General features: G+C 34.0%; 5 protein-coding genes across 9 annotated transcripts; 2 read left to right on the forward strand and 3 right to left on the reverse strand.

Moving 5' to 3' along the window:
• Nucleotides 1-1,394: 1,394 nt before the first annotated feature.
• Nucleotides 1,395-10,555, forward strand: LOC135836628 (farnesoate epoxidase-like). The gene is made up of 9 exons (XM_065351580.1): nucleotides 1,395-1,921; nucleotides 2,102-2,329; nucleotides 3,321-3,472; nucleotides 3,558-3,776; nucleotides 5,401-5,518; nucleotides 6,730-6,910; nucleotides 9,124-9,241; nucleotides 9,376-9,514; nucleotides 10,274-10,555. Exons 1-9 carry the CDS (start codon nucleotides 1,828-1,830, stop codon nucleotides 10,453-10,455), a joined length of 1,431 nt encoding a protein of 476 aa, XP_065207652.1. The 5' UTR covers nucleotides 1,395-1,827; the 3' UTR covers nucleotides 10,456-10,555.
• Nucleotides 10,556-11,177: 622 nt separating this feature from the next.
• nolo (no long nerve cord) lies at nucleotides 11,178-147,616 on the reverse strand. 3 transcript variants are annotated; one of them, XM_065351576.1, is made up of 25 exons: nucleotides 147,334-147,616; nucleotides 83,440-83,568; nucleotides 59,232-59,279; nucleotides 56,452-56,592; nucleotides 35,011-35,238; nucleotides 34,637-34,781; nucleotides 29,541-29,670; nucleotides 29,223-29,325; nucleotides 23,370-23,468; nucleotides 23,157-23,292; nucleotides 22,935-23,058; nucleotides 22,471-22,659; nucleotides 19,359-19,501; nucleotides 18,929-19,263; nucleotides 18,514-18,824; nucleotides 18,299-18,429; nucleotides 18,105-18,209; nucleotides 17,460-17,632; nucleotides 16,961-17,059; nucleotides 16,081-16,228; nucleotides 14,096-14,178; nucleotides 13,790-13,976; nucleotides 13,534-13,682; nucleotides 13,276-13,423; nucleotides 11,178-13,079 (listed from the first exon to the last, which is right to left on the reverse strand). In XM_065351576.1, exons 2-25 carry the CDS (start codon nucleotides 83,488-83,490, stop codon nucleotides 12,970-12,972), a joined length of 3,516 nt encoding a protein of 1,171 aa, XP_065207648.1. In that variant the 5' UTR covers nucleotides 83,491-83,568; nucleotides 147,334-147,616; the 3' UTR covers nucleotides 11,178-12,969. The 3 variants fall into 3 exon arrangements, with proteins under 3 accessions (XP_065207648.1, XP_065207649.1, XP_065207651.1); XM_065351577.1 differs by having other exon boundaries at nucleotides 11,178-13,090; XM_065351579.1 differs by lacking the exon at nucleotides 16,961-17,059.
• Nucleotides 147,617-199,134: 51,518 nt separating this feature from the next.
• LOC135836631 (uncharacterized) lies at nucleotides 199,135-267,630 on the forward strand. Of its 2 annotated transcripts, XM_065351584.1 has the most exons (8): nucleotides 199,135-199,605; nucleotides 216,952-217,027; nucleotides 254,060-254,190; nucleotides 264,615-266,058; nucleotides 266,498-266,767; nucleotides 266,856-267,115; nucleotides 267,254-267,392; nucleotides 267,465-267,630. In XM_065351584.1, exons 3-8 carry the CDS (start codon nucleotides 254,070-254,072, stop codon nucleotides 267,502-267,504), a joined length of 2,274 nt encoding a protein of 757 aa, XP_065207656.1. In that variant the 5' UTR covers nucleotides 199,135-199,605; nucleotides 216,952-217,027; nucleotides 254,060-254,069; the 3' UTR covers nucleotides 267,505-267,630. The 2 variants fall into 2 exon arrangements, with proteins under 2 accessions (XP_065207656.1, XP_065207657.1); XM_065351585.1 differs by lacking the exons at nucleotides 199,135-199,605; nucleotides 216,952-217,027; nucleotides 254,060-254,190 and adding an exon at nucleotides 263,932-264,061.
• A 1,080-nt stretch (nucleotides 267,631-268,710) lies between these two features.
• LOC135836630 (mucin-2-like) lies at nucleotides 268,711-276,443 on the reverse strand. Of its 2 annotated transcripts, XM_065351583.1 has the most exons (5): nucleotides 275,558-276,443; nucleotides 271,178-271,405; nucleotides 269,269-271,096; nucleotides 269,045-269,191; nucleotides 268,711-268,905 (listed from the first exon to the last, which is right to left on the reverse strand). In XM_065351583.1, the coding sequence occupies exons 1-4, from the start codon at nucleotides 276,302-276,304 to the stop codon at nucleotides 269,049-269,051; spliced, it is 2,946 nt and encodes a 981-aa protein (XP_065207655.1). In that variant the 5' UTR covers nucleotides 276,305-276,443; the 3' UTR covers nucleotides 268,711-268,905; nucleotides 269,045-269,048. The 2 variants fall into 2 exon arrangements, with proteins under 2 accessions (XP_065207655.1, XP_065207654.1); XM_065351582.1 differs by having other exon boundaries at nucleotides 269,269-271,405.
• On the reverse strand, nucleotides 271,412-275,551 carry LOC135836629 (fibroin heavy chain-like; the record flags this gene model as incomplete). Its single annotated transcript, XM_065351581.1, has 1 exon — nucleotides 271,412-275,551. A coding segment is annotated over one exon (4,140 nt), but the record flags the coding sequence as incomplete, so codon positions are not given.
• Nucleotides 276,444-288,358: the final 11,915 nt, after the last annotated feature.

Raw genomic sequence — 288,358 nt, forward strand, 5'->3', positions numbered from 1 at the left:
GTCGGAGGATTTCGACCAAATTCAGCAGAGATCTACTCAGAACATTTGTTAGCTCCGGAGGTGCTTCAGGAAGAGAGAAAATATGTGCTTTCAAAGAGGGGACTTTTTCGAGAAAGTCATGTTTTTTTCGCTCCAGTTGCTACATAACCTCTTATGCAAAAAATGACCCAATTCCAAATGTACGTATTTGAGATTCTGCGTCGATCTATCACTATGTTACTGCCATCAAAATCCAAGACCACTTTTAGGGTTCTACGTGGTTGAAAATTTACAAATCGTTTATTGTTGGTTAAATTTGTGTTTTGGAAACTTTTTTTTCGCAAATATTTCTCATTAAGTAATTTAGCCAAAATATTGAAAGATATAATTCCTGAAACTGAGAAAATATTTTGGAACGCAATAATGGTGCCAATTTTTTGGTAGTTACTGCCAATTTCCAAAAAAAAAAAAAAATGGTAAGTTTTTGTCTATTTTTCTCGATTTTCTGAAATTGGCAGTGACCCAAAAAAGTGGCTATTTTTATCCCAATTCTTGAGAAAAATTCCGTGCAAAGCCCTTAAGTGAAATTTAGCATAATTTTGGCAACTCTTTCACTAATTTACATAATATTTATTTCTTCTGGATCAAAATCTACATTTTTCTCAGAAGATTAATTTTTGAGGAGAGGGGGTTGAATTGCTACCTTATTTTCAACCTCTGAGATCAATTGTAATTAGTTTTCAGTTGTTTTAGAGCCCTCAGAGCTGCACAAATTTTTCCTTTTGTTCAAAAACTAGTCAACTTTACTGAAGAGAAATTGCTTAGCCTAAGATGGATTTTGATTTGGATTGGCTGAGGCAGATTTTTGGAAAATTTTGAAGCTGAATTTCTTTCCACATTTTTATGGATTTTTTTTCAAAAGTGCGCCAATTTTTTTTTTACAGTAGTGTCAATATTCTCGATAATGTTTTGAATTACTAAATTTAAAAAAAATTTATTTCTTCATCTTCAGTCCGCAAATCCAATAACTTGTATCTTTAGTAAATCGCAAAATTGACGAATCTACGTTCTATTTTTGATGCTTATAACTCGCGTGATGGTCTCCTGTCTGCTCGTACGGTCAAAACGTGTACATCTGTGATAATTGATGAATGCGTCGTACTGCACAATTTCTTCGAAATTATGTCACCACCTACGATATAAGCACGTATTCGAAAATAAGTAAAGAACTCCGGATTTCCCAGCGTAAAATTTGCTCGACCCACATTAAGTATTAACGTTTAACATTATCAAGATTTTATCAATTTAATATCTCATTCGCTCGTAAAATTCGTGTTTTCATGATACATATTATGCATTTACGTTGATAGGCTATAGCTATAGCTACCGTTTATTAAAAATTCGAGTACCTATCGCCGCGCCGCGGTTATTAATGTTAATGAATTCATTACAAATTTTGCATTCAAGATTGTTTACATACAAATTAGTACACTCGTAAATACTTTTGAGATAATAATTTGCACCCAGCCAAATACTCGTATCTACGTAAGTTTTCGATGCACAAGACAATATCGTAAATATATCTCGTGTCGACGGCACCGCTGAAGCTTCATAAGTGGATATGGATTACATAACGTATAGTGTAGCATTGCATACGACATAGGTGAGGTACTTGAGTATACTGCATTTCCAACTTAACCCTTCTCAGTTGGATTTCATTTCGTATCGGATTGACATTCTGAATTAGTTTGATTTTTTTCTTCGTGATGAATATTTTGTAAGATGTTATTTTTGGAATAGCTTTTTATTCGTTCAGTTTTTCGGATAGAATCGATCAATTTTTCAAAAATGATTCCGCCTATTGTGATTTGTATTTTTTTAATTTTTATAATATGCATGTTATTATTGATCTCTGCTAAACGGCCAAAGAAATATCCTCCAGGTAAGACAATATTTACGTAAATTATATTTTTATTTACTTTTTAAATCAAATTTTTTTAAAAATATTTTATTTCATTTTTTCAAATTTAATTGTTGATTTTTTCATTTTTAAAAATAAATATTTTTACTCACCTTGACAAGAATGTTTTGAAAATCTGGTTAAATTGTGAATATTTTCCAGGACCAATATTTTTACCGGTTATTGGTAGCATTTACTCGGTTCCTGGGCAAGCTGCTCATTTTGAAATAGATAAATGGAGGAAAAAATATGGAAACATAATCGGTCACAAGTATGGTCCATCGTACGAGATTTACGTCACCGGTACAGAGGAATCACTGGCAGCCATGAAACATCCGAATTTCCAAGGAAGAAAAATTTTCCAGCATAGGAATTCTGGCGTAAAACGAGGTATGGACTTTATGGATTTTAACACTTATACGATAAATTACCTACGACATTTTTTCAACTCCCTTCCTTCCTTTCCCTTTAACATCATCCAGTGAAATGATGACAAATTTTAGTGATTTGGGGGAGAAAGTTTTGAGAATCATAAATTCAACATTTCAACTTTGTGACTCAGCCTGCAACTCACCTCCCCCCTCCCATTCCTATTCATTTTTTTTCGAAGTTGAATACTAGACTCAATTCCTCGTTTTATAGACCTATTTTCTGTAACGTAATCTGCCATGTTGAACGCGGGTAAATTTATCTGAGCACGAATAAGTACACTCAACTTTATTTATGTACCTACTCATGTTGACTTATGTAATTTTAAGTACGCGAAAATACACTGTGGGTCTCACGTGCTCTAGTGGAGCATAAACGATCTTAACGCGGGCTCATTTCAAGGTCAAGATGAGATGAAACGAATTAACGTTCCGCAATCGAGTGCAAAAATTTTACTAGGTGTCTTTTTGATCTCCTAAAACTATTTTTGGCTTGTGTGGAGAAACAGATTGATAATTTTTTTTTTTGAACATCGTCAAAATGTACAGGTTGCTAAAGTACAATGCCATGCAAGAGGGGGGGGGGGAGGGAATTTTTCGAATGTTAAATTTCAAACTTTCAATTGAATTTTGAAATTATGTTACTGGCTGTTCGATCTTTCTTCCAATGTTCAAATTTTAATTAAGGAAGTTGGACTCGTCCTTTAAATTAAAAGTGTGCTACTCGTATTAGCTAAAATTTTCTAGTGAGAGCCACAAAGTTCAATAACTTTAATTGCTAATGGCTTCTTCGATTTTGAAGATAGATTATTTCTTTGTAGAAACTTTTTTATTCTTTTTTAAAAAATACACCTTGAATATGCCTTAAAAGAAAAAAAAACCGTTTACAAAATTTGAAATTTTGAAATTTTTATTCTGTAATTTTCAACTATTTTTCACATTTCTACGAATAGGTTTGTTTTTCAACGATGGATCGAATTGGGCAGCAGTAAAACGCTTCACTCTGAATTATTTTAGCGAGTATCAAAAAGTCAAAATTAAAGACATAATGGCCGACGAAATGAATCAGTTGTTTTCCAGCATTGTTCCTGATACCATTGTAGAAGTTTGTATTCAAATTTTTTCCCAACTCTTGGTACCTAAATTTGTCTTTTAAATTTCTCATTCTATGATTTTTTTTTTTATTACAGTTGAATTATAAATTTTTTCCTATCGCCGTTAACGTATTAATGAAGCTTTTATCCAGCATCACTAACACTAGAGATTCCACATTCGATTATATATTGACGCATACTTATAAATCTCTGCATGAAACACGGCCGACTGGAATTGAAAATTATTTTCCTTTTATCAGGAAACTTTTTTTCCCAAAAGATACCAGCATTCATTTTGTGCATAACTGTATTAGGGTAAGTTAATAACTACCTACCTACCTCCTGTTTTATTTTGTTATTTATTATTAAATTATTTTTAGTTCTATAATAAATAATAAACCAAGGTCAATACTCGTAATCATTCAGAAAGAAGTTCTTAATTTAAAGCATTTTTTGAATCATTAAATTTTAAAGTTTTTTTTTTGATTCAACTACATTGAGTTGTTTTATATCTTCATCTTAAAAAAAAAAAATTATCTATAATGCCTATATCTATATTTATGCTTGAGGTACGACGTAACTTTACAATGTTTGGCCACGTTAAAAACAAAATTATGATAGGAGACGAAGATCACGTTTTACCTACTCTAAAAATAATGTTGTTGATAGGTATGTATCGCGCCAGATATTTCCTGTTTCGGAGATTTTTACAATTCCGAACAGTCCACTGCCTCTCAAGATTTAGGTTATTATTTTATCGTTCTATGTTGCATCTTTAATGTTTACATGCAGATACCGCCTTATTTGCTTAATTTCAAAATTGGTGAACAAGTCTTATTAACCCTTAAATGCCACACTTATATTTTTTTCAAGATTTTCTTGCACTGGACTGACGAGAGACTTGATATCATGGCTACCTGATACATGTGCGTAAATGTTCAGCCTTTCATTTGGCATGTTTGACACATTGCCTACTTTCATATTTTAAGGGGCACAATTTTTTGAAAAAAAAATAAAATTTTTTCATATTTTTTGATAGTTTTTTGTAGCCAATTGACAGCGACTGGAATGAAACTACCGCCTGTTAAATATTTATGTATCCATGCTCTACTAATTTATGTACAACAACTTGCCTATTTTTCTCATTTAAGGGGCAAAAAATTCAAAAATAATTATTATTTCACTCGTTTTAAAAAATTTCTGCCCCTTAAAATAAAAAAGTATGCAATATGCTCAACAGCGGAATTGAAGCGCAAGACATACACACACATGTACCAATAGTCGTTCCCACCCGAGCACTCTTTCCTGCCAGCGTAACGCATCGAAAAAACTGGTGTGGTGAAATTCACCACCTTGTGGCATTTAAGGGTTAAGGGAATCTTATACCTTTGTAATGTAATCCTAATACCTACTTTGCTTATTATCTGTAGCCTATTAAAATTAGGCGATGGAAAAGTTTTAATCACAGCTACTTATTTTTATAAAATTTATGATCCGGATAGGTACCATTTATTGTACACGAATTCTGTTACAATGTATATACGAACTTCGAATATCGATGACCTCCTTTATTATTGCCTGGTCTAAAGGATCAAAGTTTGAGAGCACGTGAAAACAAAATAATTTAAAATTTTCTTATTAGGGAACACAAACAAATTGCAATCGATAGGTACACTTTGAATTAAATTACTGATAATTGTATTTTATAGATGAAAACATTTCATTTTAATAATTAACGCTAATTATTTTGTATCAACGTAATAATAGTCAAGGTACCCATACATCTACTTACTACATTCAAATTGGTGTATTTTCAAGATTGAGTGTATCATTATTATTAGGTACTTATTGGTTAACCTTGAAATATTTTTCAAAAGTTTAGACTACGGACCAATATTTTCTAAAGCACTCGACGCTAAAAATATTTCCTTGTTTTTAGAAATCGATCAACGAGCACCGAGCGACTTTAGATAAAGATCACCCGAGAGATTATATTGATGCATTTTTAATCGAGCAAGAAAATCGAAAAGCACAAGGCGAAGATAACGTATTCACAGGTAAATGTCATTTTGAAATTAGAAACCTGTTTGTTTTCTAAATTCTAAGAAAAAGATTCGAGTGTAACTTTACGACTTGAATATGGATACGTCATACTAATACCAGTAGGTAAATGAAAAAATTAGATGTCTAATCCGATTCTCTGAAAAAAAAGTAGCCTATTGCACATACTTACCAAATAAAATGCAAAATACATATATTAATGAGATTTTGGTTGATATTCTCTTTTAAAAAATTACCGCATGGAAGACCATTGCCAAAAAATTTTAATATGAGCAAAAACAAAGATTTATGAATAATGAATGAGACGCTTAGCTTAGGTAGGTAGATATGTACCTACTACATTCTATATAGTATTTGTAAGCAAATACCTAATCAATAATTTCCTGTTCGTAGAAAAATCGTCGCGGGTGACTTTTTTTATAAGCGTGATAAAGAATGCGACTAAATGTAGGTAAATACCTACGTGATTCTGAAGAAATTGAATACTCATACTCAGTACTATACGATACACCTTCGATGTAACGGACAGACATATGATATTTTAAGCTTACTTCCCTATTATGAAGAATCCTTAAAAAATTATCTCAATTTACTTACAGTAGTTCACAATGAACTTTTACTACCTATATCGATATCTGACCTAATATTTGGATTATTTGAGTACCTAATTTTATTATTACGATTATCAAGATCATTTTATTTTAATAAACCTATAGGCAAGATGAAAGCAAACATGCATTTTTATTACCACGCTCCCTTTATTCACGATCAGATTCTTCGAAGCGTATACACGTCTTAAAGCATTGAAAAACGCGCTTATTAGAATACTTACCTAGAAATGTTATGAAAATCCATCGCCCTTTTCGGAATACCTACGTAAAAATAACATGGCTTAAATTAAAATAATAAAGCCGCGTATTTTCATACCAAATGAAGCGATTAACTAATTAATGCAATAATTATCGCAGCAATTAGATTATTATAATTATTGAATACCTAACTTACTCGTAATAGTTAGGTAATGAAAAAATTTCAAGAAATTTATAAATAAGAGTTGGATTTTACACGGGCACGCATCAATGTGTACCGATTAGATAATTAGGTATGTCGGTATAGTTGTGGGTGCACGTACCGAGTTTGTTTAATCGAATGATTGTTTCACCTCGTAAATTATTTTAAATTGTATTTTTTAATTATTATTGTTTAGATGAAGAATTACTTAGCGATTGTTACGATCTAGTACGAGCTGGAAGTGTTTCCACAGCTGATGCGATTGCTTTGGTGATGCTGTATCTTGTCATACATCCTAAAGAGCAGAATAAAATGTGCAAAGAAATCGACGCTAATATTGGAAGGGATACGTCGCCCAGTCTGGATGATAAGTATAAGTACGATGATCGAGAATCTTATCATTTTTTTTTTTTTACTTTCTATGTTGGTTGTCCAGCAAGTGAGTAGTTAGCAAGGGAGGCCTTTCAAATGACAAAAAATTGAGCTAAATTGAAAGAGCAAGAGCATGCAAAAATACATCACCAGGCACACTTCAGATGCTAAAGTAGGTTTTTTGATTTTGGGCGAATTTAAAAAAATCAAATTTTGAATCAAAAATGGGAAACATCAAAATGTTATCAAATGGGCTTCCATTTCCCTTCCCCGAATCCGATCCTCCGAATTAAATGTATACCGGAACGACATACTCGTACATCTTCTCCAGAATGTTTTTTTTCGAATTCGTATAAATATTGCCAAGCACTTCGTATTTATAATGTAGGTAGGTACCTATAGTCTTTCCTTTCAAAATAAGAAACTTGTCTCATTTTTAAAAATTCCAGGTAGGTAGGTCTTCGATCCAAAAACTTGGAAATTTTTCCAAGTTATGAGTGGGTTGAGAACCTATTTTGTGGATGAATGCATAAAAATTGTGTGTTTTTAGAAGTTTTCCAGGTACCTATTGAGAATATCAAAAATTTTCCAAAAAAGAGCGTAAATCCATGGCTTGATTTTTGCCTCATAATTTTATTAAACCTTTTAAAATAAAAAATATTTTTTGGAAACCAAAAAGCGATGCATCACACTTAATCAAAAAATTGAAATTGATGAGTTGTTTTTACCCCCTTTTTTTTTGAACTATGAGAGAAAAATTTTGTTCAGTTTTTTCTTCTCTTGGATTAAAGACCAAAGAAAGAGGGTTGGGTAGTGATTTTTGAACTTTTTGGACTTTTTTACATCCTGACATCAACGCGTTAATTTGTTTGAATCTTTTTCCCCCTAGTTCCTCTCATATCAAAAAAAAAATTGGTCAGATCAAAAAATTGACCTTATCTGGAGAAGTTTGATCAGATCTAATTAAATTTAAGCGGATGATTCAATTTTCTGGTTAGATCGCAGTTTTGATCGAACTAGATTTGACCAAATCAGATCACATCCAATCATTTTTCCTTGGAATATTACTGGGAAAAAGTTTAAAATTTTTTTTAAATCAAATTTTGGGATGAATTCGGGGAAATAAGATTAGGGGATTTGCCATTTGGATAATCGGGGAAATGTCCGTTTGGGATATCAAATTCCGGCGAAAATCCGGGATGGAAGCTTTTTCATGTACTAACGTTAATTTGGACATGTTCTGTTTTTATGGAGTTTTTTGAGGATCAGAATTTTCAAAATATTGCTAAAGGCTCTAGAACGACTCGAAATCACATCAAATTGATGCAACGTGTTGAAATATCTGGGTATACTTATACGGTAAATTTTAGCTTTACAACGTCACTAGGTGAAATGTGTAATTTCAACAAATCTGCTGGAGGCTCCAGAACTCCTCAAAATAGTTTGAAAGGGTTTTTAATCGATTCGGAATGAAAAATGGGGTTGAAAATTGGATACATGCAAAATTTCAGTTTTCTGGGTCAATTTAGTAAAAATTAGATTTTTTTATTCGTTTCTGGCTCTTTTATTTTAAAAAATTTACCAAAAAACTGAAAAATGTGTTTTAGCACTTCCTACCTAAAGCTTTGCTTGGTGATGCATTTTTGCATGATTTCTCGATTTAGCTTTACCGGGTTCGAAAATTTCAAAATTAATTTCAAACTTTTATAACTAATTGTAAGTATGTATTATTTACTCTAAAATTTAGTTTCTCTTCATTTCTACAAAACACAATTTTTGGAAGCATAAAATTCGAAGTTTTGACCTCAAAAAGTACTTGGTAGGTACCTAATTACCTATTAGGTATACCTACGATTATCTTTATGGGAAGGAAAATGAAATTCTCATTCCATAGGTAGGTACCCATTTTTGCTCTGTAAATTATATTTTCTAAAAAATGTTTCTTTTTCAAGGGGGGGGGGGATTCTCCAATCAACCTCATCTGAGAACTTCGCGTTTTTCCTACTAATTAGTTTTTTATTTTGTAATGCAAAAATTATGAGAAAATTTTAGGTTTTTCATCACAAGAAGTCGATTTTTTGGGGAAAATTATTGCGACCTAGATTCTCTGACTTCAGCTTTAAACCTTTCCTTTGGCCTTACTCATAAAAGTGCCAAATCCGTTTGAGGTATCCAAGTAATTTTCGATCACATCTCACATCATTGTTTTTTTTTTCAGACTGCCCTATTGTGAAGCTGTAATAGCAGAAAGTCTTCGTATAAGTCCCATCGTACCCTTTACAGCTCCTCATCGAGCAACTGAAGATACAGAATTCTACGGATACATTATTCCTCGCGTAAGAAACTGAATTTTCCCCCAATTTTTTCAAACAATACCTACCTATGTGTAACTTAATCAAACTTTACAAACGATAATTCTGGCATAAAAATTATTTTGAATTTTAAGTAATTTCGTGCATATCCTTTGCAGAATACCGTTGTGAAAGTTTCCTTGTGGACGTTATTTAGAGATCCGCAACTATGGGATGATCCAGAAACCTTCAAGCCAGACAGATTCATAATAAACGGAGAATTTGTTAGATACCCTCATCATTTGCCATTCGGATTAGGTATGTACATTGTACACTTAATTAGGTAATTGGCCAAAATTACACGATAATTAACGTTCATTAATACGTATAAATGAGTATAGCAAAAGTGAACGCTAGTTGGCGAATCAGATAGATATACCCACACAAGTTATGGGATTTTATTTTTATTCAAATGACCGTAAAATTTACTTGAAACGAGTACGATATCGTCGAATAGCGTACAGATAGGTGACTGATAAAGTATAGCGCAGTGTGCAATCAATTTCGACTCTTTAATCGCCAAATTATAACGACTCAACTGAGTCAACGAATAAAAAGGCGAAATGCCGTAATATTAGAAAAAAATGCCGACAAATTTCTAATAAATTTGTCAGCATAATTCAAAATATTGCCAACTTGCGAATTTTTTTCTGCCAATAATTCACCGTTCGAATTTGGGCAATTAGCAAAAGTAACGCTAATCGGGTATAAGAATTAATTATGGACGAAAAACGAATTTTTATCGTGTTGTTTTGACGGGGTTTTGAAATTTATTATATGAGCTGATCATTTCTTTTACTGAACCGTACTAAGTCTTGAACGAATTTAACTCACCTTGAATTACGAAAAATTATGTGAATAGCAAATCATCGATATTATTTTATTTTCATGTTTATTATTTTATACGCTCAAGTACCTGCTACCGCACTCGTGCGTACAATTACCTACCTAATTATTAATATGTACCTATACAATGTATACTTACAAATCTACGAGATGATAATTTTATCACCACAGGTAAACGATCTTGTTTGATGGAAGTTATGGCGAGAAATATGATATTCCTGTACGTTGTATCGTTTTTTCAAAAATATTCCCTACATCAACCCTACGGAGAACCGTATCCATCTACTGATTCAGTTCAAGGATCTGTGACGGGACCACAACCGTTCAAAGTATTGATTAAATGTCGAAAATAATGAATAATTTGGATTCAGTTTCGCAACTGTTTTTATTTATACGAAAGTCCATTTATAGATGATAATTTTTTAAGCAATAATAAACTTTAAAAATGTAAAATGAATTTTCAAATTTTATTTGAAGGACTAGTCGGGTGAATTTTTAGAAAAGTTGCCATCGAAAAGAACGTTTGTGAAGTGAGTGGATATAGGTACCTACTTTAATTTAAGGTGGAATGACAAACTTCAATTCGTCAGATTAAAAATAAAAATAAGGTTAAGGATTTCAAATCTTCAGGTGAATTTCATTGATTTTTTAAGTTCGAAAAATGAAAAAAAATCTCTCAAAACTTTGCATGCGGTACTTATCTATTTTGTGCATGAATAGTTTTTTATTAATAGGTTTAATTTTTTTTTGTTTAGCTTCAAATTTTTTCACTCATCGGAGTGACTCTCTACAAGAAATTTCAATCGAATTGAATTCGAAAATTCAAATTCAAATACCTAGGTTACCTACGTAAAATATACCACATCAATCACATCATGCATTTTGCACATTATTGTGAAATAATCAAAACATTATACCGAAAAAAAAAGAGGAAAGATCGATGAAAGGGAATTCTGAAATTAGCTACGAGTAATAAAAAAATATCATACTAAATTGATGGATATATTCCCTCAAAACCAACTCAGTAAATTATTCCCGTGAAATTACTAATAACAGCAAAGAAAGAAAAATCATCTGAAAACCATAGACAGTGATTTATTGCTATCAGGAAAGTTGTACTTTATTCAACGACATTACAACATGAACTACATAAAATGAAAAGCTTACACGTATATCATACACATTTCTAATTGAGAAAGATTTTCGTAGGTAGGTAAATAAAAAAGTACAAAATAGTTAACATGAAATTCAACTATTTCTTATAGAAATACTGGTTCGTACATTTCAATACGTATTTTTCCTATTCAGATGTCCTACTTCATCAACACTCGGCAATTTTTTTGATTCGGAGTTAAAAATATAAATCAATAATAAATAATACAAAAGCGCCAAAAAATATGAAAGCGAACAAATAAAAAAATGCTTTGTGACGACAAATTAAAATAAATTAATTTCAGTCTTAAAGTGCGAGAAAAATTTACAACAATGTGGCTAAATTATAAAATAACGTTATCACGTAGGTATATATTATTATGCAATAATCAACATGTACATATATCAATGATATGAATGGTCATTTGAATTTTTTTCTTTCCTAATACCATTATAATGTGAAGCGGTGCATAACACACTAAATCAACAAAAAAAATAAATAAAAATCCATCAAACAACAAAACAATTATGATGAAACTAGGAAGATAGGAATAATTTTTATCATTAACGTAAATTCGTAGATCGAAATCATCTTTTAATTGGAAATTGTTTCCTTAAATTTTATCGCACCTGAAGTTCAATGATTCGTATAAATCAAAAATTTTCCACGATGAATTTTTTTCTCAGGTATTTAAATTTTTAATAAGCTAATGAATTAAATACGTAGATAGAGATAGGTATATAGCAACACATGCGGCAATTATAGCAAAACCGTGATTTCTTGAAATCTTTTTTTTTTTTGTAAAATAAAGCTCACATCATGAAGCTTTTGAAAAAAATGAAATGATTGCATATTTTTACATCGTGCAAGATGAAATAATAAATAATCATGTAACTGTACAATATTATATAAATGATAATGAAAGCATAACTTTTCTTTCTTTTTTTTCAGTGTCTTCAAAATGCACTGATCATAATTAAGTATATACAACCGAAATATTAAACCATAGGTAACAAAAGGGTTGGCTTAGGGGTATAAATAATACACGAATAAAAATAACTGGATACCTAAATACATTACAAGAAATTATCAACAAATAAGAATGTATCATCAACGAATCTAAAATACTAATATCGATTAAACACGTAAAATGAAAATAAAAGTTATTGTTAACGAAAACGTTATCACAATAGACAAAACAGGGCGATATAATATTGTTTAAGACGCGAAACATTCAAGATAGACAACGAATTTCAAATTAAATTTCCAACCACTCAAAAGTACCCACGCAGTATACCTGGAAGACTTATGAGAAAAGCTGTTCCATTCTGATGTTACATATTCGATTTCGAGTCATATTTTACCTACACTTATCAAGGTATATTTCGCGAATAAAACGAAATTCATTCCTATATGTTTTACAGTATTTATAACTTTCTCGATTAAAAAAATTTCAAAAATAATCGTGAATTTTCGAAATAACAAAACATTTTGTAGCAATCGAGGTATTCGCTAATAACGGTATGAATTTATCGACTAACAAAATAGTATTGCTTATAGAATTTTTCAACAATAGGCTATGTACAGTACACGAAAAATATCAAACAATCTATCAACAACGTAAAAATCATAGGTAGGTACATGGTTGACATTACATTATATAGGTAGGTAGGTTTACATTTGTGGCGAGTTTCACTATCTGGACTCCGATGCTTTATTCGTCTTTGCACGAATGACAGCATTGGACCTGGTATCTTCGATGATCACACATATTTAGAGTTTTCACATTCTGACAATATCTACTCCGGTCCTTACATTCGTTCGCTGTAAGTACACTTTATAGAGTTCATAAATAAGTTAGGCATAATTTGAATAAGCTGGTTTGAATTTATAACGAAATATTTTTAAAACATTTTCATGCATTAGACAAACAGATACATAATAAGATGAAAATTCCACTTTCATATCTGTTCATCTGTAATCCTTGGATAGGTAAGTTTACACACCGGATACTACCTACCTTCTGCGCAACTAATCCCACGACAGGTTCGCATAACTGCTGGCCTAGGAAGATCTCTGCAGGCAGTGCCAGCAGGTTTTTTCGTACCATACCAAACGCATTGCAATATCCTGTATTTGACTCCTTCTTTATCGCAAGATGCGTAACACTGCATGATTTCAATTAGAAAAAAAAAGAATAAAAAAATAAGGAAAGACGAAAAAATATGTAAAATGCAAACCAATATTTTGAAATATGTATTTTTCAACCACCACCTACCTCTGTCCAGTCACCGACTTTCCAAGTGCCTTTACAAAGGTCATTGTAACACTCTTGCTTGGTAATAGGTTTTTCAGATGATTCGCATAACGCATCAGGAACTAAGGTACCGTTGGCTAATTGACAAAATACGTCTCTTTTTTGCATGGCTGAAAATTGAAGATACATATAATGATTATAATTTTTCTGAAGAGACAGGTGATAAAATAAATTGGTAGGTAGGTAGGTAATTATTTTATTATCAATGTGCAATTACCAGTATTCCACGCAAAGCACCGAGATGAATTGCAGTCCTGCCAATCTTTGGTGATCCAATGTGGACATTCGGTCGTATCGCATTTTTGAATTGTGGTAGGAGTTGGCAATCCAGCGTCTTCGCAAAGATTACTTTCTACGTTCTGGGTTATATTGTTTACTTTAACCATGCATTGAGCTGCTCTGATCTGATAAGACAGAATTTGTAAATTTTAAAATAATTTTATACGAATTGTAATCATTTAAATGATCGAAGTGGACAAGTGGGTATGTTAAATAGGTATATTTTTCATAACTACTCCATTACCTGGAATCCTGTTCCGCCACAAGGAGGTGAACAGTTTGACCAAGAAGTTATGAACCATTCAAATTTGACATTATCACGTTCACCTGAAAAGTCATAGAATTTCAATCAAAACGATGTCAGCCGAGGTGACTAACTAAGTAGAGTGCACAACACATAACATCATTAAAAACAGTTTACTTTTGTCAATGAGCAGATTAGTTAGGAACCCGAAGTAAGTGTATTTGGCCAAAGAAAATTTTATTTTGGGAATATGGATAGGGTGAAAAGAATGGGTTTTTTGAGTGTTGAAAAAATGAGCCAATACTTCTATATTCTGGGAAAATATCACTCGAATGGTGGATTTTTCCCCCTTTAATTCAGGTAGATACTTACATAGTTTTTATTATACATGGGTACGTATATTATTTTTTTCAAATGATTTAACTGTATCAATTTCTACCTATCTACATTATTTTCTTAGAAATCGTTTTAAAGTTGAATTTTTTTTTTTAAATAAGTTTTTAAAATTTAACATACAAATTAGGAATACTTTTAAGTTTTCTCCAATTCCTCTGCATTTCATCATAATATCTGAAGACAACAAAGATTTTATAAAAAAATCTTGAAATTTGAGCTTTGCAAAAAAATTTCAAAGTTATATTCATTTACTATGAAAAATTTACCATGAAATTTTACAAAAATTTTATAAAGTCCCTCTTAATGAAAAACCTGTAAAATTGACATAACAATCACCAAAAAGTGGGAGTAAAGTTTTAAATCATAAATATGTTTTTTGCTTGAAATTTTCAGATTATGAAAATAACATTCATAGGAACTCTACAGGACTATTGCTCTGACGAAATATTGCCAGAAAATTATTTCTCAGAGTTAAGCATAATTTTAACAAATTCAAAGTCAATAGAACTGTAAGTAGGTACTTCTGCACTTCTGCAGCGTAACTTACAAACTCAAAATATCAAAAATTGTTCTCTTATATTCAACCTTCTTAGGCAGACAAAATATTGTAAGAATACATTGTAAAATCGTGCTTTCAAAATATTTAAAATTGATCCAATTGTTTATCAAGTTTTGAAAATTTCCACATAAATATGTACCTACTTAAATTTATTAATAATTCAACAGAAATTACCTGCGATTAATTTAAAAAAATAGGTACCTACCAGTTAAATCTACCTACCAAAAATAATCAGAAGGTAGGTAATTGACCATACACATTGCTAGTAATTTACGAAATTAACAGCTATTTACCAGAAATTAGGTACTAGCAAAATTACTAACTGATAATTTACAAAAAAATCGATCAATAATTTTACAAGAAAACTACCAATAATTTTGTCAAAAGATCAGATACCTACTTTAAATATTGGAAATTGACCAAATAATTTTTCAAAAGCTTTCAAAAGTCTCAATTAATTTCAAGAATTCATTCCAACATTCCAACTTTTTCCATAATGTCAAACTTAGACAAAACAATAAAATCAGGTAGTTATATACCCTCTGAGTACTAAAAATTGATCAATACAAGATAGAATCCTGCTAATAAAAATTGAACCAAAGTGATCTATTACCACCCACCTCCCCCCCAAAAAAATTAATGTTCAAAAAAACACCAAAAAAAATATTTCCAAAATCAAATCAAAAAATGTCAAAAAAAAAAAAACAGAAAAAAACTCACAATAAGGCCAAGAAAATGAGAAAAAAATCAAAAATGAAAAATCAGAGTCTGTACAAATTCTGAAGAGTTTTCTTTTTCAATCACACTCCTTCAGTTCTTCTAAAGAAAAAACCTCCTTCGGCCTTCCAACGTAATACGAAATCCTCTTTTACAGAGTTTTTTCAAAGCCGGAAAATTTATTATTTTTTAATTTCAAATTTTGAGAGGAGTCCGAGTCTCTACAATTGGACCAAATTTGTTTGAAGTACCAAAGAACGTTTTTTTTTTCTGAAGGTTACCTACCTACTTATTAAAAAAAATAAAAATTAACCTTTTCCAAGAACCATCGCGGTGCCATTTAAATTTTCGGTCGTAGTTTGTTCGGCAATAACAGTACGTCTCAGTTCATCGAATTCTGGCTCTTCCATCAACATCCTTTGGCTTCTAATATTTGCGCTATGCTGAAACGACCAAAATCGCTACTCTTTTCATTAATAAAGAAGTAACAAAAGTAAACAACGAAAGCGCGAAAGAAATAGCAAAAAAAAAACAACAACAACAACAACACCGAAATTCTGAAAATATAATCTGGGCCAGGGGGATGAAAAAAGCGCGTCCGACTAAACATTTCAAACGTTTAATCGAGTTTTAAATGAATTTGCGCGTCTTAAAAGCTTAATGCCAAATCCAAGTAGGTACTGCCGAATTAATAAGACTCGGCTTTTATATGTTGGTAGAAATGTTCAACGTCTTTTTATCTCCACAACACTTGACAAATTCTCTGACCTAGATTTAAAGTTAAATGACATCTGTCAAGAATGGAAAGAAAAAAAAAGTATTTTTTCATACCCTTATTCTTTGTGTTAGCATCTAATTACCAACTGGTGGTGTTTGTATAGTGTGTATAAAGTATGAGAAAAAAAAGCGCGAACGTAGGTTAGGTACAGGCTGAAAAACCCAACACTCCGACGTCGCGTACAAATAAAGCTCCTTTTCTTCTTAATTATTTAAAATTTAGCAAGGGGATACTTAAATTTAATTATGAATTTTAATCCGCCAAACTTGGCCCAGTAATTTAAGCCCTCTTAAAAAAGTTACCAAACTATTAAAGTCGACACGTTTACAAAAAGAATACGTTGCATTTGGCGGTTATAAAGCGCGTAATGCGTGCGAAAAAAAAATATCGTAAGCGATTAGTAATTTAAGCTCACCTTTAAGTTAATAAGAATACCAAAGAAAAACGGTGTTAGGCGCGACCCCGATGAGGTACCAGAAGGTAATAAAGAATCAACCATTTGGTGCTTTGTACCCTGTTAATAAAATACATTTTAAATTACATTCCGCTCGATGTTTTCTTCCTTTTTTACCTCTTTATTAAATGGAATTCGTGCATATGCGAATTACGGATTAAAAAAATGTTAAATATTTTCTTTATTACCGCTTAAATTACGTAGCGTTAAGAATGATACGGAAACTCGATATTTACGGTTTAGTAAAGCACGTTTCTTTTTTTTTTCGAGTGTTTTGCTAAACAGCTACGTGGTTTTGAAACACATGCATAAGCGGTGATTTTTTTCGAAATTCCGCTCAGTATGATATTTTATTTTCTAAAAATGTCTTACAGGAGAGAAACATAATGTACCTACTTTTCTCTTTCGAGATAAGAAGGTATTGAAAAATAATTGATATCGTCGATATTATTGCTCTTACCTGATTAGCAACCATTTCGTTGGTTGTGGCACCAACAGGAGGTAAGATTTTCGGAGTAGTTGGTTTCTTTTGCATGTACTTTCGTTGATTTTTTTCATATTCTGATAATCTTTCGTGGCTGATGTCTTCGGAGAGTTCGAAATTCGCTTTACCAGAAATTTCCATGGGTATGGCTGAAATTTCAAGATGATGCATCCTCACATTAATACTGTATTATAAATTGAATTAAATCTCAATCGCAGCTTAGGGATAATAGTTTTGAATATCTTTACTGCCACTGTCATTAAAGAATGAAATATTGAAAGTTTTTCAAGAATTTTTTCCAAGAATTTAGATTCAATTTATTCTGCCAATTTTTATTAAAAATTTTAAATTGAGAAATCAACGTAGGTAGCTCCTGAATTTAGAATTTTTTCCAAGAATTTAGATTCAATTAATTCTGCGAATATTTATTAAAAATTCTAAATTGAGAAATCAACGTAGCTCCTGAATTCATCGAATTAGCAACTTTGTCAACATCCGGATAGATGGTATTGCATAATCATAACAATGAAGGCAAAAAAGAATTGAAATATTATCTGTTTTCTTAAATCTTTGACGCTATGAAATATGGAAGTACATATGTACCTATTAATAAATTTATACCTGGATCTAACTGATTATTCTGTTTCGCAGATTCTTCAGAACTAGCAGGCAATTTACCAGGTGGTGGCTTTACATGAACAATTAAACTAGATGACGATGGACCAGCTAGAAGAACATGAGAAATTGCACAAATTAGATAGGATAATATTATGCAAGTAATAGACCATTCATTCCACCAATAAAAAAATACTCACCTTTGCAGGTGAATGTAGCATTATCAGAATACGATAAAATTTCTATCTTGAGGATGCCTCTCTTTTTCAATACCCTATAATTACCATTATTATGAATTTCTTTTCCATCTTTCTCCCAAATAATTTGCTCTCTGAAAAAAACAGTCGAAATCAGATGAATTGAAAAAAAAATACTCATCTCTCGTGTCAGGCATACTGATTTTAATGTAACTAACTTGGCAAAATTTTTCGTAGGACATTTAATTCTCATTGTGCTTCCCAAAAAAACGACAGCTTTTCCGCCAATTTTTACAGATACTGGTTTATTTGCATTAACTTGATTATAGAACTGATTGTCGACACTAGAAATTACGTGAGAACCAGGTTTTTTATTTTTACCACATGGACGGCCGTTGCAAGGAGCTGTGGCCTGTGGTTTACGTCCCTCACACATATGATCCGGATGTGAAACTATTCTATCTTGAGCAGTAATTTGGCGACACTCGACAGCTCTGGTTTTTATTCCACCACCGCATACTTTTGAGCACTAAGGTTTTCAAAATTTAGAATAAATCGACGATTACGATATAAGTAGGTACTTGATCCTCAGATGAATCAGAAAATAAGATAAGTAAGTTAACGTAAGCTTACTTTGGTCCAATTTGAGGTATACCATTCGACAGCGCAGTCGACAAAATTGCAATGTTGTCGATCAGGAGGAGGCGGTTGTTCGCACATGTTATGAGGAACAGCGACTGTATTACTCATGGTTACCTCGTGAATACAATTTACTTCTCTGGTTTGTATACCCATTCCGCATTTTTTATTGCATGGCGAGTATTCGCTGACATTCCATCGGGGTGGACAAGGGTGATCGTTGCAGGTTTGCGTGATGACCGCTGGTTGTGTTTTTGTATCACATAGATAAGGCGAAACGACTTTTTTATCGTCGTCTCGTATACAATTTACTATCAGTTCTTGAACTCCTGGTGTTTTAAACGATGGTACGATTCATTTAGTATTTTTTTTGTCTTATGGGTAATTAAGTACGTACTAATTTAATTTTATTGATTTTTCTTACCTCCCAGACAAGTTGCTGTGCAAGGAGTAAAACCATTCTTAACCCAGCTGTACGTTTTACCATAAGCCCCAGGAGCTACTTTTGGTGATAGGGAATCTTCTCTAACGTCTTCACTATATCCGTCTTGAACAGATGCATCCCAGCTGCAACAAGATACGAAATATAAGCTAGTTATAAACAATGCAACGCTTGAATATTCTCTCAAATCATAACCAAAATTATACGAGTATATCAATCAGAAGATTTGTCAACGAAAAGCTAAAGTATTTTAAATTTTTACGATTTAAAATTGCATCAATACAATATTTTACAATAGGTACCTAATTGACAAGAGTAAGTAAGAATTGTTGCGTTTCTTCAAAAATTGTTGTGATAAAATTATGAACGGTTTAGCAATTCTCTCGAATTAAAATTTGTTTTAAAAAACATTTCTGGAATATTTTATTTAGGGCTACAGTTAGTGTTCTCAATGCGAACATAAGGGATTGAAGAAGTTTGAATCGAATAATTTGCTCAAACTCAAGTTCACCAATCACCACCTCCAAAAACAAATCACACGCTGTTCGACATAAATCGCATGAAATATATTTTTTTCAATTTTGGCCCCAAATTACATTTAAAAAATTGTATAAGTTTTCAAAATACGTGAAGCACCTAATGTTACGTCAATAGTTTTTTTTTTTTTTTTTCAAATTTTCAACTGTAAACTTTGTCTATACAGCGTCATTTTGAAAGCTACGTATTCATCAAAATTGAAAAGCTCAAGTTTCAATTCTCGAAAACTTCAAGTTTCCAGTATTAAGGCCCAAAAATTTCATTTTTGAGGTATTTTTGAGAAAAAAAAGCAAAGTCCTCAGTTGGAAAATCTCAAATTTGAAACACTCTTCCACCTCAGATCTTAAAAATAAAGACTTTTTCGGTCAGAAAACAAAATTTTAAAAAATGGAGGGCTGATCTGACCCCTTTTGACCTCTCCCCTACCGAAACCCCTCTATGAGGTTTAACGAATGTCTCCGATGCTTGAAAATTTTGTTTTGGGGTACTTGGGCATTAAGCAAAATTTCTTGCTTTTACCGTAAAATGTAGTTTACTTGCATGTTTGCCATTGGACTATTTTGTTTTTACCTATGTTTGAGGCTCAAAAATTCTAAATCCTAATCGTTATAATAATAATAATAATTATTATTATTAAAAGAAACAAAAATGAAAAATTTGTCATACCTACCGATGTTTGAGGCTCAAAAATGGAAAATTGTCATTTTTGCGTCTTTTTACCTACTTTCCTTTTAATTTTCATTTTTTCCAAACATTTTGGGGAGCAAAGCTCAAACACAGTAAAAAATGATGAAAAAGCACGTTTTTTTTGGTGCAAGATTTTGATTTTTTTGAGCATGTTGCCCCGATTTTTGAGCTCCGCAAAAATACCTCGTTTTTCTCTACTAATTTTTGAAATTTTCAACCCCACCCCCCTCCGAAAACCCCCAAATATGAATTTTTTTGAAAAAATTCCACTGACGCACCGGTAGTGACTATTTTCCATGAATGAATGTTTCAAAATTTTTGGAGCACTCCCTCCGAAGAACGAGAATTTTCAATTTTGAGCACGCATGAGCACATTTCTCGGGTTGGGAGGGGGAGGATCGATTCACATTTTTTTTTTGGATGGTTTTACATGAAATTCAACGTTTTGGGCGAGGACGTAAGTTTTGAGCAAATAAAGTACATAACCTTGAACTTACATTCTCCGATTTGAACGAAACCAAGCTAGATTGAAAGAATAGGTATGTCCTACGTAAAATTTACATTCCCAAAATTGTAGGAAGGCATTTAAAAAATTTAAAAAATTCAAAAACACCTACAGCTTTGAGCTTTAATTGTGAATTTTCAACTTGTCCATTACCTATTTATTTTTTTTCGAACAGAATAAATCAGTGTGAACAATGATTTCATTTCAACTCTTCTCACTCCCTCTCCGAATATTTCTAATTTTGTCCATTCTGCAGCCTTTTTCGCAAGTTTTCAATTTCCTCCATGAATTTTAAATTAGGTACTGTGGAAGGCTCTTGTTTGGTGCTTCGGGCATTCTCTCACCTGTTTCAAATGGTTGACGCGAAATTCCAGGGATGCAAGTTTAAAAGTGAAATTCTGACCAAGAGTAGGAATCCAAGGGTGAAATAGTGAATTATTTTTTTGTTACAAATGTCGCAAACGATCGTAAGGTCGAGTGACGTTGAATAAATAAAAAAAAAGTTAATGCAACATGCCCCAAAAAATTGAAAATTTATTTAAAAAACTCATTTTTCGTCGTTTCTTGTTATGATTAAACCTTCACAATGAATAAGTTTCTTTTTTTAAATTGAGCGAAATCGAAAGATATAAGGTCAAATTGGCTTGAGATGGCCCTGCAGGGTAAAATCTTTTACTTACTTAGGAAAAGCTCAGAGCAAAATTTTGACTTCTGAAATTAATTTTCGCTTGTTTTTAAAAAGTTCTGAAATTCCTTAAGAAACTTGACTAGACTGGTTTCGTGTTGAACGCTTCAAAATGACTCAAAAAAATAGGTGTGGTAAAAATGATGTGAAATAAGTTGCCTATCCAGTTTTCCGTCAATATGGGGAATTTTCAAAAAATTTTGTAGGATAATTTTTCCTATCCATTTCGCTGTAAATACCTACGTATTACTTTTAGTTCAATGGAGGATATTACGTATGTATAGGTAAAAGTATATATATGTATTTAAAATACGATACAAATAATTTATGTAATGTCAAATGTGCCTTTGTGAAGCACAAAAAGCAAAAATAGCACGATAACTTGATCACCAAACAATTCCAAAAATCACCTTATCTTTTCTTTATTTCGTGTGATCAAAAAATCAAGGTCATAAGCTGAAAATTTAGATTTTCTAGATTAAATAATAATTTTTTGAATGCTCTTTCAGCGAGCCAAATTCTAGTCCAATTAGAATTAACTCGTTGAAAAAGGTTCCTTACAATAACAAATGATTGAATGTTTTTTTTTTTTTTTTTTTTTTTTTTTTTTTCAAAAAAGTTTATCTATCCCTGCTCAATTGACAGGTGTATACACAAATTAATTTTAAAAAAATACTCACATAGTATCCGAAGAACACGGTTTGTTGACACATCGTTCAATTTCTATTGGCTTCTCGCCACCGCAAGTGTCATCGGCAAATTTAGTCATAACATTCATATAATCCAGATGCGCCTTACAATACACCTTTCGTTTACGAAACCCCTCGCCACAGGTTACACTGCACGGTCCCCATTCTTCGGCAACGAATCTGTAAAACGACACTCGAATCACGACCTATGTCGAACGTAAGTCGATAAATTTACTCGATGTGAAAATCGTCGCTTTGAAACCTTTCCCATATACCTACACGGTTCGAGAGAGAAAATCGTAAAATAAAAATAGGCGTTTCGTGTGCCATAAAAAAGAGCGAAAACCGCAGCCGATTTTTCACCCCTTTCTTTCCTTCTCTCCAAAACACACACACACGCACACACACGACCGCTGCTAAAACGTGATACCGTAAATTTGTAAAAAAATAATTACACCGCGTGCGGAGATCCGTTTTGTTTTCCAATTAGCTTTTCCGCTTGTATACGGAACTCGGTATCTTTATACGAAACCGCCGATGATTTAGGTCCGTCGTCGTACAATGAATAATATTTTTCTTCTGTAATACCAACATATCCGTTATTTTTTTCAAAAAAAAACTCGTTTTTTTTTACGTTAGTCTACGAGATATGTACGCTTTTTAAACGTTTATTTAACCTTGGCACGATGTATCTGCGAAACATTTCTGTTCGGTTGAAGGTTTTTTCAAAGGGTCGCATTGCATCATGTCCGCTGGATTTTTATTACATGTTACCGAACGTGTTTGGATCCCTTGACCGCAAGTTGCCGAACACTGAAAACAATCATCGTCGTGAGTACATTACATATTATAGACCAATGAAAATTTCAAAAATATCTCAATGCGCTTACTTTGGACCACTGTCCGGTAATCCATTCAGGAGGACAGGGTTGCATGTTACATGATTCTTGCATTCGCGGTTTGTGCCCTTTGCATAAATGATTGAATACCTGAAACGAAAATTCCACCTTTTTAAAAACCTCTATCTCTGCTAAATTATTCATTAGTAAAATGAAAATTATTTATTCAAATTTTTAAAAGCTATTATCCGCAGACAAAAGAAAGAAAAAAAACACTTTTAGACAGCTCGTGTAAAAACACAAGATACCCGAAAAGTGGATAACCATTTCAAAATCTTGGAAATAAATTAAAAATTAATTCTAATTTAATTCGAAATCACACCGTTAAAGAGACAAATTAACCGTACGTGAAGGTACGAGTAAAGTATCCATTCGCATTATTTTCTATCGTCAAAACTCGCTTAATAATTAATAACCACGAGAAAATTCGTTAAACGAAGGACGACGAATTATAAAGACCGAGATTTGCCGTTCTTCCATTACACCTAAACAGTTCTTGTTTTGTCGTAAAAATAAAATATTCATTCCACAGGAAGACGTCTGTAGCAGAAGTATACCCTTTTATATACATTACGCCGCCGACGAGTGCCAGTATTATTTACAAATTCATAACGAATCGTATACCATTTATGCAACGATGTTCATTTGCAGAGCGTTATATTACTATCGATTTTTCATCGTTGATGCAATTATTTGCCCAAGTAAACTGTACACTACACACATACCTATAGTTACTCCCTCATCCGGCTCAACATTGGGCTACAAGCCTATGCGTTTTGATTAAAATCGCTGCGGCGTAACAGATTTCCATTTTTTCCCCTCTGTATCTCGTCAAAGGAAAGGCTATCTTGTTAAAGTATATGAGCCCATCCGAGCGGTTAAAACCTTTACCTCGTATTTAGCACGTGTTAAGAGGATTATTTTGAACATGTGTAATCAAACCTTTCGATACGTATTGAAAGAATCATTCCATATAGGAAGAGGTTGAAAATATCGGCGAGTCGACCTTTCACAACTTTACAGTAAGTAGGTACCTTATGTCTAAAATCTCTTGAGCGCTTGAAAAATTTAGAAATCGTGTTCTTTCTGAACATAAATGTATTTTACAAAATTTTTTGCACACATTTTCGCTCATAAGGAAATATGTGGAAGTGATCACCGATGGTTAAAACAAAAATTTGCTTTTTGCTCGTATCACTCAAAAATATAGGTACCTACCTATTCAATTTTTGAAAAATTACGTACCAAGGTAACTGGAAATTTCAGAGTGTATTCATTTTTTAAAATACTTGAAAATGAAAAATTCAGAGCTAAACTTGGCAGAGCTTTGGAGAAAAGCAAAAAAAGAATTTCTTGGTCAGGGTTGGGATGTTGGGAATGATTTGAATCACAAAACTTAGTTACGGATCGAAAATGCAGTGATTTGATTCATGATTCGAATCATTTCTTCAGACGTGAGTCGTGATCTGGGATTTGAATCATTTTTTTGCTCCATGTTCTCTTTATTAGACAAGGTTCCTTAGCTTTGATTTTTGCAAAATTTTTCAACAAGGTTTGAATAAATACGTGCTTTACCTATTCTTTTTAAATGATAATCTCAAGCAATTAATGCCAATTTCACCTCTGGCAACTTTCAATTATTTTCATGCTCATTTTTAAACTGTATTTTATGATTTATCTGATGAAATTTTTATCAAATTTCATTCCACTTTAATGATAGTAAGTACATATTTCATATTTGATCAATTTTTGAAAATCAACGCAATTTTCATCGACTTTTTCTCAAAATCTGAGAGTACTTGCTTATTTCATTAATTTGTATGTACTCGTATTTAATTATTTTTATGCCATTTTAACAGATTTTTAAACGCTGTTTTATGCAATTTTCGTCAAATTTTGTTCAATTTTTCCAACATTTCATTTTTTTTCTAATTTTTAAATTTGAATGAGCAATTTGCTAAAAATATTGCAGAAGAATTAAAAAATGTGCATACCTTATTGAAGATTGTAGTTTACAAACACAAAGATACCTAAAGCAATAGAATCAATTTATATGGTAGCATTTTCAACTAGATAATAAAATAGGTACCGTACATGTTTAATTGAAAAAGATTCGAATCACTTTTTTTGAGCTGTGATTCGTGATTCAAATTTGGATAATTTTTTCGTGATTCGTCCAAACCCTAATCTTTGTCTAAACGTTCTACTTACATTAAAAATTAAAGGAGTTACAGACACGATGAAGACAGCTCAGAAAATCAGATCTTAGGTACAACGTTTTTCACACTTTTTCATGTATTTTTGACTTTCATTGAAATTTTAACTCATGGCGAATTTTACTATCTAATATTTCGTCATTTTTTGGTGATTTGTACAGTTTTTAATTTTTTAGGTTCCAACGAGCAATGTTTTATGCAAATTTCGCTAAATTTTATCAAATACAAAAATTTCATTGCTTTGATGCATTATGCATGTTTTTTTGTCAGTTTATGAAATTCGAACTTATTTATCAATTTACTATTTTGCTTTTGACAAAATTTCTTCAATTGATAAAAATTTGTAATAATTTTAATGTTTTTTTTTTTTTTTTTTTTTTTTTGAAAAATGTTTATAGGTATGAGCATTTTCTACGATGTTTTCTGCAATTTTGACTGCATTTTGTAAAATTCCAATGAAAATTCATCGTGTTTTAAAGTGATTTCCAGTCATTTTAAGGCTATTTCTAGTTTTTTTACATTAATTTCAAGTGATACTTTTTTTATGAACTTTTGATAACATTTCATGGGATTTTTATCAATTGTTGACGATTTACAGTGTTTTTTAAAGCATCTTGTAACTCATGTTTACAAGTTTCAATCATTTTTTCCGAAATTCTGGCTCAATTTTGTTTGTTTTTTTTTACTGAAAATATGATCACTTTATGGTAAGGTAATTTTCAAAGAATATAACGTTTTTTCAAAGTACCTATCTACACACATTTTTAATACTTTTTTGTGCACTTTTTTGGTTGTAAATTTTACTGTATTTTTACTCTTTTTTTAGTGACTTTCTAAATTAGAATACTTCTTTGATTTTTTTTACGTCATTTAATCACTTTTTTCAATAATTTAGAGCGTTTTTATTTCTTTGACTTGTGTTTAGAAGAAATTTCAACAATGTTTTCTTAAAATTTGGCTAAATTTTGTCAGAAATTTCTTTAATTTTTGGTCATTTCAAGTGATTTTAATGCTTCATTTGGGTTTTCATGCAATTTTACAAACAGTTTGCTGAATTTTAACGAAATTTCCTATTATGTAGTACTTTTTATTGATTTTAGTTATTTTATTTCTATATTATGTTAACATATTCTTTTCAATACCTTTTCAGGCATTTTTTGTCGGATTTTATTGGAATTTTATCAAATTTTTTAAATCAGTGTTTGTGCAATTTTAGCCTCATTTTTTCAAATTTTATCTTTTTTAGATGATTTTTTCAATCATTTGAATGCTGATTCGAGTGTTTTTACATAATTTCAACATGTTTTTAATACTTTTTGGCAAATTTTATCGAATTTTAATCATTTTATTTCTTGCTCAGCTGTGTTAGGTAAGTACACTTTAATAAAATTTCATCACTTTTTGGTAATTTTGAATGATTTGAATGTTTTTTAAAGTGTTTTTTTTTTACTTTAGTTCAACACTTTTTTCAACACTTTTTCGCGCAATTTCGACAACTTTTTCTGATAGGTACTTACATTATTTTTTTAAATGATATTTTTTTCTCAATTTATACTTTTTAGATAAAGTTAAGCTTTCACTTTGAAAGTTCACTCGTGAGCTTTTCAGAGTCTTATGACTAAATTTGAATTTCTTACGTAGACCCCTAAATAGATTTGCTAGAGGTTCAACCAGTCTCGAGATATGATTATGACTTATGAGCCTGCGAAGTTCGACAGTTTTGTAAGAAATCACGTCAATGACGGTGTTAATAAAATTGCATACTCAGTTTGCCGTAAATACGACGTATTACCGCCGCTAGACTTGTATAAAGTTTTTTTTTTGGGGGGGGGCGAGATTTCCGTCTCAACCCTTCACGTAGGAAGGTTGTGGGAGAGAGGGGGGGTAAGCATCGTGATTTCTACACATTTGCAATTCCTTGTGAAACTGTCAAACTATGATGGCTCATATCTCAAAACCGTTTGAACTTGAAGCAAATCTATTCACGGGGTTTCAAAGAGAATGTACAACACACAAGAGATTTGAAATCGGCGAATAAAATTTGAAAGCTCAAATTTGTGCTTTCAGAATAAAAGTTCAATTTTTTCTGATAAATACAAAAAATTGAAAAATACCATTTGAGAATTTGAAAAAAATTTCAGGGGAGACATTCTTTCAGCATCTGCTTTGTAAAAAAACTCATTTTCAAAATGGGATCTCAAATAGTTCTACAGATATAAAAATAACAAAGAGCTAATAATGAGCACGTTCCCTTCTTTCCTTTTTGGGCTGAAAATGGATGACATTTTCAATTTTAAAAAAATGCAATAATGTGATCACTATACATATTGGCTAAATTAATGAAGATTCTTTTCTGCACTTCCTCTCTCATTAAGACTCACGTACTACCACACATCGACAAGTAACTTGAAGTAATTTTTAAGGAACAAGTCCACAATTTAAACAAAATATTCTACAAAACGCGATTTATTAAACTTACAGCGCAGACTTCACACAAAAATTTATTCTTACCCGAACCATTCGCGAATGTAAATCAAAAATCTGCTACGATACAATAAACCCTAAACCCACTAGATACCTACATAAATCAGGAGTAGATGAAACATCCATTATGTCTGGTAATAACGTTAACTTCGATTAATACTTTTTACCTTGTTAAACGATATTGTTCTCGGATGTCAACTCATTCTACCATTAAATGATTAAAAATAGCGTTGGTAAAAATTTATTCAAATTTTATTCCGATTGCGGTAATGGAGAATGATGCTGTTTGGAAAATTTAATCGCTACGTGGGAACCTCGGCTGAGAAAATCTTATTTAAAATTACATTTCGACAAAGAAAACCGAACCTTTTGCGCTGAATTATTTCATAATTACGGAGGCGTTGAGGCGAAAAAATATTTAACATTCTAAAACAAAGTCTATATATACCTACTGCAAAGGAACGACTTTATTATATTTCCTCTCCTGTAATATCTGCCTAGTCTATTTCTTACTGTAGGTATTTCGTGAATCAAATTAAGGCCTTTTTCTTCTTTTACAAATTTTATTAATTTAAAAAGCTACCTACGATTCTTTGGAAAAATTCGAGGTAAGAGCCGCAAAAAAAATATGTTTCTTTTTTTTTAGTCTAGCAGCTGTTCATCTAAGACACTATAAACAATGATTCAGCAGATGCATTCGTTAAATCGGTCAAATGAAAAATATATGTATCGCTTTTCGATTTATTATTTTCGGAATTCGATACGCTACGAAAACTTATTCTTACTCATAAAGAAAAAAAAAAGTATGCTGGTTAAAAATATAAAAAAAAGTAAGGGGAAAAAACTTGTTCTAACGTTAACGAGAATCGAAACTTTTTATTGATAAAGTTACCCAAGTAAAAAAAAAATTTTACGATGTAATCTAAGACGGTGGGAAGTACTCGACTGTATTTTAAAAAATTTTATTTAACAATTGAACATGAGAAATGATGGCGAACCGTTCGTACGAAATGTGGAATTTTTACAAACTACGAACACGAAAATGTTGAGCAAGTTTTCTCTCTTTTGTATATTTTCTCCCTTCTACGGCTCGCTCACCTTCTCCATACTGTGTTATTTCCTATGAAAATGGTTTTTAACTTACTTTTGTTTTCGTTTTATTATGTTCTTCTACACAATAAAGTCTTCTTGTTTTTATTCCACTTCCACAGCTTTGACTACAAACTGACCATTCGCCAGCTTCCCATCTGTAAAATAAATAAAATCTAGCCTAAGTCTTTCTGGCCTCAATCTTTTGTTTCATTTTCTCAATTGCCAAATTACTACAATGGAGACGGAAAAATTTAATGAATATACTATTTTAATCAGAAAATGGGAGGCTGGTTCGGATGATTATTTCCGAATCTCGCTCTGGATGTTTGTAACAATAGTTTCCGGTAGATTTGACGTTCTATATACTTACTTTGGCGGGCAAGGTTCTATATTACATTCGAGTAATCTTCCTTCGGGCATTTGAGAAATATCGCAAAGATGTTGGTCGACGATATCACCGGTCGCTGTGTTTTGGCAAACTGGTTGCGTAATTTTGTAACCTATTGGAAAATTTAATTAATTAGAATTCGCAGATCGCTCGCATGAGAGAACTTAGAACTACCTACGTTTAATAGATAATTATTTTTCTCAAGCAAAATAATCTCTTGCCTACTCAATAAGCTAATTAGTTTAATTCTTTTTGTACGGAAAATTGAAATGAAGTAAGAGATGGGTAACAAATACTCGCGAATTCGAGACGAACAAAGCCTAAAATCCCTACATTTATAATACCATCAAAACATAACTTTTCACAAGTACGTCTCGTAAAATGAACTCTCAGCTTGATTTTCACAACACATAAGAAGAACTGAAGCCAAAAAAAAAAAAATGCAAACCATAAGAATTGTCATAAGTTACATGGTTGATATATCGTAGACGTCGCGAAGCCCCCTACTTCAGCCCTTCGGCAGTGAAAGTCCCATAAACACGGTGCACTTCCGGCTCATTCATAATTTCGAGGCGCAATCGTTCGCTATTATGTTCTATCGGAGAAAATTAAATGTCTGCTTTTTAAGTGCTCCGAAAAATAAAATAACAGAAAAGGATTTTAATAGCTCGGCAAATTTCAATAATTTAACATTTAATGTTTCCCGAATGACGTTATAAAAATCAGATCGCACAACTGATAATGTGAAAAATTATACACATCGGTCCGGTTCTATATTCCAAAAGTCTGAAACATTGTCATAACAATAAATTACTGTTTAAAGGACCTCTTCGCTATAAAGACTGTAATCGCTTCGATCTTATTATTATTTCAAGAAGATGGCCTTCCTACACAATCGCGCAAAAGACTTACGACCCTATAATTTAGTTCATAATGCGAAAATAACTCTTTCAAGCAGACCGTAAATAATTCAATAAACGGTTTTAACGTTGTCCAATGAAAATAACTACGTACATGAGCGAAAAAAAATAAAAAATAAAAGACGAAGAAAGAAATCTTACATTAAGAATGGCAAAAATCCGACACATCTTGTCCGTAGGTTTAAAAGCGTTCCGAGTTTAGCGCATTGATTAAGTTCCTGGTAAAAAGAGTAAAAATTTCTCGCGTAGCTTAATAGACGTTATAATTGAAGAAACTTTCTGACTGTCGATTCACTCTTCTCTCTTTTCTCTTTCTTCGCTTTTGCGCTTGTCTAGCCTTTAACTTAAATATATAAAAGATGGAGAAAAGTAATTTTTTTTCACCGATCTCGCTATTTTTATAGAAAATCTCTGATAAGTCTCCTGTCGTAAAATGTAAGTTGGTTTAATACTTTTTTCTTCACTTTTACCACCTCAATGTAAGGTATACTTCAAATTTAAGCTTTCTAGGTACTTTTGATGACTTTTGATTTTTCCTTTTTTTTTGGCTCCTTAATTTTCATGAATTTACCAAAAATCAAAAAATGCATTTCAGCACCAGAAATGTTGACTGGTTTGCATGATCTTTCAATTTAATTTTGTTCTCTTCAGAAACTTTCGTGCGAGTTTTGATACGTTCCTTTGAAGCAATTCCAAAATTAACTACCTAGGTACTTCATCATGCAACTACTCAATATTGAGAAGAAAACATAGGTAGGTAATCATAATCATCATCGCCCTGAACTTCCGGAACGAAGGTATTAACACGGAACACCAGAGTCTACTCATTAAGTACGCACTTGAAAAAGAAACATTTAAGCAAAATTTTTTCCTCAATATTTTGTAATGAAAAACTAAATGGAAATTCGTTTTTATTTTATTTTTATTTTTTTTCAGTGCAATAGAAACAAACAAAGGAATTCAAATTTTCTTGAAAAAGTTAGAAGATAAAATATTAGGTAGGTACTTCTACTTGTATTCTTCTTATTAAAAAGCAAGATGGTTTACTTAGTATTTTCCAATTCGAATTTGAAAAGAAAATTGAAATTAATTTCATTATCCTCTCAATATAAAATTTGTTATTCGTACAACAAGGAATAAATTCTTAGGCGGAAAACGAAAGAAAATAAAAATCCCTGCAGTTATCAATTCTATAACTCTTTTGCAAATTAACTACAGCCACATTTTACTTTTAAAGGGTACAGATGGATTTGATAAAGGTAACTATGTACGTTGGTGGTCAATTCAATTCTTTGGTGGAAGTAGTTCAACATCAAAGTATAACCGATCGCTGATAATATACAGGTATAAGTATGACACATAAAACGTATAAGTGCCTATAGCAAAACGCAACTGAACAAGTAGGTACCTATCTCTTGTGTTGTGTAGCTTCAGGTATGGGATTTGAAATTTGCGGCAAATCATATCCATCTATCTTTTGCTTGATAAGAAATATTTTAAAGGTAATTTAAGGTGAAATAAAAAAACTCTCACGCATTTAGAGTGAGAAGACCGACTTTTCGTAAAATAAAAATCTTTTACGAACGAATTGATCCACTTTTTTCTAAACATTCATTTGCGAACGAATCGATTCGTATAAGTGACTCGTTCGCGAACGGATCGATTCGTACAAGGGACTCTTTCGCGAACGAATCGATTCGTACAAGGGACTCGTTCGCGAACGAATCGATTCGTACAAGGGACTCGTTCGCGAACGAATCGATTCGTACAAGGGACTCGTTCGCGAACGAATCGATTCGTACAAGGGACTCGTTCGCGAACGAATCGATTCGTACAAGGGACTCGTTCGCGAACGAATCGATACATATAATTATATGATTCGTTCGCGAACGAATTGATTCATAAATTAAAGAATTGATCGATTGATCGATTCGTTGGCGAATGGTTCTTTCAAAAACTTGATCAATTCGTTCATGAATGATGCACCAAAAATTGAGGGTCGTGTCAGTACTTTGTAGGAATCGTGCAGGCATAGTGAGATTTCAAGTTTCATCGAAATCGGTTCAGCCATTTTCTAGGTAGGTAATGAGATTTTTAAAATTTTGAAAAAAAAATTTGTCGCTCGATAAACTTGGAAGCTTTGAGCTTTTGGAACTTGATGATGCCAAAATGTCCGGCTAGTAGTCAAGTTGTGAAATTTCAAAGATCAAAATTGGTTCAGCCATTTCTGAGAAATTCAATTTTTAATGAATTTTGTGCAAAGCCACCCCATGAAAATTACAAAAAGTTCAATTTTGTTTGCGATTACGCGCGAAAGCTACGAACTTTTGGATCATGGTGAAAGTCCGACATTATAGGAATGGTGATGGACTTGTGATACTTCAAGTTTCATGAAAATTTTCCAATTTAGATTGAACTTTTTCATAATTACCTATTCATAGTTCACCAACCAGTTCTGTAATTTATCAAAAAATCACAATTTTTCCAACTTAAGGCTATTCTCTACAGAGGGCGTTCTGCAAGATTTTTTGATGAAAAATGGTCAACTTTGTGCGGGGATTGTGCCAAAACTATTGAACGGATTTTTCTGGGGTTTGATTTAGGTATTTTGCTCAAAAAACATTCAAAAGCGAGGGTATGTCGAGATATTTTTGATTTAGGACATTTAATGGCTATAATAGGGAATTGAATGGAGCGGAGGTACTTTAGATGCTTACATCTCTGTTGGAAAAGCAAAATTAGAAAATATGGCTACATACCCTCGATTTCATAGATGAAATATCAGTATTGGTGAAAAAAAATTGGAAGAATTTTGAAAATTCACGGAGAAATCCCCATCTGATGTTAATAGATCTTAGAAGGGAGTGGGTCGCGGGACATAAGCACGACTAAATTCGTTCACTCAATTACACGCAGTCTTATGAACGAAAGATGAAAATAACGAACAAATCGGTTTCATATTTCAACCAGTTGTCGAATTAGAACGCTCTCTGTAGGGTATAACCCTTAAGGTAAATATTTCTCTCAACTCATTAGGTAGTTGAATTTTCAGCGATAGAGGACAGGCTGACCTTTCCTCCTCCCCCCCCTTAGATACGCCCTGTTATGATCGTAAAAACATTAAAATATCATTTATCAAGATGAAATATTCTACATCAACGATACTTAATTAAATTTTCAAAAATAAAATTATTAAAAAAACAGTAATAGCGCCAACCCTCTCCCCTCTCCCCCTTCTTCATCGCCCTTCATCGTATTTCACATAATTATTTATCTGTAAACAAACCCTCTTATCCTCTTCACCCAGATTTCCTTCATAAATCCCCCCTCATCAAAATAAAGTCAAGGGGGGGGGGTCACACGTCACAACTATAATAAATTTATCGGAACTGAACAATATGCATTTTAATTCAAGCGTTACCCAAATATACAAAATAAGCAATACCTACCTATATAGACTTTTGAATGTAAAATACAAATTTCAGCTATTTTAGGAAGCCAACCTGGTTTTCTAGGGAGGGGGCTAATATATCGTCATGAGAGCTCATTTTATTCAAAATAGACTTTTTTGAGGTGTTAGAACTTACAATTTTAAAATTTTAAACATTTTTCTTCGAAATTGGATTTTTAATTTTTTTTTGAAAATTGAGACTGAGAAGCTCGTTACCGCAGCCCGAGTTTTTCAAAAATGGAAAAAATAAAAAATAGGGAATTATTTCTCACCAGAGGTCACCACTTTGAGGTTTGAGAGCAGACAAAAATCTCAAATTTTTCGGTCATGTAGTTAAATGAGGCCACCCTAGAAATATCGCCATTGTATAATTTAATTGTCGAAACCACTATCCACAATGCCATGCTCCAACTAATACTCCAAACGTAAGTCGAGATTCACAAATATTTTTCCAAAACATTCTAGCGGACCAGACGGCGACTGGGCAGCGCACAGGACGGCGATGCATAAATTTTTTGAAACGTTTCCAAAATTCCATTTGGGAAATTTCTTGCGTGCGAGAGAGAGAGATGGCTAATTATCATAGCGATATTGCAAAATATGCATACAGGCGTAACGAAATTGCGAATGTTTACATGTTTACATTTTATTTACATAGTTCGCATAGTTACACTATAAGCTAGTGAATGGTGTAGCTGTGTACATACCTCCGCCGCATTTCAACGAACATGTCGTGTTGGTATTTTCATTCCACTGATGGAGCGGCAAAGAGCACGTTTTTCCATTACCTCCGCAAACTCCGCAATTATCCACCGTCTTCGTAGATCCAATTTCGAGGTCGCATCCGACCGGCTACAGTACACAGTTCAAAGAATAAATATTATCGACTAGTTGAAATCAAAATGCTTCGTGTAAAAATTACTTCATCGCTCGTCGTCGCCGTTTAATAATAGTAATTATTATTGGTAACGACTTCGCGAAAGCGTTCAAAGGTCTGCATTTTATAGTAAATTTTATACTCCGAGCACGTTCGCCGGTTTCAGGCCGAGATGTTATCGGAAAATACCAACTTTCGTCTTACCATGCATTTTCCATCGATACACATATCCAGCGAACCAGGCCTACAACGTGTCCCGTCGTGTACTTTGACAGCTAATAATTCTACATCGTTGAACTGATTTACGCAGTGCAGAGCGCAAGGTTCTTGCGGATGGTAATATGCCTTCCAAGTCATCTGGTCTCCTTTGTATGGTATCTCGTTGAAATTCGAACATTGTTTTTCGCGAAAATCAATATTATCTGGACAAGGCTGCAACATACACGTGATTATGATTATGTGAAAACTGAAGCGCTAAAGAATTCTTAGAATTGGCAACCCCAAAAAAGAAAGCCACACTTCTTAATGGAAATTACATTTCTAAATCTAATCCTCTATAATCATGTCATAATTTTTCAACAGCTATTGGTCCCTTCAACTTGACAAATAAACAACATTTTCATCACATTTTTTTATTTTTTTTTCTCTGAACCTCTCGACTAAACACTCATACTAAGTACTAACCAATTATATTCGAATAATTCCTCCTTTAATCATTCAATCACAAATAATCTCCGTCATCTTGTTTCCCTCACTTCAAAGACTCATTGCATAAGACCCGACGAAAAAAAAATTATAAAATTTGATGAAAAGTAAACGTTATCACGTACGGGAAACATGTAAAAACTGTAAAACTTTCAGATGATAGTAAAAACTTTTTATAAGTTGATATATTATGAAATAATGGAAACCTTTCATTTTTATTTATTTATCGTTGGCGAATTTATAGCTTTAGAAAGGAAAGTTGCTAGAGTCTCGAATTTCACAAAGTTTGCCAAAATATTACAGGGTGTTCACTAACTATATACCCACGTCCCATACGCGACCCTCAGACAAGCAGTAGGTAAGTACAATTTTACCGCGTTTTAAACAAAAGTTTATACAGGAGAAAATTCTTTTGGAACGAGGGAGCACACAGCACCTTTTTTTTTTTTTTTTTTTACAGTGTTGGGTATAAAATGGATCGAGTAAAAAATTCTCCTCGGGTAAATATCAGTTTAAATACATGCTTGTTTTGGTTTACATAATGGATGTCAAATTTTGAATTTTTTCAAACGATTAGCTTTCACGTATAGGAAAATGAAACTATGCCTAATTCTTTTTTCATACAGCTTGATGGTTTCTGAAAACTTGACGAAGTGAAGAAAAATCTGAATGTGTTTTCAATAATTTGCTAATTTTGTTCCACTGACAAAGCGGATAATTTCTTTTATTCGATGGATTAACTGTATTGTTACTGAAGTACGAGTATGTATCTGAAAGAAATTACGATGAAATATTCTGACAGGTGGAAAAGTATGAGAAGAAAATATGTTCTAAGCAGCTGACGAGATTGTTTTTTCAATGATCATTTAACTTATTTTCGAGAAAAACATCTACCTACTTACTTGCCTAAATAATATTTTTATCGGGTAACTTTGAAATATTTTTTTCTGACGATTGAAAACAATTTCTATTGAAAAAGACCATTGCTTTTGAAAAATTTTCTAACAAGTATGAAATGGAACTAAGTACATAAATGAATCCAATGTGAGGGTCTTTTTTGTACATCAAAGAAGAACAAATCACCTCTACCTCCTCTCCTGTCCAGATGACTTTCCCTCTCGTGGGATTAAAATTACACATGGGGAAAAAATATAGTACTTGGGAAAAATTACGTTTAATGATCACTGAACGCTTCAGAAATATGTTTTATCTTTGTTAGGTAATGTAAAATTCAAAACATGTTTCACAGATTTAAATTTTTCTGAATTGATTTTTTGTACATTTTCCATCTTTAAAACCATTTTACAAGTATACGAGGGAACCAACATTGCGTGAAGGCCACGAGGGATTGGAGGGGGGGGGGTCTTTAATACGAGTAGGTTTTTCGTTTTCAAAATAATTTTGCACAGAAATGAAAAATTTTCAAAAAATTTGTATACTTGAACATACATTTTTTATATTTTTTAATTTTTCCCAACTTGAAAAAGAAACTACAATACAAGAAGACCAAAATAATTTGGTGGCCACGGAAGATTGTCTCCTAAAAAACGAATCACTCAGAAGAATTTTTTCAAAAAAAAATTAAAATATACCGATTTTGATTGTGGGGGGGGGGATTTTTTACAACTTTGGGGTGACCCATACCAAAAAGCCAATATAGGTAAGTATCTCGAAAGACCTGATGACGTTTTTTCTTAAAAAAGGCGTTTCTTGAAAAAAAAAATATAATGTCAAAATAAATTTTTTGCATGAATTGGATTGTTTAAAATTTCTGTTTTTTCAAGGAGGAGTGTTTCCGGCGCGTCCTTTCTTTCTGGTGAAAGAAAAATTTTAAAAATAGGGAATGAGATTTTGCTAATTTTCTAGAAGAAAAAAAGTCTGTAGGTAAGCAAAAAGCTACGAGTAAAAGAAAACTAAATAAGCTTTTACAAGAGTACTCGTAGCAACTGTTTTTATAGTTTTAAGTATGTATCTATTTCAAGTTGATTAGTATTATCTTTGTTTAATTTATTTTTCATCATTTTAAATTAGGTAGGTAATTAAATGATTCTTATGCGAGTAAATCGCTTCATTTGCGAATAGATCACTGAGTTTGTGAGTTGGTCACTTCATTTGTAGACTGATTTTAAATTAATCTGTCATCTAAAGAATTGATTCAAAATTACTACAAAAAAATTAATTTAAAATCAGTCCCCAAAAAAGTTTTGAATTCCTCAGCACCCTAAAAACTTCTTTGAAATCAGTAAGTACAAAAACATTTCCTCACTTCACTCGCACAAAAAGAAACTATATCCTAAATCACTGACAAAAGCTTTGTATTTGTAAACGTAATTCACTAACAAAAAATGTAGGTATCCCAAATCACCACATAAAAATTTGTAATTCAAAATCACCATAATGTAAGGTGGCATTATGGCCTCACTGTCCTCTCAGTGCATCTTATAACGATTCTTAAGTTGGGGAAGATCCTATAGGACTTGGTAAATCCATCCTTTAGGTCTTGACAACTTATGGATCGTTTGATTTATTAAGGTAAAGTGTAGGTACTTGCGAATTCGAATATTATCGAATACCATTTGGGTGGTCCGGATAATATTCCATCACACCAGGGGGTCCGCGCCAATATTATTTATGTGGGCAGAGAATTCGCAAATTACATCTATTTTATGATTGGTTAGAATATTTCCCCCATCTCTTGGTAAAAGTAGCGCGAGCCTATCAGCTTTCGAGATCGATTTAGGAACTTTTAGGTGCTTTAGGTATAACTTTAGCTAGGTTCGATCTCGAAATCACTTCTTGTTCGTTCGCGGAGTCGTAGATACGTAAATTCGGTACCGACCATAGTACTACAACGATCTATGAATCGTGGACTTGAGCATTTGGTCCGTTTTCCCTCGACTTAATCGTTTGAAAACGTATTCCTTTTCCCTGTTTACCCTTATTAGGGTTTGGTTAATTAGCATCTTCATTGGTTAATTCGGGGCTTAATAAAGCAATCAACCACTTCATCTTAGTTGCCCTGTCGTGGAATTGTGTAGTTAAGTCCTCTTTGGTGAATCAACGTGATTAGGCGGTCGAGCATAGTGTCTCTGTTCTAATTCGTATTAAACTTGTACATTGGTGAACGTATATATTTGAAGAAAACCGTATAATTAAGAGAATGTAATTTGTTACACCGATTACATTGGAGAAACTAACGAATGTGTTATTATTCCGCGAAAGTGGGCCTAATTTATACATTGGTTAGTATTTATGTTGACGTATCCGGCAATATGGTAGTATAACCGCCGAGCTAGCAAGGGGTAAGTGTTAAATTGTTCCTTCTTGATATTGCAAAGAGTCGTATAAGACTTCTGGCAATCTTTCACCCGCTAAGGAATATTTCTCATCCTCTCTCGTATTACTATACCTGCTCGTATACACTCTAACATTGGCGCCCAAACGTTCCTTTTATGTGCGAAATTTCATTAGTGCTTGTGCTCTAAGTGGCAGTTACAGCACCAATCACTGTAAAGCTTCCCTTAAAAGGTAAGCACGAACTTGCGAGACAGATTTTATATTCAAATATCTGTGACATCTGGATAGAAAATCTGTGAGATTTTTACCATCAGAAATCTAAAGTTCTAAGTGGAGAACTTCCGATTAAGCTTAAAAATATCTGAACTTATAAGCACAGGTATTTTTCTGTTTAATTTTCAAGAAAAAACAAACTTCGTATGATTTTTAAAGTTACATCTGTTTTGAAGAAATTGACTCTGTTCATTTGACTAGCTGATCGTGTCTGTAACAGGCGAGACGTAATTTTGGAATCGAACAGACTGAATTGGATTTGAAATTGAAGACACTAAAAAATTATAATTGAAGTGCATAATTCCAACTCATAAAGTTGCTCATTGTGAGGGAATTATTATAAAAAAAAAAAAAATCAAAATCATGATCTTCTCTGTCTATCTGAACTAAATGGGAACAGATAGTCCGTGAATTTTATCCTTAATTTTCTACTTACGAAAATTTTAAGTGGCAGCAAGGTTTGACTAAGTAGCTTCCTACCAAAATTCTCCTTTTCCTACACTTTCTACCTATAGTCAGTTTTTAAGTGGCAATAAAGATTGAAAATAGGTAGCATCCTACCTTTTGGATTCCATCTATACCATCCAATAACGTTTATTTTAAGATCAGAATAAACAAATTAAAGAAAACTGTGTAATTTTCCAGTCTCGTAACTGAAAGAGTTGATTTAAACATCAAAAAATCAGCAATCTAGAAGAAACGAGAAGAAGAAGAAAACTGTTACATTCCAAGGGAAATATTTCATGAGAAAATTGGCGCGAAAAATCGACCACCCATAATTTTTCCGTTACAAGAAACGGATAAAAAGATCGCACCATTTTAAATATTCTTTTGTGTTGATTTTGTACAAATTAATGCAGAAAAATATAAAAATATTCGCAAATTAGAAGATTCTAAATACGAGGGTAAATAGACCACCCTCATTGTGCATCTTTAAACAGAAAATCGGATCGGATAACATTATTCTTTTGTGTATTTGTTTTGTAAAACATCGGCAAATTAACACCAAAAAATACGCGGAATAATTTCAAGAACTAAAATCTTAAAATACAGAAAAATAAAGGAAAATAGACCACCTACATTTTCGCATCTTTTATAAAAGAAATCGAATCTTCGTAATATTCCTTTTGTTTGAATGGTTTTATAAAACACCCAAAATTTAAAACGCAAAAATCACAGTTTACATAATCCTATTTACAAAGTTAACCGCCTCGGAACCCCACCACCACCCATAGACGCATTGTCCATTTCCGAAGATCAGCTACCTGAAAAGGGACAACGCGCCGAACCTTTTTTAACAAGGGTGGTATTTATTTGCGATTTTAAACGGTCGTTAAAAAGGCTAATCGTTTCTCAAAAGAAACACTCGACGACCTACTAGCACACTAGCTATTATATCAGTATACATTGTATCACGGACGCGTGCGGATATATTCACACTTTCACTCTCGATTATTCTGTACAGCCTACAATACTCGAAGCAGTAGAAAGCGTGAACCGAAGATTACAGCGAACAGTTTGGAATCAAGAAGGCTATCACCATCAAGGAAACAAATGTCGAATAAATCTCCAAAAACCAAGAAAATGTTGGACAAATTGGACCAAACTGAAAAATACGAACCGAATTTATCAACTGGCTCACCTTCCGAAACAACAGATGAGGACACCGATGCGGGTCCCTCATCTCGAGCCCCTACTCAACAATTAATTCTAGACGAGTCAGTTATAAATGATGTATCAATCAATGTTATACCTATGATAGCTGAGAAAGAGAAAAATGCGGAAAAAGACAAAAAAGCAAATGAAAATGGGGACAAAAAAGAAAGAAGCGAACTGGAAAAGGCGGAAAAAGTATTCCACCCAGAAATGTACAGAAAACATTTGAGCTATAAAATGTACAACTGCTTTTTTAAAATCTGGCAGTGGATAAATGGCATTAAACAGCAAATTAAAAATGATATTGATACAAGCAACCGACAAATACAGAAAAATCAAAATGATATCCAAGAGATAAGAGCTGAAGCTGAAACAGCCAAGAAAACAGCAGGAAACATAAACGAAAAATTGGATAAAATAATTCAAGACATTAAAAATCTACAGCAGGAAGTAAGAGCTACTGTTGTATCAAACAGGGGCGAAGATCGAACAGAAAAAGACAAAATAATCGACCCCAACTGTGTTAAAAATGCAGGAACAATTTATGTCGACGACATGCGTCATCCTCCACAAGAATTCTCACAAGATTTTGAAAAATCCGCTAAAGAGATGGAAACTTCTGAGACACAGATAACTGCGGCTTTTAAAACACCAAACATGCAAAATCCAAAAGTTCAAGTACCAGATAAATCAAAACCATCCACCTCAAAGGAAAAATCAAAAGAAAAAATAAATACAGAAAACAACGATGAACTGATGACTGCACCAAAAGTGGATCGAGAAAAATTGAAATTAGAAACACCAACCGTAAATCAAACACCATCTATACAACACGCAATACATGATCACCAAACAGAACAACATCGTGAAATGAGTGACATAGAAGAAGAAATTTCAATGAAAATTCAAGCTCTCAAAATAATATTAGACATATTGCAAAACTCCAATGCGGGTCCACTAGACATAAACATGCTAACAGGGGCAAGTAAAGACCCCACAATAATAGAGGAACTGATAGGGAACGGAAAAACATTAGGGGGCCGAGGGGCACCTCCTAATGAAATCGAAACAACAAAACATATGTTCAAGGAGTATATCTGGGTAGGCGATGGGATTGTTCACTTATTAAAAAGAGGACAACACCCATTAACGGATATAATGCCAACATATCTACGCGACCAGCTGGGATTCGAAGACATGTATAAATGTCTAAAAAATGCAAACTTTCCTAAAAACGGAAAATTTATCCTTGGAGCGGGACAATTTGAAATAAACTACTCGAGAAAATCATACGAAGTATTGGAAGCGGAATTGCGAAAAATAATAAGCCTTCTTCTAAATGAAAAAGAAGCCCAATGCGTAATATTAGTATTTCCATTAATAAAACCAAGAGCCCATGATGAACAAGAAACAACTATAGAAAAATACATAGCATTTAGAAAGCTATATGCACATCTAGAGGAAGAACGCGTAATTGTTTGGGAAACACCTTCATATAGGTATCTAACGATGGAAAATTACCTAAACTTAAGAGAAGAAAATCGCCAAACACCAAAACTAAGCGATACACAATACCTAATACCAATTGCAGAAAAATTTCATTACGTGGATTATTTAAACAGATATTTCCCTTTAATCTCAACATACCATGAAATGTTGGCACTGATGGCATCAGAAATTCAGAAATTTGAAGAAAATAACAAACAAAAAACAGAGAACCAAACAGCAATCACATCCTACATACAACAAATAAATACAATAACACGCAAACGAAAACTACCAATGCCATTAATTTCGCCACAAATTGCAGTACCAGGAGAGAAAGGTATACTAAGAAAATGTCTTCAAGGGGCACTAATAGAAAAAAACGCACCCAGTGCAATAATCGAAATGGTTTTTCCAACTGCTAAAGATCCAACGTGCATAATAGCGGCCACAATAGGCTCAGCAGATTTCACACTTCAACTAGACTCCGGAGCACTACCCAATGCGGTCTCGAGGAAAGTATTGGAAATAATAATACAAAACGCACACGATGCAGTAAAATTTGTGCCTTTACAAAAGAAAGCTGAACTAAAATTAGCTGACAATTCCATAATTCAGTCAGAAAAACAATTAGCAGTAATTAAAATGAGATGTGGACCAGAAATCATTGAGATACCTTTTCACATACTGGAATCTCCAGGAAACACCTTTCTGATGGGAAGAACAACCATGGCCTTTTTAAGAATCAAATTAGATCTGTATGAAAAAGTAGCAGAATGCAATCCAGCTTGTAGTGAAAAATTCTTCATCCCGTTCTTAAATGCACAAGACGTATACAAAACATCGTCAATATGCTACTTAGAAGTAAAGAAAAATCAGCAGCAAATAGCTAAAGACATAATCGCGCATTCAACTACATGGAAAACAAGGACAAGATTGACGAATGACCAGTTAAAACAAAAACTCAAAAACGCGATAAAAAAGCACAAAAGAACAAGGGATGAAACCAAAACAGGCCCAATAAAAATCAGAAATGTCAAGGACAATTCTTATAAAAATGAGAAAAAAGCAAAAGCAGCCAAAGTACAAAAAATCGTAGAAAAAATACAACCCACAATAGATAAAGCTGCAAAAGAATTAGCTCAAGAAATAAGAAAGGCTATGAAGCAAGAACCTGTAAACATCGAAAAAATAGCCCAGCAAAGCAAAATAACAAATAATCACAGTGCTGAAAATTTTGAAAAAGAAAGATCAAATGTAAAACCTGAGAAAAAACAGCCAAAAGTTAATGCTTTCCAAGTAAAGGGGCAAATATACCAATTCTCAAGGCTTCCGTATGAAACAACTGAAAACTCAAAAACTTCAAACAGTTCTGAAGACAAAACATCGTCAGAAGAAAAAGGTGATAAAATACCACCTTGGAAAAGAAAAAGAGAACGACCTAAAAGACTAATAGAGGACACAGTAGATTTAGAAAATACTCGAACTCAAAAGCCTGAAGAAAATAATGATGAAATTTGTCAAAAACGAAAGAAAGAATCAAGTGAAAAAACCCAAAATGATTCAGAAAATAATTTAAAAATTACAGGGGCATCTGAAAAACCTGTGATTATTCTAAAACGAAAAAGAAGAAATCCGAATACAAAAATTGAAAATCAGAAAACAACAAGATGGGTACATTGGTTCTTCAAACAGAACGTCGCAATCAGAAAAGACATCGAGATAATAAGAAAACAGAATCTAAGCATTCTAAAAATACTTAAAAAACAAAACTTGTAAAGATTTTGCAAAAAAAAAAAAAAAAAAAAAAAAAATGAATGAAAAAATCAAGAAAAATAGAAAAACACTTCGATGAAAACCTTTTTGATTCAATGCGATTGAAATTTTTTTTTTGAACAAGACCTCCTCAACTGGAATTATGCAGCAGTCAACAACTAAAATTTTGATATGTGAAACCATTCAAAAAGAAAAAACTTAGCTTAGAAAAAGATCAAAAATTAAAGACTCATGGAACCGCCTAATTAAGGACAAACAGGCAACCAGTTTCACACACAACGATTTATAAATGCGTTTCCGATTAGATAGGAAATAGATTAAAAATCTGCAAACTTTTCGATTTTACGACTTTGTGAGGGTGACTATTACAATGTTATCAACTAGTCGAGGCATGATTCCCAGAAAAGCCGACAGCCGATATTACGACTTATTTCATCATATATAAAAAAAAAAAGAACCAGACCAAGAGTTTGGAGTTGTGACGTGATAGACCAGAGTGATAACTATTCTGAACAGCAGTAGAAGACGTTGGTAAAATATCATTCCAGAAAAATAATACGTGTTACAGTGATCAGTAGACCTTATACGGAGCAAAAATTTGGATCAGTACAGAATTTGAAGGAGAATTCAGTCAGCAGAAAGAAAGAAAGTGAGTAAATTTATAAATTTACAAATCTTATACGATAATGCATGGCTTTGATAAAATGCTTTGTGGAAATGTGTGCTGAAGAGGTGAAAAATGTAGATGTAAAGATAGGTACCTATGCAAATAAAACAACAAATAGGAACCTACTACAACAAATCTTCAGCAGACATCGATACAGAAAAATATGAAGCTAACAATATTCTGTTCTGCTTGTGAAAAACAGATGGAAAACAAAAGAGAAGATTGCGGACGGAATGGCGAACGAAAATTCGAAAGGCTTGAAGGTCTAATACGAGCTTGTGGCGGAATAAACAGTAAGAATGAAAAATTGATGATTATTCGAACTTATACGTGAGAACTAATGCTAAATAATTTTACAGTACATGCGGAATCGACTGAAAACAACAATCTCCCGATTAAAATTAAAGCAGACACCTTTATATCACACGCTATTTGGATACCAATAGCACTGAGATGGCTACGACGCATGAGATGATAAAATGATGCTGAATTTACGATTATTGAAAAGAACTACCTCAACAGAAGAAATAACGTAATTTTGTTCTCATTCTTTTTTGAATTTCATACATCGAAACTAAAGTTTTTGATTACATGTAGACTGACGACAGAAAATCCATCTCTAAACAATTACTAAAATTTATAAATTTTTGAAAAGCTCTGGAAGTGTAATTATAACTACTGAACTCAGGGTAATAGACGACCCGGCTAGCGACGTAGTTATAACATACCAAATTGCAATTCTGACGAAAATTGTAATTAATTCAGAGTAATACCTATATGAATCGTTGAACTCAGGGTTATGAATCACCCGGCTAGAGATACGAGGCAATATAGAAGCCAAAATTTACTTTGAAAACATAGAAACTCAAAATTTTAACTGTCATCAGTCCACTGCTATAACCAAATAGGTACAATAGACCAGTGTAAATAAATAAATCCACCAAAAAAAAAAAAAAAAAAAAAAAAAAAGAGCAATAGTCGAAAAACAGATCTATCTCATAAGTTAGACGGAGACAGAAGTCTGAAGTTATTTTTACGCAGTTATGTATGATTAAGTATACGTTCGTTTATTTGACTTATTTTCATAATATAGAAGATATTGAATTTTTCAAGAGTCATGAAATTAATTATTATTTATAAATAATAATCGTATATTGAAGCCGCAATCGAGAAAACAGGGTATGAGAACATTCTCTCATCATTTTGCCTCACTTTCGAAACATTTGATCAATGGGGTTTTAAAAAAAAAAAAGAAAAGAGAAAACGATAAAAATGTCATCTGCTCGCGGACACGCATCTCTTAATTCGACCACTGGTTTCTCTCAATACTCAGCCGAAAAAATGAACTAAACATATAACGATAACCTAACAGATTTAACTAACTTAACAAGATTACGAGTTTTCACGCCCAATTACTTAACGAACATTGAATTTAACATAACATGAAACAATACGATTAACAAAAACGAGAGTATTAAGAGAACAGTTAGGGGTAAAAATTCGCGAAAACCACCAAAGATGCTGTAAAAAGTCAGAAAAAGGGGGTAGGGGGTAAAAAGGCGAGAAAAATAAAATCAAAATGATGAGATTGAAAATGAAGATTCAGTTGACAATTTGTTCGCGACTAGAACGGTACTTCAAAAAGTAAACGATCAAAGTGATGAAAAATTTGTTAGATACCAATACACTTTAAACAGTTGTCAGTGTACAATAAAATAATTCGAGATATAACGTGATGTTTTTTGGTATCAAACTACATAGAAGAAATCTTACAAGCAAGTGATGATATCAAGACTACGAACTGTAAGTACAAATTTGGAATTAATTCAAGATCCAGTGAAAGTGAAAATGATAGAAAAATTTCGGCTTTAAAAAGCATGAAACCCAGTGATGAAACTTATTGTAATAGAAAAACCTCTTGGCTGACGTATTGAAAACATCGATGCATGTGATGAAACTCATATAATCTGGAATTACAATTTGACTAAAATTTTTTTTTTTGATAAAATTCTCGATTTCTGAAATTAAGAAATTCGATGCGACAAATAAATTTTTTTTTGGGACAAACCAATGTGACCACAATGCTGGGGCATGTGCTTAATATAAACAGAAAATACTCAAGAGTAAATTTCGAAATTTTTTGCAAATTACAGATGGACGTCAAAATCATATTATGCAGCAAATGCCTTCGACCACTAATGAATCCGGGTCAACATACAAAAAAAGAGGATGACCCTCCACATGCTACGACATGCAGACATGTCTATCATTACTACTGTATTGTGAAAATGATGCAGGAATCAAGAAGAGCCGAAGATTTGGCATGCGTGTACTCAAAATGTAATCGTAAATTAACGATCTACGATTTTGCAAAATTAGACGTACCAATCTGTGTACAAACGTTTCACCCAGTACCGATAAACGCGACCATGTTAAAAACCGAACTTCAAGAAAGTAAGAGGAAAATTTGTATGCAGGACGAGGTAATAGAAAGGATACAGAAAAAACTAAATGAAATAAATAAGGTATTGAAAAGAAGTAACGAAATAATATCTGAAAAGGATCACGAGCTAAAAGAACTTCAAGGACGATACAATACTTTAATTGATCAAAAATTGGGAACCCTTATAAAGGGCCCTAAATCACCAAACTCTCTAACTCCAAATTTGCCAGAAATCCAAATTACAAAAATTGAAACTCCGAAATTCGAGATGAACATGAAATTTGACCAACCTGCCATATTCGGTGAAACCAGCCCTGAACCAAAAAGGCAAAAGAAAACGGAGTATAGATCGCCTCTCAACAATTTATACGATCAACACTCGGAATATGAAAACCATACCTATCGTACATACCGAGGGGGCAAACGAAGCTCAAGTGAAAAATACCACTACAAAACAATTGAGAGAAATACGAGACAATCGAGGAGCCGTATGAGAAAACCATATCTGGAAAGATCACCTAGAAGGGACAGGGCCCCTTCAAGGATGATAGACACGTTAAAAAGGCAAGAAAGACCGGCAATTGAATTAAGCAAATAGCATCGGAGATACAAACAGAGATTTGGTGTGGATTCTACAATGCTGGAGCCTTTCTACCCTCTGAACTGCTACCCCTTTTACTTCTCAGTCGCAGCCCATAGCGACAACAGAAACGATAAGGCGGTAATATTCATGTATGATACTTTCTTGATAGGGGACGGACATGTAACTGCAATGGCTGAATGCGTTATGCAAAAGAAACCATTCCAAAACACTCTTGATACAGAGTATTATCGAAGGGATATGTTGGTATCTGATTTAGTCGAATTAATTAAAAAGACACCGAAAATTCCGAAAAAATTAATGATTTCGATAGGTAACTTTGACATTATAATGCGAACACCCTTTCACGAATTTTGTGACCAAATGAACCAACTAGCCTGCATTTTACGAGACAGAGGGGTGGAAGAAATTTTCAAAGTACCTGTCATAAAACATCCAAAATTAAACAAAGTTTCATACAACCAAATTGAAATGGCACTGCACATTGGGCAAAATTAGCAGGAGCAACAAATACAAATTTGAAAGATTATTTCGAGAAACTTAATGAAGAGACCGCTCTACTAGACGAATATGGTGCTTTCCACAGTTTGCAAAATTATGCACCAATACTGGAAGAAATGGCGGAAAAATACATCCCACTTCCGGTAAACTTACGCCACAAATTCGGAAAATCAAAGAATTCAAAAAATGAAACTGAAAGTATCGAAGAAAAACCAACGCAAACCGTAAAACCTATGTTGAAAGATGAAGAAAATCATACACACGAGAATGTATCAATTCCCTCTACGAGCAGCCAAGCAATCGATTCAAATCAACTGATCATAAACTACGTCTCATACGAAAAGATGAAACCAGCGACAATCCAAGAAGATCCCCATCTGAGAGCAGCCATCAACTCAGCGATAGCACTCCAAAAAGCCGAAACGAGATCACATCTGAAAGGGCCCACAACTCCGAACGATCCAAGTCCACCTTTGACCCCTGACCTGCCGCTGACTCCAACAACACCGACATCACTGCCGCTGACCCCAACATCACCAAATACGACGACAGCATTTCCATTTCCTGAGTCATCTCTTCTAATGATATCACCTGAGAAACCGCTACGAGAAATGGGCCCAACCTGGCAAAAAATGTTCGACGACCATGCCCAAAGCTGGAGCGAGGAGATGGAGCAGGAACACGAGATCAATGAAAAAGCTGCGCCCCCACCAACAGCAATGTCAACCGACGGTTCCGAAAATGAAAAAGAAAGCGACAGGAAAGACTCAAAAACAACATCAAAGACCAGGTAAAATTGAACAAAAATTTCTTTATATGTGTATCATAAATAGATCAGGTCAAAGGTAGGGAACAATTTGAGTAAAAAATCTGAGAAAAATCTAAATCACCTCTGTTTTTTTAAAAAAAAAAAAAAAAAAAAACCCTCACGACACAGGTACCAAATATGAAACTAACTTTTTTTTATGAAAAATAATATCAAAAACAAATCCTGTGCAAGAAAGACATCGTGAGCGAAAACATGTTTGGTCCCTAAGAAGTAATTCAATCGATCACATTTTGAAAATATTCATTTCGATGGTAATAAATTCACAGACGAAAATAAAGTAAAAAATAAAACAAAAGAATTAATTGAGAGTAAAAAATAATTCCCCAACTGTGATCCTCTGGATACACCCCAAAACAATTTTTAGAATTACAGCCTGTATAAAGCATGCAAAAATTAGAATACTACTACTAGTGATCGATAGTAACTTTCTTAGCTCGCGGATATAGAGTAACAATAACATTGCATTACGGTGATAATTTCGATAAAAAATCATATAAAAATATAGAAAACTTTACTCGCAGCATCATGTCTTGTCAGCCAATAAACACAGGTACAGATAAAAAATGCGCAATTAGGAATATTCAAAACAAATCCCGGTTTCAAAAATTATCGGTTGCACAATTTCGGTATAAAGAAGCAAAAATATTTAGTCGATCGTAATTCAGGCAAATAGTAGATATATTTTTTTTGTTTGTGAATCTAAACTTAACGTAACGTATACACGTCATGGCATTCTCAATCTAAAAAATAAATTTGGATCAAACACGTTGAAGAATTATTTCCTTTTGAAACTTTAAAAACTCACCACATAATAAAACCATGAAATAACTTTGCCATGACGAATCGTTTAACTACTTCCGTCTACCAAAACATAGTCTCAGTTCTCTGCAATGAAACAAATTCAACACATTTCTTCTCTCTTCTATACAAAAAAGATCGACGAAAGTAAAAAGTAAAAACTACTTGACCCCAATAAAATGCGCACGAGTAGTATAATAGCCTTGCAAAACCAATTCATGCAGAGAACCTCTTTATAAAGACAACTGTGTCCAAGTAGGGACCATGTAAATAAAATAAAAAATAAAACAACATAACGGCGCACGGCATATGGGGTATTTTATTCTTTAGTTTTTTTTTTATTTTTTGATAATTCGCATTCAAGTTACAGGGTATGACAATAAGTGGAATTAAATTTTTAATTGTTAATTGAGTTAGAACTAGTAATAGCCCCCTAAATAAGGAATGGCATAAGATAAAAATTTAAGCAAAATTTAGTATTAGATTTCCAATTTGTACATACGAGACCCTTATAAGGACCGATCCTCTTCTTTTGACCTAATTAAGACCCAAGTTTCTGGATCGAATCTGAAATCAAAACCGTAACTTAGCATTAGAATCTTCATATATGTTCTAGAGTATAAAAAAAAAAAAAAAACGCAGAACGAATAGTATTTAAGTTTACTTACTCATAATTATTATTAGTCAGTTCTTCCACTGTTCTTAGTTTTTTTTAGTTTTTAATTTTTTTTACTCAAGAAGGAGATAAACTTAGAATTAAAATATACTGAACAAATTCAACAACACGCAACGCAATCGCGAGTCAAAAATTAGAAAATTTTCAATGGAAACAAAAAACAAAAATTTTTGAGTCTGTAAATAAATTCATTTAACATTTAGTCAATTTTAGCTTCGTAAATGTACTTTAGCACCTAGGTTAGAGAAATAGTATTAGTTTTTTTTTCTTTTACATATAAAAAATGAAAAATTAAAAAGCTTACAACTTAGAGGAAACTAAGCTTGAGATTCCAACATCGCATTCCATCTCAAAGTCGAACCAAATATATTTACCATCTTTTTTCAACAAAAACAAAATCTAAAGGCCCATGTAAATAATGTACATAGAAGGAACCAGACGATTCGTAACTTAGAATTAAGAAGAAATGGTACACGCTTTAAACTTAGAATCTAAATTGTAACTTAGAATTACGCGAAATTATAATTCAATACCTACCCAGTGTACATAATAGTGTGTCCCAGTAGATCGATTCAATTTTGATAAATTTGCCCGAATCGTATCTGTAAAAAAAAAAAAAAAAGAATATTTTTTAATGAGAATTTTATTTAAGCTTAAGAAAGTAAAGGCAGGTTAACCTTAAGAAAGAAATGATCGTAGTTTTATATCTGTACAGTACTTTACAGAGAAACGTGTACATAAACTAAGCTATATAAAAACTTAGTGTAAATTCTTTGCATTATTTTAAATTTTAGTAACTCGTCTTAGCCTTAGTTTTTTTTTAGGAAAATATCCCTATAATTGATAGTTTTTAATTTTTTAATCAACATGACACAATATAAGGAGAGTCAGTTGAAATAACGTAACTTTATAAAGATAAGATTGAATAGAATTAGGAAACAACATTAACCATAGAGAAAAAACCACATCATAATGCTGTTTCAAAAAATAAATATAAGATTGACTAGATTATGACTAGAGAATAATAACAAAAAAAAAAAAAACAGACTAGAATTAAGATGTTTTCTCGTATATGTATTTTTGCTAATACTGATGTAATTAGGGGACCGACTAATCACGCATCAACTTAATTTCTCAAAACAATAGTCTAGATAGTCTAAAACCAAAATCACAGTGTCGCAATAGTTGCCTTATATTTTTCATAATTCAATTAACAGAAAATTCACACAATATCACTCTTTATAAAGAAGTGACAATAGGCCTATCGCTACTTATGAAAATTACAGAAGGGAAACTCTCGATTAAAAAAATTTCACTTCCCTATAACGACTTCTAAAAAACAAGTACCACTTACCATTTTGGCCAATGTTAATGATGAATTGATCAGTATGAGGTGCATTGTGTTCTTCACTCATGTATCAATGAGATGATCTCCGGATCGATCATGGGTCTTGAATTGGGGATCCATTGTGCCAAAATACGTAGGCATTAATTCTTCATTTTTGAAATTCACAGAGTCTTCTTTGATAATTTTTTTTACATACAGAATCCTGTATCAAAAATTCGCAGAGCTGTCTCCCCGCGCAATCCGAGTAAAGTACGGGGGGCAGAGGGACTTCCCTGACAGTCAGGCAATAATTACACTTATTTGTTTACCGTGCTTCACTCTGAGGGGATCCAAAGAGTTAACCCACGGGGGGCATATGTAAGGTGGCATTATGGCCTCACTGTCCTCTCAGTGCATCTTATAACGATTCTTAAGTTGGGGAAGATCCTATAGGACTTGGTAAATCCATCCTTTAGGTCTTGACAACTTATGGATCGTTTGATTTATTAAGGTAAAGTGTAGGTACTTGCGAATTCGAATATTATCGAATACCATTTGGGTGGTCCGGATAATATTCCATCACACCAGGGGGTCCGCGCCAATATTATTTATGTGGGCGGAGAATTCGCAAATTACATCTATTTTATGATTGGTTAGAATATTTCCCCCATCTCTTGGTAAAAGTAGCGCGAGCCTATCAGCTTTCGAGATCGATTTAGGAACTTTTAGGTGCTTTAGGTATAACTTTAGCTAGGTTCGATCTCGAAATCACTTCTTGTTCGTTCGCGGAGTCGTAGATACGTAAATTCGGTACCGACCATAGTACTACAACGATCTATGAATCGTGGACTTGAGCATTTGGTCCGTTTTCCCTCGACTTAATCGTTTGAAAACGTATTCCTTTTCCCTGTTTACCCTTATTAGGGTTTGGTTAATTAGCATCTTCATTGGTTAATTCGGGGCTTAATAAAGCAATCAACCACTTCATCTTAGTTGCCCTGTCGTGGAATTGTGTAGTTAAGTCCTCTTTGGTGAATCAACGTGATTAGGCGGTCGAGCATAGTGTCTCTGTTCTAATTCGTATTAAACTTGTACATTGGTGAACGTATATATTTGAAGAAAACCTTATAATTAAGAGAATGTAATTTGTTACACCGATTACATTGGAGAAACTAACGAATGTGTTATTATTCCGCGAAAGTGGGCCTAATTTATACATTGGTTAGTATTTATGTTGACGTATCCGGCAATATGGTAGTATAACCGCCGAGCTAGCAAGGGGTAAGTGTTAAATTGTTCCTTCTTGATATTGCAAAGAGTCGTATAAGACTTCTGGCAATCTTTCACCCGCTAAGGAATATTTCTCATCCTCTCTCGTATTACTATACCTGCTCGTATACACTCTAACAATAAAAAATTCATTTGAAAACAATAATGAAGAAAAAGATTTTAATTTATTGTGAAAAAAAAACATCTCAAAACACAAAAACACTCACTTAGCCACCCAAAAAAATCATTTGAAATGAAAAAAAATTATGTACATCCAAAATCACAACAAAAAATTAACCACGAAAAGCTCATTTAGAATAATAATAAAAGACATTTTCAATTCACTATAAAAAAATTCATTTAAAATAATTACAAGAAAAAAAATTCGTTTGAAATTACCACAAAAAAGTCGTTCATAATACTTATTAATAAAAAAAAATCATTCAAAATCACTATAAAAACTTATTCAAAATGATCGCAAAAAATATCTATTAGTAATTTGCCACAAAAAATTTTAGGTCTGAATAAAACATGGTAAGTATACTCAAAGGTATTGCATGTGAAAATTTATGTCAGACTAATTGACTGATCAACCACTTTGCGTGATTATCAAAACCAAACTGCAGCTCGTCACCCATGATAAACCTATTCCTATACCCCTACTTTTATTATCAAGTTACCTCCCTTCAAAAATAGAAATTCATATCAGCAGATTTGATGTTGAAATAGAACTGGTGGTTTAGCCTGGAACAATGGAACATGCAAAAATTCCTTATTTTCAATTTGTTATTCGCCAATTATGTGATTATTTTTCAACCACCTGCTGTAAGATTGCAGAACACTTATACATATTTTACATTTTTACCTATTTCAAAATTTATAACATTACCTTTTCTTTTTGAATTTTAAATTTATCATCACCAACTATGTGATTTATTTTTCAACCAATAAATTTCATCAAAGAAAATCCTACTGGGTCCCATTTTTCGCTTTTTTTTGGGGAGGGGGGGATTTTACCCTATTAATTATTATAATTGTCTCATTACCAGTAGCACTATTAGCACTAAATCAATTTTAATTAGATGCCAATGTACTCTGCTCCTCTTCAAGACACACCTACCTACAAAAACTTCATCCCCATGACTCTACTCATCTCCGATAACATTCATTGTAAAAATAGATTTTGAGAATGGTCTCGAAACCGATACTAAAAAACTCGATCCTAAGAATACAACTTTTCGGCCTTGAAACGAAAACCCTATCCTAATGTCGTTCTCGTTCGCAATAACGCGCCACTTCATTTCCATACTTGACCGATGCCAATACAAAACGCAAAGTTCAAACGAGGAAAAACTTAGTCGAAGTAAATTTTACAGTCGCCCTGTAGCCATGCACGACGTGTTATCAACGATTGGGTTACAATAGTTGGATGGTAGCACATGTAGCTATCACTATTGCAAAAGTATTCGGTTAACTGTACTGGATAAAATATGAGATACTGATTAATGGGTTTGTTATACTCGTCCAAATGTCGCCAATGCATAGCTCTCTTAGGTCTAGAAACTAGAAAAACGAGAAAGTTTTTCTCAACGAGCTTTTTTTTTTGCCTCAATATAGACGGAAATTTTCATCGGTCGTTTAATCGTCACCAATGTGAAGATGTTTACGGAATGTTTATTTTTTGTCGTCGTATTTTGTATAGTTTTATTAGACGAGAATGGGGATTGGGATTAAGTACACGTGTGTTTGATTAGGTACCAACAAATGGTGATTAAACGGATAACTGTGTGAATATTTTGGTGTTTTTAAAACTTTAGAATTACGAGTTTTGAAATATCGCGTAACTGGAATTTATATTTTTTTAGATGCCCATTCGTACATTTTCATGAGTTTCTATAAACTTTGAAAAATTTTATCTCGATGTTTTTCATACTAAAGCCTATAATTTATTTTTATTCCACATGCATCAATTTTTCAAAAAATGACCTTCAAACCCTTCTAAAATTTTTCAATTACGATTTAAAAAACTTCTCAAGCATTTATCACACGTCCAAAGAATATGTATTTAACCTCGAAATCACAACGAACGAACGTGGTACGATAATTTACAATTAAAATACGCGTTTTGGAAAAGTACTTTAAAAATCTACTTATTACGAAGCCAGAACTGTTCAAAGAAATTAATAACGATTTTTTTTCCTTTTCCGTCGTAGAAATAGGGTAACTTTAAAAGTTCGTCAGATGCTCGTAAGGCCACCTATATGTAAGTACCTCATAAATCTTCCACTTAATCACGTTCTAGCTAATGACTTTTTTTCTAAACATTTTCCTTCTACCTATGTATAAACTAAACTTACTCGATGTAAAAAGTAAAAATAACAAAAAAGATTCTATTTCACTTTTTACCTCCGTTACCTTTAGATAAGACACATTTTCGCGTTTATATTTTCACCAAAAAAAAAAAAAAAAAAGAGAACGAGGTTCTCTAAAGCAGTCTAATAATTATTTCCACAATTTTATGCTAAGAATTAGACCTTATATTCTTAGGTCAAAAAAATATAGGTATTTTTCTTTTCCGAAGAGATCGACTTATGAAATTTCCAGATAATTTTATTTAATAGAAACGTATTCGAATTTCCTCGAGAGAACTATTTTTTCTCATCCAAGTACATGTCGATTACACAGTAAGTAAGCGATTCGAAGTCATGTATTATTCATTAACAAGTAAAAAAGAAGAAAAAACGTACCGCTAATAATGACGAGAGAGAACTTCACCAGAGAGAAAATAATTTCGCGTCTCTTTTTTTTGTGGCCATTTTGTCTTAGTATGTAAATTTATTCCGCTTGGTTTACTCAAAGAAAAATGAATTAACAGAAAAATGTATGAAATTTAAAAAAAATGTTTATTCTCCTAATGTACCATTCTTTTTATTTATTTTACGTTTCATTTGATTTGTATAACGACTTTTGTTCACACACACACAAAAAAAAAAACACAAACAAACAAGCAAAAAAAGGCAGTCCAAGTAAGCAAAAAATCTACGTGGTTATTAACGTAGCGGTTAAAATTTAACAAAATTATTTCAACACTGTCAGTTACAGAACAGTTTTCCTTTTTGTTAGTAAATAAAAAAAATAAATAAATAAATTCGCATAGGCCAATCACAAACTTCACATAATATTTCACCGAACTTGTTTTTTTCTATTTTTTGGTAGGTAATAAATTCTACAGTCTGAAGCAGAGAGTCAACTCTCGTTTTTAAAGAAAAGATTTTGTTTTTTTGTTGTTTTTATGCATTGCATACAGCATACAGCTTTACACGTAGGTTTAATATTATTTACCTGCATATTGCAGATCTTATATCTGAAGGCGTTCCCTTCGCAGTGGGATACTCGACAAGCTCGTCTTTGATGCGATATTCCACCATCGCAACTTCGTGAACATTCTGACCAGTCTGACCAATCGGTCCAAATATTCGGGGTCTGAAAATGAGAAAAATTAATAAATCGAGATGAAAGTGGTTTTCTTTCTATTTATTATTCAGAGAGTATCACTATTCTTCTATGGACATTCAGCTGGAGGTACATGTCACATAGGCAGATGATAGGGTAGGTACACAGATGAAAGATCTTTTTACTTTACTTATTAATTTTATCTGAAACTAGTCTAGCTTTAAAAATGAAGTGCTGCCAATAATACTTTGGCAAAATTTTTAAAAGTTGAGAACTCAAAACGAGGCTCGTTACAGACAAAATGAGTAAGTAGGTACGTCGTAAACGTAGCTTCTATTGGAGACAAATACTTTTTGACTAGTCCCTTGAAAAAGAGTTAGGTTAGAAGAAAAGCCATGAAATTTGAAAAAAAAATGTTGCCTGAAGGCGTTTCAGAGAAAAACAAAACGCGAAGGAAGTAAGTAAAATTAAAGCATACGTTTTGGTTGAAAAAAAACTACCTAGAAGAAGTATTTGATGTATTAACAAATTGAATACAATACAATAAAATTATGGTAAAAATATGAAAATAGAAGCAAAAATGAGTATTCTTCAGCGAAAAATCGACCAACAAAAACTAAGAGTCGCATTTATATAGACTTTTTTAGGCACAACTAAATTTTCAAATAATTGAACTATACTTGAGAATAGAACTTGGTTAAGCAAAAATACGACAAAAAAAATCTTCACAGAACAGGCCTGCATAATGACTTGAATAAAGCTGGAGATTCAAAATTTTGCTAAGAAACATGAGGTCATCGAATATCTTTTAATGCAAAATTGTTCAAAAATTGAAAAACGATCAAAAATAGTACTAAAATATTTAGGCAAAAGTTTAACTTGAATCAGGAGAACAGTGGAACTTTGAAGCTCAATAACTCAAAAAATTCACATCACGAAAGATTTAAAAAAAAATCGTTTTTCAATTTTGAAAAAAGTCAGAAAATTTCTCAATGTCAGGGACGAAACTAGAGTAAAGGATTTTTGGGGAGGGGTGACCATGGAAAATTTTCCGGCTGATATTAGAAAAAAAATAATACCAATTTTGCCGAATAAAACGGTGACTTTTGGAAGTAAAGTAAGAAATATGATGACAATGATTTACAAAAATTTTTGTTTTTCCTTTTGAATTTTATTAAGAAGCTTCACCTCAATATGAAATTTTTTCATGTTTAAGTAGAGAAGCGAATTTGTCTGGGTGAAGCGATGCGAGGACAAATGATTTTAAAAATTTGTGTTTCGAGAGGTTAAAAAAATTTCTTAATGTCAAGGGTTAATTTTTTTGGATTCAAAATTTTAAGGTCATGTTTTTTAGTCGAAGTTGTCGAAAAGTCCTGTTTTCTGCTAAAATTTTCATAAAAAGTCTCGTGTTTTGTTTTCGTGAAGAATACCTGTTTTCTGCTAAAGCTGTCAAAAAGTCTTAATTTTTTCCAAAATTGTCAATAACTTTTCCTTTTTTGTTAAAATAGTCAAAAAATCCTCATTTTTGCCAAAATTGTCGGAAAGCCTTCAATTATACCAAAATTGTAAAAAGTCCATTTCTACCCGAAGTGTCAAATTAAAACTTTGTCAAGTCCATTGCTTCACTTTAGAACTTCTAAATATTGAGGGAAACGAGGGAATGACTTCAATATTTTCGTACAGCATCAAATTTTTTAGACTATTTTATAGCCCTATTTCAGAGCTCTAGATAGAATGAAATTGGTTATACATATGTATACAAATGGAGTAGTTTTCTCTACAAAGCATTGAAGAACGTTGAAAAAAAGATTCAGAATATGTAAAATTTTCAATTTTAAAAAGTTCAGAGTTGAACTTTTTGTGGGGCTCAATTTTTAAATGTGTGTCAAATTCGAGGGTTACAATTTAATAATAGATAGATAAAAAAAAAATTCGACAAGTAGGTAAATCCTTCCACATTGAATGGAATTAAACATTTCGTTCTATTCTAGAACTTTGGTATCCTGGAAGCTGCATGCACGTCCTCCTTAATTTTGGCGACACATTTGGAAAAAAAATTAAATAGACCATCATAATGCCACATCGTTTGTTACCTACATAGACAGTGTTGATTTCGAATTTCAACTCATATTTTTTATGAGCCTCCCCCCCCCAATTTTCACAAAAGCCCTCAAACTACAAAAATCTTTTTTAAAAAAATCGTGACCTATAATTTATTGCACTCTTATAGGGCCCCTAATTTCGAATTTCAATTTGCTTTTCTCGTATAACAGCCTCCTCAGTCCAATAAAAAGCCCCAAAAATTAATACAATGTGACTCTTTTCCGATGACACCAGTCTCAAAACGATTTTTTCAAATGATATGATGACGGTTTGTCGAAAGCAGCCGTGACCACTTCTGAAATTCAACAGAATTAAGAACGCGAGATCACACCATTTTTTTTCAACTTTATGAAATTTAAAGCAAAATTGAGCGGTAAAATAGACTCTTGGCTCATTTACTTTGAAATCCCAACAATGCCAAAGGTGATACTAATTTTTAAATTTTTTGTTTGCAGGCTTATTTGTGGGACATTGAAAAAACGAACTTTCCTGTCCTCATTAATATTTGAACCTTGAGTCTGTACTTTTTGGCATAAATAAAAGAAAAATAGGAAATTTTTGCTTACCGCATCGTTAATGAAATTGACATCTGGAATTGGGTCCGAGGTCCAAGTCTGTTAACAAAAAAGTCGACACAAATTAATAAATTAAATAAAAACATAATGTTGATTCAATACAGTGATCATTTAAATAATCTAGGCGCAAGATGAAAATTTTTTTACCATCGCTCCAGTACACCCCCATTTCCTATTTAATAAAACTTCAAACGTAAAAAAAAATCATCCCATCTAAAACTTTTCGAAACATCCTGTTAGTTTTCAAAACAAAACACTAAACAGCGAAAAGGGAAAGCGAAAAAATGTAAAGGAAATACTGGCAAGCTACAAAAAAAACAGGAAAAAAGGATGACACTGATAAAGGTCAGAGATAAGGCTTTAGAAAATTAACACCATACTTGGGAGTAAATTTGTTAGTTACACATTACACTAATGATCGTGTTTTCAGAACAGCATAACGAAAAAGCAGTATACAGGAGTAGGTAAAGAGGGCATTTACATTCTCTTATCATTTAATAAAATCTTCTTAATTAAAAATGCCCGCTGTTGTGGAGCAGTTTTTATGGTCTTTTAATGACGCTTTTTACTTTCTTCGACGCTTTCTTCCACATTCTTATGAGACAGATTTGCCGCAGGGTTTTTTATGAAAATAAATACAAGTAGCCGGAAGAGTGCCGCCTCCCTTGTCCCAGTTTCTTCAACGAAATAAGAAAATCTCTTCCGACAACGGACCTCTTGAGCGTCGTCGTCTCGTTGTGGTTATTTGTATGTATTTGATGAAGAGATTATTCTTATTTGAGAAGATTTTATTAAACCGTCAGAAACGAGATTATTCTGTGGGATTAAAATTTACTTTTTAAAAGTATAATTTTTCTTAACCCGCGCGGTTCAACATTTTTCAGTCACATAATTACACGGCGTATAATTAACGTCGATATTTACCCGTCGAATAGCTGTAAGTATAACGACGACGAGATCGCCATATTTCGTGAATTTTCATAGAAAACATTTTCAAATAAGAAGGGTGGCCGGGTCAGGTATATCTCGAGCCCTTATTTTACGCTTACAAAGGGATGTGATATTTTTTCACAAGATACGAAGCGCCGAGCGCGCGGCATAACATTTTCATAGTATTTTTTCATTGTGTACGCAAAAGTACGAGTACTTGTGTCGTCATCATCGTCGAGACCGCCGACGACGTCAAGGTTAAAATACTCGCGGTCTTTCATCGCCCTAAGAATAATAAGAGCACTTGCTAAATACCCGTGTTTGCTTACACTCATGTCGCGAGTACATTTTTCACATTCGTGTTCCCCCCTTCTTCCCTTTTTTTTGTCTTCGTCTCGCATGTACGAAAACAATTTCAAGTTTACGATGGAAATTACCGTATCTCTGTACAATGAAGCGTAAAATTAGTACTCTGCATCGATTACACTTTTACCCTTGAGAAAAAAAAATGCAAGCTTTTGTAAGTACATTGTACATTCTTGATATTAATTTTCTCCGCGGTTGCGACCCATTCTTACTGTTTGTAATTTGTATCTTTAACTTAAGAACGTATATTTATCTTCGCGGCAGTCGTGTTTGCGAATTACAATTGTATTTCACACGAAAGTAAAAAGTACACTGTAATTTTTTTAGGTACCTAGGCTCTATTTATTTTCTAAGTAGGGCATAGGGTGAAGGGTTTGGAGTTTGGAGTTGACACATCGCTAGTGGATTAACCAACCATAGGTTTAAATTCGAACTGTTATTAGTGTAACATTTTTGATATAAGATAAGTACGTATCAAGACCAAATTAGGTTCATTTCAGATGAAATTGCTCGATTAAAAAAACAGGGATTGAAAACGATTGCTTTGAAAACAAGAAAAACTTTTTTCCCCAAACCGGTATCGATATACTTACAGAATAACTTTTCGTGTAATATTCATAACCCATTGTTTTGAAATTTTATTTCAATTAAAATTATATTAGCAAGGGGTCTGTGGGGTGGTAATTCTCAGGGATTATTCAGGGGACCACCCTTGACAATTTTTTATCATAAAAGCTTTGGTAGCCAAAAATGTTTTTATTTTTCCTTATTTGCTTCCACTATAACATTTCTTTGATTTTTTTGGCTACAAAATTGACCAGGCTACTGCAAAATCTAATGTAAATTCTGCTACAACAGCAGCAGTCTACATAAAAATATTATATTGGTACAATTTCGTTGAAAAAAAAACATGGTAATTTTTATAGGTCAAGTTTTTACTACACAACATACGTGGTATTTTTAAAAAGTAAAACACACACAAACCCATATACAGTTAGCGGAAAACCACTCAAGGACAACAGTAATGATTTTATTTTTACATTCTTTCTCTCTTTCTTTGCGCATCTGAACTATTATCAATAAATTTTTAGAATAGTAAAATATGTAGCACACATACATCTATTTCCTATAATAAACAATATAAAAATCTATTGGCGACATGGCTTCTGTATTTTATAGACGTTAACTTACCCATACTATACCGTGTACCTATTGCTTTGGGCTTTAATGGAAATACGTAGATATAGTCCTCGTTTCATCAAATAATAATCATCTATACTTACATTACTTGGGTCTGTATCGACTGACGTATGTATTTCTACATTTTAAAGCTGTCGTAAATGAAGTAATGACATAATTGTTTTAGGATTATATTTCGGAATTTTTGTAGTATTTTTTATGACGAGATCGTAAAACTAAGGATGAATTGGAACGCAATTTTTTATCCGTATGCTGCAGCAAGGGTTTGACAAAAAAGTAGGCATAGAAAATAAGTACAACTTACTTTTTTTTACACCAGAACAAGTTAGACACCTATTAGGTCTACAAATTCTAGAAATATATCGATATTCATGGGTATTTCGTTAAAATTGGCGTTCATGAATGAAAATATACCTACTCGTAAGTTGGAAAAGATAGGGGTTAAAAACACCGATTTACGTACAGGCGCGGACCAGGTCGGTTGAAGGCCCCTGACGGATGCACCGAATGGGCTCTTAAAATTTTCTTCCCTCCCGGATTCTTTCTCCTGCTGTTTTTTTTCTCAGGTTCGGATACGAGTACTTGAATGCAAGTTGTATGTACGATAATAATTATTTTTTCAATTTTTTAAATTCTTTTTTGCTTAAATAAGTCGATCTGACAGGAAAAAATTGGAGTTGTTTTTGCGGGGGGAGGAGGGTGAAGTGAAGTGGTGATGGGGAGGTGTTGACTGAAAATTTGCTGAGTGGTATGTGAAAATAAATGCCAATTTTGTCTAATAAAATGAGTTTCAAACTGGGATTTTTTTAGTCTAGATATAAGAATTGGCCCCAGCAAAGCAAGGGAAAAAGTTTTCAAAAATTCGGGTTTCGAGAGGTGAAAAGAATGTTTAAATTAGAATTTGAATGATGAGTTTTTTAAAATGTCAATTTTCAAAATGAAAAATAAAAATAGATCCGTGTGAAGCGAGGGCAGGCCTTTCATCCAATTTTTTTCCCAAGAAAGTAATTTTGTGAACGAAAAAGCTCGAATAGTAACCAAAATGTAATTGAAAAGTAACTAAAAAGTAACTGAAAAGTAGACAAAAAAGTGACAAAATGCGAGCAAAACATTTCAATACTGAAAAAAATCACAAAAAAAAACAAAATATAGGTGTTCCAAATTGAAATGTATTAGATTTTTAACAGTTGAACTATACCCATATTCAAAAAAGGAGACTGAAACAACCCAGGAAACTACCTTGGAATAAGCCTACTAAATGCTGCTTACAAAATACATACGTGCAAAGATGTTAGGGAGAAGAATCAAGAGCTATGCAAAGCCAATAATATTGGAATGCCAAAATGGATTTCGAAAGGGAAGATCATGAATAGACGGAGCATACACAAGAAATCTGCTGATGGAGAAGAGACAAGAGTATAACCTAGAAACCCACATGTGCTTCATTGATCTGGAGAAGGCGTATGATTGAGTAAGAAGGAATAAGTTGTTTGAAATCCTGAGGAAAATAGAAGTGAACAAACAAATAGTACGCTTAGGTAATTGAAGAATCAACGCGTACCCTTATGACGAATTGGGTATTTGGGCTAACATCCTTTATGTTGGTGTTGCCTCTATCGTGTTGATGACGTATCTCATGGAAATTTATTTTCGAGCTTCCACTAGTAGTTTCCCGTTGCTTACTAGTGACATCTACACAAGCACCTTGGAGCTAGCCGGGTAGTTTAGAGACCCTGAGCTCCTCAGTGTTGACCTCTATAGACGCTCGAACCAGTTTCAGCGTTTTGATTCTGCTAACAGATGGCGTGTATTATCTGTTAGCTAGGCTAATAACTGGTAGTCCCCTGGTACTTGGCGTGTAATGTTGATAATTGCACGAAAGATTTTTAATTACACGCACAAGCTTGCCTCTGTAGCTGGGTTTGAACCGGGTACCTCGTGAACAGAGGACTGCGGCTGTACCTACTATGCCACCGAGTGACTTGAAGAAATATACAGGGATAATAATTATAATAAGAGTAAGATCTGGAAACATGTCAGAAGCAAAGAAGACAGGAAGAGGAGTAAGACAGGGATTCCCAAGGTTATGTAGCCTGTTCAACATCTACTTTGACAACATGATTAAAGAATGACTGAAAACTAAGCCAAAAGGGCTACACATCAATGACACCCATGTCAATACCCTGCCATTCGCGATGATCAGCTGGTCTTTGCTGACAACAAAGATGACTTGCAGAGAACAATGCACAACCTTCAGAAAGTAGCAGATAAATATGTACGGGATGAGAATCTCGTTGTCAAAAACAAAGGTGATGGCCTTTGAGGGGAAAGAGCCAATGCGCAGTAAGATTGCTGTAAATGGACTGCCAGTAGAACAAGTTAGTAGCTTTAAATATCTCGGGTGCAAGCTATCTTATGAAGGAGAGGTTGATGCACAATTTAAGATCAACAAATTCCTGAGAGTAAGCAGGGTGATAAACCAAGCCATCCCTCCAAGAAAAGTCAGAGCTGAAACTCAAATGAGAATCTACAATATGCTGGCAAGACCAATGCTGCTGTATGGAAGCAAAACATGGATGATGAGAAAGGATATAAAAAGTAGAGTAGGTAACCACAGCAGAAATGAGATTCATGCCAGCCACGGTAGGATATACTAGACATGATAGGAAAAGGAATGAAGACATCCTAAAAGAGTTAGGAGCAGAGCCAATCATTGGATGGGTGAAAGATTACAGAAAGAAATGGCGAAGACACATTGATAGAATGTCTGACAAACAGTCCCCCCGAAAAGTCAAAGAATAGGTACACTCCAACTGGGTGGAGGAGCAGAGGAAGACTGAAGAAAAAACTTGATGACACATCAGTGAGCAATTCTTCTACAGTTTCCCAGACAGGCTGAACACCTCACCAGGTCAAAGTTCAATGATAATGCAGATGATGATGATGATGATCTATTTTGAAACTTTTTGATAATTTTTGGCAGGAAAGTTAGGATTCTGCCAATTTCTGACAAAAAGGACAATTCTTGGAAAAATAAAATGAGACTGACTTTTAACAAAAGGATTTTGACAATTTTATCAAAAAGGACGTACTTCGGCAATTTCTGGAAAATACCCAAACTGATCTTATAGGTACTGGTACTTACATAATTTTCAAGAAAAAAAATTTTATAACAAAAATTAGATAATTTTAGCAAAAAGCTGCAATTTTTTAGTATAAGAAATTAAGTACCTTACCTACAGTACATATTTTCGCAATTTTTTTTTCAAAAAGTGAGATTTTTTAATTTGCGAAATGGCGGGATTTTTAATTTTTTAGGTATCTATTAATTTCTAGGAATGGGGGAATGGGTAGGTACCTCTTGAATTTTTTTGTCAAAAAGTGATAATTCTTGGCAAGAAATTTGATCTAACCAAATCTGTTCAAATGTGATCAGGCCCAATTTTCTTCCCCTATAGAAAATCGGATTTTGCATTTTGTTTTTTGAAAAATCATATTTTCAGCTTCTGGACACAGAAAATGATTTAAAGTTTCGTAAATAAATCTCACTCAAAATTTGAATATTTGTTCATTGAAAACTTACGATATTTCAACCCCAGTCACGAATTCTGATTGGTAAAATCTCCCAATTGTATCGTTCTTCGCCATTCTTTACATTACCTAACTAATCCAAGAAGAAAAGAGAGAGAGAAAAAAACTAAGTAGGTAAGAAATTTCGTAATCATATTTCAGTCATGCAGACGATAATACTATAAAACTGTTCTCATCAAGCCAGCAAATTCTGTGCAGTTATTTTGCATTTCAAATGTTGGCTGTGCAACTTACAGTCAGACTCGACTCATGAATAAGGGTAAAAATTAACCAGAGCGGCGAAACTTTGCACGTAGCCTGGTATTATAAGCGGAGAAAAGGACAGTATACTACTATACGCGGATGAAAATTCAAATAGTATTCAACTCATTTGCAGCAGAACGATCTCGGCGATGTTGGCAGTTGGTGAAATAACTTTAATAGAATCAAATAGGCGTAATTTTTTAATTACATTCGAAAAGATGTTTCGTTCGCTGCTGTAGTAAGATGAGAAAATGCTCGAATACTACGAGATGCGAGAAAACAAACGTGTACGAGTGAAATTCGCGTAAGTATAATTCAATCGCTCGCGCTAAAATTTACCACTATGAGAGTCGATTTAATTAGCGACAAATACGCTTCGACGATGGAATGATGGAAACATTGAAAAATGCTTGTTCGTCGACAGCGACGGTGACCTATAAACGCGACATTTGACAGTTTTAATTACAACTGCCAAGTGGAAACATGTAGTATAGTATCACATTTAGAATCCGCAATCCTCATTCGAATAGATTGAATTTGTCAAAGACTTGCCACACAGAGAAGATGAAACGAATGGGAACGTATTTTTCAATTTTTTTTCTTCGTCTTTTTTTTTCTCGAGGTAAACTGGTAATTATGGGAAATAGTTGCGGAAAATTTAGGACGACGACGAAAAAACCATAACCATCTTATTACGGTTCGTTGATGTTTTAAAGACACATTTATATATAGTGCTACGATGGAATGTCATAAGGTAAACGTTATTGTTACAACTGTGTAAGTACTACATAGGTACCTATTTCGTAAAACTACACGATGACGATGTTTCGCTATCGTAGTAAGAGAGCAGGAAAAAACACACTAGTAAAAGCTACGTCGAGGAAAAAAAACACACACAAAAACAACGAAACTTGATAAAACTTGTAACGAAATTTCTACCATCAAAAAGTAAAAAATAAAATCTGGCGCTTTCGAATGACACGTGTTTTACGTGGCGTGGGGTCGTGAAAATTCGAATTTCGCCGGCCTTCCGTTCAGACCCACAGGGAGATAAAGTTTGAAAGAAAAAAAAAGGTTATTTTCGAAAATGATGTTCTCGTTCTCCGTTCTGGTAACTTTCTCACTTTCTCGGTACTTACCACCGTTACGAAAACTTTCTCAGGCAACACCTGTACCAGTGTGAGCTGCAAGAATTTACATTTGTTAACAATTCAAGCTGAAAGACGTAACGAGGTACTTAAATCAGACCCTCCTGTCGCAAGTTTTTCCTAAATTTTCTATTTCCGTTTCGCGTCTCGGTCGCGATCGCGAGTCCCGGACGCGTCCCTTATGGCTGACATTCTCGTCCTCGCGCTATATAGCTTTCCCGATTGGCTAATACTTTTTTAATATTTGCATAATTTAATTTATTTTCCAACTTATCCGTTTCCTTTTCTTTCAGATTTCTTTTTTATTTCATTATTTTTAATTTTTAGCGCGTTAATTTTCCACCAACACGTTCGAATAATGATCGTTGCATAAGTTTTCCCCTCACCTTATTCTTTTCAATTTATTCTCGAATAATTTTCCGCGACGTTTTCGCCCCATAAGTTTATGGCCTGAAAGTAAGGTGTGAAATGCAATGAGAGTTACGATTTAATTATAAAAAATTCGATAAACAGTGATCAAAATTTTTCAGTAGCGCTAAAAAAAAGGCCAAGAAACGGGATCATTTGAAATAAAGTTGCTTTAAACAACGTTTTAAATATTGTAAAAATTGTTTAAATGATGGAAATTTTCAAATGTGAGTAAAAATTGCTGAAATTCCATTTTTTGAGAAATATATCAAAAACAGAGTCTTCTAAAAAACTACCTAGAAAGAACTGATTTGCACGAAATTTCCTGGGAGAGGAGACTTCACACTAATTTTGTTTCTTTTCACTTCGCAAACAATCGACTCAAGTTAAATCTAGAAAACACCTCAAAACAAAGTCTGCATGTGAAGTAGTCGAATTTACGTTTGAAAAATCTAAGCACATCATTTCGAATGATACTTCCAGGTTTTAGGCTTACCGAGTTAACATTATGTTAATAGATTTGCATAACCAGTTCGCCGTAAATACGATTTGATATACCCATAGGTATTAGGTATGTGCGTAGGGTTGTTGCGGATCACGGAAATTTGATCCGAATCACGGATCACGAATCATTGAGAAATTTGTGATCCGGATTACGGATCAAAGATCTTCCGGGAAATTGTGATCCGGATCACGAATCACTCCAGAAAAAAGTGATCCGGATCAAATTTCACGGATCGTTTTTCGGATCATTTCAAGGAAATTGTACTAGGTACTAAATTAGTTTTTTTAAATTGAAGATTGAACAAAAACGTGAAAAAACGAAATAGTCTCCATTTTATTTTCAAAAAATTTGCAATAACACATTATACAGGGGTGGGGAAAAGTCAGCCTCAGCTTGAAAATTTGCAGAAATTGAAAAATGAAATTTTTACATTTCAAAAAATTTTAGTTTTTTGTCAATAAATCAAAAACTAAGCATCCTAGAGAAAAACTAATGAGACCATGTCGATTGGAAATTTAATTCTCTACAATTTTGGTCATGTGTAATTTTTTCGTAGGACGCTTCCTTTCGCCTCCAGATTGACTTTTATGAAACACAGTGTGCAAATTTTTCAAAAAATAATTTTCAAAAAGTTTTACTTGCGGTTTTTTGTCAAAAAATCAAAAACTAGGCATCCTAGCGAAAAACCAATGACATTACGTCGATTTTACCTACATCAATATCCAACAAATTGAGTTCAACTCCATTAATTTTTAATAAAATCGAATTTTCAAAGCAAAAACATGCAGCAATGCAGCATTACTGGTGAAAAAAAAGGATCCGTGAAAAAATGATCTGCGGAAAATTTTGAATCGGATCATAGATCACGAATCCTTGTGGAATAATGATCCGGATCACGGATCACGATTCCTACTGCAGAAAATGATCCGGATCACGGATACAGATCACTCAAATGTGATCCGGATCACAACAACCCTGGTAGGTACCTTAGTTCCAACACTTCATAACCCACAAGCAAAAACATTTTCAGAACTCATATGTATAAACTGATTTTAATGAAGTTTTAATAGAATTGTTGCAAACAAAAAATTCTATCATTTCATAATAGATAATCAGTTTAATTTTTGTAATGAAATTTATTTTTCTTGTAGGTTACTAGGTGTTAGAATTAGGGTATCGACAAACGTAGTACTCCACGTCTTGATGTGAATTTTGTGAGGTTTCTATTGAGATAAGAATATTTATACCACCTGCTGTGAGGTTTTGGAACATTTTTTATTGAAAATTTCATTTTTTGCTCCCCTCCCTCCTTATTGTGTTACAAGTTTGTATTTTCCATTGTATTTTAAGGTGTCTAACGTTATTCCTGCTAGTCCTGCTAAAGTGCTGCTTTTTGCTGATGAGTCCTGCAAGTCCTAGAATTGTCCTGCTTTTTATCACTTTTCATCAAACGTTCTGCTTTTTTCTGCGTTTTTCCAATCAGACTTCAAATTACTTATCAAATTAATTTCTCCTTTTTCCGGAATTTTGAAAAAAAAACTTAGGTATATTGTTCAATTTCAAGGAATGTTCAAAGTTTGAATCAGAAAAATAAACTCCTCCCTGCATAAAGAGACTTTTTTTTTTACTTCTCCAAACATGAATTTTTGAAAGCTTTCGGTCTCACTTCACTTGGGCTCGTTTGTTTTTCTTTTTCTATTTTGAATTTTTCAAAAAAAATTGCAATTCGAATTTTAAAATTTTAAAGCGAATTAAGAAACATCTTGTACCTAATAAGTGACTCATCACACATGAAAAAACTCGATTTTTATGTACCTCGAAACACTGATTTTCAAGAACTTTGGCCCTCGCTTCGTCAGGGCCAGTTCGCTTATCTTTTCCGTAATTAAAAAATTCCATACTTGGAGGTGAAATAAAAATTTTTATGCGTTATTTGAATTACTAAGCAAAACTATACCTCTCAAATGACAAAATTGTTATTTTATCTCTTACTCATTTATGGCATACTTTTTTCCCAGATGGTCGTTCAAGTTTTTCATTAAATTTTAGTATATTTTTGAAAAATTTGTTACGTTGAAACAAAATTTTTTATCCGCACCAAGTTATATTTTTGAAATGAACACTCATAATTGACACAATGGGGTTTAGGAAACAACATAATAATGCTTAATGGTGGCAAATATGTGCTTGGGATTGATGCACCAAGCTCAAGTTTTTACCAGCGAAGTATTAGAAGGCTAATTCCACTTTCTGCTGTTGTCATTGTGTGATAATTTTTCTTCTATGGGGCTTCGGAATCGTTTATGATGATAAGCAATTGGAAGATTGTTTTAAAAATTATTGAAAAGTTCACCTGTAGTTTTTCAATGAACTTTTTTACAATCAGAAGTATAAATTTTTGAAACTTTTCATTGATGGAGTTGAATCATTTTCAACTTTTTCCATTTTTTTTTTTTTGAGATATTATGAGCTGAAGTTGAAAAGTTACCAAGCCAATTGTCTGTCATGAAAAAAAAAATGATTTTTTTCTGGTTCATCCACAAGGCCACCGAAAGCTGAAGGGGCATCAGAAGCTCAGGGCGAACATCACTCGCCTCCATCTCAAGGGACGAACTAGAAGTTTTTTGAGGGGGAGGGGGGTGACTGAAAATTTACCGACTGATAGGGGGGGGGGATATAAATTTTTCTGAACTTCTAAACAGAAAAGGTGGATTTCAAAATTTTAATCTGAAGTTGAATCAGTGAAAAAAAGGCAATTTTGACGATTAATGTAGGTACAATCTACTCGTAATATAGGCTATATAATAGATATTATGACTTGACTATAAAAATTTGGGTTTTTAATTTTGGATTTTTGGAATCCTCAAATGTGGAATTTTTTCACAGGGAAGTACCCCAACTGTTCGTCGCCAATCTGTTCAAGCGTTTGCCTATATTTAGGTCCTCCTCAAAGGGTAACACTCTTCTGTATTTGGTTGATCTGACAGGAGCCTAGTTTAGAAATTGAAGGGGCAAATATGTACGCATTTTGAAAAATTCCATTTTTGACCGTAGTTTTTGGTATAGACAAACAAAACAGATTCTCTCACAAGACAGCATATCTCTGAAATTCAAGGTTCTACAGGCAAATCAATTTTCAAAGATGTCTTGTCTTTAGATGTCTTAAGATTTCTATAAACTATCCTGGCTCCTTCAATTTCAAAGTTGAACTATTTCACGAAATAAAATCTCGTTTTGAAAAGTTACACAAGAATTTACCTATACCTTCAAAATTAAAAAAAGTTCAACTTTTAAATATTTTGAACAATTTGAAAAGATTTAGTCTACAATGTACAAATATTTGCAAAATATGGTTGCCCGTAGCACCTTCAGTTTTAGAAATAGATAATTTTGTCAAAGAACCTTTTTTGTTCGTATCAAAAAATCATGCCAGAATTCGTGGTCAAAAATAGGATTTTCTAAAATCGATGAACTTCTGCCCCTTCAATTTCCTTTTGAAAATTCTTATTTCGAGAGACACAAAAACGATGTTTTTTATAACTGTTTATTTGTCTGGCTTTTAGAATTGTACGAGAATTTGAATGATGTTTACCAAGGAAGTTTTGAAGTCGAATTTTGAAAAAGATAAGACAGCAGGCTCGAGTGAACTGAGGGCAAAAGCTTTCAAAAATGTACGAGTATACTATTTCGAGTATTCGAGAGACATAAAAACGATGTTTTTTATATGAGTAAGTTTATTTTTTTGGATTTTATGATTTTAGAATTTAAATGTGTTTCAAGTAGGTGAATTTCAAAGTAAAAAAGAAAGAAAAACAAAGCCCGAGCGGAGTAAGGGCAAAAGCTTTGAGATCTTTTCAGTGGTCTTATGTAATAAAAACAACACATTTCCTATCTAGACCTCTAGAGGGGTGAAGGGCTCTCAATTTTAATCCTACATTTGCAATATAGACTATTGCAAAACTTTGAAGTTACGTCTCATTTCCATTGGAAAATCAACTTGAAAAAATTTCGTCAAATAGGCATAGTTAGCATTTTTTTTTTTTACAAATTCAAAGTTAGTTTAGCAGTTTTACTTGAATTTTGCTCGTTATTCACGATACATCGAACAATTTCTACTCAATTTTTTCAATTCACAAAAACTGAAAAAGGAATTTGTATTTTTTTCTAATTGTAAGTATCAAAAAACCTCAAATTTATTATTTTGACGATTCTTGTTTCTGGAGCGAAAAAAATTTTAAAATCAGTCGGACGTTTTTATCTAGTGTATCCAACATTCCGCATATTTTTATTTCTCGACATTACCTATTGGCATGAAAAAATTCGAGTTGAAAAAATTATTGTATACGCGGTATCTGTCTGATGGAATTAAGACTATAGTTTAGAATTAAGCCAAAATGAAAACACAATATCATAGATGGCTGGTTTTCATTATAGCGGTTTCCAGAACGAAATCATATAAGTATGTATAATTTACAACGCAGAATAATACCAACGACGCGACATTTTTCTATTTCAAAAAATACTTAACCCCATAAATTGTACAAATCTTAAATAGCTTTAAACAGCACTCGGTAAAAGTACACTGCCATCGTTGCCAAAACCTCTTTTTTTTGTTGTTTTGTTTAATACCGTCGAGTATACATGTAGAAAAACCCAACCTCACACCCGACAAAAAGTTGATTAAATAAAAACAAAAAGACACCGAATGAGAAAAAAATAAAGACAACATGGTATCTACCGGAGAAGCGGCGAGAGAGAGGCAGACGTTCCATGCCACGTATATATCGTCCACACAAAGGACTGTTTTACAGAAAATGAGTGGAAAACTGGGAAAATTCATTTTCCTAAGGGGATATATCGTTACATCAAAATGTAAAGTGGAAATGTGTGTTAACTTTCTCCGCGACTCACGGAAACGTAGTGAAAGCATAAATAAAATCTGTCAAGTGAATGTTGAATTGCTCGGCTTTCTCCCCAAACCACGCGCCTCTCTACGAAAATATATCACTACGGAAAATTAGCAAAATGTCTCCGTAAAAACACAAAATTCTTAACTACCAAAAACTTCGTTGCTTATTTAATGTGGAAATTTTTTTGCCTCGTCTTCTTCTGTGTACACATTTAAGTTACGACAACGATGCCAATGAACCGCAGACCACACCACGACTGACTTTCGCAGCATTAATTTTACCACAACGAATCCAACATGACGTTTTCGGCTTATTAATACAAATCCAGCAGCTTTTCCAGTCCACATACAAAATCCATATATATTTTTCTGTACCAACATTTTAAAATTTTTTTGCTGTTATCGTTATAAGAAACGAATCGTCAGTTGGCCTTTTATCCTAAGCTTGAAATTCCCGACATCGTTGTTGATACTTTGTAATGATTTTTTTTCTCTTTTTTTTGTTGTTGTTTTGTTTTGCGTTTTATTTGGTATTTTTTTTCATTCGTTTCATCTATTTCACGGTTTCAGTACACAAATCAAATGCTTTTAAAAACTAAAGAGACCGCTTTTCTCATTCTTTGAAAAAAATTGCAGTCAGCGAGCAACAAAAACCACAAAAAACCCTTTGTAAAGTTTTTCTGCAGCGTTTTTCAACAAAATATAATGATTATTGGTCGAATTTTCGCCAGAAAAATGCAGCTATTATGGATAAATAATTTCCAACTCGAAGGGATGGTTCATAGAGCATGAAGTGTGTGCCTTAACAGCAACCCCATCGACCTTTTAAAAGAGTTGCTTAAATACTTTCTGCTCGTGTAATACATACCTTTAAAATAACAATTCGCAGGAAAAAAACACCAACGAGGTGAATTTATTTTTGCAGCATCGACCATGCAACTTTACTTCCCCACACTGACAAATTAACGAGATAATTTTAATGTAGGTAAACTAAAACTTCATCAACTTAGATACTGACACGAAAACATACACAACGTCAAGTACATACGAGTACAAACCGGCAAATTTAATTACCTAGTTTTATCCGACAGCAGGTCCAGGATATTTGGCAATTAGAATACAATGAAGAATGAAATTTCAACTCCATAGTGAGCTGCTGTGCCATCGCATACAATGAATCCACAAACAATGAACCAATTCTACCTACTGAGCTACCGTTTGCAGCATTTCCAACACGGAAACATTCCGTACGGAAGTTTGGACCTATCTAGGACTTGTTCCGATAATAATTATAGCATTTAGTCGAAACTTCCATTTTCGAACCGTCTGTGTGTGTACTGTTCACTTCGCCATGATGATGTAGGTAGGTTTAAACAAAGGTATAGGTAACCGAAAGAGTAAAAAAAAAAAACAGCTATTTATGGGGGTTCTATTTTGACCACATGTCAAACGTATGTCAAAATTAGTATTTTTCTTCGAAGTCTGCTTTTACAATATAAAGGTATTGTTTACTGGGGACCATACATATGCTTATTTTTTCAGATATCGATTTAACAAAATAAATAAATAAGTAGGTATATTTTTAGACAAACTTTATGAAAATTTTTTTCAACTTTTCACCAACGTTTAACTTACACCTCTACCTCTGGCCATCTTGAGATTGGAAATGTATAGATAAGTATACCTACTCGAAGAAAAGCTCAAAAACAAATTTTAGCTTTCTTCTTTTCAATCCATATGTGTGAGAAAATATACCCTACGTTAAAAATATCGCGTAAATCAGCGAAAAAATGAACCAGTCTGAACCGATATCGTGAATTTACACTTTTATAAATTACTTTTTAAAATGTGTTTTATTCAAACGAAAGTTGTACAAAGATTTTCGTGTATAATCCTTTCTGAAGCAAAAAAAAAAAAAAAAACGTTACATATGACAAGGCCCGAAATGTGAAGCAGCTGCATTTGACAACTACTATATAAGCCTTTTTCATTTCCCTGTTTTTTTTTTCCAAAAAATTTCGATTTCCTTAAACGTATCTAAATGATACAGTGAAAATAAAAGTGGAAAAAATTAGAATGACGAAATGTAGGAGTAACTTTTATGGCATTAAAATTGGTAAAGTTTTTTCTTGCTAAGGGATATTTTTAGGATCTGGAAACATATTTTCGGAGTAAGTATCCAACATGCGAGTAACAGCTTAAATCTTTTCTTTTTTTTTCTTTTTTTCTTTTTTATTCTTTTTTGTAAGAACTAGGTAAGTAAGTACCTACATTTATAAAGTGGTTTGAGAAATGCGAAATACGCATTTTTTTAGTGCGTAAAATTTCAGAAAATGATGACATTTTACGAAACTTTGATTTTTAGCGATCATTTAAATTTAAGAAATAATTATTCTATTCCACTATCGTTGAGTAAATTTTATTCAAGAGTGCAAATCTTTAAATGACAACCTATAAAACTCCAACCATAAGTAATTTCTTTGAAATAAAGAAAAAAAAGAAAGAAAAGTTCTACCTTGTTTCTATACATTTATTAAAATCAAGTGTACCTAATATTTGGTAAACGATCAAATTGTTTTTTCAAACTTTTTCCACAGGGTGTCTGAGAAATGAATGATCAGCAAGCTAAAAATCTAGATTCAATTGAAAATTTGTTCATCTTGAAAATTGAATGTCAACAACGATTACTAACTACTAAACACTAAGCTTAGTGGTCTTGGCATATATTCTGAGTTGAAAATGAATAAAGATCTCCTCTAAACATTTAAAATAATAAAAATGAGCTAACTACGAAAACTGCATTCAATGGATCCAAAACTAGGTACCTATACCTACGATTTACCAATATCTAGTTAAATTCAGTAAACCATTGAATCCACTTTTTAGATGTTTTCGGCCCTTTTCACTTTTCTGAAAGCTGGAGGGTAATTTTTTACCCAAATAGGTATGCGTATAGGTAATTTAAAAATTAAAAAAAAATGAAATCGTATCAAAAATCAGCAATTTTTAAAATTTTGAAGCAGCAGATCTCAATCTCTACACCTAATATGGTTTAACGTTTGAAATTTTTGGTACCTTACGTTCGTTTAAAACCATTTTTTCATCTTTCAGATCTCCACATTCTCAGTTCTAAAAGCAATATTCAAAAACGATTCATTCAAAAAAATACAAATTTAAAGAAAACAAAGTTTAAATTAATTTTTGACCAATGAAGTGAACCATAGATAGGTACAATTCAGAAAATGACCGAGAAAATAAATAGAATATCAACAATTTGATTTACTGGAAAAACTTTTTGCCCGAAACCAAAATTCTGGAAGTTATCAAACCCTCAAGTTGGTGAATTCATAACTTGTTGGAATTTTGTCCATCGATTTTGGGCACTAATAACACATTAAATTACACTTCTTGTCATAGTCAATCACTTTCCTAGACACCCTGTATACCACATGCAGATATTTTCCACAATTTTTGCTGCCTTATTCATTTACTCTTAACTCTTCACTTCTTCAAGAATCATTCGACGAATCCTTACCTAATTTTCTAACTAGCATTTTGTTTTTAAAAAAATCCAAGGGAAAGGGACAGGGCGAGAAAAACGCTGGGAAGAGTGAGGGAATATTCCAATTGGAGAAATATTCACAAAAATCAACTTAAAGAAAAATCCAAGCATGCTTCTTCAAAATTCTGCGCCCACTTTCAAATTTTACGCAAACCATGTTAAAAATATGCTAATATATTTGCATAACCAGTTTGCCGTAAATACAGTGAAATTCTCATGAGCATGAGTACTGTTGTTCCGCGCCAATTTGAACGAAATTGAATTCCCAATATCGCAATTTTTACCACTTCGCGATTTTTTGCTTTTTCAAACTTTGAAGGCTTATCCCTCAGAATTGGTTAAATTTAGAGCAAATCTGGTGGTAGGACTTTAAAAATATAAAATGAAATACCTATTTAATATCTGCAATTAAACTTGAAAATCTCAAAATTGAAGTTTTAAAGTGAAAGTTGAGTTTTTCATAATCAATGGGTACAAAAGTTGAAAGCCACAATTTGAAAATTAAAGAAAAAATAAATAAAACGAAGTACCTATCTTTCATCCTCTCTTTTTGGAAGATTCATTTATTCAAAAAGGGATTTCAGTATCCCTCTGTCGCACAAGAACACTCAATTTACGTTAAAACTCAACAAAACTTCAAAATTAAAATTACATTATCAATCGATACTGATTTGAAAGCACTAATTTCAAATAATGAACTATTTTTTCCATTCAATCCTTCCGAATTCTCAACAAAGTCCTTAAACATGGTCAATACATCAAACATTTTTAAAAAGTTCGATTTCTCGTTTATTAAGCTCGCCAAGGGCATTGAGTTTAAATATGTAATTCATCAAATTTTTAAATAATGAGACTTTTTAGTGTTCCTTCAGATAAATTGACTCACATCGGCGACTTAGCGTACCTATTTATCAGTTTCTTTTTGGGTAAAAAAAAACGTCACCGTTTGACATTCTGTACATGACCATTCGAGTTTCCAAAAAACAGAACGAAACAAACCTCATTTAAAAAAACTTCATTTTACTTACTGTAGAGTGTGGGTATATGTCTTTAATTCAAATTTCAAAATAATATACGTATCAATCGGATTTTTTTTTCAAAAATGCTTTCCCTTTCCAAAAGCTAGATTTTGAAAACGGAAAAATTTGCAAAAATTGTTTTCGATTGATAACATCGGTATTAGTAAAATAATCGAGTGTACAAGCATATTTTCCAATACTCCGCATTCCTCACAACAACGTAAAAAACAGTAAACACCCCTCTCTCATCCCCTCTTCTTTAAAATTCGGTCACAAAGAGTTGAAAAAAACCTGAAACGACAGACTATAAACGCTGTTTAGGGGACGTGTGCCTGTGGTATTTATAATGTGGCGATTTTTTTTCGCTCGCAAAGAACCTCGAACGCGATATCGCCGGGTACGTCGTCTTAGCCGAATTACCGAACCGATATTGAAGTAAATTGGTATTTGATAACATAGTTGCCTGTTCGACGGTACGCATCGCGTTTTGAATACAAATTGCAAGACATATTGCTATTGGTGGAAACTGGAAAGACTTTCTATGGCGATGGTGGTTTTATCTGGTATTTCTATCTTTATGTTATATATTAAAAATAAACAGGCGACGTCATTTGAAATTTAATCTTTGTTTTGGATGAGCATCTGTTTGCCAATTGTAGATATAAACGTGCTGAAGGCAGCGTAGAGGAGAGTCTACGAAAAAGGTATAACGGAATTAGAGGCGAATCGTATGTACGCGATACGACGGTTTTTCTATATTCTGTTCTGTGGAAAAGATTACTCAGTGCGATAGGAATGAGTATATACGCGTCGTATCATCGTTTTGGAAATGATTCGGAGTATATGGGCTTTTGACATTTGCCATTACGTTAGCTCGATGGGAAAATTCCAATTGGATGATGGTAATTTTAAAATAATATCAGTTCTTCGGATGTCCACTCGAGAAAAGCAATTCGCGCTGGAAAAAATTCATTCGTAGCTTATCACCGTGAAATGTTCTCACCTGTCAACATCTCTCGAATGACATTTAACGTAATGCTCGATCGAAATAGTGGCTATAGGTAAGGTACATTACATAGCATCGACACGAGAACAAAACAACGAGAAAAAAAGGTACGGCAGAAAGAGAAAAAAAAAACTGCCAACGAAATTTTTCGCAGACCTTTTACTCGTGCAATGGTCTCGATAACACGTATCACGTCCATAAGTGAAACGGACAAAGGGTAAATTTGAATTTTCTCGCATGTCGAAGTTCAACACCAAACACGAGCGTTCGGCTAGGTGAAAAAAAGTAAAGAAAAATGAATGACGTCGATACACGCCGTGAAAATTTAGTCGGAAAATGTATGGCTAGAATTGCATTTACTCGTACGAAAATTGAAATTAGTTCAGAAAGGCAACGGAGTCGTATTAATCAACGCCTTTTGAAGAAGGGAAAAAATAGCTGAATAACAAGTTTAAAGGTTGTGTTATCAGACAACATATACGAAACACGAAATCGACAAACAAACGACCTTTATTTTCCTTGTTCAAAGCTTTATGAAGTTGATTTAGCTGTTTTTTTTCTTTTTCTTTCCCACTGTTGGCGTAGATTTACAAATGGTGAACAATTGATGATGTATTGCTTTGTAAAAGCTGCTTGATCATGATATATTCTCGACAATGAGTAATTTTTCTTCATAATAGACGTTATTAAATAACATGTCATTTGGATGATAGAATCACTGCGCCGTATTCTCCTCCACCTCGCCTTCGGTACACGCAACCGCGAGCCCGCAGATACCTATAAACATTTAGCCGATTACGGAGAAGGCCTCCGAACATATCTTTAAACATTTGGTCAGAAACGAGGCAAAAATTAAATATTCATATCGCCGCAGCCGATAAATCACACCGTGTAAAACGCTCGTATCCTCACTTTTATAGGTAGGTACCTTACCTATATATAGCAACAATAGTAACCAGATAAAAATATATTTTTAATTAAATTTTCAAACACGTATACGCGATTTACACGCCTCTTTGGTAGGTATAGTGTACTCGTAAATATTGAAAATTCAAAAGAATACAACAACAATAACCATCATTCCATAAATCTGCATTCGCTACTGGATTTTCCCAATGTTTCTTGTTCCTTTATACCATTGCCAGTGCTGATACTGCCAAACAAACATTCAGCCAAGAAGATTTTTCATAAAAACAAACAAAAAATTTTCATCCTCAGTGCAATCATAAAGAATGAAACATTTCCCGTTGTATTTTTTACCCTTTACAGAAAGAGAAGGCGGGAGAAAAAAAACAGCCCAAAAAGAAACGATGAACAAGGTGGGAATAATACTTTTTATATAAATTGAGAAATCGCTCATTTCCGTTTTGTTTTCATTTCAATGTTTCTATCTTTGGAAAAGATGTATTTTTGATAAGAAAAACGAAAGGATAATGGAGTTTTTCGTTCATCGTACGACAATAACTTCATTAAGTTTTGTTTACGTTAAAATCAGTGGTTCGTAAAACCGTGCAGGAAATTATTTATATCCGAATATGGGGCGTCAAAGAAAAACGTGGGAACGTGCGGTAAGTTTCGAAATTGTTTGTTTTCGCTTTCACGAACCGCTTAAGTCGAACGTGGCACCAATTAAGAAGTGGTTTATTTTACGGTGCGATGAAACGATTGACGATTTGTTGAGATTAACCGATTTTTCATAATGTGTTAGCGAAAGAAAATATATTATGGAGGGGACGTTGAAAGAGAATTAGCAGGGTGGAAAAATAAACAAAAATTAACAATGCTGTTTTCGATTTTTTCACAGCCAAATGGCGAATTTTCTCATTTTTAATTTACGAAATTTCATTCCCAATATTTTCAATTAAATGAGACAATTTTTAAAATTTTTCTTCAAAAAGTATCGCTTTAGGTAATAGCATTTTATTCCTTAAATTTTAAGCGCATGATCACAATGGGACCAGAGAAAAAAATTATGTGAGAAATACTCAAGTTCCTACTTAATTCAAGAAAAATCAACTAATTTAATATCTAATAACTTCAGTTAGGTACAATGCCTCAAACGCCTCAAAACGTAATATTTTTCATCTCTAGAGGGGGAGGGGAGATCCGGAATTTTAAGACTTTAAAACGACTGAAAATTTTGAAAAATAGAAAGAAATGAGAGAAGGCATCACGGGCTGTGATTTAAAAAAAATCAGGTAAGTATACTTTAAGGTATAATAACAAAAGTGTGCATTTTTTTACGCTCAAAAGTTGATGGAATACGCTTAAAGGTCAAAAATTTAATCATTTCCGGAATACTAACCTTGATAGAACCTCCCTCAGTATGGGAGGGGGAAGGGGTCTCACAAGAGTAGGAAAAATAATGGAAAATTTGTTGGATAAAAACCTTTGATTTCTCTTTCTGAATTTCTCTGAACTAAATAACCTCCACTCCCCCAAAAAATGACCAGGGCCTCAAGCAATGGTTCCACTTTTACTGAAAATAGGGTTAAATTTAGAAGGCTTTTGACCAGAAATAAAATATTTAAGTACAGACTTAATTTTTTATTCCTTTTTTTTTTCATGTGGGAGGGTTTTTAAAAAAAATTTTGTCCCCTTTCCACTGGTTTTGAAGACTGGCCAATGTTTTGTATTAATTTTTGTTTCAAATTCAATTTAAAAATTGGATGCTAAAAGAAATTTTGATGAACGCGGTTTTTTGCTCCCTTTCCAACATTGTTTTGAGGTCTGGCAAATGGTTTGTTATTAATTTTTGCCTCAAATTCAATTTAAAAATTCAAAAATCATCAAGAATGACTCATTTTTTGAAGTTTCAAAACTTGGAATCCTTTTTCTGTGAAGTCCTTGGCAAGAATTTGAACAACAAAATACAAATAAAAACTCATATGATAGCTCGCAAATCATTTTCACTTCTCTAATTGAAAAATTGAGGGTGTTGTAGAATTTTTAAGCTCTTTAAAACAGGTCAAAAATTGGGCCAATGGATGAAAACAATCAAATTGCTAAATATCACTCCAGTAAATAATATGATACTTAACTCAATAAAAGTGTATTTTAGGGGCCCAATTTTTCGAAAAATTGATATGTTTTCGTGTGGAGAGGGTTTTTAGAGCAACTAACATTCTTTGGAGAACCAATGACAATTTTTTCATTTTAAAAGATAGATTATTTAAAAGAAATTCAGCACAGAAATGGGAAATTGTTAGAAAGATTTTAGCTGATTTGAGCCAACTTTAGAAGGCTCAAAACTGAAGGACCAAAATAGCTGTAGGGGCTAGGCTGGAGGAGTTTTTTTTTGAAAAGGGGGTTTGTTTGGGAAAATGTTGACACAGAAATGGGAATTTTTTAGTAGAATTTCATTTTTTCATTTTTTAAAAAACGTATACATAGGAAGCATCCCGATTCTGAAGGCTAAAATTTTCTTGGAATATTTTTCCCATAAAAACAATATCTTAGAAAGAAGGATAGAAAAAATTCGCGAAAAATTTCACAAGTACACGTAAATTTACAAAAAAGAGCCATTCTGGGGACCATAACAAGATCGACGATGCAATTGTTCATCATCCGTTTGAGGTTCGAGAATTGAAAATTATGATTTCAGTGTCTTTCTCTACGTACGTTGTTCAAAATTTTAATTTTTTTTTTCAAGAAAATATTGATCTGGAAGGCCCAAAACACCCCAAAAAATGACAAAACATACGTTTTAAATTTTCTCGAGTATGTTTCGTCGACTTTTGAGCTTGAAAAAATATATTTTATGTTGTACTTTGAATGTAATTATTTTTTTTTAATTGCAGCTTGAGCTCGTCTTCAAATAGGGTAGGTATGCAGACTTTTTTTGAAAAAAAAAAAAATTCACATGCGCCTGGGAACTGTTTTCTTTTTCTTTTTTGCAAAAGTTTCAATATTTTTGAATAATTTTCTCCAGAGACAAAAAATACTGGATTTTGGCCATAAATTCCCCTTTTTACTCACATTGAGGTGAGGGAATCGACTCGTTTGTTTTGAGATGGTTTCACATAAAAACTAACATTTTGGGTGAGTTTCGGCCAATTTCGTGAGAACGTGAATCTTATCACATCACTTTTTACAGACTCATTGAGGCCAAATCGACCGAAACAATCCATATTCATAGGTGCTGAATTCCATTTTAGCCATTTCTCGTGTCGATTTTCTCCAAACTAGAAAATTGGAAAATCTGCTGGAGCCTAAATTAATTTTTTGAAAATTAATGAATTAGTTAATTCTAATAAATAAATAAATTAATAATAAATTGTAAATTTATTAAAGAATTAAATTCTTTATTTAAAGAAAAAAAAATAATTTATGTTTGAATTATGAGTTCTATTGAGCTTATATCTCATGTTCTACTCTGCACTTGGCAATTTTTTCTCAAATAAAAAAAAAACTCTTTGTGACCTATTTACACAGCAGTGTTCTTTAGGTCTCTGTATTGCTCCACAGAAAAGAAAACACCGATAAGTAGTTATCAACATTATTTCACTTTTTGATACCAGTCGCCAGAGGTCAGAGCCTCTAAAAACTTGAACTCCATAACCCCAGAAAAACTCCAAATTCACCCTCTTTTATATATTTTTTTCTACTGTATCTTCTCTGAACTCTATATTTTTGTACAGAAAATGAGAACTTTTGTCTAAAAGTTTCGAAAAATACTGATAAGTTTAATTTCTACGAGACTTAAATACCAACATGGCCTGGCTTCGATTCAAAAATCAAAGCCTATAGCGTAACTACGATGTAAATTTCCGCATTGGCAACAAACGCAACCAACACTAAGGATTACTCGAGAGAAAAATATATTGTAAAATGTTATCAATAGTGTTGATATCGATATGGCACATTAGTTTTCGAAAACGTAAGTAATTTTTTATCGAAGAAATATTAATTTCGAAAACGATTGCTCTCGTTTTTATTCGCAAACGTACGAGTACGTATACAAATATGCCTCAAATGATGCGTTCATTGTTATAGTATTTTCCAGGTTTTTTTTTTCAACGAAATAAAAGGATCATCGAGGAAAGTGTTGTTTATAAAATAACATTTTAACGCGAGCATGACGTGATGTTGAAACTCGATTGTTTTACGTACCTATCTACGTCTATAAGAAAATGTCACCGGAGAGAAAGAGAAACAATATCACATCTTCGTGTTACATAAAATTTGTTTTCGTATCTCTCATCATTCGTAACAAAGATATCTGATTGAAATATTACGTATACCTATAAGTATACCTAGGTATCTACTATCTAATATTAATATTTGAATATTCACGAACGAGTAATATTTACCTGCTGCAATAGGAGGAAGAATACCGCGAGTAAAGTGAACTTTGCTCCCATTTGTGTTCGTCTTCAGCAGTATTCACGATCATTCGGAATAAGAATGAATAACTGCGTTTCCATCGAACAAGAGCGTTTCTGTAAAATACAAATTTTATCAAATTAATTCACGCAACGTGTTGTTTAAATTGAACGGCAAAAATACGCTTTTCTTAATCACAACCCGTTAAGAAATTCCTTTTTCTTTACCATGCGGTACGAATAAAGAGATTTTGCAAAAAGGAAAAAAAGGAGAGAAAAAACCTCAACTCGTACCTATACCTACCTGCGTTCTTCACTATTTATCTGCGCTGTTAAACGTACAAGTTGCTTAAGAAAAAAAAACTGTAAAAAGCTGATAAAAAAGAAGTAAAAAAAAAAACTTTTGCGGGCTCCCCTGTAAATGTCCTAATACATTTAAATTGTTCCAACGTAGCTTTTTCAAATAAAGACTACGACAGAGCTTTTGGGGCTTTTTTTCTCCACTTTTCTCTCTCACTTTACTCGCGCTGTTTCCGTGACTCGAATGTTTATGAAACATTTTAGCATACAAAGCAATTACATTATACTGTTTACACTGTTTGTCTCCTACAGATACGTGTTTGTCCTTCGAGCTTCGACTATATTTCAGTGTCTTTGGAAATCACGGCGTGTTTTATGTATTTCCAAGTGTGCAAGAGCGAGAACGAGAGGGACAGAAATAGTGCAGTGAAATTGTGTGGCGCAAGCCGAAAACGCGTCGATACTCCAGGCGAATATGTGTGTATTAAAATATAGTCCACGGACTGTTAACATGATTCTAGCGTGTGCGTTTGCCTTCGTCATTTTAACAAGGCGAGAGAAAAAATTCCCACCAATGGAAGAAAATTTTATAAATACGTGATATTTTAAGAGTCGAGTACTCGTCGTCGGGTACGCGTTCGTGCAAAAGAAAACGACATTTTTCGCGAAATTTTCTACGCTATAGCGATAATTTTACTAGGAAATTCAATAAAAATTGCCAATGTTCCGCGTCGCGTCGTGTCGTTCGAGCTCGAGAGATGCTGAAAATACGTAGCAAAGTAACCGGTATATACGATGCGATGCGATGTCTCGTATCGACGTTATATTTTAATATTTTTTATGCAAAAAAATAACCACCAAACTTTGACACTTGTTCCAATTAGGTAATTTATCTACGGGATTTTTTTCTCTCCTCGGGCCATGGTTGGAAGAGGATGAAGGGAAGAGGAAGACGCTTGTCTTTGTTTCGTGAAACAACAACACGATCCAAACTTAATAACTCGTTAAGCGAATTACATTTTTTGGTAATAGGGTAAATGAGTAAAAGTTGCACGACTTTGGTAGCTTAATTTTGTTTCAAAAGTCGACCAAATTTTCAAATTAAAACGAAACTTCAAATTGAACAAGAATACATAGCGTGTAAGAGACCATATCTCTAGCCATAGTGAAACAAATCCGAACAAGAGTTTTCAGTTTACTCGAATCGTCGACCCCCTCTTTTTACTTCGCTCTACCAGTCTAATGAAATTCCACTGGCGTATTATAAACGACCCATATAGTATAAGGTCTTCATTTTAAAGTGGACGACTGGAAACTAGAAGAAAATCGAATTCTTCGGTTGGACAAATATCGTTAGCATGTATCCTTAGAGTGTGATAACGTTGAGAAAAATTATACCCCAGCGAGTAATTCCGCAGTACGATTGATTTCTTTTAAAAGGCGGAGTCTTCGGTACAAATCAAACATACTCTAACATACTTTTCCACCCAAAACAGATGCTAATGATTGTACCAACGTAATCCTTTCTTGGTAGGTACTTGGTGTCGAGATATATTGCCTCGGGTGTAATTCACCTAGATTTTTGATCGTCGTTTACCACACAATCTCAGAAGAGTTTTATGTCGTAGAAAAACGTTGTCGCGTTGTTTTTCTGCTTAAAGAGAGTACATACGTGTACGGTGTACTTTTAGACATGCACTAGAAGCATACTGTGATTTTTTTCACATTACGAGAGAAGTCGAGGTATCACAAGCAGCAGTAAAATTTTTGCACTGGAAAAAGTAACTTTGGTAACCAGAAAAGCTCGAAAAAAGTCCAAAAAAGTGACAAAAAAATAAAAAATTTTAATATAAAGAAAAATTACCAAAAAAAGCAGAACATCTGGTTTTTGATTTTAAAAAAGGTGAAATAATTTCGCAACTTTTTGGCAATTTCTCAAAAAAAGCAATTTTTGGCAAAAAGCAAGACTTTGGCAATCTTAGCAGAAAGCAGTACCTTTTGGGAATCATTTGAAAAAAAGTAATAGGTACTTTTCAGACATTTTTTGCAAAAAAACAAGACATTTGGGATATTTTTGGGTAAAAAAATACTTTTTAGCAATTTGGCAAAAAAGTGAGAATTTTTGTAAAGGAGTAAGAGCAACGGCGCAATACCAAGTAAGCTATGGCAATTTTAGAAAAAATAGGACCTTTAGTAATTAGAAGCCAGAAAATGATACCTATTTTTTCGCAATTTCTGTCAAAAAAGCAAGACTTGGACAGTTTTTGGAAAAATGTGAGACTTTTTGGATTTTTCTCCAAACAGTTTTCTGTTTTGATGGAAAGCAAAATTGTGTGTAATTTTTAAAAAAGAGAGAATTTTTGAGAATTTTTAGCAGAATGCAAAATGTTGACAATTTTAGCAAAAGGAAAGTCTTTTTGGCAATTTCTGGCCAAAAACTAGAATTTTGGATAATTGATAAAAAAAGGGAGACTATCCGGAATTTTGGGGGAAAAATGTATTTTACTAGAACGCGAGTTCTTCTCGATTTTTTGCAAAAACCAGGGGTTTTTAATTATTTTGGCAAGAAGCAAAAAATCTGCTCTTTTGATAGAAAGCAAAGTTTTGTGTAATTTTTTAAAAAGCGAGAATTTTCAAAAATTATTAGCAGAACGCAAGATTTTGACAATTTTAGCAAAAGAAAAGGCTCTTTGGCAATTTCTGGCAAAAAACTATAATTTTGGATGCTAATTGATCAAACTATAAGAGACTTCGGAATATAAAAAAAAAAATGTATTTTTTTAGAAGGCGAGTTTTTTTTGTTTTTTTTTGTAGAAAAAACTAATTAAAAAATTTGGTGTTTTGATAAGCATTAAGTTTTGTGTAGTTTTTAAAAAGCGAGATTTTTCAACATTTTTTAACAGAACGCAAAATGTTGACAATTTATAGCAAAAGGAAAGGCTTTTTGGCGTTTTCTGGCACAAAACTATAATTTTGGATAATTTCAAATACAAACACCCCCCCCCCTTCATTTAAAAAAGGGAGACTTTTTGGAATTTTTGACCAAAAAAAATGTAAGAGTTTTTCTCGATTTTTGCAAAAAACAGGACTTTTGGACTATTTTAGCAACAAGCAAGACTTTGTAGGAATTATTGGTAAAAAGATAGACTTTTTTGCAATTTTGGTCAAGAAAGCGATAATTTGGGACCATTTTGAATAAAAAGAGGGGTGGGGTATTTTAGGACTTTCTGCGAAAATCGACAATCATTAGTAATATTCCTAAACAGCGAACACTTCTCGAAGTTTTTGAAAAATATTATTATGACTGCATATTTCAGAAAAAAGTAAAATGTTTAGTTAGATAATTAGAGATCAAAAAAAGATACTTATTTTTTTGCAATTTTTCTGTCAAAAAAACGAGACCTGAACAATTTTGGGAAAAGAGCAAGACTTTTCTAAAAAGCAAAAATTTTGTGTCATTTTTGACAACGCGGGAACTTTTGACAAAATGCAAGATTTTGACAATTTTAGCGAAAGAACAGTTTTCTTTTTTGATAGGTACCTAATTTCCCACAAAAAAACATACTTTGGGACAATTTTTTTGAAAAGGGACCCTCTTTGGAATTTTAGGAAAAAAGTGAAATTTTTTAGCACTTTGCTAAAGAGCGAGCGTTTTTGTCATTTTTTGACAAAAAGCAAAACTTTGGTGACAATTTTTAGCAAGAAGCAGCTGACTTTATGAGCGAGAATTTTGGACAATTTCTGGCAAAAGCGATACTTTCTGGTAATTTTAGAAAAAAATACGTTATAAATTTTTCAAATTTTTTGCCAAAATATTCATAGGTAACAAGCGAATTGTCTTAAAATTGCGGTGTAAAGTAGGTACACTTTTTTCTTGCTCAAGACGGAAATTTAAGAATAAGGAACCAGAAGGTACTTTTTTGGTAACTTCAGTAACTTGGTAACCTAGTATACGAGCCCTGGTATTCATATTTTTGTCGAAAGATGGTGTTTTATGTAAAATGACCAAATGACCCCCTCTTCTCCCTAAAAAAAAGAAAACAGAAAGATGTCACCGGAAAACGACCAGTTCAACAGCCTTTCATTACTGCTTCAACATTTTTCATTTCGTGACCTATCCGTAATTCTGGCAGAACTGACATCAAAAATGATTTCAGTGTTACAAACATTACATAATATTTTCCATTTTACTAATCCTATTGAACAGGAAAACATTTTCAAAGTAAATAGCTATACTTTATTTTAAATAATAAGTTGTCATCATCGAAAGGTAAGTATGCCTCGACACAATGCAAATAAGGTGTAGAATTAACTTTTTGATATCCTGGATTGAAGCAGCCATTAATTATTTTTTTATATTTCACAATTATTATTTTACAAAAATTTCTAAAAGCTAATAAAAAATTCCACTTATTGGTACTCAAAAAAAAAAAAAAAAAAAAAGATACAAGGAACGTTGTTCAGGTGTAAAAAAAAATCACCAACAATGAAGAACTCTTGAATTCTCATCGAATCAGGTGGCACTTAAAGAACGACGCGATGGATTTTTAAGCTTTAAAATAATTTAAAAACGGAGTATTTTGTGTCTAAGTCTCGCGAGAATTTTCGTTACCTACCTATTTCGAAAATCCAGACGAAAATGGTAGCGTATATTTTGTCGGAATGAAAAACTTTCAAATCAAATATTTGTTTTGAGAGCCGGTGTATTTTCGAATAGGTACTATGGCCGTTTCGAGGCGAGTTTTTCATCGGTGCAAACGTTAAAATCGAGTACTTTGTCGGGTATAATCTACCTAGTAGGTACCTATCTACGTTCTTGATTTGGCCGGCACACATAACATACACAGAACGATCGGCGGCGAGTATAACGAAATTAACCGGTGCGGCGATTCCATTAACAATTTAGTTGCATGGAAGCATCAGTATGTCAGTTTCGATTTGACGTGACAGGGGCAAAGTTGCTTTGTAAAGTGAAGATTCATTATGTACATTGGACACACAAATGGTGTATGGTAGACCTCAAGATCGGTACAGTATTTTCGAAAACCTACGTACCAATGTCAATATACGCTCACATACGTATGCACACGTTGCTAGGTAATACCTGGACTGAAATCTAGTTAACCCTTTATACCATTTTCATAATTAATACGGCGACGAAACGAATTCGCCAAAAATGATTATTTTATTGTTCTTTTATAGATTGTATATTGTGTGCTCTTGTGGCTGGCCATGGAAGTAGGTATATAAGTATAAATTTCAGTGATTCCAACTAAGGCTACGAGGCGTCTGGGACTCTGGAGAACATGAAAAATAATTCAGTCGTAGTTAAATGCAATTTTAAAAGAAGAAATTTACGGGTTGCCTATCTTTTTCCGATAAATAATTTTGAAAAATAGCAAATTCTCAGTTTTGCAAGTGACAAAACTCCTCCAATTGACGAGATAGGCAACCTTGATTACTTCCATGAGGTGCAAGTGCATCTAGAAAATAATGTACGCATCTACGTTCGGAAGTACATATTATTAGATAGGTACCTACTCGTGTTTCATCTAAGGTAACACCCTGTAGAGAATTCTCACCTTAATCGTCCCATCATCAAACACCAGCAGATTGTTTGTGTACCTATTTAAAATAGACCTTATTTTTTTCCACTCTCTCAAGAAGTTTTTATTCTGAGTAAACTGACGATAAATAAAATTTGAGGGGTGTTGGCAAGCAGCGTACACCTTTTAGAATAGAATCGCTTATCACACGCTTGGCCGAATTCCAAATACTACCTCGAATGGGAGTAAACTTCAGGTCACAATTTTAGTTTCGAAACCTTTTTCTTGCCGTCTTCAATCTTGACTTTAAAACACACACACAAAAACCACATTTTAACAAAGTTTCCGCCGAGTCTTGATGAGTGTTTCGCATCGTTGCCAAATTTCATATTCATTCGATACGCAAATATTAGGCTGTGCATTCAGATCGCGTTCTTTTGGTCGTATAGTGTCTCATTTATGTAATACTTATAAAAAGGTAAAGGAATCGCAGTTCCAGTTTCTCTTCGGTAGCCATTTCATTAACTAACCAAGGCTTACGATGAATTGAATGTAACAGTATCGAAATAAGATTACAGGTACGCTTGCCTTGTACTCGTATCTAGATAACACTGTAAGAAAACAGGTCAGATTCTTTTTCCCGAAATTTTTGTTAAGTAGTCCTTAAGATTTTTATTCTCGTAACTTCTCGACAAATGCTTATTTTAAAGGCTTTCGCCACAACTGACCAGGGAGCCATGTGAAATAAGTACTTATTCAGTTCTCAATTTCTTGATCAGATGTGAAAGCTCATTATTAAAAACGTAATTATCGAAGACATAAAATTTGGCTTTCAGCTTCTTCATTTTCTACCCACAACTCTGACACCAGCTCCCCCTTAAGAATCTTTCTCGTTCTGTTTTTTTCTCAGGTTCGGATACTTCAATGCAAGTTGTGTAATTGATTTTTGTTTTGGTCTTCTTATTCAATTTCGCAAAAATTAGTCAACGAGGCATGAACAAAACTAGATGTGATATTTTTTGGAGGGGGAGGGGAATAAAAAATTTGCCATGAGAAAAAAAATACAAATTTTTCCGAATAAAATGACAAACTTTTAAAGTGAAATAAAAGATGAAATGACAATTTTGCCAATTGATATATGTAATTCACATTACAGCTTATAAATAATTGTTAGTTTTCGAATTCATGGAAGTTTCGAAAATTAATGGATTTTTTTTTTGGTTTAGAAAAGAGATAGAAATTGACCGGAGCGAAGCGAGGGCAAAATATTCTTAAAATTCGTATCGTGAGGTAAGAAAATGGTGTTTTTTAAAAAATTTGTTCATTTATTTAGCTCAACATTTTTTAGAATTCGAATGACAGGTTTTTAAAAATGACAATTTTCAAGATGAAAAGCAAACAGATCCGGGTGGAGGGAGACCAAAAGCTAGTTTCAAGAAGTAGAAAAACAATGTTTTTTAGGTGAAAAGTTTTTTTTTGGTTTGAATATTTTTTAAAAGATTTTTATATAAGTTCGATCTCAATTTTGAAAAAAAACCACAGAGACCCAAGCAAAGCAAGGGCAAAAAATTTCAAAAATTCGTATTTTGAGAGGTTGCGATGACTTCATTTTTTTGACCACTCAGTTTTAGACTTTAAATGAACTCAATTGAAGGTTTTGATTTTGATTGCGAGCGCAAAAGCTTGCGAAAAATTATGTTTTTGGAGAAAGTGAAAATAGCATATTTTTTTGGTTTAAACATGGCCCCGGGGGTCCCCTGGCAGGCGCGAACTGGGTCGGTTGGAGGCCCCTGGCGAATGCACCGAATGAGGCCCTCAAAATTTTACCCTCCCCCCTCCCTCGAATCATACTCTTGCTGTTTTTTTCTAAGGTTCGGATACTTGAATGCGAGTTGTATAATTGTTTTTTTTTATTTTTTATTCACTTTTGAGAAAAGAAATCGATCTGACAAGAAAAAAACTGGACGGAGGAATTGTTATTTCTATTTTTGAATTTATGGAAGTTTCAAACTGGATTTTTTTTTAGTTTAGAGATAAGAATTGACTCCAGCGAAGCGAGGGCAAAAGTTTTCAAAAATTTGAATTTTGAAAATGAGAAGTAAACAGACCCTAGTGAAGCGAGTGCGAGGCTCGTACTCAATTATCCCCCAAAAGAAGTAATTTAGTAACTGAAAAAGCTCGAAAAATTGACCAAAAAGTAATTGAAAAGTATAGCCAAAAAAGTGACAATTTTTTTCCATATCATGCGGGCAAAACATTTTGATACAGAAAAAAAAACAGGATGAGTATTGCGAATCGAAATGTATTTAATTTCGAAAAGTTGAACTATTTCGAAACTTTTTGAAGAAAAATCGAGATTTTTCAACAATTTTCTGGTATCAAAGTAAGATTTTGGCAATTTCTGACGAAAAAGGTAATTCTTGGAAAAATAAAACGAGACTGACAATTTCAACAAAACTAACAAAAGGAATGGTTTTCTCACTTTTCTGACAGTTTCTGGCAAAAATGCAAGACATTTGAACAGTTTTTTTAAAAAAAGTAAAAATTCAGAATTGTCGGAAAAAACAACTACTAAAGCGAGGATTTACAATTTTTGGCAAACAGCAGGATTTTGACAATTTTAGCAAAAAGTAGAACTTTGTGAGAATTATCGGCAAAAAAAGAGGTACGTACTTTGACAATTTCTGGCAAATACGTACCTAAGCCGTGATTTTAGATAATTTCGATGAAAAAAATTTTTTCTGATAATTTTAGTAAACATCGACAATTTTTGAGAATGAAAAATTAAGTGAATCTTTTCGCAATTTTTTTTTCGAAAAGTCAGATTTTTCACTTCGCAACTTACGGTAATTTCCTGTAAAAAATTGAGTGAGTCCAATCTAACGAGCAGCAATATTGGTGAAGTAAAAATTTCTAAAGAATTAACAGCTCTATTAAATTCAACAAAATTCATTCTTTGCACCTCTAAGAAAGTGAACTGCCCAAATTAAAAATTATAAAATCGAATTAAAAACAAATAGGAATTTCAACACATAATCAAGACACACTTCAACACCCCATCATAAACACCGCATTTGAACCTTTTTTCTCTAGTAGGAACATAAATTAACCCCCGATTAAAATCAACAACGATCTTTTTTTATTTTAATTTTCTCAGAATATTCTTGTAAAAAAATCAATTTACGAGTAAAAAAAAACTGTCAGAAAAATTTCCACAGCCGGTATCGTCGCCCAGAGTTGTATAAAAAGATATTTAATTATTTTAAATTATAAACCACTTGGAATAAATTTTCGATAGGTAATCGGTATATGGACTAAAAAATATTGGAAATTGGCCACCATACCCTATGATTAGACTAAAATATACCAGCAGCGAGAAAAAAAGTACCAGCAGGTAATTTATCGAGCGAAATGGTTTTGGGGTAAAAGTAAACTCATATGGGAGACCTGTTACGTATAGTCCTAATTTAATGTAACGTCTTCAATTTAATAAGGTGTTATTATGTTACATTAACGCGATGGTGATAAATTATCGGAACCTTGCTAACGTCATATAGCTACTGGGATTTTTTTCGTACCGGCTTGACTGGAAATGCTATTTCACGAAATTGGACATATTTAATCATGTCGACGGTGTGTGGACACGACGCGCATCAAGTCAGCTGGTTTGAAAAATTAGTCAACGTAAACAAAATATTAATTTGCTTGGTATAGGCCCACACAGTGTACCTTTCAGTTTAATTAGATATCGCGACTCGATTACAAGTTTAGAAACAAGATAGTTGCGCCTTCGTCGAGAAGCTTTAGAAATAGGAAACTTTGAACTTTGCTGTAGCTTTTGTACTTTGTGTTGTTTTGTGTCTGAAATATTGACAAAGTACTCTTCGGTTACGGTATGGATTTTCATATGATATATAAACCTTTCAGCGAGACGCTATTCACCCTTAAGCGTTAAATAACACTATATCAAGCGTTACAAGTTGAGTAAAAGTTTTTAAAAGATTTTCCGATAAATGTTGATATAATTCTGATACCGTTGTATTAGTAACTTTTCAACATCAAAAATCAATTGATGTTGGGTTTCATTTTACGTTAAATGGTCTCTTGCAGTCAAGTTTTGTGCAGAAGTGTACGACGAGTATTTTGCATAGATAACGTATTTCTGATTTCAATGGTAGACCTAGTCGATTTATTTCCAATAAAACGGTTCATTTATTTTTCCTTGTTTTAAATTGAATAGAATATTTTCCTTCGATAGCGAACGCTTCCTTGAAATCGAATCGAAGTTTATGGGAAAAAACTCGTCGATAGCGGGATGCTTCGATGAAACGACATTTTTTTATACGAGTAGTAGCTGAGTTACTTGTGATCTACAATTTTGGGGTGTCTTTTCGCTTTGAACTTGAGGTGTGTTGACTGAAGTACTCAGATTTTTGAGTCGGTTTTGGACATGATGAATTACAGTGTGGAGGGTATTTTTTTGACTGAAATACCTATTTATGATGAAATTTCCACGAATAGCTCGGACTCATCTAAAACCAACTCCCAAAATCCGAATTTCATCATTTCGAGTCATTTTAGAGTCTTAAGAGAGATTTTGGATTCCTCCAGAATTTTAAAATTTTTCCAGAAGGCGTGGAAACTATTTACATTTAGTAACATTTTCAATTTTTAATGATAACTGAAGAATACCTTAAAGTTCAATTTCTATGCTTTTTGGAGAAATTGAAAGTCACGCTGGAGCCTCTTAGAATAATCGAACATGGAGAAATTCAGTTCGAGAGAGTCTATATTAGTATTTTAGGACTAATTTTCATCATTTTTACTGAATAAATAAAATTATTTTTTTAATAACAGCATAACTAAATCGTAAAAAATGGTAAATTTTGCAAAAATCACGGCTTCGTTCAAATCGGAGGCGGATACCTCGAGAGGCACTCTTGTAAGCAAAGATGCGACTTTCGAAAAATGAGTTCAAAACCTTCTAGCAATAAAATCAATATTTCTAGCAATTTAAAAATTTTGGGGCAAAAAAAAATGCAAAGCCTCGTTCAATTTAACAAATTATTTCTACTCTGTTCGAAACTAAATATATGAACAACGCTTTTTAAAATCTACTATTCGAATTCGAAAGAAAATGAAATTGTTCTTTTCACTATAACTGCTAGTTTTAAAGATTTTCAAACTTCTAAATTATATACATCTCTCTTATAGTACAGCTATAATATAAACTAAGAAAAAATCCTTCAAAATTCATAAATAGAAAAGCTTCGAGGTTATTTTGGCATAACGATGAAGACGACGAATGAAAAAAAAGAGAGAAAAAGCCCAACTTTTTTGCCAATTTATAATCCTTTTATCGATGATATTTTGCTGTGTTGGTATAAGTGAACATGTATAAATGCCGAAAGAAGTTGCGTAGATTGTCGTATAAATGTGCACTCTCTATTCGTATAATAGTAGAAGTTGAAAATAGTACAAAATGCACGAGCCGCAGTTATCTCGGTTTTCTCATTAATTTTACGCGACAAATTTAAATTTTCTTAGAAAAGCTCGATAGTGTTGGGTACATATAAGAGGTCTGAGGAGACGACACAAAAGAGAGAAAGGCGTTGCTGCATCTTAATCCTCAAGAGCGCCACATTTTATGAAGTTTTTTTTCCTTTTTTTTTCTAAAAGCGTGACCACTTTCGATATTAATAAGATTTATTATACGAGATGAATATCGACTACTACGGCGGCGGTAGCTTGTTGGAGAGATGTGAAATGCACATCGAGGTCGTATAAGGTTTTTTCACTTTTTGCTTCTCTATATTGTTATGTATCCGTAGTTGTTTAATAGAGCAGACGATAAATTCAAAACGTCGAATAAACTTATTTTATGGAAATTAAAATTTAACCGTTTTTCCAAGAAGAAGAAAAACAAACTATTCGTATTGCGGTAATTTTTAGTTTTTCAAGCACGAAGATAAAACTTAGTGCGCTGGGGAAAATATTTAGGTGCGATAAATCTCATCCAGTCGTAAATCCTGCTTGTGTGATATTTGAAAAGGAAAATTTTTCTGTTTGATTATTTGGCATTTTTAGAGGTTAATGCTGACTTTTGGTATTTATTTTCTATTGCGAATTTCTGAAATCTTTGTAATTACCGTTAATCATTGAGTGTGATTTCTAACTAGCCTTTGAATATATTTTTTATACTGGTGACCGCTTGGTGACATGATTCAACAGAAGTCACCAAGTGAGTTATTTGTCTTTTTTATGGCGAATTGTAGGTGAAAACACCACCAGAATGTCCTCAGAGCCTTTGAAATTTTTTTTGAATGCCTGGTGATTTCTTGGTGAATTCTGGTGAGTTCTGGTGACAGATTCACCAGAAGTCACCAAGTGAGTTTTTTTGTCATTTTTTTGACGAATTGTTGGTGAAAACCCCACCTGAATGTCCTCAGAGCCCTTGAAAATTTTTTTGAATGCTTAGTGACCCCTTGGTGAATTCTGGTGAGTTCAGGTGACAGATTCACCAGAAGTCACCAAGTGAGTTATTTGTCTTTTTTAAGGCGAATTGTTGATGAAAAACCCACCAGAATGTCCTTAAGAGCCTTTGAAATTTTTTTTGAATGCCTGGTGACTTCTTGGTGAATTCTGGTGAGTTTTGGTGACAGATTCACCAAAAGTCACCAAGTTAGTTATTTGTCTTTTTATGGCGAATTGTTGATGAATAAACCACTAGAATGTCTACAGAGCCTTTGAAAATTTTTTTGAGTGCCTGGCGACTCCTTGGTGAATTCTGAAGAGTTCTGGTGACAGATTCGCCAGAAGTCACCAAGTGAGTTATTTGTCTTTTTTAAGGCGAATTATTGTTGGTGAAGAAACCATCACAGTGTACTCAGAGCTTTTGAAAATTATTTCGAATGCCTGGTGACTCCTCGGTGAATTCTGGTGTGTTCTGGTGACAGATTCACAAGAAGTCACCAATGGAGCTTTTTGTCTTTTTTTTGGCGAATTGTTGGTGAAAAAACCACCAGAATGTCCTCAGAGCCTTTGAACATATTTTGAATGCGTGGTGACCCCTTGGTGAATTCTGAAGAGTTCTGGTGACCGATTCACCAGAAGTCACCAAGTGAGTTTTTTTTTTTGGCGAATTGTTGATGAAGAAACAATCAGAGTGTACTCAGAGCCTTTGAACATTTTTTTGAATGCCTGGTGACTCCTTGGTGAATTCTGGTGAGTTCTGGTGAAGTGATGACAGATTCACCAGAAGTCACCAAGTTAGTTATTTGTCTTTTTATGGCGAATTGTTGATGAAAAAACCAGTAGAATGTCTACAGAGCCTTTGAAAATTTTTTTGAATGCCTGGTGACTCCTCGGTGAATTCTGGTGTGTTCTGGTGACAGATTCACCAGAAGTCACCAAGGCAGCTTTTTGCCTTTTTTTGGGGAATTGTTGATGATAACCCCACCAGGATGTCCTCAGAACCTTTGAAATTTTTTTTGAATGCTTGGTGACTCCTTGGTGAATTCTGGTGAGTTCTGGTGACAATTAATTCACCAGAAGTCACCAAGTTGGTTTTTGTCTTTTTTATGGCGAATTGTTGGCGAAGAAATCACGAGAGTGTCCTCAGAACCTTTGAAAATTTTTTTGAATACCTGGTGACTCCTTGGTGAATTCTGGTGAGTTCTGGTGACAGATTCACCAGAAGTCACCAAGTGAGTTATTTGTCTTTTTTTTGGGCGAATTGTTGATGATAAACCCACCAGAATGTCCTCAGAACCTTCGAAAATTTTTGTGAATGCCTGGTGACTCCTTGGTGAATTCTGGTGAGTTCTGGTGACAAATTCACCAGAAGTCACCAAGTTGGTTTTTTATCTTTTTTATGGTGAATTGTTGGTGAAGAAATCACCAGAATGTCCACAGAGCGTTTGAAAGTTTTTTTGAATACCTGGTGATTTCTTGGTGAATTCTGAAGAGTTCTGGTGGCAAATTCACCAGAAGTCACCAAGTGAGTTATTTGTCTTTTTTTTGGGCGAATTGTTGATGGTAAACTCACCAGAATGTCCCCAGAACCTTCGAAAATTTTTGTGAATGCCTGGTGACTCCTTGGTGAATTCTGGTGAGTTCTGGTGACAAATTCACCAGAAGTCACCAAGTTAGTTTTTTGTCTTTTTTATGGCGAATTGTTGGTGAAGAACTCACCAGAATGTCCTCAGAACCTTTGAAAATTTTTTTGAATACCTGGTGACTCCTTGGTGAATTCTGGTGAGTTCTGGTGACAAATTCACCAGAAGTCACCGAGTGAAATTTTTGTCTTTCTATGGCGAATTGTTGGTGAAGATAACCCACCAGATTGTCCTCAGAACCCTTGAAAACTTTTTTGAATGTCAGGTGACCTCTCGGTGAATCTTGCATTGAAAAGGAGGATGAATAATTGGAAGCGGACTTTAGAGTAACAATAGAACGTCTTAGGGTCTGAAAAAAACATCTACTGAAAGAGGAAGTACTTATTACTAGCTACAGATGAATTTTCGAACCAGCTACTTGAGAGAATCAAGTACCTACATTCATTTTATTTTTCGTGTACTTTTTGGTTATACCCTACTCCCAGCTCTACATATTACCAACATCATTTGCGCATTCAACTAAAATTTCAACCTCAATGTTTCTGGCGCAAAATTCGTTCAATCGTTCATTAAATCGAATCGAACCGAATACAGCGTGCTCGTAAAACTACGCAAAATTTTAATAAAAACAACAAAAATCAATCAAAAAACACCATTTTTCAAAAACCCATATTCCGACAAATGATCCGCTATAGAGCTGTACGCGTTAGGTAAAGTTATCAAATAACAGTAACACGTCTGTAACTCGGTATCGGCATTTCCCTTCCCTGCACCTTAAGGGTTAACCTACCTATATACGAAGAAATGATAACGTCTCGCCAGCAATTTTCCTCGTAATAAAAATTTCACTTTCTTCGCCGACATTTTCGCAATCAATTAAACCAGACGCCAGTCGTCGTTCCATTTTGCACAAGCTGTTCGCTAAATTACCTAGCCAACCACTCGAAGGCGTGATCGAAGGTATAGAGGAAAAAATCACCGGAAACCGCATCGCACACCGCTCGCGCTCTGCGGCCAACTTCGTTATCTAAAATGGAAATAAATAGATTTTCATCGCGTAATTCGAGAATCTTTACGGTGAGTACTCGTGTGCAATAATTTATACATTTTAATGAAAAATAATCATTCGTATACCGCGTGACTAGAATCATAATCTTTTTTCTCTTTTTTTTTTTTTTTTTTTTTTTTTTGAATATTGAGCTTTTTTTATACCTATCTGCTGTAGTACGGGAAAGGAATTAAGGTTTCGCATGTGAGTATAATTTCGGCGTGTTTCTCTCTTTTTTTTCCTTTTTTCTTTTTACTTTAATTCAAAACCGATCGTTAAACTTCTCTTCTGTATTATATACCATCGTGTTGTTGCGTGAAAACTAGAATGTCAATAAGGTGAACTTATTCGGCAGTCTGATATAAACCTTAAACTTGAACGAAATTATGCTAAACGATGGGATCTCTTTTGAAAATAATTTTTTCAACCTTTGACTACCTATACCTAATACCTACCTATCTAAGTATCTACTTCAAACAGAAAAAAAGATGGTTCGTACAAGCGTAGGATTTTGATCGTAATAAAAATATGTAGAAATGTACACAATCTTTGAAAAGAAAATTATTTACATGTGTGAAGGTGAATTTACTTTTTCAATAACGATAATATGATATTTTTCAAACATTTACCTAACTTTTTTACAGCGATAAATTTTTAATGCGAATGTTACAAAAAAAAGTTTCAAAGAACGTACCCACAAAAATAAGCACGAAGAGTCATAGAAGAGCACCAAATGTACTCATAAGAAAAGCACCGTTTGTCCAAGTAAGTACTTAATAAGTATATAAAAATTGATGAACTGTAGAACAAGAAAAGCAGATCTCGACTAATAACTTTCAAAATTCTCAACGAAAATAAAGAAATAATTTTCAAGCAGTGAGCTAATTTTTAAAAAACTTGAAAAAATGTTGGAAATATTTTAAGCTACTCACACGAGAAACGTGTACATTTTTCAATTTCCATCTGCCGTCAACACCTTGGAACCCTTTCAAACACCTAACTTAATAACACGAAAATTATCACCAAACTACTAGCGAGTGGTCATAAATTTCAAATAGGCGCTTGAATCGTCCCCCAAACCTATCAAAATAAAGATTATAACGCTACATAGTTCAAAAAAACTTACAAGTTAATAAATTAGATCAACGATCACTGAGCCAACATGAGCCATTCAAATTAACTCGTTCTGACTAACACCTTGAAAAAATAAACGTTTCTTTTCTAGCCTTTTTTTTTACAGGTGTTCAAATGATGGAATACCCGAAGCTAAATCAGACATGTATCTTTACCTGTCACAAATTTTTTTACATTATATATGAACCACCTAATGGAGTTTTGATGTATTTTTACTGAACTAAATTACAAAATTATTCATAACAGCTTATTTCAATATACCTGGCATTTTAACGCTTCTAAGAATGAAATGGGTAATTACTTTTTGCAGATTTGCTTTCGACAAAAAAAAAAAACTCAATCCCTGGGATAAAGGTTAACAGTGAAAAAAAATATTAGAAAATTTCAATTCGAGTCGTTGATATAGTACAAAAGGGATTATACGAATATTGCAATTAGGTAACTCGAAGAACGTTACGAAAGCGTGAATAATTTAATATCGAAACATTACGTACCTATAATTAACTGGTTAAAAGTTAAAAATATATATCGTCGATGGACGTGGCAGTCAACCTTTCAACCAATCAATTATTCTTTTTTTTTGAGAGAGAGAAAATTTTCCACACAGCCTAGGACTAGGTCTTTTTTTCACACACGCATATTTCTCTATCGCAGGGAAAATTTACTATATGGAAAAACAAAAAGACCTCGCTTTCGTCTCTTCGCAAGAAAACCCGTTAACGAAATTGAGTGCTTTGTAAATTCTGATAAGGACATGCAATTGTAAATATCGCCGTTTTAAATTTGAAATTCTGCACGAAAGAGGGAATGCTTCATCGTATTCGGCAAAGTTTCGTTTTCTTCGGTTCAAAAAAGAAGAAGAAAAAAAAGCCAAGGATAGGAATGGAAAACCTCGTAAATCAGGTAAAGTCGGTGCCGAGATGGTTGTTATTACGTTGAGAAGAGGGGTTTATTTTAAATCCACCCCCGTTTCACCCCGTCCAAGGCACGAGTTTTTGTTATTGTTCAAAGATAAAACGCGAGATGGGTGTATGAAAATTGTGTGGTTGTAGAAAGGGGAGGGGGGAGTGAAATCGGCTAAATGTACGATTCGTTCGAATATATTTTAGCACACAGCTAAAATATATGTTGGGTTTAGATTTCGTAAAGCATTTTTATTGCTCGAGATACTCGACGAACCAGATTTATGTTTTGTTTAACTCTTTCATTCGACAAAAAGGGGGAAAAAGAGGAGAAAAATCCTCGAGCGTGTTAACGTCTCTTCGTAGGTACGTGTTAATTTTCGAAATAATACTGCTACCCGATTGAATCCGGTTCGGAGCCGAATCACGCCGCAAGATCTAATAAAACTAGACTGCCTTACCCTTTGAAAATGCCTGCAGCCTAAATCACTGATTTAAATGCAACCGTTAACAGTTTAACTAATACTTTCTCCGGACCTTCGTTCGATTTTTAATTGTTTTACGATTATACCAAATTCAGTTGTAACCCAGCTCACGATAAAATAAAGAAATTCTATCGATAATTACCTCATTCGAAGACATTTTAGTGGTGGATTTAAACCCTCGAAACGAGCTGCCTGTTGAAAATACGCCGCGGTATCGTGCTTTGTTTAAAGTAACTCGCTGAATACATCTTTTGGAAGATGAGTTCACTCGTAAAAAATAGTACTGCGGTACTTTTCCGAATCATATCCTTTAGAATAGGTCTACTCTGCGTACCGAAATGACGAATATGCTTTTGAACACGTGCCAAACATCCCCCGATGAAATCAATTTTCGCGTGGAAATATTTTTATTTGCGACTTGAAAAAATTATTCCAAGAAGGTGCACTTTTTCATCGTCTACTCGCTTTCGAACATCGAAGAATATGTAATTCGTTTTGTATTTATTTTCACACCTTTTTTCCTTTTTTTTTTACGACTCCCGACTCGAGACGGTAGAATTTTTTCGTTGCAATAAAATAGGTGTTATGTTAACCTTAAGTACTCGCATTTGCGTTTGAAAGCAGCTTTTTTTCTATGGAATAAAATCGTTGTTGCTTTTTTCTCTACATTTTTTTTTTCTTGCTCGCGAGAATATCGGTGTACTAATTCAATAGCGTAGCGGAGCAACAATTGAGCGAGTTTATTTTACGACGAGGGCGTGAAAAGATTAATGAATTTGTGCACAAAGATAAGCGGAAATTAGTTTTTAATTCGAAATCCTTCCTCTGCGTTGCTCTCTCTGCATTGGCCTTCGTTTTACTTTTCCAATGTACCTACGTGGAAGTACACCAACGTAATAACGATGGAAAATTTTCACAAATTGTCGTCGCGTGCACATTGTTGCAATACCGACCACATAAATGCTCGCGGTGAAATGTAAAGTACCTACTCGTACACCCGCCTCTACCAGTAAATGCGATACTAACAAATATCAATATCTAGCGTCAAATCGTCGTGGGAAATCAGGCCGCCTCTGTGAGATAAAACTTTGGTAAAAGCCGCGACGAGTATGTTTTTTAATGGAGAATGGGCATTGTGGTTTTGCATATGGTATACTCGCGCGAATAAAACCAAAATCCCCTGTTTGTATTATACCCCTTGTTGCTTGAATGAAAGCACTATCACTACTTATTCGTGTGAGGCGATGTTTGCTAATTTTTACGCACGAAGAGAAATACGATAAATACTAGTGAACAGATTGAGAAATAAATTAATCGGCATAGAGGTCGAATTTGGAATTTGAATCGCAGTTGATGGCCTTTCAGAAGAAAATTCTAGGAATTTATTCAACTGCCTCTTATACTGAAATGAGGAAAAGAATAAGCAGATGCGGTTGGATACAGGTGAAAGTATGACGTACATATTAGAATGGATCGCCTGAAATAATTAATAGTTGACGGATTTTGAGCGAATTCAGCAGAAATCTTCATTTTGAGTTTCAAATTGCTCAGAAAAAACATTAGCTCCGGAGGTGTCCCTGGAGAGCAGAAATGAGCTCTCAAAAGAGGGAAACTTTTCGAAACAATCGTGGTTTTTTTGCTCCTGTTGCTACCCAACCTGTTTGGGGTAAAGTTGCTCAATTCTAAAAGAAAATATTTTCAGATTCTGCGTTCCATCTATGCTGTTTCCGTTGAAATTCAGGACTACTTTTAGGGTTCTACTGAGCGGTTCATCGCTTATTTTTTGAATAAATTTGTATTTTGAACATTTTTTCTTCACCAATATTTTTTATTATTATGCCAAAATTTTGAAAGAAAAAAAATCATTCCTAAAATTAGGAAATATTTTGGAACGCTGTGGTGCCAATTTTTTAATCATTACTGCCAATTTCAAAAAATCAAGAAAATTTCGTAAGTTTTTGGGAAATTAGAATTTTCAAAATTGACCTAAATGAAAAAATAAATCCATTCTTTGAAATTTAGCATCATGACGAGTAATTTCTAGATGCTTGTAAATGTTCGCTGAACAATTTTTCAGAGTTTCAAATCCGTCAATTAAATTTAAAAACGAGTTGCAAAAGTTGAAACTGATTCTGAAAAAAAACAATAATGCTAACATTAATTTTTCAAAAAACCTTGGGGGATGTATATTCTGAATTTTTAACAAAACAGGTGACCATTTTTCAAGTTGGGGTTAAAACGCATTAGAAGTTTGGAACATTGTGAACTACTCGTATATACAACAGATTCCTTTAAGAGTTGTCCAATCAGTATGAAAAAGCTGAAGTATTAATTGGAAAACATCTTCAAAAAGTTTTCACTCCCAACTCTTCAGATCAATTGTCAGTGGAAGATCATATTCGTGCTAAATTGGAGGAACCCTTTCAGATGACTCTACCAATGAGATGGGTAAATAGCCAAGAAGTTGAACGTCATATCCAACAATCTTCCACTAAAATGATACCAGGTTATGATTTCATCACCTCAGAAATCCTCAAAATGCTACATAAAAAAGTTACATCTTTCATCACCTCACTATTCAATGCCATAATTCAACATAATCATTTTCCATCCCAGTGGAAAGTAACTCAAATCATATTGATTCCAAAGCCAGGAAAACCTGTCAATTTACCAACATCTTATCGGCCAATCAGCTTGCTTCCATTGCTGTCAAAGATATTTGAAAAAGTTTTGTTAACTCGTTAAAAAGAAGAGCTTAATAAGTACAAAATAATCCCTGATCACCAATTCGGATTCAGAGAAAAGCACTCCACAGTTGAGCAAGCACATAGAGTGACAGATGAAATCATCACTTCTCTAGAAAGGAAAGAGGTCTGTGCTGCCTCGTTTCTTGACATTGAGCAGGTCTTCAACAAAGTGTGGCATCTGGGCCTCCTCTACAAAATAAGGCAATCACTTCCCTATTCCCTATTAATTTTACCTGTTTTTCCAATCCTACTTAAGCAAGAGAAAATTCATGGTAAAAATGGATAACGATCTGTCCTCACTTTTTGAGATCAATGCTGGAGTCCCTCAGGACAGTATTTTGGGTTCTTATTTATATACATTGTTCACTGCAGATATACCCACCAATGAGGAGACAGTCTTGTGCATGTTTGCAAATGATACTGCAATTTTGAGCAGGAGCAAATGCATAAAGGAAATACTCAGCAGATGCAGAATCATTTACAAGATATTGAGGCATGGTTACAAAGGTGGCGTATCGAAGTAAATCCCACCAAATCTACAAATATTACCTTCACAATGAAGAAATGCACTACTTTACCAGTTAGGCTGAATGGTACAGAGTTGCTAATAAAAGAATCAGTTAAATACTTTGGTCTGCATTTTAATAGGACTATGACATGGAAAACTCATATTAAGACAAAGAGAAAGGAAATGGATTTGAAATTCAAGAAAATGCATTGGTTACTGAGTAGAAAATACAAGCTTTCTCTGGAAAACAAATTTCTCTTATACAAATGCATAATTCGACCAAGTTGGACCTATGGCTGCCAGTTATGGGACACTGCCAAAGCCTCCAACATTGAAATAATCCAATAATTTCAAAATAAAACCCTGCGCTGCATTGCTGAAGCTCCATGGTTTGCAACGAATCAGTCCATTCACGATCATTGCAACATTGAAGCAGTCAAACCAATTATCACAAAAATTGGTGAAAAATATAAACTCAGGATGAAAATATCAACCCTGTTATGCTATTGGACAACAGTACAACCATAAGAAGACTCCAAAGACAGCATGTGCTGGACTTGTGATTAAAGTGTTGCATCCAATGGGATGTAGCTCAGATCATCAGATGTTATTTAATTATGTATATTGTATATGTTCACTAAATTAATTGAGGCCCAAGGCCGTCGTAATAAAAGAAGAAGAAGAAGAAAAAAGAGTTGTCCAATCACACATTTTGTAATTTATAGAGCATTTTTTTTTTTTGAAAAAATGGTACCTCTAAAAATACTGTAACTCTCAATTAATGTCAAAATTGCAGGGCCTTCACTGGACCATCGTTATAGCATTTTACTGTCGTATCTTCAAGAATTTATTATTGCAATATTCAGGTGGTCAAATTTTGAGCCATTTGAATACCTCACTTCATGTTTTTGACTTTGGAAATTCCAAACTTGTAAAAAAGATTCTTATTACAAAGTTCGAACCATTATTGAAAATATCAGCAAAAGTAGACCTCAGATTTTCTCACCAATCTTGACATTCGGTTATTTCTTTGCACTCACTAGGTCGATTTATCTAACTTCAAACTAAATTTTTTAAATTTAATAGATACAGTGATTTTTTTTAAAATTTCAGCTTAATTACCTTAAATTTACCTATTTTATTTTAATAATAAAAACTTCAGCTAGGTATCATTGAGAAAGTCCTACTTTGAATTTTCAAAAATATCAAGTGAAAAAAAAGATACTAAAGTAGGTACTTGAAATTTAAAAACGCTCAAAAAAGAGCTTAAGTCAAGAATCAAACAATGAAAAAACCACGGATGCGTTCAAGTAATTACTTATTTTCTACTCCAATCAAACTTTTCAGAAATTCACTTGAGCCCAAAAAAAAATCTGAAGGGATTATACAAAATACACCACAAACTCAAATTTCAGTGACTGTAATTTTTATATATTTCTGGCAAATTAAGAATCCAACTTCCGTGAAAAAATTAGAATTTGAAAAAATCTAGACAGAACAATGGTACAGTATTCAGCCTTATTTTTGACCTCTCAAATCGATTTCTGAAGGTTTCGAGCTCTTTGAGAGCTTTTAATAGATTTTTAGTATAATTTCATCTGTAGAAAAAAAAATGGAATTTCATTTTGACTTTTTCACAATTTTTCCAAAAATTTGAAGATCTGAAAATCAGCTGAAGGCTTCAAAACTTCAAAAAGTGTTCAAAACTACATATCACTAATTAACTCAGGGAATTAAAAAACCTGAGCATAGATAAATCAAATTTCTGTTTTCTACCTCGATTTCAAAAAAATTCAACATTTTTCGTGGAAAACGAATCGTTGGAATATTCAAAAATTCGTCAAAAATCGATAAATGAAAATAAATACTTGAAATTTGATTTGATGGTGTATCTTTATTTGATGCTCTTTCAACTTTTCTTTATTTTTTCTAAATGATTAGAAATATTTGTTTGGGCCAAATTGAATCAAATGATGGTTAAAAATGAGTCTCATATCATTCCATTAAATTATAATTATGGGAATAAAACCGGAATGCAGGTGCTTATACTTACTCTTTATATGGAATTAAATGATTAATAATCTAATTAGAGTCGAATCCGACCTTCTTGCTAATTTGTAAAACACCTAAGCCATATTACTAGTCAACCGCGGCCACCATTTATTTGCTGAACTAACTCCAGAACCTACGTTTTGGGTGTCATTTAATTGACAAACTTAATCCAAATTCCAAACATGAAAGATGAATTCCATTTATATGGGGTTATAAATCTCATTAGGTAGACACATCTAAAACTTACACTGACTCGAAATCATTTTTTAATTGAAAAAAAAAATACATCAAAATATATTTTCCTCAAATGATCAAATAAAATGCAAAATCGACCAAAATTTTACATAAAAATTGAGTAGGAAACCTAGAGAAGAGTCGTTCTTCATTTTTCAATTCAAAATTCTCATTATATAAGCACCCAGAACTTACCTAATTCTTACATCACACAATAAAATCTTCTAATTTAATAATCGCTTCATTTGACAAGCTGAAAATTATTAGACCACATATGAACCGAATTCAACCATATGTTCAGCAAATAAGAAAACCGGCTCTTGAGATCGGCATCTTTTAATATAGCTCAAAGACAATGTCAACATATCCTGTAAAAGGCCTAATTCCTAATTCGATACATACTTCAAAAATGGAAATAACACGTATGGTATCGTAGGTATACATATTACAGCTATTCGTATGACACGCAATGAACCAAGTAGGCACAGGCACAGAATAAATACCTCATCTACAGTAAATAGTCGTCCACTTGAGATATTGTCACGATTATGCTAATGACTCGTAAGCAATATAATCTCCTAATTTGACAGCGACCAAGTTTGTGATAACTTTGTAAAGGTTAGGTTTATAGTGTTTCTGTACGTCGCGCGGTTATTTGTTGGTTGTTTGGTCGTTGATCCTCGACGTGATTTATTAGGACGAAATCATAAATAATAAAATTCGAATTGAGGAAAAAACCGTACACCGACCGCTTTGTAGAGAGTTGTAGTACGTACTTGAAAAATTAAAAATACGTAGCGCGTAGTATAGATAGGTGAGGTAGGTAGAGGTACCTACCTGCGTTATCGTTTATAGCGAGAGAGGATTAGAAAGCCATTAAAATGCGTTAATTTTCGCGTACTTGGAAAAAAATTTCAACTTAATTGGGAATCTCTTGAAAGTGTGGCAAAATGACGAAATTCACTTTAATTTTCGTTCTCGCGCGTACGGTCAATTAAAGCGTTAATTTTTAAAATCAAATTACGAAATCGTTTGGCACTCGATAAAACATTAACGTCTTCGAATGGGTACGTAGAGCCAACTGTTAGATGTAGTTAAATTTTTAAATAATATTAAAGCGACTATAACGAATTAAATATTCATCGTAACGATTCGGGCAGAAACGTGTATGTGCAACGGGGAGTGTAAAATTAATCGAATTGCCACCCCTGGTATCGTGTAAATTGCTGGCAAGGTCAACGACGAAGAACTACTTTCAAATACTTATATTATATAGGTATAGGTAGCTATAAAAAGCATATATATAACAAAAGAAGTTGCGAGAAAAACTAAAACTTTATAACGTTAATTAATGATTAATATCGCTATCACGAGAAAGGAGTGATTTTTACTACGTGGAAGCCCAACTAGGCCGCAACGGGCTGGCGATGTTGTACCAGTCAATCCTGCGAACGTGTACCTTTATTCTACTTAATTCCTTTATCCAGATTAATGGATTTTAACTTGAGCCATGGCCATTTTCGCGGCGCATTTAACGTTTAATATTTCTCGTCTTCTCATTGTATGTTGTATTATTCCTGGATGAATACATTTGCTTTCAAACATACACCTCCAGTCGTCGCACCATTCTCAGCTATATACCAAACCAACTACCTTCGCCTTTTTACCAGCATCGACGCTGAAATTATATAGGTAGGTACAGTTACGAGCTGATATATAAATTTTTTTTTAAATGCTGCGGCTCTCCGAGAGAGTCGATTTGTCGCAGTCGAAGGGAGAATTTCTAGCGCGCGTAACGTTAAATTATCATAATTTGCAACTTATTAACGAAGAAATTCCCCAGAGTTGCAAATCTGATGTGGAATATCTTTCTTGTTGACTATTTGAATATTTATAATCGTCCGTACAAAATGGGCAACCTTTCAATTTGCATTTGAAATTGGACCGCAGACAAAGATGATAACTTTTACCGTGACGAATTTCACAAATGAACGAAATTTCGAATTCGTAGCTCTCGAGTTCATTTTAGAGATATATACGAACAAGTCGAGTCGTATTTGAATAATATGATTTTTTTCCAAGAGGGGGACAAAGCCCCAGATAGGTAATATGCCGCCCTATTTTATATAGCGAAGCAACAAAAATTACGTAGTAAAATTTCAAATTCAGCGACATTTTTTTCATTAGTCATCGCCATTTTGTATGTAAACCCTGCTACACGAACGTGGGCAGAAAACTGGCATATGTAATCGAGTATCTGGAAAATAACTTATATCTCGTATTAAATTCCGGATTCGTTACATTATCGTATAGGTATAGCATAAAACCATTCAAAAGGATGGAAAAAAGGAACGAATTCTGTATCGTTTAAATAAACTTCCACAACTAGATAAAGATAGGTATCCTGAGATTTTGCAATTGGTTAATAACGATACATTTTGAACTGGGGAAAAAAAAGAGGATAGGTCCAAAATGGGCCGAATCGACGCAAACATTAAGTGTATATGTGTACTACGAGTGTACCTTTGGTTATGATGGTCTTTGAAAATCTCACAATATAAGGTGATCCATTCTTATCGGTTACATCGAATACCATAAAAGAAAAGAACATTATTATGTACGAACGATTTCACCTACAAAGGGATAAAAATCTTTTACTTTTTGCAGCAGCGCGCCGTAATAAGTGGCTTAAAATCCGCACCAAAACGTACCGCCAACAACTTACCTTTTCAAAAATCTCTTTTAAATCCTTTTTAAAATCCTACCCTGCCGAGTACGATAACCCGACCAACGGGCGCTACACTGTTTAAGTTCAATACAATGTACTAGCAGGATGAAAAAAAGTAAAAAAAATTCGGTGACGTCACGTAATCTTTTCACAGCGTCGAGAACAAAAAGGTATTTATAATTCATAACGCGCGAAGACGACGAGCAAACACTGAAAAGTCAATTGTCAAGTTTTTCTCTGCTATTTTTTCACCGAAATCGCCAACCGCAGCTTTTCTTCGTTGTTTTTTGTACCCTTCCTAGTGTTTCTGTCATACTGGGTTTTGTTTTTTCTCGCTCACTTACACACATTTATAACTACTTACACGCCGAGGGTAGTGAATCTTGAAGGCAGAAATTTTTAACGGAGATTAAATTTTTTACCCGTAATTCGAAGCTAAATCCGTTTTTATGAGAAATAGAACAGTTTATTAAATCGTACGCCGAAAGATTGATACTTTTCTATAGGTGACTGAAGCTTCTTTTGTGCTCCTTATGAAATTGTTTTTCGCTTTGTATGCCCATGAGATACTTTCGATTGATTTTTATCAGTGGCATGAGACGAATTTGAACCATTAGAGTGATTTGAACGGTCGAAATCGAGAAATGAATAGATATCTGAGCTCACTAACCACGAATCAGTGAAAATTTAAATGCCAAACTGCATTTTTACGTTTTTTCAACTTCTTTTTTTAAAATTGGGAGTTGGACAGACATATTAACAAGGGACCCTCTTGAGGTGTCACCCTTCGATTTGAACGAAACCTTGATTTCTGAAAAGAGCATGGTCTAAAACCCCCATAACCAAATTTTCAGCTGCCCAACTTCATTTTTCGATTTTTGACGAACGTTTGAAAATTCAAAATTGATTGTTTTTGGTGATTTGTGATTTAAAAAAAATAGTACGTACTTGATCAGGAAAAATTATCAAAATAAGTCCTAAAACTGATATTAATTTCCCAAATCCAAATTTCATCATTTCCAGCCATTCTGAAGCCTCCGAATATGAAGTTGGGCAGCTAAAAATAGAATTTTATTTTATTCTCGACCTGTTTAACGAGTTTATCCACATTTGAGCCGATTCTGGAGGGGACATCTCCAGGGCTGTTAGACACGAAACGTAAACGTATCGTTTCGTTTTGGTTGAGCTCTTTGAACCAAACTGTTTCGTTATACTGTTTCGTTTCGTTCCATAAAAGTGGTATCATTTCGTTTCGTGCCGTTTCGTGTCGTTTCGTTTCGTTTCCTTTCAGCCAAAAAAGTGAGAAAAGCGGACATTTTCATTAATAAATGAGGAAGAGAACCCCTCTAGAGGCTCTAAATGGATGAAATTTGAGTGAATTTGGCAAAATTTGGTCAAAATTTACAAAAAAACTTGCAATAAAAATCCAAAAATTGAAGAAACAGAAATGATTCGTTTCGTTATAACGTTTTGTTTCGTGTAATTTTTTTGATTCGTTTCGTTTCGTGTCTCGTTTCGTGTCCAGAGGAAAAATTTTCCGTTTCGTTCCGTGTCTTTTGTTTCGTTTCGTTTCGTATTAACAGCCCTGGACATCTCAAGATGATGGGTCTTGGTCATTGTATGACATAATAGTCATAACACAACAAATTCAGAAAATCGCGCTGAAGGCTCCAAAAACGGCTCGAAACAGCAAAATTTGGACTGAGGGGTGGTTCTGAACACGATACAGTGGTTCGTGCCAATTTCCAAAATTTTCTTGCAAACACGAAACTTCTGATTTTTTGGATATTTTTAGACTATTATGAAAAAAAGTGGTCAAAAAAAAACCACTCTCGAGGTGTCCCTCCCAAAATCGGCTCAAAATGTGGATAAACTCGTTAACAGGTCTAGTATAACACACAGCTCGATTTTTAACTGCCCAACTTAACATTCACTCCTTCTGGAGCAAATTCAAAATTCTGGAGAAATTGAAAATCGCGCTGGAGGCTCCAGAATGGCTGGAAATTGCAAAATTCGCCCTCGGGAGGTCCGTTGTGGACGAAATACAGCGAGTGGCGCAAATTTTAAAAATTTCCTAGCACACGGGAAATTTTTTATTTTTGACCATTTTTCTAATATAAAAATTTGGTCAAAAACCACTCTCGAAGTGTCTCTCCCAAAATCGGCTCAAATGTGGAGAAACTCGTAAAATAAGTCGAGTATACACACAGCTCGACTTTTACCAGCCCAAATTCGTATTCACGCCTTCTGGAGAAATTGAAAAATCGCGCTGATGGCTCCAAAATGTGCTGGAAATGGTGAAATTTGGATTTTGGAAATTAATATCAGTTTTAGGACTTATTTTGCTCATTTTTACTGATCAAGTACGTACCTGCGTACTTTTTTTTTTAAAAAAAGCATAAAAAACAGTCAATTTTGAATTTTCAAACGTTCATCAAAAATCGAAAAATGAAGCTGGACAGCTGAAAATTTGGTTTTGTGGGCTTTAGACCACGTTCTTTCCAAAAATCGAGGTCCCGTTCAAATCGGAGGGTGACACCTCAATGAGGTTCCCTTGTAAGACATCTGAATTCAATGTCTCTCTGTGTCCAAAAATTGAAGTAAATTTGAGCTCTGCATAGATCACTCAATATTTTAGATTTTTTGATGCCTACTAAAATTCAAGGAAGGAATAGTTACCGAAAGGGGTTTCAAAGACGCTGACAGTATTTTATCCCAACAATAAGTTGATGTTCCATGTTGCATTCTAATCGAAAACATTACAAAAGATAAAAAATATGTCACATGACTTTTCGAATTTCTGACTCTCTTGTGATAATTTGAAGCTGTTTAATCCCAAAATTGAGTTGATATTCGAACTTGGTGTTACCGAAAACATAACAGACGATATATTACTCGGCTGGTTCAGGTAATTTAAATTTTGCTCAAAATTTGGGAAACTCGTCACTACCGTCTACCCCTCAATTCCAAGATCCAAGAACAAAAATCATACATGTTGATGAATTTTTTGTATTTTTCTGAGTTTTATGGGGGTACGAGAGATTTTTCATCACGTCGAAAGTTGATATTTTCGTTAAAACGCTCGACTTCCACTTATGCGTGCTTTCAAACCCCCAGGGTTAGAACAGAAATGAACAGATGGTGGATCCTTAAAATATCGAAGCAACTCGTAGGAAAAAATAAACGAATTGGAGGACTCATTTTCATGTTAGATTAAAGGCAATTGATACGAAATAGATCACAATCGCAGAAATACGGCGAACTGGTTATGCAAATTTATTAACGTGTCAGCAAATCAATCGTTGCAAAATTACGGCGAACTGAATTGGATAATTGAGGTATTAACATGTTGAATAATATAATCATAGGTAGGTTTGGGGGACAATATTCGGCGAAAACCTCAAATTTTTGACTTGATAATAACCTAGAAAAAATTCTAGCTTTGGAGAAGAGATATGAGGCTTTAGAGAAAGTGAGGAAGATTTTTTGTTGCTGGAAAATCTAGGTTCATACTGAAAATATTTAGTCAATAATAGGTAACAACTTTTCAATTTTTTTTCACTTTTTGAAGTTGGAAACAGAGATGAAAAAAATTGACACCATCAAATTCAAAAATGTAAAACCCTGTAAGCACTGCAGATTCAAAAACACTCCATAAATGATTAAGTATTGTTTGATCAAAACTAATAAATACACCAACAAAATAATAATAAAAAAAGGTCGATATAAAAATACGTATTACCTACTTTACGTGAACAAATTGTTTCCCTTTGATTGCAATCAAAATATTGCATTGTTCATATCTCAAATATAATTTCAATCATCATAACTCAAATTACCCTTTAGAAAATTTCTAAATAAATAAAATTCCTGTATCCACCTTTGAAAGTTTATTGTACACGGTGCAATAAACTATTGCATTACAAAAGACCATTTTTGTAAATGAATTTATTTCATTAAATACTTAAGTACAGTTCGTTGTAGTTTTTACTCGGCGTGTAATTTACTTAGAGCAGGAAAACCTCCATAATACATAATAACCACACGGAAATTAAATATAAAATTAAGCTTTAACATTAAATTGAAATTTATCTTCAGATAACACATTTGTTTTTCTATGATCAACCGTACGTCCCAAAAGTATCATTTTAAAAGCTGACCTTTAATACATGCTAATTTTGTTATCCTTTTGCGAAATCAAAACCCAGTACCTTTTTAAAAGATATGCACATACTAAACATTTACGAGTCAAGTAGTAAGTGCCATTCCTTTTACGAGGACGTACTAAATATTGATTTGAAAAACTAGATATTTGGCCAGTAAGTATAAACTTTCGAAAAATATGAATAGATATTTTACACATCTGTGTAGTAAGCTTCCTAGAAAAAATAAGTATGGTACAGTCAAACTTGGATAAGTGGAACCCATGTAAGTGGAAAACCTCTATAAGTGGAATAAAATTCGTTTCCCTAGCACTTCCCTATCTAAACCCATGTTAAAGTCACCTCTTTAAATGGAAACAGAACCTATGTAAGTGGAATTTTGTTTTGAGTAGCAGAACTTCTGGAACTGAAATGTTGCTTTCGTTTTACCTCTATAAGTGAAACCTACTTTAGTGGAAAACCTACGTAAGTGGAAAAAAATCCGTTTCCCTTGCGATTCCACTTATCCAGGTTTGACTGTACTTTTAAAACTTTATCAAATTATTCATTGTGGATTTTCATATTTTAAATAGGTACGTATGTACAATAAATTGTACATAAGTATATTAAAAAATATACATACATATAATGTAAACCAGCCGACTTACAACTCTGCGAATCGACATCTCATTCCAAACTAAATGTTCCTCGCTTCATTTCTTTTTGGCGAAAAACGAAATCGCCGAGAATTTGAAAAAATTTTAATACGCAAACTTTCGTCCAATGTTTGAATGTTTCTTTATTTCTCGGCAGCTTTTGCTTGCCTCTCTATTCACGAGAATAATGTCAGATAGAGAAAATGTGCGAAATATTCTGTTACTGCTGCGTTATGTGCTGTGTAGCGTCTCGTCGCGCCGTCGAGTTTTCGAGGTCGTGAATTTTTAATGATATGTTTGAAAATTTGATAAAAACTTTTTCTAGTAGTTTTATCCGACCAAGGACGTTTGAAAGGCATTATTATCTTATATTACATTCAAACGACCCTTTAAAAATGAAATCGCATTTGTTAAATCAATTATTGACAAATTCAAAATACTCGAACATTAGGAGAGCGAGAGAGATAGAGAGAAGAACGAGAAAATGGAACAATGTGTACGAAGGCACTCAAAAAGTATGCGTATGCATTTCTCGTCTTCACTGAATTTTTCAATCAGGTACTTTACGTAGGTGGTATCTAGGTAGTGTTCCATTTTGAAGCAATAATAGTACAGTAGGTATGTGCAATGTATTGAAGCACTTTTCTGATGTGTTGTGTACCATTTGGTGACATTCTAAAAAAACTAAGATTTTTTTAAAAATTCAATCTGTTCTCAAGTTCTTTGTATTTTTATGTACTTTGACCAAGTAAATACCCACAGGGTGTCCAGAAATATCAAGTACTCTCTCAAGAACTCTTCACACATCTCGTACATAACACAAGCTTATCCTAATAATGGATTTTTCAGTCTCTATCAATCCAAAAAATTTAATCTTCTTTGAAAAATAATGGTACATACTCGTACGTTGATTGAACAAATGAGCATGACCATTTTACCAACAATATTTTTTCAATGTTATAAACTTTTTTAAGCTCATCAGTGACACATAAATGTTTATAAAAAATGACAAAATTTCAGTGAAAGTTTTTAAATATGCTTGAAAAGTGTTAAAAATTGTGTTAAAATAATGTACCTACGTAAAAACACTCAAAACAGCATTATAAGATTACTGAAAATCGACAAAAAATGACACAATTTCTGCAAAAAAGTCAAAAATAGATGCATGAAAGAATAAGTATAAAAACATTACAAGCATCTAAAAATTATCAATAAAAATAACAAAATGTTGGTAAATAAGTACATAATGTCGAATATTATGTACATGAGAAAGTGTTGAAAACGTGTTAAAATGAGGTACTCGTAAAATTGCTCAAAAAATTATTAAAATTGTTATGAATCGTCAAACAGTGATGCAATTTTAGTAAAATTTGCCAAAAATGCATGAAATACTTTCAAAATTATGAAAAAACACAAAATATTGTTTGTAATAAACTTGTCTAAAAATTACCAAAAAGTGACGAAATTTCAGTATCTACAATTGAGAGGTTCCATGGAAAAGAGGCCTTGGTCAATGTTTTTTTATTTTTTTATTTTTACAATTCTAAATGTATTTAAAATTGTTTTTTTTTTATTAATTCCACCATAGTCAGTGATATTGAAGTACCTATATTCTTCCATGAAAAAAAAAACGAATTGGAAAATGTTTGCTTATAGACAAAATTGTTAATTTTGTTTGTACTTGAAAAATCAGTGAAAAAAATTGACTAAGACCCCTTTTCCATGAAACCCCTCAATTCTGCAAGTACTTAATGCATAAAAAAGTACTAAAAATTCTTGAAATTACGAAGAAGAAACAAAACATTCAAAAAACATTACAAATCACAATCATAAAATTGGCAAAAATGATAAAATTTCAGTAAAATTTACCAAAATTCAGAAAAAATTACGAAAAAAATTGTTGAAAATCCTTAAAAATAAGTATGTACAACAGGTTGGATGGGTAACAAAAAATCGGCGGATTTTGACCGAATTCAGCAGCTTTATTTTGAGTTGAAAGTTACACAACATTCAACATTTTTTTTAGCTCCGGAGGTGTCTGGGGAGGGGGAATGGGTAGTATTCAAGGAGCAGACATTTTCGAAAAAAATCGCGGTTTGATGGTGCCATTTTTCCGGTTGTTAGTATGTATCAACTTTTAAAACATCAAAAAATTTTGTATTCAAGTTTTTTGCTATTTTTCTCATTTTTTAAAAAAATTGGCAGTAATGATCAAAAAATTGACACTACTGCGTTGCAAAATACATATTTCATCAGTTTATGGGGTAAGTAATATCTTTGAATATTTTTGCTTATACATATAATGTGTTTATTTGAGGTTGGGTAGCGACAGGAGCGAAAAAACCATAATATATTTCGAAAATTCTCCCTCTTTGAGAGCCCATTTCTTCCCTCCCTTCCAGGGGTACCTCCGGAGCTAACATTTTTCTAAATTACTTTCAACTAAAAATGAAGGTCTCTGCTGAATTCAGTCGAAATCCACCGATTTTTTTTCGGCGATCCAACTCATCTGTACAAGTGAGTAAATGCAATGATAAGATTCTTACCAAAAAATTGGTCACAATCACTAAGGAACCTCTAGAAATGTTTGTTTTAGACTTCAAACGGAACTGTGATTTTAGGAAAGAGTATGGTCTGAAATCGCCATAGTCAAAATTGCAACAGCTCAAATTGATTTTTCGATTTTTGGCAATTTTTTAAAAATTCTAAATTGATCATTTTCGGCGATTTACGTTCAAAAAATAAAACTCATTTCTTAATTGAAAATCATGAAAATTAGCTCTGGAACTCACATTAAAACTCTGCTGATCCCAATTTTATCGTTTCGAGCCATTTTGCAGCCTCCAATGCGAGTTTCGATTTCCCCTAAATTTTTAAATTTCTCTAAAAAATAAGGAAATTAACCTTACTTAATTTGGGCAGCGAAAAATCGAGCTATAGTTCATTCTCAACCTATTTTACGAATTTTCCCAAATTTGAGTCAATTTCTGGCATAGGGTCCAACGAAATCAATTTGAGCTGCAGAAATTTTGATCATGAGGGTTTCAGCTCTTGCTCTTCACAAAAACTGCGGTACCTTTCAAACCAGACGCAGACTTCTAGAGAGGTTCAAGTTTCAATAGTTTTCACAAAACTGATTCAACATAATGTAGGTAATGCTCCTATTCGGTACAAATCCAGTTTTATCTTCACGTAAAGGTCATCTTTCAACATTAGTTTTAAAATACTACCGAAATTGAACAGCCAATTATCCATACCATTGTTCCTGAAAATCACAGATTCTACAGACCAATCCACATTTCAGTAGTTATGGTCGCCATTTTGCCAGATGGCAGATGGTACGCTTAAAAAACTCCATCAGAACACCCTGTAAAATCTCTTTTAATACCACATTCTCAAATCGTCTATTCTCTTCATTTACGTATTTCATCGTAATTCTCCTCCAAAAATTAAAATCAACGCGACAAAGCAAAAAAATCTCTCCGCGATATAAAATAATTAATTTTTTCTCATCTCAAAAGACGATAAAAATTACACGATTCTAAATTACAAGCCGAATAAAAAGTATTGTTCTTTTTTTTTTTATAAAATAAACGAGAAATTCATTTCGTTTTAACTCGGAATTAAAATTGCACAAAGAGGATTTTCATTTGAGACGACTTTTTTTTTGCGCGCGTGTTACCGCGGCGAGACGTCTGTTAACGATAATTACTTATCGTTGTGTAAGATATGGTTAAGTAAGTTGGAAATACACATTTTAAAAATCAACCCGCCAATGGTACGAACCGAAGAGAAGGGTTAAGCTTAGATTTTGCACAAGCGACGGCGAGATTGCTACGCTCTCTCGGATTTAGCTCTGGGTAATTGTGGAAAGTTAACAGCATGTATCCTATTTAGCCGGCTTTCTCCTGCTCTGTCTCGTACCGCAATTTTATGTACTGTAAGTTGATGTTATTTTAACGCTGGTCTCCATTACATCCCTGCTCCTTCGCTTCCACAACCGCGTCTTTCAAAACTTTGATTTATTACGAAACCGGCGCTCAGGTGTAATGAAAGTTATTTCTGAGCAAATCTCGCTTTCCTTTTAGCCGTTTCAAGTGAAGCGTTTTTCAACCTGTACCACGCAGAGATGAGGGACGAAAGCTTCGAGAGCCGATTTACGTTTCGGATTTTTACCTCTTTCTTCTCTTGCGTCGCTCGTGTATTGTGTTTGGTTAGTTTTAAAAGATGAATTTTTCATGCCTATACCGACGCAACGAATACCGCTAACAACGAGGATGTTTTCACTTTGACGTTGAATTTGAAAAGTTTATGAATTTCCTGTAAGAGGGAAACAAGCAACTGTAGTGTTTTTCTTTGACGGGTTTGGTATGATTCGAAGTTCCTCGGGCACAAAAATAAACTATATCAATATCATCGATGTCTCGTATTGCTCTAATATTTTGGGTGATTTCCAAAGTTTCTGATCAAGGTGTCTTAAAAATATCGATATTGAAAGGAAACAGTCAAAAATAATGTATTAAAGGCATTTTCAAGAAAATTCCCATCTCCGCTCGACTCAGAATATTGAAATAGAGCAACGTCCACAATACAATGAGAAATTACAAACGAAAAGTTAACCAATACAGGAAAAATATAAGTACCTAATTTGGAAATGAATAATAATTAATGGAAAAATAGTACACGAAGGAATTCCAAACGATAAATTGAAGTTGAAAAATTCTGCAAGAAAATTAGACACTCAAAACAGGGTTGTATACAGCACATTTACATCGTATAGATATTCGTTCCATAAATACAGCTTTCAAACGTAAAAAGCTGTATAAGAACTTGGGGTTTATTAGTATCTAAAATTAATTCCACGCGAAGTTTTTTTTTCTTTTTTTTGTAGGAGTAGACAGAAAGCCAATTATTCGTCGAAATAAACGATTGCGAGACTTGTATTCGTAAAAAGCACTCAATATTTTTCTGTGTATACTGAATAATAGCCCCGGGTTAAGGAGTAATAACCTGTATTACAGACGATAAACGCAAAGGTTCCTATAACGTAAAAGCCTCTGCAGTTGAAATTTTCAAAACCGTTAGTCAACCTTTTGTAAAGGTAATTGTGGATTCTAACTTGCCGTCCAAGACAGGACAAGTTAGAATCTGGGTTGAGTTTCCCACCCTTCCTAGCCAAGGCTTAGCAAGGTACCTTTAACTAGTATATTATCAAGAAAGAACAATTAATACAATTCCATTGTTTATTGGATTAATCGAAGATGAATACAAGATAATATTTCTACGTCGTATTACGACACGTTACGCCTATGTACAAAGATAAATCGTTGCACTTCTGCATGAGATGCGACCAAGACCAAGATAATTTTAGTAGTGAGGCCACAGACATCCGTCTCGTTCGTCCTGCACTCTGTCCGAACTAGTCCGTCCAGAGTGCGCTGCTACGCAGTGCAGCCTCGACTACAGGGCATAAAGTTCCCTGCTATGGCGAGTACTTTGGGTCCTCGAATACCCTCTACATATGCCCCGGCTGCGGAGTCCCGCGTGCCAGAGGTGCGTCTGGGCGTCGAAGCCTCCTAAGAGGGACGTCCCGTCCGTCCAGAGAGTATCGAGGACCGCTGCCCCGCTTCGTCCGTTCAGGCGTCCTCTGTGGCCTACCTAACTACTCACGTCCGGCAGAAGATTTACTTAATCTAGCGACAAAGAACGCGAGCTTAACAATAACCCGAAATAAAAGTACGAAACAAGCGGTAAGTTATAAAACAATGCATAGAAAGAAAAAGTATACAAAATATTTACCGATGGCGTAACTGTCTGCGCGGATGTGTCCGACTTCGCTGGGATCTGGCTTCTTTCTCCTTGTCCGAAGATCACTGTCTGAGCTGGGATTCTTGCCGGTGTCTTCCTGCTACCTAAAGGGAGGGGAAATTTAACGTCTTTGCACACTTGTGCCATCTTTTTCACCGGCGTGTTTTTATGCTTACAGGTTTCGCATCCTGTACCGTCCGTCATCAGCGTCTGTTTACGTCCGCGACAACGTCCGTTCCGGCGTCCGTGATCAACGTCCGTGACCCAGCGTCTGTTACGCCGTCTGCATCCGGTTATGAAGTCCGGAGATTACGTCCGTTCGTTCTTACAGTCGTCGGAGGATTTCATCAATCTACACTTACAACCACGGGACGTATCTTTATTCGCACTCACTCTTACCGTTACATCGAGTTCACTTTACTTTGTGAAGTCTTTTCTGTACTTTTCAGGTGTTCTCAACGTCCGAGGTTCCTGAGCCAGTCGCTCGCTCTTACGTCTGTTCTCCTGTCTCTCGTGTCTCGCTCCGAGTTCGTCCGTGGAAAGAAAAGCCGACAAACAGTGAGTACTTGCAAAATATCTTTATTTCTTTTTACAAGTCTTTCTTTCCGTCCATCCCCACAGGTTATTTATAATAAACCGGCGAAACACATAAACAGTTATGCTAACATGAGTAAGTAATAGCAAAAAAAAAACAACAAGAAACACGTCAACATACGACATAAGTTTCTTAGATCTAAATCGACCAATAACAAAGGAAAAGAGAAAAAAAAACTTTCATCCCTTCCGAGAAAACAACGTCGGATAGGGTCTCTTCACAAACAACAAAAACATAAGTCGCCATTGATAAAACATATTATACAAAAGTAAATGGCAACAATACTAAAAATAAAAAAACAAAGGTACAAGGAACGCAAGGTAACTCAGTATAAAAACACACGACGCAAACCGAGAGAAAAAAGACTTATCCAGTGAGACGTCTTTAGCTCGACTGGGACGTCCTTTCGTGACTAAGGTCCGCACCCTTATTGCGTCGAATACCAAGTAAAATTTACCGTCCTTTTGACGATTCGACTAGTTTAAAGCGCGACTGCGACCGAATAATAACAATTGCGCCTTACAAAATAAAACTAGAAAAAGAAAAAAGAAAAAATACGACCGCCAAAGTGCGCAAAGCGACAGCGACACCGACAACGAAGAAAAAGAAAATAACATCTTAGCCCATAAGGGGCAAAACAACTTCGGATCTCACGTTACATAACAAAGAGAGAGAGAGAAAAAAAATTTACAACTTAAAAGCGAAAAATACCCGAAAGTTTGACCACCCTCGGCGGTCCGAAGCTCGGTTACTTAACCGCGTTGGTCCCTGCCTCTGCCGCGTCCTTCTTGTCTGTTTCCGCGTCCGCGTCTCGGTCTACTCATCTCTTTCTCGACCTGGTCAGCTCTCCATGCTCTCGACTCCTCACGAGACGTTTCGTTGATTTTTGGCAATGGACCTCTTACGAGGTACGTCGACTCCGGGACCTTTCTTTCTTCGATCGTCAGCTCGGCGACTTTAGCCAAGATCTCATAGTGTTGGTGAGGATTCAAATAGGGGAGCCCTGTCTTCTTAGACCAAGGTCGACAGCTTTCAATTATAGGGACGAGCTCACTGGCATACCGGTAGCTTCCTGGGAACTTGGAGTTGCCTTCGTGTTTCAACCAACGATTAATTTCGTAACGTTCTGCTTCACAGCCCTGGTACGTGATGAGCGGCAACATTATAATGTGGCGGCAGCCGCGGAGATAGAGGTCCCCGAACAAGGCGGTAATCTTCGTCGTCGTCTTATCCACCCGTCCTTTCTCCATATCCTTCTGGCCCACAGCCAGTACAATCCTCGTCGGGATGACACCGATTTCGTTTTCCAGGTTCTTTCGGATGGAAAAGACTGGAATCCGGCTTCCTGCGAGCGGGTGGCAGCGCCATTCTGCGGCTTCTAGGGAGTCATATTGCATCGGTTCGTGTACGATTGCGTGTGCTAACGCCTCACCCAGAGGGAAATAGCCATTTATGCTGTAATAGACGACGTCGTTGCGGACCCATTTCGGGAAACAAAACATCCGTTCTCCGAGCGGTTGATATAACTGCGTGTCCGCCGTCGGTATCAAATCGTAAAAGGGATTCCCTTTCGCCGTCACGTACTGGCTGAAGTTTCGGCGCGTCACAGGAGCGTTGAGCCAAATCGGTGGTTGATCGAAAAGAGTCACCTGTATGTGCTCTGGGCTGGGCAGCAACGGCGCCAAGACAGGCTGGGCGGAGATCTTCCGCGCGAGGTCTGGTTTTATGTCTTCGTCGGGCACGTCCGCCTGCTGTTCTTCGTTTTTCCGAGGTTCGTACGGTAAATCGCCCGTCGGTACCTTTTCGTTGTTGGTCGGCAACTCCGGTGCAGGGGTGTTTGGTCGCGTAGGCGGGCAACTGGAAGCATTCTTTTCGCTACTAAGGCGACGGTTGGGGACTCGCTCCCTTCCCGACGTGTCCGAGTCGTCGGATGAGCCGGAGGAGGACGAAGCATCAGAGCTAGAAGACGAGTCTGTTTCGCTATCTGAAGTGCCGGACACGTCGGCTATCTCAGCAGTTACTTCGGCCAGGGGACTGATCGTCGCTTCGTTGGGTGGGCCGGCCGTCGGTTCGCACGCCTGCTCGTCGTCGGTCCCATTTGCGTTGGCCGCCGTATTGTCTTCAGCAGCGTCCGTGGCCGTGGCTGTCGGTTCGTCTATGGGCGCGTCTGCGTCTCTCTCGGATACGCCTTGAACGTCCGCTTCTTTCTCGAGCGCGTCTTGAGCATCCGCTTCTTTCTCGGATACGTCTTGAACGTCCGTTTCCGTCTCTCTCGCGTTCGCGTCTGTCTCCGCGTCCGCCACCTCCTGACAAGGGGGTGCGGACTCTCCGTCGCTCGCTTCTCCTTTCACTGGTTCGTCTGCGAGTTCTTCTGGCGTAATTCGGCCAGCTGAGACACATTTCAAGAGATTAGACAAAAACGTTTGATCGAGACCGCAGTCTGCTAGCTCTTTGACACTTACCTTTGCGTTTTTCTACGCCCGTCTTTCGCGATGTTGGCGCGCGTCTCGTTCGCGGATTCTCTTCAGCTCCTCTTCGGTATACTCGCTCCTCCGTTTCGACTTCTTCGGCTTTTTCACTTCAGCGTGCCGCTTCTTCGCAGTTTTCTCCGCGGCCATCTTTTCGGTTAGGGGGGAGGGGTCTTTACGCTGCGCCTTGGTCAATGTCACCCTCGGCAGTCTCGCCTTCACCGCTTCGATGTCGAAGATGGGTTTTTGGGTACCTTGCTTCGGCAGGCTCGGCGTCTCCGGGACTCCTGTCTTCTTCTCGACTGGCTTCCCTACTGCCTGGTAAGACAGGTTGCGTGTCTCGTTCGGCGTGTCTTCCGCCGGCACGGCGTCCGTTTTGTCGTCCGTGTCTGTGGCCACAGCATCCGTCGTCGCAGGCTTCTGAGCCATCTTCGCCGCCAGCGCCGCTGCCTTTATCCTCTCGAGTTCGGTCGATTTTGTCGGGGCCGTCTCCGGTTTCGCCGACCTTATACTTGGCGTCGCCGTGGCTAATTTCGGCTTGGTCGTCGCCGCTGCCGGTTTCGCTGTTGTCACCGTCGGTTTCGTCGTCGCCGCAGCTGTCTTTACAGCCGGAGTCAGCTTCGCGATAGTTAGCGTTTTCTCTGGGGTATCGGCCTTCGACACGTCCGTTTTTACGTCGCTTCGCAACACCACTGTGGACAGAAAGGAAAGACAAGTAAGCATTAATTCAGCCTTTCGACTGCGCTCAGTCTTCGGTAAGGTATCCTTTCGAATACGCTCCGTCTTTCCGGCTGTAGATTCGTGTACCTACCTCGTTTAGCCGCCGGCTTGGCCGATTCGATGTATTCGTCCAGCTCAAACTTCAGCTCATCGATTTTCGACTGCCTATCCTCCAGGATCGTCTCGTATTTGGAGATCACTTCGTCTTTCTCGGCGACGAGTTTCTCCAGCATTTCGGTTTCTTTGGCTGATTCTCGGAGACGCGCGATTTCTCTCTTCTTGTCATCGAGATCTTCCACGAGACGAACGTAGTGGTCCGAGCTTACTCGCGGGAACTCGCGCCAGATACCACCAACGATGCGGAGGTCCTCGTTGCTGATTGTACCGTCGCAGCTCTCAACGATGCACTGCGGCACACCATCGTCGTTCGTTTCACATGAATCGCGGATGGGCGCAAGACATGAGGTGTGGTATAAATGTCCACAGGTGCCACATACCGCCTCGGAACTATTGAGATCCGCTTTCGATGCGTCTCCGATGACCCCGTCACAAATAACGCAGCCATATGCTCTGTACATCAAAAGCCTGTGTTCGATCTAGAGACAAGACAAAACAAAAGAAAAACAGGCGACCGTTAATAACTACCGAATATGTCACCCGACTCGCGTCACCGGAAGCTGCTCTTTACCTTTCGTTTCAGCGTAGGCTGGTAAACCGTTTTTGACTTTGGTTGACTCATTATCGCGTAACTAACGTAAACACAACTGTCGACCTGTACAGCAAAGAAAAAGTGTCCGAGTTAGGTGGGACGTCTTATTCACCACGCGTCCGAGTAATAGAATGATCTTTACCTGTACCTTCTTATTTTTCAGGCTCTTTACCGTTTTGACACTTTTGCGTCCGAACACTAGCACGAGCGGTATCCGGATCTCCACACCTGTGTCCGACAAAGAACGATTATCACTACGTTTCCTCGAAGCAAAAGCACAGACAGGTAGCTGTGTCTTACCTTAATCTTATTCTCCGAATACGGCACACCACCAACGACCACGTCTGTTTTCAGGTCCGAACCACGTCCGATCGCGTCCGCGTCCAGGACTCCAAGCAAGACAGACCTTCGAAACAAAAGCACAGACAGCGATTACGATTGGCTCTAAACGTATATGACGGTACACGAGACAAAATGCCTTTCTCTTCGGCGACACTGACTAGACAATCACTGCTAATTCTTACCTTAAGGCAGTCTTCTTCGAATTCGAAGCGAAAACTCGTCTATCCACTGATCTGATCACGACGACACACGTCCGAAGCTTGTCTTCTTCGACGATTTGAGCAGAGGATCTGCGTTCGTGGTGAAAACAACACGGACATCGATTAGTACTCGAAAAATTAATTCAACGTATGCGATGTATACCGAGCGGCACGGTTTAACTACACAACGAGAAATAAAATCAACTCTTACCTTCTGAGAAGTCACTCTACTCGTCTGCAAACACCGGCAAAGTATCACAGAAGGGTACACTTTTTACGCCACTAATAAAATAACCGAACAAAACGAACGTCAATTACTTCGCAAATACACGAGAACGCATTTAATTAAGCCTAGAGCCGCTTTAATAATTACACTACCAAGTAAAAAAAAAAAACACCACGAGAACACGCATCAACAGAGCACTATACTCGGCGCAAGCACAAATCAACAATGATAAAAACTCCACCACCGACTATGCATTCAGTGCATCGAGCGTTATCTGAACCAGTACAAAATGGCGGCTAGGCAAAACCCATTGTACTCCGACTCGTCGTTATCTCTACCAACTTTCGTTGCCTTTTGTCATCTATTTCATCGAATTTCAATATTTTATTATCGGCAGATATTTTCCTTTCGATGCGAGTTAACCAGTTTGGTAGGTATCATCGACTATCACAAATAGGTATGAAGTCTTTTTCGTATATAAACGCGTTCTTGCACCTTTTTCGACAATAAAAGATGCGATTAAAATATGAATCTTTTGATTCACGGATAAAACATGCCTAAAATAACGGCTAAATTCACACACTCAACAATAAAATATATTTACACACACGAAACAAATAACATACATAATACAACACGAAAATTTTCGTTACCTAGTAACGTGGAATTCGACAAGATTCAACTTTTTTCAGCCATTTCAGACTCTTTCCAAATTCGACCAATTTATTGCATGTTTTTATTCGACCAAGTCATCGTACCTGTTGTAAAAATGTACGAAAGATATTCGATGGTGACCTTCTAATTTATCCATTGCTAGATAATTTACCGTCTTCTTCTTCCTCCTTTTTGTACTTGGTTCTACGTCCGGACTCGTATTTTCTTTGTCCGAACCGTCTTTTTTACGAGCTCTTTTCTGGTACTTTTCCTCTGCGTCCTTTAATATCTTGTCCGCTTCTTGATTAGTACCAACGGCCCTTTTTATGCACTTTCGAATTTTTTCCTGTTCTTTTTGGTCCAATTCGCGTCTGGCTCTCTTTTTCAGCTTGTCGAACTCCTTAAGTCTTTGGTCTTTCGAGTCCTGCTCGGACTCTTTACGTCTTTGCTCTCGTGCAAGCTGTCTGGCAGCTCTTTCAGCCACTTGATCGTGGATTTCGAGGTCGAGGACGTCTTCTTCCTCGTCTTCGTCCAATTCGTGCTGAGGACGTTCCTTCGGCGTTACTTTTTCCTTTATTTTCTCAATGAGAGGACGCGTGTCCGACTTTGACTGGAGCTTCGGATCCTCTCCGAGCTGTTTTTGTTGCTCGACCGTAAGATATATCGACATCTGTCTCGCATTCACGATATGCTCGTCTGATTCGTCCGCGACACTCCGGACGCGGTATGCATTGTGTCCGACGTGCTTCTTAACCAGGTACGGACCATATCTCTTCGGGAAGAGTTTCTTCGAGACGCCTTTGTCGTAAGACGACTGTCTGTGGTCCGTGAGCATTACCATGTCGCCTTCTTGATAACAAATAGGGTCACCGTGAATTTTATAGAATGCGACTTCGTCTTTCGACCTTTGTATCTTACGTTTTTCACGTATATAATTTAATAACGCCTGTCTATCGTCCATTTCATCTATACGCAGTTCCAATAGTTCCTGCGTATAAACGGCCTTTCTTGCAAGTTTATCAGCCGTATAATTATTCCGATCGAAGCTCCTGGCTGGAGTATATTTCAACTCAAATCGTTCGAATTTGTCTTTTAATTCCAGAATTTGCTGGAATATTTCGCGGTGACATACCGGCTTGCGTCCGGCATTTTTCCAACCATTCGTCCGCCACTTCTCGGCATTATAATTAATCGCCGTAGTTAGGTAACAAGAATCAGAGAAGATCTTGCCCCTGCGGATTCCAGCCTTCAAGAATATTTCCATGGCTTTGACCAGTGCCATAATTTCAGCCAGGTTATTCGTCGCTCTGTAATTCGGGTGTCGGACGCGTTCGGAGACGTTTAGTTCTCCGGACGGCGTCCAAGCTATACCTATTCCAGCCACCGCGTCTGAGGATCCGTTATTCGAACAGGCCCCACGTTGGGCGCCAATGTAAAGGTAATTGTGGATTCTAACTTGCCGTCCAAGACAGGACAAGTTAGAATCTGGGTTGAGTTTCCCACCCTTCCTAGCCAAGGCTTAGCAAGGTACCTTTAACTAGTATATTATCAAAAAAGAACAATTAATACAATTCCATTGTTTATTGGATTAATCGAAGATGAATACAAGATAATATTTCTACGTCGTATTACGACACGTTACGCCTATGTACAAAGATAAATCGTTGCACTTCTGCATGAGATGCGACCAAGACCAAGATAATTTTAGTAGTGAGGCCACAGACATCCGTCTCGTTCGTCCTGCACTCTGTCCGAACTAGTCCGTCCAGAGTGCGCTGCTACGCAGTGCAGCCTCGACTACAGGGCATAAAGTTCCCTGCTATGGCGAGTACTTTGGGTCCTCGAATACCCTCTACACTTTTATTTGCTCGACGCTGCGTTTTAACCTATGCAACTGGCTACTCGTATTTGAACACTTGTGAAAATTTTTCATCGCGATGGTTTTTCATGCAGAAGTAGATACATACTCGAGTAAAAGGATGAGAGATTTTTAATCTATTCGACGATCAGAGAACGACGTTAATACTTGAAAAATAAACGATGGAAAAACGAAATTTTATATTGTACTCGAAACTTTTTAAACGTTTAATTCAATTTACAAAATATCTACGGTAAGTTTATATAGTGTAGAGAAGATGTTGGAGATAACAAAATTTAAAAAAAAACGTTTCTCGAATCAATTATTCATCTAAATAAAATTTCCATCCAGCGTGATTTTTTGTAGGTATTTTTTTACTCACTCGCTACAGTAGTTGTCAACTTAACAGGCGAATATTAACGCGTCAACGAGGAATTAAATCAAACTCGGTGATGAATTTTATATGTGCCCGTGGTACATACGTTTCGCCCTCGTCGCCTATGTCTTGCGCGTTGCATTTCTATTTTTAGAAAAAAAAAAAAAAACTCCACACCAGCCACCGATCTTATGAAATATTAATGATGTGAAAACGAGTGAAGCTTTAACGTAAAAGCTTTTGTGCACCTTTGGGTCGACAGCACTAAGGCAGCAAAAATCGAGCTGTCAGCATCAACAACCGGATGTCGTATCCGTTCCTCAACATTGAAATGTTAAAATATTCTGATTTCACCGGAGCATTAGCGCGCAGATCTCTCTCCTCAGCGTGCTGTACTCTTCTTCATATAGCTTTCGTCGTCGTGGCCCGAGCGTATGTTTATGTATACGCGCCTACGTATTATAGAAGCCGCCACGCTAAATGCATGCAGACATTGTGTCGTGCCGATATAGTTTAAAATGGCGAGGCGTCAAGTCGTCTCGTGAATCTGCGACGACAACAACACGCGTCGACAATTCTATTACCGCGTAATGATCTGCATTTCACCCTGGACTAGGATGGGAATCCCAGCATGCGAACGAAGCGTTCAATATTTAAGTACAATGCTGATTCAGCTTCGTGATTTTGTTCGACATTAAGTCCATTTGTGTTTCTTTATGAGTGTATTGACGGTTCGACTGTCTACGGTCTTCTTCTGTGGAATGAAGTCTTGCGGAAAGGTTGATTACCTCGCAGCTGATTGTTTTCACTAATATTATTTTTTCTTCTTGTTGGTCAGATTGTTACATTGTCGCTGATATACCTAAGAAGTAATTTTTACAAATTCGCTCGTTCCTCTAATAATTCATGTCGGTGACCCATTCAAATTCAATGTTGGATATACATATGTATCTATGTACATGAACAATGAGCAGCTTTGAAATTGTGAAATAAGTTTTGACTTGATTCCCCTTCGGAAAATCAATTTTCGATAGTACCCGAAATTTCACCAATTAAATAGTAATTTTTTCAAGTTTTCAAAAATCGGATATAATTAAAAATTTAGTAATTTTTTCCTTTCAAGTTTTCAAATGCCAATATAATGATACACAGAGGAGCGTCTTTAAATTGCTAGGATCACGCACATCATTGTCTTCAAAACTTTGAATTAGGAGAAACTTTGCCACAACAAATAATATGCATAATTATTCATGTCAAAATTACCAGTAGGTGGCGTGTACCTATGTCAAAGAAGTTGCATACTTTGGCTCCTTTTTTGGCAATATTCCTGATTAAAGCTTCCCTCCTAAATTTTTCAGATTGATTGTTGATTGTAATAATTGTGACTATAATTAGAAGGAAGGACTTTTTTCACAAATTTTCCAGCCAACCTTGTTTAAAATTGTTTTGCGGTTCTCAAATTGGTTTACCATCCTACATTTCATCGGAGAATTTTATACGAGTATGTAATTCACGTTAAGGATTTGCGCCTCAACGTTTGTAAAATCATTCAAAATTTCTAATTTTGAATTGTTTCCCAGTTGGAAAAAAATGGGATATTCAATCACCTCTAAAGAATGAAAACAAAATGGAAAATTGCAAAGTTTTGAAAAACAACCTTAGTTATGTGGGAAATCGCTGTTCCTAAGGTGGTTTTCGAATATGCCATATTATTGGGTTAGTTTTTAAAAAAAAGTTAAGCATTAGCTGGATGAAAAATCTTGACTTCTAAAGCGATGTTTGAAGTACATTTTGGTATTTATTTTGTGTAATTTCAAAAAAAAAAAAAAAAAAAACCTGTGTTAGGTAGCTGAATAAAGATTTGTAGCTCCTAAGGCGGTTTTTAAATATACCTACATACTTATTACTTACATCTCTGTTCGGGATAATTTTTAGAAAACAGCGTTAAGTAGGTGGAGAATGATAGCTCATAGGGTGATTTTGTTCCTACATATGTTCATTTGGGAATGGTTTCTGTAAAACAACCTTAGCTGCATGGAAAATCATAATCCCTAAGATGGTTATTCAAATACCTACATATTTTGTACGTAGGAAAAACCATAACCCCTTAGATGGTTCTGTTATTTTTATTGGACGTGTGAATTATTCTCATGCCATTTTAACAGATTTTAAACAGTGGCTGTCACAAACACTGGTTTTGAGCAGTGTCTGTCACAAACACTGGTTTTAAGCAGTGTCTGTCTCAAACACTGGTTTTAAGCAGTGTCTGTCACAAACATTGGTTTTAAACAGTGTCTGTCTCAAACACTGGTTTTAAACAGTGTCTGTCTCAAACACTGGTTTTAAACAGTGTCTGTTTCAAACACTGGTTTTAAACAGTGTCTGTTTCAAACACTGGTTTTAAACAGTGTCTGTCACAAACACTGGTTTTAAACAGTGTCTGTCTCAAACACTGGTTTTAAAAGTGTCTGTTTCAAACACTGGTTTTGAGCAGTGTCTGTCACAAACACTGGTTTTAAACAGTGTCTGTCTCAAACACTGGTTTTAAACAGTGTCTGTTTCAAACACTGGTTTTAAACAGTGTCTGTTTCAAACACTGGTTTTAAACAGTGTCTGTTTCAAACACTGGTTTTAAACAGTGTCTGTTTCAAACACTGGTTTTAAACAGTGTCTGTTTCAAACACTGGTTTTAAACAGTGTCTGTTTCAAACACTGGTTTTAAACAGTGTCTGTTTCAAACACTGGTTTTAAACAGTGTCTGTCACAAACACTGGTTTTAAGCAGTGTCTGTTTCAAACACTGGTTTTAAGAATGTCTACTGCAATTTTTAGTGAATTTAGCTGAACCATAACACAATTTTATTTAATTTTACAGAATTTCACTTCATGTTGATAATATTTTTGTGATTTTAGATTTTTTTTGCGATTTTTCAGAATTTTCCTTACATTTTAGGATGTTTTACCAAATTTTAGCCATTTCAATTTTTTTAAGCATTTACGGTACCTAACTTTAACGAAATTCCATTCAATTTGCACTGTTTTTTCATGAATTTTAGAGCATATTTCAAAAATTCTGAGAGTTATTAATAATTATTAGGTAAGTATACTGCATTTTAATGAAATTTCATCTATTTTTCTTGATGTTTCACAATTTTTGTTTTGTTGTTTCAGGAATTTTTTGTGATACTAAAAAAAAATTGTAGTGTTTCATCACCTTGTAGCTACTGCGTGTAGATGTGTTTCTTCCGTTCTTTGAAAGTCTGTTCAAAATTTTTTGGCGTTGATCCGTGAGGCTCTTTTAAAAACTTTTTCAAAAAAGTCGCGAATAATTGCTGTGAATTTCTCGACTCAGGCTAATATGTCATATCTCTTCCATTCAGGCTGTGCTTGGTAACCTGGGACAGTGGAACACCCTCCTATTAAACCACTTTTGACTTATTTATGTTTGTATCTGTAATACTGACTTGAAAATTGTTTGAAAATATCATGATAGGCTAACAGTTGAAAATGATTGTAAAATTTCTTCTGGAAGATGAATTTGAAGTCATGGATTTGGATAAATGTTTTTTGCTTGAAAGTTGATCAAGGTCTAGGTAATAAAATTGCAAAAAATCATGAATTTTTTTCCAGCATTGTGAGGTTGAAAAGGTTGCGCACTTACTTGATTCATCAGTTTTTAAAACTTCAATTCAAGGAAAACGGAGCGAAATTTCTCAAGACCTTGAAGTCTATGCTAAAAAGAGAAAAAAGGTGGAAAAGTTTAAATGCTGTTGCTTCTTGTACAATATATATATATTTTTTTTAGAAAAGTTGAATTGAGTGGATGAATTCATGTATGAGTATTTGTTTTTAGAGATTAAAAATTGATACCATGAGGGGTACGTTGTACTGGGGTAGGTATTATTGTACTTACTAATTGAATTTGAATTTGAATTGGGTAGGTGATTGAAAGATGATTGAGTAGGTTTCCCATGAAATAAAATTGAGCATAATTCATTAAAATAAAAATGAATGAAAATACAGAAATAATCAGAATAAATAAAATTGACCATGAAAGGGAAGTGATGACCAAAAATTGAATTCCAAGGCTCAGCCAAGAATTTCAGAAATAGGTGCAAATAACATCTCATCATTTGTTCAATAAGAGGTCATTATAATTCTCGTATTTTTGAGCAGCTGTGTCTTTACGATGTTTCACTTATCTTATTCAAAATCGTCTGCTACGTTAGCTGCTACCTCAATCGTTTACCTAAAATTGATTTTACAACTACTACGAAGAAAAATAAAAAATTTATAAATTTCATTCCATCAGATTTACTCATCAATCGTTCATATCGAAATGTTTTACTTTTTGAGTCAAAACTTATTATTTGTAATTTGATAAGTAATATGAGCTGAAATAAAATCGAAGCTATTTGCCAAATTAAATTACTCATTTATAAAGGATTAAATTATTCGAAGATGTGGTGAGATTAGGTAAGTCTACCTTGGACTACTATACTATTGTCTAGCTATGGAGATATCATCAAATATTACAATAAAATTTAGGTACTAATTGCATCAATAGCTCTTCTATAAACTAGACTGATTAATATTTGGGTGCTAGATCACACACCTAGGTAAAAATGAAAAGAAAAAAGTTGAAACGAAGTAGGTAGGTATTCATTAATGTGTTGAGTTTATTTAATAGCTGTAAATCATAAAGTGGTTAAGTCTATGATTAAAAGAAAACCTTTCCAGGATAAGTGTGTAGAAATTTCACCCTTTCGGCTCCTTCTACGATGTTTTCCTCATAACACGGTCGTCGTTTTCGTTAACGTTATGGTAGGTGGAAGGTACCTACTCGGTATTCCGTAAGTGTACGGTAGTAATTAATGAGAAATGTGCGAAAAATCAGCGGTTACCGAAACGCATTAAGGGCGGAAAATTTCAAAGTGAAATCTGCACCATCAATTTGGTAGCGTTTGTGTATATGTGCGGTGATTTTCAACGGTTTGTCAATTTGACAATGACATGTTTATACTGACAGCCGTGTGAGTATGTGAAACCAGCCGGTGAAATTTATTCACTATGTGAAACCGAGCTGCGTTAACCGAGTGTTTGGTGTGTTTGTGCTACTCCTAAAGTGAATAAACGGATTCTCCTTATTACGTCCGATTTTAGAGCTTTTTTCTCAACCATTTTATCTAATATTTCCTTTATTAAATGGTAGAACATACTTAAGTAGGTAAGTACAAATACCTATATTTTACATCTAACGAAGGAAATATTTGATTAGGTACCTATACCTATTCTATTGATTCATTGATCAAAAATAAATGTAGGTACCCTCATTAAAGTTAGGACTCTCAATGCTGATTGGTATAATTGAATAGAGGAGAGGAGAAGAAATCCTATCCAAGTAAAAAATAAAGTAAAACGTACTTCGTGGCATATTCTGAACATTTTTCATCTTACTGCTCTGTTTATCTAGTTATTGCGAACGTCTCGTTTGCGCTTCCAAAGTATTAACGGTCGACAAATTTATCATTAGTAAATGGGATATGAAAAAAAATCAGCGAAAATATTTCCTCATGTCATACGAACCTTGCACCGTAGCGTTCTTCGACGCTACATATCTTTCATTTCGGTCTATAATATTTCTCTTTATTTAAGAAATGCGGCGAGCTTTTCCGTTCAAATGATAATCGAAGAAGTACCGCAATGACAGTACTTCCCAAATAGAAAATACTTACCTTCGATGATAAGATTGCGAAAGCAATTCATCAATTTTAGCATGCGTATGGCGTATGAGTAATGGAGCATTTTGAAAGATACATTTTTTACGAGTGCCTACTTATAAAAAGAGATGAACGAAGGAAAGCACCACCATATAAGTAATATTTTGTAAAACCGATGCACGATAAGTAGAGAAAATTTCGACAATTTCTAAATAAAAGTATTCGCGTTGGTAAAATTTTTCTCACTTGAAATTTTTTTCAACGTGTTGACCTTTAAGAGTTTTCAAGTTGAGTAATTTATTGGCAAGATTGGAATTTTCTCGATAGTGAAGAATAAATTTTAATACGTGATGGTGATGGATGGTGTGTGGAAATGCTTCATTTTTAAACACGTAGTTAAGGTCCGTACACGAGTAAAACACAGTCAACGTAGCTGTTTTACGATGTAGGTACATGGAAAATCACGTCAATCGATGGCTTAAAGATTGATATTTTACCTTTCCGTCGAGTTAAACGAGGGATGAAAAGGAATACCTACTTTTAAGCTTTAGTACTTTTATTTCATATTCTGACCCATATAATGGTTTATTCGTCGGACGAGAGTGAGAAAAAAAACTATCAAAAGGTACATCATGTACCATTTTTCAAGCCACAAAGCTATCGTATCATTTATCATGATACTCGAGCAGTTGAAAATAATCTAACCTGTTCATTAATCAAAGACCATTAAAAACTAGTTAATACTTAATACATCTACAAGTTGCGGCGGCAATTGTCGGTAAAACATGAGAATCAAACAAATTAGAGCGAAGCTTTTCATAACCTTCAGTAGATTTTATATAATCTGTAGGTAGGTAAATGAATTACAAAATCAAAAAATGCTGCTGTAAATGATACTTTGTTGAGAAAGAGATATATCATGGTGGAGGGAATTCATCCAAATTTTCTTTACAAAAAACAATGTTACCAGCTTCACCGGCGATCTGTTACCAAAAACTGTGCTTATAAAAACTTTTACATTGTATAGTGTGTATTACGTAAGCAGTCACATGCAAAACCAACGAAAAACACAAATCTGCTTGTCAGAGATTATTAAATTGTTTATCGTTCCGCGTTGTAAAACATATTACATTATTTCGCGTACGGGAAACAATTCTCTATGTAAAATACGCTGAATTTCTGTCGCATAAATTTACAATTTTCAAGTACTTTTGAGAAATTTGTCACGCTTTTACTTGGTTACACTGATACGAATTTTATGGCGTGTGTTTTATATTTATACGTGCCATTGAAAATTTCTACAACATAAGGTATGCGATTTATTGAATGAAATCGCGATTCGCGGTTATTAGAACTTCGAATTTTAAGTGTTATTGTTTTTAGAAAAATTTTTACTAGAAATACCAGAAAATATTTCTTTATTTTTATTGTAACTACACCTAAAATACTCGCTGGGTGCCGGAAGTCTGCACATAACTTCAATGTTTTCTTATTTATGTAGGATTGTTGTTTATACTTACATGTGATGTAGTACCTGTTATACCTAGATATTATAGTTATCGCTACCTAGACTTATGCAACTTTTGTTTCATCAGTTTTTCAATCGTTTTGAAACACGACTCGTTATGAGATGGGTCGCAAAAAAAATTTAGAGGATTTCGACAGTCGACCTAAAAAACAAATTAGCTCTATAAATGCCCCTGGAGAGAAGATATCGGTCTTCAAAGAGGGGACATTTTCCAAAAAAAAATGATGATTTTAGCCTCTCACCACCACTCAACTTGTTTTGATGAAAATCGTTTAGTTACAAAAAATTGTAAAAATTCAGGTGAGGGCAGAGGCACTGAAGGGGTGTGGATGAGGGTAGCATAAAATTGGACCTCATATTTGTGTGCGGGGTGTTCGAGTCATATGAAAATGACACCAACATTATGAAAATAGCTCAACTTTTAACATAGTGAAAATTTTGGGTGGGGGCAGAGGCACTGGAGTGGTGTGGATGAGGGTGGTATAAAATCGGACATCATATTCGTGTTCGGGGTGTTCGAGTCATATGGAAACGACACCTCGTTTACCAAAAACAATAATTTACACCAGAATCCATTTTTACCCCCTCTGTAAATTTTTTCAATTTTTGACCAAGACCCGCCAAAAAAATTTTTTTTGAAAAAAAATGTACAATTACATTCAATAATCAATCTGAAAAATTGAGGAGGGAAGCTTCAGTCAGAAATTGCAACAAAAGGAGCCAAAGTATGCAACTTCTTTGACCTACGTACACAGTAAAGAAGAAATTGAAGGCAAATTGATTGATACAATTTTTTTTTACATTTTTTTCATACTGGGCGTGTATAATTGCCAGGATTTTTACGTCCAGTTTCGAGGGGATAGTTAGATTTGGTTCGAAAGATTGATTTCTTTGATGTATTTAAGAATGTTTTCCATCTGTTTAATGTTGTCAGGAATTGTAGGGTCAAGGTCTGAAATGTTTAAGGATTGGCGTTTTGTGTTCAGGGAGGGGCAATAGAATAGAAGGTGTTGAGTGGAGATTATTTTAGAGTTATAGAATTGACAGGTGGGTTTATGTGCTTTGATGGTGTACAAATGGTTATGGGTTAATTTGGTGTGACCAATTCTAAGGCGGGTGATTATAATTTCTTCTGATATATTTAGGTGATGAAGGTGTTTCCAAGGAAGGATTGATTTTTTGTGGGTAAATAGTTTGTGATTTGTTTTTGAGTTCCATAGGTTTTGCCACTTGGAGTTTTGGATGATTTTTAGAATATTTATAACGTCATCATGGGTTACAGAGAAAATTTTAGAGGGTGTAACAGTTGTTTTAGCTGACTCATCTTCATCTACTGCCTGATTTCCATCGATACCTACATGACTTGGGACAAACATAAATTTAATAATTTTATTAGTAGTCTGAAGTTTATAAATGATTTGATGGATCTTATGAACAAGTTGATGTTCTGAAAATTTGTTTTGGATTGATAAAAGAGCAGAGAGCGAGTCTGATTGAATTAGGAATTTTTTGTTACAGCATTTGAAGGTAGGATCTTTGGTAGTTAGTGGAGTATCCTGGCAGCAAGTTCTAAATTGAAAATTGAAGAATATTTATGAGCTATGAAGTTGGTAATCCTACCATCAATAGAAAAAGCATAGCCTGCATATTCAAACTCATTTTTAGAACCATCTGTGAAGCATAAAATGAATTCATGATATTCTACTATGATCTCAGTATATTTTTCTTTTTTTTCGTTCATCTCAAAATTTATCAATTTCTGCAATCTATGCAATAGACCACATACTTGACTTTCAAAAAAATCATTTCGGTTTGTGACACTTTGATTGCATAATTTTCAACTTGTAGGCGTTTTAACGACAAAAAAAGGGCATTTTAACGACAGAAAAAGGCATTGCATTGGAAAAGAATTATTTCACGATGAAAAAAGTTTTTGAACAACAGTAAATCAATGTCAACGACGATATAAGGTATTGCCCGACAGAATAATTTAATGCACGTCTATATAATACATTTAACGACAAATCGTGCACAGCAAAGAAATAAAATAGTGAACAACATAAAAAATACGAATTGCACATCCAAAAATTGATAAAAAGCAGGACATTAAAAAAAACACACAGTTTATCTAGTAGGTATCATTGTACAAGCAGGTAGTGCTTTTTTGACTTTTGAGGATCTGCCTCTCTTCCGCTTCTGTCCCAAAGGAATTGACTTCCCTTCAGCAGGAACTTCAATGAGCTTGAGACGAATGTGCATAGGTACCTAAAGTATGCTTGCATAGTGCTGATTTGGTGTTGTAGGGGCAGAAACAAATTGAAGTACCTACATACGCTTTTCTTTGCTCGACTTGCGGATCACCAGGCAGCAAACCAAAATAAAAAATTGGAACATCTCCAAACGAATTAAAGTCTGAGCTGAACTGAGCAAGAGGCAGGAGACAGTTCACCTTCCTCCAGAGTGATTTTGAAGTTGAAAAATTGTTTAACATGAGGAAATTGAGAAAAATTTCAGTATCTAATTGAAGAAAGAGAGAATAGTGTTTTTAATTGAGATTTATAATTCAAAATATATGAGTTTTTTGACCTTGCCCAGCAATTAGTTCAGCCATATGAAATCAAGAAACTCAGAAATGAACTTCTTGCATAATCACAAAACAAGTTATTTCTCTGAAAAAAAATTTTTCGGCGGGAAATAATTTATTTTGCCGGGCATTTTGTTTTTTTGGCAGGGAATAATTTATTTTTCCGGGAAATTCTTTTTTTGGCGGGGAATAATTTATTTGGATGCGGATTACATTTCTTTTGTCGTTTGTATGAAATCGAATTGTCGTTTGTATCACTCAAGTTGTCCTGCTGGACTGTCGTTGAAAATTGTTGAAAATTATCGTTAGAATGACTTATTTTGTCGTTCGAATGTCCTGTCGTTCAAATCACTTTTTCTGTCGTGCCAATCCCCCTTTTTTTGTACTGGGATAAGGATAGATTGAATTCTGGTAAAATTACTCAATTCCCAGGGAGGAACTTTATTGTATTCGGAAGTGAGGTCTAATAGGTTTACATGGTAATTTCTTACAGAATTTTGGAGAATACAGGAGTGATTATCAGAATGGTTTGAAATATTTTGAAGTTGTTTTTTTATTAAAGTTCTGACTGGGTTTGTTAGATTTGTTGTTGCTGATAAAATGGATTTATTAGTAATATAGAAATTCCTGAAGTTTGGAGGGGGTTCACTAGCTTCACAGTAGATGCTGTCTATAGGAAAGGGTGGTAATGCTCCAATACATAGGCGTAAGGCAGCTCATTTTGTATTACTTTAAGGATTTTATCTGATGCACTGATATAAGCTGGACAGCCATATTCTATTTTGCTTCTAATTAGAGATCTATATAACTGAAGTAAAAGGGATCTTGAAGGGTTATATTTTGGATTTTTAATCACTTTCAATAGATTTAGGATTTTCATTAAGTTCTGTTTGATGGATAAAAAGTGAGGTGTCCATTGGACATTTATGTAGATATATTAGTGTACTGCATTGTGAAAATTTGACAACGTTTTAGTTGAAATTGACTCATTCGAGTACTTTTCCACACATAAGCGTTCACTTTTTAAAAACAAACTTTATCACATTTCAGCTTTATTCAGATCACGGTGAGCTGTTTGGTCGCTGTAAACGGTTACTTAATAACATTAAACAAAAACGCTGACGTCATAACCTACATACAGACGCTATTTTTCCAACCACGATATCCGTCATACAGCCTCGTTACACGACACACAGAGGAGAGAGGCAACAATAAAAATAAAATATACCTAATTGAAACACGACGGTATGATAATTATTTGCGGATGTATTATACTATACGCGAAAGTACCTACACGACGAGGAAAAAAAAAAGGCTGTAAAAAATCTACTGGCCACGTCCACGCGGTCCATCATGTTAAAGATTCAGCAACAAACGTGGTCGGGTTGAAAATGATTAATTGATGGGGTTTGTTTACATTGCAAAATTAATGAGTAAGCTTTCGGGCTGGTTGCGATGAAACATTAGTGATGTAGATACACTCAAGCCTAATCAAAGTTTATACGCTGTTAAAAGGTATATGTACGTATAATAATGGTATGTCGGACAATGTTATCCGCCTTTTCTATTATTCGCGTTCAGCTGTTGCAAAACAATCTGAGAATCGTTTAATAAAAACCATGAAATTCGATTTAGATAGTTTACGATAAAAAGCCCTCCCTCCCTCCCTCCCCCCGATCCTTGTCCATCTACTGGTATCGTGTCGCTAAAGGGATGAGTGTAGACCGTATTGGTTTAAAAGTTACCCATAATCCGTTGTTAATAACGAATAAATTTATTCGCAGTCAATGGCCTACTTTTGAAAATTGGCCCTGTTACTAAAAGTTTGTTTTTAGATTAAAACGCGTTATCCTTCTTCATTAAAAAGGATGAATTAGAATAAGGTCCTTAGGGTTAGAAACGCTAATATGATAAAGCTTGGTTCTACATTTTCGTAAGGTCAAATAATTCCGTTCACATTTAATTACCAAGCAAGACGCTCTCATCGTTGTGGTTTGGGAAATTATGTCTACTGCGTTTACTTACAACACAGCTCCAATTTCTTAAAGGCAATAAGGCATCATAATAATGTGTGTAGTTAGTTGGAGATGTGTGAGTTATACAATGTTAGGCTATAATCGACGCATTCTCCACTTTTGAGTATGATTTAATGCAAAATAGTTTTGTCTCAATATTTCCACGTATGTACTATTAATAACCTTGTAACTAGACTCTTCGGGCCATTAACGCGCGTATATGTTTTTTAATGAAAAACAAAACCGTTTAGTTAATCTAACAACATAGTTGAGATTAAAAAGGCGGGTTTATAACGCCTTTCGATTGTGTCTTAGCCACTAAAGCCGACTTGAAGATACTTATTTACCACCTCTGGGTATTGGTAAATATAACGAATCGATATATAAAGAGTAAAAATTACCTTCCATGTCATATGACGTTTAATTTCACCGTTTACCATACCTAGCTTAATAAGATTTATCATCATTAAGATTTTGGAAAACGTTTAAAAGAAATTCTTTTACACGAATATCAACGAATTTCTTCTAATTACAATATCTATACCTATCTGACGTTATTCGAGAGGCAGCTACGTGTTTCGTGTGCTTGTTTTCGCACAACAGTGTAAAAGGTACTATATAATGCCAATGCAATTATCCTTTATTTCTATTGTAAGCAGAATTTTCCTTATACAGTTTGATCCGTTTTATAACGCCATGTTCATTATCATCGTACCGATGCTTTGTTGTTATCAATACACAATCATTGAGAAGAATTATCAGATGAAGACATTCCAACAACAAGAACCATCGAATATACCTTTGAAATTTCTATATACCTGCTGCTTGTTTTACTTTAATATGGTTAAATTCTACCACAAAACAACTCACAAATTGACTACAAATCATTTACATTTTCGTGGTACTGGTACGATCAATCATTCCATTATTTTGTATAGGTAGGTAAGTATAACCTGTTCCAAAACTTCCAACATTCTCCGATACTTCTATAGGAGGGTATTAGATTATCGAAGAAATCATCCTGTATTATCAAGGTCAGACAAAATGTCAACTTCCCGCCATAATAAATAAAAATATACTCGGTTAAATGAAAGTAAACCCCTTTATTTTAAAAGCTAATAAAAAAGTCAACACTTTTACAACTGCTACTTCCATAATACCTATACACTGGTGTAAATTTCAAGTACAAATATCTCCCCGCCCCCCTTATCCTGAGGAAAATTATAGCACGAATTGTGTAGTTTACAGTATCGCATCGTAAAAAAATGAATCCGCGAGGAAACCCCTCTATGTAATATGAAAACGTTGCTTTTCAACCCTTCTCCCTGGATACTTTTCATCGCACGCAATCGTACTAATCAAAAAAGTAAACGTAAAACGTGCTGTTTAATATAATAAAATTTTACAAAATAATACCACAGATTTTATTTTAGATAATACTCGGTGAATGAATACCTACACGTGTACATTAACGTACACTTTTACGTAAGGATCTCGTACTCGTACACTACATTGCTTCACGTCACTTTCGTTCCCCATCAACGGTACAAACGTACGTAAGGGTATTGCGGATAATACAGCTAGATACTTGTATGTGTACTTAGTACTTACGTGCTGAAGTGGATTTAAGCAGAAACAAAATCTAAAATCTTCGAGACGACTGTATCGTGATTGCATTTACAAGATTTTCGTATTCGAATAGGTAAAGTATATGGTAGGAAAAAAACACCATGTTTTTCAATCATTTTACGATTCGTTTTCAAAGGTGCTATAAGCAATGATGTGGTTATGAAAATATAATTTTTCACCGATAGATATAAACGAAATCTATCAACATCGCCCTTCATCGCCCAAGATTTAAATATTTACGCGAAAAAATATCCAACGGGTATAACGCGTTCCTCGTACGTTTTATTGCCACCAAATACGAGTAAAATCTCAAAGGGAATATAAAAAATGAAAGTATATTCGGAATTATATTTCTTCGAATGTTTGAATACGTTTAGCGTAAAAAAATGTTTCAATTTCGTGTGTTTTTTTTCTAGCTAGCTCAAGCGAGAAAAATAAATGAGAAATATTTTAAGAAAAAAATTTGAATTTCAACTCGCATGCTTCGATCTGATTATAAAATAATTTTAGACCTAGAATGGACAAATTTTGACGTTTTTAATTTAAATTTTATTTCAAAACGTGGCTATAAATTTTTTTGGAAAGTAGTTTACGCTTTGGACTTTGTAGATCTGATTATTAAATTATTTTTTGGTGCGATAAATATTTTTATTATTTTTTTAATGTCGATTCAAACTTTGAAACTTTTTCGAGTGTACTAAACGTTGTTTACAAGGAAAAATACACCTTGAGGTACTGTGTTTTTTTTGCAGTTTTAAAAATATTTTCCTGATTTTTAGGACTGTCTCGATACCCCCCCCCCTCCTCTTATACAAAATCCAAACATTAAAATTCAGCTTTTTCCTCCTCTTTATGCAACAAATAATTATGTATTATTAAAATGAATATTGGCATAATTTTTTAACCATTCTCAGATTTTGAATTAGAATCATACAGACAAATATCTGCATTAATTTTTTATGAAGTAAGACAAATGCACCAATCATCTCTCTTGCATTTTTTACAAATCAAATGCAGTAAGATATCTACGTAGGTACCTATCATTGAAAAGCAGACAAAAAAAAACCAAGGTGTTGATTTTATCCCCATACATCTAAAAGGATTGAGTTTATAAAGTTCAATGAATATAAATCCAATATTGAAAATTATGGTAATGCGAACCTCACACACAGCTTCCTGGCCACAGTTGATAAAATATAATAAAATTTATGTAAATTCGTGTCAACTTTTTCCTGCACCTTCGAACCTCTATCTCTACCTACTCGTATTACACATTCACAATGCTTCAGCGCGAAATTTCAACTCTCAGGATACCATACATGAATTCGATGTTTAAAAGCGACAAACTTATGAATGATTTTAGAATTTACAATGGCGTTCTGTTCGAGGGTACTTGGCTCATTAAATCGTCTGTAAAACTTAAATTCTCGTAGAGAAAGCATTATCGAACCATGGACATTTCCTTTCTCGTTCCTCAAAAAATGAATGAATGTGATCAGTGTTTTTTAAAGGAATTTTTCTCTTCTTACTTTTCTTCCTCTTTATTGATATAATTTTATTAGATTGTTGCACCCGAGTAAAAGAGAAAAGATAAATTAAATGTTGAAAAATTACTGAAACGTTTCATTGGAAAAAATTTCCAATAAACGTAAGAATTTTTGTACAATAATTCACCAAATAAGAGGAGCATACCTATTAATTTTGAGATTTTTACAAAATAATGTTGTGATAACTGATAAGTAGATTGAAGAGTGATATTCCAAAACTCGCTTTGTCCATTTTTATCAAAGTTGGGTTTTCAGTGGTACCTGGTAGATGAAGTATTAACTCACATTCCTACATCATCAACCTACCAAAATGAGGCGTTAAACTCACCTAAATAGCCAATTCACTAAAAATTAAAAAAAAAAAATGTTCCAAAACGTGCTTTGTCCATTTTTATTGAAATTTTTTTCAGCAGTATTTAGTGGATGAAATGTATACCTACACTCCTACATCATAAATCCACCCAAATAAAGTGCTAAACTCGCCTAAAAAGCCAATTCACCCGTTTAAAGGGAAACTGTTTTTCCTCTCTCCTGAAAAGTTGTGAAAATGGACAAAGCGAGTTTTGGAATATCACTCTTCATATGTAAGTATTTGATAATTTTTTTATTTCAAAAAAATGAATAGATAATTTTAAAAATAGACTCAACTTCAAAAATTCAGAGAACCCAGAATTTTATTGAGTAGGTATACCTAGGTAATTATCCTGCCCACAAAATTCTAAAAAGTTACAAAAAAAATGTCACCAGCGTTCGACTTACAGAGGCATTTTCTATATTTTTGAACAAATTTCACTTCAAGTTATTGAGGGTTTCTGGCTTTTTATTTCGAGATGAAGAAATGAATTTCACATTGAGTCTTATGGGGAGTTGAAGGGAAACAGGCTTTGCTTCGAGTTATCGGCGTTTGAGTTATCGCGATTCCACTGTAATAGGTAATGACTGTCAAATAAATAAAATGAAAATTTTTTAGTTCTTTTGATTTTGGGAAAAATCAAATTCAATTTATTTCTCATACAATAATAAAAATTTGAAATCTCCGACGAGTTTTTGGATCTTTACAGATCCCGAAAAGTCAATACCTAACATAAAAATATACTTGAATTTAAACATAGTTGTACATAGAAAAAAACACTCACGCATTTAGCGTGAGAAGACCGACTTTTCTTTAAATAAAAATTTTTTACGAACGAATTGATTGACTTTTTTTGAAACATTTGTACAGCAATTGATCTGTTTACAATCGAATCGAATCATTCACGAACAATTGGCGATAAAGTAAATAAATTTATTGATTTCTTCGAGGAATCATTCGATTGATTTGTAGGTGAATCATTCGCGAACGAGTTGATCAATAGTTACTAAATCATTCGCGAACGAATTGATCCGTATAAGTGACTAGTTCGTGAACGAACCGATTCGTACAAGTGACTCGTTCGCGAATGAATCGATTCATTTACCTACTCAATTGTTGATGAATCATTCGCGAACGAATTGATTCGTATTAGTGATTTATTCGCGAGCGAATTGATTCGTATTAGTGACTCATTAGTGAACGAATCGATTCATTTGCTCAATTTTTGGTGAATCATTCACGAACGGATTGAATTATTTTTGTGAATCATTCGCGAACGAATTGATTTGTATAAGTGAATCATTCGCGAACGAATTGATTTGTATAAGTGAATCATTCGCGAACGAATTGATTCGTATAAGTGACTCGTTAGCGAACGAATCGATTCGATTCGTATAAGTGACTCGTTCGCGAACGAATCAATTCGTATAAATGACTCGTTCGCGAACGAATTGATTCGTATAATCATTCCCGTACCCCTCCCCGCCCTAGAACCCTATTTCAAGTAAAATTCTTCCTATTCAATCCAGAAAAACTTGACACTCCGCAAAATGTATCGACTACACCAGATGAAGCATTTTTTAAAAGAATCATCTCTGCATCCAGGCCTGGAACGACGTGCACTTATTTAATCTATACACATCACGAATCGCGTCTCATTCATCAATCGACTGCTTAAGAATTTCGTTGGAAAATCACAAGCGTTTTAATTATTTCGTAATTACGAAAACTGGCGCTGGTTTCGAGTTCGAGTACTCTTCTTGTTACACAACGCGCTTTTAAATTGTTTCTTCGGAGTCGAAGATTTCACCCATCGTATCTTTTAGGTAGGTACTGTATCAGACACGCCTATTTTCTTAGGTATATCTACACTCCGAGTATTCCAAAATCCAGACTAATGGTAACAAACTAGTTAAACGCGAGCGAAGAAATTCTTATAAATAAATGAAAAATTCAACAATCCAAGAAGAGAGAAATTCCAAGTCGAACCTAGACAAGGCAGACATCGACGGTGGTGGTGGCGGTATTTCCATGCGAAAGACGCGCAGATATAAAGAAAAACATTGAGACCGAGACACGAACATAATCTCGTAGCGAAAACTTATTACTTAAAATTCGAAAGTAAATCTAAAACACAATTTATTTACCATTACGAGTAATTGTGTAATTTTTATTTTATACAAAACGCGTATACTTACATGTATACTTATGAAGCCGGGGTCGTTGCAACCCCGATGCAATTCCAAGTCTCTCTCGCAATTCAAATTCCTATCGTTATTACTATTTGTGCTGCGCCACTATAACAAGCGCACTTATTGCATTTTTATGCCAAACTTTACCCGAATAAATTCCATTTATGGATTACGATTTGGAGAAATTAAAAATTACCATGTCGAATGGCAAGATTTAAACTCAAACATAAATTTCATTTTACTCCATTAAAAAGAAAATTTCCTAAATGAAAAGCAATAAAACGTCGTATTTTGAATCCACCCCCTCCCTCCCCTCGCCATCGACGCAGATTTTCTCAACGCTATGCGAACAACGACATCTTGATCGTCGAACGTGAAATATCCGAATCTTTTTCGCCTCTAGATTATCGCGACAAATCTTATAAAATCGGACGTATCATTGAAAACGTATACGATAAATAATGAAAAATTGAGATATAAATTTAAATTCTCTCAAACATGGCAATAACTTAAAAATATGTACTTTATGTCCCCACGTTCGAAAAAATGAAAAGAAAAAAAAACACACTTGATTTTTATTACCGAAATACGCACACGAACACACCAACGATGCAATTTTACACCAGAATATCAACATTTTAGATTGAACCCTCAACATGGTTATTGCTGGCTCTGGCTGATATTAAACAAAAATATTACTTTTTCGTTTTTTGTTAGTCCCCATTTTGGTATTTTCGAAATGAAAACTTTTAAATTAATATCAAATGTATGGTTATTTTGAAGCTGAAAGGGAGAAACGGTGTATTTCTTTTTATAAATTTTACCAGCTACGTGCCTGGTGTTTTTTTTTCGATGGTACAGTCGTTAAAATTTTCCAAAACCGATTACACTCGTAATGAGAATTAACACATGTTCGAAGGTTTTTTTTTTAGCGAATTGAAAGGGAAGAAAGCGTGGAAAAGGGATGATTTAATTTACGCGAATTTTTTTAACGTTTTCGATGAAGGGAGTTTTCAATGGTGTTTTATTTTATTTTCATTTTTTTTTCTCTCCTAAATGTGAGACTTTTTATACAAATGCTCGAGGCACGTGCATGATACACGAATGGTTTCACAGGTCTGATTATTTAGTTCAAAATTAACGGTTTGGGACAATTTGGAAATAGAATATTTTCCACTTTATTTTTCAACCAGAGGTAAAACTCCTATTATGGTAGGTCCCCAGAAATTCTAGGAATTTTTCGCGATGGTTGTGTTTTTAAAAAAGTGACGGATTGAGGATTACACAAAGCTTGTACATAGTTTTAGTTTGTATAAGTTTAATATTTAATTCGAAAACGTTATCGAACTTTTCGTGGTTCATTGAAGTTTAAAAACGATGAAAAAGGCGACAGATGTCAATACTTGGAGTTTTAATCAAGAATAGATAAAACCAATCGGACGAATAAATTCCTTTCAAAATTAAAAAAAAATATCTCGAAGGACGAATTAAAAATTTGAAAAAATATTTTTAAATCATCTTATAAAAATTTAACGAATGTCTTTCAGACATTAGCTGATGTACACGATGTTATTAAGAAGGGAGGAAATTAAAGAAAATTCAACGTGGAAATTCTTTAAATTATGATGTAAAAACAATTTCATCATCAAACAAGAAGAAAACATTCAAAACTTCATTTTCGGTCGTTTGAATTATTAAAGAAATTATAGACTAATAAAATACGTAATAACTCGTGTAAATAATAATAAAACAATCACTCACAATTAACGTTGCACAATATTCTCCTTATCCTTAATCCATCGAAAAATTGCACACTGCACAAATTCAAAACAATTCTAAACCCCGAAAAAATACGCACCTACCGCACGAAAAAAATATCCACTAAAAATACACGCAACTAATACGGAAATTAATAGTAAAAAAATAATAAAAATATGCCGGCGAATTAAAAATCACGTGATTACGTCGAATGAAAAAGCGCGGGAAACCGAAACACGATTCAAAGGACTTTCCTATCTGATGCGAGAAAACGAATTACTTTCTCAAGCCTTTCCACTTCTGTCGAGCAAGTTGAAACCACCCCCACCATTATACGGGGTGTGTACTACAATCCTGTAATGCATTTGTACGGTTACCCTTTTTTCTTTTTATAATTTTTCTTTCCTTCATTGTGGCGAATTTTTTTTCTTTTTTTTTCTTGCTTTTGAATAATATGCCGCATGCTTCATTGTTTTTTCGGATTTCATTACCTTTTTCGGTTTATTAATTTATGGATGAGATTTTTTCAAGTATGTTGGAATAAAACGAGACAAAAACGAATTGTACGGAATATGTCATTTTTTTGAACGATTTTTTTTTTTTTTTGATGAGATAAGATATTACGTTTGCATGATTTTTTTTTGAAGGAATCAAAAAAGTATGTACGTCGGCATTTTTTTTTATCTACTTACTGTTAAAAAATTATTGTTGAGATTTTGCTATTCTCATACCAAAATGCTCTATGTATATCTGTTCAATTTTATTCTGTTATCTATGTGCTCTATATTTTGAATAAAAAGGGCTACCTACCTAAGGTATAATAAGAAATTCAAATTCAATATTTCCAAAAATTTCAAAAAACGAACACGAAACCTACTCTAAGTACATGCTGGCCAAAGTCAAACAATTAGAATTAAAAACAACTGTGACTGAAACAGACACTGTTTCAATCGGTAGGTATTTTCAGACCCAAGTAAAGACCTGTGTTTGAGACAGACACTACAAAACATGTTTTTTTTTTCATTTTTTACATAGTATTTTTTTTTTGAGAAAACTTGAAATGAAAATAAGTTAATAAGACAAACAAGGAAAACAATTTTTATTCACCATTTTTACACATGCCACCATATAAAAATTTCCACACCAAAAATGTTCTATTTTTCTTTTCAATTGAAACGACTCACTGAAAAAGTATAAAAATATGAAAAGATAGTAAAATCATAGCTCTTTCCGGCACTCTACTTAAAATTACAAGAAAATGTACATTTCTTACAAAAATTGTCAAAAAACCTGATGTATTACTCCTCAGAGTTGCATGAAAAAATTACCACCAACGGATAAAAAAGGGTATCTATACGTGACCAATCGCCTTCGGGTCTGGTTAGATCATCTCAGAATCATTTAAAAACACACCTTGAATGTTTTCCTGATAGATAGCACCTATCATAGACTACGTAAAACGAGTATTTTTGCAAGTCATGCAGTAAACCTTTAGAAAGATGAAAAAAAACAATTTTCCTATTTTTTATCAAAAAAGTAGGTACAATGCATTTCCAGTTTTTTGCCAAAAACTTTTTTGTTCACATAAAACTGCCTACTAGAAAATAACTTTTTACCTAAAATTTGCCAGAAAGTCCCATTTTTGGAAAAAATTTCAAAGAAATGTAATTAAGCTAATAATTATGAAAACCAGCTGATTTTCATTTTTTTTTTTTTTTTGAAAAAATGCTTGCTTTTTAGAAAAATTGCTAAAGATTTTTTTCTTCAAAAATTATCCAAAAGCCTTGTTTTTTTACCAACAATAATTGCTAAAAAGTATCACTTTTTGTTTTTGCCAATAATTCCTTAGAAAATCTGTGTTTTAAGTTTAACTACGTATCAAAGTCTTGTTTTTTTTTTGCCAAAAATTGTAAAAAATTCTTGATTCTCGACAAAATTTCTACAACGCACAGTGGGCCACAGACCCCCCCCCCCAAAAAACGGCGATAATTAGGATTCAACCCTCATCGTTGTGAAATATGTCAATTAATATGATTGTTTTCGAGGTCGTAGAATTCGAATATGCACTAATTTTTTTAGGGGGGGGGGTGAGGCGAGGGGAGCGGTAAAGTTTTAAATGTTGCTTATATTATCGTGTAATATATCGATTAATATGTTTTCGAGGTCGCAGAGTTCGAATCTGGGGTTGGTTTTTTGGTAGAGGAGGAGAGTGAGGCGTGGGGAGGGGAATATTTCAAATTTTTCATATATTATTGTGTATAATATTTCGATTGATATGTTTTCGAGGTCGTAGAGTTCGAATCTGTTGTTAGTTTTTTGGTAGAGGTGGGGGATGAGGCGTGGGGAGATGAAAATTTCCAAGTTTACTTTTTGATGTTTTTTTATACCACTGATCTTCAAAGTTTACAGTTTTTATATAAAATCAGAACTAATTTTGGAACAAAATTCACATAATCGGGCAATATCGTGTGTTCTCTTCTGCTTAGTGATGTGTATTTGGGAGTGGTGTATAAGTACTATGCTTTAGCGATTTTTTGCAGAAAATTGCAGATTTGCTTTGCTGGTCCATTTTTCCATTAAAAATACATCGATTTTCTTCACAATTGCGGAAATATCGCAATTTTAAGATCGAAACATGGTATTACCTACTCGATTCAATTTTGATTGAAATAAATTATTTGAGACATAAAATGAATTTTTCAAATCAATGATAGATATTAACAACCTCAAAAACATAACAAACGACATATTAAACGATAATACGAGCAAAATTTGGAATTTTTCACCTCTCCATGCCTCATCTCTAACGTCTACCAAAAAAATAACTTCAGATTCGAACTCCACAACCTCAAAAATATATCAATCAACACATTACACGATAATATATGTAAGCACAATAAATGAACAGTTAAATGTCAAGTATTTTAAGTATAAAAATGCTGAAATGTTCTTTGTTATCTACTTATCATGTTGATGTCTGGCACCCAGATACCACATTAGCATTGTGCTAACGAAGTCTATAAGCTTCCTTATAGCTTACACTATTATAGTTGAAAATTATTATAATAATCTAATTATGAAAAGATCTTAGTAAAATTGGAAAATAGACCAAAAAAATAAGAAAAAATTTCCCAAATAATGCAATTATCGCAAGCGAAAAATTCTACAAAAAATTCATTTGGTTAAATTGTAATGAAAATTATCCCTTCGCCTCAAACCCGGAAATACGTTCCTTTTTGCGAATATTCGTACCCAACCTACCTATCCAGTTACCTACCCAAAAACGAACCAGCGCAATTTGGAATTGCCGCCACAGAAAACACCGAAAGAGGGGAAGTACCGTCGAGTGGAAATATAGTCGAAAAATTTCGAGTTGAAACGTTAATTCAACGATTTCGGCCGTCTCACTCGTTTACAAACACATTTATCGGCGGAATCGCGCTAAAAATGTAAATAAACTAGTCGCGTTTACCGAACCAGTGTTTTTCAACGAAAAGCCGCTGCAAATCTGTACAATCCGCTAATTGAAACACCCTTTTACGATAATTAGTTTAAAACGCGGAATAGCGGGGCCATCGTTACGATTTCGATTAAACTCGTTACATGATGGCACGCTTTCATAAGTATGAAATTCATTTTTGGAATTTGTCAAGTACATACCTACGTATCTCGACAAATAGAATTAAATCCGGCGTACGCGTTTCCGCGGCCAAGCTCGTTTCAAATACGAGACAAGATGAACAGAGACAGATAATACGGAAAAGCTCGGTTACAGAAAAAAAAAGTAGAGGAAGATATTACGTGTGTGTGGTAAGCGCGCGTCGATTACTTAGTTTAAATTTCAGATTTAAGTAAAGTCGATCTCTCGGAATTCGTATACATTTGAATGAGATTTTCGACGAGTCAACAGAAGGCGCAGGGAATTCGTTCGAATTAAAGCGCACTCGTTAGAAATTACAATAGAAACGAGTTTGGGAAAAGTTAGGTTACTGCAACGTTTCGAGCAGTACTATGAGTCGAGACAAGTCAACTTTGGTCCTTTTTTTCACGTCGGTTTGCTTAAAAATATCTTTCAAAATTGCGAGGAAAAAAAATCTTGACTGAGGCGATATACTTAATTTTTCAAGGTGAAATTTTAGCTACCTAGATATTCAAATTGACGACGATGGGCGAAAAGTATGTCACATTAGTCACGTAACAGCCTAGCATTAAAAAAGTTGCAAATTTAAATTCGATTCCAGCAGCGTTTTGTTTCAATACGCAACTCAATAAATTCAGTTAAAATGTACTTTTAAAAACTTATTCTACTTAAGCCGAAATACTCGCTCTATTTAAGCGAAAAGTCGTCGACTTTATTACCGAAGTTGTTATGTTGATTCATTTTATAATTGGCCCTTTAAAATGTAACTTAAACCGCGAAACTTTCGGGGGGAAAAGTTTTTTATTTTCGTTTATAAGAAAAAATAGCGTGTTTCTTAGCTCGCGTTCGTACAACAGGAGCTTCACTCGTAGCAAAACTCGCCAGAATTAAGTTACGCCGCTCTTGTGGCGACAATGTCCCAATTGCTCCCAAGATAACGATTTCTGCTTTTACTGTTTATACTACATTTTTTTTTCAACTTCCGAAACGATGACCGTCTCTTTGCCATAATCTTATTTTCGATATTATTGGTAGCTTTGTACCCGACGAGTGTAAGTTTTTTCAAAGTGTGTCTGTCTGCGTGTTCTATGTGTTTTTTTACCCTCTCGCTTACTTATACTTACTTTTTTTTTATTCGTATAAAAATTTCGTGACGTAGTTTTAGAATTTTCTCCGGTACTGATGTTTTTTAATCGCGCCCGTATAGTTTATTTACTGAGAATAAAGTTGCTTAGAAGAAAAATCGTTTAAAATTTTGCGCTTTTTTCTTTGGCGCGCGAAATGCTTTTTTACCATTTCTCTCTATCTCGCACAAGCCCCGGCGACAAAGTCGAGTGCTAGTAAATTTTTAATCGTCGTGTAATGCGAATATTTTCTCCTATTTAATAGGTGAATTTTTCGAAGTCTTCTCGCTAGTAATATACCTATTACGTACCTACATTTTTATATAAGTAGGTACTTACGAGTATTTTTTTGGTATACCTACTTGGTTACCTATTTTGTAATGTGCGAATATGGTGAAATTTTTTTCTCGAAGGTGCTTTTTTTTCAATATTTCTCCTTATTCGACATTTGTGACGTGTTGGCGACATGCTCGTAAATTAAAAAACTATAAAGGAATTACGCTTTACACATTTTTCCTCGTTCGATTCCGGTATACTCGTATTAGAAACAAACCAGCTAATGTGACACATTTGATGTAAATCTTTGCTGACACGGGTGAAAAAAAACGAATTTCTTCATTTCGTCCAGAAAAAGGCTAATTTGTTAGATACGGCTCGAGAAAAAAATTGCGATTGTTCTCTGAACGAGAAATGACTACTTTTACCAGAGTCAATTTTCATCAAAATTTAAAAATGTCACCGTTGAAATGATATTGAAATAGCTGAACCGTGAGAATTGAATTTTTTTCTTTTTTAAAAAAAAAATATTTTGGCCCATACAGTGTTACGTTTTCAGATATAGGTATGTACTTCATGGTGTGCACTAAATATTCGAAATGAAAAGTTTACAAAATACTAAAGAATTTTTTCGTCAAAATTTAATGGTCAGTCATGATTAGGACCATCACCAGGGAATCATCAATAAATTTTTCAACATTTTAATTGAGATTAAACGTGCACTATTGGCTTGGGAAAAACTCAGAACGTTGGTTAAAAAACAGATTTTACCTGGATAGGTATGTCTAACAAAATTTTGAAAATTTTTGAAAAACATGAGTGTATAAGGTCTCCTCTTCAAGGAAAGTTTTAAATCACGGGTTATTCCTCGTCAATTCGACCAAGAAGTGATAAGGGGGGTTGACGATTTTTTTTTGAAATTTTTTCTGTAGAAAGACCTACCGAAGGTATGACCAATGGAGCAAATCGCAGCCCTCTAGCTCTTTTTCAAAGGCTGCTAGGGGGTGTCAAAGTTTCCAGTGAACTTGAAATACTAATATTATCCATTTCATCAGTGGATTACTCAATAACCGCGATACCTATAGTTACCAAAATGGACTGTTCCCAATAGTTAGAGGTTTTGAAAGGATTTTTATAAAGCTCTTTAATACAAGTGAGGAGCTCATTGCAAAAGTAGCCCTTGTCACATGAACCTATGCAATCTCCAAAGCTCTTCCTTGAGCGTACCCAGTATCATGAATGTAAACTCTATAAAGCAATTCCTCTCAGGGCTACTCAGGGTAGACTAACTTGACGGTCATTTCATCATTACAACATGATCTCCGCAGTTGGCAATAGGTGCAATCGAGTAAAACGTGTCTAAAAGTTCATGTGACAAGGGCTACTTTTGCAATGAGCTCCTCAAGTATGGAAATAGATTATGCTCTCAAGAAAGTCTTAGCATTTTACGTATGTATTACGTACTGCGCATGGCAGGTTGGTGTCGTCACGCGGTGGAGGTGGGTGGAGCAACCAATGGGGTGCAACGTTGTACGTGAACAGCTGATTTGATGCTTGCTCGCGCACTGCGCAGTACGTAAAACTTACGTAAAATCCTATGACTTTCTTAAGAGTATAATCTATTTCCATACTTGTATTAAAGAGCTTTAGATTTTTAGAGATATCATAAAAATCAGTGTTGCTACTTTTTTCGTACGAAAAATTAGCTCGAAAAATTTCATGAAGTCGATTTAAAAAAATTGAAAGTTAGCAAAAAAAAAGCGTTTTTTGAGTTAAAACACGAAAAAAATTTTTGATTGGTGTAGTTGACCCATTTTGATAGAGTGAGACTTGGGATTATTGAGATTGTGAGAAATTATTTTAATTCTTTGGTATGGTGGTTTAGTCAATAATTTATTCCTTAGGGAAGGAATAATTACCTAGTCCTGGATAGCTCAGAGTAGGTAGAGTAATACGTTTATGTACAATAAAACCAGTCTCCCTATGCACAGAATCATTTGAAAATGCCAAATAAATACTCAAGATCGATGAAATATTAGTACTTATATACTAGATAGTGATATTATTACAATTTAAGAACAATTTGAGAATACACGTAAGGATAATTCAATATAAATTAATAGTAGAATTATTTTATAATGGACACAAGCCTTTGCTCGCATCTTATGACTCGTGTTAGTGAATAGAAACATCTCAATAATAATGTTAAGTATTAGCTTAAGTATTATTAATTAGCGATGAAGTAACATAAAATTAATAAGACAAGGTTATAGGTTATGCCTTTTCGTCTAAGTCTTAAGCTATAGGTGTAAATATGATGATCAACACCTATAGGGAAAAGTGCATAAATTAAACTAAATAAGCATATTTCACTACTTACTGACCCTGTACTCATCTTCTGTCTCATTCGTGGGCTCTACTCATACTGAGAGCATCGACAGAAATGTATTACACAAAGTCCTTATTATTTGAGAGATACCTCCGATGACTGGTAAGATCGGAGAAATATCCGATGTTCCATAATTAATAAACATAAGTAATTAACTAATTATTTAATCACGTTACATTGCATTAATTATCCACTTAGGCTGAGGGCTAGCCAGAAAAGAGGGACAGAGGGAAAAAGCTCTGTTGCCTTTATGTCTGTATATTGACGCGGAACCAGCCATCGCGAGTAACCAAAACCAAGTAAAGTTGTTGGCAGGAGATCCAATGCACGAGCCTCATAGCTACTTACATACAATACACAGATCTATAAGTAGTTCCCCATGTTACCATACTTCCAATCCATAAGGGGGATCATTTTCTTAACCACTAGGGCGATCAGGGCATATTTCCTCATATCAATTTGACCCCTATTTTTACATATCCGTTGAAAAATTTGAAAAACCCCTTTCACTCGATGAAATGAACTCATCACAACAAAAATCAAAATTCAAAAAGATTTAAAAAATAAACGAATTTTGATTTTTTTGCTATGAGTATGATTTGTATCAACTTTTTCATGAAATATGCCAGAAAGAGGTTAAAATAAGACAACTGAATAAATTTAAACTTTTTTTGATATTTGGAATTGAAAATTGAATTTTTTCGAGTTTTGATCTTTTTGTGATGAGTTTATTGATCTGAAATCATAGCTCAAACAGGTCTGTTTCTCAGATAAGATCCAATCACTTTTCCTTGGTATGGCCCCCTTTGTATGGGCAGAATTTTATGACATACAGGTATGTCCATTATTTTTTACTTTTTGAAATATATTTTCAAAACTTGTTCATTTTTACTATTTTTTTTCTTCAATTTTTTGGTATTTTTTCTTTTTTTAAGGCACCTATCGAAGAATTTTCAATTTCTAAAGAACACCAAACAGAAAATAAAATTTTTTCTCCATTTGAAGTTTTTTTTTTTTGGAAAACTGAATGAGTTACATAATGTTTACCACTATAAGTATCATTTAAAAAACTAAAATTACCGATTTTGAAAATAAGTATTTGCAAAAAGCAAGTAAACGTTTCGAAGATCATTTAAATTATAGCACTGGTGGATATAACATTTCAGTACTCAAACAAAAAATTGTCCATCCTCAAAATCCATGTAGGAAACTTGGGTTTTAAAATTCAGGAATTCTCAAAATGTGAAGGGCACATCCTTTTCACTTGAGTCAACTGCTCAAAATAAATTATAAATACAGGCATACTTATTATTTGGAAAACTGAATTTGTAAAAATTTAAAAGTATATGTGCACAAGTACTCGACTTTGCACGTTTACATCGAAGGCAAAGAAACATTAAAATGATGAAAAAATTTACCCCGCAATACCAGTATCTACTTGAAGAAAAACTGAGAAAAACCTGAACTAAAATTTTTTGCCCATACTTACAATTCGGTTACATTTATTTTTATGGTTTTCGACGATATATTTCACAGAAGTTTGTAAATTTTTGAAGGTCAACAAACTGTGTAAAGCAATTGCGACAGGGATACGCCAGAAGTCTTCGGCTACACAACGTTTATATAGTTCCTAACAAAAGAAACTGCAATAAAAGAAAAAAAAACATCACGATAAAACAGTTTTTTAACCAAAATTATCGTACGATGAATTTGTTGGTATTTTGAGAAAATAACGAACGAGACGAAAAAGGCGATACTTGTTTGCATATTTTGGCAATATTTTAGCACACACGAGTAAGTACCATAGAGAAAATCAATGTGCATTTTTTTTTTCTATACGAGAAACCAATCACACGTTATCAATGACCTTGATTCTCAGAATGATGAATATATACGTTTGAAAAATGAATGATAATTTTCATAAGAAAATTTCAATTCGGTAATTTTCAAAAAACAAGATTCGTCTGAATTGGAATGTATTCCAATTTTCTTACGTCGAATTGGTGGTAGACGAAGTACGAAGACTGCTTCTACTCGTGTACTTCGCCTCGAGCAATCAATTTGTACTTTTAATACCACGAATTCCTTTTCGGATTAAAAAATGTCAAAGTTCTCGCAAAAAGAGAACTTTTCCGTTGAACTTTAACCTTAAGAGCAGAGCGCAAATACATCATTTCAGACGGGAATACCGTAGACTTGAGAATTTCGTTGGTTAAAAAATTCAACAACGTTAATGAAAATGTCCGATAGTGCGACAACGTCAAAAAATTGTTAAAACCGAAGCAGCGGATTTCTATTTAAAAAAAATTTAATAACGTACCGAGTATTTTCTATTTTAAACTTATTAAAGCGCGTACTGTCTCAACGAAAGGGATAATTCTTCGGGAGAAACTTTCATAATAATATAACAAACATAAAGAAGGGAAAAGATTTCTCATAATAATAAAATGGACAACTGTTCTGGGCGTTTATATTTTTGACACAAAACGACGAATATACTCGCAATAAGTTAAGACTTTTTACTTTTTTCCGCGGATTCTTGTTCGTCGTTTACTAGTAATACTTCCTTATACTACGAGGATATGCTTACACATTTACGGTAAAGAAACCGGAATAATCTTTAAGGCGTGCTCGGTATCGGACGCGCGACGCGTTCTACTCTCGTGACAAAAATTATTGGCTAAATTGAAATTTTCCCTCGGCGGTTCGTTACACACACACGATCGTATAAAATAACACGGTCGTGTTTTTTTTCTCCCTTACTATGTTTTTCTTTTTCAATGTGCGAAATGGATGAATTGTGAGGCATTTTGCGACGCATACGGGTCGACGACGTTTATTTTTTATCGAGAGAAGTGGATTACGTGTGGGAGATCTTTTAGTAGCTTGAAAACGCGTTGATCTTACGAGTATATAAAGTTTTATAAGTGAACTTTGTAATGTGCCATTTTCATTTACGCTTACAAATCGTATAAGTACATACGTCAAAAATACAGGTTGTACATATCAGAAAAAAATAACTGTGTGCGAAATGGATTGATTTTCAATCACCTCTTTGATGAAAGAAATGTTTCAAGCAACGATTTTCATGGGAAAAAGTTGTTGAAATGTTGAGAGTAAAATTTTGAATTTACTCTTCAAGTAGGTATTTGAAACGAATTTGAGATCAAAGTGATTTTTTTTTACAAAAATATGATCAAGCTAGAAAAACTAACCTTTCACATAAGTACGCCATGAAACGATAGTGAATCGAAGTTGACAGCTATCTTGATGAAACTTGTAGTACCTTCGAGCAGGTTGACTTCTTTAGTGTATAGCTCTCCTAGGATTACTTCCCATCAATCAATTTAGAGGTAAAAGTGAATGAAGTTGGGTGATAACATCCACAGATGATTTAGGAATCAAATAATCTGAAATCAGACAACATTTTTCTATAATACTCGTATGTAGGTAACTTATTTAATATTCAAGGAGGACCTCACAATATTCTCACTTCAGAGTAGTTGAACGTCCTTTAAAAACGAATCCTTGTTACAGAAGATTTTCCTGGCCACTCAATTACCCAATTTTTGCTTATTTTAATTCAAAAGTATAAGTGCTCGCGCAGGGTTGGGCATGGGCAGACTATTCGAAAAAAAGGACTAGCTCTTTCCAAAATCAACTGTTTTTAACCCTCACTGCGCACGTGTGAAAAATTGAATTGCATAATTGTGTGAAATTAATTTGAAGTATCAGAAACATGCTGTAAAAAAAGTAACGTTGTTAGCGATGAACCAGAGTGCGTGAACAGAACGTTAGCTGTGCCCAGTGTTTTGAAGACGCAACCTTTCATGACGCCAGCTTAAAGTGAATACATTCACCTTAAGGTGCTGTAATTGCATAAAGTAGCATGGACACGATCAGCTCCTTAGACGCCTTAAGGTGAATATCCTCAAATTCGCTCTTTTTAAAAATGACCATCGTTTGTGATGGGTAATTATTCAAGTAATGCAGCTCAGTTTAATGTTGTGAAGCGTAAATTAGGTATCATCTCACAAAGTAACATCTATATAAGTATATAAGGTGAAAATGCACTTAGTTTAGTGACAACAACGTATTTGCATTGAAAATACACGTGGGGTCTCACAGACCCCAGTGTGCACTAATTGTAAGATTTTACAGTCTGCACAGTGAGAATTAAAGAGTATATCGAGAGTTGAACTCTTTTCAAACTCATTCGTCAGAAGAGTGAAAGTCTGAGTTCAACTTCAAAAAAAATTCAAACTCTTTTGTGACTTTCCTTGGGTCTAAAAAACTTGAAGAGATCTCAAAAGACATTTTGAATTCTTTCAGTAAAAGAGTCAAACTCACTGAACCTTTCAGACTCTTTTTGAAAAAAATTCCAACTCCTAGTTAAACCCAGAGTTTTATGAGTTTTATGAGTTTTATGAAGAGTTAACTATTCATAAAACTCAGTGCCCAACCCAGGAGATATACCTATCTTCAAATTTAAGCTGCCCAAATGGGAAATTGTGGATCTAACAAGATTTAAAATTTTTCAAAAATATTCAATTGTTATAATCACGTTTGCATCATACTCACGTTTCAAAACCTAATATTTTAACATAGTAAAGAAAATAACGTTTTTGTAAAAGTTCATTTTTTTAAACGTTGTAAAATTTCATGTTCACGTCGAAAGTGCAGCCCTAAAACACGTATGTAGGTACCTAGTTGAAATATGGCTTGAAAAGAAGATTCCCATAGTTGAAACTGTCCAATCGCATAAATATGCACTTTGAAATTTTGAGAGTTTTTTCTGAAAAAATTAGAACCTTAGAGAAGTAACTTATTATTTACACCATCTTTTCTCAAAATGAAGCCTCTAATGAAATTGTCATTCAAAGATGACTAAACTTGTATTTTTTTGAGATAATAATTGGGGTTAGGTAATTGAGTGAAAATTTGAGAGACTGAAATTTTTTGGGAGCTACGAATGAGCAAAATCGATGTCGAAGTGATTGAAATGTTCAGGGCGGGAAAATTTCCAAGAGGGTCCATCGAGGTAAAATTTATGGAAATTAAAATGGCGAAATGTGAAAAAATTCAAAGGAAAGTAATTTTTGATTTTTTCTCCTCGTCCCTTTTTCTTTCTCAGAAGTCCCAAATACGAGTCCAGAAAAAATGCAGGCTCAAGAGGACGTCGATCCTGAAAAGTCGACGCAACTCGTTCATCTTTCTCTTTGGAATTTCAAAATTGTAGTTTAGTCAAAAAAATAATTATAAACATTCGATGAATTAAAAATTTATTTGAAAATAATTTTTTGGAAAAATTTCTTTTTTACAAAGAAAACGAGAAAAATTGAGAAAAACTGAATACATAGTCAGAAAAATTCAACTTTTAATGATGCTCTATTCGCTTAGAATTTCACTTCCAATCGTTTTTGGGAAAATTTTTTGCTTTCAATTCTCTCATTATTAAATCCATATTACATGGGAACGCAAATTGACTTCATCACAAATAGTCACTGCTTGTGGAATCTGTCACCAAGAAGTCCTCAGACAGTCAAATATGAATTTTGTATGTTTAGCTGACTTGTTGGTGACTGATTCGCCAAAAGTCACCAAAGATTCTCCGAAAGTCATCAAGTTCAAAATCGATCAAAAAGGGTCACTGCTTGGTGAATCTGTCACCAAGAAGTCTGCAGATATTCAAATGATGAATTTTCTATGTTTTGGCGACTTCTTGGTGACAGATTCCCCAAAAGTCATCAGGTTCAAAATCAATCACAAATTGTCACTGTTTGGTCAAATAGGTAATATTAAAAATTTCTTATCAACTGTTTTGAAACATACACTCTCACATTGTTGACAGAAAATATAAAATTATCGATTTTTCCAACACACTTGCAGCCCACCTGAGTAAATCCTCAAGAGTCTCTATAGTTTTTCAATACGCAACAAAAACAACAAAAAATTATCGATTAAATTTTCCCAGCAGACAAAAATTGTTGAAAATTTTCTGCACGTTTGGGGAATCTTTTTTTTTTTTTAAATCACTCTTTGTTTCGTGTACTAAAAATATTTCAAAACATCATCTCGCGCGTTAAGCAAACTAAAACCACATCTCGATACCCTCGTCTTACACTGACGTGAAAACACACACCTTATACACCTTTACCTATACCTACTTTGAATCGAGAAATAGTAGTAGAAGAAGAAGAAAAAAACACGAACTACGTATATCGATTTCAATCTGAATATACCTTTCAAATACGGCAAAACTTCATTCCGGAAATAAAGCTTTAAACAAGCTCAAACTGGTAAAAAGCAAAAGAACGTAAATGCCGAAGACTGAGGTACATGTCAACGATGACTTTAATCCGCAAGCCATTTAAGGATGAATGTCACGTTTCCACCTAAATCTTAGGACTCTGTACGAACGTTAATACTAGGTAATCTTCCATGCTGGACGACAAATTTCAATTCTAAAAGCCTTTTTTTCTCCTCGGTGTTTTTTCTCTCCAGGTTTTCTTTTTTACTTTTTTTTTCTCTCATTCGGACAAAAGCGAAGTTAACTGGAATTAATTCTGCGCTAATGCGACACATCCCCACGAATCATTAACAAATGCGAACGTACAGAATTTTATTATTGTTTCCAGATAGAGAAATTGCCTTCTTTTTTTACTAACATTGGTATAACCCTTTTAAAATATGTACAATGAAAGATTTTGAATGATTTCATGTTCGGGCTTCCGTGTAAAAAATGTGCCATTTTTTCGTTTCAATTTTCAAGTAGTAAAAACTCGAAAAGATTTCAATCTAATTGCCATTAAATATTAGGTACATTCGCTCAACTTCAATAGCCGAATTTTCGAACAGAAAATTCAACCTAAAAAACGAAGTTAATTAGAAATACCAGTTTTAGAAACCATTACACTGGCTTCACGAAGAATCATACTCGTACCTTTTTAACTGATTGACGTTGTCACCTCTCCTTCTAAGTATAGATAACTCCGAAACATCCGAGCATTTTTTCCCTCTCTCGATGTAACACGATTGTTAAAACGAAAACTACACCGTTTTCAATAATCGAGGCGATAAAATCAAGAGTACAAACGTAAAGAAGTATCAAGGTCGATGGGAAATATTCTTAATTAAAAACACCCAATACGCATTAGGATTACGACGTTTGAAAATCAATAACGATCTCGAAATGAAGTTTTTAATTATTGTGATGTTTTTCAGGTGTACGCGTTTCTCGGGGTGTTGTTTATGTAATAGATTTTCTCGTGGCTGTGTTGCCTCTTAAAGGATTGATCTTTATCGTCGCGCACTCAGGTAACACATAATGCGCCGATACTTTTAAATCCCAAACATCGTTAAATGATCCGTTCCCATTGCTTTATGGTAATTCGGGAATGTTTCCGAATATACCTACGTAGTACCTACGACGCGGTAGCATCTTCCCCCCCGGATTTTCCCCCTCCTTTTGGGTCATTTACATTTGAGTTTTTTATGTGGAATCGGAAATTTACATTTTTGTTTTGTTAGGAAAATATTTTCGAGTGTTTCTTGTTCTTTCGTCTAAAAACCTTATATAAAGTAAATTACTTTATTCGTTTGATTAAAAATGCAAACAGAAAAAAAAACACGAATACTCCAACAATAAAATTATCATTTCCGTTCACTCTTTATGAAACAAATGAGTAGATGAGATTTCTCTGTACAACCGGGAAATCTCAACTCAAAAAGTATTCCGCGTTCAATGGACGTTCGACGTTCGTTGTGTGGCACATCGAGTTGAGAATACAAGAGAATAAGAGGGAAAAAAGGTCGAATGAATCGTGAAAATATATCGCTGGTACTTAAAAATACACAGACAAAAAGTTACTCATTCTCAAGATTAGGTTTACAAGAGACAGAGAAAAAAAAGGAAAGCGTGAAAATACAAATCAGCATCGAGTATTTGCCGATGAAATAAAATCTCTAGTTTCAACGTGTCTTAAATTAAAAAAGTGTTTCAAAAATGGGTTTTCACTTACGAAAAAAACAAAACAATCAACCAACGACGATGAATCCTCGTCAACATAATATCATATTAGTTACTCATCTGAGATGAAAACTGCTGCAGTTGATTGATACGCCTATGCCTATCATTTGGTGAATAGGTAGATATACCTACGAGTATGACACGTAGTTTTCTGAAGTGGAAAAAATATCATAAACAGAAATTTTTTTAAAAGGTAAATGACATTCATTAGTGCAAGTTAACAAATGAGAGTGCGCTGCAGTCTCGATATCGTATAATTTTTTTCTTATCCTATTCAGTTTCGAATACCAAAGTAACGGGCATCGAAACGAAAATCTAATTAAAGTATGAAAATCTCTCTCTATCCTACCAACATAATGCGGAGAGGTATTTTTTTTTCAAAGTATAAGTATTGTATAGTATAAGTTTTACTGTACACAGCGACGTCTTCAGTTATCTTCTACGTCTGTGATATCTTTTCTTTTGAAATGTTCTTCGTTCGCAGTTTCTAACAAAGTTGGGCAATTGAAAGTGGTTAATTTTATGATCAGTTCGATTTTATGACCGTTTCAAGGCTTTAAACGTGTAAAGTGAAGGCGGACGTATTACGTTCCAAAGGTTTACAAACGTCTGATTGGGGTACATTTTTGTTAAATATTTTCACCGATTAGAATTCTTATGCGAATTTCATTCTTTGATAATACTAAAGTAAGTAGGTAGCCTATCTAATTCGTTTTTTTCCTCGTTGATTTTCGATAACTGGATTTCAAATGTGAATTATTTTTTCGTATTTTTGTTTAATAAAAGTTTCTGATTTGGAATTCGATTTCATTTCACTTTTTTTTAAGTTCGCGTAGCACGGTTTTCGAAGAACTTTGGGTAATTTATTAAATTTTGCGAAGTTTCGGTTTCAAGATAAAGCTCGGTTTTGCAAATATGCGCCGTATTTGAACTCCAAATTATTGTAAGGACGTAAAAATGAAATGCTCAGATCTATTTTTGGTGTCGGTTGACGAGTTATGAAAATTTTCAATTTCGCTAATTCAAAGTAGCGTAATGAAAATCAGTTGAAATTTGTACCTAGATTACCGACACTTGCATTATTGCGGTTTTTAGTTTTGAAAGTTCAAATTTTATTGCTCCCGATGCAGCGAAATTGGTTTATTAGTTTTGCTAAAAAACGAAGTTCCAGGTTTTAAGCAATGCTCAAAGCCCCCTCCCAATGTAACAAAGAATAAAATGAAAAGCACGTTAAAAACAGTTTTTTTTCAAAATAATAATTTCAAAGTTGATGTTTTCATTTCAAAGACCAAAATATAGATCTAGGTATAGCTTCTTAATATCTAGCAAGGGAACCTATTGAGGTGGCTGATTCCGATTTGACAGACCTGGATCCCGATTTTTGGCAATAATACCATTTCAATTGCACAAAATTAATTTTTCGATTTTTTGACGAATTTTTGAAAATCCAAAATTGGCCAAGAGTATTCCCAGGTAAAATAGGCGAAATGGCCCTGTTCCCAGATTTGGAAAATTATAATGGATTATTGTTGAGTACCTCAAAAAAAAATTTTGAGCGGAATTTCCGCCCCTCAACCCACCTCCCTTGGACAGTATAACCAAAAAATGAATTTTTTACGGGAAAAAATCGGTATCCATGAGTAGTGGGGAGAAAATTCTAGTTTCGTACTACGCGGAATGTGTAGAGGAAGCATGGGCCTTTGAACACGATTTGCGGGGGGAGGGGAACTGACGAAGGAAAACTTTAAACCGCCACAGCTCCACATTGAAGGGTTATGCACATAAACTGTTTTCGCCAAAAAATGTGTCTTTATACAAGTACTTTCTTCCAACTAATCGCGCCCATAAAATTCAAAATTTTTCTGCAAAAGGCTCATTTTTGCAAAAAAAAATTGAAAACCATGTTTTTCTGCAAAATTATGCGAAATATGCGAAAAATGTACTGAACAAAAAATGTTGAGCGTCAAATTTCACTCTAGAAAAAGTGTTCAAGAAGTTGCCAAAACGCTCATCTACAGCTCTGTGAATAAAAAAATTACCAAAAATTTCAAATTTAGGACAGAGCAATTCAGTTACCATTTTTACATTCTTTTCACAATTTAAACACATTTCCACAATGCTTGGTGAAAAAAAATACTTCAAAATGGAAATATTGCAAGTCAAACTTACAAAAAGGTACCAAGAATGGGCAAAAATTACTCAAAAATTGTACAGAAGCTTAACTCAAAATCAGTAATTGCAGAAAATACAAATAATTCAATTCCAATTTCAATTTTCAAAAATTATAGCAACATCTTTTTCAAATCCAAAAAGTACCACACACACGCGTGTTCAACAAATCTTGCCAAAGTTCAAAAACTTTGGAAAACTATCCCAAAATTGTACTAAAAAGTCATCTAAAATTCGTTCTAGATCCTGGATTGGTTCAAAATCAAATTATTGTCTCAGAATCAATAGCTCATTTACACAGTTACAGAAAAAAAAAATCAGGTCAGCGTCTTATGAAAGTGAATGAAAAAAAGTGATTCCAAAAATAGCCGAATGATGATACATACCTACTACTAGTGGTCCGCGCGGGTCGGGCAAGCCCTTGGGCTTACCCAACCTGGCCCGAGTACTCGGGCAAAAAGCCCGACCCGACCCTATAGCCCTAAACAAGCCCAACAGGCCCGAGCCCGACCCGATAATAATTTTTCAACACTTCCGATAAATTTCGTTGCAATGTTGGCGTGATGCGACGAGATGGTTTTCCCAACAATAGGCATTGTTGTGATGTGAACATGGTGCTACACTTCTTTATTTACAAGTACTCACAGCGCATGCGTTGAGTACCAGTTACGTACTAAAACCCGAGCCCGAGAAAGCCCGACAAGCCCGGCCCAACCCGACCCGACTTTTATCGGGTTCGCCCCGGGGGCTTTTGGACAGGCCCGTGCAGACCACTACTAAGTACATAATGGGAAACGAATTATTTCACAACGAAAAAAGTTTTTGAACAACAGTAAATGAATGTTAACGACAATATAAGGTATTGCCCGACAGAATAATTTAATGCACGTCCATATGTATAATATATTTAACAACAAATCGTGCACGGCAAAGAAATGAAATAATGAATGACATAAAAAATAAGAATTGCACATCCAAAAATTGATGAAAAGCACAACATTAAAAAAAACACACAGTTCGTCTAATACTACATATTATTGCACAAGTAGTGCCTCTCTTCCGCTTCTGTCCCAAAGGAATTGACTTCCCTTCAACAGAAACTTCAATGAGCTTGAGACGAATGTGCATACCTAAAGTATGCTTGCACAGTGCTGATTTAAGTGTTGCAGGGGCAGGAACAAATTAACTTACATACACTTCCCTTTGCTCGACTTATGCAGATCACCAGGCAGCAAACCCAAATAAAAAATTGGAAAATTTCCAAACGAATTAAAGTCTGAGCTGAACTGAGCAAGAGGCAGGAGACAGTTCACCTTCCTCTAGAGTGATTATGAAGTTGAAAAATTGTTTAACATGAGGAAATTGAGAAAAATTTCAGTATCTAATTGAAGAAAGAGAAAATAGTGTTTTTTAATTGAGGTTTATAACTCAAAATATATGAGTTTTTTGACCTTGCTCAGCAATTATATAGTTCAGTATGAAATCAAGAAATTCAGAAATGAACTTCCTGCATAATCACAAAATGAGTTAATTCTCTGGAAAAGGTCTGTCGTTGAAAATTGTCGTTAGAAGGCCCTATTTTGTAGTTTGAATGTTCTGCCATTCTAATAACTTTTTCTGTCGTGCCAATATACGTATATTCCCCCTACATAATTACCTATATTTTTCAATGGAAATTACAAACCATGAAAATTGACTAATAACTTAATCCAAATTTGGCTTGACAGTGAGAGAAAAAAAATTTCGACCGAAATTGACCCATCAAGAGGGACAAATCGTTTGAAAAATCAACTTTTTAGCATTTGTGAAGGTCCTATATACTATACCCATTATACTAAATATTTTGAAAAAAATATATGTAGGTACGTTGTGCCCACCATGAAAATTGTTGAAAAAAATCATGTTGAAAGGCCCATGCTTCCCCTTCACATTTCGCGTTGTACCAGAATTTTCTCCCCACTACTCATGGATATACTTATCGATTTTTTCCCGTAAGTGTTTTTTGACTATACTGTCCAAGGGAGGTGGGTTGAGGGGTGGAAATTCCGCTCAACATTTTTTTTGGAGGTACCTAACAATGATCCATAATAATTTTCCAAATCTGGGAACAGGACCATTTCGCCCATTTTACCTGGGAATACCCTTTCACCATTTTGGACTCTAAAGCCTCCACAAAGACTGTTTTGGACTAATTTTGGGTCGTTGATTCCAAATATGACAACTGTTTCACGCGCTTTTTGCCTCCGCTTTCCCTCCTCCACCTTACACCGTTCAATTTCAAATCTTGGCCGAAATCTACTCTCGATCATTGTAGAACGTGTAAAATACGACATATTAAAATGACGACGACGAAAGCTCGTCGAGAACGTGTTATTTTTTTTTTTTTTTGAAGTGTCAATTTTCAAGGGAGAGCTCAACTCTTTAATATAAGAGTACCTTTAAATCTACCATCTCTCAAGATATATCTTGTCTCTTGACGGCTCTCATGTATGTACAATGAAGTATAACCGTATCTTCAGTTACCTACCATTGAAAACGGCCCAGCAGCCGCGCAAACCAGCTTTTACTGTATAAACTCGTCATGTGTTAGGGACCATCTTAAAGCACGTATAATAGATACACGAAGCGGGCTGGTTACAATGCGAAGGGTTAAAAATGAAAAGAGAAAAGAGAAGGTGGATAGGCTAGATAGGCAGCAACACCAGTACAAAGCTCTTTTTGCATGTGCAATGTGTACATTTTCTTATTTAGTAATAGTACAGGAGTTAATTCGCGTAGATGTATGCAAGCATAGTAAACAAAGTACCTCTACGTACGAGTATATAGAATTTACTTCGGATGCATACTCGGCCATCTAAATATAATTATAATTAGCGCTGAAAATGCAAATATACGATGACGTCATTGAATTCGCGCGACAACGAGAATGGCGCTAGCGGTGCTGCCTTCATCATCGTCGTTGTCGCCTGAGTATATCGTATTATATGAGTTGATGTAACAACACGACGACGAGCTCCACCATCGGCAGGCAGGCAGCAGATGAGAAATAAACTAATGAAAATGAACCATCGAGCAATTAAAACTTGAAATTTTGACGGAGGCAAAACGTTTCACGCGTTTCGGTAATACCACTTTAAATGTAGATGTGATTCCAATATACGAGTACTCGACGATGCGACGTAAAGCGATTATTACATTAACTTTATCAAACATATTAATATTTAAGCGTCTTGAACACGCTCCTCAGTTACATTGTGTTGTCTGGTCTTTAATCCGTCGAATCGATTTCGAATGCATGTGTGGTCTGTCACAATAACCCCGAAGTCAATTTAAATAAAAAAGTAATAATATCGCTTCAGATAAAGTATCCGAGATACCTACCTACCAATACAACATTTAGTACAGTCTCCGACATTTGGTTCAGAAAGCTCTTTTTTAAATTCGGTTTTGTGTTTGATTACTCGATTTGATGAGCTGCTGCTAGAGTTATACATGGTACATACGATGTGGAGCTTGTACTGGATCCTGATACATAGTCAAGCTGTGAGAGGGTGGTCGGTGGTCATTTGGTCAACGATTCAAACAAAAATTGACTCAAAATGTTAGGATAAGTAGATCTAGGTATGTGTAGCATTTTGTGGCCTATACTCGCCGATGAATTATCGCTAAAAATATCAGCATAATAATGGTCAAGCGTTCATAAAGTGAAGCTTTTAATTGTTAAATATTCCACCGTGCGCTTATTTTTATTTCGTACTAGCCGGAAACCGTGCTATAATAAATTACCAAGTTGGTACATACGCCATAGCGAGGATTATTTTTTTGTTTATAACGCGACCTGCGAAAGATTTACCTTTTAGAAAGAAAAAAAAAAATGCAGATACTGTGTACAGAGATAGACTTGTAAATCTTTACACCGAACGCGACCTATTTTTTCAGTACGAGCATAGGGACTAATAAAATTTTCAGAATGTATATCTCGGTTATGGAAAATTTTTGCGAATAAAATTGAACGCTTTGCATTATAGGTACCTACGTGTACCTACCAGTCGAAGGATCGAGACAATGTATAGTCTAGATCTACATTCGTTTATGCTGTATTCGCTTTCACACCTTCCATGCAGCCCCATTATAAGTTCTTCTACAGTAAATTTTTCCTTATATACCTTGTGTCATCGCTGTAGTACATATATATTTTTTCGAATAACATACCCGTTAGAGTTGATAGTTTATATACTTTGCTATATCTACGCATGAAAGATTAAGATTTTTAGCCCCTTCATTCGTCCGGCTCTGGGCCGTGTTCTCAACTATGCGTTTACACTTTACAGGCCAGCAACAATGATTTATCACTTTTATTCTTAGTTAAAACGTTGTTTTTGTTGTTTGTTCGGGTGTAGGAGGACTATTTTTCTACGTGCCCGGTGCACTGAACTCTCTCGGAGTGTCTTGTCTGTGCTTGTAAGAATCCTTTAACGATGGATGGACGATTAGAGTGGAATGTTTTCATTTTCAATGAGGAGAAGATCTCAAAAAGACTTATTTTGAAAGGTCAAGAATGTAAACTCACCTCGTTATTATGTTTTTGTCATTTTTCAAGATACGCATTTAGATTAATTTTATGCAATTTTGAGCAACTTGGACATCGAATTTTGCGTCACACTGGGCTAGTTTTTTTTTTTTTTTTTTTTTTTTTTTAATCAACATAATTAGGTATGTAAGTTCTTACTTCAATCAAGAAAAAAAATATTGGATCAGATTTTATTAATTTTCAAGCACTGTTCATACCTACCTAAACCGAATTAAAATTTCCAAAAATTGCCAAAATGAAAAAAAATCTATTAAAATGGTTTTTTGCCATAAACCCCAAAATTTTTTTGAAAACTACATATTCAAGAAAAAGAAAAAAAAATGCAGTGAAGTTACAAATTGAAAATGGTACTCAAATTATACCCTACGATACAAGATCATCACAACAAATTTTTTTTTAATCAATTTTTTTCATAATTTTAGATGCTAAAAAATATTTGCTGTGCTTTTTTCAAGATTTCTCATGTATTGAAATTCAAAAATAAGAAAATAATGGTGAAAGAATGAGTTTTGATGAAAGTCGAATTAAAATGACGTGGTACCAAATCTTCCATATTTGAATTCATTTGAAAGATTTTAAAATACACATTTTTTTTCTTTCAAAATAGGTACCAAGAAAATTTGAAAAAAGTATCTAAAAAATATTCACATCAATATATTTTTTCAAAATTTTTGGAGGGGGAAGTGCATTTAGGTAGATACATAGCTCTCATTTTGAAGATTTGTGTTTTTATACGTTCCCATCAGATGAAGTTGTTGTTGATTTCATGAGAAAATCGTTGGAAAACTTTTCAAATCTGAAAATTTGAGTGAAAAAAAAACAAGAATGAGAGGAAAAATTTTACACTTTTTATGAAAATCTACGTATCTAAAAAATGAAAAAAAAAATTGAAAAATGAAAACGAACATTCTCGGCTTAGTCGCTGTTCCCGTTTCTCGGAAAAAACGTTTCCCTTTTGATCTCTGTTCGATGTACATACATATGATTGTAGTTTCATTAGAAAAAACGTTTACGTTTCCATCTCCATTCTCGTTTCTTTGTGTTTCGGCGTTTCTAACCGTTTCTTAGAAACGTTTCCGTTCCGTTTCCGTAGCACTCCACAGATGATAATTTTTTGGGGAATTTTTCATTTCCTTCAATCCCTTCCCCTCACAAGGAAAAACCTTCCTGGGCCCTTCAAATAATGTTTGTCTCCTTAAAATTAAGATAATTGAGTAAAATAAGGGATGAGTTATTTTTTCCCCAAAAATTTCAATCTCAGAGTCAGAGTCAAACTGTGTGACAATTTTCAAATGTAAAATGTGAGGTCCCTATGGACTTATTGAGATTGCAATTTGCAGAATGATACAGTACCTTTGCGTTCTATGATAATGAGAATTCGTCAATTTTTTCAACGAAAAAAATGAAGATCATTACACTTTATATATCATTCATTTTCAAAAACATGGCGCGTGACACAAGTCGAAGGACATTTGGGGTATAAAACCGAATGCACACTCATGAAAGGAGGTCTAAAAATCTCAATACCAAATGTAAAATGTGATGCTTGCATAGATGAAAAAAATAAAATAAAAATTATGCTAAAACCGTTGAGAAATTTGCTGTGTACACAAAATTTACCACTTTTTGAGAATTACCCCCCTATCATTTTATAAAAATTTATATATTTTTTTCATTTTATTCGATTTGTAAATTTTTGGTAAAAATAGGCGTGTTGATGGATTAAAAAAAAATTAAAAATAGACGTGTTAATGCATATTTCTGTCGTGATTTTTTTTTCACTATTGTCGTTCAATTTTTTTTCACTGTCGTTCAATTTTTCATTTGTCGTGGACATTTTTTATCTGTCGTGCAAACATATGATTGTCGTTCAACTTTTTTTTCTGTCGTTCAATTTCTTTTTTAGTCGGGCATTTCTTTTATTTGTCGGGCCTGTCGTTTAGATCACCTTTTCTGTCGTGCGATTCACCTATTCTGTCGTAACGATAAATCATACCCTTTAAATAATCTCTTTTTCAAGAAGTTTCGTTGGTTCTCCCTCGTATTGACCACGCCATCGCCACATAGAAGCTTTAAAATTGAGTGAAAATAATCAGAAAAATTGAAAGCGAATCGAAATTGTTACTTGACAAATATTTTCAATTTTTACGTCAGAATTCCTCTGAATCATCCAGTAGATCCAATTATTGTTTTTTAAAAGGAGAGGTGGAAATTTCACGCTTTTAGGTGGAGCGAGTAGTCAAAGAGCTATTGATGAAATTCTCAATACAACTTCTTTGATTTTTCTCATTTTTTGAGTGGCGGTGCAACTTCTACTTTTTTATCGTTATGAATAGTACGTATGTACCTATTTACAGTACTTAAATATCTGATAAAAATGCACCAAATGCAAGAATTGAGCAAAAATGTAAAAACGTAAATAAATCAACTTTTTTGACTTTTCTCATTTTTTGAGCACATGGTGGCTCATGTTCCGCTTTTTCAATGGGAAAAGGGAGATTAAAACCGTTGTATACTACTTACATTTTTGATAAAAATGCTCCAAATCTTAGGATTAAAATGTGAAAACATTAAGAATTGCAATTTTTAATAATTTTTGTTTTTTAAGTAAGTTGAAGTCTTGGAGACATTCTAGTACGATTTAATTCCATGCTAAAGGTCTGAAATTTTCCAATTTTTCCATCATAAAAACCAACTATTTCAGAGGTGGGTGGAAGAAATAGGAAGAAAATGTTCTCAAGAATAAATAAGAGTAAGAACAGAACCATCCAGGAGTGCATTCGGGAATGAAAAAATCTAGCGAATGATTTTTTTAAACTGGGGAACAAGGTGGGTGGCAGTTTTGCTAAAAATTATCGCTTCTCACTTCATCAATTTTTTCTCATTCTTGAAAGCTTACTCCATCTTGCACCAGCATTTGAAAATATTCACGACTACGAGAGGCGCGAATAATTACATAATCCTCTTCACAACAACAACGACAACAACAACAACAACAGCAACAACCACGCCATTCCATCATTTATAATGCATCTCTAATGCATCTTACCGACAAGCGAAGCTTTTCGAGTGTTAGCTTTGTTAATAATAATCGTCGAAATGGCAATCAACTAACGCGTATTTGCGGATGTTCATTTACAGCAACCGCGACCCTCGCGCCTCCATCAGCGTATCGCAAAATTTAATACTCTAGATGTTAATAAAATTGCCTATCGATTCGCCTCGAAAAATTGCCAACTGACGAGATTCGCATGCTGATAAAATTGCATAACTGCGCGTTTCTCGGGCAATTTATTACATGGTACGGAACTATCGCTTGCGAAGCTCGCTCGTCAGACGCTGCGCGCTGCGCGCTCCGCTGAAAAGAAAACAGGAAAACTTGACCATCGTTTAAGAGTGTGATAAAATGCCATACAATTCCACATTCCGTAACGGTCACGATGAGAATGATCTAGAATTAGTATGTGTATTAGGAAGTCCGCATTTACTCTTTTTTTCTCCTTCTCTTTCCAAAGGATTAGAATGGGATTTGTGCAAAGTAGAATTGATAAAGTGTAAACTGTACGCTGAAATTATGGTTGTATTTTAAATACGATGCAGGGAGTCCCAAAATCATGTTACCACGCGTTCTTTTTTATTTCGCTCGTATATAACATTTCGTTGAATTATTACCGTTATATACTTAATCGATTTCGTAAACTGAAAAACTTTCAAACAATTCTGCAACTCGTCCCGTAGTACGCCGACCATTTTCTTAAATTTGATGATGGCAAAAAATTGTCGACGTATTCGTTCGTGTGATCGAGTTTACACTATACAGTGGATATATTTTGTACTACTGAGAATTTTATATTTATGTCGAACCATCTCTAAATGAAATTGAAGATGGGCAAAGCCGCAATGCAGCACTTTTATCGTTTTGGAAATCCAAAATTCTGCGACCAAGTAGACGATTGGAAATTTCGACTTGAAAGTGAATTGTCGAATGAGATGCCTCGATATTAAATGAATTTTACAATATTTTACAGAATTTAATTCAAATTATGCCCTCTTCTCCCTCTGCCATTTTTTCATTCAAAAATGTCACAGAAATTAAGCACAGCACGTACTCGTACTTTTCATGGCGTGTATTGCATTTATAAAAATGTAGGTAACTTCTTACTCTGGTTTGCCACCGAGCATACACGTTATTCAAGTTGCCTAAGCATCATTTCAGGAAAAAAACACGTTGCAGAGCAAGTAGGTGGCTCTTCGATGGAGATGCATAATTTACGTCAACGCTTGAGGGTGGTAATTACTAGCACACGATAACGTATACAAATTTTTTCTTTTACCTTTTTTTTTTTTGAAATAATTTGAACCGTAGAACAACACGAAACGTTATACATTGGGGAGAAAATGAAGCGTTGAAAAATTCAACTCTTTCATTAAAACCATCTTTTTGCCCCCGAAACACAGTTTTGGTTTGTTTATTTTTTGATTTGAGTGGTTTTAAGGTTGAACAGGTGTAAGAATTTGAAAAAAAATTGTAACTTGGGTTTTTTTTATTCATCAAGCTGAGAACATCATTCCTTGATAATTTACTACGAGATTCGAGTTTTATTCTAATTTTTGAAATGTCAACTTTTAAATTCGTATCATGAGGGCCCGCATAAGGATTTTCTAGCCCTTGTCCTCAAGAAAAAAAAATGGCCCTACTCACAAAATGGCGGCCATTTTGATTGACAGGTCAGTCGAATCGCAGATTTTGCGTTCCAACATAGGACTTGCACACATAAGTAGATCGAAAGAGCAGGCAAAAATTTATCATCTGACAAAATTTCAAGTGCTAAAGTGTCTTTTTCGATTTTTGGTGAATTTTTGAAAATCAAATTCAGGCCAAAAATGAGGTAAAACATCAAAATATTACCAAATTGACCTCGAAAGTTGAAATTTGGGATATACCCTATTTTCAACCTGCGAAATCGATTGGAAACTTTTTCAGACCGTTTGGAGTAGATCCGGAGCCTCCAGCAGATTTTTTAAACTTGAAATTCCCACAAAATTTCATCAAATGGAGTTGGAAAGCCGAAATTCATTCTGAAAACTAATTTCAATACCCTACGAAGCCGACTGCAAGTGGATTTCAAGTAGTTTTGGAGTCTACAGCGACTTTTTCAAAATTACTGGAGCCTCCAGTAGATTTCTGAAACTTGAAATTTTCACAAAATTTCATCAAATGGAGATGAAAAGCCTAAATTTACTCTGCACTCCAATTTTAGCACTCTCTGAAGACGACTCAAGTCATTTTGGAGTCTCCAGCGACTTTTTGAAAATTCCTGAAATCTCCAGAAAATTTTTGAAACTTGAAATTTCAAATGTTATAATTTTATCTCTCGAATGTTTTTTCTAAATTTTTTGCCTATTTTCATGAATTTTTTTTTTTACTTATCTACTCAAAAATAATAAAACAATCGTCGTTTTTTTAATAAAATGTGACTCACTCGTCGCTCCAAGAACTATTTCCAGTCATATTAAGCAGATTTTTCAATTTTTCTTGAAATTTTTTATGAGTTCCTGGTTGGAAAAACGTCATTATTTGATTGTTGACCTCTGCTGAGAGTTGAAAAGGAGAGTCTCGATATTTCTGTATGGCTGCAATTTTTATCGGAGCAACATAACATTGAGCCAAATAAAGTTACAATAAATTTGTTGCAATAATGTTTGCGTGGTTTCGAAAAACATTGAGTGAAAATTCAAAACTATTTTACAAAAGTTTTAAAAGTTCAAAATGAGACTTTTTTGCGAAAGCTAAATTTTTGAATGCATCTTACGTATTCCAAATTTAGAGACAACCATTTTTTTCAAAAAAAACCATACGTAGGTACTTTTTGAAGGGTTGGGTAAAGCTGTTTAAGATTGTGGTTTTTTTTAAAGAAGATTCTCAATTAAGTATGTACTTTCATCGATTTATAGAATTGATTTGGACCAAATTTTAGCAACATTGCATATTTTTCATGGTGCAGTTGAAAGAAAAAATTATCTTTTTGGTTAAATTTCTTTAGATGTTCAAATTGAAAAAAAAAATAAAAGAGGAAGAACGAAAAAATTGGTAAGCATACAAAATATCCAAATTTTTACCTACCTACCTACCTACCTACCTACCTACTTACCAAATAAAGAAATTAACTCGTTTAAAAATTAATATTTCTAAATTCCTATTTCATTTCTTGAAAATTACTCAACGAAAATAAAGCTAGGTATCTGCCTATAAATGTATAGGCAATAGGCATTGTGTACTTTAAATCAATCATACAATTTATTTTTTATAATCGAAATATATATACAAGAGAAATATGCAATTGCACGCATGAACGTCATCTTCGATAAGCATTATTAATTTTTAATTACGACGAATGAAAAATTCATCATATTCATGCAGGGCCAACGTACCTACAGATAACCGAGAGAAATAAAAATAGAGAGAAAGAATAAAAAAATTCATCGAGTAGGTATACCTACGTCTCAAACAAGAGGTTTTTTTTTTACAAAATACTCGTAAAAAAGAAAAACGAGGGAAAAAGTACACGATATGGTACAAATGAAAGAAAAACTCCTCCCTAATAACTTATAGAACAGAAGTACTTTATATGTTTATTCGATACGGTGAAAATAAAAATAAAAAAATGTTAATTGAGTACAGATTCCTTTCGCTAGTGTAACTTTTTACCTCTATCTCGGCCTTTTGTACACGTATAAATACATACATACAATGTAAGTAAGCATAAGAAAACACTCTAGGTCGAATGTAGTTTATTGGGTACAAGTACAAGTATATTCGGCGGGAAAAATTCAAGCAGCGAGCGAAGTTTAGGACACCCTTCGCAGTTGTACAACTAACGGCAGCGTCGAATCGTATATCGTAGTAATAGCGTTATACTACTTGGATACTATTAAACGAAAAGTCCGATGAAAGCACCCCGGCGCCTTATCTTGGCACTGATACTGTTGTCGGCACGAAGGCGCCGGGTCGCTTCCCATCAAACTGTCAACTTTTAACAGTTTCCTTCTTTTTGAAAAAGTAGGCATTTATGCACGCTTTATCCCTACAAAATTGAGTGATTATCGCGTCTTTTTAATGAGAACTAAACTAGTCGAGTATATATTTCAAATTTATACGTCTGAAATGACCGCGCAATCGTCACGCCCCTCGATATGACTTTATACAACAACAACACATAAATAATCGTATTCCTTTTATTTTTAATTAAGATACCAACGAGATCGTTACAATCTCAAGAATTAACTCGGTTAATGCGTTTTAATATATTTTTTTTGTGGGATTTTTTTACAGTACCGAGGCTATTTTAGTTTTTATTTATCGGCAATTAGGGGATAAATTTAAACTGACCATGTTTACATTTATTGGCCGGACAGATTTGTTGCCTTTTTTTCATCTTCTTTTGCGCGATGAGTGGTTCCTAAAGTTTGATTGCGATATCGGATCGCATAATAATATAGTTATCATTGCGAGAAAATTATTGCAGATGAAAATTCGATGCATAAAAATTAACTCGGTTGACAAGATTATTAGAGAGTCACTGATTTTGCTCATTTTTTTTTACTACAGCATGAGGTTACTTAGCGTATAGATTTGAAAATACTCAATTTCAGCTGCTGAAACAAAAAATTGTGGGTTCTAGGTAGGAGGTTTTGAATTTTTTCAAGCAGTCCTACAATTGCCAAAATTGATTTTTCTGAATGAACGACCAGTTGTTATCCCGAAAACTTTCGAAAATCATGACCAATTTTATTTTGAATTGACAGTTCTTAAAAACTGTCCAAAAAAAAGTTTTGATCCCCCCCCCCTCCAACAGAAAAATGTTGGGGAAAAGTTGGGTGCGTTTTGGAAAAGTTGGGAAATTTGAGTGAAGTTGAGTAACCTGGAAAAATCAAAGAGTTTTACCAAAAACCATGCGTTTTCACTTCTTGAATTATACATTTTCAAAAGCTTTTGCCCTCGCTTCGCTCGAGTCAGATTATCTTCATTTTCTTTTTCAGACTAAAGTTCAAGAGTAAAAAAATAAAATCCTATGCATTTCAATCTAAACTGCCAGAAAGTCGCAACTTTGGCTGAAATATCAAAAAATGTCCCATTCTTCGCAGGAAATTCGGAAACAATTTTTGATTTTTGCAAAAATTGGTTCTTTTGAACATATAAAAATTATGTCTTGAAAAAAATGAAGAATTGTGAATTTTCGGAGCTTTCGCCCTCGTCTCATTCGTATTGTTAAAGGTATGAAAATCAAATTTTTGCATCAGTTGTTCAACTTTTTGAATTAGGTATCAATTTTTTCAAAGCTTTTGCCCTCGCTTCGTTCGGGCATATTTAAATTCTGTTGCACAAGTTTTCACAAATTTTCAAGAATGAGAAATTCACTCCGGTGTAAAAAAGAACAAAATAACAAAAACATCAAAAGATTTCACTATATAGGCTGTAGCACGGAATAGCGGATGAAAGTACGAAAATTCATTCAAAAATAAGTACCAAAAAGCACGGAACATTGGAGTTCAAATTTCTTACATTAAAAATGTTTTTTTGTGCCCCACAAATTGTCAATTTTTTAAAGGGTTTAAGCCTAAAAAAATATACACACAAATAGGTAGATAGCCAAAAAAGGTGAGATTTTTAGTGTGCGTAACACACTATTACTTTCGTTCTGAAAGTTGAAAATTTGGCTCGAATGTTCTCTTAGAGGAATGGGCCGATTTTTTTGAAACTTTCATACGTAGGCGAGGCTTAACTTGAGGCAGGGAATGTTGAACAATGTTGTAATTATAAATGTAATTACTCAAGTAGCTTCTTGAGTAATTGCAATTAATTATGAAAATTTGTACTTAAAAAACAATAAAAAAGAAAAGGGTCATATCAAAAGAGATGCCGACATCACGTTTATTGATTTATGACCTTTAGAAAATAAATTTTGAATTCTAAAAATTCAACAATGGGATTCTTAATATCTAGGGTGTTGTCAATAAAAGATTTTTCAAAATTGAAAAACGTGACCCCTGTGGTGTTACACTTATAAAAGAGGTAGTTCGGCGAACATAATGGGCAATAGAAATCTTTCAAGTAAAATTTGAACATTTCTTATTTGCGGTGTTATCTTTCCCATTGTCAATTTCAAAAATTTCAAATTTAGGTATTTTCTAAAAGTTATAAATCAATCAAAGTGATTTGACGCCTGGGAAAGATAGTGTTATTGTGTTTTCTCATTGCCCCTGTTATAAGTGTAATACCGCAGGGGATTTCAAAATTGAAAAACATAACCCCTGTGGTGTTATATTTATAAAAGATGCCGAGAGGCAAACACAATAGGCCATAGAAACCTTTACATAAAATTTGAAAATTTGTTACCTAAATGTAACACCACAGGGGTTATAATATTTTCTCCATTGTTCAATTTTGAGAAATGTTTTTAGAACTCCCACAGGTGTTTCATTTACATAAGTTCAGTACCTAGACACCAAAAGCAGGTGGTTACCCTTTCTGAATAAATCCCACCAGTCATTTGTGATTTTACTGTGCTCCTAAGAAGTTCTTTCAGTACTGTAGTGCTTTTAGAGTCGCATTATGCTTTTGAGATATATCGAGTTATGCTTTGGAGCTTTCAGAATAGCATAGTAAATTCAGAATTGCTTAGTGTATTTGGAATCGTTGCATTGTGCTTTTTTTCAAAATCACGTTGTGCTTTTTTTCAAAATTGCGTTGTGCTTTTTTTCAAAATTGCATTGTGCTTTTTTTTCAAAATTGTGTTACCTATGCTTTTTTTCAGAATCGCGTTGTGCTTTTTTTTCAAAATCATGTGCTTTTTTTTGATGTTGTGTTTTTTTTTTCAAAATTGTTGTGCTTTTTTTGAAATTGCATTGTATTTATTTTTTCAAAATTGAGTTGTGCTTTTTTACAAAGTTGTGCTTTCAAAATTAAAAATCGCGTTCTGCTTTCGAAATCCAAATGAAGGGCTAATTGTGAAAGTCGCCTTGGTCATTTTTTTGTTCACACAACTTTAAACATTTTTTTTTCATATTTCATCAATTTTAAAGGGAAAAATGAGTATTGTAATGCATTCTGGGATAGTTGAAGATGTTTTTTTAATACTTGACCATGAAGTTTTTACATTATCACTGAAGCAGGACAACAATGTTTTCATTGAATATGTACAAAAATCACTGCTGACTAAGGCGACTTTCACAATTAGCCCTTCAAATAGAGTTTTTTCAAAATCACGTTGTGCTTTCTTTTTTTGAAATCGCGTTATGATGTTTTTTCAGAATCACGTTGTGCTTTTCTTTTCAAAATCACGTTGTTTTATTTTCAAGCGCAGCTGTCTTTTGGATTTCAGTATAACAACTTTGCAACAGAACAATTCAATTTTTTTGTACCATATGTAGTACTTGTATGAAAACATTGTTTTTGAAACTTTCGAATTATTCAACATTTCTGCTTCCAACTTTCCCTTCCAAAATTTGTTCAAACCACATCTGGTTATTTGTAGCTGGAAAAAATTTGTGAAAGTAAGTGGGAAGGAGGAAAATCTCGGGTAAAAAGTTGGGAAAAACTGATGAAAAATGTTGGGAGAATTTCAGTTTTACCCCCCCCCCCCCCCCTCGCCCCAACCATAAATCACTTCGTCACGCCTCTGCGCATGACACTTTTTTTTTTGAAACAGAAAAGTCGTGATCAATTTTGAGCTCAAAAAAAGGTTTCCATGCTTCGGCGAAAAAAGATTAAAAGTAGTGCCTAATTGACCAAGAGGTTTCCTTGAGGAGTACTTTTTATACCAGTTTGCTTGAAAGGCAGTTGAATTAAGTAGAAGGTGTACTCTGCAGGTGGGAAATTTTAGGGAATGTTGCGCAAGTCTGACGAATATGAAATTTCCATAAAATTTTCTAATCTTCCGTCACAATTTCTCATTCTTAAGAACGAATACCATTAAATCCCACTACAGAGCTCTGAAATACCTGAAACTGAAGAATTTGATTCATATGCATACATACGAGTATCTACAACGTACACGCGTACGTTACATATATGTAGGTACCTACACAGTTAAATGAGTAAAATACGTCTTTTGTTTTCACATCGGATTATTGATGCCACAGAACGTCATCATGACGTAATAACAGCGTCGCAAACAATGAAAATAGATAATAAATCAAACGTTATGTATGCTTCGTTTACTGATTAGCAATGTGTCAGCATTTGTGTGAAGCGTTTTGCCGCACAGTGTTACCAGGTAGCGGAACCCCGAAAACTTCCGAAATAATGAAGAATAATGGTAATCTTAACGTTTTAAGTTTTGCAGAAGGCTGCCAGCACAGCCGAGACGTCGCTGCTGCGAAAAGAGAGCCTTTTTGTAATTAACAGAAAATGGAGCTTTGTTACACGCACCACCGTTGACTAATGCGATGCCATTATTCAAAAGGTAAATACACGGATTTTGTCGCGTATGCTATCTTACCACTAACCCACACTACATAGATACAGTATATTACTCGTCGGTATTATTTTTTGGTTAAAATAAATGTCTATACGGCGCGAAATACATTAAATGTTGTTGGTCCGATCGACGAGGCGTATTTATGTGTCGTTGACATTTCCTAGCGCCGCGTCGAATCCTCACCCCCGCTTCATTCTCGCCAAATGTTTCTCCCATTTAACATTTTATTCGACTATAGGCATAGGCTATACATACATCTATACACATCCTCAAACGCATTTTTCGTCTTGCTCCAAGTACATAATATTGATCTATCAAGAGGATAGGAAGAAATAGAAAATAAAAGATACACTTTGACCAAGTTCAAAATGTGGAGGTTTGTCTACACAGGGAAAATACAAAATGAAAATAAATTCGCGATGAAGATACCCAATCCTGTATATGCACTTCTGTATACCAAGATGAGTGCTGAAAAAAATAGAAAAAAAATAGCTTTTCACATGGTTAAAATCTTGATGAATATCGTAAATTTCAGATATTATGTATCAAAGAATGGATATACTACGAACATGGAAAAAAACACGTGTATTTTTATCAGAAACAGAATACGAACTCGAGATCTCTTGACGTTTGGTGGTATATCGAGTTGCAACGAGATAACTTTCATGTTTCAATTTCAGTCTCTTATATATCTATTATCTGGAACTCGTTTTTCTTTTCTTTTAATCCCCCACCGATCATCGCTGAAATAATTATAGTCTTACAGTCTGCTATAAAATTGAGTATTTTTTGCCTACAGCTCTTCCTCTAAGGCCGGCCCGATGTACATATTTTTCTATTCGTATTTTGAAGACTTTTTCAAGAAGCTGTTGATCGTCGTTGCTTTTGTTATCCTTGATATGAAATAAGTAAGGAAATAATTACCTACGTCTAATTTAAAATTCTACTGTTTCTGACGTAAAAAGTTTATTGCTTCTCAGTACGGTACGACTTTTATTTTATTTTAACGATAAAACTTCATAATTTGCAAAGCAGATTTGCATACAAAGCTTATAGTAAGATGCATTTATTAGAAATTAATTATCTGAAACGAAGTTGAGAAAATTGTTGTGGTGTAGGGTGTTTCAGGGTAAAAGAAATCATTTTCATTTTGTTGAAGGTGCAATTAAGCAATCTGAACTCATATTGAGTCTATAGTGAGCGCAGAAATGTCGCGTACTGTTTTAAATACCGGTCTATACCTACCTAGTTACCCACAAACAATTTTCCTGCCGAAAATATTGCCTAATCTTTACATTGCAGGGGCTTCAGTAAGTTCGCTCAGTTTTATCGTCGCAAAACTAATGAATGATTTTCCTTTTTATATAGCTTGAGGGAAAGGATTTGCTCTGGGCCTGTTCTGACTCTTGACGTCTCTACTTATGGAATCCATGATGCTGTTTATGTAAATTTTCTAATTCATATTACCTCTCTCTTTTCCTTGATCCTTTTCATTTCTTATATTATTTTATTTTATTCTTTTTTATTGACAGTTGTATAGGAAAAGGTTTAAAAATTATGTCTAAATACCTACTGCAAAGATTGAACTCATCCCCCTTTTTCAACACTTCCTGTTTAATAATTCAGAAATTTTCAAACACCCAAATAGTCAGATTTAAAAAATTTTAAACGAAACAAAAATAATTACGAGAATTGTTGAAAAGTTGACATTTTTACTCAACGATAATTGTAAGTTGAAGTGAGCTTTTTAAATGAAAATTTGAAATGGTAAGTAGGTACCTACCTAGTAAGTTGTGAAAAGTATGTACACAAATGCATATTTTTTTTCACTTCAAACAAATATCAACAAAAAATTTTTACTCATACACTATTTATCAGAGGGACAAAAAACGTGGTCTCGAGGCCCTCATTTTTAGTTTTACTCACCCACTCACTTTTTTTTTTTTCAGATGATAGAAATGTGAAACATTACTCTCTTTTTTCAGAGGAACATGATTAAAATATAGAAATTTATTTAAAATATTTGGTGGACTATATAGCTGAAACAGCATAAAGTTATGTGACACGAGTTATTTTAAAAATGAAATATGATTCAAGTGACAACATCAAAATGAACCAATTATCATCGAAAAAAAAAATTATCAAAATCCATGAATAAAATTTGCATAATTTTATTATAGTTACAGAAGGAAATACAAGTCTTTTAGTCATTAACATCCGGATTGAGGAACATTTTCATTTTGATTTGCGTGACAGTTGAAGGAATGTATTATCACGAGTAAAATTACCGAACAAACATTTTGCAAACATGCAAACTTATTAATACATTACATAGGTACAATGTATCCAGGTAACATAAAATGAAGGAACCCTAAATTTCTCATTCAAATAATACGAGTCAGCCTACCGATAGCTGTTTTTCTTAATGAAAATTTTATATGGATATTGGATACTACATAGACGTCTGTAAAACACGTAGGCTCATACAGAAAGTTCCTATTATAGACAGTTATAGTTCCTATGTGGAGAGATTCTCTACTGCCATCTATACAAGCACTGGCATACTTCACTTTGTTCAATGACGCTACCTGTAGCTGTAAAAAATAAAGTAACGCAGCGCTGTTCAACAGATAAAAAATAGAGGACGTCGTCGAATGACTTTGATTAAGCGCATAAAAATTTTAGGAACATTATTTTGTAGGAAATCACTTATTTATTATAATCCATCAATCCAAAATTGGATGAGCAAAAGAAGCTTAAAAAAAAACAATTGATTTACTCCATCAGTTTAAAATTATGAAGCAGTGCAATATTTTTTGAGAAATCATCTCTCAACTTAAAATTGCGCTCTCCCTCACTACTAAAAAAAAAACATGGATTTTCAGAGAAACGTGTAATAAAGTAAACTCTTGACACAAGGGGGGAAAATTTGATTTAAAGCCCATTTTCGACAACTGGTTTCCGAAATCGAATAATTCCATTGAAAGCGTGATAATAAAATTTAACATCAATTTTTCGAAGGGACGATCCTACATTTTCTAAAACAGACATTTGACATATTTTCTGTAAAAGGATTATTTTTGAAAAAAATTGTCTTTTATAAAACTGGAAAATTTAAAAATTGTTGGAAGTTCCAGAACGACTCTAAATCCTCAACAATTAGTCGGGGAGCCCGCATAAGGATCTATTGCACCCCCCCCCCGTCGCGTCGATCCTCCGCGACAAATTTTAAGGAACATTTCTAGCCCTTGCACTCAAAAAAAAAAGTGGCCTTACTTACAAAATGGCGGCCATTTTGATTGACAGGTCAGCCGAAATCGCACATTTTGCGTTCCACATTGAGACTTGTACGAAATTTTTTAAACCTTATAAAGTAGATCGATAGATCAGGCAAAAATTCATCACTTGTCAAAATTTCAAGTGCAAAAGTGCCTTTCTCGATTTTCGGTGAATTTTTGAAAATCAATTTGAGTCAAAAATGAGAAAAAAAATCAAAATTTTACCAAATTGTTCAAGAAAGCTGAAATTTGGGATATACCCTATTTTCGACATGCCAAAACGATTGGAAACTGTTTCAACCCGTTTTGAGCAGTTCTGGAGTCTCTAGCAGATTTTTGAAACTCGAAATTCCCACAAAATTTCATCAAATGGAGTTGGAAAGCCGAAATTTACCCTGCGAACTAACGAAGTCAACAACAGGTGGATTTCAAGTCGTTTTGGAGCCTCCAGCGACTTTTTGAAAATTACTGGAGCCTCCAATAGATTTTCGAAACTTGAAATTTCCCAAAATTTCGTCAAATGGAGATTAAAAGCCGAAATTCATTGTTTCATAATTTTTGTCTCGGTCCGAAATAGTCAACATTATACTTAAATCTCAGTTTTAAAACTCACCCGTTCAAAATTTTCCATAACCCTGAAGATAAAAAACATAAACATTTTCAAAGTAAACACCAGACAATAAGTTGAACCAGTTTGTAATGGAATTCCAACGGATTTTTTTCATCTTACATTGTTACAAAGGTACATTTCAGTATGAGTCTACACATCTCTTTCCCTTTTTATTCGTATAGACGTGCAGTAATCTTCATCCACCGAAGAACCATAGCAATCTTTTACAATTTATAATGCGCCAGTAATAAAAAGAATTGTTGTGTTTGCTTACTTTTCTAATTAGGAATTACCAGACGTAGGCTTGTCTACTTCGGTACAATATGAACCTTTCATGTACATAGTTACAACTTGATAGTTATTTCAACTTGTATTATACTCACCGGTCAAGACATACTTGGAATAAAGTTGTTTGATAATAGCTGGACTTTTGTTCGCCTAAGGTTAGAAACTGGTAGCTCTTTAATGTTTACTTTTTGTACTTGCGATGGAAAATTATCATTTGTTGATAGGTAAGCCGATTGTTGTAAGAGGAAATTCATCATTTATGGATTTAATTTTCCACAAAAAAATATGAAAACGTTTACAATCTTGGGAAAATTCAAGTGCTACCAAATCCTCTTTCAAAACATTATAGGATATCAAAGATAGATCCATTGCTCGTTCTTATACATATGTGCAACCGTGTATACCAAGCTATAGACTTAGCAGAATACACAAAGCTCAATTAAACCTATCCTTCGGCAATTTACTCGTATTCGTATATAAACGCAGCAGTCGATCCAGCATATAGCTAACATTGTTTACTGTCTGTTTTTTCACGCCACAATTCGTGATTAGAATAAGATGAACACTATTCATGGAATTAATACTCACCTGTTCGGTAGGCGGTTTTTATACTCGGTAGCATAAAATCTTTCACGTCAAGAGATATTTATGTAGTATTTCTCATATAAAAACATACACTTGTAGGTTCACCAACAGATAGGTAGATACTCGTATATCTACCGAAGTCAAAAAAGAAAAAGAACTTTTAAATTACATATACGAGGTTGACATTTTATATCATTTCATTTTCGCCGAGTACTCGAGTGCTCTGCTATAATCAACGTGGATAGCTACTATTAATTATCAGTTTTACATTTATATCCGAAGATAAAGGACAGCAAGGAAATACGATTAAATAGTTGCCAAAATGAACAGAATGTAAAAGATAGTTATAGGTTATTAACCAGTTTCTTATAAGAATTCTACGAGAAAACATAAATTTACGATAGCGTATAAAAATAAATATACCTAAGTAGGTATAAGTATAAGTATATCTTGAACGTATTTCACGTTTATTTACTTAAGTAGGTACATATAGCTTTTCGCTACCTGCAATCCACATACAAAAATAAAATATCGTATTCGAACTTTTGACGAACAATAGAGCGAGTTGTAAAAATCTCGTACCTACTCGTACACTGTATTCAAAAAGATCGTTGCTCTTTTCAGTATCGTCTGTCATCGTAATAAATATGTTTGTTAACGATCATCATTTCTCTTCTCTTAATTACAACCACGTAATTAATAATAAGCATCTTTTCGCCAATCATAGGCCTATAGGCCTATTTTAAAAGCAAACTAGTCGTCATTTTTCATGTGTATGAATTTAAAATAATGCGTATTCGACTAAGGAACAAATATTTATTTGGATTTATTTGAAGCATCATTAGTTCATTACATCGGCGATTGACTTGGGGGCTTGCGATATTCTTATAGGTATTGTAATGAATGCAAAGGAAAATAATTATAAAGTTATATGTATGGTTCAAGTACTATACGTACATAACTCCCGCATTATGTACGTTTATTGGACATCGTGTGCTAACAAGGCAGTCCCTTGGAGGAGATCTCTATACTTAGCTGTGTAATGTGGTTTTTAAAAATGTGAAGCCGGATATAATAACATTTACCAACATGTATTGTTATTTCAGAATTTGATTCAATAGGAATCATACGAATACCTAATAAGACCTATCCTGAAAATCGTCGTTTTTTTTTAGCTCATTGTCGTCTAAGTCAGGTTTTTTTCAATGGAGAAAAATTCACTCATCACAGGTAAAAAAAAGTCAAAGGTTTCTAATTTCTTTTAAATTGCAATATATGATAAGTATATTTCGCGTTGATACTAGTCCAGACAAGACATAAATTTTGGCCCTGTGGGTGATTCGGAAGGGGGTTCAGGGTTTCCCAAAATCATGACGTTCACATTTCTTTTGTAAAAATTATCAAACAAAGAAAAAATTGATAAATTTGGTCCAAATTCGGGCTGATGGTGTAGTAAGGCGTCTTTCATGATATAGGTACCTATTGAGAGAAAAAAACACAGAAGGCCGACTTTTCTTCAATTACAAATCTTTTACGAACAAATTGAGTCAGAGACACTTTTTTTGAAACATTTATTTAGCAGTTGATCTGTTTACAATCGAATTGAATCATTTACGAACGATTGGTGAATTGGTGATTGAATAAATTGATTGATTTCTTGATGAATCATTCGCAAAGCGCAAACGGATCAATTAATAGTTGGTGAATCATTCGCGAACGGATTGAATAATTTTTAGTGAATTATTCGCGAACGAATTTAATAATTTTTGGTGAATTATTCGCGAACGAATTTAATAATTTTTGGTGAATCATTCGCGAACGAATTGAATAATTTCTGGTGAACCATTCGCGAGCGAATTGATTTGTACATATAAGTGACTCGTTCACGAACAAATCGATTCTTCAACTCAATTTTTGGTGAATCATTCACGAACTAATTGAATAATTTTTGGTGAATCATTCGCGAGCGAATTGATTTGTATAAGTGACTCGTTCACGAACGAATCGATTCTTCCGCTCAATTTTTGGTGAATCATTCGCGAGCGAATTGATTCGTATGAGTGAATCGTTCACGAACGAATTGAATCGTTCGCAAATGGTTCCTTCAAAAATTAATCAATTCGTTCATGAATGATTCCCTTCCCATAAATGAATTAATACTCTCACGAACAATCACTCAGAATTGAATCAATTTATAGGCCGTAAACAAATTCGTTTGGAAACAGATCTAAGTACTTGTTAATAATTCGAAAGCTGCGAAAATAACCAGATGAGTCACTTTTTTAAACTTTTGTAATTACGTCAGAATGTTCCAATTTTGTAGTGAATTTTTTCCCCCAAGAAGTAATGAGTGGAAATATATCATACAACGTCCTACAAACACAAAACAACTCGAAAAATCGATTATCAAAGGTAACATAATGCAAAATTTTTGCATTCTAAATAGTTATTAATGTTGAAATTTTCTTCCTTCTGCCTCAGATTTGGTCTCTCGGCTCATTTATCTCCACTCCCCTATTTTTTAAATGTCATTTTTACTACGAAAAATCAATTTTTTTTCCAAAATCTGAATGGATTACATTTTTCTACTCCTCAGTGTGAATTTAATCCGATTTTGAACTCATTTTTGAAAATTTTCGACCTCTTGATTAAGAAAAAAAGCAGCCTTTTAAAAATGAAAACATTTATTAAAAAAATTTAAAATTCCAGAAAAAAAAACAGTTCGATGGGTAAATTTTAAAAAAATGTATGGAAGAGATGACGAGTACAAAACATTATTTGGAATTTTTATGGCTGGCTGGAATTTTTAATTCTGCAATCTTTTAGAGGAATTTTCATAAAACTGATTTTCAAAATTCACAAAAGAGTAAAGAATCCAGAGCAACTCAAACTCAGCTTTGTACCTCGACTTGATCATATTATTTTTTTTAGTTTATTAAGCCAAGTTGAAATTTCCAAAATTCGCCAAAAAAAAATCCCAAACGAATTTAACCATCGGGTACATGCGCTTATATTTAGACTTGATCAAAAATCACATTTTTTCAAGGTTCTTTTTTGTCAAAAAATTTGAATTTGGAAGAAGCACAGTCATTGAACTAAACAGAACTATCAAAGAGAACATTTTAAAATTTCAATACTAATCTCCTCTGTTTTTAGATGCTCTAGTCCCATTTTTTTCAACATGTAAATTATAGGATTCTTAGTAGTATTTCAAACATTTCCATGCATTTTTGAAAAGTTGGAATCGGACGTTTCTGTTCTTTTTCTACAAGGTACCTACATACTTATTTTAAAATGAAAAAAGTGAAGATGGTTATGAGCTGCAGCTATGTTAAAGGATCGAGGGGTGAGGTGAAGAATTAGGTGAAGGAAAGCCAAGCCTTCAAGCTCACTTCTACGTTATTGTAAAATCAAAATCAGGTGTAAACACCCCAGGTAATCGAGTGCTCCAAATAATAGCCTATTTAATCAAATTCAACAAGAACTGGTTGGTTGTACTTAAACTGTTTAAAAAGCAGTTAATTATTTTCCGTATATTTTAATTTTTCCAATTGTAGTACATACAATTCTTGGTTCTTCTGATAAAAATTAGCCACGGATTTGAGGAGGAAAATAGCAGGTAATTACCTAAGCTACGTAGGAATAAAAATTCTGATTGTTTTACGATACACATTTACCTATACGACTCGCCTATACGTTGGATTCATTTCATTGGTATATGTATAGTTAAGCCTTTCTTCATGCACATGACATAAACATAAACATTCCAAAGATACGATGAACTTTTCCAAAAAGTAAATATCCCACAATATTTGGCGGTAAATTTTACGTACCTACATATGTAATATGCCTTTCTTCAGTAATATTTTTCTCGCGTACAATGTACTTAAAATGAAACACAGCATTGTCGTATATTTCGATGAAGGCTCAGTACATATGGAAACACGTAGGTAAATTAAAATATTTTCCATTTTGTAATCTGGCACCGTTTTCTCAACGACCGACGTGCAGCGAACAACAAATTCTCCACTCTTGGTCGTGTATTTCACTTGAATCAGCAATTAGTGACTATTTGAGTTTGTTTCATGTTAAGTAGATGTAGAGTAAAATTTAACATAACATTGTTTCACTTTCGAATACCATATTTTAGCCTCTTGATAAACGCAAAAATTCACCCATCTGACCACGTTTACCATACCTATTCTTTCTATGCGCAAATAGGTAGGAATAGAGGTACATTTGTATTTTATGAGTGTGACTGACGTACCGTTTTTAGAAGATTCCTTGTATCTATAATAAATGAGATCACATGTATGATGCCATAAAACTTATAGATACTTTTTTCAAATCTCCTAATTTTATACATAATAAACTCAATTAAACACCTTTATAAATGATGAACCACATAGACAGGCAAGCACATCTACTTAAATATGTGAACCAATTGTGAAAATTTATGTATTATGCAAATACGAGTACACACAATCGCACACGCTGTCGTTCATTACATAAGCTATAGGTAAACTGCCGTACTCCTGACACGAACCTAAAAAAAAATCAACTAAAAAAAATGCCAGCAGCTAATTTCATCGTGAAATGGGTTACCTTATATCTACCGATTTATAATCAATGCTTGAAAATGTCTGCCAAGCTATACGGTCCATTACCAATAAAAAATTCTTAATAATTATGGTTCCATTTTGTGGCCAATATTACATCGCTTATTAATTTCCAGCGGCGAATAATAAAACTACCTATCTCGAGTTCCGATTCGCAGCAAAAAGTAATAATCTTTTTCTCCAGGAAATATGATCTATTTACGATTCGTTATTTTCATCATTATTTTATTTTAGATTTTTTTCTTTTCGTATACGAATTGTCGTGAATGTTACGCAACTCTCGCACAATCGTATTATTACGAGTAGGTAATTGGATAGAATTTTTTTTGAAAGATAATACAATCTTCCTTTTTTTGAGGAATAAAAATTAGCTCGAATTTTTTCATCAAGTTACGTATCTACATATGGTACGATTTTTTCCGTGTGTTTTCCATGTTATTGTAACGTTTGTTAGATGAACAGTTCGTTTAGAGATGTTTAATTGAATTTCACTTCCTTTCTTTTTTTTTTTTCGTGTTTAGGTACTCGTACAAGTGTTGTTGTTTCATGAAGTTGTATTTTTTTGTTAGTAAACATAATTATTTTTAAGACAGCTAGGCGATGATATGTCACCGCAAGTTTTAAACAGTTATCATCAAGAAGAGGAGGAAATGGAAAACGATAGTAGATAAAGATGGTACATATGTGTAGATCAAATGGCGGCAAAGACGATAACTTAATCAAGAAATTTTAGATTTTGTAAGAATAATAAGGTTATGTTTTATGAACTGTAATTAATCCAAAGTTTGAAAAAAAACAACAGATTTCCCAACTGGAGTTCAATTTTTCAATAGGTACCACTGATTGATTTTCAAGCCATGAAAAAATTTACCCCTCATTCAAGCATTCTGGAAATCACACCCAACAGATTAATAATGACTAAATGAGAGATCCTCCTGATGGTCATTCACTCAAAGATTTCATCAAATTTTTTTATTCGAACATGGAGAAAAGACCCATATAGAAGCACACAAAAAATGTCAGCTGCCCTACAGAAAAACTGAGAACCCTAAAGGGATTTGAGATTCCCAAAATAGCCCAGAATCCCATAAATTGAAGAAAAAATGAAATAACAAAGTCCTTTTTGGTCACATTTCTAAGCCCAATTTGATACCAGTAAAAAATAAACAGTTTTTGGAGGGCGAAAGCCAAATTTTAAATTAAAAACAAACACCAAAAAAAACTCTAAAATCTCGAACAGTTTAAGTAGACAACTACGACTTTAAGAATTTTTCTTAATTGACCACATTCTAAGAACTATCTCATTCTAAAATGTATATTTTTGACACGAGTAAGTGAAAAGTAGGTATTTTCATTTAGGGACTATACATAATACTATTCAAAAAAAGGTCTCGAAAAGCTGCAATTGGGCAGCTACAATCTATCAGAACTTTCTAACGAGGAAAATACAATCACAGCTGTGTAAATTTTTTAGACCAAACAAAGAAAAACTGGAATAGAACCCTAAAACCCATCATCATGCCAAAATTTAAGGTCTGAATTTAATTTTTTTATTTTTGGGCAAACTTTGAAAATTCAAATTTGAGTAATCTTTTATGAAAGAAATTTTAAGTACCTAGGAAGCTAAAATTTGAAATTTGATTGCTATTCTTTTTGCAATCTCATCTCTTGAATCGATTGGTGGTGATTTCGAATTGTCCTAGAACTCCACAATGAATTTTATGATGTTCCATCTTGGTAAAAATATGACGTATTAAAAAAGCCAAAGTGAAATTCAGAACCCATTAAGCCAAATTTACCATCTTGACGATTTGAAATTTGATCGATTTGGATTTTGAAAGAAGATTTCCAAAATCCGTTTCCGCAGGTTTAAATCCAAAAATTTTTCCAAAAATTGTTTCTTAAAAAAGGGAAAATTTTTCGTATTTGAACATACATAGGGTCATTCCATGCCAAATCGGCGGATTTTTGCACGAGGGGTCTTCGATTTTTTTCAAAATCAGATCATTTGTAGAGGTCATCAAACGATGACGAATGACGCAAACCGGACATTTTTTCGATTTTTTTTGACGGAGCTGTGGCGCTTCAAAGTTCTCCAAAATGGCCGAAAATGGAAAATTTCAGTTGCAAATTGCTCCGGTTGTACGTGGTATAGAATTTTGAACTTTTTTTCAAATTGTAGTACTTTGAGAGGGTAATCGACGAGTGATGTCAAAATCAGTGTTGCCACTTTCAAAAACCTAAAAAAATCGATTTTAAAACTTATAATTTAAATATAACCACGATCTCGGCGAGTAAAAAATCTGAAAAAATTCTCAGTTTTAGTCCTTTTTATGTAGAATAACATATCAAAAAATTAGACCCAGTTGACCAAATGCTAGCAAATTTTGTGCTAGCGTAAATGGTGCCGGAATTTGAGACACTTTTTTTAAAAAATGCTAGCAAATCAGTTGCGATTAGGTCGCATTAGAGTAGCAGAATTGCGCACAAATAGCTAGCACGTAGCTGGCACAAAGCTAGCAAAAAGCTAGCATTTTGTTGGCACTTTGCTCTGCATTCTGCTACGTACATGCGACTAAATCGCGACTGATTTGCTAGCAATTTTTACAAAAAGTGTCTCATATTCCGGCACCATTTACGCTAGCGCAAATTATGCTAGCAAGAAGCTAGCATTTTGCTAGCGTAGAAAAACTTTGATCAGTAAAGTAATTACTATTAATTAATTTTTAAAAATTCTGGGTGTTTACCTTTAACAGGTGGTAGTTCTCCAGGAAATTCCAAAAATTAGGCGACTGTCCCAGCTTAGAGGTAGCATAACGCTAGCATCTTGGGATAGTATAAGAAGAGTGATGTCACTCTTCTTACTTTTCAACAAGATACCACCTTGAGCTTATATTCAACTTGATGACACACTTTATCTAAGAGTAGCAAACTATACCATGAGAGAGATCGACGCTAGCAATTCGCTAGCATTATGCTAGCGCTTAGGTTGAAAAATCACTTTATTAAATAAAAAATGAAGTTTTTTTTTTTAAATAGAAAATTTGTCAAAATTTAAAATTTGAAAATGAAGTATCAAACAAACCATGAAAATGAAAAATTTCAAAAACATTTGAACAACATTTTAGTCCACGGAAATGGGGGTAATTGCACCCCCTGCCGATCCTCCGGGACAACGTTTTCCTTAAAGGGGACATCCTAAGGAACATTTTAAAGCAAACTTGCTGAAAAAATTGGCATTACTTACAAAATGGCGGCAATTTTGATTGAAAGGTCAGCCGAAATCGCAGATTTTGCGTTTCAACATAGGACGTGCACAAAATTTTTCAAACCTTACAAACGTAGATCGAAAGATCATGCAAAAATTCATCACCTGTCAAAAATTTTTTTTTTTTTTTTTTTTGACATTTTTTTATACTGGGCGTGTATAATTGCCAGGATTTTTACGCCCAGTTTTGAGGGGTTTGTCTAGATTTGGTTTGAAAGATTGATTTCTTTGATGTATTCAAGTGCTAAAGTAAGTACCTTTTTCGATATTTGGTGAATTTTCAAAAATCAAATTTTGGCCAAAATGTGAGAAAAAATCAAAATTTTACCAAATTGACCAAGAAACCTGACATTTGGGATATACCCTATTTTCGACATGCCAAATCGATGGGAAACGGTTTCAACTTGTTTTGAGCAGTTCTGGAGCCTCCAGCAGATTTTTGAAACTCAAATTGAAGTTGTAAAGCTCAAATTTATTCTGAAAACTAATTTCAATACGCTACGAAGTACTGCAGGTGAATTTCAAGTCGTTTTGGAGCCTCCAGCGACTCTTTGGAAATTCCTGAAGCCTCCAGCAGATTTTTAAAACTTTAAATTTTCACAAAATTTCATCAAACTGAGATGGAGAGTCGAAATTCATTCTGCAAACTAATTTTAATACGCTACGAAGTCAACTGCTTGTGGATTTCAAGTCGTTTTGGAGCCTCCAGCGAATTTTCGAAGGTTGTATGGCGTTTTTTGGAAAATTGGAATTTCCTAAAAGTAGCTGGAAGCTTCAAAACCATTTGAAACCTGCGAAGTAAATTTCAGCTTGTCAACTCCAATTGATTAATTAATGTTGTGGGAATTTCAAGTTTCAAAAGCCTACTGGAGGCTCTAAAATGACTTGAACCCACCTGAAGTCGTCTTCAGAGGGTGTTAAAATTGGAGTGTAGAGTAAACTACAGCTTTCTATATCTATGTCCATTTGATGAAATTTTGTTGTCCCCTTTAAGAAAAAAGTTACCCCGGAAGATCGGCGGGGGGGGGGGTGCAATTACTCCTATTGTCATATGCAGGAATATTTTTAATGATTTTTGTATGCGCGCTGAGGGATGGAAAAGATACTTGCTCGCATTTTGCTACAATAAATAACGCAGAAAAAGGTTTATTGGTGAGAAATGCGTAAGATCTGGTAGCACGTTCCTATCATTTGACTACAAAGAAAACGCCAAGTCACCAGATGCAGAAACTAGAGATATGCTTACATTTTTCTAGAGCCAGATGGCTAAGTAAATGCTAGCTCAGAGATGCAAGAATATTACCTGAAGTTTCCTATCATAAAACTGTGAGCAGGTACATATTAGTCAGTGATACGCTGGCATTAAGCGAGCAGGTATAGAGTGAGGAAAAAGCTAGCTGAGATATGCGAGAATATTGCTTGAACTTTCTTGGCATAGAATTGCAAGCAAGTATCCATCAGTGATACGCTAGCATCAGGCGAGCATGTATGAAGTGAAGTAAAAGCTAGCTGAGATATGCGAGAATATTGCTTGAACTGTCCTAGCATAGAATTGCGAGCAAGTATCCGCCAGTAATACGCTAGCATAAGGCGAGCAAGTTAAAGTGAAGTAAAAGCTAGCTGAGAGTCGCTGGAAAACAGCTCGAAAATTGCTAGAATTGAATTTGCTAGCGAAAAACTGCAAGAAAATCGCTTACTTTTAGCGAGATAATTATTGCTGGCCACAAAAAGCGAGTAAATTGCTAGCAACTTATCAAAACGCGAATAAAACGCTAGCTTTTTGCTAGCATGTGGTCAACTGGGGACTGGCATCTTTTTTCATTTTCGAGAAAAAAAAATTACAAGTTTTACAATTGCTGCAAAAGTACCATCCGAAACCTAAAAAATGAAAATTTTTGCATTTTTGAAATATTTGACCAATGTGTAGACGATAATGTGAAAAAAATCCCCCTCCCCCCAATTTGTCGACAAATTGACGAAAAATGCATTAATTTCACTCTTGAAATAAAAATTTATAGCACGAAAAATTGCAATTCGTTGAAAAATGGGGGGAGGGGTTTTTTTTCACATTATCGTCTACACATTGGTCAAATATTTCAAAAATGCAAAAATTTTCATTTTTTAGGTTTCGGATGGTACTTTTGCAGCAATTGTAAAACTTGTAATTTTTTTTTCTCGAAAATGAAAAAAGATGCCAGTCTAATTTTTTGATATGTTATTCTACATAAAAAGGACTAAAACTGAGAATTTTTTCAGATTTTTTACTCGCCGAGATCGTGGTTATATTTAAATTATAAGTTTTAAAATCGATTTTTTTAGGTTTTTGAAAGTGGCAACACTGATTTTGACATCACTCGTCGATTACCCTCTCAAAGTACTACAATTTGAAAAAAAGTTCAAAATTCTATACCACGTACAACCGGAGCAATTTGCAACTGAAATTTTCCATTTTCGGCCATTTTGGAGAACTTTGAAGCGCCACAGCTCCGTCAAAAAAAATCGAAAAAATGTCCGGTTTGCGTCATTCGTCATCGTTTGATGACCTCTACAAATGATCTGATTTTGAAAAAAATCGAAGACCCCTCGTGCAAAAATCCGCCGATTTGGCATGGAATGACCCATACCTATGTATTTGTATCATTTTCAACCTCTCAAATTGATCGGTGGTGACTTTAAGTCATTTTGGAGCCCCAATGAATTTTTGGATAATTTATACAATTTTTGAAGAAATTTCCATCGAAAAAGTTGAAATGAAACTAGTGACTCTTTTGAATGATTTAGGTACAAATTTTCAAAATTTGTGTCTGCCAATTCAAATTCAAAATTTTTTTCGATGATTTAAAAAAAATCGTTATTCATAAAACGCTCAAACTCAGTTATTGTTCCATTTTTGACCACCTTATTCGTTTACTGACCCCTTCGAGATATTCTAGAGCCTGCAGCGAATTTAAATTTACTTTTACCCATATCTTAAGAAATTCAAAATTTTGATGAAAGCTCCAAGAAAAACTCAAATACGCCATCAATTTATCGAGGAGGTCGAAAATGAGGTATAAGTCAAATTTTATCACAATCAGATGAAATTCTGATTTTTTTGTGGAAAATGGTCCTTTGAATTTTAAAAAATTCGCCAGAAATTGTCAAATCAAAAAATGAAATTCAGCTCCTAAAAAAATTCTATTGTTGGTATAATTTTTCTTGGTTCACTGCAAAAAAAAAACGCCACAGATGGGATGCCGTTCTTTTATGGTTTGTTTTATATCAATTAATTTGATAAATTTTTCTATCATTAATTTTCTAGGGTAAGCACGAGTACAAATACTTATTATGAAATCCCATTAAAATTTTAAGACAAAAAAATAAAATTACAAAGGTGCTAATCGGTGCACTCACAAACTGGTACACCACTAACCCCTACAGCTATAACCTTTGATAAATTGGTACAAGGTACCTCAAATTAATCTCCCATAGTGAGAATTTACTTTATCTGTAGACATACACGACTATTGACTACACGGAGAGTCGTGTCTAGGAGTTCATCTTCAAGTCGCCAAAAAATTAAACCGGAATACCGGCCATTACTCCGGAAATTCCTTTAACAAAGAGTTCGCACATAAGAAACGAAAAGTATACGAAAGAAGAGGTACATCTACCTGAGTTTTTAGATGACATATCAAATGCGGCGAGTCGGCTAAGTTTCGGTTTCGCAAATTAGAGAAGCGCGCTTATACATTGATGCGTGAAATAACAAAGTTGTGGAACATAATAAAGGCGCAGCCGGACTAGACACTTGTTCTATAAGGGTTATCAGAATCATTTCCTGTAACCAGTATAGGAATTTTATCTGACCATTAATCGCCATTATAATGGTCAGTATTGCGAATGTTTCGCTCGCGCCCACATAACTACATTATCCATCATTTTTATTTTCCTTCAAAAACTAGTCCTTCGGCTTTTCAAGTGCCATTCAAGGGACGCGCGAATACCAATGCGCAATTAACATAATCTTTACACCGAGTAGATATTCTAAAAATATATCATTATCTTGAAGTTCGACACCGTTATTTTAAAGATATCGAATTAAGGAGGTATTTTCTTCATTTCATATGAGGAATGTGTAAGTGCTGGATGGATTTCTTCTTGAAGTGGCCAGTTGGAATGTAGTGAAGAGATGTATGGGGATGGGAAGAGATCGAAGAAAGGTTGATACTTAGAGATTTATCACTAATTGCTTTTTAATTGAGAATTTGACGAGAACTTATGGAATTAAAGATGAACAAAAATGAGATGGATGGAAGAACAGAATTGCTGAAAATCTCCTGAATTTAAATTTTGGAAGTCGGAGTTTATTCTTCAGTTATCTATTAAAAAGTCTGTGTACTTTGGAATATGGTGTAAAAAAACATGACGAATACAGGTTTTATCAATTCGAGAGCGAAAGGTAGGAGATTCTAAAAATGAGAGGTAGGGTTTCAAATGGTGAACATTTTTACCGGCTTTTCGCAGAAAAGTCACCACTTGGTCAAATTTCAGATGCTTCTGAATTTCATTTTTCGTTTCTTGGCGATTATCAAGTACATTTATATGACTTATTTCCTAGGGATTTTTTTGACCAAATTGAGGTCAAAAGCTGAAATTCAGTCTATTTCTCAATTTTTGACTACCAAAATAATCGGCGTTGCTTTCGAACCATTCTGAAGCTTGCAGTGGATCTTCAATTTTCTGGGGTTGAAAAAATTATCATAGAAACGGACCTAAATGAAAATCCATTGGAGGCTCCAGAACACCTCGAAAGGATCACTAATCTATATCATAGATCAAAATTCTCCCCTTCTTCAACAAAATCACCAAGTGCATAACATTTTGGATTTGAACTACCGGAAGCTGATTTTGAAAATTTGTACCTAAATCGATCAAGAGGGTCACAAAGATAGTGGTATTTGAGTCAATAGAAATTAAATTTCATTTAGGGCAATTTTATAGCAATTACATATTTTAAAATTGAAAACTTCAAAAAACTGTAAAACGGTTCAGAACGACTCAAAATCACCACAAATTTATCCAGGAAGTCAAAAAATGTGAATTTAAGCTTCGTTAATTCTATTTACACCTTATCGTTACTCGAGTCACAAATTTTGATTTTTTAAAATTTGCAGCATATCAAAATTCCTTCCATATCGACTTCTAAATATGTATTCATAATACGGAAATTGATCAGATGAAATAATTAATTTTACATAAGAGCTCTTAATCTAATCAGAATACGTAAAATTCAAGAACATATACTTAGATCAAAATATCAGACAAAATCGAAAACCACATCGATGCTTTCAATAACCAAATGAAAGTAAAGTGTACAAAGTACAAACACAAGTGTACTTAAAGGTCATTTTCACAATCCTATTTCAAGCACTCGAAGCCATACATTTGATACATTTTATGTACCGTTTTATTATACAAAAGATGTTCGTTCGACGAATCAAAAAAGACGCGAAATCACGAGAAATTTTAAGCATTAACTTAACACCACACGTTATTACTTTCTATTTCGAATCACTGGAGCGCTGCTATCGGATCACACGCGAACTAAGCTTCTCCATCTCCAACCTGCATTTTTGATACAACATGTGCAACGCCGTGCAGTGTGCTAAGAAGTGAAATGCGGTTAACAGGTGTGTTCGGTGAATAAACGCATAGTGACGAATTTTCGGCGTTTTTGTAGTTTCGTCTTTGATCGGTGGTTTCATTGTAGTGTAGTTTTTATTCCTTTAAGAAGTGCTCAGTACGGTTTTCTTCAATAATATAGATTTTATTCAACTTATACGTCGTGAAACTTGATTGAACTTCAAATCAGTTTTTATTCATTTGCGGTGGATTTATTTGCCGGTGTAAATGACGGAAGAAGTGTGGAAATAGGTGCATCTCGAAGGTATGTTTACATTGTATTGTTTTCAAGTCCTTTGGTATCACAAAGGGTCGTGCTGTTATTTTTTTGTATAATGATACGATATTTTAACCACGAGGATGGAAGTTGTTATTACCTGAGTGAGATAGGTACCCAGAAACGTAGTTAATCAGTGTTTTTCCATGAGATCAACGTCACGTACATTTACGTACCTGGATCCATTTATGCAGAAAATCAAGAACTGATGATATCATTTATTTTTCGATGTTGAATAATTCCTCGAAATATTATTCGTAGTTTTAAATTGCTACTTATAAACACCTGTTGGGCATTCTGCATAAGGATTAGCTTCTGAGTAATTTTTTCCAGAAACCAGAGGTATTAAATTCCAGTTTATTTTTTAAAAAATGTTTTCTTGAGAAGGGCAAGAAGTTTTGAGATAATAAGTGAAGGAAAAAGAAAAGTAAGGGATCAATTTTTTACGGTATTTTGGCAATTTGCAACAAAAGGTCAAAACACTGCAAATTTGTCCGGCGAATGAACTTCGAAGGCTCCGTAAGAGGATTTCCACTTTAAAATTGAATCCTCGAATGACGTTTTAAGAGCCCAACAATAGGTAATTTGTCCATTTCCAAAAAGGTTAAAGGAGGAGCAATTAAGTGATCGTGAGAGAAGAAGCAGGAGAACGGAGAGCCGATGAATTATTCGCAATATTTGAGTAATTTTCAACAAATGATTGAAGCTTTATAAAATTGATGAGTGAATGAACTTCAAAGGTCAATGCTCTGTGAGGATTTTCGGCATTATACGTTAATACAAGTGTGAAGACAACTCTTTTAATTGCTCAAAAAATGAATAATTTGACCATTTTTGAAAATATTTTTCAATTTTTATTTGATTGTGGAAGAGTTTTGACCTTTCTCTCTCATCTCATACATCCCCTCCCCCTTCAATGTGCTGTCTGGGTACATCAATGATCTTCACTGATCTTATATTCACATCTGAAGCAATGATACGAATAATCTTAAGATTGGATCAAGCCAGAAATAACACTTCATCCCTCTTCCCCATCTCCATCATGCAGTAGAAAACCCCATCTTACAATCAACAAAATTCAATTTTTGATTAATTTATCGATAAAACCACCATCTCATCTCAGTTCTAAAATCATTTCAAAGTTGACCAAGTGCAATAAAATGATGCACCACAATTTTACAACATATTCGTTCGTATTATAAATTACGTAAAAATATCTTCTCGTTCTCTCGTACCGGGCAAAATAGTCGAATATTATTCATCGTATGTTAATTTATTGCGAAAATAGCTTCCCTGAAAGTACCTACCAGTTACATGTGAGTAAAAAACCCGCCCAGGTGGCATAGGTATATCTAATGAAATGCAACTGCACGCAAATTCTAGTCCGGTATCGCCATCGCCGCTGGGGCATCCTTCATTGAGTAAAAAAGCCTTCGATACGCCAGCAGATGTCTGCAAGTTTGGATTTTGGCATCTTTATTGGCAAATCCGAGCGTATATTTGTGTTTCTCCTCGGGCTTGTTTCTTTTTCCGAAGTATAATTTGAATAAGATATATTCTAGTAGTTGAAATCTCTTCTTTATTTTGCAATTTTTTGGTCACTGTTTCTTCAAGGGCATAGATGAAATAATCAGTGAGGTAGGTAAGCTAACACGAAAGTCATTCAAAAATGGCTTCGATGGGTGCTCAAGTTGAGTCAATAATTCATTTCGCGAGCTTCTTTATTAACCGAAGTATTTTTAAATAATGCTTTTAAAATTTCAAGTAATCATTTTTAAAACCCACTAAAATGAAAGGTTGTGAAAAAGGTCGAGTCATTAAAAAAAGAGGACCCCTTGACCTTTTTCGTATCAATTCTACACATCCATGGCTTTTCTTTACAAAAAGAGGAGGATGGAATATTGTTCATCAACGCAATCAATACCTACTGCAGGAAAGATACAAGTAAAATCATTACCTATCAAATATCATAGAAAAGGTGTGGATACCTCATATCAATACGGATGGTTGAAATTAACCTTTTTATCCTGTCTTCGCATCGAGTCGAGATCCATCAGAGAGAAATTTGCCACCATCATTCGAGCTGCGAACTAGAAGTCTTTGAAAGTCCGTCTCGTATACGTCGATACGATTACCAGGATATCATATTAATGCAACATGATGCCGTCAATAGTAGGTAATGAACTCATTGAGGTTTCTCTGCAATTTGTATCATATTGCTTACGAGCGGCGGCGATTCCGTTAGCATGTGTTGACATTTATGAACCCTCGAAGGTATAATTATCACCGGTTAGTTAACCTTGATGGTGAAATTACATAATTCGAGGATACGCTATACGCCGCCATACCACCACGTCTTCGAAATTCCATCATCTTCAATGAACTACTCATAGGTATCTTTCTCCCATGCATCAGGTACACATAACGAAGAACTAGATAAAGTAATTCGGTAACCCGATTGTAAGTGAAAAATTAATCATATCTGGTCATTTAGGCGCATACCTTCACGTCCGGCTTAATCATTAAATTCTATTCGTTGTTAAGTATTCGTGACCATAGCCGGGTTAAGATTTAAAAGCTGTATATTTCGTTTTCGGCTAGACATACCACGGTTTTATAGATGGTCGAATTATTCGGCTGCAATCAAAAGCATAACTCGGGGTAATTGAATAGGCACCTATATGATTCCCGTAACGTTTGTGTAAGTGTAACTGACCATATCTAAGGTCTAATTTTGATCGTAAAGGTATATAGCGTGTATAAGCTAATAAAAGTCTAACTAGATAGTAAAATCTTAAAATAACAAATTCTTTTCCCAAAACAATAGTACCTAGGTACCTAGATCAGCTATTTATAAGTATTTGAAGCGTTGAGAAAGAATCAATAAATCGAGTCATTTTATAACAGCATCTCGACTAATGCGCTGAGGGAAAAAATCGTGTATTGAATAGCCACCAAGTTTGTTTGAAATGCCAACAAGTTCATCGCTTAGAGAGAGAAAAAAGGGAAGTGTTTGGAGGAATTTAGAAAATAAAAGTACGAGTATGATTGGATGATTAAGTAACTAACTATTTATCCCATAAATTGAACTGACCTTGTATTTTTTAGAAATTTTTTGTTTTGCATTTTTGAGGTTTGAGGTCAAATTATTTTCAAAAATGAATTTTCTGCGCCCTCAAAAAAATTGATCATGTATTTTTTGGAGATTTTTTGTTTTGCATTTTGAGGTTTGAGGTTTATCTTCAAAAATGAATTGTCTTCGCCCTCTAAAATCCACAATCTAATACGGTAATACCCATAATTATTGCATTTTTTTTTTCATTTCTAATTTTGTACTTATCGCTTACTTCGGTGGGGGAGGGGTCGAATGATCATCAAAAATGAAATCAACGTCTTCGAAAACTCTCGTAACCGAGTTTTGACACTTCAAGTAAAACTCTGGGTTTGTTTACATAAAACAAATTTATCTGGATGTGTCTCCCTTTTCAATTGTGATGAAATTGGGGAGAGTCAGAATCAAAATCAGGAGGCACTCGTTTGTGATATTTTCAATAGGTAGTGATGATTTTAAATTTCAACTTATTTTTTTAAAACGCGTCCCATAAGCTGTACTTACAATCCTCAAAATTGAAAACAAAAAAAGAAAAAATCCCTGTTAATCGTGGTTTGTTGGGTTTTCAAAAAAGTTTATTACAAATTTTTTTCCTGATGATAAGTACTATCGTATTTATAACAGCTCGAGTCTCACAAAAATATTGCTTCCAATTATCAATTTTATGGGGTTTGATCGAGGTTTCAAGAAAAGTTTTCCAAAAATACGAAAAAGTTCGGAGAAAATGGTTTTATGCATTGTCATCACGTCATCATCACTCCATCCCCTGTCCACCCAACAAAAAATAAACTGAAATCATTGATGGTAGGTATATTTTTGAAATGTAAAAAAATTGAGGCATTTTCAAAAATATTTTGATATTTGCTTTATCTACCTATGTATATTGTATAGGTACATACGAGTAAGACGTACACATAATAAAATTGAAACGTTTTTTAATATTGAAATAAAAATAAAAGAATTTGAAAAAAATGAAGAAAAAAAGGAAAACAATAGAAAAAATGATTATGACGAAGTTAACTCAACAGCTGAATTTCTTCGCAGATCTTTCAAAACACGGATTAGTCAAACTAAGATCGAAATTTTCGAAATCACTTGAGGATGGATTCAGTTCCACTGCCTCCAAAAAATTCGAATTTCGGCAGAAACATCTCAACAAAACAAATCGATTCTTTCAATCGTTCAAGTCACCATTTGTACTGTGTACTTTCATCACCAAAGTACGAAAATCCAAGGATGAGCTTCTTTAAAAAAATTCTGCGATTTATCCCTTTCTAAATGAAAAATTGAAGAACATTTTGAAGCTTGAATTTCGCAAAATTGTTCAAAAACTGCTTAATCTGAAAATAAAGAATCAAATGATCAGTTTTCCTAAAAATCCTTGAACTATGAGTTAAATTTCAATCTTTTTTTTTTTAAATTTCAGTGTTTTGGCTGTTTTTTTTTGATTATTTTAAAATTTTAAATAGATAAAATTTTTCAAAATTAGAACCCCTGCGATGTAATCTCATGTGAGCTCTCAAGGTTGTCAAAAAAATAGGATAAAATGTTGCTTTTAAATCTTTCTTTAGTGAATACTAAAAAAATGTTGAAGGAAGAAATTAGAAAGATTTTCAATTGATGAAATTTTATTGTAAATTTTCACCAAGTGGGTTTTTTATTCGCGTCTGCATCTTTAAATTTGCCTCTGGAGATAAACATAAATATAAGAGATGAATTGAATTATATTTTTTTCAAAAATTACAGCATATTTTTTCAGTCCAATTCGATTGAAAATTTTTGGAATCTTATTCGCTGGATTAAGTAGGTAGGTAGCTAGGTACCTACTTACTTTAGTAATGACCGAATGCAATGCACATGGGGAAAGAGTTGAAAGGAGTTGAAAATGATTTGACCAAACTTTTCATTTGTTTTTTTCCATACATCAATTTATGCAATTTTTGAACCATTTAGGAAATTTTCACCAACCAGTGACCATTTATGATCGATTTTGAAGTTGGTGACTTTAGGTGAATCTGTCACCGAGAAGTCACCAAAACATAGAAAATTCATATTCGACTATCTGATGACCTCTTGGTGACAGATTCACAAACCAGTGACCATTTGTGATCGATTTCGAACTTGGTGACTTTTGGTGAATCCGTCACCAAGAAATCGCCAAAACATAGAAATTCATATTTGACCATCTGGTGACTTCTTGGTGACAGATTTATCAACCGGTGACCATTTTTGATCAATTTCGAATTTGTTGAATCTTGGTGACTTTTGATGAATCTGTCATCAAGAAGTCAGGTAACGCTAGAAAAAGCTGTATTCATTTTCAGTGTACACTAATTTAAATAATTTATCATAAAAATTCTTGACAACGTTATCGTTGAATATCGTATTCATAGGCCATCCGAACCTGCAGATCAAAAATTAACAAGATTACAGCAGAATAGGTATAGGTACAAATACATATGTGACGCCGCGTATGAAAAGGTGACCCCGAGCAAAAAAATTGATTTTTGGTTTATTTACTATTTTTATGTAAAATTAGCCGTACAATCCGATAAAACCATCGCCAGTTCGCTATCTTGACGTTTAACCTGTGAAAAATGGCTCTGAAGTGAGGTAGCTCCAAAAAAAAATCGGAAAAAAAAATTTTTTTTTTGTTTTTTTTTTCAATATACGTTGAAATATTGCTGATGAAAATACTTTTTGAAAAATGGAAAAAATGTTTCAAAAACTTTTAAACGCGTTTTTCTCAAAAACTACGTTTTTTCTCGGGGTAACCTTTTCGTACGCGGCGTCACATATTTGATATTATACTCAAAAAATAGAGGCTGTAATTTTTGAAATACCTTGTATTATAAATGGACCCTTCTTTTTCTTTGAGCTGCTGAAATTTTATTCAGTGTCGCCCTAAGGGTTCCCATATATTCATGAAAAAATGAGTAAAGTTGATGATTGAGTGATCGAAACATTCTCTCTTGTTGGTTAGCCACATTATAATGACCCTACCGTCGTCGAGATGATATATGCACTTCCCCCAACTTTGCCTGTTCACCCGCGGAGACTCGGTGGTCTACACGATGAAAAGCTCGTAAACTCATCGCTATCATCAAAATACCTCGTAAACGTACGATTTATAAGTTATGCAGTTTTAATATAAATCTGCTGCGATACCCGCATCATCGATAAATGCGATAAGCTTGATTACAGCAGCACTCACCAGCTACAGCTCGTGCAGATTTATAAGATTATATGTATAGGTAGGAAAAGACGACGCGATCATAACGTTACCTTTATATTTTCCTCCTGCAGACTAATTAATACATTCCGATAATATTTTTTAATCGAGTTTAATAAAAGGCTACGCACTACAAAACGAGCCTGTTACGAAACGTTTGCGTTTTAATAAATTGCAAGTTGACCTACTGGTACTTAAATGCTTTGATTTGATTATCTATGTGTAACACGATACCTAGAGCCTGCCACACATAATGAGCCGAAATAATGTGATAAAAAGTGGAAAATATACTCAAATTAAATGAAGCGTGGTTATACTCGGACGCACGCTTACCGCTGTGAGAATCGCGATCGCGTCGCGGACTCCGCGGTCGCTTCGTCGTAATTAAAAAAACTTCTCGCAGGATAATTCGTCGCGAGGATTTACGAGTCGCGCCAAGGTTAGTTGTTTCGTGTACGTAGATGGCGCGATAAAGAAAGAAAGATACAAATTAATGGTTCAACTGTACCTAACGTGCGTTGAATTGAAGCGCTTCGAATAAACGATGTCGTTCTGGCCGCTATGTTGGCTGAGGAAGAGGTTGCTCGACGCTTATTTCTTGATATGTACCTATGTGGATTGTGGTACTTGGTATAGTATAGTGATGCATTTCATTGTAAAAGGGCGAGCAGCGAGTAGAATTAATGCGCGTTTCAAAGAAACTTCACTCGCAGGTATATCTGTATAAGTACAAGTAAGTACAGAGATGCTGAAGCTTCCAGCATTAGATTGTTATATAGACGTTTCCGTTAACGAGTTGTACTGTATAAATAATAATTATATGTGTACTTGGTGCAACTACATGGATGACGCCTTATTTTGAGCCACCTTTGATAATTGGAATAGTTTCCCGAATGAAATTCTAGTTTGGGCATGAATAAGACACAGCAGAGCGAGTCCAGTTCAATTCTTGGCACAAAAATCACATTTTTCGTCAATTTTCAAACACACGCCAAATTTCATCGATCTACATATTAAATTCAACGATACATGGGTCATAAGAAGCACCCAAGCAATCCATAGAGATCAAATGACTTTTGAAATTTTATGAAAAGGACTTATCGTTTGGCTCAGAGGACTCACATCACAAAAGTAATATGAAATTCAAAATCAGCATCATTGCAAATCTATCAAACCACAAGTCACTTTGATTTTCGATTTTTTTTTCGACGTTTGAGAGCTTATAATATTGTGAAGTTTCAGGGAATATATCAGAAAAGTGAAATTAAATCTGGAGTAAGCACCTCGGAAAACCTAACTTATTTGAAAGAGGACTCATTGTGAAGATGGAGGGGGGGGGGGGTAATATTGTAGTGGTTCTCTACGAAATACCGACCACATTTTTGTTCCATGATCAAAAAATTTAAAAAAAGGATAAAAGCAAGACAATTCTCAAGTTTTATTAGAATGGAAGGAGGAGGGGTTCAATGTTACTTTTTCACTACTTTAGAAAGCATTTCAATTTTTTTTTTATTCGAAACTTCCAGATGTTTAGATCGCCTTCCCCCTTCCCCCTCAATTTTATCATCACTTGAGAGAACATTTTTAGAAATTCACATTTCCAAAAACATATGGGAATAATAAGCGAGAAATTCAAAAATTTTTGATTTAAAATATGAAAAAACAAGTATTTCCTCAAAAATACCGCAATAATGTTTCACAAAATTATTCTGCCAAGTGGGAAGCTTGATTACATTAAACGAGTGACGGAGTGATTTTCTGTGTAATTAGGTACAAAAAATAGAGATCAATCATTTTGAGCGTATTAAACGGGTTCACATTTTCAATTTCAAATGTACCTACTACCATCATGGTACAAATTGGTAACCCTGATATTGGAACGCTTACTGAACATAAGGCCTTAAGTGATGGAATATGCCATTCCTAAGCCAGTAATGCTTATCAAAGAAGAACCATCTGTAAGTAAAACTTAATTAAATTCAATCATTCTCAACAATAATAATTTTGACTTCAATCTGCAAAATATGACCAGCCTGAGTGCAAGAATCTGAAACTATGTGGACCCCATTATGCTTTGTCAAAATTCACTCGTTTCATCAGATGATTCAACAAGCAGTAACAATCTCAATGCAAATGCCAACAATTCAACTCTCCAGTCTCCAGTAGTACCTATCACAATTCACAATCTGGCCAGATATTCTCATAAATGCAACCTCAAGCAACCTGAACCAGCATTTTTTCTTCTGAATCGAAAAATTTCAAATTTATTGGTCATCGACTAATCAATTCAAAGTCGACTCATTCTGTCTCATTGCTTTTCAAAATCACATATCAAAAAAGTAAGATAAAATTTTAAATAAGCAATAACGCTTTAATCCCAGCAAAACACATTCAATGCTGGAAGAGTTGAATTCCAAAGAGCAAAAAAAAGATTTAGATGACAGTGTTGATTTTTTATAAATGAATTATAGACTACCACATAAAAGTTTGCAAGAAATCGGATTCGATTTTCAAAAACTTGAAAAATATCAATAAATTTCTTAAATGTGATCTGTCACGAGAAAACCAACTTAGTGTCCAAAAAATCGATACTTTTTTTATGGTGGATATTGGTAGTACTCAGGGTGCGCTGAATCTGCCTGCGGTGCTAAAAACGTTCGCGAACGATTCTTTTGACCCTAAATTTAAGGTCAAAAAAATTGAGCAACTACAAAAAAAATGAAAAAATTTTTTTTTTTCATTTTCTCGAAATGTATGTCCGGGGGAGTCAACATACAAATTTTTGTGGATATCGGCTCACATTTGTAGGATTTAGGCCGTTTTTTCGAAATTTGAATGAGGTTCACTCTGGAAAAATCAACTCTTTTCCCCTTGAACAAATTTGTTAAGAAACGTGATAAATATAATAATAATGACTTATTCTTCATTAATAATTCATACTCGGGTAGTTTTTGCAACATTTTTGGCAAAAAATTCAAAAAAATCGAAAAAATCGATTTTGGGAAATTTCGATTATTGGACTTGGCAACCTTGAATGTGATAATTCTGAAAAAAAAAATATCGGGTTATGTTGGCACTCATGGGGACCAAAAGTGGTGCAAGTTTCACGGACCTCCAAATTTTAGATCGCCGGATACATAGACTCAAAACTTCAAATGCCCTTCCTGTAAAATTTACGTTTTGGACACGAGGTTGGTTTTCTCGTGACAGATCACAAATATAGACAGATTTGATGTTTAAATATTTTGCCTGACTTTGAAGAGTTTCAAAAAAAAATTACTGAATTGCTAAAAGTAAGTATGACAAACTTTCAAAAATGACTTTTCAACATTGAGTTGGCTTGAGCTAAAAACGTTCCGTCCATGATTTAAACCTTTTTTGAGGAAAGGAGACTTTGCCATCATTTAATAACTATTCAATTTTCAACTTTTTGAATACGATAGTCTCCGTTCAATGTAGTCGCGGTTAATAGAATAATTCGGATAATGGTATCGAACTGGGTTGGGATGGAACGCTTGCATCTTCTTACATGTAAATTTTATCGTTTATTGTAGTGAAAAAGAGCATTGAGTTTGGTTAATAGAATTGATTAATCTTCAAAAGTTGGAGAAAATCATGGAAATTTGACAAAATTTAACAAAAAGTGGATGAAAAAGACGTATTTTAAACATGTTAAAATGGCATAAAAACACAAAATGAAGATTATTTTGTAATGAGTGAAAATTGGCAAAAAAAAAAGTGTTCAAAACATATTAAAAGACTAAATGTACCAAACTAAACAACCAAAAAAGTACTGAAATCGACTCCTGAAAACATCAAAAAGTGATAAAATTTCAACAGAATTTGAAATTTTGTGTGTTTTTATCCTTCAGCTTTCTCTGGTTTATAGAATGAGACATACCGGGTCCCAACTCGATTCTAATAGCCTAAATAAGTACGAGTAGACATTGGAAATTTGTTTGTGAAAATGATGGAAATTATGCTGAAGGAAGTCCAAGCTTCTTTATGACCAGGGGAAAGCCCAAATACAAGTAGGATTTTCATAGTACGAGGTTATAATGCTATAAGAAAAGATATAGGATACACATTTCGAAATTTTTTCTGCGTTTTTTTATTGGACCGCTCATTAGAATATCCCCGTTAATAGAATTAAAATTACCTCGGTCCAAACCAATTCCATTAAGCGGGGACTACTGTATATTCAACTTAAAAAACTGTTTGTGGTCCAATTTTTCATCAGATTTTTAAACGGTAGCCTCTGGATTCTGCAAACATTGTAAACTTGAATAAATTCGGAAACTTAAAAGCGTTAAAGGAATTAATCGGTTATTTCTGGAACAAGAACTGGTTCACTTTTCAAGCATTTTCTGTATCAGATAAGTAGATCTTGCTGGCGCCTTGTGGAAAACACGTAACACAGCAATTAAATTTCACAATAAGATCAACAATCTTCATCTCGATTACATCTCGAAAATCAGCGAATAATTACTTAGGTATTTATCAAGATGAAAACATTTCGTCGCGAGCATCACTTTCAATGTATTCTGTTCAGGAACCATTTGGCTACACGCGTATCCCATTCCCGGATTGTTTTTTCCGTCGAAAAAAATTCATAAATAACACATCGTCCACGCGTCTCGCCTTGAATAAGTATTCCTTACGAACGCGGGATATCAGTCGTTCGGATTCGGAATGAAAATTAATACTCGTATCTTATATATTGTAAGTACCCTACACGAGTCGTCTTAAAGAATCGCATGAATGTGGCACCTGCCTGCATTCGCTGAAATAATCATCCGAAACATCGTCACGTGTATGCAAATCACTTCAAATATGCTAAAATTTTGCACGTATAAATCATTATGCATTATAGGTAGGTAAAGGTATATAAGAATTAAAATACGACGATGAGGCGGCGGCGCGGCGCGAGGCGAGCTGCGCTGTTATTACGTCGGCTTGACAAAAACTCGTCTTATTTATATGAAAATATTTTGACGTTTTCATTTTGAACTGGTCTAATAAAGAGGTGTTCTGTATGTGTCCGCATCTGTGGTTCAGCTCAGCTCAACTGAGGTCATATTACAATGAACCTTTGCTTCTTTGATGTCTTCACAGTGGTTCAATGTGTTCGTATTTGAACAAAATATGCGTAGGTAGATACGTCTAGATACAATTTAAGGATTCCCCTGACATGTGCATTGTACAAGATGAGATATTTTTTTACATTTTTATACAGTCTGCTACAGCTTTTGTTGCAATGATGTTGTATCGTTTTTATACGATGAATATTAAACCATGAGTGAGTCGTGGAATTGTGTTTTTTTTTCTCTCGACGTCGAGGGATAACTTCAACTACGACTTTGAAAAATTATCAGGGGGAATAAATAGGTTCAAATTTTCGACTGATATACCTATTGGAGTTGATTCGTCAATTTTTGACGAATTTGAAAATCTGATTTTGATATCTTTTTCAAAAAATATTGGTCACTCTACTGATGATTATTTAAGTAGACTAATTATTCCAAAACTGAGCACTCAAAATTCTATGAAAATTAAAATATGCATCCAAATGTAGAACCACGAATTACTTTTTTGTTCAAAAATTGGTTGAAAGTGAAAAATCCACTCAGGTATCTGAAAATTTAGAGTTTGGACTTGTCTTGCATATACACTTTCAACACATCTGACCTTCAAACTTACAACACAAATCACATTCAACTTTTCTTTTTCAGTACCTGGGTATAATTTTATGCAAAGGATGCCTCAAATAGGAACATGAATGATTTTTAAAAATTCGAAATCCTACAAAATAGCGCTCAAGTAATTAAAACTAATAACGTTGTATTTAGGGGGCAATTAGATCTCAAACTCGAAATACCTAATTTCCTTTATGCAAATTAATGTTAAACACACATTGAACAGCGCACTTGAATCTTCCGACTTTTGAGAAAAAATCCCACCTATCGATCATTATGTCACACCAAACAACTCTACCGTTGATAAAACATATGATGTTAGTTCATCAACACTTGACATATTCGTGTCCGTTGTATAGTACAAAAATACATAGTAAAATCTCAGTCGCACATGTACCATTGTACGCCACATAATTCGACATTCCCAGTCCCACAAACAATTGCGGAAATTCAATTCCGGTTTGAGTAAGTTGTGTAACCGAAAAAAAAAACCTTGAAACTGATCCCCATCCAAAATAATTAAATAATCTTTGCTCTGGAATTAAGATATCTAACAGAATGATTGTTTGCTACGCTACGATGTTTTCATTACGTCAAAAAAAGAATAGGCCGGATTGGCAAATAGAGGTAGGCGAACGCAGATACGATTATTTAGGTCGTTAAACTTGGACGTTGAAATTTTAACAAAAACCAATGTCAAAGTAAAAGTGGAAAAAGTTGGACTCTGCTAATTTGTACGCTCGTATTCCAATAGGTACACACGTACGGAACGTGCGAATGTATTAAAGACATTCATATAGTACCATGTATCGTAACATATCCGTTAGTTGTTAAGCTTACAAATGACAATTGCTTCGACAATACCGTTTTTACTGACACGCACAACAAACGTACTTATAACTTACCTATATTCCATATTATAAGTACTCATTTTAACGAGGTTATTAGGTGCTGCAAGCTGCAAAGCATCTTTTTTAAATGGTTATAATATGAAAACACACCTTTAATACCAATAATATCTGCAACTATTTGGATATACCTAACTATACGCGGTATTTAACAAAGTATTATACCAACATAGGTACCGCTTAAAGACAATATCATCATATTTATACCATATTAGGTATATCTGCTTCTTGATACTCGTACTTAGATATGTAATATTGCAACTGGTTAAAAACTATCGTAAGCGTGTTCGTTCGCTAGAGATCGGTTTGAATTCAAAGAACGACATAAAAGGACGATGGATATAGATGCATTTATTTGTACGAATACATCAATGTCACTACCTCGAGATATACACGCGGCAAAGTTCATTATTCTCACCCCCTTCCCTTCCATCGACAAATTCAAATCAAATGCAGGTGCGAGTGCAGGTAATTTTTTCAATAGGGTATCGTAGGGTTTTCAACGTGAAGCGTAAAAATTACTTCAATTATCCTTATTTACATAGTAAATAGGTAACAAATTAATAATCACATTCGCCTTTATAACAGTCCGAGAGTTTTATTTTTAGAAAAATGAGGTTATCGCGTACTTACCAAGAAATGAATATATTTTTTTCAAGGTTTATTGATTGCTTGGAGTCCATTTTTTGACATTTCCGATGTGACATTTGGGTAAAAAAATCTGAAAAGAAACACAAATATACATATTAGGTAGATCTAATTGAATCAATTATCGCGTAATCTTACAAACATCATTCAAGGTAACAATAATGTAACATGTTATGGGTGATTAAGAATTTTTTCATTCTTTGAAGTGAAAAACTTGATCTCTGTTACTAAATTTTCTACCAATTTGTCTTCCTCATTATAAAACGTCCTGCTGTCTTTGAAAATTGAAAGAATATATTGTGTAGGTTATGGTTTTTTTTTATTAACACGGTCTTCAATAATATTTCGTGAAAAAGTGTGGATTTGCAGTAGGTACTGCGCCATATCAAAACAGATTGATCGATGTCGCCATACCACACAGAATTCTATTGAGGACCCTGTATCTGTAAATGAAAGCAGCTTTTTCCAAGTTGGATCAGAATATCAGGGATGGAAAGCTGAAAGCTGAAACTTTTGGCTAGCTTTTAGCTTTCAAAAATCTCAAACTTCCTTAGCTTTCAGCTTTTCAATTTTTTTTAATGAGGTGAATAGACAGGAAAATGAAAACTTACAACACAACGAAAAAAAAACACGAGAAAACTGAAACTTGAGAAAAGGTAAAATGTGAAAATCAAAAAAGAACTCAAACAGAAACTGAACCAAATGAATTTGTAAAAGAGCTGAAAAAATAAAGCTTTTGGCTGGAGCTTTTAATTTTCAAAAATCCCAAACTTCCTCAGCTTTCAGCTAGCTTTCCATCCCTGCAAAATATTAAATTTAGGTAATTTTTGGTAAATTGCAGGTAATATTTTTCAAGATTACTGCTACTACATAGTAACTTTTTGGTAAATTACTGGTAACTTTTTGGTAAATTACTGGTAATTTTTGGTAAATTACTGGTATTTTTTTTTGGTAAATTACTGGTAATTTTTTTTGGTAAATTACTGGTAATTTTTTGGTAAATTACTGGTAATTTTTGGTAAATTACTGGTAATTTTTTTGGTAAATTACTGGTAACTTTTTGGTACATTACTGGTAACTTTTTGGTAAATTACTGGTAACTTTTTGGTAAATTACTGGTAATTTTTTGGTAAATTAATGGTAATTTTTTGGTAAATTACTGGTAATATTTTTTTGGTAAATTACTGGTAACTTTTCGGTAAATCACTGGTAATTTTTTGTTGACCGCGTAGAATAAACAACGTAGAATAACACGTAGAATAAATTTGGCTAGAAAATTGAGCTTTACTAAGCTTTTGGATAGGTAATTAATTATGTTTTTACCATTGTAATGCTGAAATCCTTCAAAAATGCTGAAAAAAGTTTAGTTAGAAGCTGAATTTTTCATTTACTTACCCCAAACAAATTACCTATTATAATACATATTCTGGTTAAAATTGAAGTATATTTTTAATTTATCATATAATTTCACCATCTCAAAATCATGACTCAATTTTGAGCGTAAGATTTTCTGAAAATGTTCAAATTCAATAATTCAAAATCAAAACATATTTTCATCAGAATAAGTATTTAAATTCCTCACGTAATTTCAATCCATTTCGATAGATTGTATGACTTTTTTAGTTTTTTTCAATTATCTTAAAATCATGACTCAATTTTCTGCTCAAAATTCCCTAAAAATTTTCTAATTATAGGTACCAACATATTTTCATCAAATTCAAAATATTTAAAATTAAATTCCTCGCATAATTTCGACCCATTGCAATTTGCATGACTTTTTTTCAATCAGATATCTCAAATTTATCACTCAATTTTGAGCTCAAAAGTTACCTACACCAACAATTTCATAGTAAGGTGGAAGCTTGCTTTGATTTTATCACAATGTAGGTACCTAATCCATATAATAATATGTAATATTTTGTCAGCACATATCGTGGCTAATCACTCTCCATTTTGACGAATTTACCGCAGCGTAACCATTTCAGATTACATAAGTGATCATTATGAGGCTACTTACCTACCTGTTTTCGAATGGACATTTAAAACAATTTTTAATCGATTATCGCGTCTTCACGAAATAAATGAGCCAGTAATGAGATATTTTTTTAATAACTCGGGTGGTTTGAGTTTATTACAGAAGACCACCCGTAACAGCAGCTGAGAAATCTACCAATCACAAAATTTCAAAAGTGGTTCTTATTCGAATAGGTCTAGGTACTTTGCCATAAAAAAACCACAAAATTCAAATTATGAAGGTATTCGACTACTTGTGATGAAATCTACCCATATATACGAGTACCTTACAGCACAGCATATTACATGAAGTCGAAATAGGTACATAGGTACCTCATGAGTACGAAGAACAGCTGTTTAGGAATTTAAATTCGAATTGAAGGGATCTTTTCTTGAGGGATGAGAGGATTGCAGTGATGTAGAGATTTTGTGATAAAGGAAATTTGAGAATTTGATGAAGAGTAGGATGAAAGTATGATAATAGAAGAAAGTGATGCTGAAAAAAGAGAGCTTTTTTCGCAGCTGAATTGAAATTTAATTCAACTGGCATCTCAAATCCTAATCACACCTTGAAAATCAACCTAATCTCGTAATCCAAATTCATTAAATTTTTGAATTTTCCTTAAACTTATACAGATTTAATAAACCGTCGGCATGCATTCGTCAAACAACAAAACGAGTACAAGGCACAGGTACATTCGAAGCGCACAGAATAAACAAAGTACCAACGCTATTGTACTCGCACACCTAGACAAACACCTTATAGGCTTTTCGAGCTAGGCAAGCCACTGACCCGAGAAAATAATTACCTTCGTTAAGCCCCAGACAAATAATTACCGAAATGCACAACGGTAATATTTTCGATTTGTTTGCATAATTATAGCGCGCATACGCAACCGATACAATTGTATTAAATTTCTTAGAAAATTTCGTAAAAATGAATCCCAATCACACAATTGGCTCAGGTTGAGGTTTACAGAACCTGTATTGAAAAATAAGCTCGTAATAACCTCGGTCAACTGGAATTATTCTTTTTAAATTACTATGCAGGTATATCTGACGAATAAGATAGGATAGATTTTTTTTTCTTCGTGTTCGTGATGCCAACAAGTGAACATTGAACAAGTTGCAGATATGTATTTCGTAGCACGATGACATTTTGTAAAACGCGTATAACTTTTAGGTATTTATTTTTGGGGCAATAAACTGAAAAAATTTTCATAAGCTAATATTTATTCATAAGTTGTTGTTTTTTTCACTGTAGAGCCAAGTTACTATAATACCTATGTCGTAATACATGTGCATCGCTGGAGAGGTTTTCACTTTCTATACCATTTTTGTACTCGTATGTGCCTACATATGCACATACTTACGTATAAGATGCATTTATACCGATAAAAATAGTACGTTTTCATATGTACCAATGAACCTTAAATAACCGCGCATTATGCAATTTAAAAATGCTACATATTATATCGATCGTTTACTAAATATAGTAATACGGTCAAATCGGCTCGAGTATAATTAAAATTTACAATAAATCTAGATCGATTAGGAATTATTAATTTAATTAATATAGATAGATTGCTAATGATACTCGATCTTTGGGTAGGCTGTACGATGAGGAAAAGCCTACATCATGTCATAGATCATTTATTATAAACATGACTGTAGTTTTTTTGGATAAGAAAAATTTCATCATACGTGTTTCTGTATATGTTTCAGCTTATGTACCTACAAGCAACGAGTACCTATTTGGATAGCATTTCACATGAGATCAGTCTAACGAAGAAGATAACTGGTAAGCATCTAACATAAGTTGGATATTTAAATATTTAAATACGCGCAGCCATTATCTTAATGTAGCCTAGCATTTTAGACAACATTTCAACCATCGCACGTTTGTAGGTATAAAAATTAACCGAGAATTTAATTCCGGTAAATGGTTTTCATTAAATGTCATTCTAGTTATCGGCGCTACTAGTTTGAAAACCTGTAATAGAGGAATTAAAAAAAGATTTAAAGGGAAATGGAACTCTTTGTTTAGATGAAAAAAACGACGCGACATCGGTCGTCGTTGTCTTCGCAGGATGGACCATTCTTCCCATAAGTTTCACGATCATCGCTTTCACCAATTTTATAATAAAATTTTTCGCTATACAAGATGCCACGCGGACAGGAAACTTACGTGGTGTACCTAAACCTGGTTTCTATATAAATTTCAACTTTCAAATACGATTAGGTGCCATCCTCCATCTCGAGTATTACAAAATTAAATTTTTAAACGGAGCCAAATCTCGTGTAAGATGCCTCGATATAATATAATGACCAAATTTATTCGTTCGCGTCATCGTACATACGAGTGATGCCTTACCGAAATTAAATTATACCATTTCAAATCTCAAGTGCCAATGATCGTCCTTGTTTTTATACACGATTAGTTGTTTATCGAGATTTATTCCCATTTGCGAATAAAATCAACTTGCTGGCTCGTTAATGCTCTAATTATTAGTATTACAAAACAAACAGTAGCATGTTTTTCCAATCCGTTCGTTAAACTGCATCATACTATGAAGTATAGTTTGTAAACAGTTACAAAGAATTGGAACTACATACTTCTTACTTCAAATAAGGCTAAGGCTTAATCAGTTTCAATTAAGAATAGGACTCGGCATTTTTTATTTCCGAGTTTTATATCTGTGATTTCATCGATGATTTAAGATTAAGTAATTCAAAGAATTGAAAAAAATGACGAATTTTTCGTGTGAATTATTCTTTTTGTAGCTGGTCACGTTCGTGATCTCGATTGAATCTAGAAATAGGTCTTTAAAATTTAATAGTTCCTAAATACTTATTTCATCTTTATCTGACGGTAAATTGAACAAAAAATAAAGTTAATTATATGTAATCAACTTTCATTCAGACTCCTGCGCGAAATCATACGTCAGTATTACAATTTCCTGGAGAATGAGATGAGTTGATAACAAATCAGAAAATTATTTACCTTTCTAATGGTACTACATACTATATCATTATAACAAATTTTCCAAAAACCTTTACGTGATCATACGGTTTGATTCGTTTCAAGAGCTATAATTGGAGTTGGCGTTTTCACCGAAGTTGGCAAAGTATCATTTTGTTGAAAAAAAGCAGAATTTGGTCACAATTTAATCCATATATATATATTTTTTAAATCGATGCACTCCGAATAAATTGAATTTGAAGAAATGTTTTCCATGAAAAATTGTATTTCAATTTTAGGCAAAACAAGCAATTTTAAAACGTGTTTTGAATCAAAAAAAAACTACAGGATAAGAAATTCTAAAGCAAAAATATATAAATATTTTTACCATTTTTTTATTTTATCTATGGACAGATTGGGGGAGGGAGGAGCGGAGATTTTTTTACATCTCCGTCTACATATTGGTGAAATATTTCAAAAATGCAAAAATATTCATTTTTTAGGTTCCTGCTTGCCTGCTTTTGTTTAAAACGGCGGCGAAATTTTTTCAATAACTATGTTTAACTATTAAAATTTTCTTGTCAATTCGTTGACAAACTGGGGAAGAGGGGGATTTTTTCACATGTTCGTCTACACATTAGTAAAATATCTCAAAAATGCAAAAATTTTCACGTTTTGTGCAATAAGTGTAAAATTTGTAATTTTTTTTCTCTAAAATGAAAAAAATGCTTGTCCAATTTTTTCATATGTTATTCTACATAAAAAGGACTAAAACTGAGAATTTTTTCAGAATTTTTACTCGTTGAGATCACGGTTATAAGTTTTTAAATCGATTTTTTTAGGTTTTTGAAAATAGCAACACTGATTTTGACATCATTCGTCGATTACGCTCTCAATGTATGTACTACAATTTGAAAAACAGTTCAAAATTCTATACCACGTACAACCGGAGCAATTGGCAACTGAAAATTTTCCATTTTCGACCATTTTGGAGAACTTTAAAGCCCCACAGCTCCGCCAAAAAAGAAAAAAAATCAAAAAAATGTCCGGTTTGCATCATTCGTCATCGTTTGATGACCTCTACACATAATCTGATTTTGAAAAAAAAACAAAGAACCCTCGTTCAAAAATCCGCCAATTTGACATGGAATGTAGAAAATCATTTCAAACTTCACTTTTTCAATGGTACCAGTTTGAAAATCGGTTTTCCCTCTACTTGAGAAAATCCTGGCTATGTTAATGAGTAGTTAAGGTGCCCTTGGATAACGTAAGTGATTAGATAGGTAAAAGTCGTTGCAGACCTGAAATTCCCCCTTCAAGAAATCCAGTCATAGAATGATTTTCACAAAAAATAATAATAGAATTAAGTAAATTCAAATTATTGATTTCACGGTTCAACGTTTTTGAACTTTTAATTTTTTAATTTTTAATTTTTTTTGTTTTTTGTTATTATTGTTTTAAAATTTAAATTGTGGTTAAAAATTTATTTATATTTTCATGGTTTTTGTCAGTAAAAACAATTTTTTTGGGTCAATCTCAAGCATTCGAAATTTTAAGCTCTACAATTTCATTTCTATGTACTTACTTTTCTCTTAGAATGATTGATTGGGTCAAAAAATTTGTTTTTATTGTCAAAAAATATTTTTTTTTAAAAACAAAATAATTTTTTTTTTAAATTGAATTTAAGAAATGAACTTATCAAGTCAAAAACGATGAAAACATTTTCAATCAAAAAATTGTTTTTGTGAATATCTTCTGATTATTTTGTTCATGATCAACGTGAAAAATCCAACCAAAATCACTTGTTGGATTTTGAAAAGGATTTCCCATGTTGACCTGTGTTTTTAATAAAGCATCTTTTAACAAAATGTGGATCTGTTTTTTTATTTAAAAGCCAGAACGACGACGTCGAAATGGGAAAGTTTTGTTTTTAAAACTGAGAAAACTAATTTTGGTACCATCCTAAGCATAGAGAATATCTGTTATTTAATTTTAAAATTCATTCAGAAAAATTAAATCGAGATAACGAAAAATATGTACATGCTATCACAGGTATTGAAAGGTGACATATTTGATTGATATTGATTTTCACATAGATACGAGTATTTTCTAACGTATTCGTTTTTTCATCATAAACGCTCTAAAAATTGGTCAACTGAGCTATTATGTCAACTCCATTTTCAATGTCTGTATGAGTTACTTTTTCATGAACGATCATCCTTGCGATAACTTTTTATTCATCTAGCACCATCATCAGATTATTTTCATTCAGGTGAAATACTCGTACTTACCACTCTCATCTTTCTCATATATGCGAACATTATTACTCAATAGATACTTATCGAATAGAAACTCGACATTTTACGTAAATACCTGCTAAGTGCTACGGCTAAAATGGTCTTTCCATTCATTGAAAAATACACCTTTAAAAAAACCTTGCTCAATCAATGAAAAAAAAAAGAAAAGAAAACAAGTACACAAATACCTACAACATAATAATGCATAATATAAGGAATAAGGATAACCACAAAAATACTTAAAAGTGAAATGAGATAACGTCATGCCCTTGAACTTCATCTACAAAGACGTATCACGTAGCAATTTGCTTATCAGTAAACCACATAATTTACAACACGAAGTACCCTAACTGAACGGTGTAAATAATCTTGAATAAACCAATCTCATTGAAAAATCCAATGACGAAGATCATCGTACTTTTCCCGCCCAACAACGTAACGATGCGAATGAACTTCACCATTAAAAACTTTGCATAATTAGCCAGATCGCTGAAAATGATACTCGAAGATACATTCGCATTTAAATCGTCAATATAGGTACTCACACGCGGTCAATTCGAGATTTTTTTAATGGCGCTGCACTGTAATTAAATCAATTGAAAATGAAAACGAATACCTCGAGTTCACTTGTGAAAAATTTTACGCCCTTTTTTTTCGTTATTAAAAGACAAACCTATCTAGCTAGCTGCCTACGTAGGAAATTCCAAATTGTACACGTTGTTCAATAAATTAAGAGAATTTTTGAAGAGAAAGTACATTTGCCATTCAATCGCCCAATTGTTTTAAACCATAAGTATATGATTAGATTTTGCGGTTAATAGATAGCTAAATGGCCAGCAATGCACATATTTATGTATATGAGAAAAAGCCGCAGATTAGGAAGTTGGAAGTGTATGAAGGTGGAGATATACGAGGTAACATGAACCGAGTATAAGGAAATTTCACGCTATGATGCATCTTTAACGGATCAAATGCTCAATCATGCGTATTATCTTTAAGAAAGAGGTTCGTCAGCTCCAATTCGATGTGTTATGGTGCTTAATTTCCAAGTATGTAGCTAATGGGCTCGTACATTACTCATGGTTGCATTTCCTTTTCCAATTTTACACAATCCCATGAACGTACCATATATTTAATCGAAGGAGGAACTGATACTCAAAATTGGTTTTTAAAAGAAGCAAATTAATACACCAAATCAAAAGTACGTCATCAAGGCGTTCATTTTTTTTTGAAATCCAAAGGCCATTGAGATGATATCAATGCAATGTAATTGTATGTAAACAAATTATGTAGGCAGTAGGCACCTTATGTTCTTCCATTTGTAAATCGAGTCCAAGACCTTATCAGCTGATTCGTTGATACCAAACATACTTCAGGCGTTCTCATTTAGCCCAGTTACGCATTTACCTATTACGTAATACACCTAAATGTATTTATAATATTTCCATAAATAGTGTCTCTATTCAGCATTGTCAATTGTTTTTATAAACAATACGTACGCTGGCTCGCAGAGCGTTGAATTTTCTAGGAAATAAACGAAAGTGAAGAAAAATTCGCCAACGCTGTGTAATGATTTTTTCGATACACACCGGTTTTTGTATAATAATAATGATTGTGAAAAAGGACATACGCGCAGAAGAAACGACCGAATCACAAAGCAATATCGAGTGGGTAGGAATAAAAATGTTATGCGACCAACTGGAAATCTCTTCAAAAGATCTACCGCCTTAGGGTATTCGTAATAAATCTGTATGGAATTCTCGCTCAGGTACAAAACACACCTGTAGTATGTATCTACGTATACGAACCGTCCTAAAAAGCGAGACTATCTCGATAGTGGAAGTGTTCACGAACTGTTGCGCATCACAGGCTGAGGCACCCGTAATACATCACCTGTTACTTTACAATAAAAATGACCTTGAAGTATCATCGCAGTGTTGTGAGTACGATCAAGTTCTCTGGTACCCTATCCGTGCATATGATTGCTGGAGATTTCCTTGTGTAAATATCTTGGGGGAAATTTTGCTGAAATTTTCTTTTCATCACTTTATTGCTTCACTCTCCTTTGGCTAAATTGACAAAATTTGCACTCGTTCAGCAGTTAGCTTCTCACATTCTCATTTTTCGGTACCAGCATTTATAGTATAACTAACGTAATACCACACCACATAAATACATTTTGTATTTTAATTCGGGAGTAATTTGATCGTCTTCGTCTCTCGAGTACGATCACCCCGTCTTAGTGTCATTTATCATCGAATACTCGGATAATTATCGTTAGGAATTACTTGATCTAAAGCTGCGTGCGTCAATCTCGATCGAATGTTTGGCAAAAAAACATCCATTAAGGAGAATAACCGGCGAGCTAATTAAGCCTTTATGACATCGCAATGCTGCCGTCCAAATCAACATGATGAATGATGAATTTCAAAGGTGTGGCATTATAACGTATTAATATATGTAACAAATGTAGTAATAATATCACATTGCGTAGTTCTTTCTTCAGTATTGCTGGGTTATTTCTTTGGAATCTTATTAGGAATGCCAGGACAGGAGTTTTAAAATTAGTAGAGAGACGTGAATCAGATTTGGGAAATTTGATATGGATTTAAATTGAAGCGCGAATAAGTATCCACTACTAAAAAGTTCATATAGGGGGCGGGGGAGAGCCGGAGAGGAGGTATCTACAGGAATTACAAACTGATTCAACGCAAAAATAATTCTTGACAAGCCTTTACGAATGAAAATGCAAAAAACATTGTTTTAAAATGATTGAGAAATTTGATAAGAATCAAGAAATAAATAAATAAAATAGGTAGGTACTCGAAATAGATAACCTTCAAAACGTTGATGAAATTGAAAAAAAATTGCTTAGGTACCTACATCGAATCTTTGAAAAATTAGCTAGGTACCTATTACCTATACGAAATATCCTTAAAACTTTCAAAATGTTAATGGAAAATGAGTACTTGACATTCCAGAACTGCTTTCAGAACTAGTTATGTTAGGTATCTAAAAAAAAATATTTTTCACCATTTCAAAATTCGTTAATTTTTACTGCAGCAATTTTCAAACAAATTATGTATTTAATTGTGATTTCTGAAAAATTTTAATGATGAGTTTCAAGTATGTACGAGTAGTTTCTTTGTAATTTTTTGTGTTCCAAAAGTAAACTCATCAGTATGTAAGTATTTCACCAACTTCCAAAAGAATCAAGAATTTTCAACATGTTAAATTTTTTTTTTTTTTTGGTATTTCAATAAACTTGATATTTTAGCTGCTTTTATACAATTTTCAGAAAATTAAATTACGATTCAATCATTTTATCGACTTTCAAACGTACTTATACATACGTTGCAGTTGGCTAAAAATGTTCCAAACAATCATTATATATTTAACTTATTTTTTTTTACAACCGTCTGGAAATTTCATCACAATTTAAACAATCTTAATGCTGATTTTATCAAAAGAGTTTATCACATTATATTAAAGGGTGTTCATGTGGTTTTCCCAATTTCGTCAAAATTTCAAAATTCTGATTATCGAGCTTTAGTTTCAGGTACAAATAAAATTTTTACCCCCCCCCCTCCAACATTATCACCCGAAATTTTCCATAAATATAACTCATTTTGTAATAAAAAAAAAAAATTGTAAAAATAAACATAATTATAAATTTTACGAATTAAGAAGTCTTTCATCTTTTGAAAAAACTCCTTTTCTAAGTTGAATTGAATTCGAAGAAGTTTTGCTTTCCAAGAATTTGATTTTTTGCAAAATTTGCTGAAAATTGTAAAAAAAGTTGTAGTTTTTTTGATCAAAATTTTCAAAAATTGTCCAAGCCTTTCTTTTTTCCAGAATTAGCAAATAAATTTTGCTTTTTACAAAACTGCCAAAAATCCCTTGCTTTTTTTCCAAAAATTGCTACAGGTTTTCAATTTTTTGAACATGTTTTTTTTTGTGAAATTTCAAAAGAAAAAAAATAGCCTAAATCGCTAAAAATTGATAGAAAGTTCTACTGTTTTTTTTTGTTTTTTTTTTTGCTAAAATTGTGAACAAGTTTTGCTTTTTTGGTAAAAACCACCAGTAAGTACATTATCTTGCTTTCCATTGAAACTATAAAAAAATCTCGGTTTTTTTTGCCAAAATAGGTAATTGTCAAAAATCTTATTTTTCGTTAAAACTGCCCAAAAGTGCGTTTAAAAGCACTCTGGTGAAAATTTTGATCCTCCAAATTACTCTCATCTCCTCCTGTTGCTCAACTTTTCTCGTGCAATATCTTTTTTCGTTGATGAAATGCACATTTTTTGTCATGAAAACGCCTATTTCTGTCGTGCCGATAAATCACACCAAATAAATAAGTCTGATTTAATTTAATTATATCTAGATCTGATCAAACAAACCACTTTCCTATGATCATCAAACGTTTATTTTATGACAGTTGGCATCTTGGCCTTTAACTTCAACAATCCAACAACAGGAATTAAACTAACAAATATGTAACAAAAATATAACAACAAAATAATCTCAACAAAAGTATAGCTTTTCCTCCTAGAAACAAAGCTATTTTTTTTTTATTTAATACTTATTTCAATAAATTAAATGAACCCTACGCTGAACAGATACTTACTGGTCACTGGTCAGATTCGGACATTCCATGAGATTCAATTAGATTTCACCAGATCAAAGTTTTGATCGGACTATCTATTCAGACCTGATTAGATTTCATCATATCATTTGATTGAATTGATCTAATCGGACCTGATCAAATCTGGCGACATTCTCTGAATCTAATTAGATCTGATCAGATCTAATCATACTGACAAGAGTTTTGATCGGATAAGATCTACTCAGTGGAAAATGAGTGGATCTGATCAATGATCATTCCTGATCAGTTCATTACATTACTTTTTGGATCTAATTTATTGATTCATAAAAATCTAATAGTTTTAAAAGGATTAGATCTATCGAGACCGGATTTGAACTGACCCGATCTGGATAGATCATCAGTCCAGCTCAGATGTGATCAAATCCGGACACTTCCCGGATCCAATTATATCTTATCATTCCTAATCAGATTCATAATTTTGATCGGATTAGATCTGTTCAAACCTGATCAGATCCAATCGTTGTCTCTCGTGTAATTTAGACCAGATCAGATTCAATAAGGAGGCAGGCCAGATTGAATCTGAACAGATCTGAATAGATCAAATCAGACCACTCAGACCAGACCAGATCCTTTTTCGTGGAAGGAGGGAGGGAGTGGGTTAATCATATTTATATCTAGAATAATTCACCTTTTGTTCTTTTATACCAGCTCTACAGGAGTCTGCTATTCTGCATAGTTTTTTACATTATTTCCAAGAAAACGCTTATTTCGACATCAGGCATCCCCAAATCTAAAATTTTTTTTGCTCGTGCATAAAATCAACGTACCTCTACCCACCCAATCTAAAGATAAAATTTTTACGCTGAAATCGGCAATAAAAGCCATACCTGGGGTACCTATTTCTATATCAGCAGCATTTAAAAAATGAACTAACCAGTAATCCGAGCAGTTAAATGGCATTCCTATCCCCCCTTCCCCCATGCGCCACTATAATCATCTAGTTGAGAACCGCGGCATAAAAAATTTCATTATTTTTACCATCTCGCGAAATGTTAATAACATACGTACGAGTAGAATACGATAATCCAGCCAAGCTTATAATTCTCGGTTAATCATCTCTTCAGCCGCGAACACGGTGCAACTGTGTGCGTTTAAAATTCATAGTTTTTTTCACGCTTAAAACTCCGCCGCACGGTAATAATTTCTTATATCAATGTTCATTTTCTCGCTTAATTCTTTAGGCTAATCTTATATACCAGGTATAGGTACCTAGATTAGCTTCGCCAAGGTATTATAGTCTTATCATTGCAATCTCGAGAAATTAAAAAAGTTTCCTAGATATTAAATCATTCGATGAAAATAATTGATTTCTGTAACCGAGCCGATATATTGAAGGTTAATTTTTCGTGAAACTTTCATTACCTATTTAGTAAATAAACACTAACATCGTAATGGTAATAAAGAGAAAGGGGGAGCGTTGATGCGGGTGACTGTGAGAATATTTCTTCAAGATGATTTTTTTTTCTTCGTTCGAGATGAATGAAAAATTTCAACAAAACGATTAAAAAATTTAACCTAAAAACAGAGATGCTGGTGTTAGGTATTCTTAATTCATGGAAAATGATGCGACGATTTACAGTAAGTATTAACGTTACGAAACGATAAAAAAATATTAAAAATAGGCATTAACAACATTGCGACGATAAATTAGGCGTGTAATGGGTGGGTATGCAGATTTCAAGATGACCAACGTATACTGAACCGTATCCTTGTACTGTTTGCGCGGATTCACGAAATAGCAGAATTTCGTAATTATAAACAAACAAAACGTGGAGGTATTAATCTTGATGAATACGATTTTTCACCTTTTGAGAATCATCGGTTGTGAGATATGTGCGAGTGTATTGCGTAAGAAATGCGTGTGTTTTATTACAATTATTATCAGGTATTTCGAGGATTTTTACGAAAGTTTACTGGAATTAAAAAAGTATAATACTTGAGCATAAAAATGAAGGTGTATTATTGTAAAACCAACGCGAATTCTAGTATGGGGATTAATTTTATTCATGGACACAATGATAGAAAGGCCCCTGAGCCTTCAATTTTTTATCAAAATAGATTCAGAGCCGAATTAGGTACTCTTGTTTTGTGAAATAGGTACCTTAAACTCTCATCAGATCTTTAAGAGATTTAAATCTCGATTACAAATTTTCAACTACCAATATTCAAAACATCTAAATCCAACCAATTCTCTTATCATCTTCACAATTATATTTTGTACCATTTGATCTAATCGAGCTACTGGATTCTACACCCGAGTTAAATGGTAAACAGAAAATGTATGCAACAAATAAACACTTCATCATCTCAACTGCAATTTCTATATGTATGTTAAAAATAAACACAACGCTTTCAGCGATCCTAAATATTAATTATATACGAGTCGGCACATGCTAAGGAAAAGGTACCTAGGTCTTACCTATATTTTCATCGACGTTGAAAAATATTATCACAATCTTACATATCTTTTTTTCTTAGCTCGCGCAGACATCCTCCATTCCTCCAGGTAGATCGACTTTTCATAAATATTCAACAGTTACACAGGTACTTACACAATGCTCGTGACAATGAAAGAGTACTGGCAGCTAAGACAAAAAAAAAAAAAACTTGCAGGGTTTTTCTTCAGTACTTACTGCCGCATAATACCACAGTATATAAAACCGAGTCGATAAAACCTATACCACTATACTAGGTTTGGTTTTCCTTTACTTTACACACGTAATAACCATTGGACGAGAATTTAGTCTGAATAGAGAAATGGTGATGCGGTTTTGTAGACAGTTGATTGCACTTGACGTGGCCGTCTTGTATAAGAGCATAAAACCTCGTCTCAAGGTCGTTGCGTGTAATTTACACAAAACGCATAAAAAATTACAAAAATCACATCGCGTAATCATCTGGTCTCTTATAAGATACAGGTACATAGGTATACACCATACAGGTAGGTAAAGCATCTAGTATCTAACATGGTGCATACGACTACAACCTATGGTCAAGCATTAGCATCTTATATAACGCTTTCGTGGATATTCCGCCCGGTTCACGAGAGTAAATTCGTGACCGTGCGGTATTCCAAAAGTCAAAGCTTCCGAGTTAATGCGAGGTGCAGGTAACGTCGAGGAAAATGTACGAAAAATTCGACGTGCCTCGTAAAGCTAATTACCGCACAAAAGTGAATTCGTATATACTCGTAGAAAGTAAACTGCGGCTTGAAAATCGCCTCGCAGCAACCTGTTGCTCGCAGAATCTCGCACCCATCTATTGTTTGGGCGCGATTACCATTATCACGTTCGGTCTGCACGAATCTGCCAGACTCGACGCTCGAGGTTTGTAAAATCAATAATGCCGGCTACATTGGTTGGTAGGTGCACTAGGTACAATAATGCTTCCGCTGTATTGGCTTTTCAACACTAAACCGGGCCATACAATTGTTACTTCCGTTTGATTATTTCATTAAGAATCGCCTTTCTACTATGGTGTCGAGGGAGCAGGGTGATGAGTTCATAGACGCGAGAAAAAGTAAATATAGGTATCTTTCACCGGGATATTATTGACAAATCAGACTGTTCGTTCTTGAGAACGTTTTTCACGTATTCTCATCGTGTAACTATAGTCTAGAAAATAGAGCTGAGGTAGGTAGGTACTTCATATTTAGGTGAAATCGTTGCTGTCTAGAAGATGTAATGAAAAAACTGCATCACACAGCAAGTTCCAATGTCTTGTAGAGTTGGATTATCTCGATGATTGTGCTGAAGATAAAAATAAACAGCAGAGTTTCAATGTATCTCATATTGCAGGAAAAAAAATTGGAAAATCAAAATCTTACAGGGATTCTTAATGATTTCGGAATCTCTGATTTGAACAAAATTTGAGTAAGTTCAAAGAGAGCATCAGAAAAAAATCAATCCCCCAGTTTCAGCTGTTGCAGTTGATTTTTTTAAATTTTCAGCGGAAGTTGTTTTCCTCGTGAAACAATTTTTTTTGACAGGTTGATTGTGCAAAAACATTGAAAAATATGATTTTCTAAAACTTCCAATTATTGTCAATAAGAAAAAATCGGAGCAAAGAAAACAGGAGAAAAATACTATAAATTTTATCAGGTCGAGAAAGACTATACCTTTGACTCGAATTTTTGTTTTGCTACAATTTCTCGTTTAGTAGGTACAGATTTGAGCAAACATTTTTTCAACTCCAATTCAGATTTAACTTTAAATCAACACTAAGACTCTTCTTTCAAGAGTTTGGTCAAACTCATCTCACTTCCATTTCACTATTCGATCAAAAGTAAGCTTTCGAATTTCAACGCCCCCAAAGTATTCAGCAAAAAAATTTAAAGTGAATAGTTGGACTGAAAAATGTTAAAAAAAATATTGAATTCAAGTCATCACTCACTTTGGGAAAATAAGGATTTCCTCAATTTCTTCAAAACGATCACCTAAATTGATTTTCACTCCAATTTTTTCCTCCTAATTTTTTCTTGAGACTCTCAGATGAAAAATTTAAACGTAAAATTTCATCCTCCAGTACTGACAACAGCTTTGACACCTCATAAGGAAACATTTTCACATCACAACAACATTGGAATGAGGATCTTTCTCAAAGTTTTCAATCCTGAAAAATTTCATTTTAAAATTTTTTAAAATTCAGAATAAAATTTGGCAAAAAACCAATACATATTTTTGAAAATTTTTGATGAAAAAGTAACTTTTTAATTTTTTGAATCGAGTAATTGGTAGGGAAGTACTTCGTTCCACTTTTTGATAAAATAAAAATTTATGTAGAGAGCGAACTTACAAAAAATGTCAAAATTTGATGGAGTTGAATTTTGGAATTTGAAGAGAAAAAATAGGATGTACTTAAGCATCTCATGTCAATGTAAAAATTCAAAAATTTAAAAATTATGATGTGAACATTGTTACTTGTTTGCTCTCGAGTCTCGACATTGTCCAAAAAGAAATTGAATTGCGGTGTTTTGGGACATTGAACTTTCCTTTGCAGGTTGTTCGAATGTCTTTTTCTGATGGTGCATCAAAAGTACATAACAAGGTGCAATGGCATTGGTGATTAGGTAACTTTTGGAAATTGGTCAAAAGAGTTGAAAAAGAATCCAACTCCTTGAAATGAGTAATTTAGTCAGAGTTCGATTCTTATTTTTTTAAAGTTTCAAAAGAGTGGTGTTGGAACTCTCTTCAAAATGGGTAGAATCGACTGAAGAGTTGATTCATTTTCAAAAAGAGTTCGTTCGACTCTGCTTGAGGGTAGAAACCTTGCATTTTTCAATTTTTTTTTTTTTTTTTTTTGATTCTAACAACGATTTTAAAATTAACTAGATACTTTGAAAACTTCAAATCGATGAAGAGGGAAAATTAAAATCTGGAAAAAGATCAAAAATTTTTTTTATAGTTTTCGTTCAACCACTGGTCATTTTTTCCGAATTGTTTGAATGATGGCCTCTGCTCTCTATGGCCATAAAATCATTTGAAAACGCATTTTCTCCACCAAGTGGTGAATTTTAGTCAAAAAAAAATTTGCTCTCGCAGTATATGATCAATCACTCCAAATTACACAAGCAAGCTAAATTTGGACCCAATTCGTAAATTTTCTGATGTTTTGTGGTTTCAATTTAAAACAATTGAATTAGGCATGCCATTTTGGAAACCCCCAACACCCTTTCGGATGACCTACAGAGCTATAATTCATGTCCACACTAATATGAACTAGAAAATACAATAATTATATGTATTATTTCAATGTCAGAAAAATTATCCATTTTCGATTTTTTCCTACTCATTTTCATCAGAGTGATTATATTTTCCAAGTTCGAAAAATGAACAGAACATTTTTTATTTTGCTGAAATATATTGTTCAAAAATCAAATTTGAACATTCTAAGTCGCATCTGAGACAAATGGGTCAGCGTGAATTTGTTTTTCAATTTTCATCACTTGGGAAGGAGTAGTGTGAAAAAAATGTGCTTCTGTATTTTAGGAAATTGAAACTTACTCTGATCAATCCTCCTTCCTCCTATTTTTCCCTCCTCAAGTGGATATGCAATAAAAAACAGTAGGTTTTTTTCAAAAAAAAATCACTTGAAAAAAACTAAAAGTGCGAGCGAACCTCACGAACAACTAGTTCAAGCATCACGCACAGTTGATCATCAACATGAGACGCCAATATGGAAAAGTTCAAAGGAAAAATAAACCATATCGTCGATCGCATTTTTTCCACACGCATTTCTCTATTATAAGAACAGCATATTAGAAATTAATCGAGAGAGGGGCAAAAAAAAGAGAGAAATATTCAAAAAGAATATTGCGCCACTATAAAGAAAAAAAAACATTGTCGGTCAAGCATGTATTAGCACGACATAAACCATGGAATATAAGGAGATGGAAAAAAAGGACCATACCTAAACTCGACGTTGCATTGTTTGTGTGAAACAAATCAGGTATCTGGCCGCATCTCTATAAGATATTTTTTCTTTCCGAAAGAAACTATGAAAAAGACGAAGGTCAGAATTACTTTCAAAAATTTCAACAAAGATACGCTTTGTTCATGCTGCCGTGGCATTTCTCTCTATTTACTTAATCGAAGATTTTCAGCGGTAATTGCAGCATGACGTTGAATCTCATATGATAATCTGGCGCTTCGCTGGTATGATTTTGTTTCTACCAGTGAAATGATAACAATCGAGAAAAATTCAGATAACGAGGCTAAAAATTTCTCATACTCGTTCGACGAGTATCTTTGGGGCGAATTTTTCGCCATCACGATCGACCAAGAACGACGCGCTCACGCAAAATCTTATACTTATAGGCACCGAGGATATCGTGAGAAATACCCCTTTTTTTTCTCTCGATCGTCAAAAAGCCGGCTATAAGAGTCTGCTGACTTTTACAAGAATGGAAGTCTAGATGCACTAGGTACAAATCACTGGCAAACAACGAGATTCCGTATCTCATCGTGGGATCCACGCACGGTATGTGTATGTTGACGTTAAGCTTAAATTGATGAAAGCGTACACGAGGAGTGTTGAAGATGAAAAGAAGCCGATTCGACGAGCTATCTTAAGCATCGTGTAATTTAAAGTACGCCACGATGAAGCCGAAGAAGATGCGCCGCTCTGGTCATTCTTGAAACAAAAAACTTCTCGATACAAATTAACTACTAGCTCAAGGCGGTATTTAGGTCATCTGCGTACATCAGCATTCAACCACCCGTATTGACAAATAGCTCCAGGTATAATGGCATGGCAGCCACACAAAATCGTAACCAATTTTCAATACATACCAAAAAATATGCTAATAGAATAATAGAATAATTTGGCGAAGGCGTTATAGCGAATTATTTCCTATATCCGAATTCTTGTTCGTGTGATCGCGTCACTTTTTCAAAAGGGATTGGCCGCGTGTGAGAACACCAGCCCTTAAGATAGAATAAATCTTCCGAAAGAATAGGTGGTTTACATTATACCTTTTCTACACCTCTTTAAAAGAAAGAGAAAAAAAGTTACACCGCCGCAACAATGGAACTAAATAAAAATGTTTCGTGTTTTAGGGTTTGTTCGTTCCATTGATTAATATCTAACAAACCGCTTACAGTTTACAGGTTTTTAAATTTATTTTAAGCCGACATCTCATTATTGGAGTGAGCTATATACCTATACTCGCCTAACGGAGATTTTTTTTCTATCTACGTATTATATTTTGATTCAAAACAAATCGACCAATATCAACACGTAAGGATCTAAATTCCTGTCAAGTAAATAACCAGGGTCGTTAAATAGAGTAACTTGATATTATACGTATTTTTATGAACGACTTTTCTAGCCTATCGTTCTTTTTTTTAATGAAAGAAATCATAGGAGCTTCATAGTTGGTAGTATGTACCAAGTTGAAGGTGAAATGTTATAGACGAGTGTATTTTTTCGAAGTACCTACTACCTATACCTACCAATTCATGTTTATAAATAATGAAACATTTCAAGAGTTCATAATCGCTAGTAATTGAACATGCTGTACGAGGAGGTGAGAAAGGGAAGAGTAAAAAAAAAAAGATTTTGAGAGTCATTACACTCATAAACACATACGAATAACCTAATTAGACCAAAAAAAAGAGAATGAGTAATAAAAAAAAATTATTAGCAATAAAATGAACAAATAATTTCAAATGCATAAAATTAGGCAGGTAGTTGTAATCTTCATTTTAAAATTAAAGTAAGATTTTTTCAATCAAAAAATAAAATGAGAATTTTGCAATTATTCCTTGAAAATTGATTACGTACTTATTATTCCAATACGTTAAAATCCGAGTGAATAAATTTCAATTGTGTTCTCGAATGGCTCGCTTATAGTAATTATTTTCAAGTGAAATATACGCTTACTAAGCACCTAGTTATGTAAAAAAAAAGTTGAAATTGATGATAACATTGAGACCAGTGAGTAAGTTAAACTTACTTATCGTAAATTGTATTTAAAATAACCCAGTTGACCACATGCTAGCAAAAAGCTAGCGTTTTATTCGCGTTTTGATAAGTTGCTAGCAATTTACTCGCTTTTTGTGGCCAGCAATAATTATCTCGCTAAAAGTAAGCGATTTTCTTGCAGTTTTTCGCTAGCAAATTCAATTCTAGCAATTTTCGAGCTGTTTTCCAGCGACTCTCAGCTAGCTTTTACTTCACTTTAACTTGCTCGCCTTATGCTAGCGTATTACTGGCGGATACTTGCTCGCAATTCTATGCTAGGACAGTTCAAGCAATATTCTCGCATATCTCAGCTAGCTTTTACTTCACTTCATACATGCTTGCCTGATGCTAGCGTATCACTGATGGATACTTGCTTGCAATTCTATGCCAAGAAAGTTCAAGCAATATTCTCGCATATCTCAGCTAGCTTTTGCCTCACTCTATACCTGCTCGCTTAATGCCAGCGTATCACTGACTAATATGTACCGGCTCACAGTTTTATGATAGGAAACTTCAGGTAATATTCTTGCATCTCTGAGCTAGCATTTACTTAGCCATCTGGCTCTAGAAAAATGTAAGCATATCTCTAGTTTCTGCATCTGGTGACTTGGCGTTTTCTTTGTAGTCAAATGATGGGAACGTGCTACCACCAGATCTTACGCATTTCTCACCAATAAGGTAAAACTGCCTATTAGTACGCACCGCCTATTAGTACGCATTGCGTTTTTCTCGCGATTGGTAACACTGATCGAAAATTTGACTACACCATGACGTAGCTGACTAATGACCCTAGTTTCTCCGAAAAAATCACGCAGTTTGATTGAAAACTCTGTCTCTGAGAACAATTTGAATGAAAAACTGTGTTTTGGATTTTTTTTTCATCAAAATGGGAAATGAGATTGAACATATTAAAATAATGTTATTTGGTAAGTATCTTATACCAATCGATCCATAATTTTATGTAGTTTCTTATGAAAAAAAAGACATTTCGAAAATATTATTTTATTATAGAGCTAGACATCATTTTATGTCAGAACAAAAAACTTCCTATAAGTACGCACCTCCTAAGTCCTATTAGTACGCATCCTTTTTGCATGTAAATTTTCATTTTTTTGATCATTTTGCATTAAAATGAATAAAATTAGCTGAAATTGGTATTTAGTCCATCTAAGTTCAAGATTATGAAGTCTGATCATGATACTGACGCTAATTTCAAAAAAATGGACAAAAAATATGATGTCAAAAAAATATATTTTTTTAAAATCTGAAAACTTTGCTTTTTCGGATATTTGAATTGCTAATTTGGTTTTTTCACAGTAATTCCCTCTAAATATGCCATTACACTTTTTCAGTGCTTTTTGTTGGATTTTTTACCATTTTCAACGTGTATTTACTCATGCGTACTTATAGGCGGACGTTTGCGTACTAATAGGAAGGTACCTTCCTATTAGTACGCATTTGAGTTGACCTCATTTTTGCATTATTACAAAAAAGCAGCAATGGGAAACTCAAAAGTGAGTAAGCAGTTATGTAGCCAAGGGTTCAAAGTTTATGTGTACAAAATTTCATAAATTTTTATGCACAACTCTGGGAGCTGGAGCGTCTCAAACCTTAACCGCGTACTAATAGGCGGTCTTACCTTAAACCTTTTTCTGCGTTATTTATTGTAGCAAAATGCGAGCAAGTATCTTTTCCATCCCTCAGCGCGCATACAAAAATCATTAAAAATATTCCTGCATATGACAATAGGAGTAATTGCACCCCCCCCCCCCGCCGATCTTCTGGGGCAACTTGGTGGGTTCAAGTCATTTTAGAGCCTCCAGTAGGCTTTTGAAACTTGAAATTCCCACAACATTAATTAATCAATTGGAGTTGGCAAGCTGAAATTTACTTCGCAGGTTTCAAATGGTTTTGAAGCTTCCAGCTACTTTTAGGAAATTCCAATTTTCCAAAAAACGCCATACAACCTTCGAAAATTCGCTGGAGGCTCCAAAACGACTTGAAATCCACAAGCAGTCGACTTCGTAGCGTATTAAAATTAGTTTGCAGAATGAATTTCGACTCTCCATCTCAGTTTGATGAAATTTTGTGAAAATTTAAAGTTTCAAAAATCTGCTGGAGGCTTCAGGAATTTTCAAAGAGTCGCTGGAGGCTCCAAAACGACTTGAAATTCACCTGCAGTACTTCGTAGCGTATTGAAATTAGTTTTCAGAATAAATTTGAGCTTTACAACTTCAATTTGAGTTTCAAAAATCTGCTGGAGGCTCCAGAACTGCTCAAAACAAGTTGAAACCGTTTCCCATCGATTTGGCATGTCGAAAATAGGGTATATCCCAAATGTCAGGTTTCTTGGTCAATTTGGTAAAATTTTGATTTTTTCTCACATTTTGGCCAAAATTTGATTTTTGAAAATTCACCAAAAATCGAAAAAGGTACTTTACCACTTGAAATTTTGACAGGTGATGAATTTTTGCATGATCTTTCGATCTACGTTCGTAAGGTTTGAAAAATTTCGTGCACGTCCTATGTTGAAACGCGAAATCTGCGATTTCGGCTGACCTTTCAATCAAAATTGCCGCCATTTTGTAAGTAAGGCCAATTTTTTTTCAGCAAGTTTGCTTTAAAATGTTCCTTAGGATGTCCCCTTTAAGGAAAAAGTTGTCCCGGAGGATCGGCAGGGGGTGCAATTACTCCCATTGCCGTGGACTAAAATGTTGTTCAAATGTTTTTGAAATTTTTCATTTTCATGGTTTGTTTGATACTTCATTTTCAAATTTTAAATTTTGACAATTTTTCTATTTAAAAAAAAAAACTTCATTTTTTATTTAATAAAGAGATTTTTCAACCTAAGCGCTAGCATGATGCTAGCGAATTGCTAGCGTCGATCTCTCTCATGGTATAGTTTGCTACTCTTAGATAAAGTGTGTCATCAAGTTGAATATAAGCTCAAGGTGGTAACTTGTTGAAAAGTAAGAAGAGTGACATCACTCTTCTTATACTATCCCAAGATGCTAGCGTTATGCTAGCTCTGAGCTGGGACAGTCGCCTAATTTTTGGAATATCCTGGAATACTACCACCTGTTAAAAATAAACACCCAGAATTTTAAAAATTAATTAACACTAATTACTTTACTGATCAAAGTTTTTCTACGCTAGCAAAATGCTAGCTTCTTGCTAGCATAATTTGCGCTAGCGTAAATGGTGCCGGAATATGAGACACTTTTTGCAAAAATTGCTAGCAAATCAGTCGCGATTTAGTCGCATGTACGTAGCAGAATGCAGAGCAAAGTGCCAACAAAATGCTAGCTTTTTGCTAGCTTTGTGCCAGCTACGTGCTAGCTATTTGTGCGCAATTCTGCTACTCTAATGCGACCTAATCGCAACTGATTTGCTAGCATTTTTTTAAAAAAGTGTCTCAAATTCCGGCACCATTTACGCTAGCACAAAATTTGCTAGCATTTGGTCAACTGGGAAGATATCTAACAACTCAAAATATCAGTAAAATTGACGAAAATGTCATCAAGTCAGGGTAGTTTTCGAAAACGATGTTAGCTTGAACGAGAAACGTATCTCGTAAGACGGTTTTCTCGATGCAAATATTTATTTTACATGGCTCTTGAAAACGACGTCAGCTTGATTAGGAAATCAACTCTCAATAATGCAATTTTTTTAGCTCAAGTTTCGAGTAAATTAATTTTTCGAATTTTACTACATTTTATCGATTTTTATTCTAGATAGGTAGATTTTCCTCAGAGTTTTCAACTTTTTTAAAACACGTATTTCAGGCATTTTTTTGCAAGATTTCACTAGAATTTTTTTGCAATGTTAGTCAAACTTTCAGTGATTTTTTAAACTAATTTCATGACATTTAACAAATTTTTGAATACTTACTTATTTTTTGGCCAAGTTTTGCTCAATATTATTGATTTTTGATAATTTTGATGATGATTTTTCAAATTTTTAATCATCCAACTAAATGTTTTTCCAGGAATATTTTGCTTACATTATAAAATATTAAAACAATTTTTTAGTCGTTTCAATGATTCTTATGTCATTTTAACCAGTTTTAACGATGTTATTGAGGAATTTTTTGCTAAATTTTTTCAACTTTTAGAGGTATTTTACCTTTTGGGAATATTCCATAATTTTTATACCGATTTTACAATATCAGTTTTACTGCTTTCGTGATATTTTCTGCAATTTTAATGACATTTTATTCGATTTTGATTATGCTCAATTTATGGTTCTCACTAGATGACTTTTTGAAAGATTTTTCTGAAATTTTCAAAGTATTTTTTTTTTACTTATTTTGTATTTTTTGACGATTTTTGCATGCTTAAGTTTCTTTCGTTTTGACAATCAAAAACTTGTTTTGATATTTCACGCATTTTAAAACAATTTTGTTCAAATTCACGACGTTTTATCAACTTTTGACTATTTTTATCGATTTTTGAGACATTTTAACAAATTATAAAGAAAATGTTTCCAAAACTCGATGTTTTCGATTTCGTCAGTTTTACCATTTTCATGATATTTTTTTCATTAGGTACACATGATTCGTGATTTTTCAAAGATTACTGAAACAAAATACACATAATAATGAATAAAACACCAAAATTGAAAGAATCGCATTATTCTCGATTTAAAAAAAAAAAATCCACCAAGTTAGGTACCTAGATGAATACAGATTCTCAAGCATCTGCTATCCGCTCACTTCATTAATCAGCTACCTAAAATCTCAGCACACAACTTATATACGAAATACGAACGTACCTATCTGAACTCGAACAATACAGCGCCCAGAGGTGCATACTGCATATCCATTTCACCGATGTATAACTCACCTCACTGAACTACCTTTTAAACATATCAACAAAGTAAAAAATACGGAGATTATTTCGCTGGAAGTAAATTAAATTCGAACTAACAGGGGTTCTTTAATTTAAAGAAGCACCGAGATATCATCTATTGTTAGCCTCTGTGATAAGTTGAACGATTCGTACAGTAAAAAAACCAGAAGCCAGACCACCTAGAAACCTTTTTTCAGCCGAATACCCAGCAGCAGAATGTACAAATTATACATCTCTAAACCCGGTTATTTCTTTTTTTCGGTAGCCATTTTAATAACAGAATCGAATCGCTGCTTGGTTAAAAATTATGCACCGACAAAGTTCATCCGTATATTATGAAATTTCCCTACGTCTTAAATTATTTCTTCGTTAACGCGATAGAGGTGCGGGAAATCTATAAATAAAATTACAAAACGAATTAACCGTGTAGCGAATAGGTAGGTATAAGGGCTGTAATTATACGAGAATCGATTTACGATATGAGATCCCAGCTGAGGAGATGAATTCAGGTACCTATACCTACGTATGGTAGATCACAACAATATCGGGGTATAGCACATGGATCGTTGACTTGTTTCAGATACCTACCTACAGTATACATAAGCGTATTTACTGCACTAATTAGCAAATTACAAGGGTTTTTTGTATTCTTAATGAGGTTATAACTGTCGTTCATTTTCATTAATTCCATAAAGGGTGATAAAACGCGTCCAAGAGTTTTCGTTTGCGCGTACCTATCTACAGACGCACCTGCATCGTTAAATGCCAATTATATAAGTGTAAGAAGAAGATACGACGACTACCTGCGCCAATGAAGAACAAAAAAATATCGAGAAATATCACTTTTGTTTCTTTCTACGGGAATACCTATCTTCAAATACTTGAAACGCTTTTGTGATTTCTACTACTTTTTCCCTTTTCTACTGCATTCGTTTGAAGCATATACGAATAGATACTTGAAATAGTCAAGATAGGTACGATTTTCGAAGTGTTTGAGGTTCTTAGGTGACCTTGAGAGTAGGTTATGTCCGATACAATGAGTTAACGTTTATTTTTTTGTCGTTGACAAGAAGAATTAAAGAAATCTCGTACAATATGGTGAAGTTGTAGGTACGTCTATCATTGATATAGATCTTAATCCTGCCGAATGAAGTATGTAAGCGTGGATATGAAATTTGCAGTGAAACCGAAGATGTTATATTGATTGGTGACAAATGGTGATATATTGTTGTCAGGTAGTAAGGAGCATGTCTTAATATTATTACGAAAGATAATCGCATGATCACAATAGAATGTATGGCGTTTCAAATGCCCAGCCAAATTCTATAATCTAACGTACTGATTTATTTGTAATTGAATTTCTATCCTAAAAAATACCACCGTCTATTTAAAAGTTCAACACCTGGACTTACCGACACCAGCAGACCAGCTCAAGAAAAAAAAGAAAAAGTAGATTTTTTCAGCCAATGCTCAGATAGAAAGTGAGGGAAGAATAGAACCACGATCATACAAACTTAATATGTACAAGCTAATCAGAAATTTCAAAAAAATTGACATTAAAAAATTGATACAAAATTCACAATGAAATGAATAAAAAATTAACTCTTTGGGCGAACTTTTCAGATTCAAAAATGAAAAATTCACACACAATAATTATTACGAAAACGAATTAGAAGTAGAGTTATGGAATGATACATACAAATACCAAAAAATCAATAGCCTACCGGCAAAATCACCTAATTTTTTTTTAATTTTTAAAAAACGAAAACCATGCAATACCGATAAGTTGGCAAATGAAAAACCGGTTTGCAAAATAATTATGTACTTACGAGTAAACTTACTAATAAAATTTTCAATATTGATAGGAATACCGAAATTATTTTGAGATTGGTATTTCGGTATTTTAAATTTTTTTCTCTGATTTTTTTTTGGCTTTGGCACTTGCAGTTTGGATTTTTCATTTTTGAAAAAATTCAGCTGGAATTTGGAGTGTTTTTCTACTAAATTTCTGAAAAATCTTGCTTTTTATTACCAAAAAAAATCAAAAATCTCCAAAAAGTCTCACTTTTTCAATAAAAATATCTATGCTGAAAAGTTTCATTTTTTTGCCAAAAATTACTTATTGAAAATTGTTGATTTTCTGCAAAAAATTCCAGAAAGTCTTATTTTTCTTCCAAAAATTGGGTGCCTCAAAAGTCTCGCTTTTTCGTCAAAATGTTGCTTTCTTGACAGAAATTGAAAAAAATTTTAATTTTTATGTTTCGAAAATTACAGAAAAGTTCTACTTTTTACCAAAATTTTGCGAAATAAGTAAGGGTAGAGGCACCAAATATGGACCACTTTTTTTTGGAGGATTTCCACTTGAAAACTATACTAGGTAGGGGGTAGAAACCTCCACAAATACTTAAAATGAAGTTCCATCCTTCCACTAACACTGTACAAAACTTCAGGGGTGAAGGTCAACTTTAAGTATGTTTTTTTTATTGTTGAGTGACCAGTGTCAAAATGACAGTTCAAAATTTTGGACGCCTAACATGGACCACCTATAAAATTTTGAAATAAACATACTTTCACATTTTTTCAAAACGTCATATTTGTAGAAATGAACAAAAAAACGTATTCTTAGCAGTGCAGGTTAATTTTGAATATTTTTCTCAAATTGTTGAATGATGAGTGTTGAAATGACAGTTCAAAATTTTGGACGCCTAATATGGACCACCTAAAGAATTTCAAAATAAACATATTTTTACGTTTCAAAACATCATATTTATTTATAGAAATGAACAAAAAAAAGTATTTCAAGCATGCCCCTTTTCAGCGGCTGTAAGAAATGATGAAAATGAGTAAAAAAATTCAATATCACAGGTGGTCCATATTAGCGCACCCCATTAAAAAAAAAACTCTCACGCAGTAAGCGTGAGAAGACCGACTTTTCGTAAAATAAATATCTTTTACGAACGAATTGATCCACTGTTATTTAAACAGTGATTCGCGAACGAACTGATTCGTATAAGTGACTTGTTCGTGAACGAATCGATTTGTACAAGTGACTCGTTCGTGAATGAATCGATTCGTATAAGTGACTCGTTCGCGAACGAATCGATTCGTATAAGTGACTCGTTCGCGAACGAATCGAATCATACAAGTGAATCGTTCGCGAACGAATTGATTCGTACAAGTGAATCGTTCGCGAACGAATCGATTCGTACAAGTGAATCGTTCGCGAACGAATTAATTCATACAAGTGAATCGTTCACGAACGAACCGATTCAGACATGTGATTCGTTCGCGAACGAATTGATTCATTTACTCAATTTTCAATGAATCATTCGCGAACGAATTGATTCGTATTAGTGACTCATTCGCGAACGAATTTATTCATAAATTAAAGATTCGTTGGCGAATGGTTCTTTCAAAAAATTGATCAATTCGTTCACGAATGATTCACAAAAAATTGAGGGTCGTATACTTAATAGGAATCGAGCAAACCTAGTGAGATTTCAAGTTTCATCGAAATCAGTTCAGCCATTTCCTAGGTAATGAGTTTTGAAAAATTCTGAAAAAAAATTTTGTCGCTCGACAAATTTGAAAGCTTTGAGCTTTTGAAAATTTTGTTTTCGATTACGCGCGAAAGCTACGAACTTTTGGATCATGGTGCAAGTGCGAAATCATAGGAATGGTGATGGACTTGTGATACTTCAAGTTTCAGAAAAATTGGTTCAGTCGTTACTCAAAGTAATGATTTTTAAGTGAAAAATGTCGAAAAAAAGTTTTGTCGCTCGATAAACTTGGAAGCTTCGAACTTTTGAAACACGATGATGGTGACAAATTGTCCGGCTAGTATCCAAGGGCTGACATTTTGAGTTTCATCAAAATCGGTTCAACCGTTCCTCAGAAATAAATTTTTAAATGAGTTTTTAAGTGAAAAATGTCGAAAAAAAATTTTGTCGCTCGATAAACTTGGAAGCTTTGAACTTTTGGAACTTGATGATGATGGCGAAATCTCCGCTAAGTAGTGTAGTTCTGAAATTTCAAATTTGATCAAAATCGATTCAGCCGTTGCTGAGAAATTAAATTTTATGTGTAAATTCACCTCATCACATACGAGTACTTAAATATTTAAGTAAAGACTTGGCACACGAATTCATTTAAAATTGAACTTTTAAAAAATCATTTCTCAGGAACGGTTGAACCGATTTTGATGAAACTCAAAATGTCAGCCCTTGGATACTAGCCGGACAATTTGTCACCATCATCGTGTTTCAAAAGTTCAAAGCTTCCAAGTTTATCGAGCGACAAAATTTTTTTTCGACATTTTTCACTTAAAAATCATTACCTTGAGTAACGACTGAACCAATTTTTCTGAAACTTGAAGTATCACAAGTCCATCACCATTCCTATGATTTCGCACTTGCACCATGATCCAAAAGTTCGTAGCTTTCTTACGTAATCGAAAACAAAAATGAGCTTTTTCAAATTTTCGGGGGGTGACTTTGCACAAAATTTTTTAAAAATTTAATTTCTCAGCAACGGCTGAACCGATTTTGATCAAATTTTAAATGTCACAACTAGGCTACTAGCCGAACATTTTGGCATCATCATCAAGTTCCAAAAGAACGCAGCTTCCAAGTTTATCGAGCGACAAAATTTTTTTTCGAAAATTTTCAAAACTCATTACCTAGAAAACGGCTGAACCGATTTTGATGAAACTTGAAATCTAAGTAGGCCTCTACGATCTCTATAATTTCGCATATTCACTTCGATCCAAAAGTTCGTAGCTTTCGAATTAAATCAAAAATTCAAAAAAAAAATTGTATATATATATCTCTATATATACACATGAAAAGTGGTATTACGCAGCCCATACTAGATAAACCTCAGACTTTTTGCGGCCCATCTGGACTTTTTGCAGCCCAGTACCGGGCTGCAAAAAGTCTATTCTGTTTTCACTCGCTACAGGCATTAAAAAACAAGCCAACCCAGCGTGTATATGAGGCAGAATACCACTAAAGACCTGCATTATCCGATTTTATGAACTTGGCGTTACACGCACAAGCTATTCGAGTTCCTCACCTCTCTGGAAGTGAATGAAAACATTTTTTTGATGGTGGAAAAAGTCTGGGGAATATCTACAAAACATACACTTGAGTGGGGAGCCCTCCTCAAAAATTGAAAATTGAATTACAAGCCTAAATATAAGTCTTTCTCCAACCTGATGGAGTATATACCTTCTTTTCATGGCCCAGCAGTGAGCTGCTTTGAGAACACATGGAAAAAATCAGCGTGCCTCTGGTAGTGCAAACCAAACGTTGGTCCGCAAAAAGTCAGTGAAATGTCATGGGCTGCGTAATGTATGGGGGCAATCTATGTATATCTATATATATAAACCTTATATAAGGAAACCTGAAATTTTGGGAATGAGCCTATCGTGATCCCAGACCCTCGAAACGCAAAGAAAAGTCACTCCCCGACCCAACTTCCACTATCGCAACAAATACAATACTCCACTTTTCTCCGAAAAGTCGGTAAAACTTTGCACCAAAAGTTTCTGTACATACCCTCATTTTTAGCAAAAACTGATCACTCCAGCAGAAACTACTTTGGTTTTTTGTTCTGAACTCTACCTTTTCTTTTTTTACGATTAAATTCAAGTTACAAGTTGGAAAAAGTGGGCAATCCGCGTGATAAAGCACCCTTGGTGGGCGAGCATACTTTTCATTTTTTATTTTGCACTTGCAAACTTTCTCATCTTCGAAAACTTCATGGAGTTTCGAGAAAAACCCCAAAGTAAAAAAATATAATGTAGATTCGGTCCTATTTCAATGTTTTAGCATTAGATTAGAATACTGAGGTGCTCACTGACCGACGAGAACTGGCGCTGGTCCATATTACGGACTGGTCCATAATTAGTACCCTTACCCTTAGTTCAATTTTCTGGCAAAAATTAGGAAAAATTATGACGTTTTTGCCAGTAAATCAGCTAGTAGACAGGTAATTGTCAAAAAGTCCACTTTTTAAACAAAACGTGAATTTTTGATCACTTTTTTGAACTTTAGTGATTAGTAAAGTTACTTTTTTTGAAAAAAATTGAGTAAGCCCTTTAATATCAAATAAAACATTTTCAATATTGAGAAGAATACCGAAACCAAATATCGAAAACCGAAATAAAATCCATGTAAGGTAAATATGAAATAACAATACCGAAAATCGAAATTTTGAAGTGGGAATTGAAAAATACCGTTTTAGCCACTGCTTGTGAAATACCAATACCGTTTTGTTTCATCGTTCCACAACTCTGATCAAAAGTTGGAAAAAAAGCACAAAACTGTTGAAAAACGGCTGAAATAATTTGAAAAACTCTGAAATTATTCAAAATTTAAAAAATGGAAATTTTGAGGTGGTGAGAGGAGGTGATTCTACTATTTTTTCTTGATGCAAAATTGCATTCAATATACCTACGCTCACATTGGGACCCCTCAAAGAAAGTGAGAGCCTGGAGTAAGGACCTCGGCCATCCTCAAGTACTTTCCATTGTAAGCAAACTTCTAAACAGCATCACAGCCAACAGAAAATGTTTTGGATTCACACAAAAAAATCGAAAGATCATCCAACAATGGCACCACCAGATCAAATTTAAACAGCTAAATTTCATTTTTCAATTTTTGTATAATTTTTAAACATTCAAATTTGACCAAATTTCCGCGGAAAAATCAAAATTTAATAAAATTACGATAGAATGCTGAAATTTAATCAGTGTTTATGAGCCCTCCTGAAGCCTATAGTAGACTTTTGGATTTTAATTCTGTATTGAAAATATGCTGAATTTCAGTTTGGCACTTAGAACAATTTTCCGAAAGCTAGAAAAATCTAAACAAAACTACCACTAGTCGATTCAGGAGATCAAAAATACAACATGAACTAAATTTCAGCTTTCAACCTCAATTTCGCATCCAAAAAATACTCAATGGAAAACTAAAAGTTTAAATTTTGTGGCTTAAACTCCACAAGTAGGTACACTCCATCAGAGTAATTGAGCATCATTCCAAACATTTGCTCCTTGCTCGACATAAAATTCTGGTAAAAAAATCATACCATTCAAGCTCTATTTTTCCTCAATTGCAGTTGCCCTATTGATGGAATTACTCACCTCGTACGTTCTTGATCGTCAATGTAAAAATAGACGTACCTAGACCCACCCGTACTTGGATTTATGAAGAATTTCTAACACATTCGAACGAGGTGGAAGTACCAGGTACCTAACAACGTATGTCGGTTATCTCGAGCTTGGGGCCATCATTCTTTCATATCACCACCCAAACCGTTTGATTATCTTATTAACGAAATCCTACGAATATGAATTTCGTGCCGGAGATAGATAATTTCACACCACTGTACACAATCCACCATAACTACATCCCAGTTCTAAGGAACACCTACAAAAAAACACATTCCATCCTCCACCCACTCCGATATGATATTATTTTTTGTTCTTTTCGAACGCCATCGTCATCTCATCGATAATATGAGAAAATCGTGACACTTTGTATCGGATGCGATGCGACGCGACGCATGTTACGGATCATTAAAACTCGTTGATGGTCCAAATTAGTGATGCGACGCGACGGCGAAATTTTACTACATTAATTCGGACATTTATACCTACGTACTCGGTATAAAATTGAAAGCAATCTCCAGCATCATGTACGATATGAATCAGTATATACTCGTACGTACGTCCAGTCTGTGGAAAAGAGAAAATTCGTAGGCATATGCGCTTGTACTTTTACTCGTACTATACATATTAATCCCATGTAATAAGTCTTAGCATACATATAAGTAACCTAAATATATTTTCCTTAATCTGGTAGGTGTAATCTGTGGTATATAAGCGGGTATTTATGGTCGATGGTCAAAAATTTCGAGTTCGACGTGAAGTTATCTTTGGCAACATATGTCGAACGTCAACGTTCAACTTACCGGAAACATCGCTGGTAGTATACTCGTGTTTAGACTTGATAATGAGTTTAATTGGGATGAAACCCGATTATGGTTTTTCAAAGGTTTCTTCAGACATAATTTCCTATCGAACCGATCGCATCGCATCGGTTTTCTCGTTATGCAGGTGTTCTTCATCATCATCGTTGTCGTCGTCAAGTGTGCGTTTTGTTACACACCTATCAATTATTATTGGTAACTAGTTGGCGGCTCTTTTACCCGCATTTTTAACTTTTTTTAATTATTCCACTTGTAGTATGTACACATTAAAAGTAGGTACTACGTTCGGCAGGGAGCTCCGCAGGCTTAGTTCATTCACCATTTCAATACATAGGTACGTATACATACCCGGAGGTACTAGGTATGGAAAAATTGCACTGCCACGAGTCCCCTTCCTTCTGACACTTTTTTTAAATAGGTATTTATTATTTGTAAGCATCGGTACAATTAATCGTTAAATACGGAACGTGGAACGTCTGTCGAACTAAAGTGCAGCTCGACTCGGCGCGATGTTTATAAACACACGCGATGGTACTCGCGCGCAATCCGCGATCTGCCTTGTGCGGCTTTTTAACGCCATATCACATGGTTCGCACATTTTTCATACTCTAGTTACACCGGCTATATACTATAATTTCAAGTATCAAGGTGAATACACGCGTTTAAAGAGTTGTAATTAACGCCAGCGTCATAGATAGGTATTATACTTACTGCCGCGTCCGCTGACAAAAAAAAATATCGTATTTATGGCCTTATTTTACACGCTGTGTTCGATGTAAGGAATAAAAAAATAAATAATGAAAAATCAAACGCGTCTAATAAGCTTCGAATTTATATTTCGCCATCGTATAATTAGTCGATTGTTAATTAATAAGGTGTAAATGGAACGAGTATCCCTGCTTCCTCATCATGTGTTATCCAACGATGAAGCAGGTAGTTTTAGATTTTTTGAATATTTTTACGACTCGTCAATTGGATCACACGTCACAATATCAGCCGTTATTGGTTATTGTGGTATTTTTCCTTTCATAATTGGCGAAATATGTTACGTTAATTATTGCCAATGTAGGAATTCGTCGCGAGAAGAATTTTCGTATCGATTTCATCGTGTATTATTGTGGTACCACTGTATTTCAAATCGAGAAATTGATTTTGAATTTATATTTATCTTCTCCTTGAGATATTTCCGGGGTTTAAAATCCTCTGCGGTTAAGGATATATTAAATCACTTTCATAAATTTTATTTTAAGAAGATCGATTGAAATGCAGTTCAGTTGGCGTTGGAAATCATTTGAAAATTTAATAAAGTGACCTTCCTACTTTCAATAGAAAAACCCACATTCTGAAAATAATTTGAAATTGTGACTGATTTATTGTGAAGGCTTTAAACTGTGCAAACCTTAAAAGGTTAACATTGTTTATAGGGTGGGCATCTGGATGTATGACAAAAATGGATTCGAATAATTTCAAGAGATGGAATTGTTATTGAAATCTACCTCGTAAATTACTTACATTTTTAAAATTAGAAATTAGAAATATGTGAGAGAATGGCTGAAATAGAAATATTGCTTAAGAACGGGTCAGATAAAAAATAATTTTGCACATACTACCTATTTAAAATTTTTTCAATAATTTTCCCAGTATTTTGGAGAACTTTACATCACTTGATTAATTTTTGAAATAAACTTACATGCATGAATGATTTTTGTAATAAGTATGCAGATAAGTAAAAGTACATATCCCCAATCATCATTTGTACCTATTTTAGCATAATATATCAAAAACTCTCTTTAAAGCTCATTTAAAGAGGTAGAGGGGGAGGGAAAAGAGGACAATTGGAACAAATCTCCGATTTTCTGGAGCAGTTCAGAAAATAAAATTAAAACGTGAGATAAACAGAAAATCATCAATCGTACGAGTACGAACGATGAATTTCTAAAATATTCTTTTACCAAACTTGCAAAAAGATCTACCTTTCTATAGAAAAAAACAATTTAGTCGAAATTGCAACAATAAAAAAGCTTGTTTTTCTATGAAATTCCAAAAAGTCTCGTGTTTTTTCAGAATTTCCGGAAACAAAACTTTTTTTTGGTTAAAATTTCCAAAAATTTTCGCTTTTTTGTCTCAAAAATGTTTTTTTGTGTCAAAATTGGATCTGATCGGATCTGAACAAATCCAATCCGGTGAAATTGAATGCATGGAATGCCCGGATCTGATTTGATCAGATCTGAACATTTTCGCCGAAAAGGTTCAATCTTCGAAATTTTTCATAGCAACATTTTTACAATAAAATTTAAAGAGATTTCGAATGGTGTAAGACTCTTTGTTTGATTCCTTTTTTGAAAATGAGTTCAAAAAATCATCAAATACGGTCTTTCTCCAAAGGGAGTTTGTTCAAACTCTCTTTAAGTCCTTCAACTCTTTTTCCATATTAATATTTTTACAAGTATCAATACCTATCTATTACAAAAGTAAAAGTAATTAAGTATATGACCCTTCAACGTCCTAGATAATCAAGCAGATTATAGACTATACTTATACAGAAGAATAAAAAAAGAATACTCTCAATTTCCTCAAAACAATGTTGATTCAAAATCAAATTTAAAGATGCAACCGGAAACAAAAGACCAATTTACATAATGGAAATTTTCTACAAGATTTTCACTCAAAAATTTTTTCGTTTTTTTTATGATCTACAAAAAAATTTAAACACAAACTCAACAGCTCAAAAACAATTTCAATTTTAAAAAATTTCATTAGAGAATTTTGAAATTTAGAAAAAATTGTTTAAAAAAACCTGAAATTTTAGAATCCTTTGGATTGGTACTAAAATAAAAATTTGGCTAGAGAGCAAAAAAGAAAAAATTTAGAAAATTTGTTAAAATTCCATTTTGTAGTTTATGGCAATGTAAAAATTGAAAAATCATTAAATTGAAGAAGATTTAAATTTACTTATTTATACTTATGTATCTACTTTCCATACAAGTCTAGTAGGTAGTACATGAAAACGAAAAGTTTTTCTGTTCGAAATGTTTTAAAAATTGAGCAAAAAAGTTCCAAAAGACTTGAAAAAGCATCAAACTCTTTAAAAACAGTTATCTGTGCAGAGTCCGATCATTTTCCAGTTTCTTCAAAATGAATTGAATTGGCTGAAGAATTAATCGTTTCAAGAAGAGTTTGCCCAATGATTGTAGGCGATAGCATAGGATATGTGAGGAAGGATCTTCTTCTTCCTGAGCACACAAAATCGATTTTTCAGGGTGTCTAACAAAACTCCCAAACAAAAAATCATGACTTTTTCACAACCCATTTTCACATTTTTACCGCATGGAAAATTGAAAATACCCCCTCCCAAAAAAATTAAAGAATTTGAAACTATACGACGACATTTTTTTAAAAATTGAAATGCCACAACATTTTGCAACTGTTCATTTTGCGTTCATTTTTCGCGTCTCTCGAACCCAGTAAATAAGTAGGTATAATAGCCTCAAGGCGGTACCGAAGTCGTTTTTCGGGGGGGGGGGGGGCATAAAAATGCCAACTCGTGAATTTTTTGCCTTAAAATTTTTAACTCAAAATACTTGAAGAATGAAACATAGAGGCCAGCAAAACTATAAAAAACAATATTTTTGTGTGATGAGTTGCTTGTAAGATGTTTATCGTTGTGTTTCAAAATTTTGAAATTCGAATGACGATTTTTTTTGAAAAATTTAAAATTGAAAACAAAAAGCAAACAGAACGAAGCGAAGCGAGGGCAAAAGCTCTAAAAAAAAATCAGTATTTGAAGAGGTATAACGATGTTTTTTGTGCGATGAACTACTCATAAAAATTTGATTATTCTACTTCAAAATTTTAAAATTCGAATGATGATTTTTTTTGAAAAATCCAAAAATGAAAAATAAGTAGTGATGTTATGAGCATATGCTCGCCGAGCAAATGCGCGCAATTGCGGGCATATGCGCGCATTTGCGCCCAAAAATTTTGAGCAAATGCGCAAAATATGCGCGATGAAAAAATCATGTGACATATCAAAACACACGCCAGAGGTCGCTATTGATGAATAAACTAATAAAAACGCTATCAACTCAACTCACCTCCCCCAAAGTCAGAAAATGAAATGATTTGAGCCATTTTTTCTTCATTTCATAACAATTTCTCGGTAAAGAATGATGAATTTGGGTTTTATTTGATTCTCAACGTTTAAAATATTTGACAGAAGTGTTCTTCAGAAAGTTCTGCTGTTTTCCTCTTTTTTTCATGATGTCCTGCTTGTTTGATACTTTGTAGCCTACTAGATCACTTCTTTTATTTTTTAATCATGAAACAGTCAGAATTTGAGGCTCTTCCTTCTGAAAAATATTCAAGTATTTTTGGAAGAAAATGGTAAACCTTAAATGATGATTCCAGGTGATTCTAATAGGGTTTCCCCATTAGTGGAGAAATCCTACAAATTTTCGTACTACCCATATTTCATTCTTTCTTATTTCCTTACTTTTTTTTTGGAAGTATGAATTTCTAAAAATTTTCTGACAAGTGATGTTAAATTTGAGGGAAGGAGGAAATCATCTAAACATCTAGAAAATTTTGAATTGAAAAAAATTGAAATGCTTTCTGAAGTAGTAAAAAGATAATATCGAACCCCTCCCCTGACCATTTCATTCAAAATATAAAATTTGAACAATTTTCTTGCTATTGTCGTTTTTACTGCTTATTCTGCAACTAAGGAACAAAAATTTTAGGGCTCCCCTTTCTAAAAATATTGAGGTAGGTATTTTTGGAAGAATGGCTTGTTTTTTCATATTTTGAATCAAACATTTTTAAATTTCCATTTTATTCTTCCCTTATTTTGGAAATTTTAATTTCTAAAAATTTTCACTCAAATGATAATAAATTCGGGGAAAAAATCCAAACATTTGAAAATTTTGAATTGAAAAAGAAATGAAATCAAAATATTTTCTAAAGTAGTGAAAAAAATTGATTGCAATAATATTGAACCCCTCTCCCTTCCTTTTAAATAAAATATGAGAAATGGTCCTTTTGCCCTATTTTTTCATGCTTTTCCATTTTTTGAACAACTTTTCTTGTTGAAAATCACAAATAGAAGCAAATAACATCCATTTGCGGAATTTGCGGGCAAATGCGCGCATATGCGCGCAAATGCTCACCTTGCGCGCAGGCAAATGAATATGCGCGCATTTTAACATCACTAAAAATAAGAGCAAACGGGGCGAGCGAAGCGAGGGCAAAAGCTCTCTAAAATCAGTATTTCAAGAGGTATAAAAAACGTGTTTTTTTGTGTAATAAATGAAAAAGTTTATTAATTTTGCTTCAAAATTTTAAAATTTATTTTTCATTTTTTGTTTTATTGTTGTGTTTTTTAAAAAAATTTCAAGTGTGTTTCGAGCAAAATTCATGAATTTTTTCATGACTTTTCATGACTTTCATGGCCATTAGACGCCCTGTTTTTTTTTCATGTTCTAAATGCAGCGTAATAATAAGTTTTTCTCCTGAAGGCTTTGATTTTATGATGTTTTGCCAGCAAAAATTAAAAAGCTCAGCTTTATTGGACCATTTATACACAAATTTTCAAGTGTAAACGCCCCTCTGAAAAAAAGGTGAAAAAATTCAGCAGGTTAAGTCCACATTTTGGGCCCTCCTGGCGCAGTTATCACTCAAAACCTTTTTCCCAGACAAAATTTCAATGTTATGATCACGTTGTCAGTTTCAGTTCAATTTTCAACCATTTTAGAATTCCCTAAAGAGACAAAAATGGTCTTAAAAAACAAAACAAAAAAAAATTAACAAAGCGTCGTCTGGGAAAAAGAACTCAACCAATAATTTTCGCACGTCAGAAATGCACGAATTATTTATAGAATTCATAGAAAACATTTTTATAAAACTACGAGTACCCTCGTTAAAAAAAAATACGCGATAATTTTATAATCTGAATTCCTCCACCGTATCATAAAATTCCACTCAAACCGCCATCATCGATCGGAATTTCTCTCATTCTTATCATTTACCTAACCTTCAATAAGGGCCCCTGAGTACTCGGTTCATAAAACAATGCTTCGAAATTTTCACTTCGTATAGGTATACGACTTTGTACATTAAACCGCGCGCCGACGATGGTTGTGCTTTTACATCTAAGTACCCATAATACCTACACGAGCACACATACTCGAGCTTCATACGTGCATATTTTCTCTACGATATTAATATTCAACAGATGAGTACACGCGTTCATCAACTGAGAGATGGCGGCGGCTTAATGTACTTTCTATTTCAACACAACCGAGCCAACAAATAGCTAAGAAGAAATATGAAAGAAGAAGAAAAAAAAAGGGTCGCAAAAATAAGCAATTGTTTACTCAACGTTAACTGTAATATCTCTAACTAAGGTTCCAGTGCATATAACATAGGTGGAGGCGCATCTAGAATAGCGGGAAAAATTACAAATTACCTTGCCTACGTATCTACGTGTGAAAGTATCCGTTAAATATCGCATTTATCTCTAAAGAAACTTACACCTGAGAATTGATCTACGGTATGTAAAGATTTAATGAATCATGTGAGTTGAAAATTATTACTGTACATGGTTACAGTTCACCACGCAGAAGTACTCTAGGTATAGATTAGGTACCTCATCTACCTATCTCAACGCATAGATAATATTAAAATTAGAGTTTATAGCGCCATCGTTAAAAAGAATAAAAATTGCCCATTCCGTTAAGGGAAAAAAATGCAGGAAAAAAAAACAAATACTTGAAAAAATAATATCAAAAGGAATGTCGTATACATTAATAATATTTTAATTGGTAGTTTAAATCGTCTCTAAACATTTACACTTTCAATATAAATGATGGTCGGGTCAGGAATCACATTTTTACGACTGATACTATAAAACAGTAGCTAAAGTTATCTCGTATACTACACTTCACAGAGTACGAGTAGCAGAAACACTTTATTTACCATCGTCGTGCATATATAGAAATACGTAGGTACGAGTAAAATGCGAAAAGCAAAGCAAAACCGGCATTTTTATCGTTTATTAATTCAACTAGTAAATATTTATACGTGAAACCCTTATAGTAATATGTACAAAAAAATGACCATTTATTGAGCCCTCTTTAAACACAAATATCGACGACTCCGCAGTCAGGTGTTCGGCGCTAAAGAGCAGATTTGTTTCGACGATTTTTCACACAGAAAGAGCATGGAGAAGGGTGAGCGAGATGTTGGCTGTACTTACACGATTTTTTTTTTACCCGAATATGAAATATAACATTTGCACGAAACTGGTTCTCGTTTTACTAAATGCAGGATAGATGATCGGGGGACTTGGGGACTGTAAACATGGCGAATTATTTGTCTCGTAACATCTAGTCGGACGCTGTAATATTTTGTTATCTATTAAAATGATCATCAATCTAATCGTAAATACCGCTTGTTTTATTTGTCGTAAAAATCGACGATTACCGCCAACTCGATAGCGCAGCCGCGTGTAGTACGTGCATTCGATATGAATAATCGAATTACACGTATGTTTTACGAGCTTTTATACCATTCTAAATGTAATTTGTGTTGTATGTGATTGCAGACGTTGTAAAATGCGACTATTTCGCAGCAGAAAGGATGATGTACCGGCCGAACAAACATCGTACAAGACTGTCAAAGCACTACCCGCTATTATATTAGAAGATGACCAAGGACCTGCTGAAATGAAAAGAAGTAAGTAAAAGTTGCAAGTTTTAGATCAACTTATAGCTATAGAAATAGTCAATATGGAATGTAAATATTGAAATATAGGGCATATAATTGAACGCCATAACCAGTAATAAGAAATAATTCGATGACCAGGACGTGTGCTTGTAATGTAGTATGTGGTACAGGACGATCGGTCTGTTTCCTATACATACCTATTACCTAGATATATATTCTTGGAACGCGGTGAAATTACTAATCAACTTTGATCTGTTCCAATTTAAACGAATGTGCGACATGTACAATTATATCCGTATTGTTATCAAGGCAAGAATTTTGGCGAAGTAGGTACATCTACCTGGGTACCTATTATAGTTTAGTTGAATTTTCTTTCAACTGAATACAAAATGCCATTAATTCGCGTTCATAAAGGTTTTTACCAATAAATTATCGAAATTTGTAAATCACGAATTTAAAATTGTACATTGTTAATCTTCGTAAGAATAACGTTTTGCCATTTAGACAAAATAGAGTCTTAAATTCTTGTTTAATTTCTGTATTGTAAAAACTCAAGGTTAACGTTACTTACTTAAAGGTTTTCTCATTGCGTAAACGATTCGTTTTATTGAGATTTTTTCCCTTCTTAATATATTTTTAATTTAATGCCAAAGAATGAAACGTTGATTTACGTTCGTCATGAAGTATTAGCACTACCTATTTGTTTCATTTATTAGAGATGACGAAGGGGTTTTTTTCACATAGGTATACTATAGGTACTCGTAATTACTTTACGTTTGAACTTGGAAGTGAATTTTTCAATGGAGCTTAGTTTAAAAAGATGTAAGTAATACAAGAAAATAACCGTAATTTAAAAATATAATATTGATAATGAAATGCGCTGCGACTCTCGTTGCGTAATGTTGATACGATATATGAGTATAGAGTGTAGATACATAGGTACATTACTCAATAAATCAAGTGCCATTAACACGTAGTTTGGACATGTAGTACAACAAGATCACCAGAAGAAGAATAACACTATATGACTGCACCCATAATGTTTAAAAACGCAGAACAAGTGTAACAGTACATTAAATGGAAATGAGATCGTGAAATGTAACTTATGTCCTCGGAAATCGCCTTAAACGATTTTCATTCACGTACCTATAGGTTTTATTAATCAATATTTTATGAACCACTGACAGGCTAGCTCTAGCTGGTAGTACACACAGATGCTGGCATTTTTCTTCAATTTTAAAATTATTTTATCGTATAGTCAAATTATGAGAATTAATTTTTGATGCTAACTTCGGATCCAAAAAAATTATTCCAAATCTTCAAAAACTGTTTGTAATCCTTTTAGCCTGACAAATTTTAAAGGAATATTTTGGAAAACAGTGATGCTGATTTTTCAGCCATTATTACTAATTTTAAAAATTTTAGAAAAGTCATCAAAAACATAATATGCATTTTTTTCACCTTTTTGCCCAGGTTCGGCCCAGGGAAAAAAACATTAGGTAAGTCTGATCTGATCAAGAAAAAACCATATCTGTGAAGGTCTGATCAGATCAACGCTTATCTGAACAGATTAAATCATCAATCAATGTGATCACTGATCAGATCTGATTAGATTTTATCAGACCTACAAAGGACCCTCAGTAACTCATTATTTTTGTTCCTTTTTTAAATCATTTAAAGCATCAAAACCTGCAGGTGGCGTTCCAAAAAATTTCAGTCACCCGAATGGGAAATTCAGCACCCAACGGGGTTCTAAAATTTCCAAAATTGTAAGTACAACAATTGCAAAAACTGATTTTTAAAAAATGAATAACTAATTGCTTATTGTACTTGAATTCCAACAACATTTTGATTCACAACCTTATTGAGACCAAATTTTGACCGGAGTGAAAAAAAATCAATATTTTTAATCAGGGGGAGAAGGGGTGCAAATTTTTAAAAAACACATGAATGGTGAAATGTAAAACAATGATACCTAATACTTTTCACTCATGTTGAAAGCGATGCTCAAATCGCATTGATTTTTGAAATAAAAGACCTCGATGGAGAATTGATAAGAGTTGTAACTGTTCAGTAATACATACTTCCAAAATTTTGAGGCACTTTTCATGAAAATTTGACCGCCTCGAAAAAATTTCATTATCCTCCCTTATATTAAAATTGGACCTCTAAATTAAATGTAACTGCTAACTCGAATGTGGGCAAAAATATAATTTTTCACAAACAAAAATAATCTGCCAATTTGATTTTTTTCATCAATTTATGCAACTTTTGGGCGATTTTGGAAAATTCAAAAATTCAGCCATGAACCTCGATTTTACTTCCGATGAGCTGAAATTTTTTCTAAAGCTATTAAATGCTATGTACCCTATAAGTCGTCATGCTTTGGTAAAAAAAAATATGCAAAATTGGTTACTGAGTGTTCAAAACTAAAATCTCGTTAATCAGTTTCAGAAATGATAACTTTTGATATGCTACATATGCTCGAACTTTTAAAGAATTTAAAGTCCAAAAATTGGTTCACGATTTTCCAAATTTTTTGAAAAACTTCATACGACCGACCTATTAATTTGGTTGAAATTTTACGAAATTTTCGATCATAATCGAATTTTTAGTCCATTTTTTTACTTCAAAATTGATTATTCATTTTGAGCATGTTTCATCATACATGAAATCGAAATCGCAAATGAATCGATTTTTGGCGTTCGATTGATCGATTTTCGATCATAATCGACTTTCTTGTCCATTTTCTGACTTCAAAATTGATTATTCATTTTGAACATGTTTTATCATATGATTGATCGATTTTCGATCATAATCAACTTTTTAGTCCATTTTTTCACTCCAAAATTTGATTATTTATTTTGAGCATGTTTCATCATACGAAATCTAAAATCGCAAATGAATCGATTTTTGGCGTTTTATTGATCGATTTTCGATCATAATCGACTTTCTACGAGTAGTCCATTTTTTTACGCCAAAACTGATTATTCATTTGAGCATGTTTGACCTTGTAGGAATCTAAAATAATAAATAAATTGATTTTTGAAGTTCGATTTTTTGATTTTCGATGCAAAAATCGTATAATTTAAATATTTTAATGAAAATATTTTTCGATCTTGAGACTGAAATTGGGTCATGATTTTCTGTGCTTTTTAAAAAGTTGTTATGCTATCGAAACGGGCTAAAATTTCAACAAAAAAAGTTCTATCTTAATCTTTTTGAGCACTTTTGAAGAGTTTTGATCCCGAAATGGAGTCAATTTTCGGTGTAGATATGTAGTTGGTCAAATTTCTGAAAATTCACCAAATCCCCCCCCCCCAAAAAAAACAAAAAATCCCAAATTAGATAAGTTGCATGAAACTTCTTAACAATCACCATTAATAATTTAGGGTTCAAAATTCTTTGAAAATTCTAAAAAGCATTCCCAACAAAATGCTCGAATTTTTTATAAACTTTAAACTCATTGATATAAGTACCTATGTAGGTACGATTCTTCTCGAAAAACTGAAAAATGTTGAGTCAATTCTGAGCTCAGAATTCTTCAAAACCCAGTTTTGTTAAAATATTTGAATTTCTCGTGAAATTTAAACCATCATACATTTTCAAAAATCTCGAAAATCATGACACAATTTTGGGCTCAAAATGTGTAAAAATTGCGCAAAAAACATTTCTGCCAAAATATTTGAATTTTTCGCAACATTTTAATCCGTTTTGTCGTCAGTTAATTTTCATTCAAAATAGGGGGGGGGTATTATTTGAAATTTGACTGAGTTCTATTGCACTTACGAGACGTTTTTCGTGAACTTCGGTTCAATGGGCAGGAAATGAAATTCTTTTATTTGCACCTTTGACTTGATGACGCCAGGACAACCATTTTTGTGCTAAATTTGCCTACCAATTACAGGGACACTAGCGTCACATTGTGTTTCTGACTAACTAAAGCAAAGGAACATAAATATTCGGAGTGAGAGAATACCCATCACTAATTTTTTTTTGAAGGACACCTAGATATGTTTCTTCTGACATTTCAGACCCATTCATCTATGAATAAAAAAACACTGAATTTTGCGTGCCCCCAAAAATCCAACCCACTGACAACTTTTTGCCAGCTGGGGTGCAGACTAATCAACTATTGAGTATCTACTTTACATTTCATCATCTCACAAGATCTAGTTCCATGTACAAATTTTGAAAAATTCACTTCCCATGAGTTCAAAAGAACAATGTATGTACCTAGATCTATGTTGAAATGAATGCCCAGACCTAGAGCTGCACACTTTGTCTCTCTACCTCTAGGTCTAGTGTACTAACAATAAAGTAATTTTCATGAATACGTAAGTAAATTGATAAGTAGCAGATCTATAAGCAAGGTACTTAGGATCGTCGAACATAATCAAACTGTCCACCACAATTTGATATTATACGTACTTACATTATTCAAGGAAGTATTCAATTAAGTAACCATACGATTCTTTAGACCTTTGGAACTAAACTTATAATATCCGTAACAAACCCATCATTTAACCATATTTTACCTCGTCCAGCAATGAGAAAATTACAACATGGAAAATACATTACGTAATTATAATTTTCCACCACCGTGCGGCGCGATGTTCGAGTATGGTACTAAGTAGGTAATTTGAATTTCCAACGACGCGAGAAAATCAACCGAAAACGTCACAGATGCGCGATTATAGGTCAAAGATATCTTGGACGGATATCCGATTCATTCCAAAACAAAACCACCGCCACCACCGCCAATAATTTGATAGGTAGATGAACGAAGACCAACGACCTTGCGTGGCAGTTGGTATTTGAAGCTACATATTTTTACGTGGTGTTTTCATAATATCAACAATCAACACGGTTGCGCTATATGTACGAGTAGATATACTATAAGGTGCAATTTGGATGAATAAATTTAAAAATATAAACAATCGCGAATATGGCAATATAGACGTATACGACGCGTTCCACCGGTTGTCTATACCGTTGTTATGTAATTAACAAAAACTTTATGTAATTTACCCAAAGGGTTAACTACATTCCAGCGTAATATCGATTATGATATAGGTATACAAAGAAAGAGAACTATAAATATTACAAACTATACGCGTGAAAGTGTTTCGATTTTGCAACAATAGTTTCCGAACCTGTTCGTCTTAGAAACAGGTTTAACTGGGTGCTCATCTTCATTAGCAATTATAGGTGATTCGCCAATATACTGCGGTTTACTATTATTCGATTTTTTTTCTCAAAATTGAAAATTCATTAGCGGAGAAATATGTATAGCTGAAATCATCTGAGAAGTTTGTTGCAAGTAACGTTAGCTGCATTTCTTTTAACTCGGGTTATATATTTTCTTCTCTCGGCTCTCGAATTTACTCACAGCATCTACGAGTACGTTGAACTGTTTCAGTTTCGTTTTTTTTTATTTATGTTTTTCGTACGATTCTACCGTTAGTTGTTATTAATGGGAGTCATTTTTCGTCCGAAAGTTGAGTAAATGGACATCTTACGAGGTTCTTAATTATGCTGTACTCTAATTGACCTTGAATACGGTTTTAATTTTTAAACTCAGCATCTCTAGCATGAAAATTAAAAGAATAAAAATCTCGATACATTCCAAGTCGACCGTTAAACTAAAACGCTCAACCTTCAACGTATTGCTCTCGTTTTAATTATTACATTATAATATGAAAATGCGTAGATTACAAAATGAATAATATTATCCTATTCGAAAAACTCGAGCGTGTAATGCCAAGCTACTCTATAACAATTGATTATATCAATCACTCGAAAAAAAAAATACACATTACACATGCTACGTATAAGTATACACATTCAAGAACAACGGAAAAAAAATTACATCTTTATAAAAGGAAATGTTAAGAAACAATACGAATTTACATGTGGTAATATCTAATTATCCATTACATATTTCCAAAAGGTATAGGTAACATTCTCGAGCCAATACAATGTACATTGTTATTGCACTTGAGCATTGAGCAGGGTCAGCTAAATGGTTGGTAGGTAGGTCCGCAAAAAAAAACACCTCGATTCCCATAAACATACCGTAATCTCAAATCATGCTTACTTTCTCCGTGATCTTTCTTGAATTACTTAATCGTCGCTGCGATGATAAGTCATCAATGAACAAAGTTCATTAAAGATGGCAAATTATTCGGAATTCTTTCACTTACGCGTATTTGATCGTAAATTCATTTTCACCTGTAAATCGTTTGCTTATAAGGTAGGTAGGGTACCTACTTACATACCTTAACAAAGTCTTGGCTACTTAGGTATACAGCGAAAACATATTATTTAGTTGAATGGAAATTGATCTATTATAATTTTACTGTCAAGAATAGCGAGATTTATAATACAGTAGTGACCGGCCTCTGCAAGATGTTAATTTTTCAAACCAAATTATTAATTGGGGAATAAATTGCGGTTATGTGGCAGTTCGTGGTTTACAAGCGTTAACGAGGTTCCTTTTCGTATTTCTCTACTTGCATAGTGCAGACAAGACACGTAGGTATCAGCTTTCTCTAGTAGGTAGTAAGTATATTTATTTATCCAATCTTGAGAGATGATTTAGAATCCGTAATATTTTAATTACAGCTAATTGATTATTCCTATCTATATCGAATTATGAAAGCTGTAATTATTGAGAAATTTGGAAAAGACTGTAATTAGGGGGGAGGGCAATACGAGCAATCTTGAAATAGGAGTTCAGACAAGCCTCCTTTTCGTACCAAAATGCGGCGAAATTTACAGCACAGATGCCCACCCAAGCTTTTTCCTTCCAGTTAAATTCAAATTTTTACTAAATTTTTCAATTCGATTGAAAAACTCATGTTCAACGTTACTAGATGAGAGGGAATTGAACCCCCCTCTCCAGTTGAGCCCAAAATGAAAAAAAATTCATTCAAGCATAAATTTCGACTGTCTTGGTTGATTTTTTTTTAGTAGATAAAGTCTTAAAACTCGAAAATTCGAGTGAAGTGGACATTGAATAGTTATTTCGACTTCATAGATGCTTACAGGAGGGAGAGAGAAGTGAAAATTTGTGTCCAGCTCTAAAACTAAATATCACGGAGGAGTGAACTTTGAAGAATAATTTCGACAGTGAGAGAAATCCGGAGAAGAAGTAAAATTACTCAAAATTTTGAAAAACTGAAAATTCGTTTCAAGAATTTAGTCAAATAAAGAAGTGAATTGAACCCAACCCACTTCTTGAATTTTTAGCTGTTTTATTATGCTATATAGAAGATTCTCTTATTTCAGAAGGAAAATTTTCGTTCTTTGGCATAAATAGTCAAATCCTCTAACTCCCTACCATACAGTTTTTCATCATTTTTGGCTCGCACTTTTTTTTGTCATTCTGACGAGAAACCCAGAGAAAGTAAAAAGTGACCACTTTTGTTTTTTATGTACCTAGAATCTTCCTTGCTCTTTTAAATTGGTCTAATGTGAAAAACATGCGTCACTATAGTCAAATTCCCTCTCTTCCTTATTTTGATATTCACTTGGTTTTCAAAAGTGATAATACGTAGCTAGGGGAAAAACTTGAAAAATTTTGAATAATGTACAATCCACTTCAAATGCACTTAAAAATTGGGGAAAATTATTTTATCAAAGTCAATTCTATAAAAGTTTTAAAATACTGGATCAATTGTTGAATAGTCATAAAAATTAATAAGAGAATATACCCGATTTAAAATTGTTTATGTATATTCTTAAAGTGGGAACATTGTTGCAAATGAAAAATTTATAAAATGCAATAATCAAAATTGAAGTAAGAACTTTAAAAATTTCGAAAGTGACAGAAAAATTGATGAAATTAAAGTAAAAGTTAGAAAATACAGTTGGAATGTTGAAAAATCCTTAACAATTAACATTGATATAAAGTAATCCAAAAATGACTTAAAATACCATCAATATTAGGTATGTAGACACGAGGGTGGGTCGCTTTTGACCTTTTTTTTTTGAAAATTGAGGAGGGAGGTACTCGATAAAAAGTTGTGGAGAGACCTCAAAAGACTACAGACAATGTTTCAAATTTTATCTGCATCAAAGATCAGTAAAAAAGTTTTTTTGAATTTTTTTTTTGTTATACTTGGAAATGAGAACACCGTTTTAATTTTTTTTTCGCTTTTTCAGGATATTCTGCTAAACTTTAGAAATAACTTCAACTTTTGTAAGTGATGCAAAACCCCTGGAAAGATGGAAGAAATTCAAAACGATTTTATCGCATTCTGAGTGGAAATGATACGGTCAATTATTGCCATAAAAATTTGTCAGGGCGTCAAAGTTTCTCCTGCAGTCTTTTGAGGTTTCACCACAACTTTTTATCAAATCCCCCTATCCCCAAGTTGGAAAAAAAATCAAAAGAAAGAATAAAAAACCCACTTTGATTTTTCGGACCAGCTCGGTTGACGGGGGGAGAGAGGAGAGTTTTTTTCACATTGCCATTAATAGAAAAACTTTCCAGAAATTTCAAAAAAATGACGAATACGTTGCCTATCTTTAAACTTGAAGGAGCAAATGTATGTACTTCAAACTGATGAAGATCCTTTCAAATAATTTTTTACTTCAAGTTCAAAATTAAGAGAGCTGTAACCGTACATTGGATTACATTTTATTTTATTGATCTTTTGTTCAACCAGAACTTTATTGAAAACGCAAAATTCAATGATACCTATGTAAATTGAATACGATGCATGGTTGACAATTTTTTTGAATTCTTAAAACTATCGGTAAAAGCTTCTTCAAACATACTCGTATAATCAAAAGCTAAAAATTGGCGTGATAAAGTGCAATTTTATACCTAAGGTACAAAGCAATATTCATCGCATGATTCGCAAAGTCATTTTTCCTCCGGATTTTTGGACTTTAGAATAAAATTTAAATTTTTTAATTATACCTTATAGTTGTAGGGCAAAAAAATCAATTTCTAAAAATGAAAAAGTCGTTTTGATTTAATTTCTTGCAGCAGGATTCATACTGAACAACCTGTTGATGTAGGCTAATGTTTTCTTCCTTCTTGGTCTTCTTTTTTGTATTTTTCTCCCCACCCTCTCCCTCCCAATAAATGAAAAATGTTTTTGGAGAGGGATCAATTTTTGACTCATCAATTACAAAATTGGAAAAATAGTTACTGATTTTAATAGAAAAGGAGAAAAAAAAGATAGAAAAGAAAATAATAAACTTACCTACCTCGATTAGGTAGTAAGTAATGAGACCAAGAGAACATAGACAAGTCGGTAGCCCATATAGTAGATACTGAAGTAGGTATTCATCGTGCATACCATAATTAAATAAAAAAAACAAAATGGAAAATCTTGATTAAAATAAAAAGGAAATAGTTTTCAATTACAGAATGCGGAGAAACAACATTTTGATGGGTAAAAAGCCCATCTCGGTAATAAAATTTTTCACAAGATGATCAATAACCTGGGTATACTTACTGGTTATTTCATTGGTTTTCGAACGTGCCACGCCATGGTACAGAGAACGAAGAATAAATCTCTCATTTTTTTCAATTCCTATTCGCTTTCTCAATGACTACAAATCAATCTCACGGAATTCCTATACAGATCCATAACTCTCCGGTTTACCGTAGATACTCGTACATTATTAACCTCGACGAAAAAGGAAACACGGAATAACTCAAGTTTGCGTTTTTAATTTCCGTTCGAAAACTGGCAACATTAACGGTAGCTCATCGCCTTGTCAATCGTCACACATAAGTCAATAATAGCGTATCAGTCTTCTGTGTTTTTCGCGATCGAGTGTTGGTTTTCTAAGGAAAATTTTTCGAATCGATGTCGATGTCGTAATTAGTTTGGAACATCGATGGTACCTATGTAATGTGAGTATAGTTCTTGTAATTGGTTTCGGTGCGGTGGATAATTTGTTTAAATGTAGCTAGACTCGTTCGTTTACACCAATTTCATGGCTTAAGCTGCCTACAAACGCACGAGGTAATAACTAAATGGAAAAGTAAACTTCTTCGAGTGATCATACCGATTTAACCTTTTCGTGTATAGTTGTTATGCTCGTTCCTGAAATTCAGGCTAAAAACATAAACTGCCTATTTGAAAAATGATCAATGTCATAGGTGAAACGACGTCGACTCGTTCGTCAATTTGTAATACGATTTTACGACAATTCTTCGAGTAGGAAAATATGTAACGATGTTTCGATTAATCATCACACGAGCGATGAGTTTAATTATCGGCGACAGTATGTTTACAAAATACTGCTGTAATCTAGGTTGGGAACATGCTGATCGAATACGTCTGCGTATCGATTCGTTATAATGATTAAATTTATGTCATCGATTCCTTACGATATTTAATTACCTCGGATCAAGCTGCCGTTATAACCTAAAAACTCATATTTGTCGTTTTTTTATGTTTTAGGACTCTCAACATGGGGCAGGAAAATGGGCAAGAAGTTGGAAGTGCTACGACGCAGCGACTCTAAAGACTCTCTGAACAGTACAACGAGTCGAGGCTCAATTAGTCGCAAATTACCATGGCGTCTAGTGCGATCGCCGTCGTCATCGAGTCAGCTTAAAATCAACGACCCGGTTCCCAATTGCGAACCTATTGAAAAATCCACTTTTAAAAGTTTCTTTCATCGGATCGGCTCGACGAGTATTTTAAACCACTCGACAGATTACGAACCAGAGAAAAAAGTCACCGAGAAACCGATGTACAGAAGTTTATCCACTTCGCAGCTCGTAATGTCATCTTATATCAAAGGAGATGACCCAGCAGACTACATAGGCGATAGTGAAAAAGATACATCGTGCAGCTACGAAGAAAACCTACACACAATTTCCGCCCCCACCATGTCTAGTATTAGTTACGTTCCTACGAAAACAGTCAGCTGTGACAATATCACCGCCATCGAATCAAAAGTAGAACCAAATTTGACGCCTAGCAGTCGAAAGTCCAGCTTTCCTTACGCTTTCCTACGCTCCAAGCTATCAGTGTTACCCGAAGAAAACGGTGGCAGCGTTTTAAAAAATTTCAACTGCCCTACGCCCAGATCCGATAAATCCAAGTATACTCCTCAAAGTCCCAGCTTATGCTGTAAATTCGAGTACAAACGTAGCTCAAGTTACGTGAGCTCGAACGAATCCGGATACGACAGCGATAGTGCCAGAGTATCTGAGAAATCCGAAGTCATCGGAGGAGACAACAGTCCAAATAATTTAAATATAAGTTCGGATGGCGATAATACCAGTTTAGTTGCTCAAAGTACCAGTGATAATAACGACAACGATTCCGATTTCGTTGACGGAAATTTCGCCGATTTCGAACACCATACTGATATGTATCTCGATCAAATGGATACCAATAAATTATTAGATTTATCTCAAATCTATACTTTAGATAGTCAATTAGAAAGTATGTCCAATGATCTATCCTTATCAAATTTATCCGAAAATAGTAAAATTCTCAATACGCCATCTATGAATTTGTTTTACAAAAAGAACGAATATTTGAAAAATAGATTGGCTAGTGAAAATACTACTTCGAAACCGAAATTCACTAGGCATATGTTTATCAAGAACTCGACACGGAGGGAGTTCTGTCGATACATGAAAAATAATATTTCTAAAAGCTACGAACACGATCTAAGTTCGTTACCTAGTTCGGTGAACGATCATACTCATAGATATAAATTAATACGTTTGATTAAAAATACCATTGACGAAGATTTGGGCATTTACTTGACTATGAAAATACATCACATTCCATCTAAAAGTCACCGTTCCGACGAATACAACATACAAGAAACCAGAGAAGCTAGATATGTTGTGGTCAAACTCGAACCAGGCAAAATAGCTGAAAAGTACGTGGCTCACTAGTTACCTATGTATATTCATATTTTTAATAGTTCAGAGTTGATATTTATGAAATTGTTCAAAAATGAAATTTAATGTTTCATAACAACAAATTAATTTTTAAAAAAAATCATTTTTCTATATTTTGTACGTTTACTCCCACTCCCGCTCCCCTCCCCTCAATGAAACTACAACAATATTCATCGATAATCCAAAAAACTTGACTCACATTTTGGGCGCGAATGTTTATTATCCGATCCTTACATAAAACACTACCTAGGTAGCCATCAAAGTTGAAAAATTATTGCGTAATAAGGGCATCGATAAATCTTAATCATTGAGGTTACCTTAATCAAATCTAAACGATCGTAAATTACATCCGAACCAAAATACCTCCACGAATTACTCCTTTAATTATAAATCTAATTAAGGTGTACTTTTTTACAGAGACGGTCGCATCCATTTAAACGACGAAGTCGTGAACGTAAATGGTCGCATGCTACGCGGTATTACAGATTTATTCGAAGTTCAATCAATTTTAAATCGAAGCCTACCAAAAGAATCAGGAACCGGTTACTACGTAGACATAATGATTTCACGAAACACTCGAGACAGACTTACTGATACTGATTGTTCTAGTCACTGTCCTGTATCCAGGGAAAGCTCAACTTGTATATTACTAAATACTTTAGCACTTTCAGAGCAAAGAGATGACAGGTAAAAAAAAACTTCGTTTACACATCAACTCCTACCTATTTGTTAAATGCCTATGCCCTATTTTTACAAAAATCATTTCTTTGTACAGTTGTAATGAAGACCAACGGCACCGAACAGATAAAAGAAACAGCCTTACGTTGAATTTAAGACGTCACAGTACCGCCAGCGAGTCGTTAGAGTGTTCATCGCCATCTGTAATATCGGTTACTTTTAAAAAAGGCGTGGGCCAAAAGTCTTTAGGTTTCAGTATAGTCGGGGGTAAAGATTCGCCTCGAGGAGAGATGGGTATTTTCGTCAAAACCATCTTTTCATCTGGTCAAGCCGCCGAACATGGATCTTTACAAGAAGGTAAGAATTCAATGAACGAAGAATAATGTCGAATCATTATAACGAAAAGCATTTGAATCATTTAATATGACGTATGAAATATTTCACCTTTTTTTTCTAAAATAAATCATGTTCCTCATATACCGTGGTTACTTTCAGGCGATGAAATTTTATCAGTCAATGGTGAAGAATTAGCTGGCCTATCACATGCTGAAGCTATACAAGTATTTAAACGTGTACGAAATGGACAAATAAGGCTGAAAGTGGCGAGGCGAAAAAATCAAAATCAAAGTGACAAGTAAGATGAGTTGCATACCTGCATAGTTACAAGGCGACAACATATGCTTTATTGGTAATTTTTTTGTTACAGAAATAAGGTGCCAGACTTCATGAAAATTAAATTTCAATGAACCATTGCGTGATTGCCATGAGACTCTTGTGTTCCAATGTTTATATAATTTTGTAAAAATATTTAAGATTGATGTTCAAGTGTTATACAATAGTTCTCTCATTCATTAAAATTTTCATGTGTTTTACTTTTTTTAATGCATTGATATTATCTATTAAAATCTCGTTACTTTCGATGCTTATTGTGCTGTAGTGGTTTCCAATATTTTGTCGATTTATTTGATAGTACATATTATTCTAATGATAGGAAGCTCTGAAATTTGTGAAAATTAGATTTCAGTTGTTTCAAGAGTCCTTGTGGTGTTGACTTGATTCCAAAAATAAGTTTTAAAAAATACTCACAATATTCTTGCAAATTAAAAAAAAATTACTAAAATACTGAAATTCATAACAGTAAACACAAGAGGTGTGTGATTTTCAATTTTATTAAAAAGAATGTGCAATGTTGTAATTTATAGCAAAAACAAAACATTATTCAATTCGAATTTCTGTAGCAGTCTACGAACTAAGTACGTTCAATTTAGAATTAAAATATAAAAACAAACTAAAAAATTATCAATTTTCAATCTCTTTGTAATTTTCAAGCCGTGGTGATGTGTCATAACGATTGAAATTAGTTTGGAATTTGGGAATGCTACCTAAAAAATGTTTATGTTACTTGTACGAGTACCAAAAAATGTTCTACATTTATAATCATCTACGAATCATTCCACCAATGTGATGTAGAGAGCATTACTGAACCAGAATTGACAACGACGAAATTGGCTCACGACACGGGCATGATAATTTCGATCTACTTGTAATTTCGAATAATATGTACATTGAGTACAAAATATGATTTTAATTTTTTTTTAATCCATTATTGTCATTCAATTTTCAACTTATGATGGTATTTTCTGCAAAAATGTTCATTGTTCTTGCTAGAAAATTCGAGTAAAAATCAAATGCAGGTAATATCTAATGAAGAAAACTTCTTGTCAAATAGGTACCTATTCGTCAATAAAAACTTCATAAAAATTAAAATAACAAAATAGTTAGTTCCAAACTTTACAAGTTTTTTTCATTTTCGAAAAATAGATTTTTTGTTTTGTTTTTAGCGCATAAATTAATTAAATTTCTGAAATTTGAAAACATACTGATAGTAATATTCATAATCGTGATCCTAAATAAAACTATGTTAAACTGAACATCGGAGGTAAAAAACTGTAGAAACATAAGTAATTTTTTTATTTGTTATAATGGAAAAATTAAAATTAAATGACAAATAAAAATGAACTTATACCTACAAATGACTTCTATAAATACGCAGTCCTAGTATACCTAGTTAAGTTTCCAAGAAAAAACCGCTCATCGTTACAGAATGAATTGGAAACTGCGAATAATCAGACACTGAGATGATTGTCCTATAAATAAATCACGTTGATGTGGATTAATAAACATGAAAAATTTCGGATGACAAATTTTTTCAATGAAAATAATAATACTAATCAATATTACTCATCAGTACATATTTTTGAATAATTGATAAATGTGTAGGCCTACCAAATTAAATAAGCCCCAGGAAGTTCTTCATACTGAAAGCAACTATTAGGCATCCAAGCAAAGTGACCCCTGTCGATGATAAATTAATTCCACTCGAACTAGAGGATGGATTGGTACCATTTGCATTACTGGGTGGAGTTGGAGTACCTGAACAGAAGAAAATTTTGAGTAAATTATTTAGAAATTAAATGAAAAAATGTATCAAATAATATGAATTGAATTACTTTGACCATCGGCAGAAGGTTGTGGTGGAGCTGGTGTACTCGATGGTGTAGAAGGAGAGGTAAGTGTTTCATTTTGTGGAGCTTCTGGAGCGGAAGCTTGCATTTGATCAGACATCGTCATGCTATTGACCTGTGGCGCAGATGGAGCAGGGGGAGATGATTGAACCTGTGGCACAGATGGAGCAGGGGGAGATGATGGAAAAGCTAGAAAGCTACTTCCCAAACCTGCCTTTAGTGGTTTATGTTTATGTTGCGATACCGGACGTGTATTAGATTGAGGAAGTAGTGAATCGTACTGGGAAAGAGAGTCTGAAAGTGATGGTGTTGATGATAAATTGTTCATAAATGATTGCATAGCCGAGATCGAGTCGCCCCATATGCTCTGAATATCGCTCATCATTTGACCAAAACTGTTTGCATTGTTGGTCATGTTATTCATCCCTTGAGTCAAAGATGATAAATTCTGAAGTAATCCTGATACGCCTGATAAGTCGCCAAACATTCCAGTACCGTTCAAAGCCGAAACTACATTCATCCAATTAGAGAAAGGCACGGCTGAACCGGAAATATTAAAAGGTGAACTCCCATTCACATAAGTCATAGGATTAAATAAACCTCCAGGCATTAATGGACTAGCTGTTAGAGGTGCAGCACCATTTATTCCAAACATACTATCAAGCATACTGGTCAGTGGAATTGTCCCATTCGAGCTCGGAGTAAGTAAACTATTCGCCATATTCATAACACCATTCAATAATTCCGATGCATTTCCTGAATTTCCAAAATTAGTCCAATCATTTCCACCAGTAGAAAAGGAAGAGGGCGCAGACGCTTTAGGAGGTAATAAACTTGATAATGGATTATAATAATCTTCATCGTCATTACTTCCAGGTTGAGTCAATAAATCCTGGTAAATATCATCATCAGGGTAATCTTCATCATCGCTTGAATTTCCAAATAAGCTGGAAGGAAGGAAACTTTGGAACATATTTTTTAAGTCAGTGGTACCGTCAGATGTGAATGGTGAGGAGAAATTGAAAATTGATGAGCTGCTATTCATCAGTGAATTCACTGCACTTGTGATTGGAGAAGTGCCTACTGTGGGACTCAGCATTTTCATAAAGGAATTCATAACGCTGCTTAATGGTGATGTCCCATTCATTGAATTCATAAATGGTACTTCATCTGGTACTGATTCACCCGAAGGCATAGTTAATAGGTTGGAAAACGGCGACTCAGTTGCACCCATCGAGCTGAAAATTGCAGATGGGTTCTCCAAGAAAGAATTCATTAAATCCATAATTGGTGAATCGGTACTATTGCCCATACTGAACATAGACGATGTTGCGTTAAAAATTGAATTCATCATATTTGTGAGTTGGGTAAGGTTACCATTGGATGAATTAAACATAGCTGGGCTGTTTTTCAGGAACGAATTCATCATGCTATCAAATTCACTCGACAAATTTGACAGGTTAAATGCTGAAGAGCTATTAAGGAATGAATCAAACATACCAATGAGTGGTGATGTATTCGAATCATTGATATTCATAAATGAATTCATCATATCAGTCAGAGATGGCATATTTGAGGTAAACGAATTGAATAAACTAGTCAGAGGCATGGAACCAGAGTTGAATGGTTGTAACTTTGTTGAGCTACCATTGAATAGAGAATTCAATGTATTTGTCAAATTGGCAAAACTACCAAAATTGGTCGGCATACTGCTCATATTGAACAACAATGGATTGGATAAGTTCATCAACATGTTGCTTGTATTGAAGAATGGATTGGAAAACTTCTTCTTTCCCTTTCCCTTTCCATGTTTCTGAAATGGAAACACATTGGAGAAGTTTGCTGGTGTTGATAAATTGCTAATTGATGTCAAGTCTACAGAATGACCAGGTACCAATGTTGACGTCAAAGGCACTGTAGCAACTCCGGGTGTGTTATTTGATTGATTAATAACAGTTTCATTCTCTGTATCATCAACTGGTCCCAAGCTGCCACCAAGTTCAATGAAGAAAGATCCGAAGGGGTTGCTAGGTTTGCTATTGCTAGGTTTGGGATTCTTCGGTTTTCCTCCAAATGGATTGAAAAGATTTGGAAGTGCATTGTTTTTCTTTGAACCAGTTTGCTGTGAAAAAGTTGGCGAAGGGTTAGTACCAAAAGGATTAAACAGATTAGGTGGATTTGATTGTTGATTGGTGCTTGCCGATTTACTTTTACCGAGATCAAAAAAATTGAATGGATTAGATTTGGATTGTGAATTTCTAGCAGTAGCAGTTTTAGGTTTAGACTTACTAACTGAATTGAGCCCTCCAAATAAATTAAATGGGTTGCTAGATTTTTTTCCAGAACCAAAGTTTCTACCACCAATACCTGTCCCCAAAGCAGAACCTCCGGTACCAGTACTTCCAGGAACAGAGATGGCAGAGCCAATACCACTACCACTGCCTGTTCCAAAATTTGTGAATCCAAAAGCAGTGGTAACTGGTTTAGGAGTGGTTGGTTGAGTAAATAAATCAAATATACCCGAGCCCTTTGTGGTAGTCTTCGTTTTTGGCTTTGATGTTGTAGTACCATGATTGAAAAAGGAGAATGGACCACTAGATCCTGTCCCTGAACTTGAGCCTGAGCCAGTACCGCTGTTTGTTCCTAACCCAGAAACTCCAGAAGTATTTGAGTTCTTTTTGTGTTTATTTTTATGTGATGATTTTTCTGTAGTGGTTCCAGGAGCAGAGAAACCAAAGCTACTGCCACCACCAGTTCCCAAACCTGAGAATCCAAAAGCAGAGGAACCTGGTTTAGGAGTCGTTGACTGAGTGAAGAAATTGAATAAACCAGATTCCTTTTTAGTAGTACTTTTTGTTTTTGACTTGGATGTGGTTGTACCATGATTGGAAAAGGGGAATAGATTACCAGACTCTGTTCCAGAGCTTGAGCCAGAACCACTGCCTGTGACAGTATTTGAGTTATTTTTGTGTTTATTTTTATGCGATGATTTTTCTGTAGTGGTCCCAGGAGCTGAGAAACCAAAGCCACTGCCACTACCAGTTCCCAAACTAGAGAATCCAGAAGCAGTGGTAACTGGTTTAGGAGTGGTTGACTGGGTGAATAAATTGAATATACCAGATTCCTTTTTTGTAGTACTTTTTGTCTTTGACTCAGGTGTGGTTGTACCATGATTGAAAAATGGGAATAAATTACCAGATTCTGCTCCAGAGCTTGAGCCTGTAGCACTACCTGTTCCTGAAGCAGTATTTGAGTTATTTTTGTGTTTATTTTTATGTGATGATTTTTCTGTAGAGGTTCCAGGAGCTGAGAAACCAAAATTACTGCCACTACCAGTTCCAAAACCCGAGAATCCAAAAGCAGTGGTAACTGGTTTAGGAGTGGTTCGCTGGGTGAAGAAATTGAATATACCAGACTCCTTTTTTGTAGTGCTTTTTGTTTTTGAATGAGGCGTGGTTGTACTGTGATGGAAAAAGGGGAATTGATCACCGGGCCCTGTTCCAGAACTTGATGTTGCAGAACTTGAGCTGGTACCACTGCCTGTTCCTGAACCTGAACCTCCAAAAGCAGTAGTAACTGGTTTAGAAGTGTGTTTTCCTTTATGGGTAGTTTTAGGTGTAGTGGGAAATGTAAATGGGTTGAAAGGGGTGAACAAATTGGTAGATTCTGATCCAGAACCTGTACCACTGCTTGTTCCTGAAGCAGAATTGCTACCAGTTCCTGAAGCTGAACCTCCAAAAGCAGTAGTAACTGGTTTAGAAGTGTGCTTTCTTTTATGGGTAGTTTTAGGTGTAGTAGGAAATGTGAATGGATTGAAAGGGGTGAAAAAATGAGTAGATTCTGCTCCTGTTCCTGAACTAGAACCACTACCACTTCCTGAACCTGAACCTGAACCTGAACCACTACCGCTTCCTGAACCAGAACCACTACCACCACTACCAGTTCCTAAAGCAGAACCTCCAAAAGCAGTAGTAACTGGTTTAGAAGTGTGTTTTCTTTTATGGGTAGTTTTAGGTGTGGTGGGAAATGTGAATGGATTGAAATTGGTGAAAGAATGAGTGGATTCTGCTCCTGTTCCTGAACCGGAACTGCTACCACTTCCTGAACCTGAACCACTACCACTTCCTGAACCAGAACCACTACCGCTTCCTGAACCAAAACCGCTACCACTTCCTGAACCAGAACCACTACCAGTTCCTGAAGCTGAACCTCCAAAAGCAGTAGTAACTGGTTTGGAAGTGTGTTTTCTTTTATGGGTAGTTTTAGGTGTGGTGGGAAATGTGAATGGATTGAAATGGGTGAAAGAATGAGTAGATTCTGCTCCTGTTCCTGAACCAGAACCACTACCACTTCCTGAACCTGAACCTGAACCTGAACCTGAACCAGAACCACTACCGCTTCCTGAACCAGAACCGCTACCACTTCCTGAACCAGAACCACTACTGCTTCCTGAACCAGAACTGCTACCACTTCCTGAACCAGAACCACTACCAGTTCCGGAAGCTAAACCTCCAAATGCAGTAGTAACTGGTTTAGAAGTGTGTTTTCTTTTATGGGTAGTTTTAGGTGTGGTGGGAAATGTGAATGGATTGAAATGGGTGAAAGAATGAGTAGATTCTGCTCCTGTTCCTGAACCAGAACCACTACCACTTCCTGAACCTGAACCTGAACCTGAACCTGAACCTGAACCAGAACTACTACCGCTTCCTGAACCAGAACCGCTACCGCTTCCTGAACCAGAACCACTACTGCTTCCTGAACCAGAACTGCTACCACTTCCTGAACCAGAACCACTACCCGTTCCGGAAGCTGAACCTCCAAAAGCAGTAGTAACTGGTTTAGAAGTGTGTTTTCTTTTATGGGTAGTTTTAGGTGTGGTGGGAAATGTGAATGGATTGAAATGGGTGAAAGAATGAGTAGATTCTGCTCCTGTTCCTGAACCAGAACCACTACCACTTCCTGAACCTGAACCAGAACCACTACCGCTTCCTGAACCAGAACCACTACCACTTCCTGAACCAGAACCACTACCGCTTCCTGAACCAGAACTGCTACCACTTCCTGAACCAGAACCACTACCACTAATTCCTGTAGCACTAGGCCCTGATGAAGTGCTCTCAGGCTTAGGAGTAAATTTTGTAAATGGATTGAATAGAGTGTGTTTACTAGGCCTTTTAGTTTTTGCAGTGGTAGTTTCAGGCTTGTGGGTAGTTGGAAAAGTGAATGGATTTAAAGTAAAAAATGGGTTTTTTGTTTTTTTAGTGGTAGACGGGGTACTATAAGAAGTAGGTTCAATTGGTGTGATTATAATTTTTGGAGTAGTAATTGGATAATAAGAACTTAATCCTGACCCATAACCAGAAAACCCTCCAGCACTACTCGTGGGATAACTTGGAATTGTAGGTGGAATAGAATTTGAAGGGGTACTAATAGGTTTTGGAGATTGAACTGTATGCGGTAAAGTAAAAGGATTAGGAACTTGCGGAGTTGTAAATGGATTAAAGTTTGTGTATTGACTGATTGCTGTTGGTGTTATCCATACAGGTGGGTTTGTAAATGAACTGCTACTGCCAGATGTTGGTATTTGAGTAGGAAAAGTAAGAGGATTTGAAGGAATGGAAATTGTACTTGGAGATGGCAACGCAGTATTTAATATTGTACCATTTCCAGCTATTGTATAATCATATGTTTCTTCACCATTTTGAGGAAATACTGGAATAATGACACCTTCTGGGATAATACTATTTATAATATTTTGAGATCCTGTAGGATATATTGGTGGCTCAATCAAAGGAGGTTGAGGAGGAGGAGGTGGTGGTGGAGGAGGAGGCACATATGTCTCTGGAAAACCTCCTACGCTAGAGTCGTAATCAGATAGAGCAGATGGCCAAGGAGCAGAAGCTGGAGTAGGAAATTCAATATTGAGACTAGGAGCGCTTGCAACGTTGGAGCCTGGAACAGGCCATCCACTCAAGGTGGGATTAACACCACTTGAGGTGGGATTAGTAGGATAGCCACTAGCCCAGGTATTAGGCGGATGCGCAAAACTTGTAAATTCATTACCTGATTGGTAAAAATAAGGAGCTTGATACGAAGGATTAGAATAATAACCAGTGGAGGAAAATGCAGATGGATAGCTGTTTATGAATGTTTGAGAAGCAAATGATGTCACTGGTACATTGTTAGATGCGAGTTCATCATACTGTGCACTTCTGACAACTCTGTTATACTCAAAGGATGTTGATGGAATAAAATATTTATTCGAATTACTTACTGAAGGCAGATCGTGAGTTTTGCCATTTGATGATGAAGATCCAGATGAATGGGAAGATGACCCGCCAGTTTTTGAATTTAACCCCGAAACAAGGTTATCATATTCACTCGCTGGTGATGATGGCGGCATTGTAGGGCTGGTGCCTGTGAATAGTCCAGCTGAATTGCTGGCTGATCCAGAGCCAGTTTGTCCAATTGCTTCGCCAGTTCCCATGTTAGGACTAGTTGGACTCATTCCTGGGAATGTACCAGGTAAACTTGCTAATGGTGGGTTTGAGAATGGAGCAGAAGTAGCTGAAGGCAATGAAACAGGCATTGCAGATGGTGGTGTGGCTGGTGGATATGGAATTGCAGATGGTGGTGTGGCTGGTGGATATGGGATTTGTCCAACAGATGATGCGGAGGTCATTGATGGTGAGCTCATTGAAGATAGTGAACTCATCGAAGATGGTGAACTCATTGATGAAGGCGAACCCATATATGTTACTGGATACCCTGAACCAGACACACCACTGCTTGAGCTATTTACCGGAGAAACTGAAACATCAACCGACATTCCAGAAGTATTACCTTCGCCGCCATAATTCAAATCCACCACCACAATTTCATCAGCAACTCCTGTAACAGGAACGAGATTTCCGTTCCCATCCTTGATCACGGCATTTACGTTCTGCGGATTCTGTCCAACATAAATTTCCGCTGACACGAAATTTGTCAATAATAAAACGGCAAAAATTGCCGGCAACATTGTAATTAGAGTTCGAAACAATTCTATGTTAAATTTTAAAGTCAATTCGTCGACAAAAAAAAATTTAATTTAAAAGAACCTTTTAATTCACAGTACACTTGACAAATAACTACCTCGACCAAAATTCAACCTTTACTGACACTCGTTTCTTATCGTAAAACAATAAAACTTTCAAACGAAAAATGGTACGTGTACCTACTGATAACTTTCATTTTAATGTTCCAAGTGATTCTCATAAAATGTATACAAGTACGTTTTAAAATTTCAACATGTGAAGCTTTTTCCCCCGAAAACATGATTCATCGACAAAAACGGATAAATGACGAACACGACGAAAATTTTCTCAATTTGCGCAATATTTTGTCATCAAAACTAATGGGGCGTTTTTCTATGCACTTTTTAGTTTGAAATTGCAACCGATTTTCAGCACGTGAAATTTGAAAGATATCCGATTACTCAATCAAGGAATTTTCAGCTCAATGTTACCTGTGTTGATTTAAGCTGTGGTAATAAATATGAACACTCGAGTAGGTAGATACCTACAGCCTAGCTAAGAAAAAAAAAGGAGTAGGTGCCTATTGGATATCGTGTGGCATTTTTTAGGTATACCTATACTCAAATCGTATTTTTTTCGAGTTTTTGAAACCAATGAAAATTTTTTTCTCGCTAATCTAAAATTTATAAACTTAAACTTCGACAGTATTCGTTTTTTTTTTCAAGTAGGTTGATATGATAAATAGTGACACTTTTTTTAGATTACGCAGCCCTGAAACTTGCACTGTACGTACGAACACACAAACACTCTCTAAACATCGATAAAATTAGAAGAAAAAATTGAAAATGAAATTTCAGAATCAGAATGTATGTATTATGAAATAGAGCATTTGATGACTTATACCTATTGCACACCATCAATAATACCTACACCCGAATTTTAATTAGGTATTCACATGGTTAAACGATTGCCATTTCTATTCGAATCGCTCGTGTTTTCAAAACAAATGAATATTCTTAAGTTGTTGTCGAGTCACAAAAAAATGATAAGAGTATTTTATCGGCTTTGTGGAAAAACGGCAACTTAAATGATAGGCAATATTTCAACGTTTATCACTTTCTGTAAAAGTTTCGCAGCCCTCGCTACACCGAATCAATCTGCGTTGCTCTCAGTGTGTTTTTGATTAAATGAGTATACCCGGAATAGGGGGAACAGATTTTGAGCTTTTACAGCTGTTAACAAACAAGCATCTGTCTCTTTACTCTTCGGTCTCTGATTTATTTTACAAAACTTTCCGATGAAAACTTTCACCAATGAGCGTTTACGGGGACACCTTCGTGTCCGCTTTATTAGTACATCTGTCTCGCTACACCATATAATTCGTAATGGTAAGTTTTTTAAGTATGGACAGAACGATTCTCTGAAAATTCTACCCTCGATGTATATACGAAAACATGTACGTATACAAACGCCCTCAACTTATACGTAACATCCGCAGATTAAACAAACCAAAAACAAAATTCAAGTGCAAAAATTAAACATCAGATCGAAATAAAGTCCAAGACCTACGATTTGCAATATTCATAACACTATTACTAGGTACAACAAATCCGTCAAATCATCGCAAAAAATAGCCCTTATTCTGCCATGTTACTCTCCCGAACAAGTTGAATCGATATCAGTACTAAATCACTCCCGACCGAGCACACGATGCGTTGAATTTACCGACTTGGATCGTGTACGTGTCAAGAATTTGTTTTCAACTTTTCATTAATTAAGTATTTAACGAAGTGATAGGAGTTACTTCGCCGAAACTTTGTTTCTTTACCATTACCACCCCGTCTACATTATATTCTTCCACAAACAAACAACTTCAAAAGAAGGAAATCGCGTAGTATTAAATGAAATTAAGGACTGATATATTTTATCATCACCGTCCGAAGATTTATTTACCGGAGAAGTCTTCGTAACATCGGACAATTCTCTTTTTTAGTGTTCGTTAAATTGCTCTGAATCATTTACAAAATCAACGATAAATGTACCTAGGTATTCGATTTCCTTTGCAAAAAAAAAAAATAAAATAAAATTCAATGCAAAGCTAATAGGTACCTACTTCAGAATAAAAATTGCACTTACCAGAATGAATCTCCCAAAAAGTGAAATCATATAGGTACCTACTTGTAGATATGTCATGGAATCTGCAAAAAATTAAAAATACAAATTATACATTAGCGGTATCTACAGATTTTTCGTGATTTGATGATTCACAGACATTTTATAAAATCAACTACTGTTTCAAATATGTAGAAGTCATCGTCGAAATTTCCACCCTCTCCCTCCATTTCACCATGACTTGAACGTTTTTTTTTTTTTGTAATCATTCAATATGTTTCTATCAGAAGGCCATAAGGTTCAGTAGAGGTCATCTGTCGATCAGAACTAAACTGTGCTCACCCATGTTCTATGTGTTAGTATGGTGTATAGGCCTACTCAAAGAGTACATGCATTATACTTCGAAATACTGAAAATCTATGTAAAAATTCGAACATGAAACTAGTGAAAAAATTTCAAAAAATTATAGCTAACCCAGTTTTTAGGCATGAAAAATTGAACATTGAGGTAATTTTCCGAAAGCTCTTCACAATGTAAAATAATTTTGCTGAAATGAAGGTAAGATTACTGCTCGAAGAAAGCAAGAGTAAACATTTTTCAAAAAACGAAAAACACGACAAAACTTTTGTAGGTATGTTATATTTTACATTTTCACGATCATGAGGGGAAGGGTGAGGTGAGGGGACAGATTTCAGTTCATCTTTTAAAGAGAGACAAAAAAGAAGTTATGCAACAAATCGATCCATCTTCAAAACTGAAGGAGCTGAAGGCAATATTTTTGCAACATACAAATTATTAAATTTTACTCTTTTTTTTTGTTTTGTTGATGATCTCGGTAATTTTAATGTTGTTTTTTCATCATTTCAACAGGTTTCTGATCGTTATACAATTTTTAACCAATTTTGCCAAATTTTACAGAAATTTCATCATTTTGTGTAGAATTGTAATATGTACCTACATAGTTTAAAATGCTTCATTCGAATTTTCAAGTCAATTTGACTTTTTTAAATGTTGTTTTTGCTACATTTGTCGAATTACAAGGAAACACTACCATACTTTTTGGTTACCTATTTCATTGATCTTAACGCCTTTTTCGTTTTTTTATTTTATTTCAAGAGATTTTTAGTCACTTAAAAATTGCATCCATTTCTGGTGTGTTACATACACTGATTCTGATGCTTTTCCTATAACTTATTTTTAAGTCTTTATTTTAATGCAATTTTTCAGTTTTTTTTTTTTTTTTTTTTTTGGTAATCTACAACTTTTGTTTAAAAGAAATTTCAACGAAATTTTAGTAAATTTTTTGCTAATGTTTGTTCTGTTTGATCGACTATGCTAAAATTTCATCAATGAATTAAAAAATTCAAAAAATTACATTTTGAGTGAAAAAATTTCTTCTGAAACTGAAAAAATCTGCTTAGGTATAAATTTTTTCTGAAAAATAGTAAAATTGAATTTTTATTTTTAAAAATTGAGGTTTACAAAGAAGAGAGGTATCTCAACGTTCAGAAAATTTTCTGACACGTCACAGAAAAATTGAAAAGGGCAGCTAAAAATATGCCTACCATCAGGCCACATTTCGGGCAATGAACTATTTTAATTTTAACCATTTTATGACGATTTTTCGAAAACTTAAAAGTCCTAATATCCGCTTCATGCTTCAAAACGGTTCATCATCATTACCAAAAGTAAGTCTGGAAGATCACAAAAATAAGAATTAACCATTATATATTTTCAGCTTTTATGCCAATGAGTTCTTAAGCGACTAATTTTTATTTTGTCGTGTTTATTAATTAGGTACCTTTTATTACTAATCGTTGGAGAAAATTATGGATTTGATAATTGATCCACACATGAGTGTAAATCCCATTTCAGATTTCTACTTCAATTTAATTTCGTTATAAAAGATGGACCCCCTTCCCTCTAAAAATGGCTTGGTGCTAAATTTTTAAATTGCCTTTCAATGTCTCTTTTGTCTGATCCAAAAAAATTTCTATATGTCGAGACACCTTTCTTGTTAATGAATTTTCAGTTAACTCATACTCGCCTCAGAAAAATTTTCTTCAGTCTGACGATGAAACTGACGTAAACAAGATATCCATTTTTAAAAAAATCAAAATAATTTATTCGACGGAAAAAGAAGAAAAAACTATAAAAAATTACCTAATTCCCTTTTGAATAAATCGACACATAATCACGCACGTGGTTATTAATTCGCCGCGACTTTTCCAATTTATATATGTCATCGTCGTCAAACTTTAGCATACAACTTTACGTTCCATCGCTTAAAGCTATTTTCAAGAAGTTTTCCGCACTAGGTAAATAGTAGAAAAAGAACATTTTTCGGAAATAAAGCATTTCTTTAACATTCGCCTTCGAATACATTCAGGATATGAACTTCGATGTGGAAAACTTTCATTGATGCGAAAACCAAAATGATGCTCGCTTGTCAAACTTGCCGCATAAAGGTCCACTACATTCGTCTCCTTTTTTTTCTCTTCATACACCCACAATAGAACAGCAGACCGCTTTGTTATACCACCGAGTATAAAATTGAAACGACATAACAGATGTTGATCGCGTCCAGATTGGATAATTTAATTACAACACTGCTTCGCACAAAAGTATCAAAAATTGCGTTACATTTTTACAGTCGCTTTTATCACCACAGTGAAGTGCACGAAAAAGATTCACTCTTTTAGAATATGATGATGATGAGACTTCGCACATGTACAATTTTCACTTTCAGAAACCTATGTAGGTATAAAAATAGCCTTTTTTAAATGGGTCAAAAATGAACACATCATCACGAGCACGCTTTAGCTTTATCTATGCTGCATGTAGGTGTGTAGAATTCCATTCACTTTTCATCAATTGCGAAAGATGAGAAAAAAAACTGCCAATCCAGGCTAGAAAATTCAATACGCCGGTTAATGAAATAATTGGAACGTTCGATTAGGTCGTACTTAAACTTTTTTTCTTTCCCTCAAACACGAGCCAAGTTTGAAGTTTGTGCGAATGATTTCTGACGTTTGGTTGAATGGGGGCAATTACGGTTTATTTTATTTTTTCTCCATCAACAATATTTCCATCGTCCATTAACTGCTTTTGTGAAAAACGAGAAAATTTGTCGATTTGGCAAAAATTACCTCCAGTTTTTACGAAATTTTCGTATGTGGAAAAAAACCGTATTCGTTCAGGAAAAGAGAATCTCGCAAAACGTGCAAATACGTATCAATAAAAATACACCAATTGATGGAAAAATTGGCCAGCGGAAATGTGTGTGGCTGCAGTATACGATTTAGAGAAAGGTAGATAGGTATTTCCATCTATTATGAAAAAAAAATTTCAATCAAGTTTAAAAAGCACACACCAAAGGAGAAAGCAACGCAACACGCCGAGCTGCCCGTTTTCTTAACTCGAACAGTAACTGGAAAACGTTGCGAAATATTTTAATTCCATTGTTGAGAAACTCGTTGGGAATTCTTTTTACAAAGTTAATATTTTTTAAAACTTGGTCGTCTTCGAAGTTCATAACTCAAATTTCTGAATTTACTCATTGTTAATTTGAAGTTCTCCTTTCATCTTTCAGTATATAGAAATTCTTATCAACGATGGGAAAAAGTAAAAAAAAAACTTCTATTCGAAAAGTTGCACAATTTCTGTTGAAATTTCACTCTCTCGCGTTGCTTTCAATCTTAGAAATTACAAATTTACTTCTTCGATTTGCCGCCTCCGTTTCTCGCAGCTGCACCGTTCGCGGTTTCGAGTATTTTTCCCACTACTCTTCTCCGCTCGTTGTAGAAATCGCAGCGAAGAATTTTTTTTCTCAATAGCCAATATTCATTTCGACGAAGAAACCAAACCAAGCGAAATAGTTTACGAATTTGTAAACTCAAAAATGGCGAATACGGTTAAATATCGAGTACCTACTTTTGAAAAGGCAATTGTCGGCAGATTTTTTTCAAGCACAAAGAGATGAAAAAAAAGAACACTTTGTATCTGCGAATTGAATTTTCGAGAGAAAAAAAATAGCTAAGGTACTAATTTTCGAGCATTCATTACGTCATTGAGGATTTTTAAAACTAACGTTTGTCATATTTTATCGATGTCTATGTGCACTTAACATCTACCTACGACGAAAATATCGTAGGTGGGTAGGTAGTATTTGAAAATGTAAGCAATATAAGGTAAATTTCTCAAATTAGATTTATTTCCAGTTCCGCTTTTCTAACAAACAACAATACATCCGTACATACACGCACGGCATTCTTTCAGCAGCAGAAAATGCACAAGGTGCCTACACTGATACATTATTCATAAGACGGAACGTACATCGAATTGCACCCCCATTTCATGTTTAATAGTTCTCAAATGTACGCGTCTTTTCGCTGCCGAATAATATTTATCTGCTGTACGTAAAGTGAAGCTGTTCGCTTTTTATCTTCTACCGTGGAAATTTTTATTATAAAATTAAAAAGAAATCATTTCTACGTCGGTTAAAACACACTCGCAAGCTCGTCGAAACACGAGGAAATGTAGCAACACCAAAAAAAAAAAAAAACACGAGTGGAAAGAAACATTCGTCATGTAAAAAAAAAATAGATACTATACGTTAGGTAACTATCGTCATATGGTGACAAATTTCCAAATATTCGATTTATATTCCGAAAGAAAATATTACAAGTCCCTTAGGAGATCTTTTTTTTTGACGATATAGGTATAATGTGATATAAAGTACGATGATTCCTTGATATTTCACTCTTTTTAGCTTGTTCTTCGCTATATTTTTCAATATTTTTTTCGACTTTCGTGTAAGATTATCAAATTGATACGAAGTTTTTAAATCGGTTTACGCCATAACTGAAACAGATTGCTAGATGTACTTTAGGTATAGGTAGGTAGGTATCTATCTAGTGTGCCTTTGACAACTTTTTTCTCATATCATTTCCTCGCCTATGGTGTGTATTGCATTTCAAATGAATTCTCATTGATTAGGTCTCTTTGATTAAAGACAGTTGCGAAGACCTCAGGCAAAAGCTACAGAGTGTTTTCTGATGAAAGCAACACTCAAAGCATACCATAGTTTACCGATTGCTACCTATAACTGTAAGCAAATACACCCGTGTGTACATTTCGATTGAGTTTCCGACAATAAAGACCCCGCGAACATAAATATCGACAATAATTCGACAAATGAAGATTTTGAGGGGAGGGGAGGGACGAGGGAGCTGAAAGTGAAAGTATCAATTGTACGACTGAAGCATCAAAAAATGTAGGTGCCTAACATTTTCATCAGCTTCTTGAATGCTGGAAGAAAGTTTGCTGTTTTCAGCTTCTGGATCCCAAATAGTCATCTCATATCAAAAGGAGTCATTTCTGACCTCAAATCTTCCGATTCCGGTCAATTTTTTTACGAATTTCTTTTGATGGGCTGGTAAATTAACTGGGAGAATTTCCATTTTAAGTTTCCTAGAAATGGGGGAGGGAGGGGAGAGGCCGGTAATTCTCACACATTTATGATTTTTTCCCTATTCTCCTTCGAAAAAAATGAAGTAATGAATGGATTCGTTCAGAGCCACCGGATTCGACTATGCAGGCTTCATTTATTTTTTCAAATTGAACCATCTTATACCTCCTTTCCTCCTCCATCAGTGCCCCAAACATGGTAAAAATGCCAGAGAATTGAAAATAAAGTGTGACGTGTCATATAGTTTGTTTTCCAAAGCGACACTTCAGTGCCTTTTAGATCTCTCAATTTTGAAATAATTTTGAAATGGTCAGTACAATAAAAAAGTTAGCGTTGCATGTCAATTCTCACCAATTGGAGGTGCTGAGTTGAAATATATAAAATATTTTTTGATTTGAGTTGTCAGTGTCTCTCCAGCGCCAATTTTGTGAAAAATTGTGGAGGGGAGGGGGGGTCTCTGAAGGGAAACAGAAAATGCGTCCAAAAATGAATCCTCAACCATAAGGTAAAATGTCAAACGTAGAATTTCATTTTTCAATTTTTGGCGAATTTTCGAAAATTCAAATGTGGTCTCCTCGAATTAAAAACCGAATTCGATCAAATCAAGTAGAAAGCTAAAATTGGCTTCACCTACTCAATTTTAACCTCCTCTCCCAAAGTATGGTTTCAGTATCTTCTACTCTAGACTAACATTTCTCCTTGCTTCCCTCCCCTGTCACTTCCCTTCCCTTCAACCTAACATGAGTTATCCCAACCGACAGAAATATTTTTCGATCAAACACAAAAAAATCAAAAAAACGTACAAAAATACTTCATTAACACAGCCTCATGTACCAGCCACATATGTAGGTATCACTGGAAACGAAACTGTTGATAGATTAGCAAAAATAGCCGCTACCTCCTCCCCTCCTACCTCTCTCACTCCTGATGATATTAAATCTCTAATCACTCACAACACATTTACCAACTGGCAGAACTTTTGGTCACAACAAACTTCAAACAAACTCTTTCAACATAAAAAAACAACCCTCCCCTGGAAGACTGAGAAAATCTAGGCCACCTGAACAGAAAAGAAGAAATCCTCATCACTAGACTAAGAATAGGCCACACAAAAATCACACATAACCACCTATACCAAAAAGAACCAAAACCCCCATGCCAATTTTGCAGAAACGAACCCACATCCATTCAACACATACTGTTCAACTGTCCTCAACTGAAACAAAACAGACTTACACTACTGATAAAAGAAAACCCACCCACTATCCCTGACGAACCCTCTGAAATACAAAAATTCATCCCCCTAATAAAAAACACCAACCTCACAAACCAAATCTAACCCCCCCCCTTTTTACGGGTGTAATAATCTTGTAATTATAAAAAAACATTTCAGATACTGATTCAATAATTTAATTTTTCAATCTTTAATAATTTTTTAAAAATTCAAGTGTAGTTCAATTTGTATAGAAAAAGTCGATTAATTGATAGGTTCACTAATTAAAATTTGAGAAACTTAAGATTCAAAAAGGACGATAATTGGTTCAAATTTTTTGATTTTCCGGCGCTGAAAAGATGCTGAATTTTATTTTGGTCCTTTTTATGACGGTTTTTCTGAAAATTTAAAATCAGCAGGAGGCTCAAGAAAGACTCAGAACCAATACTGATTGATTTGGGTGATCAAAAATTTGATCTTTTTTGTTATAGAAAATAAACCATTCATTTTACAAAAATCGAAAGATGAAATTCAACATAGAAAATTTGGATTACCTAGTGGTGTATTTTTGCATGCTCTTTCAATAAATATTTCCGTCAGTTGAAATACCTCCTTCCATAGTGAAAAAAACCAACAGCAATAAAATTGACAAAAAAGGTGATATTTCGAGCCATTCTTGAGTTTCTAGCAAATTTTTAGGACGTTTATTTTCTGTTATTGTCATTTTTTAAAAAATATTTCTTTTAATCTCACAGAAAGACTTAAAAGAAAATCAGCATCTACCTACAAGCTTTGATCAACTGCTCTCGTGACTCTTTTGATCAGTTTAAGCAGGAATTTTCAAAGTCCAAGTTTCAGCCTTTTGCAGATTGTGTTAGAAATAAGATTTAGTTTTCATTTTCTTTCTTTCTTTCTTTATCAAATCACTGAAGAAAAATATGCGTCATGAACTCATGACAATGGTCAAGTTATTTTGTGAAAGTTGAATTTTTGAATTCTTCACTTGAACGAAATTCTTAAACAAAAATCAACCTCCTTTCGTACTTTCGAAAAACGAAACAACATAAACGCTAAAAGACGATAACGACCGTTATCACTGTAGCCTATATTTAAAACATGATTGCCCTCAATGTGTTGTTTAAAAATCAAGAAAAATTCACTGAGAACGTTTTTGAACGACTCAAAATTGCCACCAATCGATTTGGGAGGTTCCAAATAGAAACCGTACCAAATTTCTTCACACGCCAAACCGATCAAATTTCAATTTTTTCAAAAATAAAAAATGCATTAACTTTGAAGTTTTTAAAAATTCTTCAAAAATCAGAACACGTACTTACATAATTTAGTATCCGAAATTTTGCCTGAAGGGCATTTTTCTGTTCTTATCCACCTTCAATATTATTGTTATTATTGTTTTTGCGGTTCAAAAAATTTTCTGGCACTTTGAATATTTCTCCAATTATGAAATTCAGAAACTCATCATGAGGAATTTTTCAATTGTTGATGAATAATGAATCCATTTTTTTTGTTTTGACTTTTTTGTGTTTTTTTTTAGTTTTTTCCTTTCTGTAGAAAATTTTTGAAATCCATAAACAGATTATTCTGGAACGCTTAACAGTTGAATTAAACAACGTAAACACTTCCTCTCCCCTCAAAACTAAATTTAAATCGTTCAATTCGTAGCAATTTTTGTAGGTTCAGTAAAAGGATAGGTATCAATGGCCACATTCGTCATCGCTTCAGGCTTCAAAACATAGCAAGTTTGATCTCACAAAAACAAAAGTACCTACTACAGATGATGGGATTTTAGATAAATTGTAAAAAATTCAAATCCTTTTTTTTCAATACACTTTCTCGAAAAAATTATTTTTATAGCCAAAGTCAAAAAGTAAAATTTCGGAGTTAACAAAAAATATATTTTTAAAGCTAAGTTATCGCAAGCTAAGCAGCGTAATCTTTCATGGCCAAGTATATCGCCTCTACCGCGAAGGTAGTCCTTACATTGACCGAAAAACTATACGATATGGTTACGAAGAAGCAAATACATTTTCTTCGTAAGCGAGAACAGCTCATACTTTTACGTTTACAGCGGATATGAGCAACGTAGACGATAACCTTATCTACAAATCCTTTGCATAAACACAGTAATTATTAATCATTTAGCTACCTCCGCTGTGCATATACGAGTATGGGCAAACAACGTAATGTATAGTCGAATACGATAACCGTCGTAAATTTCGATACCTCGATGAGTTATTTTTTCAGCACAAAGTCAACGTAGGTATTGGTCATGGCAAAGTGACACTTTACCATGGTACCACGTCAGCGTTTCTTGACGCGCCAATATTTTCCACATAACTATGCTGTTGCGGAACGATAACGTTCGTATAGACAATGCCTAAAGCTCGCATCGATGCTTTCGTTCAGTCGTCGCTTATTAATCAAGGTCAACGCGCCAAAAATATGTACAAGTGAGTATTTAGGCGTTGAAAAGTTATCAAATCAAATTCCCATAGCTTTCGAGAGCGTGTCTCGAGCAAAAAAGACCAAAGAGAGGAGGGAAAAAACACATCTTAGATTCGACGATAATAATTTCTATAGCAAGTGCAAAAACAAGACAACGATTTGAGGTTAGGGTTATTTCTCAAAATATGCGTTAGGGGTTGAAATGATAATGTACAAACGAGCCTAAATATAAAGGGCGCGCGTTCGAAAGGGCTGCACACAAGAAAAAAGGTAACCCCAAATCTCTTCGCGTGCTCCGTATCTTATTCTATTTTTAATCAGTATTCCGTAGGTGCCGTCAAGATGTAGGGGTTCGAAACACCTTGCTGAAAATACATTTTCTACTTCAGTGGTCGTCAGCTTTAATTTATAATTAATCCGTTCAAGTTTGTCGTGTCAAGATGTTAATTAGAAGGACGAATGGATTTGGATTCGTAATGACGAAAGTTATATTGAAAGTTGTGCTTAACAAATGACTAAATTACGATGTACCGACGGCGGCGACGCTTTGTTCGGATCGCGACGACAAGTTTAATTTAGCCGAGTAGGTAGGTATACTCGGTCATCGAAGATCGCGTAAATATTTTCACTATCGGTATAGTCAAAAATTATACCTACCTACCCGAGTATTGGAAATAAAGGCGCAGACTGCTGAATTTCTAGACGAGAAGAAGAAGAATGTTTGTGAAATACGAACGGAAAATACACTTTGAGAACCAATTGGTTCGCAAGTTCAGCATGTTCGAGTCTCGAGTCCCT

This window comes from Planococcus citri, chromosome 2 (genome assembly GCF_950023065.1).
Source record: "Planococcus citri chromosome 2, ihPlaCitr1.1, whole genome shotgun sequence".
NCBI lineage: Eukaryota > Metazoa > Arthropoda > Insecta > Hemiptera > Pseudococcidae > Planococcus > Planococcus citri.

Coding starts and splice junctions, on each gene's coding strand:
- LOC135836628 (XM_065351580.1), top strand. CDS start 1,828: ATGATTCCGCCTATTGTGATTTGTATTTTTTTAATTTTTATAATATGC. Junction 5,519..6,729: donor CGAAGATAACGTATTCACAG/GTAAATGTCATT, acceptor ATTATTGTTTAG/ATGAAGAATTACTTAGCGAT. Junction 6,911..9,123: donor AGTCTGGATGATAAGTATAA/GTACGATGATCG, acceptor TTTTTTTTTCAG/ACTGCCCTATTGTGAAGCTG.
- nolo (XM_065351576.1), bottom strand. CDS start 83,490: ATGGGAGCAAAGTTCACTTTACTCGCGGTATTCTTCCTCCTATTGCAG. Junction 23,469..29,222: donor ATAATAAAACGAAAACAAAA/GTAAGTTAAAAA, acceptor TTTTCGTTTCAG/GTATTCAATCATTTATGCAA. Junction 16,229..16,960: donor GTATTCTTATTAACTTAAAG/GTGAGCTTAAAT, acceptor TGAAAAGAGTAG/CGATTTTGGTCGTTTCAGCA.
- LOC135836631 (XM_065351584.1), top strand. CDS start 254,070: ATGCGACTATTTCGCAGCAGAAAGGATGATGTACCGGCCGAACAAACA. Junction 266,768..266,855: donor TCAGAGCAAAGAGATGACAG/GTAAAAAAAAAC, acceptor TTCTTTGTACAG/TTGTAATGAAGACCAACGGC. Junction 267,393..267,464: donor AATCAAAATCAAAGTGACAA/GTAAGATGAGTT, acceptor TTTTTGTTACAG/AAATAAGGTGCCAGACTTCA.
- LOC135836630 (XM_065351582.1), bottom strand. CDS start 276,304: ATGTTGCCGGCAATTTTTGCCGTTTTATTATTGACAAATTTCGTGTCA. Junction 271,406..275,557: donor AAACTCACGATCTGCCTTCA/GTAAGTAATTCG, acceptor ACTTTTTCACAG/CAAACTGGTTCAAAGAAAAA. Junction 269,192..269,268: donor ACCTTCTGCCGATGGTCAAA/GTAATTCAATTC, acceptor TCTTCTGTTCAG/GTACTCCAACTCCACCCAGT.